The sequence below is a fragment of the Muscardinus avellanarius genome (assembly GCF_963383645.1).
Source record: "Muscardinus avellanarius genome assembly, chromosome: 15".
Classification (NCBI taxonomy): Eukaryota; Metazoa; Chordata; class Mammalia; order Rodentia; family Gliridae; genus Muscardinus; species Muscardinus avellanarius.
Genome location: NC_137801.1, coordinates 63,886,881 through 64,175,238, shown reverse-complemented (window position 1 = coordinate 64,175,238; position 288,358 = coordinate 63,886,881). Strand labels below are relative to the sequence as shown.

Genomic DNA, 288,358 nt, shown 5'->3' with positions numbered 1-288,358 from the left:
CCAGTCCTATTTTTTAGTTAGTTAGTTTATTTATTTATTTATTTATTTATTTATTTATTTATTTATTTATTTATTTTTTCGGTGGTACTGGGGTTCCTGGAAACCCTTCTACCTCTGGGCTACACTCCCAGACCTATTTTTATTTGGAAACAGGGTCTCTTAAACCAGTGAGGCTGGCTTCAGACCTGCGCGATCCTCCTTTCTCCGCCTTCCAAGTGCAGGGATTACAAGCATGCGCCACCACGCCCAGCTTATTAATTAATTAATTAATTAATTTATTTATTGTGGTACAGGGGATTGAACCCAGGGGCCTTCTACCTCCAGGCTACACTCCCAGACCTATTTTTATGTTTTATTTGGAAACAGGGTCTCACTAGATTGCTGAGGGCCTCACTAAGTAGCTGAGGCTGGCTTTGAACCTCTGCAATCCTCGGTCTCAGCTTCCTAAGTACTGGGATTACAAGCTTCCCAAGTACTGGAATTACAGGCATGTGCTACCACGTCTGGCTATTATTATCTTAATTCATGCCATCTCCAGACCCTATATCTAGATAAGGTCACACTCTAAAGTACTTTATTATAGTTAGAACTATAATGTATGAATTTTAAGGGAAACAACTCAACCCATAACAATGGACGTGAAAAGTTTGTTGTGAGAAGTTAACATATGCACAGGGCTTAGACCACTGGTACTTAGGAATGGTCAGTTAAGTATTAGCTGTTACTGCTACTGCCGTGAGTTAGATGGAGAATCTGAAGCCCAGAGTGGTAGAGTTGGCTTTACTAAGGTCACGCAGCCAATGATTACAGATTCAGGATTTCAACCCAGATATGGCTGGTTCCAAAATGTTTGCACTGTATATCTTCATTGCTTAAAGAGGACAGACGAGAGAAGTTCATATTTTAAGATTTCATTTAGAAAGAGACTCCCTGTATCATAATTATGACTGAGAATGCTCTGATAATGATGCTCAGTCCTTTGGTTGTATATTTGTACCATAAACATTATTTCCTTATTTTCAAGAAAAATGGTTCTCAGTGAGTGACATAAAATAGATTAGAGGAAAAAATGAGCTATAAGTGATTGCATCTGTAGAGAAAATCCAAGCCGGGAGTGGCGGTGCACGCTTGTAATCCCAGCGTTTGGGAGGCCGAGCCAGGAGGTTCGGGGTTCGTGGACAGTCTCAGCTACTTAGTGAGGCCCTTTGCAACTCAGTGAGACCCTGTGTCAAAATAAAGAATAAAAAATAGGGCTGGGGGGGTAGACGTTTTCCTTCCTCCCTGCCTTCTCTCTTTTCTTTTTCTTCCTTCCTTCCTCCCTTCCTCTTTATTTTGAAAGAGTATCACAAAATGGCGAAATACTTTGCTAAATTGCTGAGGCTGGCCGCAGACCTGCGATCCTCCTGTCTCAGCCTCCTGAGTACTGGGATTATGGTCCTGCGCCGCCAGACCCCGATGACCCCGTAGGCGGTGGCCAGGTTGGAAGACTGAGAAGAGTCTCCCTGCCTCCAGTCCATCTGCACCTTCCTCCTGGGTGGCCAGTCCTTTTCCTATCAGGACCCACCTCGAACAGGGCCGGTCCTCACCTTGGAGACCCAGCGCCTCCAGCCCCCCTTGGGCTCTCGCCCCCAGGCCCATCCCAGAGCGCGGCTGAGAGCCAGGATGCCGTCAAGTGCCAAGGAATTGTGGTGTCGTTTTTTTCTTTTCTGTTTTCCCAGTGCGGTTCGGCGTGAAGCTGGTCCTCACCGGTGATGCCGAACGAGGCTTCCTTGGGATTTTTGGGGAGGAAATGGGATTTTTGGGTAGGAAATGTCTTCACATTTTCCATTCTTCCCAGAGTCATGGTGCTGGCACAGCGACAGCCACTTCTCTCTGCGGCCAGATGAGAACCAGAGCTGAGGGCAGAGGAGAAAACAGCGCCTATGTGGCTAGCCTCGTTTCTTGGCATTAAAAAAAAAAAAAAGTCCAGTCCAACTTGGGACCGATTTTTCTGAAAAGTGAAGAAAAATGTAAAACAAAACAGACATAATCCTCACAGGCGTGAAGGCTGCTCTTTGTGGAGAGGGCCACTGGCAGGTGGGCAGCAACTGCCACACATCTTTCTACCTGGGTGGCCAGTCTTTCTGCTCCACAGCCCTGGCCCTGGCCACAGCACGAGGGCTGGTCCTTGCCTTATCTTCTCCAAAGACCAACATGGTGGCCTGGGCAGCCAGGGCTGTGGGGGAGTGCTTTAGCTGGGACAGGCCACCTCCCAGGGGCCACACCTCCAGCAGGTGGTGGGGCCTGTGCTGATCCTGCTGGCCTTTCTCATGCAGTTCTGTCTTGGGCTGGAGTGACAGCGCCTCAAATCCACACTTCCCAAGGGCTTTAGCAAACAGGGCCACAAACCTAATCTCTACTTTGAATTAAGTTTGTGTTTAAAGAGTTGCTGTAAGTTTTTAAAATTTATTTTTGCTGTACTGGGGATGGAACCAGGGGGTATTCTACCTCTGAGCTATATCTCCAGCCCTATTTTTTATTCTTTAGTTTGAAATAGGGTCTCACTGAATTGCAAAGGGCCTCACTAAGTAGCTGAGGCTGTCCGCGAACCATGATCCTCCTGTCTCAGCCTCCCAAATCCTGGGATTACAAGTGTGGGCCACCATGCCCGGCTACAAGTTGCTACAACTTTTAAAGAAAGTTATAAGCTCAAAATAATACATATGCAGGAGACCAACCGGCAAATGTGTCGGAGACTCCAACATGAGAAGCTTCTGTCTCATCCCCGCCCACCCCAAGTTCTTGGCAAAGAAACCACTTTTGCTTCTCTCCATTTTTTCACTTTATTTTGTTTTTATTGTAGCTTAATGAATGGATAGTTCCACCAGGTTTGTCGTTAAAACAGCAGTGCCAGGCTTCATTTTGGGATGATGAAAATTGTGTGGTTACACGATGGAATTCTACTCAGCCATAAAGAAGAACAAAATCATATCATTTGCACGAAGATAGAAAGTCCTGGAGAGCATTATGTTAAATGAGATCAGCCAAGCACAGAAGGAGAAGGTACAGATGTTTCCTCTAATATGCCCAAACTAGGGAACGTAGAGGCTACCAGTGGTACTCCAGATAATGGAGGGGAAATACCAGCAAAGTTTGAATGGAAAGATAGGAGAGGAGGAAGACTGAACTTGATTAATGAGGGTCTACATCCGAATATGTGTAAAATTATGAATATGGCATGGTTACCCTGGACAATCATTGGTGGGAGGGGGGAAGGGAAAAAGGGGTGGGGGGAGAGGGTACCAAGGATAATTTAAATATATACCATTTAAGTTTAATAAAAAATAAAAAAAGAAAATTGTGTGGTTAGATTGGAGTGATGGGTATACAACTCTGTGAATGTACCCATGGGACTGGACATTGAGCCCAGGGGCATTCCACCTCTGAGCTACACCCCTAGCCTGAATTTTTATTCTTTTTTTTTCAAAGTACTGGGGATGGAACTTGGGGAGTCTACTTCTGGGCTACACCCTCAGCCCCCCCCCTTTTTATTACTCTTTATTTTGAAACAGGGTCTCACTGAGTTGCAAAGGGCCTCACTGAGTAGCTGAGGCTGACTGCAAACCCCGAGCCTCCTGTCTCAGCCTCCCAAATGTTAGGATTATGAGCGTGTGCCAACACATCTGGCAATTATTTTTTGAAACAGGGTCTCACTAAGTTGCAGAGGGCCTCACTAAGTAACTTAGGCTGGCTGTGAACCTGAGATCCTCCTGTCTCAGCTTCCCAAGTACTGGGATTACAAGCATGTTCCGCCATGCCCGGCTGAACAGGTGCATCTTAACAATGTGTAAGCTGAACCTAAAACAACTGTTATGAGGGGCAATATTTTCAAAAAGCACAGTCCTTCATCTCCCACCACTTTCTCACTTCTTAGAGGCAATTGCTTTCAATTAGAGTAATATTTTCTTCCATATCACTATGAATTTGCTTGCAACACTACTTCCTTGGTGCTGGGATGGAACCCAGGGCCTTGTGCTTGCAAGGCACTTAAGTACTCTACCGGTATTCAGGGAAGATGGCGACTGAGAACAGCAGTGTTTAAGAGTCCGGCTAACAATTGATCTCTGTTGCCACAAAATCAGTGCTTTTCATAGCCAGAAAACACCATCAGCAGAGAAATAAAAACTGTAAATACAAGGGACAGAGAAAAAGAAGACTAGAAGAACAACCAGAGACCAGAAAAGAAATCAGCCCGCATTGCGGCAGCAGAGCCACGCCGGCGCTATCTTGCCTTGCAGCACCATGCTCCAGAGAAGAAAGGAACTCAGAACGGAGCTCAAAACCAGAAAAGAAATATGCCAGCCTCATGGCCAAGGGCACAGCAGCAGCGCCATATTGCCAGCAGCAGCAGTGAGTTCACCATGCCCGTGACAGCTCCAAATCAGCACGCTCAACAACCCACCAGGCTCCAGAGAAGAAAGGTAAACAAGGAGCTGAAGTGAGCAGCTGTGGATCATTTGGGTGTAATTCAGCAGTTTTTCAGTGCAAAGAATGTCTAAAACTCCCAGTGGCCAAGCTCATCATGCCCTCCAGGGACTCAGAATGGAGCTTAAAACCAGAAAAGAAATACCCCAGCCTCATGGCTGAGGGCGTGGCAGCAGCGCCATATTGCCAGAGGCTGTGGCGACTTCACCGCTCTAGATCAGCACACTCAATAATCATAAGTGAAATTGTGGACCCTAAAGGACAAATCCCAGTACTGCACCCCCAGGGACTTTGACAATCTCCCTAGGTCTGAGATTTTGCAGTCCAACCAGTGAAGGAGTAGTGGTGGCAGAGATACCACACCCTAGTCGCAGCTCCCCGTGGGAAAACACACAGCCTAGATCCCTATGGTCTCCTGCAGCCTCAATTAACTCTCTGGGTCTGAGACTTTGCAATATAATCCAGTAAAGGAGTAGTGGTGACTGAGATTACCACAGACCTGAGATCCAGAGCACCGTAAGTGAAGTCGTAGTGATCCAGGGAAGAACCCAGAGAAGGCACAAGCTTCTGAAATCATGGGAAAGAGGAATAACAATGGAGCAATGAACACCCACAACCCCACAACAACAGAACCTAATAACACAAAAATTCACAGATCTCCACAGGATCAAATCAGGAGTATAACTGTAGAAATAATACAGGACCTTTGAAAAGAATTTAGAGAGAGTCTAAAAGAAATAAAGGATGCAATCATTGAAGTAAAGGCCTCAATTCAAAGTATAAACAATCGATTAGACCACATGGAGAATGGAATCTTGCTCCTAGAAGATGATCACTCCAAAAATGAATGCATAGTTTATAATTTAGAAAACCAATACTACAACAGGAATTTGATATTGAAGAAATATGGGCCCATTTTAAGAGAGCTAACCTAAGAATAATTGGAATAGAGGAGGGAAAAGAAGGTGAAACCAAAGGGATCAATAATCTCTTCAAGGAAGTAATAGCAGAAAATTTTCTAGCATAGACCAAGAGGTCGGTACACAGGTCCAGGAAACTTATAGAACTCCCTTCAGATAGGATCAGAGAAGAGGTTCCCCATGCCACATAATTGTCAAAATGACCAATGTGGAAGCCAAGCAGAGAATCTTAAAGGGAACAAAAACAAAATGCCAAGCGACATTCAGAGGCAAATGAATTAGAATCACTCCAGATTTCCAAAACCAAGTCATGAGAGCCAGAAGGGCTTGGAGTAACATATTCCAAACTCTGAAAGAAAACAATTTCCAGCCAAATATTTTCTACCCAGCAAAACTATCTGTTAAATTAGATGAGGAAATAAGAAGCTTCCATGACAAACAGAAACTGAAGGAATTTATGTCTTCAAAACCAGTGCTAGAGAAAATACTCAAAGAGATTAACTGCAAAAAAGAAATAGGTAATACATGCGAGAAACAAAGAAACAAGATTTTCCATCCAGGAGACAACTAAGCAAAGAAGAATAAACAGTATCTCAAACAGAAATAAAATCTTAACATGTTAGAAATTAAAAATTATCTCTCAATAATCACACTGAATGTAAATGGCCTCAACTCCCCATTGAAAAGACATAAAGTGGCAAAATGGATTAAAAAACCAGAATCCACCCATCTGCTGCTTACAAGAAACACACCTAACAAGTAAAGATAGGAACAAACTCAAGATAATGGGCTGGATCAAGGTAATCCATGCTAATGGAACTCGAAGGCAAGCAGGAGTAGCAACTATGATATCAAACAAGTTAAACTTCAAACCCAAACTTATTAGAAGAGACAAAGAAGGTCATATTTTACTGGTAAAAGGAATAATTCAGCAAGAGGAAATAACAATAATCAACATCTATGCCCCAAACATAGGTGCAGCTACTTTCATAAATCAAACTCTTTGTGACATGAAGTCACACATAAATCCCAATACAATAATACTGGGAGACTTCAACATACCTCTCACAACATTAGACTGATCTTCCAGACAGAAGGTCAGTAAAGATGCCTCATAACTAAAGAACACCATTAATCAAATGGACCTGTTGGACACATATAGAATATTTCACCCAACTACAGCAGAGTTTACATTTTTCTCAGTTGCTCACAGAACCTTCCCCCAAATAGATCATATCCTGGGACACAAAATGAGCACTCAAAAATTCAAAAAATATTACATACTTTCCTGTCTCATTTCAGACCATAATGGAATGAAACTAGAAATCAACTATAAGAAGACCCAGAGAAACAACATAAACATGTGGAGACTGAACACCACACTTCTGAATGAAGAATGGGTCATAGAAGATGTAAGAGGTGAAATCAAGAAATTTCTAGAAACAAATGAAAATAAAGAAACAACATATCAAAACCTCTGGGACACTTTGAAGGCAGAATTAAGAGGAAAATTTATAGCACTGAGTGCTCATATAAGAAAAACAGAAAATCTTCAGAAAAAAAACCTTATGACACACCTCAAAGCCCTTGAAAAGCAGGAGCAATCGAACCCCCAAACTGGTAGAAGAATTTTGCCACCTACACCTCCAATAGAGGACTAATATCTAGAATATACAGAGAACTCAAGAAACTCAACATTAAGAAAACAAAGCATCCAATAACAAAATGGGCAAGTGAACTAAATAGACACTTCACAAAAGAAGAAATTCAAATGGCCAATAAATGCATGAAAAAAATGCTCAACATCACTGGCAATCAGAGAGATGCAAATCAAAACTACCCTGAGATTTCACCTAACTCCAACTAGAATGGCAATCATTCAAAACACAAAAACAACAAATGCTGGTGAGGATGTAGAGAAGTGGGAACTTTAAAACATTTTTGGTGGGATTGCAAATTAGTGCAACCACTTTGGAAAACAGTATGGAGAATCCTCAGAAGAATGGGAACAAATCTACCATTTGATCCAGAAATATCACTTCTGGGTATCTACCCAAAAGAAAAGAAACCACACTACCAAACTAATGCATGTGTATCTATGTTCATAGCTGCACAATTCACCATAGCCAAACTATGGAAACAGCCAAGATGTCCATCAACAGATGAATGGATTACAAAACTGTGGGATATGTACACAATGGAATTTTACTCAGCCATTAAAAAAAAACTCATAATTACATAATTTTCAGGGAAATGGATGGAACCGGAGGACATTATGCTAAGTGAGATTAGTCAGTCACAAAAAATAAGAAATCAGGTGCTTTCCCTAATATGTGAAAGCTAAGGAGAAATGGGTCATAGGAGGAACTCTAGATGAAAAAGGAAATCCTATAGGGGAGCAAACAAGGCAACCTAAATGAGGAGATGGGAGAGGAGAAGAAGGAAATCCTCTAAAACACACCATGTACTTAAACATAATAAAGTCAACCCTTAAGCCAAGCAAAGGAAGAAGAGATGGGGAGGGAATGGGGTGGGAATTGGGTAGGGGCTAAATCAGTGATGTGTACATGTATGTACACACAAGTTTTTTACCCCAATATGGTGTATGAATATAATGCACCAATAAAAAATTTAAAAAAATAAATAAAAAACAAAACAAAACAAAAAAAGTACTCTACCACTGAGCTGCCTCCCAGCCCCTCTGTTCCTCATTATTAATTTTATTTTGAGATAGAGGAGGGTTTCACTAAATTGCTGACATTGGTCTCAAACTTACAATATTTCTTCCTCATCCCATGGAGTAGCTGGGATTACATATGTGTGCCACCATGCCCAGCTTCCTGCAACACTATTTCTTGATTATTCCATGTTTTGCATTGCACAGTTTGCTTCCCATTTAAAAATAAAATGAGAGTTTAATTATCTTTTATAACACTGGCCCTGGATCCCACCATGTCAAACACACTCCCTATATTCTTGTAGTTGGACCAGCATCCTGTGTTTATATTACAGTGAAAATAAAAACCCTGGGAGCAGCTCCAAGTTGTGTGTGTGGAGGAGGCATCCAAGGGTCTAACTACTTAACTGTCTTTCTTTTGCCCTTTCTCATGCCCATAGCCCAGGTCCCTGCCACGGCCCATTCCCACATCCCTTCAGATAGCCAAGGTGTAAATCTTGATTCATTTAAGGCTTTCTCCATTGTACATGAAGAACCCAGTTTTTTTTTTTTTACCTTATTTATTCCTAGTTCATCGGCTGTTTAATTTCTTTCTTTTCTTTTTTTCTGGGTACTGGGAATTGAACTCAGGGGCATTCTACCTCTGAGATACACACCCAACCTTATTTTACTTTGTATTTTGAAAACAGGTTCTTCCTAAGTTGCTGAGACTGGCCTTGAAACTATGATCCTCCTGTCTCAGCCTCCCAAGTACTAGGATGGCAGGCAGGTGCCGCCATGACCACCTCTTACCCTTTCTTTTTTACTCTCTTATCTTGCTGTATTATAATTCAAGCATATTCATTACAAAAGTAGTTAAAGATTTTCTTTTTTAACACTCAGAAATGCCTTTGTTTTAACTTTACACTTGATTAATAGTTTGGCAAGGTATAGGATTCTATGTTGAAACTAATTTTTTCCCCAGGACTTTGAAGGCTTTGCTCTGTTCCATTGTTTTCTAGAAGCCAGCATTTCTGTTGAGAGATCTGAAACTAGTCTGGTTGTTCTTTCCCTAAGAACAACTTCTTCTCCCTTTCTAGGAATTTTCAGCATTTTCTCTTTATACATGAGGGTTTTGAAATTTTATAGTCTATCTATTTATCTGTTATCTCTGTTACCAATTTATCTGTTTTTTTTTTTGTGTGTGTAATGGACTTGTTGATCCTTTCTTTGGGTATGACTTTGAGTGGATTTTCTTTTCTTTCTTTTTTTTTTTTTAAGTATATGTGCTGCCCAAGTGAGCACTTGAGTGTTAATTTTTTAGAAAACAAATTTCTTCCCTGTGTTTTCTATATTTTCTTCCCTCCCACATCCCAAGACTTCTACTAGTCAGATGATGAACTTTCTTGATTGATCTTTTATAGTAGTCTTTATTTCTTTTCTTTTTAAAATATTTCACTTTCTTTTATTTTCCCGACTAATTTAATGAAATTTCAAGTTTATTTCCCAATCATTCTGATACTTTTTTTTTTTTGGTGGTACTGGGGTTCCTGGAAGCCCTTCTACCTCTGGGCTACACTCCCAGACCTATTTTTATATTTTTATTTGGAAACAGGGCCAGCAAGGCTGGGTTCAAACCTGAGCGATCCTCCTGTCTCTGCCTCCCAAGTGCGGGGATTACAAGCGTGTGCCACCATGCCTGGCCATTCTGATACTTTTAAAAATTTGTTCTTGGACTGTTCCTTTTTTTTTTTTTTTTGGTACTGAGGATTGATCCCAGTGCCATTCTACCTCTGAGCTACCCCCAGGCTTTTACTTTTTTTTAAATTTTGTTTTATTGTTGTTGTTGTTGTTGTTGTTGTTGTTGTTGTTGTTGTTGTTATTAGTATTAGTATTAGTATTAGTATGTACTGGGGGTGGAACCTAGGGGATTTCTAGCTCTGGGCTACACTCCCAGACCTATTTTTTAATATTTTATTTGGAAGCAGGGTCTCACTAAGTTACTGAGAGCCTTACTAAGTAGCTGAGGCTGGCTTCAAACCTGTGTGATTCTCCTGTCTCAGCCTCCCAAGCATGGGGATTATAAGTGTGTGCCACCACGCCTAGCTTGGACCATTCCTTTTATTCATAAATGTTTTACTATTTTGTGTGAACTGTGTCAAATCTCTCTGAGGATACTTGTTGAGGTTCCTCTGTCTCTGAACTATCTATTTCTTCTTACTGCTTGTATAGGTCTTTTTCTTTCACAATATAGGCTTCCCTCAAACTAAATCTAGTGAAGATTTAGTTGTTCATTATATTTGAGAATAAGACAAGCCAGGTGTGGTGGTGCACGCTTGTAATCCCTGCATTAGAGAGGCTGAGTCCGGAGGCTCGAGGTTTGTGGAGAGCCTCATCTACTTAGTGAGCCCCTCTGCAACTTAATGAGACCTGGTTTCAAAATAAAGAATAAAAAATAGGGCAGGGGGTGTAACTTGGAGGTCAAATGACCCTGGGTTCCATCCCCAGACCCTCAAAAAAAAAAAGTAAGAATAAGACAAGCCAGGCGTGGCAGCGCATGCTTGTAATTCTAACATTTGGGAGGCTGAGACTTGAGGATCCGGGTACGTGGCCAGCCTCAGTTTCTTTGTGAGGTCCTCTGCAACTCAGTGAGACCCTGTTTCACAATAAAGAATTAAAATTAGGGCTGGGAATGTAGCTCAGAGGTAGAATGCCCCTGGGTTCCATCCCCAGTACTACAAAAAAAAAAAAAAAAGACAAAAAAAATTGATTGTGAGGTCTGTGTGTGAGGCAGAGCTCCTCAGTGGGTAGGTCTTGTTTTAGAGTGGACAGGCGGTTAAACTTCACCAAGGAGACTCCAAGTGTTTTGGGCTGCTCTAGTTATTCTCTTCTTAAAAGAGAAGAGCCCCATGCTTTGTTTGGAGTGGGGCGGGTTATTAGAGAACTCCAGACTGTTAGGATCTCTGCACAGCAAGAGGTGAGCTGGGGACAGTGGCTCTGCATACAAACTCTCCAGCAACCTCCCTGTCAGCCCTCCATCTTCCTCCCACTCTAACAAGGGCACTGCTGCATTGGGAGCCTCTGTGGGGTTGCTGGGGCCACCTCTCCCTCTTTGCTGCAGCCTCTTCATGAGTCCTGTGGTTATACCATCCTCTATCCCGTCTCATCCCTTGCCAGTTCCTCTGTATTGTTTTCTCTGTTTCAGAAATTTATTGAAATCTATTGTTCATTGATGGAGACTTCATTTTCTTTGTTGTGATGGACTTTAAATATTTTCTGTGGTTAATTTTAGTAGGGTCTTTCAAGGCAGCAAGCTATCTTGAATTAGAAACTCTTTGTTAATTTCAGCAGGTGTAGTGGAAAGGGACTGGGTTCATTGACAATTGAATATATTTTTATGCCCCATCATTCCTTCCAGCTGTAGCATTTCCATGGGCTGGCTCCAGAGTTCCTTCTTTGTGTTTAGGGATCAGAGGAACAAGAATTTTGTTAAGGAGTTTGGGTTTATTCCTGCAATTAGTCTTTAAGCTAGGCAAGTGACACCATCAGTATTGGTTTAGAGACAGGATTCTAGAGTCATGATTTGGAAGGATGTTAGACCAGAGTCAAAGAGCCTAGGGATCACTTTAGAAAATGATTGTACCATATATTAGGCAGTAGATGGTGTCCTGAATTTAGATGTGGAAATGGGACTGCAATGGGAGAGGCCATTGTGAGTGTTATTTCAAAGATAGAATCAACAGGATGTGGTCACTGACTATGCTATTGGTTAAATAAGTGTCCCCCAAAGTCCCATGTGTTAAAGACTTAGTCTTAGGGTAGTAATATTGGGGGATGGTGGAGCCTTTAGGAAGTAGAACCTTATGAGTGGTCCTTCAAAGGGAATTATGGGGCCTGGTCCTTCCTCTTCTTCTTTTTTCTTTGTCTTCTGTCTCTTTTTTGTTTTCTGGTCTTGAGTGGTTTGGTTTCGCCATGTACTTCTGTCATGATGTTGCTACTGAAGGGTCGGCGCAGGAAAGACCCAAGGCCAGCGATCGGAGATAAGCAAGCAAGCAAGCCAGCAAAAGCTTTATTAAGACAGCCCAGCTCCCTTTTATATCAGGCAGCTGGGAGGAGGGGGCTTCCGGTCACAGCGGAAGATCACACAAAGTATGGGGCGTTTACTGATTGGATGGTTCATACCCCAGTGAGTGTGTTATCAGGGGACTGGTTGTTGGGCATCCCGTGGCCCCTCTTGGCTGGCTATGAGGTAGTCAGCACAATCCGGAAGAGAAGCCGGAGAGGCACCATCTTTGTCATGACTGGGCTGCTTATCCTAACATTTCTCCCTTTTTGGTTTTTAGGGGCAGGGGGTGTCGGATCATTCTGACTACTTCCTGCTGAGAAGGGGCGGCGATGGGAAAGGGGCCTGGAGGAGTAGGGAAAGCAGCCCCCAAGTCCATGCCATAAAAAGTAAATTTTGTCGGGGCAAAAGTTAATTAATGTTCCCTGAAGATGCAGATCCCACAAAGACATGAGCCAGTCGTCAGGATGGTGGATAGAAGGTATCATCCAGCTATCTTCCAGGAGGGCTTGTATTGTAAGTCTCCATTGTGAAGGGATCCATCTCTGTATGCTGTCAGTTTTCCCTGGGAATCGGTATCTTTTGAGTTTCGAAGCTGGTAGTTTCTAAGGAGAAGCTGGTTAAAAGTCTGATTAGATATTTTATTTACCTGGTTTTGTATGAGCTTAGTTATGCAGAGTAAGAACATGCAGGCAACAAATATAATAAAAAGTAGACCCAGGATGGGCCATATCCATGTAAGTATCGGGGACTGAAACCATGTGGAAAGGGATGTTTTTGAGATCCTTTAAATCTTATTGTTAGCTCATTAAGCCTGAGTATATTTTGTTCTACTATGCCTGATTCATTAACATAATAGCAACACTCTTCCCGTAAGAAAACACAGGTTCCACCCTTTTCAGCTGTCAAAAGATCAAGGGCCCTATGGTTTTGAAACATTACTTGGGCCAGGGATGTAACCTGTTTCCATAATGCTGAGAGTGATTCGGCAGTTGATGTGAGGGCACTTTCAAGTTTGCTGCCTAAATCATCAGTGGCCCATAAGGCATAGCCCAGGGTCCCTTCTGAAAGTTTGTTTCTGATGAGGGAGGAGGTTAAGGATACTTCAACCAGGATAGGGAGAAAAGCAGCCCCTTTTGTAAGCTTGGGTGGGGTAATCAGATATTGTAGTTGGGCATAGGTGTAGAGTCAGTTGGGGGGGCACCATGACCAAGAAACAGGGAGTGGTGGAGTTGGGATATATGATGTTGCTGAGAGTCCCGTTGCACTAGAAGAAATGGCCTGGTTGGGTATAACTAGGACTGGCAAGAGTGATATTGTACTGACAAGTGGGATCTCAGGAGGAAGGTAATGTCACAAAACTGCAAACTCTATTTGGCTGGGTGATATTGTCTTCTTTGGGTTCCCATAAGGGAATATTTTGGAGAATATGAAATGAATTAGTTTGAGAGGCGAAGGCACACTGAGAGGCATTTATAGGTACTGCAGCTCACAAGGGCCAGGCAAGTGATGCTCAAAGGAAACAGTTTGAGGGGCTCAAGGTGGGAGAGATGAGATTTAGAACTGATAGAGTTTTGGTAATTAACTGAAACCACGTATATGCAGAGGAAGACGGAGCAGAGTTTGAGACTTTTCGGAGAGAGTTAAGTATCACTTGAGCTGAATGTTGGATATCTGTGGAAACTTGTGAAATTTGGGTGCCAGTGGAGATATATTCACAGAAGAAATAAAGTGAACTGCAAAGGATAGAGGCGTATCCATTACAGTACACCGTGGCTGTGACTCCAGAAGCCCATCTTGGATCCCATGGGTCAGGAATAGTATAGAGGTAGGTTTTAGTTTTGGAATTGAATTTAAAATTTCCTGATCTTAGTTGTCCTAGATAGGCATCGTGGATTTTGCATGACCAGTATGGGCATCCACCATATACATTATCCCAATTTGGGTTGCAGCAAAAACTTTCAGTTTGGTTAAAAAGAAAACAAAGATAAGGGCAGATAGCTTGATGAAACAGCTTAATAGTAGGAGGGAAGGCTAATTTTATACTATGAGAACATCCCATCTGGGGGCAATCAGCCATTGCGGCTAGTTTGGTGACCATTGTATTGTTTTCAGTGTAGGTTTGCTGAACCTAGCATCTCCAGACAAAAGGGGAGGAAAAGATTATGGAAAAGCATATGAAACAAGTGAATACAAAAATATAGTTATTCATTTTTCAGGTATGGGAGAATCCAAGCAAAGTTGAGATATTTGGAGTTTTGGAGGATTATGGGGAGAGATAGTGGACATATAAGTTGGTCTATTATCTCGAGCCGTCCGGGTTTCTGTGAAGCTGCTGAATCAGGTGGTCAGATATGTTCTGGAGCCAGTTTGAGCCTAGAAATATGAATCCAAGGAGTATATTGGTTATCATTTAATTTAAGTTTTGCAGCCGTAGGAGTACATAGGATAACCTGAGCTGGGCCATCCCATTTTGGTTGTAAGGTAGGTTTGTCTCCCGGGGGGTTGAAAGAGACCTGTTGTCCTATAGTTAAGGAGGAGATGGTGGGTGCCTGCTTGGGGTCAGGGAGTAGCCAGTCTTGATATTTCCAGAGTTCTGATCTGAGATGGGATAAGAGTGGAAAAGCTATTTGTGGAGGAAAGACACTGGAATGAGGAGAAATTCCTGGGGGGATAAGGGGCGGCCAAACATAATCTCAAAGGGAGATAAAAGGGAGGGTTTTTTCTGGTAAGGCTCGAATGCGCGTAAAAGAGCCAGGGGAAGTAATTTTGTCCAGTCTAAATGTGTTTCCAGAGACAGCTTTGTGAGAATTTCTTTAAGGGTGCGATTAGAACGTTCTACTTTTGCTGATGCTTGAGGACGGTGTGGACAATGAAAATGCCAAAGCAGAGATAAAGCTCGGGCTACAGATTGCGTTATCTGGGAAGTGAACTCAGGGCCATTATCAGATTGTAAAGAGGAAGACATGCCAAAGTGGGGGATAATTTGATAAATTAGGAGATCAGATACTGTAGAAGCCCTTTTATTGGAGGTTGGGAAGGCCTTCGATCCATCCTGAGAAAGTGTCAGCGAAGACAAGAAGGTATTTGAATCTCTTAACCCTGGGCATATTGGTATAATCTACTTGCCAATCAGCAGCTGGAGTATGTCCCCTTGCCTGGTGGGCCGGAAAGGCCTGAGGTCTAAGGGGAGTGGTTGGGTTTATTCTTTGGCAAATGATACAATTAGATATAATCTGATGAAGGAATTTTTTGTCCTTGGGTGTGAGAACAAAGAACAATTGTAGGAATAACTCAAGGCTTTGTGGGTTTGAATGAAATAAGGAATGTAGATATTGTAAGAGATCAGAATGGGATGGGTTGGAATCAGAGGGGGAGTCTGGATTATTAGGGACTGGTGAAGGTATGTCCTCAGCATTGTGTAATAACAGCACGAAGGGAAGGGGTTGATAAGTTTTTTTCGGCAGCCTCCTGTGCCGCCTGGTCAACCCTAGAATTTCCCTGGGTTATTGGGGATGAGTCAGTCTGATGAGACTTGCAGTGAACAATACCTAACTGCTGTGGGAGGATAGAAGCTTGGAGGAGTTTGGCTATCAGTTTAGAATTAATAATGGCTGATCCCTTAGAATTGAGAAGACCACGTTCCTTCCAAATTGCAGCATGTAAAACTAAGATGTGGTAAACATATTTGGAGTCTGGGTACAGGGTGAGAGTTTTCTGTGCTACTAATGTACAGGCTCTGATAGCTGTCATTAGCTCAGCCTGTTGGTTGGTGGTATTAACAGGAAGAGGATGGGCTTCAATTGTCTCGGTGGATGAGACTATGGCTTAACCCACCCACCGTATCCCATCCAAAAGGAATGAGCTCCCATTGATGAACCAAGTAAAATCAGGATCTGTTAATAATGAGGTTGAGGAACAAGGGAGAAAGGCTTCCAGAATATCACAACAATTATGTATAGGAGAAGGATGGTTAGTTGTGGCTTCTGGTAGCCAGGAGGCAGGATTTAGAGGTGGGCAGGTCTCAAAAGAAAGGGATGGATTTTGAAGGAAAGAAACTAAGAGAGGTAAGATTCTAGAGGGAGGTAAAATCTGTAGGCCTTTATAGGCGAGCAAGTCTCAAAGATGATGTGGAGATAAAATGGTCAAGGGTGCTCCGAAAGTAAGTTTGTGAGCTTCCTTTTGTAGAAGGTAGCCTGCTGTCAGGGCACAAAGACAAGGTGCCCAATCCTTAAATGTGGAATCTAGTTGTTTGGACAGGTATGCGACTGGGGCGAAAGTGGGCCCATACTGTTGGCCAAGAACTCCAAGGCCCTGTTTTCCCCTTTCATGTATGTATAGAATAAAGGGTTTCTTTAGGTCTGGCAGGTGTAAAGCTGGGGCTAAGAGTAACGCCTTTTGTAGGAGATGAAAAGCATGTGAAGGGGAGGAGGCCAGGAGTTCATGAAGGGGGCCCCTGGGCAGCTCATATAAGGGTTTGGCAAGAAGGGAGTAGTTGGGAATCCAGGCCTGAAAATAACCAGCAAGACCCAGGAAGGAAAGGATTTCATTTTTTGTGTTGGGGACTGGGAGAGTCTGGATAAGCTTCTTGTGGTCTTGTTTTAATACTGATTTATATGTAGATAACCATAGAAAACAGAAACATAGGAAATTATTTTAATTTCACTGTAAACCTTTTGAATAATTTTTAAATATAACCATCTTTATCACATGCAATATTCCTTACATAAACTTAATTCTACACAATCATTTTTAACATGCTCAGACCTTCTGAGACTTGCTTTTCCTGTCCCATTTGGGACAATCTTAGGATTAACCTTTTTCCTTTCCTTTTGTCCTTCCTTACCAAAATTTCCCTTCTTTATATCTTTGTCTCATCCCTACATACTGGTTCCTTTCTGCCATAATTCTCTTCTTGAATTTACATTTTGAAATGATTCTGCATACTTTTTAACAGAATAGGTCTCCATTGAAGTGAATTCTATGAGAGACAAAGCAAACAGAGAACTAAGCCCTGTATCAAAAAATCAGTATTTTGTCTGACACCTAAAGAGCTATCCAGGCTTTCTCCTTCTGGTTAGAGGGCTAATCAGAGGGGCCTTGCCAAGCCTAGGACATCTTCAGTCTTCAGTCTTCTAGGGCAGCCATGTTCGGAGCAGATTACCTCACTTCCCTTCAGAGGTGAGGGCAACATGCTTTCCAGTATTTTTCTCTTTACAGAGATGGCACAGCCCAGATGCAGATGGACTCCTTCCAGGCACCTTTGTACCGGCAAGTAGCAAGCCATTAGCCCCTTTCTCTCTGTATGAGAAGCCTTTGGTGTCTCTGAGGGGGCAAAGACTTATTACCCAATGCAGGGCTATTAAATGGGCTTGTCCCTGTGTTTGCATTTGTCTCCTCTGATGGTTAATAATCAGCCAATAGATTAAACCATCATTTAAACAAAATAAATTTTCAGAATGATATTACAATTTGAACATCTATTACCAGGAAGCCAATGGTAGTTGTCTTAGCCTGAAGAAAACTAAGTGTATTAATCTTTAGTGACAATTTTGAAATTTTTAATAAACTTAAACCTTTAAAAATTTAAGCCACATGAACTAATATGTAATAAGAGTAAACTTCTGATAGCCAAGAGCTTCAGCCAGTGTTGACCTTGGTCAGCTAAAAGTTGGCTGTTATCCCAGCTGAATTTCAAACGTTAAAAGACAAACAGTGGCACTTCTAAAGTTTATGCCAAGGGAGGCTGTTGGCTTGAGTGATATAACGGAATTTTCTGATATAGATGTCAGGGTTGGATGTGTAGGAGCCTAGCTTGGTGTGAATCTGGGACAAATCTGTCATGGAGAAGAGGATGTAAACTCTGATTATGCCCTTGGTCCCAGCCTCCTCAGGAGAGGAGCCACGACCGAAGACACGGGGATGGCTGAGGGAGAGTGAGATTGAGCACGAGATCTTATTAATGGGGGAGAGCAGAACACAGAGAAGGAGATAAGAGCGCTGGAGGAATTTGTGGCGGGGGGGGGAGTTTGTGGGAGAGCAGGCAGCTGAGAAAGTGATAAGCATGCTGGAGAAGAGTTTTGGGAAGGCAGGCGGCTGAGAAAAAGACACTTGTAGTGAAAGTGCATGCCTATAATATCCGACTCAGGGAGAATATCAGAAGAAGGTTTTTTAGAGGGAATTGCAGCAGATTTGCAGGCTAACAGAACTTGCTGGGAGGTGCAGGAAGAACACAGATCAGTGTAAGAGTGTAGATTTCCTTCCACCCTTTTGCACGCTCACAGTAATTAAACAAATCACGGAGAAGTAGAGGGTCAAGGGATCTCTCAGGGGGGTCAATGGTTGTTATTGTCCAGACAGTAATAAGGCAAATTTAGGTTTAATGTCTGGAATAAGGGAGAGACAGTTTAAATGATTAAGTAGACACCTTAAAGGGGCAGTATCCAGGATGGAAGAAGAGGCTCCCATGGTAAAAGGTTATGAAAGAAGGAGGGAGAGGTTAAAAGAGAGAGAGAGAATGGAGAGTTCCAGTGTTTGAGGAGGTGTGGATGAGAGAAAACAGTAAGTCCCAGACTGGTAAAGGAATAAAGGACCAAAATGGGCGCCCCCAGATGGCCGATTATTCCCGGTACCCAGTAGGGTCATATAGGCTGAAGACGTCCTCAGGTCATCACCTGAGAACAGTCTGCCTGGGCCAGAGCCGGAGGTCACAGGACACCTAGCACCAGGATTTTCAGACAGACAGTAGTCAGATTTTATCAGTGGGATGGTAGTCGGACTTTATCAGTTCGACAGAAGGTATCAGAATTTTATCAGAATGGAGAGTGTTAGGAGTAGGAAGGGACAAGAGTGGAAAGAATAGCAGGGCCTGTTCTTCCTTCCTGTTATCCCGTCATTAAAGGAAGCAGTAGACTATCATGGGAGTCCACTGTAGCCTTGAAGGCCATGATGGGGTGCAGTCTCCCCCCAAGCCTGGCATCAGGGTAGAGCTGGACAATCACAGTCAGATACCCTGCTATAGCCAGACTCAGGCAGATAGCCTAAGGGGGACTTACCCAGCTGGAGCAGAATGACAGAGCTGGTCGGGATGGCCGGTGGTGGTGGGTGTGGAGAGCGAGCACCCAAAAAGGAGGACGAGGACAGCCGGCCGGGGGAGAGCCAGAAGGAGGGAGTCCTCTAGATAGAGGGGTCTCCCTCCCGGGTTTCGGCACCAATGAAGGGTCGGTGCAGGAAAGACCCAAGGCCAGCCGTCGGAGATAAGCAAGCAAGCAAACAAGCAAAAGCTTTATTAAGACAGCCCAGCTCCCTTTTATATCAGGCAGTTGGGAGGAGGGAGCTTCCACTCACAGCAGAAGATTGCACAAAGTACGGGGTGTTTACTGATTGGATGGTTCATACCCCAGTGAGTGTGTTATCAGGGGACTGGTTGTTGGGCATCCCGTGGCCCCCCTTGGCTGGCTATGAGGTAGTCAGCACAATCCGGAAGAGAAGCCGGAGAGGTGCCATCTTTGGCATGACGGGGCTGCTTATCCTAACAGCTACCTTGCTTCAGGCCCAACGTAATAGGTCCAACCAGTGGTGGCCAGGAACCTCCAAAACAGCAAACCAAAAGAACCCTTTGTTTTTATAAGTTACCTATCTCAAGTATTGTGTTATAGCTATGGAAACCTGACTCACAGACTAGATATAAAATTTAAGACAAGATAAGTCAGGATTGGGTGGTGAAGCCATTGGTGGCTGGTTACTGTACTTGAGAGGACACGATAAACATGCTTGAGCGAGTAGGGAGAAAGAGAAAGAGGCTGTGTGGCATGGTGGAATTAAGGTGGGAGTAAATATGGTAGAGCTGAGGTGACCGTACTATATCCAAGGAGTCGTGTCCAGAGCCAGCTGGGAAGCTGTGTCTGGAATGCTGGATAGACATCTGTGTTGAATGTATAGATTTGGGAGCGACTGGCTCTTAAGGAGAATTGAAATTGTGGGAGGGAAGATAATACACAGTATGAAAAGAGAGACAAGCTCAGAGCCCTAGGAAGCATGAGAATTCATGTGAGCTGTCCCTGAAGAGTTGGTTGGTGGCATCCTTGGGGTGGAGTGGAGGGACATGGGTGGTGAGAGGGGATAGAAGTGTAATGTTGAAATTGAGTTGAGGGTTGCGAAGGAGGCAAACACCAGCCAAGTTATTAAAGGCCTCTTTAATCAACCGGCACCTTCGGGCGCAGTCTGCCGACTGTGGGGGAAGGGACCAATGACCGAGCAGCAGAGCCACACGGTCAGCACAGTCATGGTCAGTCGGCAGAGTCACGTCATCAGAGAGGAAGTACAGATATTTATAGTGGGGGTCTTGGAGTGGAGCTAGCAGCGTGGGAATGCCGATTCTTTTGCAACATCTGTAGTCTCGCAGCACCTGGCGTCTGTCTCACTATGTCTTGACTCTTGCGACACCTGGTGTCTCACAACATCTCTGCTTCTGTCTTCCAGAGTTCCTCCTCCTCTCCCTGCTGCAGGGTCCCGTGGGGGAAGGGAGGGACCCAACCTATCAAGAAGGACTCTAGTTTTGTCTGTGAGCACTGAAGTATCAGGAACAAGGTATGTGATGCTGAGCATGTAAGAAAGGTTGCTCAGAGGATGTCCAGGCCCCAGTGGGCAGGAGGTGGGTCCAGTGGTCAAAGAGGAGTCTTCCCAGAAGCCAGAACTCTAGGAGGATCCGAGAGCAGAGGTGTCGGGGGTGGGTATCATCCTTGAGGAGAACTGGGGTAGAAAGGACACTTGGCCTGTTAGAAGGTGGCCAAGGGCAAGGTGAAAGGACTTCCAAAATGTCCTGACTCCTCTCTTGTTTCCAGTCCCTAATCTGCTCCAGTGGGCTGCCTGCCCTTGCAGGTGCGGGGCGGCCTAGATTGGCCTGCGGGGTCGAATCTGGGTTCCTGAAGTGCTGATGGGCAAGAACTGGGGCTGATGTTTACATCTACACATTTCACTTCCCCTGACCTGCAGACAGATGTGGAAACAGCAGGCCTGGCCAGCCAAAATAAGCAGAGGCTTACCGTCCAAAACCTCCTCCTGTTTTAAGTGGAATGTCAGGACTCAGCATCACTCTTCCAATCTGTTCTAGTCCAAAGGAAAAGAGGTCATCACTGGCCTGTTATTTAGAGCGAAGTGTGACGACTGGGCGCCACCTGCCCAACTGGCCAGGCTGGATCGCTACATGCCTGGTGCCCCATCACAGGTGAGACCTCTGTGCAGTGGCCGGTTCTGTGAGGTGACTTGTTGACTCCCAAGTGTCTTCTGTGTGTCACACCTCGCCTGAACTTCTAACGACCTGTCCAGCAGGTATTCGCCTTGTTTGCAACTAGACAGAAAAAGGAAACTCAAGATCACATAAGTACTAACCAGGAGAAGTAGAATTTGTTGTGTTAAACTTTCCTTTCGTTATGAGATATTTTAAATAAACAGAAACATTTGCAGACTAATGTAACTGAAACCCTTATACCAACTAATAGCGTACAACACTAACATGAAGCCATTCCTGCCTTAGATTTTTTTAAGAAAATGAAATATTTGCATACAGAGTTGAAGCTCTTTTCTTCCCCTCTCTTCAAAGGTCACAACTAGGTTGGGTGGTTTTTTTGCAGTGCCAGGGAAGAAGCCCAGGGCTTTGTACATGCTTTTTCACTGAGTTATACTCCCAGCCCTGGAGGCACCACTATTTGAAGGTGGTGTTTATTATTACTATATAGATGTTTATAGTGTTTATATTTTATTAAGACATACTGCCATAGCTGGGTGTGGTGGCTCATGCTTGTAACCTCACACACCAAGGCTGAGACAGGAGGCTGAGACAGGAGGATCGTGGTTCACGGACAGCCTCAGCTACTTAGTGAGGCTCTTTGTAACTCAGTGAGACCCTGTTTCAAAATAAGGAATTAAACAAAAAAAAAATAGGGAGCTGGGCGTGGTGGTGCACGCTTATAATCCCAATATTCGGGAGGCTGAGACTGGAGGATCGTGGTTCACAGACAGCCTTAGCTACTTAGTGAGGCCCTCTGCAACTCAGTGAGACCCTGTTTCAAAATAAGGAATTAAAAAAAAAAAATGCCGGGCATGGTGTAATCCCTGCGCTTGGGAGGGGAGACAGGAGGATCGTGCAAGTTCGAAGCCAGCCGTGCTGGCTTAAGAGACCCTGTTTCCAAATAAAAATATAAAATAGGTCTGGGAGTGTATCCCCAAGGTAGAAGGGCTTCCAGGAACCCCGGTACCACCAAAACAAACAAACAAACAAACAAACATAGGGAGCCGGGCATGGTGGCACACGCTTATAATCCCAGTTTCAAAATAAAGAATAAAAAATAGGGCAGGGGCTGTAGCTTAGAGGTCGAATGCCCCTGGGTTCCATGCCTGGTACAAAAAAGAAAAAAAAAGTATACTGCCATGTTTCTAAAATCTATGGTTTTATGTACATGCTTTTAAATATTGCATAAATGGTATTATGCTCAGCATTTTCTCCCTAGATTCCATTCGGGTGTATTTACGACATCCATTGGTGATCGTAGACAATGTAAACTTCAGCTTGCATTGAACAATCAGTGTTTTTTTTTTTTCTTTAGTGCTGAGGATGGAACCCAGGGGCATTCTACCTCCAAGCTACACCCCCAGCTCTATTTTTTATTCTTTAATTTGAAACCGGGTCTCACTGAGTTGCAAAGGGCCTCATTAAGATGAGGCTGTCTGTAAACCGCGATTGTCAGGTCTCAGCCTCCCAAATGCTGGGATTACGAATGTGTGCCAACACGCTCGGCTGAGCAATCTGGTTTTTTTTGGTGGTTCTGGGGATTGAACCCAAGGAATTCTACCTCTGAGCCACACCTCCAGCTCTTTTTATTTGGAAACAGGGTCTTGTAAGCCAGTGTGGCTGGCTTTGAACCTGCGTGATCCTCCTGTCTCCGCCTCCCAAGTGTGGGGATTACAAGCGTGCGCCACCACGCCCAGCTCTTTTTATTTTGAAACAGGTTCTCATTAAGTTGTTCAGGATGGTCTTGAACCTGCCACCCCTGCCTTAGTCTCCCAAGTCCTGGCATGTGCCACTATCCCTGCCAACCTTTGTCGTCCTTAACATGAAGTGACCATAGGTCTTGGAAGCTCAGTGTCTCCCTGTTCTCTACCAGTCCTGATGATGGGAAATTCTAAGTCCTTAGTTGCTCATGTGGATGTTTAGGTCAATTTCCTCACTCTCTTGGACACTATTACTGGCATTATTATTGGAAGTTTGTCTTGGTCAAGAGTTATTATTCTTGCCAAACCATTCTGTGTAATGACTGGGACATGAACAATATTTTCCACTGTGTGGAGGTGGGGTGGAGAGTGATGGAAAATGTTGATCAACCATCAAGTCAACATGACTGTAGAGGGCACAGGAAGACCAGGATTGTTTCCTCAGTGTTTGCAGCACTCCCAAGGTTCCTCCTTCTGCCAGTTCTTCTTTCCCGGTACTGAACCCAACAGGAAGTGGAATGTGTGGGTTTTATGGAAGACTATTTCCCATGTTTTGCTTGACATTTTCCGTGAGTCAAAGACTATGAGTAAAATACTTACAGCTATCTTTACTGGTAATAAGGTCTTTGACTTCAAGAACAAGGATACCCAGTATTTTCTGCAGAATTCCAGAATGTCCAGAATTTTCTGCAAAGGTAAAATTGTTTCTGATGCCCCACAGTACAGTCCCCAGTAGTCACTGAGCACTTGACACGTGGCTGGTGTGACTGAGGGACTGATTTTAAGTTTAATATAGTTTAGATTAGAATGGTCACATGTGGCCTGGCATGGTGGAGCATTGCCCACAATCCCAGTACTTGGGAGGCCGAGACGGGAGGATTGCAAGTTCAAAGCCAGCCCTAGCAACTTAGAGAGGCTCTCAACAATGGAGTGAGACCTTGTTTCCAAATAAAAAACTAAAAGAGGGCTGGGGGTGTAGCTTGGAGAGAGAATGCCTTTGGTGTCAATCCCCAGCATCCCCCCCCCCAAAAAAAAGCAGGAAGAGTAGCCACATGTGACCAGTGACTACTACATCAGATAGCACAGACACGGGGAATGTGGACCAGTATGTGTGAGTTTCAACAAATCTTAAGAAGTCAAATGAGTTTGCATTAAATTGCAACTGAGTTGTCTGCACTCTCTTTTCCAAATGCAAAGTTTTGACACAGTCAGCTGGGCACTGGGGCTGCTTTGCCCGCGCAGGACGCTATGGTGCACGGTGTTGTTGCTCCAAGAGCTTCTGCTCAGCTGTCGTTTGGAGTGGGCACGTCCCTGTGATCTTAGGGGTCACTGATGAGCACCAGGTACTGGTGGCGCATCTGCTTGGATGTCACCGTGGCTCATTGTCCTTCGCCTCAGGAAACTCTGGGTCCACAGCCTCATTCTCCCACGAGAGAACGTGGTTCTGATTCCTTTATATCCAGGCTGTCGGGGCCTCCCTTACTCCAGCACAGGACCGCTCTGGAAAATACGCAGGAGTGGAGATCAGGACTGGCTTGATGCCAGTCCCAGTTCTGGGCTCCATACAATCCAACTTTCATTTCCTCAAAACTTTGTATTTTGGAATAATTTTGCACTTACAGAAATGTTTCAAAAAATACAACAATACAAAGAATCCTGGACTATATTCTTCTCTCAGAGTCCAACATATGAATGTGGTTCACAGTCTACTATAGTTGTTTATGTGCCCCTTACCTCTCTCTCTCTCTATCCCTATGCCTCTCTGCACCTATAGCTGCATCTATCTCTGCATCTCTCTACATCTACACTGCTACAAATCTATGTCGACATCTTTCTCTCCAGATGTGTATATTCTCTAATGTAACTACAGTACTATGGTAAACAGTGTATTTACTTATAATAATTATAGTCCAGTGATAAAATTCAAAAATCAACACGAACACATTATTATTATTATTATTATTATTATTACTATTATTATTATATTTGTGGTACTGGGGATGGAACCCAGGGGCATTCTACCTCTGAGCTATACCCCCAGCTCTATTTTTATTATTTATTTTGAAACCAGGTCTCACTGAGTTGCAGAGGACCTCACTAAGTAGTTGAGGCTGACCGTGAACTATGATTTCCCTGTCTCAGCCTCCCAAATGCTGGGATTACAAGCATGTGCCACTATGCCTGGCTGTGAATACAATATTATTAATTTATAGACTCCATTCACATTTTTCCAGTTCCCCATAAGAATATTCTTTGTAACAGCAATAGCATAAATTTCCTTCCCTCCTTACCCTTCTTACTTCTCCTTCTCCTTCTCCTTCTCCTCCTTCTCCTTCTCCTTCTTCTTCTTATTATTATCATCATCATTATCATTATTATTAATTTTTATAGTGGTACTGGGGATGGAACCCTTCTATCTCCGGGCTACACTCCCAGACCTATTTTTTAAAATATTTTATTTGGAAACAAGGTCTCTTAAGCCAGCGAGGCTGGCTTCGAACCTGAGCAATTCTCCTGTCTCAGCCTCCCAAGTGCGGGGATTACAAGTGTACGCCACCACGCCTGGCTCTTCCTTATTTTTTTTTTAATTAAATCAGGACATTTAGCATCTTTACTGCAAGCTTTAAACCATAAGGCTACTCTTCTCAACAAGTTATCTTTAAGAAAATGGTGGTGTTCATAAATAAAAAATTACTTCCAGTAGATTGCAATTTACATAATCAAGATGCTAAAATAAAATTATGCTGGGTATAGCGGTACACACCTATTATCCCAGTACCTAGGAGGATGAGACAAGAGAATCACAGGTTTGGGGCTAGCCTTAGCAACTTACCAAGATCCTCAACAACTTAGTGAGATCTCGTTTCAAAATGAAAAATAAAAATGGCAGGTGGAATATAGCTCAGAGGAAGAATGCATCTGTTAAACTGAACCCTGGGGTTCAATCCTGAGTTAAAAAAATTTTTTTTTATAAAGCTAGGTTAAGAAGGTAGAATGCCTTGATAATTAGCAGTTATTTCAAAGGCTACAATAAAAAATACAAAAAATAGAAGTACAAATCGATCAATGTTATTTTGTTTTGAGAAAGCCAAAAAGAATTCTTTCCCAAGAAATAGCAATAATGATAAAAATGATTAATATGTTGTATTTCTTTTAAGCCAAAGCTCAGTTTTTCCTCAGAGAGCATAATTCTGGCTTTTATAGTCTATACTTCCTTTGTCCAGAAAGAACTCCCTTTAAAATGATTATTCAGAGCCAGTTGTGTTGGCGCACACTTGTAATCCCAGCACTTGGGAGGCTGAGACAGGAGGATCGCACAGGTTGAAGCCAGCCTCAGCTACTGAGTGAGGCTCTCAGCAACTTAGTGAGACCCTTTTTCCAAATAAAGTATAAAATAGGTTTGGGAGTGTAGACCAGAGGTAGAAAGCCCCTGGATTCCACCCCCAGTACCACACACACACACACACACACACACACACACTATTCAAATAAGGGTCATAATGTAGTCACTTTTGTTCAAAGGATATTTTTGTTTCAGTGTATGAGCTGCAAAATGGCAAACGACTAAGTCAGTTATAAAGATTTTGTAGCATAATAAATGCTCCTTTATAATATCTCTCATTAGATACCAACAAACATCTACACCCAAGCCAGAAAATCACTACAGTGTTCAGTTCAGAACGAACATGGTTCATCCACATAGCCAAGCTTTGGGTCATTAAAAAATACTGCCAGGACACCAAGAAATGAAATTTCAGTGGGTCCTTCCAGAGCTGCAGAATTTTCCAAATGATTTTCTTCTGGTTGCAAAACTCAGTCATTCATCCAATCCTTTTAGTCGCTTAGGTTTTGCAATGTTTTCTTGGGCTCAATCATCTTAGCCGATTTCGAGGACAGTACAGCGTTAACTAGGGAGCAAAATGGCGCACAACACACTTGGCTCAGGCCTTCAGGGCAAATCTCTTTGGAGCAGTCTTAGGAAAACTGGCCCTCATGTAGTGAGCTCTAACTCTGTCCTTAGGTGATTATAAATTTAGATGACTAGGTTACTTGTCTTCTTTAATTCTAGGAATCACTTCTAGGAGAATGCTTCTGTTATCAATGGGCACCTGACCCAAGGGCATAACGCTCACCTTGCCTCTGGCTCTGGGCCAGTGCAAGCCTCTCCTCTGCTGCGGGGCCTCGTGAGGTCTGCAGAACGAATGGTCCCCAGGAATTCTCGGTCTATTCTATAACTGGTGCCCCCAGTACAGCGGTTGCCTTCTCTGGGCAAAACCATAGCAGCAGCTGCCACCAACCTCCCCGCCCACTCACCTGCAACCTCTCTTCCCACAACTAAACTTTCTGATCCTAAATCCAGTCCAGGCTGCGTTTTTTCTTGTCTCTTAGTTTCCTTTAAGCTAGAAGAGTTTTACAGTCTTTCTTCATCTTTCCCCGGCCTGCTGTCTTATAGAATTTCCCTCAATTCACGATTGTTGGAGGTTTTCTCCTGACTGGACTTCGCTTGTATGTTTTTGGTGAGAATACTACAGAAGCAATATTCTGTGTCCTTGTCATCACACCATATCCAGAGCACTTGACCTCCATTGTTCATTTGCATTTATTTTTTTGGTATTAGTCCATTTTATGTTTCAATAATGAAATACCTGAGACTGGGTACTTTATAGAGAAAAGAAGTTTATTTACTTTGCAGAGGTTCTAGGGTTCACGAACCCAGTGTGAACATTGGTTTGGCTTAGGCCTCAAGGTGTGTGTAAGGGTGTGTGCAAGAGGGAGAGATCACGTGGAGAGACAGAGGCCAGGCTCATTCTTTTATGACAACATGCTCCCGCAGAGCTAGTTGGTGTCTCATAAGAACTAAATTCCTTCCAAGGTCAGTTTCCTTAATGACCCAATGGCCTCCCACTAGGCCCCGCCTCTTAAAGGTTCCACACCACCTCCCAACATCATCACACAGAGGACTAGGCTTCCAACATCTGAACCCCTGAGGGCACAAACAAACCATGTGCAGGCAGTAGCATTAAGATGGAGTCAGCCACATTTCTCCACCATAATGCTACCACTTTTCTTTTTGTAGTTAATTAGTATTTCTGGTGAGATTTTTTTTTTTTTTTGGTGGTGGTACTGGGGTTCCTGGAAACCCTTTTCTGGGCTACATTCCCAGACCTATTTTATATTTTTTTTATTTGGAAACAGGGTCTCTTAAGCCAGCAAGACTGGCTTCGAACCTGCGTGATCCTCCTGTCTCCGCCTCCCAAGTGCGGGGATTACAAGCGTGCGCCACCACGCCCAGCTGGTGAGATGTTTTGAAACTATGTAAATATTAGTGTGTGTGTGTGTGTGTGTGTGTGTGAGAGAGAGAGAGAGAGAGAGAGAGAGAGAGAGAGAGAGAGAGAGAGAGAGAGAGATTGGGGATTGAGCCCAGGAGTGTTCTACCTCTGAGCTACTTTCCAACCCTATTTTGTTGATTTATTTTTAGCTGCTGGCCTCAAATCTGCAATCTTCCTGTCTCAGTTTCCCAGGTACTGGGATTACAAGCATATGCCACTGTGCCCAGCTTGGAAGGCTGTGTGTTTTTATTACACTGCCTAATCCCCTCATATTTTTGCCCAGTAGTTTCAATGCATATTTATCATTCTTGCTTGAAGAAGTCATTACTATGTTGTGGTTGCTAAATGATGATTCCAAGTATATCATCCCTTCTACATTTATTTGTGGACATTTTCCCATGAGGAAGACTTTCTTATCTATCTATCATGAATCAATCTATTTCAAAATGGACTCTTGGGTTCTTACATCTTTTCATGGGTTATAGTCACTATCACTATTTACTACGTTGCTAAGAATGTCCCGGATACAAGTGACGGGAGCCCCTTTATTCTGGCCCTTTTATCTTCTTGTCACCTCTCCAACATTTTTTTGAGCAACTTCTTATTTTCTGACATGACACAATATTCCAGTCCTGTCTTCTATTTTGTATGTTCCTATCCTGGAATCAGTCATTTATCCAAGGAGTGACTTTCACTGTGATGGTCACAGGTTGATAAAGTGAGCAGGAGACAAAAGCTAGACGCAAAAGACCCCACAGAATCAATCAGATCAGCAAAGTCTCTACCTGTGGAAATTATCAGATAGAAAGCAGAAATCAAATATGTTTAACATGTAATAAGAATGGTGATTGAAAATTTAAGGGACAAACGATTATGAAAGATGAACACATATTTGAAAGCAAATGAATAGAATTTTTGTAAAGACAAACATAAATATTGAAATTAAACTCCAATGATGGCTTAAGGAGAAAATTAAATAGAATGCTAAACCCATCAATTAGAAGGTATATCTGAGCCGGGCATGGTGGTGCACGCTTGTAATCCCAGCATTTGGGAGACTAAGGCCCTCTGCAACTCAGTGAGACCCTGTTTCAAAATAAAGAATAAAAAATAGAACTGGGGGTGGAGTTCAGAGTTCAGAGGTAGAATGCCCCTGGGTTCCATCCCCCAGTACTGAAAAAAAAAAAAAAAGAAGAAGAAGGTAGATCTGACCCAGAATGGTGGGCCAGCCTATAATCCCAGTGTTTAGGAGGATGAGATAGGAGGGTTGCAGGTTGGAAGCCAGCCTCAGTGACATAGGGAGGCTCTCAGCAATTTGGTGAGACCCTGTTTCTTTCTTTCTTTTGTGGTACTGGAAACTCTGTTTCAAAATAAAAAAAAAGAAAAAAAAATGGGGCTGGGGATGTAGCTTGGATGTATAATGCCCTTGGTTTCAATCTCCAATACCAATATATAACTAAATAAATAAATAAATAAAAAGATAGGCTGGGCATGGTGGCGTGTGGTGAGCCGCCATTGAAAGATGGCGCCGGCTTCCTGCCTCTGCACATGGCTGTGCAGGAAGCAACTCCATATTTGGAGGCTAGGGTTGCGTAACACATGACGTGGTGGTGACCTGACGAGCGTGAGCCAGTGAGTGAGTGAGATGTGGCAAGAAGTGATTGGGGGAGTTAATGTTTATAATGCCCTGCGCGAGGCAGATCTTTGCCATTCCGTTATTACGAGTATCCTGAATAAACGGCTTGCAAGAAGAGCTTCGTGTCATGTCTTAATCGCTGGTCGAGGGACGCGACAGTGGCGCACACTTGTAATCCCCGCGCTTGGGCGGCAGAGACAGGAGGATCATGCAGGTTCGAAGCCAGCCTCACTGGTTTAAGAGACCCTGTTTCCAAATAAAATATAAAATAGGTCTGGGAGTGTAGCCCAGAGGTAGAAGGGTTCCATCTCCAGTACCACTATATATATATATATATATATATATATATATATATATATATATATATATTAGGTTGGAAGAAATCATCCAGAATGCAGAAAAGAGAGATGAAGATGTAGAAGTATAAAAGATTAAGAGACACGACGACAGAGTGAGAAGGTATAACATATGTTTGATTAGAGCTGTAGAAGGAAAGGAGAGAGGATTGAGGAGAGGCAGTTAATTAAAAAAATTTTTTTTTTTTTTTTTGCCGTACTGGGGAGGGAACCTAGGGGCATTCTGCCTCAGAGCTATAGCCCTAGCCCTATTTTTTATTCTTTAATTTAAAACAGGGTCTCACTGAGTTGCAAAGGGCCTCACTAAGTAGCTGAGGCTGTTTGCCAACCGCGTTACTCCTGTCTCAGCCTCCCAAATGTTGGGATTACAAGTGTGCACCACCAGTCGGCTAATTTTTATTTTTAATGGAAACATAATCATCCTGCATATTTACAGAGTACAGTGCAACGTTTCAACATGTGTATACAAAGTACAGTGATCAAATCAGGATAATTATTATATCCATCTTCTCAAACATTTGTCATTTCTTTGTGTTGGGAACAAAGTCCTCTCTCTCACCTGTCTTGAATTATATAATATCATCACCAGGTGTGGTGGTGGGTGCTTGTAATACCAGCACTTGGGAGGCTGAGTTAGGAAGATTTATTTTTATTTTTAAAATTTTTGCAGATCTGGCCATGGAACCCAGGGGCATTCAACCTCCGAGCTACACGCCCTCCCCTATTTTTCATTCTTTATTTTGAAACAGGGTCTCACTGAGTTGTGGACGGCCTCACTAAGAAGCTGAGGCTGTCTGTGAACCGCCATCCTCCGTTCTCAGCCTCCCAAATGCTGGGATTACAAGCGTGTGCCACCACCCTGGGCTGAGTCAGGAGGATTTTAAGTTTGTGGTCAGCCTCAGCAACTTAGACACTAAGTGAAAAAAAAATAGGGCAAGGAGTGTAGCTGAGAGATAAAATGCCCTGGGTCCAATCCCCAGTACACACACACACACACACACACACACACACACACACACACACACACACACACATTTTTATTATTATTGTCACCCTACTGTACTGTATAGCACTAGAAGTTATTCACTCCTTGTATCTGATTTTGTACTTGTTAACCAACCACTCTTTACTCCTCCTGACCCTCCCATCCTCTAGTAACCACTATTCTACTCACTACCTCTATGTGTATTAGCCCCATTTTTTTTTTTTCTTGGTGGTCCTGGGGGTAGAACCCAGAGGCTTTCTGCCTCCGGGCTATACTCCCAGACCCATTTTTTATATTTTATTTGGAAACAGGGTCTCACTAAGTTGCTGAGAGCCTCACTAAGTAGCTGAGGCTGGCTTCAAACCTGCGCGATCCTCCTGTCTTAGCCTCCCAAGCGCAGGGATAACAAGCATGCACCACCACGTCTGTCTATTAGCCCCATTTTAAAAGTAAACAAAAGGAGCTAAAATTAACTTTAATATGATATTTACTAAAACCAATATGTCCAAAATATTGCTTCAACATGTAATCAATATTTTAAAATAAATGTAAATGAGATATTTAATTTAAATTTTTTTTTGGTGGTACTGGGGGTGGAACCCAGTGGCTTTCTACCTCCGGGCTACACCCCCAACCTATTTTATATTTATTTGGAAACAGGGTCTCACTAAGTTTCTTAGAGTCATATTAAGTAGCTGAGGCTGGCTTTGAACCTCTGTGATCCTCCTGCCTCAGCCTCCCAAGCGTGGGGATTACAAGCATGCGCCACCACATCCGGGGAGATATTTTAATTTTTTTTATACTAAGTCTTCAAAACCCACTGGCTCTTTTATACTTACAGCACATTTCAGGGCAGTCTGCACACCTCTCATGGACTCCACAACCACATATGGCTGGTGGCTGCCGTATCACGCAACAGTGGTGGACTATATGCCACAGAGTATAATTGCTGGCTCATAAGATATGCACATGCCTAGATGGGTAGAAGTAACTCTTGAGAAGAGAATGACTGAGGTTTTTGTTTTGTTTGTGTTTTTAGAGTTGGTGAAACACACATGCATACTTCAGATTCAGGAAATCCAGTGAGTTTATAGCACTATAAAGAAATTCTGGAGTGTAAAATTGAAGATCATTGAAAACTATGGAAAGGTCTGAATAATAACCAGAGAGTTAAGGCAAATTAATATAAAGTCAACATTTACATTTGGTGTTTCCATAGCAACATGATATTAAGGAGGCAATGAGACAAAACCTTCCACATCAGAGAGGAAATAACTGTCAATCCAGAATTATAGGAAGATTTTTAGAAAAAAATATCTTAATAATTGTGGGATAGGAAATGATTTTTGAAAAACATTCATATGGACTGAGATTAAAATAAGAAAATTTCATCCAGGAATGGTGGCACACACTTGTAATCCCAGTAGATTAAGAGGCTGAGACAGGAGGATCGCGTTTTGAGGACAGCCTCAGCTACTTAGTGAGGCCCTTTGCAACTCAGGGAAACCCTGCTTCAAAATAAAGAATAAGCCAGGCGTGGTGGCGCACACTTGTAATCCCCGCGCTTGGGAGGCGGAGACAGGAGGATCATACAGGTTCGAAGCCAGTCCCGTTGGCTTAAGAGACCCTGTTTCCAAAAATAAAAAAGTATAAAATAGGTCTGGGAGTGTAGCCTGGAGGTAGAAGGGCTTTCAGGAACCCCAGTACCACCAAAAAAAAATATAAATAAATAAAAAAAATAAAAAATCGGACTGGGGGTGTGGCTCAGAGGTAGAATGCCCCTGGATTCCATCCCTAGTACCTCACAATATGTACATATATTTATATATATGTATGCATATATATAAATATATATACGAAAATTTATGTTTATCAGAAGAATCTTTTTTAGAAAATATTCATTTAAAATTAATGAATTAATTAATCTTTTGCAGTGCTAGGGAGTTGAACCCAGAACCTCACACATGCTAAACAAGAATTCTGACACTGAGCTAAATCCCTTGACCCTATTTATTTATTTATTTATTTATTTATTTATTTATTTATTGTGGTACTGGGGATGAAACCCAGGGGCATTCTACCTCCAAGTTACACCCCCCAGCCCTGTTTTTTATTCTTTATTTTGAAACAAGGTCTCACTGAGTTGCAAAGAGCCTCACTAAGTAGCCGAGGCTGTCAGCGAACCATGATCCTCTGGTCTCAACCTCCCAAATGCTGGGATTATATGCGTGCACCACCACACCCGGCCCTTTTAAAATTTTTTAATAGACACAATTATTATGCATAACTCTGGGATACAGTGTGACATTTCAATACATGTATGCCCTGGGTAATAATCAGATCAGGGTAATAGGTGTATCTATCACCTCAGATATTTATCATTTCTTTGTGTTGAGATATTCGAAATCTTCCACGTAGCTATTTTGAAGCTTTCAATTAGTTGTTGTCAACCAGAGTTGTCCAACTGTGCTAAAGAACATTGAAAATTATTCCTCCTATGCATGCAACTGATTTATACCCCAGTCCTATTTTATTTTTTATTTTGAAACAGAGCCTTGCTAAGCTGTTGCCGAGTCTGCCTTCAAATCTGCAATCCTCCTGTCTCAGCCTCTTAAGTACTGGGATTATAGGTGTGTGCCATGATGCCGCCTTAAAAGAATCTTACAGAGACTGAAAGGAGAATTTAGAACAGGAGAAGATATTTGCAGCGCCTATAACTGAAAAATCAGTATCTAGAACGTTTATGCTCTCTTAAGAACTGGTACTAAAAAGATGAGGGACGCAACAGAAAAATGAGTAAAAGATTTGACAGGCACAATTTTCATAAAAGAGGAGCACAAATAATCAACAAACATTCAAAACGATTGTGGATCTCATGAGAAACCAGAGAAGTAACGACTGGCCAATGTGTCCCCACAAGATTGGCAAAAATCAGAGGTCTTTAAAAAAGTCATGTTTTGACAGAGTGTAGGATAACAGGAATTCTTAAGGGCTTCTGGTCAAAGTGTAAATTGGCATATAACGGGAAAATAGTCATTATTGACTGATGTTGAAAATGTGCGTATCATATGACCCAGCGATCCTGCTTTTTGCCGCACATTCAACCACTGTGTAGAGCGGTAGCCACGAGCCACACGCAGTAGTTGTGTCATGGAATGTGTCTAGACCGTGCTGTAATGTGCTGTAAGTATAAAACACCCAGTGGAGTTTGAAGATTTGTCTAAAAAAGAATAACATCTCTCATTTAAATTTCTTTTAAAATATGGATTACATGTTGAAATGATAATATCGGCTATATTGGTTAAAATATAGTATTGAATTAAATTTACCTCTTTGTTTTTACTTTTTGAAATGTGGCTGGTATGCAACTTAAAGTTACATATGTGGCCCTCATACGTGAATCACTTTGGTTTCCTTTCGGGTGGTGCTTCTTTAGAACTGCTTTTCTTGCCTGTTTTACTACTAAAACTGGGTCCAGGACCCCCAAAGACACTGTAGTATATCTTTTGAGCCCCAAGGTACAGAAGAAGCCCCACCTACTTCTGATGCTCAAGGGCAGCTACTTCTGCCAGGACCCCCTTCCTGATTCTCAGTCTTTTAGCTCCTGGCTTCCCTGGTTCTGAGGTCTCCTGACTTAGATGGAGCCATGTTATCAGCATCTGGGGGTCTCCAGCCTACAGGTGACTGTCATGGGATTTCTCAGCCGCCGTCATTGCATGAGCCAAATCCCTAATAAATGCCCTCTCAAGCCAGGCTTGGTGATGCACGCTTGTAATCCCAGCATTTGGGAGGCTGAGACAGGAGGACCACACTTCCTGGACAGCCTCAGCTACTTAGCAAGGCCCTTTGCAAATCAGTGAGACCCTGTTTCAAAATAAAGAATAAAAAGTAGGGTTGGGGGTGTAGTCTGCAGGTAGAATGCCCCGGATTCCATTCCCAGTAACACACACACACACACACACACACACACACACACACACACACAATTCCCTCTCATGTATCTCTAAACACATAGATATGTATGTGTATTGGTTCTGTCTCACTGATCAACCCACCGGAGTGGAACATGGGATTATTTGGGCAGTGAAGTCATTCTGTATGCTGTTGTATGATACATGGTGTATACATGTATATGTGCCAAAGCATGTATATGTCCATATATGTGTATGACCACAAAAGCTAAACTCTAATGTAAACTATGGACTTTAGTAAATAATGTGTCAATTTTTTTGGTTATATTGGGGATTGAATTCAGAAGCTATACTGCCAGCCCTTAAACAAACAAACAAACAAACAAACAAAACAAATAGGATCTTGCTGTGTTGCTGAAGAGTCTTACTAAGTTGCTGAGGCTGGTCTTGAACCTGCAACCACCCTCCTGCCTCAGCCTTTCCGGTACTGGCGTACAGGTGTGTGCCACCACGCCCAGTTGGTGCGTCAGTATTGATTCATTAAGCGTGACAACTGTACAGCAATAAATAAAGTTATTAGTAATAGGGAAGGCCATATGAGAGGAAGAGGAGATAGAAACTATCTGAATTATCTCTTGATTTTTCTACAAACCAAAAACTGTTATAAAAATAAATCCTGTTTTAAAAAACCAACTGTAAGCTGGGCATAGTGGCTCACGCTTGTAATCCCAGTACTAGGGAGGCTGAGACAGGAGGATCACGGTTCGCAGCTAACCAGCTACTTAGTGAGTCCCTTCACAACTCAGTGAGACCCTGTTTTAAAATAAAGAATAAAAAATAAGGCTGCGGGTGTGTGTGTGTGTGTGGCTCAGAGGTAGAATGCCTCTGGTTTCCATCCCCAGTACCGCAAAAAAAAAAAAAAAAAAAAAAAGACTGTAATCTACCAGGCGCAGCAATGTTAGCAGTGGTTGTGAGTGGAGTTAAGGAGAGCAGGCCTTCTGATTATAGACTGAACAACGCCCTTTCAGGCAGTTGTTAACTATCAGAACACAAATCTACAAATAAACAGCTGCTTGGTCTTTGGCTGTTAATAGGTATCACATCTTGCCTCTTTCTTCTGGATTCTTGCTGTGCCCACAGGGAGCCACCACACAAGCACAGAGTCACAGAGTGGCGGGGGAGCTGGTCCATTGACAGAACATTTGATAAACAAATGGAGAAAATTAGGGTTGAGTCTTGCAGTGATTGCCAGAGCTGGCGTTTTCTCTTCTGGCACCTACCCTGAGCTCCTGGTATCTACTTTTATTTTTCCTCCCAAGCCCAAAGCAAAAGGACTTGACCCCAACTGACAGAGAAGAATGTGTATGCATTGAAAATCAATCCAGCGAGTTGACAAAGCTAATGAATTTTCAGAAGAATCCATTCGATACCACCCAGCGCGGCTCCACACTTTGAATGTTTGCTCAAAGTCAATGGGGAAAATGAGATCGTGTTTATTACCTCTGGTTCTTGAAAGAAAACATTGTCCCAGATAGGGGTTCCATGTCTTTGGTTGGTTTGCTTGAACATTTGGAAACACTGAGATGCTTTATTCACTCAACTAACACTGATTGACCGTACAGGTGTGGTGTTCATGAAATTGTCCTTGGGGAGCAGCCACTGATCTATAATCCACTGCAGAACCAGGCTGCGGGCAGAGGGAGGAGCCTCTCTCTCTCTCTCTTTCTTTGTATTCCTGCAGCTACCATAAGGAAGGCAACTCATCCAGTCCGTCCACTTCTGTCTCTGCCCCTTTTCTTACTTTTTCTTGGGGAATGAAATCTGCCTGGTTGGCAAGATTATAAGAACAGTGTCATTAATGGGCACAGTGACTGTTAATTAGAAGCAGGGAAATTTCTCTTGCTCTCTCTCTCTCTCTCTCTCTCTGCTGGGGATTGAACTCAGGGGCATTCTACTTCTGAACTACATCCCCAACCCTATTTTTTATCCTTTCTTTTGAAACAGGGTCTCATTAAGTTGCAGAGGGCCTCACTATGTAGCCGAGGCTGGCCGCAAACCTGATGCTCCTGTCTCAGCCTCCCAAATGCTGGGATGACAAGCATGTGCCAGTAGGCCTGGCTTGCATTCTCTTTCTTAAGAACCACCTGAGATTTACTTTTCTATGTATTAGAAATAGGAGTTTCACTTTATTTTTCCAAATTAGATAGCCGTTTACTAAAAAATTAGTCCCTAGAATTGCAACCATTAGCATAACTTAATTTCCATATATTTAGAGGTCTGTTTCCAAAAATTGCGCTATTATATTACCATATACTGGCTCTGCTCTTCCACTTTATTTTCAAATTAAGATTTAGAATCAGAATAAATAAATGTATGATAGTTTCACCTAAAAAAATATTCTCTGGTAAGAAAGAAAGCAAAAAGAAATATTGAAATGTTATCTTTAAGTCATCAAAAGCTTGGTATCAGACAAATGAAACTGTTCTGTGAGATTATCATTGTTAATTTTGGATAAATTGCTATAATACTAGATGTCAACCACTAAGCCAAGCATGGGAAGGAGGGATGGGGAGGGAACGGGGTGGGGATCGGGTAGGGACTAACTGGGGGATGTGTGCATGTATGTCTACAAAAGTTTTTTTTTTTTATCCCATTATGATGTATGAATACAGTGCACCAATTAAAAAAAAGTAAAAAAAAAAGATTTAGAATCAGTGTTTGAAATTATCTACAAATACTGTTAGGTGTTTTTAGTTGATATTGGTTTGAATTTTTAGGTTATTTAAGAAAGAACTGATATCTTTTCAATATTAAGTCTTCCCTTTTAGGAATGTAGTATGGATTTCCATTTATTAAGGATATTTTTATAAAAGTTTTCCTAAGTCAGGCACAGTGTCATAGACCTGTAGTATCAGTACTTGGGAGGTGAGACAGGAGGATTGCAGGCTCGAGGCCAGCCTCAGCCACTTGGTGAGACCCTCAACAACTTAGCAAGACCCTGTTTCAAAATAAAAAATAAAATAAGGTGGGGGGAGGTAGCTCAGAGGTAGAATATTTCTGGCTTCAGTCCCTAGTACTACACACACACACACACACACACACACACACACACACACACACACTTTCCTATAGGTTTTTCACATTTTGTTAGGTCAAGTTCTAGTATATATATGTATGTATGTATTTATTCACACAACATTCTAATGTTTTAATCAGCATTTTTATAGGCTCTTCCAGTATTTTCTTTCAGGAGATCCTTAGAAGATAATTATCTTTATTTAATCTCGAACCACCAACAAAAAAGCGGATCCTATCTAGCAGTATGTTCTGACATAATCAACTTAAAATTTTTTATAATTTTATAAATTATAATATATAAATGTATATTCATCTTGTTATAAATGGCCTTGATTTTTTAAATAATTTTATGAATTATAATTTACATATGAATTTTGTTATGAATGCACAACTTCCATTTTTCTAACTGGTTATTGCTAGTGTTGACCATATGCTTAGCTAATCTACTTATCTTTTTTATTAATTGTAATATTTTTAAAGTTGATTCTCATAGAGTCTTTAGATAATCAATTACATTGTTTCTAAATAATTCCATTTGGTCTTGCTGATTGCTGTAATTATTTTTTTTTTCTGCCAAATAAAGACAGCTTTATTTATCTTCTAGAGATGGCCCTTTCATCTGAGAAGGTTATAAAAAAGAAAAAAAATCTATGATATATTTTTTTGCCTGAAAAATTCTACCACATAGGACTAAAGGTGGTCATAGTGATGGTTGGAATCCTTTTCTTGATTTGATTTTCAGCCTTAAGTAGAATATTTGCTGAAAGTTTCTGGTAGATATATTTTATGAGATTAAGAAAGTTTCTTTTTCTTGCCAGGCGTGGTGGCGCACGCTTGTAATCCCCACGCTTGGGAGGCGAAGACAGGAGGATCGCGCTGGTTCGGAGCCAGCCTCTCTGGCTTAAGAGACCCCCATTTCAAAAAAAAAAAAAATATATATATATATATATATTTATATATATATCTTCAAAGAATAGATATTTATTTAACTGTGTGTGTGTGTGTGTGTGTGTGTGTGTATGTGTGTGTGTGTAACTGTGGCATTCTATTTCTGAGCTACATACTCAGCTCTATTTTTTTTTTTTATTCTTTAGTTTGAAACAGAGTCTCACTAAGTAGCTAAGGCTGGCCTTGAACCTGTGATCCTCCTTTCTCAGCCTCCCAAGTGTAGGGGTGCTGGAAAGCAGGCTGGAAGAAGCGCTTTCCCCTCAGTATGAGAGGTTAACTAGAGAAGTCTTCTTCCATATTAGGATTAGAAATAAGGTATTAAAATATAGAGTTAAGATATAGAAGTAAGGTAGGATTGGAAATAGAATGAAGATCCATAAGCCCAGCTGCCCGGGTTGCAGGATTCAAGGACGAGGGTAGGGGACCCACAAGGTCAAAGCCTCTAATCTCCAGCTTGCCTGCCAAGGTCTTTGTAAATGGGACCCCATCCCCATATCTCCGAGCTAGATCAGCAAACAAGGCCAGGCTAATCTGCTCTCCAGGCAGATTATTCAGTGCAGAGATAAGCCTGGCCCAGCCAAGGTGGGTGGGAAAGGCAGAGCAGGCTCTAACATGTGTGGATGCATGCTTTAAAATTATTGGTTGTACTTGTTTGTCCTTGTATCTGATTGGTTGTATTCTAAGGTTGGCGGGCTCGAACTTTTGGCGGGCTCTGATGTGTGTAACCACTCCCTCGTGTGTAACCACTCCCTCCTAGGGTTATAAAATTCAGAGTGTGGAGTGGGGAGGGGTCGAACCTTGGCCATAGTGTCTTGGCCTTGACCCCTGGCTAGCCAGGACAGCTGCAGCACAATAAACCTCGCTTGCATTTCACATCTCTTGTGAGTCTTTCGATATTTGGGTTGGGGGGCAATTCTTGAACCCTTCACCAAGTACTGGGATTACAAGTATGCACCACCATGCCCAGCTTAAAATATATATATATATTAGATCTGGGAGTGTAGCCCGGAGGGAGAAGGGCTTCCAGGAACCCCAGTACCACCAAAAAAAAAAAAAAAAAGAAAGTTTCTTTTTCTCTTTATTTTTAACTGCTAAGGGAGTTACAACTTTATTTATTTATTTATTTATTTATTTATTTATTTATTTATTTACTTTTGGTGGTACTGGGTTCCTGGAAGCCCTTCTACCTCCGGGCTACACTCTCAGACCTATTTTATATTTTTATTTGGAAACAGGGTCTCTTAAGCCAGCGTGGCTGGCTTTGAACCTGTGCGATCCTCCTGTCTTTGCCTCCCAAGCTCAGGGATTACAAGCGTGCGCCATCACGCCCAGTGGGAGTTACAACTTTAAAGTTGGTTATACCAGGATGCAGATGCTAGATAGGATTCCCTTTTGTCTTTTTACTAATAGTTCAAGATGAAATAATGATTATTATCTCTTAAGAATCTTCAAAGAGTAGATATTTATTTTTTTAACTGTGTGTGTGTGTGTGTGTGTGTGTGTGTGTGTGTCTGTGTGTGTGTAACTGGGGCATTCTATTTCTGAGCTACATCCTCAGCTCAGAATTTTTTTAATTCTTTAGTTTGAAACAGAGTCTCACTAAGTTGTAGAGGGCCTCACTAAGTAGCTAAGGCTGGCCTTGAACCTGTGATCCTCCTTTCTCAGCCTCCCAAGTACTGGGATTACAAGTGTGCACCACCACGCCCAGCTTAAAAGTAAACAGTAGATATATGAAAGAGCCAAAAAAAAATGCTGATCACAAAGTTAGAGTGCTGCATAAATAATCCAGGTGTGGTGGTACACACCTGTAATCCCAATAACGGGAGGCGGAGTCAGGAGGATTACAGGTTCAAGGCCAGCCTCAGCAATATAGCAAGATTCTTAGCAACCTAGAGAGACCTTGTTTCAAAACCAAAATAAGGCCAAAGTGGTGGTGCATGTTTGTAATCCCAGTACTTGGGAGGCTGTGACAGGAGCATTATAGCTTTTTAGCTGGCCTCTGCAACTCAGTGAGACCCTGTTTCAAAATAAAGAATAAAAAAATAGGGCTGGGGGTGTAGCTTGGAGGTAGAATGCCCCTGGGTTCCATCCCCAGTACTGCATAGAAAACACACACACACACACACACACACACACACACACACACACACACACACACACAGTGCCGTATAAGTCAACAGAAACAGCAGTAACAGGGGAAGTGACTGGAACCCGTTGATATTCGGTGTGTGTTTCAGGAGCTTTGATGGGCTGGTGAAAACTTCTGAGAAGGGCAGGGGTGGGACCAGGCAGCCTCTCATAGCCCCACAGCTTGATTCCCTATGGTGATGGCATTACCAGGTGGAACACGGACACAAGGGTGGACAAGAAGTGCTCACTATGCCCAGTTCTGCCCAGTGTGGAGAAGGGAGCTAGAATTTGGCATTAGAAATAATTATTTGTAGCAAATACAAGCACCCTTGAAGTAGGAAAGAAAATGTCTCTTCCTGGAGAGATCTTGGGACCTACATCACTCCCCCTGAAGGCCGGGTTTATTCACATGGTATAATGTTTGGTTTTGAGTATAATGTTTGGGTTTATTCACTTGGTAGAATGTTTCCACCATCTTTGTCACCATTTTGAACTAGAGAAAGTGAACAGGGTACAGCCAGGCAGGAGAAGCCCATTCCTGTTATTAGGATAATGTCCCATAATATACTGCAAACAGGATAATGGGAATATTTCTCCATTATCCTATTTACGAACTACTCTTTGCATTTGCACAAAACATTAATTTCCACAAGAGGTTGGTTGGAAATTCAGATTAATTTCAGACTTGTCCTTTGTAGCATTTATAGGTGTTCTATAAATAATGTTAAGAGCAGCAGGGCATGGTGGTGCATGCTTGTAATCCCAGTTCTTGGGATGCTGAGACAGGAGGATCACAGGTTCGCAGTCAGTCTCAGCTTGTTAGTGAGGCCCTCTGCAACTTAGTGAGACCCTGTTTTAAAATAAAGGATAAAAAATACAGATGGGGCCAGGCCGCCAGGCCCGGACCCTGGGTGGGTGGGCGGGTGCTGGCGGGGCACCATTAGGCAACCCCCCTCCCCACCCGGAAGGACCCTGAGGTCTGGTCCATAAGGCCCGGACCCTGGGCAGGGCACCCTTAGGCGACCCACCCACCCGGAAGGAACCTGAGGTCCTGCCGCCAAGCCCTGACCCTGGGCAGGTGGGGCACCCCTAGGCGACCCCCTCCCCACCCTGAAGGATCCTGAGGTCCGGCCGCCAGGCCCCAACCCTGGGCCGGTGGGCAGGTGCTTGTGGGGCACCCTAAGGCGACCCCCCTCCCCACCCGGAAGGACCCTGAGCCCCACCCGGAAGGACCCTGAGGTCTGCCCAGCAAGGCCCTGACTCTGGACAGACGGGTGGGTGGGCGCGGGATGAGGCACCCTTAGGCGACCCCCACCCCACACACTGGGAAAGAAAAAAATTTTTTTTCATTATTACCGAGTGCCTGATCCCACATTCTCCTCAAAGCACACATACTCTCTTCTCTTATTTAAAAAAAAAAAAAGGGAAAAGAAAAAAGAAAAATATTCAAGAGGGGTTAAGATGGCCACGGCAGCAACTAAATTATTGGAGATGCAGACAAAACATATACATCTGAACTGGAACTTTTGGAAAAATTCCCTGCGAAGGAGGACTGCGGCTTCTCTACATCTTTAAGAATCCTGGACATCACCTGTAAGGAGAGAGTCTAGCGGAAACCTAGGAGGAAGGTGGTGGCGGCAGCAGTGGCTGAGATGGTGGTGGAGACTTGTCTTTGGGAGAGGCAGACATCTGATCCAACCCATCCTGATCCTCTGAAGAAATTACCCCAAAGGTCGAATGCTACTGTCACACATGCTTAGGAACACTGGACATTATGCAGTATGGGAAAAGAGCTTGGGAAAGATTTGAAATGGTGGAGACAGTCGCATTGGCAGCGGCAAGTACTCAAGGGAGGCAGAGATCTGATGTAATACACCTGTAACTTTTGAAGAAATTACTTCAGAGGCAGAATACTACCACCATGCACCTCGGGAATGTGGGACAACCTGCTGAGTGAAGAGGGGGCTTGGATTGGAGCTTCCTGTGAGGCAAGGCAGGTGATGGGGCCTCCGAGGCCAGGAGCAGAGCCTGCTGAGGGGTTAGGTCGGTGCTGGGGCCAACAAGCCTGGGATTGGAGCATGCTGTGAGGCAAGGCCGGTGCTGGGGCCTCCGAGGCCAGGATCGGAACCTGCTGAGGGTTTAGGCCAGTGCTGGGGCCAGTGAGGCTGGGTTTAGAGCCTGCCATGAGACAAGGCTGGTGCTGGGGCCTCGGACGTCGGGATTAGAGCCAGCTGATGCGTTAGGCCAGTGCCAGAGCCAGCGAGGCTGGGATCGGAGCCTGCCGCAAGGCAAGGCTGGTGCTGAGGCCTCTGAGGCCAGGATTGGAGCCTGCCAAGGGGTTAGGCCAGTGCCAGGGTCATCAAGGCTGGTGCTGGGGCCTCCGAGGCCTGGATAGGAGCATGCTGAGGGGTTAGATTGGTGCCGTGGCCAGCGAGGCCGGGATTGGAGCCTGCTTTGAGGTATGGCCGGTGCTGGGGCCTCCGAGGCCGGGATTGTAGCCTGCTGAGGGGTGAGGTCAGTGCTGGGGTCAATGAGGCCGGGATTGGAGCCTGCCATGAGGCAAGACTGGTGCTGGGTTCTCTGAGACTGGGATCGGACTCTGCTGAGGGGTAAGGCTGGTGTCAGGGCCAGCGAGGCCGGGATCAGAAACTGCCCTGAGGCAAGGATGGACCTGGGACTTGCGAGACCAGGATAGAAGCCTGCCAAGTGGTTAGGCCGGTGCCAGGGTCAGTGAGGCCAGGATTGGAGCCTGTTGTGAGGCTAGGCTGGTGCTGGGGCCTCTGAGGCTGGGAGCGGAGCCAGCCTAGGGGTTAGTTCGGTGTGAGGGCCAGCAAGGCCAGGATGGGTGCCTCCCATGAGGCAAGGCCGGTGCTGGAGCCAGCGAGGTCAGGATAAGAGTCCTCTAGGTGGCCAGGCCACTACTGGGGCGGTCAAGAGTGGGGTCGGAACTTGCAATGCGGCATGCACAGAGAAATATCACAGAAAATAAAAACTAGATGCTTCCCCTAATTAGCAAAAACTTGGAGGAAAGGGGTAACAGGAGGAGGTCGAGTAGTAGAAAAGGCCCTATTGAGAAGCAATTAAGGTGACCAATCAGAAGGGAGGGGATGGGGGGGGGATGGAATCTCTTTAAAACTCATCAGGTGTGTAAACAAATATATCAAATATAATCACCAATTAAGCATGGGATCGAGGGAAGGGGAGGGAATGGGATGGAGATTGGATGAGGGCTTATTGGATGATATATGCTTGTATATCCTCTCAAGTCTTGTATTCCAAAGTGATGTATGATTACAATAAATAAATAAATAACCTTAATAAAAAATACAGATGGGGGTGTAGCTCAGGGAGAGAATACCCCTGGGTTCCATTCCTGTTAAAATACACACATACACACACACACACACACACACACACACACACACACACACACACAGACACAGCAAAACTAAACACAAAGGTCTGAATGCTGAGTCCATAAAAGTTGAGGTGGCATTCACAGGGAAGAAAATGTCAAAGTGGTTATACTAAAAAAACAAACAAACAAACAAAAAACAAACAAAAAAACACCCTGAAGGTAGGGTCTGAATGGGTTTGTATGGCTACTCTTGGGGTGCAGGTTTTTGGAAGAGGCTGGTCATGGATGGTTGACAGGCCTCTCACCTTATAACTTTTCCATCAGAAGAAAGCAAAATGGTTTCTGTACTCTTAGCGCTCACCAATAACATTTCATGCACTTTTTAAATCTTTTGCAAGAATGTAAACCACTTTATTACACAAGGGAAAATGTCTTTTACGAGTTCCATCCATCTTAATGTTTATAAGAAACTCCTAACTAGAGATGACTGATGAAGTAACTGAATGTGCACAATTAATTGAACAACTTTTAACTTTTGTTGGGAGCTCTCTAGTGAACCACAAAATTTTGTTAACTCCTGCTATTATTTTATAAGTACACCGTGAAATGCTTAAAGAGTAAAAGAGAGCCAGGCGTGGTAGTGCACGCCTGTAATCCCTGTACTTGGGAGGTGGAAACAGGAGAATGGCAAGTTTGAGGCCAGCTTCAGCAAGTTAGTGAGACCCTGTTTCCACATACATGCCCCTGCGTTCAATTCTCAGTAACACACATGCACGCACGTAAAGGGGATGCGCAGTTTTGCTCCCCTCCCCCAAATAACCAAGACAGCAAGCAGTGTAGTGGAGGGTATAAAATAATAAGAGAAATATAGTTTAAATGTACAAAATGACAGTCACTTTATTATGATCTGGATGTTACGCACCGAACAGTCTGCACTTTAGTTTTATAACACACAAAGAACCAGTAAGAGAGTTGCTTTTAGGAATTTATTGGTTTTTTTTTTTTAAAGCAACTTCCAGGTTTGTCATTGTACAGGTTCAGCCCAGTCTCCTACAGCATGGTACAGTGATAACTGATTTTTTCATAACAATGACACTGAAGATCCATAACTGAATTATCACAGAAAAAGAAAGAGAAAAGAGTTTAATGTTAAGTGTATTTAAAAACTCATATTCTTATTCTTTTAAATGGGTTATCCAAGTATGATAATATAGCAGAGCTCAGATAACTAGAAAAGGCGCTTGACTAGAACACTCCATTCCACCTGGTGTGCATTAACAGGCTTTGTGCTGCATACATTTTTATATGGTTTGCAAATGAATTCAACCCATTTTACACAGCATTAATTTTTTTTATTGAATTGGCATGGGCTGATATGGATGGTTATATTCTCATCATTGTTATTACTTTTCTTTTTCTTTGATGACCCTTTCCCCATCTGCTATACTGCTTATGATTTAGTGTATATATGCTAATTCAAGATTATCTCTGCCCATTTCAATGACATCTGTGGTGTCGTTGCCTATGGCCAGATATCTAAGACTATTAATTAGTTTATGCACCAGCTCTGTTCCCAGTCTTGGCAAAAGAAAGACCTTGTGTCTCACTGAAGTGTGTACCAGGTGCCAGGCAAGAAACTGTTGGTGAGCTGGTCCAGGTCAGCAGAGGGGACAACGTTACTTAGCAAGGTTGTTATTAATGCCATGCAAACCAGGGTTTCGTCACTTCAGTAACTATTTGTACATTTATAAAAGCAATACAGTCATGGGGGAAAAAACAACAAGCACAGCTTGGTAGAAAAATCTGCCATGAAATATCATTGGCTTTATAATAATTTACTACAACTGTTCTTTTTATTCACACTGGATAGGAAATGCTTCCATCTAACACATGGAATACGAATATATACAACAAAATTTGGCATTTATAAAAAAAAGAGACTTCAAAAGGACAATAACACGGGGGTTGAAAAAAGTAATTTTGTGCAGTTTCCTGATCTCAATCACATGCCTCCTGTCTTTTACAGGAAATGACATGGAACGGATAGATTTTTGTAAACCAGTTAAAGAATGTTCCTGCCTGCAATAGCCCACTGTGAAAGTATGTCCTGATCATACAGTGTATAGAAATTTCTCTTTCCTAACTGTAGTTCTGAATGGCCAGGGATGACATGATGGATCCGTTTTAAGGACAAACCCTGCTAATCCTTTTCAAAATCATCATATCTTTGCAGTTCCCTCTTTTGTCAAAGCACTTAGCCACAGCGACCTCTTGGAAACTGCACAGGGCATCTGGTGGAACGTCTCCTTCTCACCTGAGGCCGCCATCTTCCTGCCTAGCAATGGCAGCGTCTTGGCATGAACGTTCTGCAGGCCGTGAGAGTCACACGGCAGTGGTTTGGGTGGACCGTCTTGTACTGCCAGCAGTCAAAACGGTTGCCATAGGCTCAAGGTCTCTATGCGGTGAGCCCGGGGTGCCCATTCTCCTAAGGAATGGTTTTTCTGGGGCTCGGGAATGTCACTGCAGGTGGCTGAAACATCCTAGCCCTTGCTTCATGAGGGACTATACTAAAGAAGAAGCCCTGTGTTCTAAAAACAGATGATGCGGTAGGGTTGGGTTAGGGGAAGGGAGGCTGCTCTCCTAAGTCCTGAACACCATCTCTGATTTGAGCTCTGTGGGAAGGCTGGGAGATCCTCTGGAAGTGGCGGCCACAGGAGAAGGGGAGGGCCTGAGGTTCGCTTGGAGAAGTGTCTCTTTGGTGTTGGCCCTGCAGATTCAGCCCCCGTGGTCTTCGAGTAAGTCATTTTCCTCAGTCTGTTTTCCCTCGACTATATCTTTTATGGTGCGCTTCCCCATAGCTCCACCCAGACCTTGTTTGTTTTTCTTTTGTAAGGCTAGGGATGGCAAATAGGGTCCATCTCTGTCAATTCTGACTGATGAGTGAGTGGCATGTCTTTAGAGTTGTGATTTGACAAGAACTGTGAAGAAATCATTGTGTTGAATGAGGAAATCGTGCTGTGATTGATTAGCAATGTCTGCCACAGACATAAAAATTGGTGCGTGCCACCGCTCTGTTCTAGGCAAGGTGAGAAAATGAGGGTTCTTGGGGGATCTTTGGAAACCACAGTCCAAAGCACTAAAATTTATTTTGTATTCTGATTTGTTGCAGAAAAGATTTGAGAACCTGAGGGGTGTGGAACGGGAATTTTAGGACCCATCGAAAGCTAGAGGGAGAGATGGTTTTGAGCAGGCTGGTACAGGAGGTCTTTTAAATGACCTAATTTATCGTTGGTTGATAAAGCCCCAATTTTAGCCAGTGATTACAGGGCCTACTGACTAGACAGATAGATCTCAGGCATGTTAGGAATTTCATGCAGACCCTCTCTACATTGTACACCTGGTATATTTCTCCTTAATTAACACCTGATACTCTTCGTGAGTATATTCATGAGAAAAGCCAAGGAGAGATGTATTTGCATCTGTAACGTGTCTTTTTTGAGGTTAATCAAAGGGCTTGGGGATAGTTTCCTTATTATGTCAGGATCATTGTCTCTCAGCTCTACCTAGAAATCTATTTATCAAGAAAGAAAGAAGGAAAAAAAATCAGTGATACTGTGTGGTAGGTCCTAATGAAGCTATTTTGGGAAGGTCAACTCATATTTGTCTCTGGAAAACAGGGTCAATCACTTCTTCCTATCTCTAGTGAGTTAAACTGAAGCCAAACCTTGACTTCTAACACGAATCATTAACAGGTTGCTGTTGGACAACGCCACTGTCTGCTGATTTAGGGGGTGGTGTCTGGCCAAGGCCCCCACCTCTATCTCCTCTTCACCTCCGGGTGTTAGAAACTGTCTGATGCGTCCATTGATCTCTCCCCATCAGTGCACAGGACTGGTTTCACTTACACATCAACATGGCGACATACCTTTCCCATCAGTCAACACCTGCTCCCTTCCTCTCATGGAAACTGGGAGAATTTGAAAGGAACATAAGGAATACATTTTGACACACCTGCAAATCCCAGGAGAACATCCTTTCAGAATACCTGTCTGACGTTAGCTTCTCGCCACCCGGGGCACTCCAAGCTTTCCCAAAGTTGTAGGCAATGGTGTCCACCTTCCTGAGTGGTGCACGGAGGCGAGGATTCCTTGGGTCCTAGGCCAAGGGCCCGGGGTCAAGTCATGGAGGTGGAGTGGAGGAGGGAGGGTGGCGTGCAGAAACCAGCAATGTCACTTTACCCGACTCTGCGTTTCACTCTCAGAAAAATGGTTTTTCTTACTGGTCTCTGTGAGACCTAATCCTGTTGCGAGCATCTCGGCAGTTTCACTGTCTCTGGAACCTTCTAGAGGTGATGGGCGGCCGGCTATAAATGTGGCTGTGGTGGCCTCATCTTTGTTTTCAGGCAATTCAAAATTTCGGCTTCTTTCCGCTGATCACAATTGTCCGTGTATCAGCATGCCAACCAATTTTTAAAAGCTGTGAGCGTTGTGGGCTTAATCGCCACTCATCTCTAGCTGGAAAGAACCTGTTCTAACGGCACAGAGGAGCCTCCTCCCCGAAGTTTCTTAGATAGCCCAGAGCATGAACTCTGGGTTCTAGACGGAAGGCCTTGGGGGGGGCCGGGAGGGGGGTGGCGCCCTGTTGGGAGGGGGCGCCTGGGGGGGAGGGGGGAGAGTGGAAGGGGGGGATGGGATGGGAGGGGTGGGGGCACTGAGGGGTGGGGGAGGGCAGTGGGGTGCGGGCGGTGGGGGCGTGTAGATGGGGGCCGGGGGTGGGGAGGTGGGGTGGTAGGCGTTGTTGAGGGGGTACTTGGCTGGCTGATTGTTCTTGACTCGGGTGAAGTTGATACAGCGCCCCTAAAAGAGAATCAGAGAAGAAAACGTGATTTGGTAAAATTCATTCTTTTCCCTGGAGTCTCTGGTCTCTCATGGTGGGGGAGGAAGGAGAAGGGGCTCAGGGTCAAGCTGCGTGCAGAGGTCATCACATTTCATCTCAGCAATCTCGCCAGGTGTTAGGGCCAAGTGTCCCATTTCACAGACGAGGAACTCAAGGCTCGGGATAGTTAGGTCCCTTTTTCGAGGTTTGCACAACCCATAATAGACTCCAGAACCTCCATTCTTCCTGCTATACCACGTTGGCCTTTGAGGAGGGGTCCTCAAATTTTATTTTATTTATTTGTTGTGGCACTGGGGACGGAGCCCTTGGACATTCTTCCTCCGAGCTACACCTCCAGCCCTATTTTATTTTATTTTGAAACAGGGTCTCACCAAGTTGTAGATGGCTTCACGAAGTTGCTGAGGCTGGCTGTGAACCTGTGATTCTGTCCCAGCCTCCCAAGTACTAGGATTACAAGTGTGCGCCAACATGGCTGGCTGTCCCCAAATTTTAGAAACAAAAGTACCTTATTTTAACTCAATTTCATTACACTCTTGGAGGCAGGAAAAGGGCAACACCTCTAAGTCCTCCTGTATCAATCACAGTTCTAGGGTGCAGGGTTCGTGTGTGATCTGAGCTGTCACGGGTTGGGGTGCTCTTCACGGGCCCTAATGCATTTTTCTCCTCAGTGTCCCTTTTGCACCCCCCTCACCTGCTGGTGCAGGGCAGCGAATTAAGGAGGTGGTTCTCCCTACTGATGTGAAAAAGATACAGATCCATACAGCCCCCCTCCAAGCCCTGCCCTCCCCAGAGTTCAGTCGCAGTTCTTCCTGCACTTGGTCTGGGGTGGCGACCGTGAGGCTCCTAAGAAACTCAACCCGGGGACGTTTGATTGCTAAGCCTTTTCTTCTACTTTTTAGGGACAAATGGACAGTGCTGAGAGGCCCCAGTAACCCCATAAGGGAGCCTCTTCAAAGTCCCCGGTCTGAAGCCAGCCATACATAGCCCTGTCTCCCTGTGATGTTTCTGACCAGGCTCCCAGAGCCTTCACCCCAACACCCATGCTGCATGGGAGGGGTCTCCCACTCTCCACACTTTCCCTCTGGTGTGCTAACTCTCTTCTCTTTTCCCATCAGACCCCTCAACCCCACAGGGGCAGGGTATGGCCACCCCATGGGTCCTGGACATTTCCTAGGCCCGAGGGGCATCTTATTTTGTCTCTATTGCCTGTCCCAGATGCCTGCAGAGTCCTTCCCCACAGAAGCCACCTAGGTCCCACCTCTCTGAGGCTGCCCTTCCATTTCTTCTGCTCCTTTTAACCCCATTAGCAGGATGGAGGTCGTCAGGGACCTGGGGCTGGGGGTGGGACTGCCCCAGCCTGGCCCTCAGGACTGGATGCTCATCCTGTGATGTCCAGAGGGGCCAGAGGTTTCCTCGTAGGCCTCTTGTGGAAGAGCCCCAAGGGGACTGTACAGGGCAAGGCTTTGGGACTTAAGGAACAATTAACTTTAGGACTAGGGAGAAGGTGGCTGTTATTGGAGACTTGGCTCAGGAGGAGTCACAGCAGGGACACATGACTTGAGGGAGGGGATGGGGTGCCTGGCACCTCCTCACTCATCCTGAAGGTCACCCGCAAAGCCCTGGTCCTGCACAGCTTTCCCCCGATGGCTCTGGCCTCCTCTCAACCCTTGTGTCCTTGGGTTCTTCTCTGATGATCATCTACATCACGGGGGCATCTATGCTCCCAGCCCAGAGCCTTCTGGGCTGTGCTGAGTGGTAGGGAGGCTCTGGGTCAAAATGGAGTTATTCAAAGCCACTTTGTAGAAGTCGCGGCTTGGACAATGTTAACAGTTAATTGAAAATCCCTTTGCAAGACACCACCTTAGCCAGAGAGAACTTTGGAGAGCAAGGGTTAGGCTCCACCAGACTGCAACTGGGATGGGACTCACAAGGCCGTGTGTGGATGCCAGTACCCCGGTTGCTCTGAGTTTGCATTTCATGAGATTAGACCAGGACCTAACCTTGCTGGGCTCCAGTTGGAGATCTGCTAACTGCAGAAATAAGCTGCTGTCGTCTCACGGCCTTGCCTGCCCAGGATCCCAGTTCAGGTCCAAGCTTCCAGGTTTTACAATGACTTTATTTCTTTATTCATTTACTTATTTATTTTGCAGTACTAGGAATGGAACCCAGGGGCATTCTACCTCCGAACTATACCCCCAGCCCAATTTTTAATTCTTTATTTTGAAACAGGGTCTCCCTGAGTTGCAGAGGGCCTCACTAAATAACTGAGGCTCTCCTAGAACCTTGATCCTCCTGTCTCAGCCTCCCAAATGCTGGGGTTACAAGCATGCGCCACCACGCCCAGCTTTACATCGACTTTATAACCCAGGAGTTACAAATTCTCGACTGTCAAAACGGCCTTCTTTTATAGCTTTACAAATCTAAACCGTGGTTACAGTTTATTTTTGGTACTGGCTGAAGCTTTTTCCTTCACGACGTTATGGGCTGATGGTTACCATCTGCGAGAAATTCCTGTAATGACAACTCAAGAGTCGAGATTTACTGTACTACGTCTTCTGCCCTCTGTCCCTAGACATCTAACTCACACCAAGAGGCTCAAGAGATTAATTTCCCTTACAGATGGAAGGAAATTCTGCACCTGGGGAAACAAGGGCTGGTGCCTGGGGTCAGGTCTCTGTCACCACTGGGCTGGGGCAGGTGAGGAGGTTAATTGGTCCAGAAGTCCATTTTCTTCTTCCATGCAATTATGCCTCTACTATTTGTGTGTGTGTGTGTGTGTGTGTGTGTGTGTGTGTGTGTGTGTGTGTTACTGGGGATTGAACCTAGGGGCTTTCTATCTCTGAGATCCATCCTCAGCCCTATTTTATTTTTTATTTTGAAACAGGGTCTCATTAAGTCACAAAGGTCCTCCTGTCTCAGCCTCCCAAGTACTGGCATGTGCCACCACACCCGGCTGACTCTATTATTTTTATTTATTTAATTTAGTTTTTTTGCTGGTTTGGGAATGGAACCCAGAGGCATTTGATCTCTGAGATACACCCCCTGCCCTATTTTTTATTCTTTATTTTGAAACAGGGTCTCACTGAGTTACGGAGGACCTCACTAAGTAGCTGAGGCTGTCCGCAAATCGCAATCCTCCAGTCTCAGCCTCCCGAATGCCAGGATTACAAGCATACACCACCACGCCTGGCTGACTCTATTATTTTTAATAAAGGCTACTTTGTCTATATCTAGGATCAGGAGTTTCTGGGCTTCTTCTATCAATACTCTGGTTCAGAACCCATATTAGGATCCCCAAATCTTTTCAAAGAAGAGCTGAAAGGGTCCACAGAGTAAACAATGGTCTCTCCTACCTGTCAGCTGAAGGTGGAATGAAGGAGGGTCTTGGGGGCTGCAGGATAGGAGAGGCAAAATGTCTCCCTTTTCACTGTCAGCAAAATCCCAGAAGCGTACCCACAGATCTCCTCTACAGCACTGGGCTGAGTGTAGATCCCAGAGCTCCCATGAATAGCCAGAGGGGAGGGAGGGAGGGAGGGGCAGAGCTCACAGCCTTGCCAGGCTCCCTTGATGGGACACCCACAGTGTGAAATGTGGAGGGGCCCCTACCACCTGCCACCTGCGGGCATTCTAAGGCATCTCTTAATCTGGAACAGTGCTTGTGTGTTTGGTGAATATAGTCAGGTCTCATGCTGTCTCTGTAGGCAGAGAAACAGATGCTCAGACACAATAATGACCTTGTCTGTGACAGACAGCCAGCTATCGGGAGTATCAGGTGTTCTGACTCCTAGCTTAGCACTTTCTGAGTGAACTGCAGACTGCAGCGACTATATTCCACACCTGGTTTCTATAAATACAACTAGTAAAGAGGAAAAAAAAAATTCCAACATGGGACGTGGCTGAAACAGCCCACAGAACCTGCTTCTTGTGCCCCTCTTCTCTCTCTGGTTGCTAGTGGCTCCTGTCACTTCTTATAGGACCTTCCACAGTGCTTTGCAGTGCTGGGTTGAATGATGATGCGTTTACGGGTATTCATCTTTCTGAAAAAAGGTGTAGACTCAGCATAAACACACTTCTGGGGCAATTTACAGTAAGACACACGGTCTTCATAAGAGGGGTGTGGCTACGACTTAAGTTCTTAAGACCTGGTGCCAGAGGCGCCAACACAAACACTGTAACACTTAGACCATATAATTGGCCTAAAGATCAGTTTACACGCCATCATTTTGCTTGCGAGAGGATAATAGAAAGGCCAGATGTTCCCAGTGTCGTCTGTGCCAGCAAATCTGCACCAGTGTTTGGTTAAAAGGTTGCTAGGATGTCGGAGCTCTCGCTCCATAACACTGATCTTTATAACACTGATCTTTGTAGCCCAGATTCGTTCTCTACAGTATTGTGTTTGGGTGGTTTGCTGTCGATCCAAGATTTGGCTCTGACCTCAGCTCACCTTGCCCTTCTCATTTACAAAGCACGAACGCCAAACATTTTCACACATGAGCAACAAAATACTCTGGTAAAACTCTGAGAAGAAAAAGAAAGAAAGAAATGGAAAAGGAAATGAAACAATATTTCTTAATAAGTTGGGAGGATTATTAGAAATGTCCAGACACATCATCTCTTTTATTTATTATCAAAACTCTATCGACTAAGTATCAGAAAGGAAACAGGGCCCCTTTTTTCCAGAAAGGAAACAGACCTTTTTAAACAACTTTCCTTACATAGAAACAGGACTTAGACCCATTTAAATAACTTGCCCTAGGTGACACAGCCAGTTAGAAGTAGAATGGAGTTAGAAGTAGAATGGAGATCCAGCTCTGCGGGTCTCAGGAACTAACATGTCCTTTTCTTACTGTAATATCCTGGACGTTAATGACAAATGCAAATAATTTCTTGAAGGATTTGTAGGGTAGTATCACACAGTGTAGCTTTGGTCATGGTCTATCAGCTCTTCACTCAGCTGTCCAGAGATTTTCCCAGCACCTAAGTCTGTCTGATTAACTCACTCTCTGGCTAAAAATTCATCTATGGCTTCCTATCATCTTTAAAGTAAAGTGTAAAAATTTCCAAAGGCATACTTGACCTTTTGTGATCCGGTCTTTGCTTACACCTTTCCATTAATTTCTTGCCCCTTTCCTATAGGATTTCCAGTGTGGCCCATTCTCAACCCTCCAGGCACGCTTGCGCAATGAATGAACGTAACGTGGCGCTGTGACTTTTTTTTCTGAATGCCTCACAGTACCAACAGTGCTCCCAGCCGATTGGTGAGCATCTCTGAGGCAGCATCAGGGTCTCTCCTCCTGAATCTAGCGCTGCTATAAAGACCTCTAGGTTTAAATTTACACCGGCACTTGACAATGACACTCTCCGATGTAGGTCTCTGAGGTTGAGTAGGATTTTTTAAAAAGCTCAGATTTTCCTGCAAGTTTAGGTTCTTGGAAGTTCAAGGAGTCTGTTAACATGTCTGAGTTTAAGGATCTGTAAGTGACCTCCTCCTGGCCTCTTTGGACATCTCTAGGCTCTTGGGGAGGGGTGTCAAGGATCCTTGGTGCTCCTCTTGGTCTCCATATATCCAGCGTTAACATGTTACCTTTCAAAGTACTTTTGGGGATACTTTTTATTGATATGTCAAAGGAAATTGTCCCCAGTACTTGGAAGGCTGAGATAGGAGGATTGCAGGTTTGTAGCCATCCTCAGCAACTTAGTGAGGCCCTCTGGAACTTAGTGAATCCCTGTTTTAAAAAAAATAGGGCTAGGGGTATAGCTCAGAGGTAGAATGCCTCTGGGTTCAATCCCCAGTACTCCTTCCCCCAACACACACACACACAAAGGAAATTGTCCCTTCATAAAGCCCTGTGCCTAAATTAGAGGCGACCCTCTCTGAAAATATTATGGAATACTTGGGATGAAAGATCTTGTCGAGCAGGTTCTAGCTTTTCCCAGGTTTGGGCTGCAGGCCCCGATGGTCCAGGGAGTAGAGACAGGAGGCTGGGGGTGGGGGGGATGAGATTGTGGCTGCCAGAGGGTCAGGTCCAGAGGCACACTTCTGCCTGTCCTTCTGCCAGTTCAAGTGCTCACTGTGAAGCCTGGGACAAGTGACTTTCTCTCTGCAGGCCTTACCTTCATCTGCAAAACAAAGTTGTTTTACTAGCTTTCAGCCCTAATATGTTATGATCCCACCAGAAGCCAGTGGCTTTAGAATCCTGTACTTGGATCCACTCATCTGAGTTGTTTGGGGGCAGCCGGTTTGCACATCTTTTTATGTTCCTTAGTTTGGCTGACTGCGTATGGCATATTTTCTAGCTGTTGATTAGGCTTCTGAAGTATTCATAGGTTGAAGATTCAGAATTGGAGGCCTCATCTGGACTCTTGGGTTACCATGGTGAGGATTCCAGCCTGCCTGTGAGTTCTGAATGTGGGTTTGTGGGGTGACGAGGAAGATGCAAGAAGAGCTGCGGGCTGATTGTGTGCAGAGGACTTGCCAGTGGTGAGCTCATGTGTGCTGAGTGTCATGAAACATCTGTTTGGATATCAGGCACGCTCAGTGGAGAGAGGCCGGCCTTCAGAGATGGTTAAAAATATGCCACGGCTCCCACAGATTAAACCAAATAGTTTCCTATGAACAGAGGTCATTTAAGGAAATTGGATTTCACAGGAAGAATACTAAAATAATCAGATGGAAATAAGTATAACATATATGCCAAGTTTCCTCTGACGAATACCTTTTCTTCTCTGGCCTACTTTTCCCATTGATTGTCTCCTTTGGAGGGCTGTAGGTATCTCTCAAGTTACAAATGGATTAGGTTTCCAAAGTTTGTTTAAATGTCTATTGTTTGGAATTAGGAGCATAGTTCCTAATTTAAATCACCCTTGCAAATGGCAGGGGGGCGATTCTCAGGCTAGACCACAAAAGCTGGTTGTCTTATTGAAGGCAACTGATGTAGTCTGCTAAAGATGGTTTTCTAGTGAGGAATCAGACACAGGAACAATGGAGGGCAGGAGGGCTGGCTCGGGTGACTTGGTAGTGCCTTCTTGCCCCCATATGATGCTCTGCATTTGTCAATTCATTGTGTATGCATTCTGCTGACAAAGGGTTTCTGAGTGCCAACTATGTCCTGGACACCTTACAAGTTACTACAGACATGACGAGAGAGTGTTGCAGCCCTTGCCGACATGAAAGATAGAGTCTAGAGGTGGAAACAGCCAGCAGTAAAATGATCCCACCAGCAGATGAACCCTAGCAACCCTCTCTGTGATCTGCGACCCTGATCTTGGCCGTTGTTGATTGGACCAGAGCTGGACACCTGAACTAGGCCACAAAGAGCCTCTCTCCTGGGAATGCAGAATGACCACTGAGCCACAGGCAGGCAGAGTTAGAATAGAGGGAGCATAAGTGGGCACTGCCCAGGGTGGGGGCAGGACACATCTTCTGCCTTACTTAGGGGAGAAGCAGAGCAAGTTCTGATTTTACCTCTGAAAGATCTTTTATATTGCTTCTCGGCCTTCTGGCTAAGATCAAGTGTAAAAGATCTTTTATACCCACCTCTGCCCTTTACATTCACTGTTGCTCATCTTCTATAATGGGGCCACCATGAAAGCTGGTCTTCCTGCCTCAGCTTTTCATGTTTACATTAATATTTCAGTATAAGATGTGTGCGCATGTACACACACACACACACACACACACACACACACACACACACACACAGTCAAAATTACTGTCCAGCCCATCAATGCCTCCCATCGTCCCTAGGATAACCTGGCACTGCCTCACAGGAGCCGGCCCCACACCCTTGCATTTCTCTCCACTATCCCAGGTCCTGTTCTTGCTTTGAACCCTGCACTTCCACACTGGCCCATCATTTGGAAGGAAGCCACCACCCTCTGGCTTTTCTGGTGACAGCATTCATGTCAGAGGCCCAATTCTGTGATGGCGACAAAATGTCACAGCCACCAGCCTTGCTTCCTCCTCCCACCTCGAGGATGGAGCCACGCATGCCGCGCGGCGGTGCCAGGGTCCTGCTCCACCTCAGTCCTGTCCATAGATCTCCGGTCATAGCGGCCTTTTAGGTGCCGTCCACGGAACATGGTCCAAGGGCAGTGCTTTTGGTTATTTGATTCATTCTGCTGACACACACGCTGGCACGCTCTCTATAATAATGTCTTTGCATGCCAAAGCTAAGGGTAAGATGAAAGCGAGAAGGAAATATTTGGAAACACGAAGAAACTGGAAAAACGAAGGAGAGGGGAGAAATAAAAGTGGCATGACTTTAGTGGGCCACGTATAAACAGAAGATTTGTCAAGAATTACTACCGAGACACGACTTGTTTAACAATAAAGTCCCCCCTTTCATCTGATTACAAAATTCTATATTTTTTAAAAAATTGGAACATACACAAAGGAAGGAGGAAGAGGAAGGGAAAATTATTTTTAAGAAACAGCACTCAGAATTAGCATTTTGTGGTTTGGGAGTATGACTCAGTGGTAGAGAGCTTGCCGAGCATGCGCGAGGCCCTGGGGTTGATCCCTACCATCTCTACCACCAACACACACACACACGCATGCGCGCGCGCGCACACACACACACACACACACACACACACACACGCGCGCATGCGCGCACGCGCACACACACACACACACACACACACACGCGCATGCGCGCACGCGCGCGCACACACACACACACACACACACGTCTGCGTAAAAACAAAAAGGATCACCATTTTATGCTCATCTTTTTCAGAATATACATTCACATACAAACACAGGAACATATATTTATCAAAATGGGATCCTCCTGGATAGAGCTTTAAAAATAATATGAGTATTTTTCCCCTGCCATTTTCAATGCTGCATAATCTTCTATCACATGAAAGCATCAAATGCACTTATTAAACTCTTAATTGTTAGGTGTTAAAAATCTAATCTGTCTCGATTATAAACAAAGCTATGATAGCTGTGTGTTTGGGGACAGCTTGTTTAAGGTTGAATTGCCAGGTCAAGTCTTGTCTACAGACTAAACATTCTAATAGCTTTTGATTATACTGTCAAATTTCATTTTAGAAAAAGTGATATTAATTTGTAGTCCCAATGTGGTTTTATGGAGAGTTTCTATTTCCCTACAGTTTCCATTAGAGCTTTAAAAGAAAGTTTGCCAATCTAAGCGTCGGAAGGAATTGTATCATTATTTCCATGTTTGCAGCTTTATTACTTGTGAGATGAAATGGTTTCATGCGCATGCCCATTAGTCCTTTGTACTTTGCCTTTTTTAAATAATTTTTTTTCTTTGGTGGTACTAGGGATGGAAGCCAGGGGCCTTCCACCACCGGGCTACACTCCCAGATCTATTTTTTATTTTATTTGGAAACAGGGTCTCACTAAGTTGCTGAGAGCCTCACTCAGTAGCTGAGGCTGGCTTCAAACCTGTGTGATCCTCCTGTCTCAGCCTCCCAAGCGCTGGGATTACAAGCATGCGCCACCACGCCCGGCTGTACTTCACCTTTAGTGACTTGCCTGTTCATACGTCTTGCTCATTTTTCTACTGAGGTTTTGGTCTTTCCCTATAAAATTTAAAAGCTCTTTATAGAATAATAATGAAACCCTGGTTATGTAAGCTATTTTTAATTTGGCTTGTGATATGCCTTTTAATTTCCTTCATAGAATTTTTTGATAAATAGAAATTAAGTATTTTTATGTGGGTGGCCATTTATATCAATCCACAGAGTCTATTTTTAATTATTTTCTACTTATTTTATACTTTCACAGTTAATGTTTATAGAATGTGGACTCCAGGGCCAAACTACCAGGATCCAAAATCCATGTTATCTTGGAAAATTAATTAACCTCTCTGATTTATTTTCCATAAATTTACTCTAAAATGGGAATAAAATTGGTTCTTTCAACTGAGCTTGGTGGCTCATGCCTGTAATCCTGTATTTGGGAGGCTGAGACAGGAAGATCTCATGTTCAAGAACAGCCCAGCCTCAGCAACTTCGCAAAACCCTCTTTCAAAATAAGAGGTAGAATGCCCTCGGGTTCAATTTTTGGTTCTCTCACAGAAGATTATTGTGACGGTTAATTGAAATTATGAATATTTTTACAGTACTTGACATATAAAAGTAATCAGTGGGAGGCTGAGACAGGAGGATCGAAGGTTCGAAGACAGCCTTGACAACTTAGTGAGGCTCTATGAAACTTAGTGAGACTGTTTCCAAATAAGAAATAACATTGGGCTGGGGGTTTAGCTTGGAGGTAGAATGCCTCTGGGTTCAGTCCTCAGTCACACACACACACACACACACACACACACACACACACAGTAATCAGTAAATGTTAACTATTATCTTCTGGAATGCATTTTGGTATAAGGTGAGAAATGAAAATTCGAATTTATTTACTCTTTTTCTAAATGACTAGCTAGTTGTGCCAATTCTTCCTAGCATCTTCCAACCGACTTACTGCCACCCTGTAATATGGTAACTTCTCATTAATCTCGCCCTTGTTTTGGGGATGGCTGTTTATGTTTCCAATGTGCCCGTCTATATCTATAGCAGCAGAGTTCTACTTATTAAATTCTTTCATTTCCATTATTTTTTCTTTCCATTATTTTAATATTGGTGTTATAAGAATACCTTTATTCTTCCTATTCAAGATTATCTGCACTAGTCTTAACCATTCATTTTTTCAGTATAATTATTAATAATGATAATGTAATTTATAGATTAAATTGGGGAAGGCAGACTTATATTGTTAAGTTTTCTCATCTGTAAATAGGACATGCAAGAAAAGATTTGTGGTTGTCTCCCTCTCTCCCGACTTTCTTTTTTGACTGGTGATTAAACTTAAGGTCTTATGCATGTGAGGTAAGGGTTCCCCCTCCCAGCTACACCTTCAGCCGTGTGTGTGTGTGTGTGTGTGTGTGTGTGTGTGTGTGTGTGTGTACGTGTACATGGCACTGGGGAATAAACCCAATGGCGCACTTCTACCACTGAGCTACACCCCAGTCCTTTTATTATATTTTTGAGATAGAGTCTCACTAAGTTGGCAAGGCTGACCTCAAACTTGTGATTATCCTGCCTCAGCCTCCTGAGTAGCTGGGATTATAGGTGTTTGCCACTGTACCTAGTTTCTTGTGGTTTTAAAAATAGGGTCCAGTTGGGTGCAGTGGCGCAGGCTTGTAATCCCAGTACTTGGGAGGCTGAGACAGGAGGATTACAAGTTTGAGACCAGCCTGGCTAACTTAGCAGGACCCTGTTTTTTTTTAAAAAAAAAAAGAAAGAAAGAAAAAAAAAAGAGAAAAGAAAAGCTGGGGCTATAATTCAGTGTTAGAAAACCCCTTGGCTCAATCCCCAGTCCCCACCCCCTCCACATATACACAAAGTCCAGCCTGATTTTTATTAAAAACTAATCTGAGTATCTAGCTATCTAAGCACACCACAAAAATGCACAGGCACATCTGCAGTTCTAACTCTGTTGCTGTATTAGCAAGAAGAACAACAACAAAATGCAGCAGGCTCCTTTTCTAGGAGACTGTGCTAGTAACAGATCTTAAATGCACACATAGTGGTATTGGGGATTAACTCCCAGGCATCCTACCTCCAAGCTACATCCTCAGACCATTTTATTTTATTTTTATGAATTTTGAAACGGGTTCTCATTAGGTTGCCGAGAGTCCCTTTAAATTGCTGAGGCTGGTTTTGAACCTGCAATCCTCCTATCTCAGCCTCCCAGGTACTAGGACACCATCACGCCTGGCTTAGATGGTAAGGTAATTAAGAGCAAAACGTTTGCTATTCTTACTACTACCCCTCTCGTGGCAAGCCTGTCCTTCAGGTTGTTCCACCTCACCTTGGGGTCATCCTTGTTTCCTCTTTCTCTCCACTCAACCTTGAATTCACCTGCAAATCCTGCAAAACTACCTTCAAAACATACCTACTACCCAGCCCTTCTCTTGCTATTCCTTCTGCTACCACTCTGATCAAACATGCTGTCATTCCCCCCCCCCCTTGAATTATCGCAGTAAACTTCCTAATGACTCTTTCTGCTTATGCCTTTGTCTCTGTACATTCTCTTGTTTTCACAATAACCTGAGTATTTCTCTAAAAATATGAGTGAGGTATCCCACTCATTGCTCCAAACTCTCAGGTGGTCCAACCTTACTAACATAACAAACAGTCCTCCCAAGCCCCAAAGTCTTCCTGGCAAAGATCTGGCCCCATCACCCCTCTCCACCTTTTCACCTACTACCGTGCACTTCTCAGCTCTGTACACCAAGCTCCCCCATCGCCCACCTGGCCCAGTTCTCAAGCCTTTGGCCTCAAGCGGCTGGTTATGCTCTTAGATTGTATATGTCACCAGCGTTCCTGATTCTCCAGCACATGGATCGCAGGTCTCCGGTCTTCTCAGCTTCTACTGAAGCCAGTTCCCACAATAATTCCCTTACGTGCCTCTCTGGCTAAGCTATTTTGATTCTGAAGAACCATGATTAACAATTTGGTTTTTCTGGAGAACACTGACTAATAAGTTAGATATGCATATTCTTATGTTCATTATGAGACTAGTCCCTAATGTATTTATGTGTGGATACAAATGTACTAATGCGACCTTCAAAATGTCATCTGGTCTCCTGACCAGGGGCAGCCAAATCCTGACATCTGAGTAAATTGTTCTCGGAGGAAAAACTAACCAATTATTCATGTAGGTTGAATGAACATATTTCATTAATTTAAGATATGAAGTAAAAAAAAAGTCTGGAGGAATCAACTCACCTCTCAAAGATCTTCATTTATATGTAGAGGGAACATACACATAAGGAACAGTCTTGTGCCAGTATTGAAAAACTGCTCAGGTATTAACTCCCAACAAAAATGTAAAAGGCAGACAGAGTCTGGATGCTGAGCAGGTGCTCAGGCAGGGAGAGGTGGCAGCTCGGCCTGTTACATCCCAGAACTCCCCCCCTCCCAGCCCTTTGCCCTGATGATTTACCCATAGTAAGAATGTAAAGGCAATTGAAGCCTTTTCCTTAGAAATACACAGAGACAATGAAAAGCTTTAAGACCACAGCATCAGTGCCTGGTGATAAGCAAAGGCCTTATGCCTTGCTCTTAGAGATTACACAGCTAGACTGGCTGTAATTTGGCTTCATTTTCCTCCTATTCTTTGAGACCCAGCCTTGGTATGTGAAATGTAAACTCCATGTGTTACTTGAAAGCACCCATCATTGATGGGCAACCAATGCAGCCCAATGTACTAGAGGTAGAAACAAGGTAGATCATTGACTGCTGCACTTAGTAAGTGCACTGCCTGGAGACAAGGAAGCACTACTTGCTAAGAAATAAGGTACTAGCCCGTTGCCTTTATAACACTGATATGAACATACCAATAAGAAAACTATACTTAAGGTCCAGGGTCGGAGAGGAGGGCAGAGTTCCATTTTCAGGCTCTCCATTATGACTTTCAGGCATGCTGCTCTTCTTCTCTTCCCTTTCTATTTCTCACTGACTTTGTAAGAAAGATTCATTGAAGCTGCAACCGAGCTATTAGTTTTAAGTTTCCGATTCAATTTATCTATTTGAATTGAGGAAAAGAGAGCTCAGTGCTGTTCCAACCATAACAATGTGGCATATGTTAAAGAAAAATTATTTTAATACTTGTTAAAATTATAAAATTTTATTCAGGATTACTGCAATAAGTGTCAAGAATATTGCAATGGGAGGAAGAGATAACCCAAAAATACAAAAAATAGAGCAGAGTGAAGAAACTGGTGGATAAAAAATCAGTAAAGAGATATCCAGGGGAGGAGGATTCTTTCCTTAGCAGAACTTTTGTTAAAATGGGACTGGGTGAGCCTCAGACAAGGCCCAAGGATCAGATCTTGCCTAGATGAAGGCTCGGAGGAGCCAGAATAAAGCCCAGTAAAGGAATCTTGTGACATAGAAAATCACCCCAAGAACTCTCTCTGAAGTCTATTTGTCTTCAAATATCAGAAAATAAAAACCATTGAATTTAACAATAGGCATCCATGAACCTTGCTCTAGGATTGTGCTAAAAATGGAAGAACCAAATTAAAAGATGGTATAATCTTGACTTGGGAACGTCCACTCTCACGGAGAGACCAAGGTGTAAGTAAATAATTACAACACAGCCCAATATAGGCTTTAATGGTGGGTGAAGAACATTCTATAAAACACGAGACGGGGAGGGAATTAAAGCCGAGCAGAAGAGAAGAGGATGGGGACCAAAGAAGTCTTCACAGAGAAGGATTCTTTGGTTTGGGTCTAGATGGAAGAAAAGAGGTTTTCCAGTTTAAGAAAAAATAGATTGGAGAAGGTCTTTCAAGGCAAAGATGACAACACTTCCACAGGTACGAAATATAAAGCAGCAAATTTGATAACTCATTGAGAAAGGTGGATGGGAATGGATAAGGCTGGCCACCTGGAGCCAGACTGTGAAGGACACTGCACTCTAGGAGCACGTTGACCCTAGAAGCAGAGAAGGGAAAGTTAGATTTATAGTTCTGAAGACTTTTATGGCACAAGTGGAAGAGGAGGGGTCAAAGAAGGAACAGTTCACAGGCAAAAAGACATTAGTCACCTGGCAGCTTCTATAGTCTAGGAGAGAGAAAAAGAGGGATTCAAGGAAGGCTAATGGAGTTGGAATGACAACTATATATCTATATCTGTATATGTTTATTTTTTGCGGGTCTGAGAATGGAACTCAGGGGCATTTGACCTCCGAGCTACACCCCCTGCCCTGTTTTTAATTCTTTATATTGAAGCAGGGTCTCACTGAGTTGCGGAGGGCCTCACTGAGGCTGTCTGCAAACCGCGATCCTCCAGTCTCAGCCTCCCAAATGCTGGAATTACAAGCGTGCGCCACCACGTCCCGCGACAACTATAGATTTAGAAGTGACAGATTCCCTCAGCAATCCTTTGTTAATTATCAGGAAGCAGTAGGATTTAATAATGGCTCCAGATGTGTTTGTGATGATTGTGATTATATGCATGTAAAGTCTTTAGAGAAAATAAAAGTAGTGATTTGTTTCAAATATGTTGAGTTTAAGGTGCTTGAGGGGCATTGAAGTCTAGAAGTCCAGTTATGCAGATCTGCTTGTGGGTTTGTGGCATGAAGACAGCTGAAAATTAGGACAGGGGTTTGAAATTACTGTAGTACAAAAGTACTGGAGAAGAAAAGGCTACACAGGAAGAAGACCACGCAAAAAGACAGTCAGGAATGGTTTTGAAAAAAGCAATGGATGGGTTTTTCCAAACCCCACGCATTTTTATAAACACTTAAAAATCTTGTTTTATGTTATACAACTCCAACTGTTCTAAGAAGGGTATATTAAATTAATAAGAAAAACCTTGTTTAGAGAAAACATAAGTTTTGATAAGTAAATTAAGGGTACACAAACTTGCAGATTACATTGCAAATTAGAGAAAAGAATTGAAATGTTTTTATTTCATTTTGTTTTTAGATAAAAACAGAAGAAAGAAGAGAAAGAGAAAAAAGAGGGATAGATGCTTAGGGAGAGGAGAGAAACCCTGGTGAAAATTTCAGAAAAAAAAAAAGATATTTGAAGTTAAACGTTGTGATTTAAATTCTTTACCTCAAATGAAAATGTCAGTAAGTTCACAATTCATTATTTTTTTCTGTAGATTTATTGGCTTGGTAAGCCTGATTTAAAATTTTTATTTCTAGACTTATTTTTACTGTTGCCATGGTAACTTTTCTTTACCTTAGTATTCTAGTCTTAGTATATTTGTTTTTGTATCTGAATACTTTGTTTTTTTCTATTTCATATAATTTAGTCTTTTAATTTCTCTTATTTATCTCATTACTTTTTCTTCTCTTATTTCATAGGTTAGAAAGTCTGAAATTTTGCTATTAACAGAACCAATTTCAGATGGCCTAACCTTATTCTAGTTTTTAATGGGAATACCTTCAGTAATTCATAGAAAGTTAGATATTCTTACTTGTGTTAAGAAAATCTTTCAACTCCTACTTTGAAAAAGTTTAAAAAATTTAAATCTCAACTTTTTGATATGAAATGAGATGATCATGCTTTTATTCATGTTAAGAAAATAATTTTTTATTCAGAAAGTTGGCAGTTTAAAAATATTTATCAGATATCTTTCTGATATCAATCAAGATAATGTTCTTCTCTATTTTACCTACTACTGTGATCAAATTTATAAATGATTCTAATAAGAATTATCTGTGCAATTTTGAAGTACACTGAACAGTTCTGAAATTAATTGTTAATCTTTCATATAGGATTTTTGTACCCAGTTTCATAGGTAAGACTAGCAATTTGCCTTTTGTGGTGTGCTGTGTAAACTTCACAAAACAAATTTGGATGATTTTCATTTTTTAATATGTTCTATGTTTCTAAAATACCATAATAATGACTTCTTCATCATAAGCCTGAGAGAATTTTCTCAAAATGTCTGGACATGCTGTTTTTCAGGACTGCAATTTTTGATGTCTTCTAAATTTGTCAAAGGTACCAACCTATTCAAGTTTTGTACCTTTTCTTGAATCCATTCCCATCATGTATTCTTTCTTATAAAGCATTTGTGTAGATTTGCATTTTGTACACAGAAAATTCTTATAGGTAAACAAGTATTATTTGTGGTAATGCTCCTTTTGTCACTGCTAATATTATACATATTTATGTGTTTTATTTTTTGATTTGGTTTTCAAAGATTCATCAATGATATTGGTATTTCCAAAGATGTCTATAAAAATTATTTTTCAGTTCTATTGATTTTTCTTTGTTCTCGTTAATTTGTTCCTATTCATAAATTTCTTGCTTCTGCCTTTTATCAGTTTGTCTCATATGTCCTTTTAAGTTTTTTTTTTTTGGTGTGTGTGTGGGTCTGGGGATGGAAGCCAGGGGCATTCGACCTCTGAATTATACCCCCTGCCCTGTTTTTTATTCTTTATTTTGAAACAGGGTCTCACTAAGTTATGGAGGGCCTTATTAAGTAAATGAGGCTGTCTGCGAACCGTGATCCTCCGGTCTCAGCCTCCCAAATGCTGGAAAAAAAAGCATGTGCCACCATGCCCAGCTTCCTTTTAAGTTTTAACTGACATCTCACTTGTTTTCATTTTTTTTTCTTGTTTAATAATGGAAGAACCAAGGGTATAATTTTTTCAAGCCTCAAAAGTTTTTATTGGTGTTCCAATTATCTATAATATTTTTTAGAATTAGTAAATTGCAGTTATATTTCCTTTTAGACCCAAAAGAAATTTGTGGGAGTGTTTTAAAGCTTCTAAATGTTTTTTTTTTTTGAAGAAGAGTTTAATTTTTTATTTCTAACTTATAGTATTTTGTTTTGTTTTTCTGGTGGAATGATGGAGAAATGTGACCTATAAAATTATACTTTCTCTTTTCCAGTTTTTTTGTGTGTCCCAAGTTATAGTCAGTCTTACAAATTAAGAAAAAATAATGTGATTTCCCTATTTGAAGGGTACCACTAGCAAATTATCCCCTAACCATTTTTTATTTGATCAAAGCTTCTGTATTATTTATTTATTTAATTTTCATCAGTTTGATCTATTGAAGTCCAAAGGTGGTGTGGGTTTATTAATTTTTTTTCGCCAAATATTTTGCATAATTATATTTGCTCAGATTTTACTTTGCTGTTTCAACCACTGGGCCACCCAAGAGCAGCAGGGAGGGGCCCTCTCGGAGCCAACCCAGCAGAGAGTGTTCCTTCTGGACCAAAGCATTTTTGCTTCCTGTCTGTGGTGGTAGTTCACCTGTGAAGATGGCTGCCTTTGATGCCTTTCATCTTATATGTGGTGCCACTTTGCCCTGGTGAAGAGGAGGCTAGGCCTCTGCGTCCTTAAATCTGAGTTGCCTCATTATCGTTTTGAATAATGGAATAAGATGGGAGTGAACCTGACTCTCAGAGGCCCGGCGGTATCTGCTTCCTGGATTTAGTGGGTGGAGCCTCCATGTAAGAAGTCCAGGCTATTCTTCTGTAGAGCGAGGCCATTTGGAGGGTCACTGAAGGTCAGGCAAGTGAGTGAAGAGCTCCCCTGGATGTCTGGCCCAGTCGACCTTCTCACGATGTCAGCCCTGGCCACCAGCTGACTGCAGCTTGATGGGAGACCCCAAAGGGGAACTCTCCAGTGGAACCTGGTCACCCCAGACTTACGTCACTACATTTGGAGTGACTTTGTTATGAAACGATACTGAAACAAGGGGTAACTAGTCTCTTTGCCTAGTAGGTTCACTTATGGTTTGTGGAAGCTGAGTATAGGAGTTGTTGTGGGTTCCCTTATTTTTTGGAACATGAGCCTAGTACCTTTCCCAAAGGTGCTACTAAGGGTCCAGATCTGTGCTTTCCTCACTGCCTAACTAGCCACAACTTTACACCACTAGAATCCCAGGGCACACAGAGGAAAGATAAGATCGCTGGGTGAAGAAAGATACAACCCCAAAGGCAATCATCATACACTTCCTTTCTGTCCTCTTAGTATTACCCTGCAGAATTCATATTGAAATGCAAGCCATTATGGTGATAGGAATCCTCAAATGAGAAGACAGAGACAGATGTCGCAGTACTGAAAGGTTTTTGCCTATTTGCACAGTTGTGCAAGGTTACTCTTGTAAGCGGTGCCTGTGACATTCTACCACCAACGTCTGTGCTGCCGGCAGGAAGCTCCAGATTGCAGTCTCCCTGACTCTGGAGTAAGACAAAACACGTGTGTTCAAATTGCCAATATGATCTGGAAGTCCTTAAAAGATGTTTTAATGAAACTTTGACAGAGAGGAAGTGTAGTAAGACAGTCTTATACCCCAAGTAGGGGTGCATGAGCTCTGTCCTAAGGTGATTGAAAGGCTGGTCATGCCTGACCTATTTTTAAAGGTGCACTTAGTCACTTTTCATATAAACACGGATTCATACGTCCAGGAAGACTCATTCTGGTGGAAGGTCAAGAAGCCACAGGTTAGCCAACAAAGACAGAAACATCCTGGGTGGCCTAAGGAATTGTCAAATGAAACCTGCCGGTTGGTCTAATGCTTAAATCCCCTCTTTAAATCTCAGCATTATACAAAACCCATTTATATTTGTTTAGTGCTCACAAATTTAAAAGCAAAACAAAAAAAAGGAAGAAGAAGAAGAAGGAGGAGGAGGAGGAGGAGGTGGAGGAGAAAAAATAGGACTGGAGAGCAGATCCAGGAAAAATGATCATGTGGCCAAAGTGTTGCCACTGAACAGGAACTGGATCTAAATTTCAGACTTCTCAAGGTATCAAGACAAGGACTTATGCTGACATAATTCAAGCAGTGCATTTTAGAGGAGAAATAGGCTGATAGCATTTGTTGGTTCAAGAGGAAGAAAATTATGCTGAATACAGTGGCCCAGTGTGCAGACCGTAAACAGGGTCACACTAAGTTGCAGAGGGCCTCCCTACACTGCTGAGGCTGGCTTAGAATCTGCGATCCTCCTGTCTCAGTTTCTTAATTCCAAAAAACCCGCCACTGGCACCAGCCATCTTCTCATTGGTGACATAAAGTCCGACATACACGTTGTGTGTCCTGCCAGGCAGCGTAGCAATTACTTCTCCAAAGAGCCTGGTTTTAATCGACATTTTGGATGGGTCTCAGCAAAACTCTTGCTTTAATGCACTTTTCTAAGATTTAAAAACAAAACCAAACCCTGTGGCATGGGCATGCTGAGTGAGTGAAAGTCTGACCCAGGATGAACTAATCTGATTCAGTCTTCCTTTTCTCCCTTTCTGTCTTTCCCTGCTAACGGTCTGGAAGATATATTTTCTGTCCTCATCCCTGTCTCCAGTTAAGTGACTCTAACTACTCAGAACTATCATTAGTGTAGTCTTTCTATTTATTATTTTATTTACGTTGAGGTATTTGCCTTTAAAAATTGGTGCCAGAAGATAAACTAACTAAGATCACTTGGCCAAGAGTATTATTTAGCTTGGATGTGAAAATGTAAAATTATCAAATGACTTATTCATCTGGTGCAGAGCTCAAACCTCATCCTACTTCATAGAGACAAGCTTGGATGAGGCTGGTTCCCTTCATTTGCAGTGTGAGGAATGCCGCCTTTAAGATGAGTTCTTTTCCTCTACCTGCAGCTCTCAAAGTGCCTTCCCCCGTGAAGAGAGTACTAATGTAAAAACAAACAGCAATTTTGCTTTTGTGAGTTCTGTCTTGCTGCTAGTGGGTGTCTTTGTTACAAACTCAATGTTTGTCTCCCCCTTAATTCATATGATGAAGTCCAAACCTGTACTGGATGGTATTTGGAGATGAGACCTTGGAGAGGCTATCAGGGTCAAATGAGGTCACGAGGGTGGGCCCTCAGGATGAGATTAGTGCCCTTTTAAGAAGAGACAGTGGCTGGAGGTTGTGGTGTACTCCTGTAATCCCAGGATGTAGAAGGTGGGGACAGGAGGCTTGCATGTTTAAGGATAGCCTCAGTAACTCAGCGAAACCCTCAGAACCTTAGGGAGACAAAATAAAAAGTAAAACAGGGCTGGGAAAGTAGCTGGAGGTAAAATGTCCCTGGGTTCAATTGTCAGGAGAGAGAGAGAGAGAGAGAGAGAGAGAGAGAGAGAGAGAGAGAGAGAGAGAGAGAGAGAAGGGAAGAGAGAGATGAAAAAGAAGAAGAGGGAGAAAGACTAGGAGGAAGGGGGGAGGAAGAAGAGAAGGAAGAGGCAGAGATAGAAGAGGAAGAGGAGGAAAATGAGGAATGAGGAGGAAGAAGAGGAGGAAAAAGAGAAGGAGAAGGAAGAGGAGGAGAAAGAAGAGAAGGAGATGAAGAAGGAAGAAGAAAAGAAGGAAGAAGAGGAAGAAGAGGTGGAGGAAGAAGGAGAAGAGGAGGAGAAAGAGGAAGAAGAGACACCCGAGAGCTTGCTCTCCTTCTTCATGTGCGTGCGGTGAGGAGAGGCTGTGGGGCGACACTGCACTAGGACCTGATCAGGTAGCACCTTGCCTTTCGTCTTCTGGCCTCCAGAACTTAGAAAACAGATGTCTGCTGCTTGGGCCACCCAGCCCATGGTGCTTTGTCATGGCAGCCCAGGCCGACGAAGGCACCTTCATGAGTGTGTATGTGCTGGGTTCTTAATACCCCCACGCACCATCTTCCCATGACCTTTTCACACTGTTCAAGCACCCGGCTCACATGTACTAATTTGAGGGCCCAATTGCTTGTCATAAGGTTGAAAGTTTCATACTAATCACATCTTCTGCTCACTGAGTCTTTACCTTGGGCCTGGCTTGGTACAGCCTGCATGGTATACATCAAAACATTTTGTCCATCTAACAGCACTGTTGATTAATATTATTATCCTGATTCAAAAATATAAAATTGGGCCCAGAAAAGGTAATTGTCCAATCTCTTTGTGAGTGACAGAGTGGAGATTTAAATCCAGGTCTGTTAAACTCCTATGATCTGTCTTTTAAATAACGTGCACTTTTAGACTCGAATGAATCTAGGGCAGAATGAATCAAGACACAGAGTTACTTAGAGCTGGCCACCAGTAATATGATGCATTTGAGAATTTGCTTTAGGTCCCAACACTTCTCTGTTCCCACTGTTCTCGGCCAGCATTTCATCCCTCTGTTTCTTGTTTCCTCAGAATTTCAGTGCCCTCTGGCTACCCCTCCTGGAGAAGGACCGAGTATTTCTCTCTCTCCCTCCAATCAAAACTCACTTGTCCTTGTGCCTCTCCCTTGCATCTTTCTCTCTTTCTTTCTTTCTTTCTTTCTTCCTTCCTTCCTTCCTTCCTTCCTTCCTTCCTTTCTTTCTTTCTTTCTTTCTTTCTTTCTTTCTTTCTTTCTTTCTTTCTTTCTTCTTTCTTCTGTGGTGGTACTGGGGATGGAACCCTTCTCTGGGTTACAGCCCCAGACCTATTTTTCGTATTTGGAAATAGGGTCTCTTAAGCCAGTGAGGCTGCTTTGAACCTGCATGATCCTCCTGTCTCCACCTCCCAAGCACAGGGATTACAAGTGTGCGCCACCACGCCCGGCTTTCTCTGCACTTTTTAAGGGACAGTCCTCTAATCTGATCCATGAGCCAGTCCACTGTGGTGGTTTATTTCTTAATAAGCTTGATCTCTCCACTGACACTAAAGTATACTGGGATAGAGGTGGTGATTATCTCCTGTATCCACTTTTGATTTCTTCAGTAGTAGAACTTGAGTTTTCCTGGGCAGAGGACCAGCTAGTAATGACTACATTTCCCAGCCTTCCTTGAACAAGATGATTCAAGAGGCATTAAATGATGCTAAAAGGCCTGACCTGGTTGGTGAATGAGTTGTGGGTGGGTGTGGCCCTCTGTACAACAAGATGTGGCCGTAACCCATAGTCTGACCAATTGGATGGGAACAGAAGCTTTAAAGGAAAGAGGCATATCTTCCCCCTTTCCATTGCCTGACTCTGCAGATGAGGACAGCACTCTAATAGTGGAGAACCAAGACAGAAGTAACATGAGCCCCTGATAGTGTGGAGGAAGCTGACCTAGGGCACTTACTCCTAGAGGATTACTTGTAGGAGGGAAAAAAAAGTTCAAAGTTCAACCTTATTTCAGCTTATATTATTTTGGGCTTTTGTAAATTAGCTGATCCTCTAACCAGAATCCTATAACTCAAGAAAGGGACTCCTTGAAGATGGTGTGTTATTCATAAGAAGTGGTCCCAATGCTGGACATTTGGGGTGCAGCAGCAGGCTCTAGTGGTGACATTCTGGGAGCTGGGAGCAGGCTGGGCCTTGGGTGCCTCTTAGTTTTAACCATTTAGTAGACAGTTCACTTAGACTTCAAGTAGGTAATCCTTGCCTCGTTGGCCCGGGGACTCCCTTGATTGTCTCCCAGGTTCATCTGCTTCTCAGGTAAGGACTGCTATTATCTTGCCAGAATCTCTCTCACACTGAAATCAAAGGAAGACAGTAGTCGTAGCCCTGAAACATCATGGCTGGTGTTTGCAACCAGTCAGGGAAATGGAAAATTTACAGCACTCAAAATCTGGGATTCATTTAGGAGTAAAAAGCATTAATTTAAGTTATCCAACCTCAAAATTGTTTTCAGGCCTCCACGGGGCCCCAGTGCTCTTCCTAATTATGAAACCATGTAGAGTTGGACCTGAAACGAAACTATGACCCAGTGTAAAAATGCTTCATTTCCATGGTGCAGGAAGCACCTCACTAATTCAATATTTGTGATACTTCTCTCTGACCTGAGCTTATGTTATGTATTATTTGGGAAAGAAATGGTTTATTATACGTATACTTAATATTATGGAGCAAATATTTAAGAGGAAAATAATGTACTTTAAATCCTTTTAAAAGGCAGGGTCTAAAAATAATAAAACCTTTTAATTTTATTTATAGCTCTATTTCAGTTTTTATTTCAAAACAGGGTCTCATCAAGTTGTGGAGGGCCCTGCTAGGTTGCCGAGGCTGGTGGGGAACCTTTTGTCTCAGCCTCCTCAGTTCTGGGATTGTAAATAAATGTGTACCACCATGCCTGGCTAAGCCTTTATAAAATTGGGAAGAAAGGATGTTGTTAATTAGCAATTTATTTTATTTGTCCATTAAAAGTGAACTCTGAAGAGAGCTTTGTTTGGAGAGATCCTGAGTGGTATCACTCACTTCATTTCTGGTTAAACGGCTCTTCCTGGCTGTACAAGTCCTTAGCAGGATGGCAGAAGTCACTCCAGGAGGCTGCCTGCGCTTCAGCCTCCTCTCGGTGGTTGTGTTGCTGCTCCTGCCTGTCAGCATCTTTTATTTCTTGGCCACTGTTTTGGCTCCCAGGCTCTTCAATTCCTACAAACTGATGAGACCTTTGGGACTACCCTAACCTTTAATTTTTTTTTTTTTTTTTAGGAAAAAATTGAGACAGGGTCTTACTAAGTTGCCCAGTCTGGTCTTGAACCTGGGTTCCTCCTGCCTTGGCCTCCCAAGTAGCTGGGATTACAGCAGTGTAACGCTGAGCCTGACCTTTATTTCCTCCCTGGCTTTATGGCCTGCTCCGTGTCCTTCTTCAATTGACTTTCACAGGCCCCAATCCCAGGAGCCAGGGATGCAGTTGGGGGCTTGTTGATAGAAGGTAGAGAACCCTTAGAACAATTCAGCTAGAGAACCCAGTCACCCTGGGAATCTAGGCGTTGCAGAGAGAAGCCAGGTGACCTCATGCTGAGTCAGAACAGCCTCTGTTCAGCCTTCAAAGAGCCCACGATGAGTGGGGGTGCTGGTGGTTTGGCCCTCTCCCCTTTCTGATGCCACAGCCACCGACCCCCTCTGCTCACCAAGGAAGAGGATTCATGGGGCTGAGAGATGTGGTTGGGCGGAGGTAGAGGAACGCGTTGGCTGTGCGGCTGTGAGGGAAGACACCGCAGTTCTGAAAGGCTCAGTCTGACTTTCTGGGAGCTTTGGCTGTGAAGTGGTAAAATTCTGAATAAACCAAAAGCCCAACAGCAATAGCAGTATGCTTTGTCTTCTTTCTGGCTATCACCGTTTCCATCTGGTCCTTTCATGTTTTCCAGTCTTCTTTCCTTATAGCCAGGGGCTTCGTCACATAATTTGATCTAAAAGAAGCTTCTAGAATAGCATGAGATGTGGTGAAGTGTTCGATAAAGAGGCTGCCTGAAGGAGCTGGGGATCCAAGCCGCAATCCAGGTGTGCGCCGTCGCTCTCCGTGGGCCCGTGCTCTTGTTCACCCCGTCTCCTTCTTTGTTCCTGCCCTGCGCCTGAGTCTAAAGTCTCATAAGGAGGACTCTGCAGGACCTGCCAGCATGCTTGAAAATCTTTCACATTCCTGTAAAGAGAGTGCCTGAAGGCTGAGAGAGGAGGATCGCAGGCTGGGGCCAAAGCGGATTATAGAGCAGATGTGTCAGAGTCCCACTGCTCCGGAGCAGTCCTTCCTCCTGAGCGAGGAGAATCCGTTAGGCTTCTCAGCTTGCTGTGCCAGGGCTAGGATCCTGGCCCTGTTCCAGTGTAGGAGATTTAGGAAACCTAGATAACGATGCCTCCTCCTCCGGCAGGTCTTCCCTCTTCACCCCTTGCTAACCATCCAGGTCTTCAAGGTCCTTTTCACTCCTTTCTGGCTGGCTAGCACTCCGCTCAATACCAGAGCAGCCTCTGAAATAGTCTCTGGGGGAAATGCCTTGTTTGTTTATAACTAGAGATTTATTACTATTGTTATACAGAAAGAGTAACTACAACTTTGTAGGAGAGACAGATTGGGACAGTGATGTTTCTGTCACTTTGGAATTAGCATCTGGGATGAGCTCACCATCCACCTCGCCACTGAAGGAATACTCAACACAGGCTTTTTAAGTTCTCAATGTTTTTCACTTTTAAAGATTCAAATCTTGGGCCGGTCTGCCAGAAAGCATTACCTCATCATACTCTGTCACTGGGTAAAGTGAAAAAAAATATGAGCCAAATGAAGATTGAGTTTCATACCAAAGCTCTGAGTCCCGGAGCCTTGGGGGAATCACTGGACAAGAAGAAAGTCAGAAAATCAGAGAATGGTCTTAACAATGGCGAACTTGCAAATGAGTCTCTCTGGAGATCTGGGCTGCAGAGGTGAAGGTGGTACTGGACATAACAGAAGCAGAAATGGCCACTGCAGAGAACTTCTGCATCTTGTGTGAGCAGCCACCACACCTCCCCATTTGGGCTGGGATGTAACACGCTGGAACATTTTTCCACCCGCAAGGGAGTCTAGCTCAGACATCAGAGATTCGGTTTAAAAGTCATCCCTCAAAGAAAGCACATCTCTGCTTTCTCTTTCTTTCTTTCTTTCTTTCTTTCTTTCTTTCTTTCTTTCTTTCTTTCTTTCTTTCTATTACTGCTTCTTTCATTAAATAAAGGCAACTATGGAGCTGGGTGTGGTAGCGCACGCTTGTAATGCCAGTACTTGGGAGGCTGAGACAGGAGAATCACAGGTTCACCTCCAGCCGCAGCAACTTAGTGAGATCCGTCTCAAAATAAAAAATAAAACAGGGCTGGGGTAGCCTAGAGGTAGAATGCCCCTTGGTTCTATCACCAGTACCATAAACAAAACAAAATAAAACAAAACAGCCAGGCGTGGTGGCGCACGCTTGTAATCCCTGTGCTTGGGAAGTAGAGACAGGAGGATCATGCAGGTTTGAAGCCAGCCTCGCTGGCTTAAGAGACCCTGTTTCCAAACAAAAATATAAAAGAATAGGTCTGGGAGTATAGCCCAGAGGTAGAAGGGTTTCCAGGAACCCAGTACTACCAAAAAACAAAACAAAACACAATTAGAGGCATTTAAACTTTTATTAAAAAAAAAAAGAGAAAAGAAAACCCTAGGTTACTACCCCAACATGGCCATGCTTAATATTTTGAAAGCATCTATCTATTTCTACATTTCATCATTTCCATGTTTCAGTGGATCTCCTATTTTCAGGTGGTGCAATGGGGACCAGAGTCCCCCCTCCTCAGGTAACATTGATCCCATGGGCATAACTAAGACTCCACCGAATTCCTTTTATTTTACTCATATTTATCATATCCACTCCTTTTACTCTCACATATATTAAAAGCTGAGTTATGAGAGAGAGATCAAATGGGGCTTTATCCAGAAAACTGAAAAGATATTATCTTTCACATTGGTAAGTGAGCTAAGAAAACCCCAAACTCAGATATCACCTTATGTGAGATTTTACTATATTTAGGTACATAAAATTGTACAGATTCGTTTTGAAAGGCATCTTTAAGTGGTTCTCAAGGAAAGGTGACTATTTTGGAGAATGGTATCCACTGGGTTCTGGTCCTCTGTAATTAAAGGGTCTCTTTATAGCTCCCGATCAACAGGCAGCTGTTAAATGTGTACTGTCATTTAAGAGCCCCACTGTGTTGCAAAACACACACACACACACACACACACACACACAAATAGAAAAAAGTCTTCCTAGTTGTTCGCACTCTCAGTGGATAAATTAATATTGCATATGTCTTTTCTGTGGCATTCCATTCATCTCTTCTTATCTTTAAATGATGTTTTATTTCATAGTCTGTCATTTTATTAAGAAAGCTCTAAGACTGTGCCCAGTATATATCAAATACAATCACCCTTTATATTTGAGGCCATGATGATCTTTTAAAGAGACTCAAAACAAGTATGATACAGGGAAAGCATCATCGGCGCATAGGGACCTATCGGGGTCAATGGCTTCACCCTTTCACAGTTAGCTAGCACTAGCCCCCATGATCCTTGCTCAGAAAGAGGAAAATGGACTGTCTTTCCAATCCTCCAGGCATGGTAATGTGCAAGAGGCATCCATTCTAAAAAGCACATTTAACTTAAGACATATAATACTTATTTTGAAAAATTATTTTAAAGAGATAAACAATACTACATATGTCCTGGCTTTAAAAACATTTATAACTCAGCCGGGTGTGGTGGCGCACGCTTGTAATCCCAGCATTCGGGAGGCTGAGACCTGGAGGATCGCGGTTCGCGGACAGCCTCAGCTACTTAGTGAGGCCCTCTGCAACTCAGTGAGACCTGGTTTCAAAATAAAGAATAAAAAATAGGGCAGGGGGTGTAGCTCGGAGGTCAAATGCCCCTGGGTTCCATCCCTAGATCCGCAAAACAACAACAACAACAACAACAAAAAACCCCCCAAAAACCCACATTTATAACTTATAATTATTATATGGTACAAAGAGCCTTTCAGGTTCTTTATGCAAGCTGTAATCTCACTAGTGTCACAGGCCCAGAGATTTCAGAGCAGTGATTTGCTGCCCCATTCACAACACATGGGAAAATTCAGTAATTGTCTGCTCACTGGCCTACAATTTAAGCATTTCTCATCACCCTGGGTACTAGCGGTAACACTTGGTGGATGAGAAAACCTCCTTTCATAGAATGATACCACAACTGCAACTTTAATTTCCCAGGAAATTAGCCCCATCTTCTGGATGCTTGTCTTCCATAGCTCTGTGTGAAGGGAGGCCCCCAAACCATCCCCTCTTACAAGGATGGAAAAACAGTCCCAAAGAGAAGAGTTAGGGCACAGTTCTAACACTCCCTTGTTTCTGGGATCTCTATAAAAGTATTTGTTAATATTTTGGCCTTTTCAGCAGGTGGAAACATCAGTAACATAAATGTTATCAAGCTGGGCTCGGTGGGGAACACCTTTAATTCCAGAACTTGGGAGGCTGAGATAGGATTGAAGGTTAGAGGTCAGCCACAGCAGCTTAGTGATCCTGTTTTAAAATAAAAAATAAAAAAGGGCTGGGGGTATATATAGTTTAGAGGTAGAATATCCTGGATTCCATCCCCAATATTATAAGTAAGTATGTAAGTAAGTACAATGTTAACCAAAATAAACTTCAACGTAGTTGGCTTACTATTTCATTTAACCATGACTCTAATTTTGTAGATTTAATTAAATGCAAATAGATACTGTCTACAGCTTGAGACAGTGTCTCTCCAGTAAAAATTTCCTTACAGCATATGACTTGGTTTTCAACAGCTAAGAGCCTATTTGAAAAATGCACAGCAAAATCTACACAGGCAAGCTGGAGATGCTTATGGAAAGGCTTAGCATCCTAGGCAAGGGGACTCTCTGGAGGGCTCAGAGTCTGTGGCCAAGTGCAGGGCTGCCAGCAGCTCCTGCCACAGATGGACGACAGGGTCCATGGGCACTTTGCACCACACACACTGATGACTCCTGGCTGGATGGTGCCTGACGCACAGAGTGTGGGGTTAGAGTGTTTAAAAAGAACAGTGCAAGCTGGGTCAAGGGCCTTCATTAAACAAGAAGGTGCTTAGGATCAAAAGCCCGCTGGCACTTAGGTAAAGAGAATCAACCGAAGATGTACATTTGGGCAGCTTGGGGTCCCCAGCCCAGCCACAGCCTGGGTGAAGAGGATCTGGGAGCTGCACACCATCAGCCAGAGGCAGTGGTGTGACATGACTCCCAAGGAAAGCAACTGGTTCTCAGACCAACCTAGGCAGTCAGCGCCATCTCTCAGGTGACCCTAAAGCTACCGGGGAAGTGCGGGCACGGTAGCCAGGAGGAAAACTGGGAATTCTCTCTGGAAAGTGACCTGAGCATAAGCCTTATCTGGGCTACCTGCTAACAGCAGCTGCCAAAGTCCCACCCTGCACCTCCTGAGCGGAGATTACCAGGAGAACCTGCCATTGTAACACACAAGGAAAGTGGTTCTTAGGATCAGGAAGCTTGCAGGGCTGGGATTTTAGCTCAGTGGTAGAGTGCTGAGCTAGCTGGCAGGGAGTTCAGGGTTCAATCCCTGGCACCCTTGACCCCCGACACCATCAGACAGTTTGTGATACATGAAGATAGTGCCTGGCTCAGGATGAAGGATGCAGTTATCAGCAATACGAAGAATGGTGGCTGAATAAAAAAAAACATTAAATCTCTTCTGAGTCAGTTGGATAAGAGCGACAGAGAACCTAACTCTTCATCAGTGGTGTGAGTGCATGTTTTCCCGTTTGGTGGATACAGGTTATTAACTAGGCTAACTATGTTAAGTTAAAGGGTGAACCTTCCTCCTCTTGGGGAATTTCCGGCAGGTAGGTCAGGGAGATACATAGGCCCAGATCACAGCACAGGCCTATATTTTGTTTTGCTCAAGCATGCTCTGAGTGAACCCTAATTAATATTGGGACCACCAGAACCTTAATAAGGAGGTGGGGACTCCTTTCCAATCAAAGACCAGCTTGAGAGAAGATGTCCATCCCTGGTGGAGGAGGAAGTGGTGATGCTGGATCTTACTGTGTTTTTTTCTTTTAAGCATTAGGTCCATGAACTATCTACATGTAAAATCTCTATATCATGGCCACTAGCAAAACTAAGAATGATTTTCTGATGTCAAAACACGGCAGCTATTAAGGTTCCCGGCTTGTTTTGACTGGATCTGGGCCTTTCAGACTAAAGTCGTTCCAGGCTTTGGCACCATTTATATTCCTTCTGCCTTGAGGGCTCCCACTCAGTGAAATGGTGAGTGTAGGTGGGGCGGGGATATTTAATCAGCCTTTGGTTTTCTGTAAGCCTTTTATTAATACTGTAAGCTACAGCGGCCAGATTCTTTGGGCTGGGTTTTACCTTCTGGTCCCGGGTTCTGGGCTGTCGTGGTCTTGTTCCCAGTGTGACTTCTGACGCTTGCTGAAAGCTGGTCAGTGTTAAGTCTAGGAGTACTTACTACCCCTCCTGGACCAGGCCGGCTCACCCAGATGGGGGCAGGCCCTTTATGAAAAAGTAGCCTGGCCTCACCCTGGCGGGGGGTCTTCTCGGCAGGTTTCTGCTTTTAACCAACCCACATCACTATCTATACCCTATGAGGAAAGAACATTTCTCCTGAATTTTCTAAGCAGTTCGAATACATGGCTATTGCATATTGGATTTATTATTATTATTATTATTATTATTATTATTATTTTGGTGGTGCTGGGGATGGAAACCAAGAACATTCTACCTTTGACCTACAAGCCCAACCCTATTTTATGCTTTTATTTTGAAATGGGTTCTCACTAAGTTGTGGAAGGCCTTGCTAAGTTCCTGAGGCTGTCCTCAAACCTGTGATCCTCCTGTCTTCAGCCTCCCAAGTACTGGGATTATGAGTGAGTGCCATGCTTGGATCCTTAGGTTGGATTGAATACATTTAGACTAATGAACACAATGGGAACTCCTAATTGACTTATTTTGGGTAGGGAAATATAAATTGATACCTCACCCTCTTTTTTTTTCTTTTCTTTTTTTTTTTTTTGAAAAAAAGAAAAAGAATCCTCACCTGCCTTTTAGTACAAGCTTTTTTTTTTTTTTTTTGCGGGTCTGGGGATGGAGCCCAGGGGCATTTGACCTCCGAGCTACACCCCTGCCCAATTTTTTATTCTTTATTTTGAAACAGGGTCTCACTGAGTTGCGGAGGCCCTCACTAAGTAGCTGAGGTTGTCTGTGAACAGGGATCCTATGGTCAGCCTCCCAAATGCTGGGATTACAAGCATGCGCCACCACGCCCGGCTGTGTTTTTTTTTTTTTTTTTTTTTTTTTAATAATGGCTCCAGAGAGTGGCCCAGAACATGTAAAACCCACTGCAGCTGAATCTTGTCAGTTTAATTTGAATCAATCAAGGCATGGTTGACATTTCTGCAGTCATCACAAGAGGGCTGGGAGCATGAACTCCAATAACCTTTCCTCCTGGGTCACTCTCTTAAGATTTTCCCCCCTCTACTAGAATCCAAGCTCTATAGGAAGGGGGTCTGTTCTGTATACCTCCTGTACCTGAAAAATAATTGGGTAGGTATGAATATTCCCCTCACGCACAGGCTCTCCACCCAAGTCTGCGCTCTGCCCATCCCCAGCCCGTGGATCGATGAGGTCATAGTCTTGCAATAACAACCGTGCTGAGATGCACCAGCCACAGGGCTCAGCATTTCATGCACAAAATCGTATTAAATCTTCCCAACTCTCCCGTGAGCTCATTTTACAGGCACACAGGGGATAATTAGCCAAAACCGCACAGTGAGAATTAGGGCTGGGTTGCAAACCTAGCTCTGTTTCAAGGTATTGTTTCTGTTCTTACATGCTCAGCCAAGCAACTCTGAGCCCCGAAAGAGTATTGCTGATAAGAAATAATTGAACTCTCCACGCTTCACATGGGCTCTCAGAGGGTGAGTGGCCTGTACCTTCCAATAAAACCTCAAGGAACTAGGGACGAAAGAGCCATTTCTGTGACCTAGACACCGGCCAGCAGCAGGGGTAGGAGGCCCTGAGGCTCCGAGCATTTTTGGTGGGAACTGCTGACTGCAGAGAGGCGCGTCAGTCCTTGGCAGGAAGCTAGAACAGATTATTAAACAGATGGCTTTTAAGTTCCAAAGACAGGAAGCAGTGGTCATCCCTGTGAGCAAAGGTTCGCAGTGAGTGAGTTGCGCCAAACCTCATTTTTCCTGCAAGTCTTATTAGATCCAGAGAGGAGGGCTGACAGATGTAGTTTATCCATGTTCAGCAAATCATCTCACACAGTGTCTCAAAGCGCACCGAGGGGAAAGATGGAAAGATGTGGGTTGGACGTTAGATTGCAAAGTAGATAGCTCGGGAGAGGGCGGAACGGACAGCACCGTGTGAGTGCGGTCAACGGCCATGGCTACTTGTTCTGGGTGTCAAAGACAAAGTCCAGGACATGGCAAGCACCGAGTGAATTCCTGTTGGTAGCCTTAACTCATGGGGCAAGTCTCTTGTGCCCCAGGACAGTGCTCTTACTTTGATTTGGCAAATGTTTACAGAAGAGATGGAGAGTTTGGTAAGCGGAGGGAACAAAGTTGGCTCCTTGAGGGAGGGAGGAAGAAAATGTCTAGTGTCTATTTCTGACCTCTGGGGTTTAGCCTCCAAGTCATGGCATTGGTTGAGGATGACCATGGCCTTTCAATGTGTTTGCACATAGTTTCATGAACACTTTAGCATCTGAGGGTGTATGTGTGTGAGTATATGTGTGCATGTATGTGTGCGTGTATGTGAGTCTATGTGTGCATGTGTATATTTACGTGTATATGTATATGTGTATGTGTGTGTACATATGTGTGGGTATAGGTCCATTGCCTCTTAGGACCTTATTATCTCCTCTTATCTGTTTTTTCTACTGGGCTTCTGGTAAAATTTCATTTAAGTAAGGACTTCTCTTTTTGGCTCAAAACAGTTTGAAAAAAACCACAGAATCTGATAATATTTAAGATTCCGTCCAGCTCTAAAAATTAACTAATTCTTAAAAATTGTGTGGGAGGATGGAGTGCTAAAGGGAAGCTTTGAAAAATATTGGCTGAGTCTCCCACTTCCCTTTCACCTCCTGGTACACTCGGTCTCCTTGGTCAACCTCTCCACGCGCCCCAGCAACTTGAATGTCAGAGCTTCCTCCTAGATCACTTGGGCCCCCTGATGCTAGTCTTCTAGTATCTTCCTTGTATCCAATTGTCTTAAGTGCAAATGACTGGTGGCTTCCGTTTACCCAGTGGAGAGACGTGCATTATCAAGAAAGTCTCAAACAGGCCGAGAGCATCTGTGACTGGCAGAGTTGTAAGCGGTACGGCCATGTGAAAAATTTGAAGAAGGATAGGAGAGATGCTTTGGGCCAGCAGAGTCTCCATGAATCGTGCCTAGAGAGATGTGGTCTTTTGCCCAGGCCCATTAATTCATTAAGAGCTATTTTTAGCTAGGTATCATGACACATGCCTATAACCCCAGTACTTGGGAGGCTGAGACAGGACAATTGCATGTTCAAGGACAGCCTCGGCAAACTAGCGGGGCTGTTTCCAAACAAAACAACAACAACAAAAGGGTTGTGGGTATAGCTGGAGTAGAATGCCCCTGAGTTCAATTCCCAGTCTTTATGTCTCTCACACTCTCTGTCTCTCTGTCTCTATTTTAAATTTACTTACTATGGGCCAACCCTCAACCAGATCCAGGGAGCAAATGAATAAAAGTAATCTCATTTCCTATTCCTAAAGCAGATTGGGGGCCAGGGGTCTACTTAATAGATTATAGAGTGCCTATCATAGGTTAGGATATAGTAGTGAATAAACCAGGTGAAGTCCATGCTCCTGTGATACTTATATTTGAATATATAGATAGTTAAAATAGATTAGTGTTTAATAATGCTAAAATGGAGTTTTTAAAATTTTTTTTTTGCCGGGCGTGGTGGCGCACGCTTGTAATCCCCGCGCTTGGGAGGCAGAGACAGGAGGATAGCGCAGGTTCGAAGCCAGCCGCGCGCTGGCTTAGGAGACCCTGTTTGCAAATAAAAAGGTAAAAATAGGTCTGGGAGTGTAGCCCGGAGGTAGAAGGGCTTCCAGGAACCTCAGTACCAAAAAAAAAAAAAAATTCTTTTTTTTTTTTTTGGTACTGGGGGTTGAACCCAGGGTCATTCTACCTCTGAGCTACACCCCCAGCATTTTCTATTGATTATTTTTGAAACAAGGTCTCACTAAGTTGCTGAGGATTTCACTAGGTTGCTGAGTCTGGCCTCCAACCTGTGATCCTCCTGTCTCAGCCTCCCAAGTACTGGGATTATAGGTGAATGCCACTATTCCTGGCTAAAAGGAAGGTTTTTGAGTGGGCTCCAAGATGAAAGGGATTTTGATGAGCTACCTAACCAACTGGTGCAAATTTGCAAAGAAACATCTATAAACTGGCTCCATGATGTTTGGCCTCCTTGGCCAGATGGAGATTGTCAACAGGGTCAGGGTGGGCAAAGTTTCTGTACAGGGATCTCTGGGAGAAGAGGGAGGCTTCCATCGACCTCAATTACGAAGGCTGTCCTAATTGAATCGTCCTAATTGAGGCTAGTTGAAGGCTGTTCAATTAGCCGCAATTAGGAAGGCTGTCCCTATGGAATTTTGAAAAGAAGGCCCCTGAAGATGGAGAGCATACAGCTGTCATGACTGAGAGGGCCTGTGGGTCCAGGACTGAGGTGGCCACAATGGGGGTTGGCAACAGAAGAGTGACTCCCGAAGACCTGGTGTGAGCCGGGTGGAGGGTTCAGAGGCAGTCATCTTGGATCTGTTCAAAAGGCCATGCATTGGCACAGAAAGACTTCACCATCCAGGAGCTGGGGTGACTGCTAGACCAGGGGCTGCAGAGGCAGGCACATGCCAACACTGGCAATACGGAAACATCTGCTCATGCCAGGGAGAAAAGAAACTTCGAAGAACAGCCCAGGAGAAGAAAGAGTCATCGTTGAGCAGGGCCAGGCCCACAAAGCACAGTCGCCTGATGAGGGCCGTTCATGGACGAGCCTCTGCCTGCCTGGCCCTGCCTGGGACAGAAAAGAACTCGGCTTGGGGCAGTGGTGGGGACCGGGGAGAAGAGCAAAGTGGAGAGGCAGAGGAGACCCCACCCGCCCTCCCCTTCGCAGTGTGGAGATTTAACGCTGAATCAAGTGAAAGGTTTTGATTAATCTCCCGACTAGGATTTGCCAATGACTGAATTCCGAGTGCGTTTGTTATGGTGGGCCCACCGACAAGTTCTAGAGCCTGCTATGATCGTAACTGGCGGCGGGAGAAAAATTTCTCTCAACGAAGGGAGTTCACAAGGAGCCAAGGAATGTACAAATCAGAGCTAGATTTGACCATCTTCTTGCTCCATAAATGGCTACCGGCACTCAGAAGAGAGCACAGGATGGGGGAGCTGGGGACAAGAAGCCGCAGGGCAGGGGGCTTGGTCTCCCTGAACCTGGGGACCCCAGCGCCACTTCCTCGTCCTCCTCCCACAGGTGCGAGGCGCGCTCTCCTGGGGTGGGGTCCTACCCACACTCGGCGCTGGGACTCAGCGCGGAGCTGGAGTTGCTGCTGCTCTGTGGGCCAGCGGCGCTGGGCTGGCCTTTTCCCACACCCCTCACTGGCCCGTTACGCTCGTTCAGTGCTGGCACCTGTGACCCGGTCATCTGCTTGCAGCTTATAAAAATTAGAGGGGAATGTTGTTGGGGAACCAGGACACCTGGCGTCCAGGCCCAGGCTCTTTCCACGAACCGCATTTGGGAGACTGACGGAGGTGTTGCCCTGACACCGTGAAATGGAATTTATGCACAAGCATGAAAGAAATCCATCTGGGCATTTAACAGAGTGTGAGAGACGGGAGTCTGAGAACCCGCCCGGCTGGGCTTCCATAGAATGAGCTTTTCCAGGGTGGAGCGCTGGCGAGGCCCTGGGCCTTTGCTGAAGGCAACTAAGTCAACAGAAACGGACTGGCATCTCCCAAGGAAGGGGCTCTTCTGGGAGATATCTGTTAAATCTTCTTGACAATGTGCGCCATTTTTGTTTGGCGTTTGTTAAATACACAGGAAGAGAAGAAAGTCTAGTACCGTTGAAGAAACAAGTTTGTTGAAAAGGAGTGGCCATTTTTGTGTGAGTTAGAAGCATGAAGCAGACATGGGAACGTTTCTTGTGTCTCCATATCTGGCAGCTGGCCATTTGGCCAAAATTAGGTTATAGACTGCCCAGCTGTAAGTAGCAGAGCTCCTGCAGGTCTACGTAGTGAGTGTGCTGGGCTCACACTGCCTGTGGCTCTCAGCCTCTTACATCAGTGACTTTAGAATGATTTAATTTGAGCCAGGCATGGTGGCGCACACTTGTAATCCTTGTGCTTAGGAGGCTGAGACAGGAGGATCGCATAGGTTCGAAGTCAGCCTCAGCTACTTAGTGAGGCTCTCAGCAACTTAGTGAGACCCTGTTTCCAAATAAAGTATAAAATAGGTCTGGGGGTATAGCCCAGAGGTAAAAAGCTTCTAGATTCCACCCCCAATACCACACAAAAAAAGAATGATTTAATTTGTACTTTGTGGGCTATTAATTTTAACCTCTAGTACTACTGTATAGTATATTCCATTGTTTATAGAAAAACAATAAGGAAAATAAATTATATGCTACTTCATTAATGTGTATACATATGTGTTATGAAAGCCCAGGTTAGGTTAAGGATCAGTCTATACCTCCTCTTTCTGCACCTACCATTTGGAGCTGATGCCCTGCAAATGGGCACTGCCTTTCAGCAAAGTATGTCCCTCTTGGGGCCAGGCCAGCCTCCTGAGCCTTGCCTTGGCTGGTCCTGTAAGAGGAACCTCATGGATCTTCCCACAAAGTGGTCACAGCTGCTTTCCCTGGATTTGCCTCCCACCTACATTTAGCAAAAGGATCCCATCGAAGATCTGGTGATAGTCTCTCTGCTTGTCACCTCCCTGGTTTCCTCCCCCCCCCTCCTTCTTCCCCTCCTCCTCCTCCTTCTTCCCCTCTTCCTCTCCTCTTGGTCCTTCTCCTCCTCCTTCTTTCCATTTTCTTCCTCCCCTGCCTTTCTTGGTGCTCTTCCTCCTCCACTTTCCTCCTGTTTCTCCTCCTCCTTGATAGAGAATTTACTGGATACCTGCCATGTGATACAGAGGGATAGAAACCAGATACCAAATGCTAAGTAACATCACCTTGGTTCCGAGGTAGGAGGCATCTTTGAGTCCTGGAAAGAACTTGCAAAGCCTTCTAGAGGAGACAGGACTTGGGTTGAGTTACACTAAGAGGAGGGGAAGGGGCACAGGAATTTGGGCTGGGCGATGATCTGAGCAGGGGTCCAGAGGTGAAAACACATCAGCCTGTGGGCTGAAACAAGGCCTCACAGGCAGCCGGGCTTGTGCAGGACTCCCGAGGGCCAGGCACGGGCTGACTGATTGGAGGGCAGTGAGGTAAATGCTGCTTAGCCCAGCATTTCCCAAAGTGCATCCTGTGGGACATTAGTTCTGAAAACAGATCAGTAATTTACAAATTTGGGATATGATAAATGATATTTTCCCCTTTTAAGAGTCCCAATGCACACTAGCTTTTTAAAGCATCTTTGAAGTCCTAACGAGAAAAAGAAAACCCATTTTACATTATTAAGTGGAGTATTTCCCAAACTCATTTGACACCTATGAACAGCTGTAGATTAAATTTTCTGCAAGACACATCTTGTGTGGGCAGGCAGTGGGCGCAAAGAACTCCTTCAAATCAGAGAGGGGTGGGTGTGGAGTGTACACAGATGTGTCTAACACCTGCTGCCACGGCTAATTCCCCCCTCTGCGTTCCTGGGAAGAAACCGGCTGTGTTGGTAAGTGAATGAGGGCGAGTTCTCATTCCTCAGCACTGAGAACATTTATTGCCCTTGGGGTACTAATGAAGCTCAGTGCATGTGCCAAGAAAATGTTTTCACTGGCTGGGGAAGGAGCTGCATATACATATGCATGCACGTGTACACGTTTGCTGACTGGTAACCCGTTTTGATCTCGTACCCTCCGAGCTTTCTTGGCTTAGCCATAGTCTGAGAGCAATCTCTAAGGAAAAGCTTCAGTCACATCTCTCTGTAGTCTTTTCAGGCCAGTTCTGGCCTCCAGCTTGCCCTTCCACCTATGACCTCTCTCTTCATCTTACTGTCAGCAGCAGCAAACAACTAATCACCATGACAACACACCTTCTGGCTCTCTCTCTCTCTTTGAGGCAGGGTCTCACTAACTTGGTGATCTTTCTGCCCCAGTTTTCCCCAGAGCTGGGATTATAGGCATGAGCCACCGTGCATGACTCGCCATCTGGTTCTTTTTTTAAAAAATAATTTTATTTTTATTGATATAATTATAAACGATAGTGGGATTCGTTGTTACATGTTTTCACAAGCATATAACATCCCACCTGGTTCTCAGGCACAGTTTCCCTGTCTCATCCCCTACTCGGGAGAGCCTGCCCTGTGCTGTGTCTCAGATGTGCTTGGTCCATTTGAGGATGATCAGCACTGTATTCTTTTCCGTTTTTGGTTTTCAAATGGTATTTGGGAAGTGAATGTACAAACAGCTAGTTTCCTACCAGTCAACAGGAGGCCAGAAGGATAGAATCCCTTTTACTTCTATTCCCACTGAAACAATCTGGAATACACCAAGGCCTCCTTATTTATCAGGGATGTGTCTCAAAGGTCAAGAGGAATAAGAGGCTAACAGCTAGGCAGGACAAGGCGTTAACAAAGCAAAACAAAGGGGTGATAAACGGCGACAATCTGCCCAAGTTCCATTCTGCTTCCTGGGCATTATTATGGAAGGGATTAGATTTCCCAGGGGAAGACTGTGGGAGGTGAAGGCGGCCAGAGGACAGTCAGGTATATCGCCATCAGCCAATCTCCTTGGCTTTCTCTCCACAGTACTGTCAAGAGTCTGTCTACTTCTCCCTGCACAACCTCACCACTGCTGCTCGCCCTGGACCAGCGCACCAAGCTCCCCACTGATGTCCCGGCTTCTACTCTATAATCGGGACTCACTGTCAAGGGCAGTCTTGTAGACGTGAACTGGATCATGTCTATCCTTTACTAGTCCCTCTTCTCTAGAAGTTTTCATGTTACACCCAGAATAAAAGCCAAATGCCTTTCCCTAGTTTAGATACCCTGGCTGCCAGGCCTGCCTTCCTTTCTGCACCCACCACCCTCTCGTCTCTTCCACACCGGGCCTGTGCTGGCCTCTGCTTTCCGCCAGATGCCCAGCTCTTCTCAGGCCTTTAGGCTTTGCCCAGTTCTCACTCATTTTTGATGTGGGCAGCCATCTGGATCTCACCTTCAGTGTCACCTTTTTTTTGTGGTACTAGGGATTGCACCCCGAGGCATTTTACCTCTGAGCTACTCTGCCAACCTCTTTTAATTTTATTTATTTTTTTGAAACAACCTCGCTAAGTTTCTGAGGCTGGCTTTGAATTTGTGATCCTCTTGTCTCAGCCTCCTATGTACTGGGATCACAGGCGTGTACCACCAGAGCTGGCTCCACTGTCACCTCTTTAGAGAGGGCTCTTCTGAGTGCAGGCTAGATCACAAACTGTGTCCCATCCATCCATCCATCCATCCATCCATCCATCCATCCATCCATCCAATTATCCATCCATCCATCCATCCATCCATCCATCCATCCAATCATCCATCCATCCATCCATCCAATCATCCATCCATCCATCCATCCATCCATCTATCCATCCATCCAATCATCCATCCAATCATCCATCCATCCATCCATCCATCCATCCATCCATCCAACCATCCAATCATCCATCCATCCAATCATCCATCCATCCAATCATCCATCCAATCATCCATCCATCCATCCATCCATCCATCCATCCATCCAATCATCCATCCATCCATCCATCCAATCATCCATCCAATCATCCATCCATCCATCCATCCATCCATCCATCCATCCATCCAATCATCCATCCATCCATCCATCCATCCATCCATCCATCCAATCATCCATCCATCCATCCATCCATCCATCCATCCATCCATCACTTCTGGAAGTGATCAGAAGATTGCTCCTTTAAATTCAAATACTGTTCCTCTCACTCTAGCATTTCTGGGCAAGATTTATGAGAAACCGTGTTCATTCCTGGAGAAATAGTTTTTGCATGGGTTTACACAGCTAAAGAATTTCAATAATTAGATTGTTGCCATTAAAATAAAATCAAACTTGGAAAAGGGGTCAGAATGAAACATATTATCAGTGGAATGGGCTTGAGAAAGCAAAAGAATTATCATGGAGCAAACCTATCCCAAAATTATGTGCTGTCCTTTGACTCAGAAATCCTTAATCATCCTTGTTTTGGACTTTTTTTTAAATATGGATTGGGTGAGTCTCATAAATGACAAGGTGGCTATCAAAAGCCTGGCCATGGATGATACTCTGAGGGTCAGAATATTTAGTGGAGCACCGGAGTCTACAGAAATCTGAACGCACAGTTACCTTGCTGGGTAAAATCAGAATTTTCACGGGGGTAGCTTAACTCTTTTGGAAGCCTCCGTGTTGCTTATGAGTGGCCTGATATGGAATATGGCTTGATGCTAATTATGTGTAAGGTGCACTTTTTGCCAGGAGATCCTGTTTTAATTGATTATGAAGATTACATGCAACTTCTGGCCCCACAGCAGAGGATCTCGTGCAGAAAAACCAAGGAGAGCCAATGGGGTGTAGGGGAGACAATGGCCGTGGGGAGTTCTCATGTGTTTTTCCCTGGTTTAGGGGTGAGTGTGCTTACTGTTTGCAAGCAGAGAAGGTGGCCTTGGTTCTGCAGATGACTTGGCTGCCTCTGGGGACTGCATGGTGTCCCCTACAGTATGATGTAGCAGGGACGCAACGGCCTCATCGGCTATGGGCACTCTTTCTACTCACCCTCCTTTCCATTTCTCTCTACTACCTGCCCTAAGAACCCCAGCCTGGCTCGGCCAGAACTACTTTCCCTGGTAGAAAGAGAAAGGAGGGCACACTTCTGTCTTGTATAGCAACAGCAATGACTCCACTGTGGATTTTCCATTGGGCCCACTTTTATTAGTTATACCACTAAGGGGAATGGTTGTCTGTTATTAAGCTCAATTTTCCAGACTCTGACATTTAGGGCTTCCCATTACAATTCACCTTCGGTTACCAGGAGAGTATATGGAAAAGCTTACACAAGATTAACTCCCAAGTCAAGTTTGTGTACAGGCTGTGCCCAGAGTCCTCGAGGCATGCCAGTCACCGAGGTCACTGCCTGGTGTCAGCTACCATTCAAGAGGCAGCCCAGTCTAAATGTTGAGTAGACCTCAGAAATGGACAGGGGTGCAGAAGGCCAGAGGAATGGAATGAGCATCCCCAAGGTTAACTGTCATACCTGTGGACTCTGAACATGACCTTACTCTACATGGTATTAGCCAAGAAGAAAGAAAATATTTGAAAACCACTAAATATTACAGATTTGTTTTTGTGATATGTACTTCAAGTGAGACTTAATAAGCCTCAGAGAATCATGTTTTTTGTGTGTGGTATTGGGGATGGACTCCAGGGACATTTACTTCTGAGCTACACTCCCAGCCCTATTTTTTATTCTTTATTTTTGAAACAGTGTCTCACTGAGTTGCAAAGGGCCTCACTAAGTAGCTGAGGCTGTCCACAAACTGAGATCTTCCTGTCTCTGCCTCCCAAATGCTGGGATTACAAGTGTGTGCCATCATTCCTGGCAAGACAATCACTTTTTTTTGGTGGTACTGGGGTTCCTGGAAACCCTTCTACCTCCAGGCTATACTCCCAGACCCATTTCATTTGTGTGTGTGTGTGTGTGTGTGTGTGTGTGTGTGTATATATATATATATATATATTTTTTTTTTTTTTTAATTTGGAAACAGGGTCTCTTAAGCCAGCGAAACTGGCTTCTAACCTGCGTGATCCTCCTGTCTCTGCCCCCCAAGCACAGGGATTACAAGCATGCGCCACCAAGCCCGGCGAGAATCACTTTTAAATTGACTTTTTTCAAACAAAAATTTTAAAAAGGCCAAAATTATTAACAAATGGCAATGACAAAAAAAGTGTATAGTAATTCCAATGACCCTTTACTGTTTTTTTGCTTTGTTTTGTTTTGTTTGGTGGTATTGGGGGTGGAATCCGGAGGCTTTCTACCTTTGGGCTGTATCCTAGACCTATTTTATATTTTATTTGGAAACAGGGTCTCACTAAGTTGCTGAGAGCCTCACTAAGAAGCTGAGGCTGGCTTCGAACCTGTGCGATCCTCCTGTCTCTGCCTCCCAAGCGCGGGTTTTACAAGCGTGCGCCACCAGGCCCGGCTCCTTTACTGTTTTAATAGCCCATCATCAGTCTCATGTTATTTAGAGGTGTCCCTAGAAAACCTCGTGAACTGTCCTTACCAGTTCACAAAGGATTTACAGGACAGAGGACTTATAGGATGTTTCTTTGCTCACGACTCTACTGCAGCTGCCTAAGAAGGGACCATCATACAAGTTTACAAACAGCAGTGACCAGGGGGTTGTAGAAAATGCGGTAACCCCCAAGACAGGGAAGCAAAAAGAGCACATCCTCAGCGTTGTGAGGGAAAGCAGAAAGCATGCGAGCTGTGGTCCCTTCCCACAAATTGCTTTCAGTTTTTTCATGGAGTGAAAAGTCTGATGGTCAGATGGTGCTAAACTCAGCAGCTCTACCTGTGCTGAGATTCATCTTTCTTATAAGCAAGAAGAGGATTAAGTAATGTGTTGATGGAGAACAGATGAGATAATGTACCAGGGGAGGGCTCAGGGGTCTCTACCAACTTTCCACACCTCAACTTTCACACATCTAAAACGAAGGGACTGGAATTATGAGGAATTTCCAGCCAGTCCACGCTTGGGACTGAGGGTCAGGTTGAGGTGAGGTGGTCATGGACATGCCTCGAGCAGATGGTTGTGTGTGGATGGTCTGCAGTGGGCTAGCTCTTCCCTCCGCTGTGAATTCCCTAAGCTCATCTCCCAGTCCAGGTCTCACCTTCTCAACCCGAAACTTTGATGCTAAAACAGAACTTCTTGCCAGCTTGGGTTATGAACATTCTCAAATGAGACCTGTCACAGAGTTACAGAATGTCCCTAGAGATGACCTTTTTCAGTGCCATCAGCTGAAGGAATAGGCTCACAGGAGCCAAGTGACTAGACATAAACATCATATTTGGACAAAATAGCAAACTTCCTAAAAGATTATGCACTTGGGGGAGATCTTCACAGCCAAGCCCTACTTCCCTTAATCTAATGCTGTTTGGAAGAGAAGAAATGAGGTCAGAGAATTTGCACAGGGGCGCTTCATAACCCGCCCTGTCTTGTTCAGCCTCCAGCACTTCTCTCCCCCGTTTGCTATTTGCAACCTGATACTGAGACTTGACCTTCTGTTGTTGCAGCTGCTTGGGAGATGAGGCATGTTGAAGCTGAAAGTCCTAAGCAGAAATATAAAATGATGATGGTGAGGAGGAGGACAAGGAGAAGTGTGTGAGAGTGTGAGTGTGTATGCTTGTGGAAAAAGAAGAGCTTGATTATGGGCCTTAGAAGAGGGTGATGGAGGAGGGAGGTGAGAACTCTCAACCACACCTAATTACCTTCACACTTAGAGACATTTTCTATTGTTGGTTGTAGTTGGTACGAGAAAACCAAATTTCAGGATGGTGTATTTTGCAGCATCCACTTTGGGCTTGGCTTCTCTTAAAAAGTGAACTTTGCAGGTTTTGGGTACAGTTTGGGTTCTGCTGTGGATAGAGGATGTTTTGAACGTGTTCCTTTTAAATTCAGGAAAGTCAGCCAAGAATTCTAAGTACTCATCTTCCCCTTCCAACGAGACGGCGAAGGGCAGATTTCCAAGGGCGAGAACCTAATGAATTCTACTGAGAATTCAAACACGCAGAGCAGGTGCTGTGCCAAAATAAATCACACCCTCTAGGAATATTTCCTATGATTTGCTTTTCTCTTTCTTTTTTCTTAAGTGACCTACTTCTTACAAAAGTTTCTAAAAGGTCAAGAGTCAGCACCCAACAGTGCTGGGCTTTTTCTCCAGTTCTGCTGGGGCCTTACAGCCCGTGTCAAACATGGACAGAAATTTTGAAGATTTGCTTATTCAAAGGCAAGATAAAGCCGGGCATGGTGGTGCACACCTGTAATCCCCGTGCTTGGTGGGCAGAGACAGGAGGATCGTGCAGGTTCGAAGCCAGCCGCGCTGGGTTAAGAGACCCTGTTTCCAAATTTAAAAAATATAAAATAGGTCTGGGAATGTAGCCCGGAGGTAGAAGGCCCCAGGGTTCCATCCCCAGTAACACACACACACACACACACACAAAAAAAAAAAAAAAAAAAAAAAAAACCCCAAAGCAAAGGCAATATAAATGTACTGTCTATTATGCAAGAAAAACTTGACCTTCATGTAACAACTTCAATTTATAGATAACTTGATTCTTTATCTTACTGCTGATTTGAGCCTAAGCAAATAATTCTAAAAGTTTCTTTTTTTTTTTTTTTTTGGTGGTACTGGGGTTTCTGGAAACCCTTCTACCTCTGGGCTACATTCCCAGACCTAATATATATATATATATATATATATATATATATATATATACATATATATATATATATATATATATATATATATATATAATTTTGGAAACAGGGTCTCTTAAGCCAGCGAGTCTGGCTTCGAACCTGCACGATCCTCCTGTCTCCTCCTCCCAAGCGCGGGGATTACAAGCGTGCACCACCGTGCCAGGTGTGAAAGCTTTTTACACATGTTACGATAGATGTAACTGAATTCTCTGAAATCATTTGCAGTTTTCAAGAAGGAAGGGAAGAAAATAAAGTCTCATCTATTTCAATGACTTAACACTGATCCTTTTATGGAATCCAGACAACACTGTGTTTGCATCAGGAAGCAGAGACACTCGCTATGACGGGTGCAGCCGGGTTCCCTAGCTACACCCTCTCTCCTCTGGAGCTCCACTCCAGTGGTCCAGCTCCTCCAGCCTCATCAGGAAGCCCTCAGCTTCCTGTCCTCAACCAGGCCTGGGCTCTGCCACCTACGTCACCAAGAAATGCACTTGTAGGTCCGCAGGTTCTTTACTCTGTCTCCTAAGGGCTCCTGGACGCTCTCCATGAACTTTTCTGCTCACCCCCTTTCTTTGCTAGGTCTGCCACAAGCACTCAGTCACGCTCAGGGGGCCGCATCTTAAACAGAAGCAGCATCCTTTCCAACTCCAGACCTTCTCCACTCCTTCCATCCCCCGCTCAGCACCTGCCTGTACTATTCCACAGAGCCTGGAGTACCAGGCGATCATGGCCTCCTCACTGCTTACCTCCTCAGCAGACTGCTCTCAGCTTCTATCCTAATTTCCAGCCACTTGACACTGGCCGTGGTGGAATGGTGCAGGCAGGAGCGAAGCTCAGCGGAGGATGCTCCCCTGGTCGGTGCTGTAGCATCTTCCTGTAAGTCCTTCTTACTCTGCCCCTTCTTCTCTGCCAGGTCCTTCTTACTCTCCACGCTCCCCCTCTCCTTTTTTCACTCCACTTAGAGGATGTGACCTTGGAGGTTTGGGGCTTAACTTATTTCTCCTTTCTTTCCCCACTCTGCCTGGTTTCCCAACAGCGTGCTCAGCTCATGGAAGAGGCTCAGCAAGTATCTGCTTTGCAGGAATCTGCTTTGTGAAAGCCCTGAATTCATGCCTCAGAGGATCCACCTCTTACTAGCTGTGTGTCCTTGGAAAGGTTAATCACCTTTCCTGAGCTTTAGTTTGTGCTCTGTTGTATGGACATCATAGGGACCCCCAATGTTTTCATGAGTGAGACTGTGCTTCTGTACCTGTCTGCAGTTTATACAATGCTCCACCCTCTTTTCTCCATAACATACACGAACTCCAGGAAGCCAGAACAAAGACTTAATCCTATCCCAATGGGTGTCCCTACCAGAAATGGATTCTTTGTGGGAGTGCTATAGATGTTTGATTGAGGAAAGGTAGCCCTGGGAAGCCTTAAAAATTTGCAGAGAAGGAGGGAAAAATGAAAATAAAACAGAATAGGGGGAGAAGTGGGAATGCAATGAAGGAGGAAGAAGAGAGGAGAGAGAGAGAGAAACAGAGTTCGGACACTTCCCCTGAGGTCTGCTTACACCACAGGAGGGAGGCTCCTCTACTTTGGAAGGACCAGGCTGAGGATGCTCCCTCGAGAGACAACCTGCCCACATCAGTCTAGGCTCTGCAGCAGCAGGGAGACGCGGTGCCCATGTGACCGGCTCCTTTATTGGGAACAGCTGTGCACAAGGCGGCCCTGGGGCTGGAGCTCCGGGAGAGATTTCACAATTTCTGGGGCTGTGCTTCAGCTGAGCTTCAAGCATTGTTTATGTGATTCTACGTGTGTGTTTCCTCGGGTCTCTTCTGACTGCGAGGAGACCCAGCCTTGCAAAACAAGCTCGGAGTGTGCCTTGGTACTCGTGCGCAGATAGCAATGGAATGTACCAGCCTTTTCATGCCAGATCTGAGAGCAACTAAGGAGCTGAAAACCAAAAAAGACACCCAGCTGGAGGGGCTTTCTAGGAGCATGAGAAGGGGGAGTTGGAGTTCATGTTGACACAAAGACTAGGGAGGGCTCAGGCTGGTCGGTAGGTTGAATTCTAGCCAGAAAAGACACGAGAAAGAGTTCTGTTTTCCCGTTTCCATCCTCTTTACCCAATCAGTAACAATCATAGCAGCCAGAATGAAGGCTAACCATCTTCCTGGGGGAAGGGACTGCCGAAGCACGTGAAGATTAAGATCAGCCACTTCCCCTGGGCCCATGAGACTCTCAGGCTCCTGAAGGAAGGTGGAGAGATGCCGCTGAGTTGTTTCAGGAGGGAAAGAGGGGACGGCGCCCGTGTGAATCACCTTTGACATCAGCTTATGGTTTAACTTGTTTTATCCCTATGTGGTAACATTAGTTACCAGGGCATCAGTCAGGCGCAGCCTCTGCTCTTGTTAAAACTCATGTTTTTCAGTTCCTTAAGATGAAATCTGCTTCCCTAGAGAGTCTACCTGCAGCGCTGGTCCAGCCCAATGCGAGGACCCATGGTCACTCCAAATCACCTCCACGCTCCAAAGCATGCGAGATACCATTCCAGCTAGGTATAAAATTATTCTGTTATAGTTTCTGTTACTATAACCAGGACTTCTAGTTTTGTTGTTGTTGTTGTTGTTTTGGTACTGTGGATTGTACTCAGGGGCATTCTAGTTTCATGCAACAACCCAAGTCCTTCCTTCTTTTCTTCTTTCCACCCAGGGGTAGGCATTCTACCTCTGTGCTACACTCCCAGCCCATTTTATTTATTTATTTATTTATTTATTTATTTATCTATTTATTATTTTGAAACAGAGTCTCACAAAGTTGTGGAGGACCTTGCTAAATTGCTCAGGCTGGCGACCAACCTGTAATCTTCCTGTCTCAGCCTCTGAAGTACTAGGATTACAAGCAGGTATCCCATGGCCTGGCTTATTTTATTTATTTTTAAAATAGGGCCTTGTTAAGGTGCTAAGCGTCTTGCTTTACTAAGTTGCTAAGACTGGCCACAAACCTGCAATGCTTCTGTCTCAGCCTCCCATTTACTGTGATTACAGGTATGTGTCACCAAGCCCAGTGACTTTAATATGACACGTGGTAGCTCTCAAAAGAAGCCTTCCTTAAATTTACTCTAAAATACCCATAAAGACACAGAAAAGTGACAACTTGCATTTTCTCACACACACACACACACACACAAAATACTAAGGAGAAGTGCAGAAGAAAATTTTTATGAAAATGTATGTTCTCTGAGAGTATGTAAGTCTGTTTTAAGTTTGACAGCAAAGGCAGAAATGATAAAGATTATATATATATATATATATATATATATATATATACTAATAGACTTATATTGGTGCATTGTTAGCTAAGATTTATCTATTTGGTAAAGTTATTAGATGACTTAAGAATGTAAATCTTCTTAAATTATGAGATATCATGTTAATTATTATCTAATAATTTTATTATCTATAGCTTCAATGTATTGTTAAAAATTAAAAGGTAAATGATAGAATAGAAAAAAATTTGCTCCCCCATATAATATGCTAGACTTTGTTTCATGAGTAAGCACTGTATACTTAATGCATAGCCCAGGGTCTGACACAAAGTAGACCTTCAAAACATTTGCTTAATGTGTCAATGAAGATGAATTAGGAAGATAACCAACTCTACAATATCTAATAGAAAATAAACCCTACAATATCTAATGCAGGCTGGGTATAGTGGCACATGCCTGTAATCCCAGTACTTAGGAGGCTGAGACAGGAGGATCACAGGTTCAAAGATGGCCTCGGCAAAGAGTGAGACTCTCGTTAACCCAGCAGGACCCTGTTTCCATATAAGAAATAAAATTGGGCTGGGGGTGTAGGTCAAAGGTAGAATGCCTCTGAGTTAATCCCCAGTACCACAAAAAACAAAATACAAACAAACAAATAAAAAAAACCCCAAAACATATCTAGTAGAAAAACTAGAAGAGCATGTACAGGCTACTGATGAAAGAAAACAAGCATTTTAAATATTGTTCCACTTTACCAGCAATAAAAAGTAAAATTAAATGAGCATATCAAATATCTGGATTTAATAATGCTGGTGAGCATGGGAAAATGAGCTCCTTACAGATGCTGATAGGAAAGTCAATTTGTACAGTCTTTCAGGAGGGCAATTTGGCAATATGGATGAATGCTTTAGAATTCCGTGTGCCATCTGATGCTGCAGAGAGCTGGAATCTCCTCCTAAGGAAACAGCCATAAATGGGTAGGATGGTTTGGCACCAAGAATAATAATTGTAACTTTGTTTATAATCATAGGCACTTGGAAATAAATATCCCAAAGGGCAGACACACAATGAAAGATGACATAACCTTAAAAGGGGTATTAGGCAACCATATATGGTGGGCCCAGGTGTGCAGAAAGCTGTGGGGACCATCCCGGAAAGTGTCTGTGGGACACCTTTTAGCTTGGTCTCTGTCCAATGTGTTCTGCTTTGGCAAGGCATCTTTTAATGCAGGCATCTAGCCAGCAACTTTTTGTGTTTTAGAGGGATGCCATAGAGATGATGAACAATATTACTAAGCTAATAGAAGTTTATTAAGTAGGAAGGATGAGAAGCCATTCCAAAGCAGAGAAACCAGAATATGCACAGGTACATACACAGAAGGTTCTGGCATTTTTACAACTGGGCGAGCAATTAATCCCACGTGTTCAGAGCCTATTTGGAGCTAATGAGAGAATCTGGGGAGAGCAACAGACTAAGACAAATGGTAGGGCTATTATTTATTTATTTACTTACTTATCTGTGGTCCTGGGGATTGAACCCAGGGCATTTTACCTCTGAGCTACATCCCAAGCCCTATTTTATTTTTTATTTTGAAACAGGCTTTCACTAAGTTGTGGAGGGCCTTGCTAAGTTGCTGAGGTTGGCCTTGAACCTGTGATTCTCCTGCCTCAGCCTCCTACATACTGGGATTACAGGCATGCACCACCATGCCCGGCTTGGGCGGGCCTTTTTAAGTCAAGCTAAGGATTTGGGGCTTTTCTCAACTCTTTGCAAGCCTGAAGCTGAGAAGGGCATGTTGAGATCCAAGCTTTACAGAGAACGCTCACTATAACGGTTGGGGCTGTAACTTGGCAGAGTACTTCCCCAGCGTGCACAAGGGCCCGGGTTCAGTCCCCAAAAATGAAAAAACAAAACAAACAAAAAGGGCAGGCATGACAGCGGCTCTTTACTGACAGCAGGGATGGTTCACGCAAAACATGCCATAAACTTAGTGAATGTCTAAAATTTGGGGGGGAGATGTTACTGGCTTGTCACTTAATTCTGGCACTTTCTCTTTTATGTTGGCCCAGAGATTCCTGGTGGTTTCCAAGGAAGAATGGCACCATGAGCTCACCCTAGGCCAAGAGAGGAAGACGGGGGATATAGATGGGAAGCAGTCCCATCTCCTGACTCCATCCTGTTCATTCTTTCTCTGTCATGGGGCTTGCTCTGCTCTGAGGAGTGGGCGCCGGCCCTGGGAAGGGCTGTGGCTCTGGGCCCTGGGCCCTTCCCAAAGCCCCTGCTCTATGGTGGGGGTGGAAGTACTTCAGAGGCTCCGTTGGTGGGCTGTGCCTGCATCCACAGTTCTGGGATGTGCTAGCTGGGAGGAGGATGGAGCAGACAGGAAGCGAGGAGGAAGAGCTGCCAGGTTTCTGTGAGGTCAACATGTGTTTGAAGCAATTTGGTATGGAACTGAGAATGTAATTAGGTGATTTTTGTTTTTGTTTTGTTTTAAAGAAAAACTTCAGAACCTGTGACTCTTGTTCACAAGCACGTGGCTGGATGTAGTCATTTTGAGTTTATGGAAAATGTGGTCAGCCTCATAAATCAGTGCTGAGGACTTTTTAACAGTCATCACTGTGCAAGACATGCAGGTCTTCATGAGTCTCCTGAGGTTATACAAAACAAAACAGAGAAGGGATGCAGACCGACCTATAACGTGGTCCTCCTGGCCCCTGGGGTGCTTTTCCATACAGCCATAGGCAGCTTTGAATTCCTGCTCCTACGTGATCTGTGACTGTTCTTGTGTAACTCCATGTGTGTACCAAGAAGTCAGTGGCCATCACCGTGACTACAGGAACACAATTCACTGCATCTACTTCTCCTATACATCTTGTATTTTTAGCATAATTTCTACAAAGAGTCCATTGAAAAGTAAACTGGTCCAGCACCGTTTTCAACAGTGCTGATGATGTGTTCAAGTGTGTTCTAGGTAGGTCTCACTTCCTGTACTTATTTTGTGTGACTGGGAAGGACAGTTCAAGGAAGGTGGCACAGTTTTTCTCAAAAACATATGGAACATCTTTAAATGTTAACAGGAACTTTCACTCAGAATTAGTAAAGAAGAGATCCAATTTAGGTGTGGCTCGGTGGAAGAAATTCCATTAGATTTTAGCCCATTGTTCTTGTATTTATACAATTAGTCTGTGCCCTGAACACTACTGGTTCCTATGCCTTATACATTTCTTTCCCTTCCTCTTTCTGACACTCTTTCTGCTTCTTAGGTTGACCTAATTTATGAATCTGTTTCTGCCAAAATGATCAGTGGAGAATGGAATGTTAACATATTTAAGTGGAGTTGTTTTTTTCAGATGCTCAAAAAGAAAAAAAATTATGAATTGTATACCAGCAATGTGCTTTGTCACCAAAATAGTACTGTGAAGCCCTACTCTAGGTATATTATTATTATTATTATTATTATTATTATTACTTTTCTTAGTCTGTAAGATGGATCTCAAGAATGCTAAAAATATTTCATTTCCACAGAAACCAGATATATAATATAAAAGGCCAACACCTCTGTGAGTATTAGCTTTATGGCCTATGCTCATTTCTATTAACTGTAAAATTTTCACATTTGCTAAGGAAATTGGTTTTTGTTGAACTTAAAAGAATTTATACTAAAAAACGAAGTAACTCAATCAAGAACTGGGCGGCTAAATTGAATAGATGCTTCACAAAAGAAAAGATGCAAATGGCCAATAGATATGTGGAAAAGCGTTCCACATCATTAGCAATCACGGAGATGCAAATCAAAACTACACTGAGATTCCATCTAACTCCAATCAGAATGGTGATCGTTAAGAAGTTAAAGAACAATAAATGTTGGTGAGGATGTGGGGAAACAAGAACTCTTCTACGCTGTTGGAGGGATGGCAAACTAGTTTAGCTGCTTTAGAGATCAGTGTGGAGAGTCCTCAGAAAACTGGGAATGGATCCACCATATGATCTGACTATACCACTGCTGGGTATCTTTCCAAAGAGGCCCAAATTAGAGAACTACAGTAATATATGCATACCCATGTTTATAGCAGCACAATCCACAGTAGCCAAATTATGGAACCAACCTAGGTGTCCGTCAACAGATGAATGGATTACAAAATTATGGGATACCCACACAATGGAATTCTACTCAGCAAGAAAGAAGACCAGAATTATATCATTTGAAAGAAAATGAAAGGACCTGGAGAACATTGTGTTAAGTGAGCTTAACCAGTCACAGAACATGAAGGGACATATAAAACATATGCACAAACTAGGGAGTTATTCATTTACCAGAAAGACCTTAGATAATGGAAGAGAAACCTCAGTGGAGCCAGGGAGGTGGTCTAAGGAAAGGGGAGGGCGAGACTGAGGTTTATTAACGGAAATACTACCATCGACTAGGTGTACATATGTGAAAATACCAACGTTAATCTCAGTACTCTGTATTGGGAAGGGGGGAAATGGGGAAGTGGGGGGTGAGTCCACCAAGTGCTGTGGGCATTATGTCACCGCCAACATGATTTACATTATGATGTGGGACCATAATGCACCAATAAAAGCACATTAAAAAATAAATGTAGCCGGGCGTGGTGGCGCACGCTTGTAATCCCCGCGCTTGGGAGGCGGAAACAGGAGGATTGAAGTCAGGCGCAGGTTTGAAGTCAGTCGCACTGGCTTAGGAGACCCTGTTTCCAAATAAAAAAATAAAAAAAAATAGGTCTGGGAGTGTAGCCTGGAGAAGGGTTTCCAGGAAGCCCAGTACCACCAAAAAAAAAAAAAAAAAAAAAAAGTAAAAAAACAAAACAAAACAAAAAAGGAGGGTGTAACTCAGATTTAGAATAGAATGTCCCTGGGTGTGATCCTCAATACCACACACACCAAAAAAAAAAAAAAAAAAAAAAAAGAAAGAAAAAAAGATAAAAGCATGAATCTAGTACTAAGTAGTTTTAATATAGAACAAAAAAGACAAGCAGCCCAGTTTAACTGTGTATTTTAAAATGTTATATACTTGTATCAAAAATTATATTTCCTTGTTGAAGAAGATCATATTCCCAATTTATAATTAGTAATTCCAGGAAAGAGTCAGGGGAAACCTCTTATCTTCCGTTAGTGGTCACGGCCTCACAGGTATTGTAAAGTTTGAATAGACAAGGGATGTGGGTCTATCTATATCTGAGTTCTGTTATGATGAATAAGATCAAAATAAAGTAAAAAAAGAAACTGATTCTTGTTGACTTTTGCAGACAAAAACACAAATTCTATATGACACAAGGACCCAGTCAATACAATATTTATATGATCCGATTTCACAACAGACTTTCCTGCTCTCCCTGCCACAATTTGGAGCAGGAACAGCTAGTTGGTCAGTGGCCTGCACAAGCCATGAAAAGTCCCTCAGCCACACACTACTCACTGTCACCGGGGGCAGAGGGAGCATGGGCGCAGGGACCTGTCTACTGGCTCCCGCTCCAGTATTTGCCAGTGGTGCCGTGTTGAAGGGAGAGAGGCAAAGATGTGGCATATTCATTAGACACTGATTACAACACGGCTTAAAGTCTTGCATCAAACATCACAGACAGTAGAAAAGCACACAGTAATTAATTACAATAGTATTTGTCATTGAGAGTTATAGCTATTATATGTTTAGCACTGAACCAAATACTTAAAAAAACAGTATTATTTCCCACCAGCCACACTACAAAGCAGTTATTGTCATCTACCTTATACAAACAAAATAGAGAGGGAGGTCAGGTGGCTTGCCTACAGTTTTTTCTAGCCAGGAGGGAAATCAAATTCAGATTTGATAAATATTGTATTTGATAAATATTGTATTGACTGGGTCCTTGTGTCATATAGAATTTGTGTTTTTGTCTGCAAAAGTCAACAAGAATCAGTTTCTTTTTTTACTTTATTTTGATAAATCAAAATCAAATTCCAGGTCAGCCTGACTTGAAGAGAGTTCTAAATTAAACACCTTTATCTTGCCTTTGGATGAATGGGCCCCATTCCCAAGAAATGGATGGAAGATACAAGTTGCTGGCAGCTCAGGAGAAATTCGGTCCTAAGCCTTGCTCTGTGACGATTGTGGGGGAAAGACTAGCTCTCCAGGAAGAAATGGCAATGGAGTGATATCGATAGAGCCGCGGTCGATTCGTCATTGTTATTTACTTTCGGAATCAGAGCAAGTTACGCAACTTATTTTGTCCATTTCCTCCTTTACAAAATGAAGGCAGGGACTGAAAGGTTTCGAAGGTCTCTGTGGCTCCACCTTTTTCTAACTCTCCCCTCCTACTTGGAGACACTCCAAGGCTGGTCCAGACAGCGTCTGGATGAGTCCTCACCCAGGGTGGAAAATCACCCCATCGTCTGTTTGGCTGATTCCAACACCTGCTGGAAGGTGGCAGAAGGTCTCTTTGGCTTTTGTTCCCCCCACCCCACCCTTTGGTGCTGGTACTGTGCTCCATACCACTGAGAGGTGGCTGAGGACGAGCAGCCCCTCTCGGTCATTCCCTGTAGCTCCAGATGGAAAACTCCAGTTCTAGGAAGTTAAACCCAGCACACTTCTGTCAAAATCCTTTTCAGAGAAGCAAATCAAAATGTAAGATCTTGTAATAACCAGAATTTTGAAAATGAGTGTCTGATTTGTCACAACAGGAAGTCATAGCCAGATGTGTATACCCAGAGTGATTCCAGCTCTACCAAGACGGAGGGAAAGAGAAAAAAAAAAAAAAAGTGCACGTGGGCCTGTATGTGTGACCATTAAGAAGTCCTACCGTATCTCCTGGCTGCGGCCGCATCACTGACACACGATCATATCCTTTCCTTAGTAGGACCCACAAGGCATCGAGTTTTCCCTGAAATAAAACAAATGCATTGAGATTACATCTGAAACTAGAACAGTGGGCAGCTACAGTAGACACTGGAACTTCCCATGCTTTTTTAATGATGTCAATAGCACAGCTCCAGAAATAGGCCAACATGCTTGTCAAGGAAACGGATGCTCTCTACAGCCTCCAAGAGGAACACAGCCCTGCTAAGACCTCGACTTGTTTAAGACTTCTGACATCCAACGTTGTAAGATAATAAATTTGTGTTATATTTATCATCTGGTTATGTTTGTGGTAACTTGTAGCAATGATGAAAATCAATATATCCTTTATTATTACCTTACTTATTCTGGTTTTATTCACTGCTGTATCCTTGAAATTCTATTTTTGGTTTTGAAATAACAATTTGTTAAGTTGTTAAGTAGCTGAGGGTTTTGCTAAGTTGCTGAGGCTGGCCTTGAATCTACTGTCTTGGCCTCCCAAGTGCTGGGATTATACGTGCATGCCACCACACCCTGCAGGACTAGAGATTATTATTATTAGTAGTAATAGTAGTAGTAATAGTACTGGGGATTGAACCCAGGGGAATTCTACCTCCAAGATACACCCCCAGCCCTACCTTATTTTATTTTATTTTTTAATTTGGAAACAGTCTCACTAAGTTGCTGAGAGCCTACGTTACTGAGGCTAGCTTCAAACCTGTGATTTTCCTGTCTCTGCCTTACAAGTACTGGGATTACAGGTGTGTACCACCACACCCGGCAGTGAGGCTAAGTGTTATTTTGTGAAGATTTTGTTTTTGTTATGTATGTGTATGGGTGTGTGTGCACATGTGTGTATGCATGCACAAGCACACGAGTGTGCATATCCTGGGTCAAAATATAAAATGTTTTTCCTACGAGAGTGTTAGGTATGTTTGCCTCTGGATGATAGTGCTGGGAAGGCTGGGGATGTCTAGAGAGTTTAAGTTCTGGAACTCAAAGCATTTATTAGCACAGCATTAACTTAATGAATCATCTCAAAAGCTTCATGTTCTGAAATTATCCTCCTGTGGGTTATATACACATCTAAAAACTATATAGTCTTGAAACCCAATCAACTGTTTTTCCAGCTCCTGTGAGTTCATCTTTATCTCACCAAGGATAGTGTTTCTCATCTCCTTTGACAGTGAATTTACAAATCCTTAGAAAATCTTTTGCAATGGCTTTAAAGTGCTGGCTAGAACTGCTCTGTGTTCAGCATAGTTTTCTGCATTAAATCATTTCAATCACTAGCTAAATGCTTTCCTTTAAGCTTCTTTGGGATAAGCATTCATAGTTCAGGATATAACTTGGTGGGTTTCCTGGATGAATGCCTTCTTTTTCTTTTCCTTCTTGTGAAGGGCAGGGAGGAACTCCTAGTATTTGGCGTCATACATCAGCCCACCCACAGCGTCCAGTGTGCTAATCACTCAGCTCTCAACAAGTAAGAAGCAGTGAGATGGGGCTGAAAGAAGAAAACCAGGTCACTGATGATGTGTATTAATGAACTCAGCAGAAACGTAAAGATGCACACACAGCAAAGAAGCAGAAACCAACTAGATGTATAGACCCAGGAGAAATGGGAGCAAATTGTGCTCCTCTGTGGCAGGGGGTCACAGAGCAGAGATTAAGCACAAAGGACTGAAGTCACATGCCCAGGTTTGTCAGTGGGTCTTTCCCTCATGAGCCCTGTAGCTTGAATGAGCTGTTTCATCTCCCTAAACCTTACTTTTCTCATCTTTAAAATGGAGATGATAATACTGTCTACTCTACAGATCTCTAAGGTTTAAAATTAAACATCAAAGTTACATACTTGTGTCAGAGAAGGTATTCATTATGTATTATCTATGATCAGAATAAAGTCAATAAGGTGATAATTTGGGAGTTTCTATAGAAAGATGGAAAAGAATGTGATTCAGAGTGTAGTGTTCCAATCGAGTTGGCTTTGCAGGCATGTACCTCCCCCTCCTCTAGTCTACAATCTTCCAGCTCCTCTCCACCAGGCTGTGGTTTTACTCCTCTTTCTCATGATATCACTGGGCTCCTGCCCCGATTGTTCTACCCAAACTGCTCTGGCTAAGACCTCGATGGCATCCTGATTGTCAAAGGCCTTGATGTTCCTTGACTTGATTCTTCTAGAGATCTGCTGTGCTGGGTTCTCCCTTGGGCTCGGGCCGTCAGCCATGGCCTGTCTCTCTTTCCTCTCTGGTCAGTTCCTTCTGCTTCCTTTGCTCTCTTCACCTAGACTTGACATGGTGGGGTTCCCTTTGGCCCCCTCTGTCCTCATTCTTTGGGTTGAACATTATCATCTGGCCCCATGACTCATAAATTCTATCTTTAGCTTTGTCTTCTCGGTGGCCTACCAAACTTTAGTTTGGTAGGCAGTACATCACAGGTATCAAAACCCAAACATCACAAATTGGACGAATTCTTCTCCCCAAATCCATTCCTCCTTTTGTACACCCTGCCTTGGTTCATGAAGGGGCAAGCTGGACATGAGGATCATGCTGACCTCTCCCTGTGCCTACCCGTGTCTAATATGGACCATATCTTGGGTGGTCTCTTTGTAGCATCTCTCTAATCACCTTTTCTGTCTAGTCCTGACCCCCCATCTCCAGGGCTCTTGCCTATGCCCAGGTATTCACCACCTGTCACTCGTTCTGTGAAGAATCCTGATTGATCTTTTGCCTCCAAAATCCTTGTCCTCTCTTGTCTATTGGTTAATATCAGATTCCACTGCTAGCTCAAGTCGATGCATTGTGGTTTAAAATAAGCCATGACAAGTTTAACCAGCAGTGTGAAATTGGGCAAATTACTCAACTTCCATATGCGTTGGTTTTTCCATTTGTAGAATGGAAGAGTAATTGTTTCTACTTTGAAGGTGGTTGTGAGAAACAACTTCCAAGCACTTGGAACTGGGTCTGACCTGCGGTGTGTACATTACAGGTGAGCCATTATCATCGATTCTTCTGGTCAGGTGAGGACTAGCTAGTGCCATTGCTTTCTTGGTGTTCAGAATATCCCACAAGTGAACCCAAGGTCTATGGCATTGACAACAAGGTGGGTAATCTACACAGCCTATGGTCAAAGAGGAGAATTTAAAACATAACTCCAAGCTGGCATAGTGGTGCTTGTAATTCCAGTATTTGGGACAGGAGGATCACAGGTTCATGGTCAGGCCTCAGCAACTCAGTAAAACCCTGTTTCAAAACTAACAGAAAGAAAGAAAGAAAGAAAGAAAGAAAGAAAGAAAGAAAGAAAGAAAGAAAGAAAGAAAGAGAAAACAGGGCTGGGGATATAGCTCAGAGGGAGAATGCCCCTGGGTTCAATGCCCAGTACCATAAAAACAAGCAACTCTAAGGTCAAAAAGAAGTAGCCAGGCGTGGTGGCACACGCTTGTAATCCCAGCATTCTGGAGGCTGAAACCAGAGGATCGCGGTTCGAGGACAACCTCAGCTACTTAGTGAGGCCCTTTACAACTTCAGTGAGACCCTGTTTCAAAATAAAGAATAAAAAACAGGGCTGGAGGTGTAACTTGGAGGTATAATGGCCCTGGGTTCCATCCCCAGTACAGAAAAAAAAAAAAAAAAGGCCCGACAAAGGCTCTTGGAGCCTTGATTTTTTGAGTGAAGAAAGAAATCTGTCATATTATTTATTTATTTATTTATTTATTTATGTTTATTTATTTATTTATGTTTGTTTATTTATTTATTCATTTATTTATTTATTTTGCAGTACCAGGGATTGAACCCAGGGGTATCCTACCTCTAAGATATACACCCAGTCCTATTTTTATTCTTTATTCTTTTTTTTTTTTTTTTTTTTTTGGTGGGTCCGGGAATGGAACCCAGAGGCATTTGGCCTCCGAGCTACACTCCCTGCCCAATTTTTTATTCTATTTATTTATTTATTTATTTATTTGTTTATTTATCGGGTCTGGGGATGGAACCCAAGGGCATTTGACCTCCGAGCTACACTCCCTGCCCTATTTTGTATTCTTTATTTTGAAAACGGGTCTCACTGAGTTGCAGAGGGCCTCACTAAGTAGCTGAGGCTGTCCACGAACTGCGATCCTCCGGTCTCAGCCTCCCAAATTCTGGGATTACATGTGTGCGCCACCATGCCCGGCTATTTTTATTCTTTATTTTGAAATAGGGTCTCACTGAGGTGTAACTTGTACCTCACTAGGTGGCTGAGGCTGGCCACAAACCTGCGATATTCCTGTCTTGGCCTCCCCAGTACTGGGATTAAGCCAGGCGTGGTGGCTCACGCTTGTAATCCCAGCATTTGGGAGGCTGAGACTGGAGGATTGCAGTTCGTGGATAGCCTCAGCTATTTAGTGAGCCCTCGGCAACTTAGTGAGACCCTGTTTCAAAATAAAGAATAAAAAAAAAAAATAGGGCAGGGGGTGTACCTCGGAGTTCGAATGTTCCTGGGTTCCATCCCCATACCCGGAAAAAAAAAAAGAAAGTACTGGGATTACAAGCATGCACCACCATTCCCAGCTAAACTCTTGTCATTTAAAGACAGTAGCTAATTCATAATATTCCATTGAGGTCAGAGGTGCCTCAGCGGATTCTTCCTATGGGTCTCCAGCTGCCCCTTTAGCCTGGGAGATGCCTTCCGGGTGAATGGCGCTTCACCGGTGTGGAGTGTCCAGCCTGCACTAGCCTCTCCACAGGGTGTGTTTAAGACACTGGTCCTAGCTGGGTATGGTGGCACACGCCTGTAATCCCAGTACTTGGGAGGCTGAGACAGGCAAATTGCAGGTTTGAGGCTAGCCTTAACAACTTAGTGAGGTTCTATTTCAAAATAAAAAATAAAAAAGGCTGTGGGCATAGCTCAGAGGTAGAATACCCCCGGGTTTAATCCTCAGTACACCCCCCCCCAAAAAAAAAGACCCTGGTTCTTATTCCCTCAGACAAAATGTCTCACTGCTTCTGAAAAGTGAAAACAAAGATTTCTCCACAAACCTCAGAACCCTTTGCCAGAGTGTATTAGCTGATATTTAAAAATAGCTTTCCTTTCATAGGAAGCTGATGCAGTTTGACTATAAAATGAGAAATTTACCAGTTCCAGGCTCTCAAACTGTATCTTACTTAGCCTTAGTACACACACACACACACACACACACACACACACACACACACAGAAGTTCTGTGTAAACGCTAGCTTCTGCTTCTTCCTTTCCAATAGGTCTGGGCTGAGAATGTTTGTGTGACCACCATTCAAAGCCCTCGGGTACTTGGGTGTCTGTGGCTGGGTTTCCTCTTTTTATTTATTTATTTTTTGCTAGGCAACAGCTATGTCTTCTCTTCTGGTTTGTCCGCCTTTGCTAGCTGGAAGCTAGTCAAAGACAGAGAAGAATTCGGAGTTCAATTTGCAGGGCCTCTCTCAACTGATACCTAAATTTTTATACTTAGATAGTGTGACTCGTACTTCCCTTCAAATGAAATTAATAAATGCATTGAATAAGTTTAAGTTAATGGATAAAGCTGGAAGCTTTCCCTACTCATATACACACAGGATAATCATTTGGGCTTTTTTTTTTTCTTTTGATCTTTCTTGAAAAAAAAAATTCAGAACCATTCTGAAAAGTAGCCAGAAACAGAAGAAATCTATGTAACCTCAACAGCATACCTAACAGGCTCCGTCTGTCTTGCTTGGCTACATACAGCTTCAACTAGAATAGTGTCATGACTGAATACTGCTTGGCTACAAGGTCAAGGTGTTTCAGGCCAAGGACAACAGGTGGGCCTAGCAGGAAATAGGCAGAAGATCCCTCCCGCAGCCCTGCTGTCTGACTCTCTTGCAGGGAACAGCTGGCCTGCCTGGGGAGCATGGGTCTGGCTTTTGTCCTTCGGTGATCATATCTGTCACTTCTAGTCCCATAGTGGGGCTACTGGAGCAGGAGAAAAATGGTTTTCTCTGAAGGCTGCAAGCCTTCCAACAAACCTGCAGTCATTCTGGTTTTAATCTAGCCGGTGGCCATATATAGGGGCATGACTTAACTTGTCTGAAACGGCCAGTCCCAATTTAATGAGAAGCAGGGGGTGTTGTAAATCCAGGGGGTAAAAACTGAGCAAAGGAAAATGCAGGCTCAATATTAGGGACAATTTCCTGATCATGGGCCTGGAATTTGGACGGGTAAAGTGTGGTTGGTGTGGTCAGTGCCTTAGAGTGGGGAACAGCGGGTTGAGAAGAGCCGGGGTGGGGGGCACTACGTTCCCACCGGGCTGGGTTATTGGGGGCGCGCACCTGTTTCTCAGCTCTATTTCAGGGACTGCAGGAAGGAAACAGTGCAGGGCAAGCCACTTACATATGCATAGGGTTCTGGCCACTTTCCCTGGAAGCTGGGCGTCTCCCCAGGTCCTCCTGCCGCTGTGTGCTAGGTGAAGGTGCTCTCCCTGTTATGGTGGGCCTGGAAGGTGGGCACAGCATGGGCGGGTCGTTCTCCAGGAGCTACCTTTGCCCATCCATTAAGTCTGCATCTCTCTGTGTCTTGGAAGCTGGCTTCTACCCCATGGAGGCTTCCCTCTGGCCAATAGGTGGCACCAGAAGGAGTCAGAGCAAGATGTGGACCGGTTGGGGGACTTGTTCCTTTGCTCCCTCCCTGGCCCTAGCAGCGGCCGCCTTCCTACAAAGTAGGGGTCTGAGAACATTGTCTGGAAAGGGCTGTAGTAAAGATGATGGGCTTTGCAGGTCAAGAGGCAAAATTGAAGATATTACCTAAGTGCTTATATAGCCATTTAAAACACAATCATTAGAACATGTAAAGATCCATCCTTTTAGGTTGCTGATGCCCGCCCCCTGGCACTCTTCTCTAGGGCTGTGGCTCTCACTGGGCTCCAGGGCCACCATTTCCCCCTTGCCCTGCAGGCCTGGGGTGTAGCAGTTCTCCCAGTGCTAGTCCCTACCTCTGTGGGGCCCCTTAACTCTGTCCACTCTCTATTAGCCTGATCCTTTGGTGTATGTCTTCTGTTTCAACATGGGTCTGTTTATGGATGAACACCATGACAGGGCTCAAAAGGGGGCAGCAGAGCTTATGATGATCACATGCGGCTGTTTGTTCCAAGTCTTAGTAAATGTTTGTGGCACTGCAGCTGGAACAGGGCTCATCACAGAGCATGCGCCTTGGTAAATTGTATGAGGCTAAAGTCCAGAGTACACATTACTTTTGAATCCTTTCCTGTGCTTCTATTCTTCTCGTTCCTGTCCTTCCTCGTGCACTCAGTGTAAACACAGATGCCCGCTTTTTTGCTTTTCCTCAAGGACGGCAAGAAGGCTGTCACCTTCCAGACAGAGGGTACCCATGTGAGTTTGTAGCTGGACCGGCAGGGAGCTGTGGGAGCGGCTTCATAGTTACACCCCACGCCTCGGCTCTTGCACAAGGGATGGCGGGTTCCCTCTCTGTGCCAGGTACAGTGCTGTTTATTGGTGCTTCAAAGCATAATTAATTGGTGCCCACAGGGGGTGGAATTTGATGGAGAGAATGTTCATAAACATGCGTAATCACACCAACGGCTATTCACACATCTCCTTCCTGGCAGAAAGAGTGAGTAAGTGCTGGCTCTACTGTGCAGGAGCAACATTCATGCGTTTTGCTCTTCACAAGGGAGTTCTACTGAGGTGCTCAGCACGTCCACTGGCATCATGGACTTTTCCCATTTGTAGACTCCAAGACACTCAGATTCCCAACCACTTAACATTAATCCAGCAGTTGCAGTGGTGATAACAGTGATCCCAGTGTGAGATCTACCGAGGGTCTCCTTGCTGAGACTTCGACTAATCACCGAGGTCTGGTCAAGGCCTCTTTGCCTATTTTAAATAACCCAGGCACCATAGTTCCTGTCTTTTGAGAAACTGTTATAGAATGCTGGCTGAAATCTTGGTAGCAACTTCTTCACTGGGATTACTGAAACCCAGGTGGCTGGGCCCCACCTCTGGAGTTTCTGATTTCGAGGATCTTCTGGAAGTCCCCAAATATACATTTTCATCAAGCTCCTGGGTGATGCTAACGCCACTGGTCCAGGGACCACACTTTGAGAACCAGTGATTGAATACAATGACTGAGGAGGAAGCTCAAGAGCCAAGACTGTGGAGGAAGTGGTCACGGGCAACACAGAAGCCTCCCTCAGGGAGTTTAGATGTGAAATCGAACAAGAAAGGCAGTGGGGGGGGCATAAAAGGAATCTCACTTGAGACCACATGGGCCAGTTGTGAGGGCCAGCGTGCCATCAGAGGGCTTTTGTGAGACACTGAGCCACGAGGCCTGGGAATATGTATTTTGAGAGCATTTTCAGGTGATTCTAACACTCAACCAGGGTTGAGAACCTCTGCATATTCAGCACCCAGCACATAGTAGGTGCATGACAAAGCTTATTGAATTAATTCCAAGCAGGCATTGGGGGATGTTCTGAGATTTCCCCATGTATTTGTCCGTATCCTTATTTCTTTCATAATATCCAGTCCTAAACCACTAGTTAATAAAGGAATGATATGCTTTCAAGAAGAAATTGAATTTATTTGTGGTACTAGGGATTGAAGAATTCTTCAAACAGAATTCATGTTTTCTCAGCATCCAAGATTAGAGAAATGAAAATAGAAACCACAACCAAAGATACTGTGTTTTAGTCACGAGGTACAGATTCCTGACCACGCCATAACAGAAAATCCCCTCTCTCCATCTCTGAGAATCGACTTGGCTCCTTCCTGTCTGCACGCCACTGCACGTTCCTCATCAGGAAAGAATCAGGAGCAAACAGCTGTTCCTCAAACGAGCTGCGCTTCATCCACATCTTCCCGGAGTCAAATCCCTTGCTCCGGGGGCGGGGTGGGGGTGGCTTATCTTTAAAGAAGAACCTCGCTGCTGCTTTAAACATGGCAGACCCAAATGGAAATGCATTGCAATTCATATGAGCCTCAGCTAACTTGGCTGAGAAAAGACTACCAATGAAGTCTCATGCCACTGTTTGAAGCAATATTTCTTTTGATTTTGTGAGAGAAGGGCTGATCTAAAATGAGCAAATAACTAGCAAGTGGTAAATATTTTTGTTGCCACTGGGGCTGGGAAGGCTCTGAGCGTGTGTGTGTGTGTGTGTGTGTGTGTGTGTGTGTATGGGGTGGTGCTGGGGCTGGGCACTCATACCCTCTTTGCCTTTTACCCGAGGCTCTGGGATGGGCCCTGTCTGTTTGCAGCATGGAAGCCAAGGCTATAGCCCTGAGTTGGGGCCCTGGGTTCTAGATTTTAGCAGAGCAAGGACTTTTCTATCTCAGTTTTCTCCTGTATGAAATCAGGGAGACTAGATTCCTTTCAAGTAAAATTTTCTAGGGCTCTCTGACAATTGGCACAGAACGCATGCTTAAGGGCAAGGCTGAAGAGAGAGAAGGGTACTGTTCTAACCACATGGATCCAAAGCCATTTGTACCCCAGGCGAATAGAAAAGAGGCCTCTGGAAGCTTTAGCTGCTTCCTGAAGCCCAAACTTCCCCAATACCACAGGGGGTTTTGAGATCTGAAGCTGCTGGGGTTGAGAGGAAGGTGGCAGGGAGAGAAATGGCAGAAAACAATGGAGATTTGCTCATAGGCAGGACGTGGGTCCTGCAGGCCATACCTTGATGGGAGAGTACCACTTCCGGGGGGAAGAGGGCCGGCGCATATTGTTGTTGAGATTTCGAGGTTCAGGGAATTCGTACTCCTGCTCTGGCATCTTGACTCTCGCATTCTTTGCTTTTTCCAACTTAGCACCTTCTTCTGTGGAGCCCTTTTCTCCCCAGCGAACCTAAGATAAATAAAATGTCATAAAGCAAAGTGACAAAATAAAATAGGTTGCCCCTGGAGAATAAGGATGACGAGCACCTGTGTGATGTGCAGTGCAGCTGACACCCAAAAAAGGGAAAGGAAGCATGTGGAGGGGGAGACAGAGAGCCAGCCATGTGCGTGGACATTTAGGGGAGGAAATGTCCAGGCTGTGGGATGGACTGTGTCAATGCCTTGCGGGTCTATGTGAGAACTTTGGACTGTATAACAGTGAGAAAAGAAGCCATTAAGCTGGGCATGGTGGTGCGTGCCTGTAATCCCAGTACTTGGAGGCTGAGACAGGAAGATTGAAGGTTTGAGGACAGCGTTGGCAATGTAGTGAGATTCTCAGCAATCTAGTGAGACCCCATTTCAAAACAACAACAACAACAACAACAACAACAACAATAACAACAACAACAAAGAAAAGGTGTTAGGATGTAGTTTGGAGAGAGAATGCCTCTGGGTACAATTTCCAGTTCCCCCCCCCAAAAAAAAAACAATGGGGGGTTTGAGCAGATGAGTGACCTGCTCTGACTCACAGTGGGCAAAATATGGGGGTACATGGTTAAAAGGCTGCACCTTTCAGCTCTCCATCTTTCTGCCTCATGTCCACATCTCCGTTGGAGTTGAGCATGAGTGTGACCGTCTGCTCAGGGTCTCCAACACTGAGCAGCTAGCATGAGGATAAACATACGCCAAGCTATCCCCTCACCTCCATCCTCTTAATGCCTCCAACGCCTCGCCCACCATAGTAAGAGGCGTCCACCGTAGGCCACTTTTTCTTAGGCAGACCATCATCATCTTCTTCCTGCAGAGAGGACATGACACATGAAGGAGAGAGCACCGCCGTTGTGCGTATGTGCCCACTATAACAAAGTGGATGGGATCAGATTCAGACTGCCTGGGTGAAATCCCAGGGCTACTGCTTACTGGGACCTTGGGCAAGTCTTGAAACCTCTTCAAACATATTTTCCTTATTTGTACAGTGGGAACAAAAGCAGTACTGCCTGGTAAGACTGTAGCATCATCCTGGGAACTGCCCTCCTCTCCATCTCCCCCCTTCCCCACACACCATATACACACCAAAGTTCCTGGTGGGAAGCACAATCCCCAATGCAACAGTGTGGGAGGTGGGACCAACAAGAGGTGATGAGGTTGGATTAATGTTGTTATCTCCAGAGCCGTTCTTTATCATAAAGAATGGCTTTGTTATGAAATTGAGTTGAGCCCCTTTTGGTCTATGACTGCCTTTCAAAGTAAATGCTCTCCTGCACTTCCACCTTCTGCCATAGGATGGCGCTGCAAGAAGGCCCTTGCCAGATGTGGGTCTCTTGGCCTTGGAGTTCTCAGAACTATGAATTTCTTTTCTTAATAAACCACTCAGTCAGAGATATTCGGCTCCAGCTACAGAAAACAGACTAAGACACAGGGGTTCTCAGATCTAATTCCATCTGTGCAAATGATTTGTGAATTTATATCTTCAGTCCTGACTCTTTCGAACTCCAACTTGTGATTTGATATTCGCATCTTCTCCTGAGAGCTAGAAAACACCATAAGGACATCACAGCAAAGAGAAGTTCTGATCTCCCTACTAAACCCACTCTTCTGCAATCTTCCCGCCACCTACTTTTTTTTTTTTTTTTTTTTTTTTGGCACTAGGAATTGAACCCAGGGGCATGCTACCTATAAGCTACACCCCCAGCCCAATTTTATTTTTTATTTTAAAAGAGAGTATTGCTAGGTTACTGATGTCCCATTAAGTTGCTGATGCTAAACCTGTGATCTTCCTGTCTCAGTCTCCCGAATACTGGAATTACAGGTGTGCACCACCACGCCCAGCCTGGGCATCACTCCTGAATCCTTCCTTTCCCCGGTCACCACTCCTATACCTAATCCCAATTTCAAGTTCTGTTGACCCTACTTCTAAATGATCCCACCTCCTCCTCCACCTGGAACTGCACCACCCTGGACCCAAGCCCCGATGAGCTTTCTCCTAGGTATGGGACATGCTGTGAGAAAGTGTGTATTACATGTGGCTAGCCCAGGAAAAATCTGAAATTCAAAATCTGAAGTCCAGTTTCTACTTGACGTCTGTCACCTTCGCACCATTATACATCTGAAAAATTATAAGGGGAGACCTTCCATTATCTCTGCTTTTAGAATAGCATTACGTAGTCTGAGGAGGTGTCCATGAATGATGTTGTACTTAGAACTCAATTAAATAAGGTGATATAAGAAGGCAGTTAACTCAGTGTCTGCGGCTTAGTTTAGTGACAGGAAATTAGTCTTTATATTTTTTAAGATGAAGGGAGGAAACAAGAGGGGCTTGTAGCTTAGAGGCAAAGGGAATGATAATTAACAAAACTGCTCTTCATCTTGGCGTTGTAATGATTCCTGTCTTGGAGAGAAAAATTTCACCATTTATAGCCATGGATGGACTATAAGGAAGTGGCATAATTTTTCTCCTGGGTAGAGAAAGGAAGCTGGAAAAGAGTTCTATAAAGCAGAGGAATGAGCTTTCGGGGCCCACACTGCTCAGAAAGCTTAAAGCCCACTTGTATAGACCACCGTGTGGCTTAGGGCTTTCCACACAGGAGTCAAGGTACAAGCAAGGGAAAGCAGTCAATAGAAGGGAAGTCAAGGCTAGAGATGACAAACAGAGTAAGAACTCATTAGAACATTAAGACTCCTGGTGTTAATGTATCTGAAAGGACAGAGTGATCACAGCAGACTAGGAAATTTATAACACGCCTGTAGCTGACACTTGGGTCTCTCTTTACAAAAGATCTGTTTGTCTTCACCAGGGCACAGTGACCCTTGGAGGCAGAGTAGATTCTGTAACCCCTGTATTCTAAGTACACACGAGGTGCTCCGTAAACAGGCGCCATGTTCATGATAATCACATCACTGAACTCACACGGCCTTTACCACTTATGTGCCAATCCCTGTTCACATGCTTAGATGGATTAACCATTCACTGTCACAACCAGCCAGGGAGGAGGAAGGCAGTGTTATTCCCGTTTTAGAGACTGGGAGCGGTGACTCAGTTCACCCTGCTGGTATGTGGCAGGGCCGGACTTGAACTCAGGCAGCCTCGTGGCAGATTCTGGGTTTTGTCCTTTGTGCTCTGCTTTTCTAGTTAAACGATGGCATCAGATAAATGCTAATTTTCTACTTCTCAGGCCTTATGTCTGCTAAGTGTAATGTTTTTTGTACTGAGGACTGAGCCTGGGGACCTTCTACCTCTGAGCTACACTTTCAGCCCTATTTTATTTTATTTGGTGGTACTGGGGTTCCTGGAAGCCCTTCTACCTCCGGGCTACACTTCCAGACCTATTTTATATTCTTTTATTTGGAAGCAGGGTCTCTTAAGCCACCGAGGCTGGCTCGGAACCAGTGCGTTCCTCCTGTCTCTGCCTCCCAAGCGCGGGGATTACAAGCGTGCGCCACCATGCCCGGCTATTTTATTTTAGTTCTTTTGAAACAGGCTCTCACTAAGTTGTAAGGGTCTCACTAAGTTGCTGAGGCTGGCTTCAAGCCTGCAGTCCTCCTGTCTCAGCCTCCCAAGCACTGGGATTACAGGCACGTACCACCATGCCTGGCCTAATTGCTGACATTTATGACCACAAAACAGGACAGAGTAAAACCCAACACCCAAACAATATACTAGTTTGGAGTATTTTATTGTATGATATAACTTCAGAAGTTTTCTTTTACCTTATGATGTCAAAGCAGGAAGCTTATGTGTCTTTTTCAAAAAGATATATTTTTGTGGCATCAGGGATTGAGCCCAGGGCATTCTACCTCTGAGCTACACCCCCAGCCTTTTAAATTTTTTATTTTGAAACAGAGTCTCTCTTCCTGTCTCCATCTTCCACCTACTAGGATAGCAGGTGTGTGTCACCCCACCTGGCTACTGATGTGTCTTACGTATATGGTTACACATGACCACTAGAGGTGTATGTACAGTTCACTGCTAAGTATCAGTGCACATAGATAAACAACAATATGGCTCCACAAAGCCTGGGCATCCTGATTTGGGGCAGTTTTCCAAAAGAGATAAAGGAAATTCTATCTCCTGAAACTGAACACAAGAATGTAAGAAACTGCAAGAATAAAGCTGCTTTCTTCAGTAGGAGACTGAACTGGTCTCCCGGGTCCCCTAAGTTTTTAAATTATAGAAATTAAAACATTAGAGACCATTTAATGGGTCCTTTTCATTGTGCAGAAGTGGACATCAGATCTAGAGCATGTGAAATTCTTGTCTGGTTTCCTGATGCCCCGTCTGGTGTTAGCCCTCTCTCTGCCTCATACTTTATCCAGGGATTAAACCCAGGGCAATCTAGCTCTGAGCCACACCACCAGCCTTTTTGATTTTTTTTTTATTTTGAAACAGAGTTCTCTAAGTTACCCCACAGGCTGGCCTCCAACCTGTGATAACCCTCTTTCTGCCCCATACTTTATCTGAACTTCAAGAACGATTTCCAATTGCATTGCTCTCATTTGCAAACTTCTTGAATGTTTGGGTATAAGAAGATGCATAAAGTCATTTCCCCAACCCCCTCCCAGGCTTCCTGGCACACCACAGCAGTCCCTGCCCTGGTCTCTCCACTCCCCAGTGAGTGAGGCCCTAGGGAAGGAGGGCTGGGTGTATCACAGAAGGAAATGCCTAGAGGTAAAAACATCTGCTTCACAAGGCTCCAGACCCACCAAGCCCATCCTTCAGTCTCTTGACCTGCAGCTTGCCTGCCAAAATTAAACAACTAAAGTCAACACGAGGGTGCAGGGGCTGACCAACCGGGGAGTCAGAGTTTCCTCTGCAGCAAGCATGGCTCTGTTTACATATTTTGGAGACCAGAGGGTTTTGCAATCCTCAGGAAGAGAGGATCTTTGATGTATCTTTTCATTTGGCTCAAAACTGATGGAGTAAAACCACAGACCCTAGCAAGTCCACTATGACAATCAGCAATATTTGGGAGTGAATTTCTATATCTAACTAAAGTAAAGGCTCTTGGGAAGTTCCCCCGCCCCCATATTTCCCTTCAAGGATGTAACAGGGAGAGGGTGTGGGAACCATCTGTATAGAAACCCTCAGATGTCTCTCTCTCTCTCTCTCTCTCTCTCTCTCTCTCTCTCTCTCTCTATATATATATATATATATATATATATATATATGAAACAATCTTTGATGTCTTCTATGGGTATTGGCTAAGACAAATAACTTCCCATGAACAAGTAGTGGAAATCAGGGTTTGGGGAGAGGACAAGCAGAAAGGAGTGATCTTCTGCCAGGGTGCACCCTAGGGGATGGCGGGGAGGACCCGTCCACAGTGGGAATGACAGGGATGGAAACAAGAGGCTGTCAGGCTGTCTGATCCACGGTCAGAAGTTATTGGCTGCCCTGTGGTGTCACCCAGACTCATACTTAAGTCAAAGTCCCTGTGAAGATAGCCTTTGCCAGCGGTGCCCTGGGGAGCGCAAGAGTTGGGCTTGCCAGGTGTTATCTACACAAGTCAGCGGTGCCTGGAGGAACCGCAGAGGTCAGGGAGGGATGCTGGTTTCCCATCAGGAAAATTATGTCTACATTTTAAAGGATGTGGTGGTCTCAACCAGTTGGCTGATATTGGGGTAACACAAGTGGCAGCATGTTCCTTAGATGATGTGGCCCATTCTGCCCTGCTTGTCCTCAGGCACATGTGGGTGTGCCTTTAGGTCAGCCCTGCTCAGGAAAAATGGGCTGCAGAATACCATCTGGTGTACACAGCGGGTTAGCCAATAATTGGACGAGTCCTGTGCTGTTCTCAGACATTGAACTTTTCCATCTTTCCCAACTGTGCTAGGAGTTTTTAGGGTTCCAGATGCCTGGTAAGCCCTTCCCCCACTTCTTCTACTCATCCTTTAAGATGTCATCCAAACAGAACTCATTTTGTGAAGGATTTGATTTCTCAGAGATTTCAGTTTCCCCTGAGCTCTCACAACTCCTTGTATTGAGCCCTCCTTACTCAACAAAAGCAATCGAGGAGACCAGTAGGTAGAAGCCTCAGATGCTGGGGCTTCCTCACAGTATCACTCTGTGGATACTGTGCATGGTCAACTCCACAGACTCAATGGGAGTAACGCCCCCTGGAGTTGTGCATCTGGTGGTCCTCAGCTCATTCTTTACCACCTTGCTTCTCTGCTTTCCACTTGCTAGAAAAGCCAGATGACCACTTTGAACAAGGGGACTCTCAGCCTCGAATTCACTGCGGGTCCCAATAGAAAAGCATAATAGAAACAGAAGCTAGCCTAAGTAATTAGGCTTTCTTCACTTTTCTTTCTTTTTCCCCCTTCTTTGCTGGTACTGGGGATTAAACACAGGAGTGCTCTACTACTAAGCTATATCTCCAGAGTTATTTGTTATTTATTTATTTATTTATTTATTTATTTATTTGGTACTGGGGATGGAACCCAGGGACATTCTACCTCTGGGCTATACTCCCAGACCTATTTTTAAAAATATTTTATTTGGAAACAGGGTCTCTTAAGCCAACTGAGGCTGGCTTTGAACCTGCACAATCCTCCTGTCTCAGCCTCCCAAGCATAGGGATTACAAGCGTGTGCCACCACGCCCGGCTATTTATTTTTATTTTGAAACAGAATCTTGCTAGGTTACTGAGAGTCCCACTAAGATGCTGAAGCTGGCCTCAAACCTGTAATCTTCCCATCTCAGCTTCCCAAGTATTGGGATTATAGAGGAACTAATTTCAAAATCAGCTTTAAAAAATAATTTAAAATTTTACAGAATTGTAATACACCTTACACCCACATGATAAACCCTAAATGACTCCAAACAAGGGCCATTATTTGTCCATTCCTTCATTCACTCACTCAGGCAACTACAGTTGAGTCCCCACTGCTTGCCAGAACAGTGTTCTATCTTTAGAAAAATAAAGAGAACGCCACTGTCAACAACATGGTCTGCGTTTTTGAAGGAGTAAGTTTTGGGAGGGTGATGACCTGAAGCAAGGAAATAAGACCATGGAAGCTGCCAAGTCCGGGAGGCTCTGGGCGGCAGAACTAAACCTCGCTCGATGGAAGGAATCTCAATGTTGTATGGCACTAGACGCACATAAGCCCTGCTTACACCATGGTGGGAACTGAACCCAGGATCTGGAGATGAGAAGATGGTCCAGATTCAGATCACGACAATCAGAGCACTGTATAAAGTACGCTGCATGGGCTAAGTTGTGGGACTTGTTTCTTTGGGAGTTCTTCCTTTCTTTTTTTTTCCTGCCATAACACATTAGGAAGGAGATTAGGGCTGTCTCACTCAAAGGCCAAGGAGCTCTTGGGGCCAACACACGTGCTAAAGGTGCTCAGCACAGCCTGCGGCCTGCTCTGGCCAGCCCAGAGCGCCGTTAAACCTCAGCCTTCAGATCATGTGTCTCAAGGCTCTCATTCTGTTTCAGAGAGCCAGTTCTCCTTCTTCAGTTGAAAGCATAATTTCTCTAAAATTATCAGATGGAACCCCCACGATGTCTCTTCTGCCATTGCTTTTAGTTGTTCTTTCTTTTTAGCTCCAAAATTGTGTCATTAGGTGGACTACTACATCCTCCAAATATCCGTTGAGCTTGTGCTGTGTATGGAGCCCTGCGCTATATGCTGGATCTGGGGTAGATCAGACCCCACAGCCTTGTACCTGAATTCCTCAGTGTACCATGGCCACGGTGGCTGCTACGTTGCTTTCTATAGACAAATGCATAGCACCAAAGCAGAAGAGCAGCAAGTTTTACTTGAACTTAACAGAGGGAGGGGTCATTTTCACCTGGGCTGACAGAGCAGTCCTGTCAAGGGAGTTTCTTGTTCTGTTTTTCTACAAGACACAAAGCCAAGATGGAATTCTGGAGCTAGCCATGGTGCCTTCTCTGGAAGAATTGAAGAAAGGCTTTCGTGGATGTAAAGAGGGTTTATTTTCTCCCTCTTTGCACAGTGATGCAATTTCCTTCCTTGATTTCTGGGCAGAGGGTTAGCATTCCAACAAGATGTGCTTTGATTGATGGCAGCTATTAAACCTCGTGGCTTACAGGAATATGGTTCAGGACAAAAGAGACATATGGAATTTTAAATTTAATCATCTTCCTTTATTTATGTAGGAAGCTTGAAAAATGCACTGGGAGAGGAGAAGGGGTGTGTGTGTGTGTGTGGGGGGGTGATGCTTGGTTTGTACACAGTGACAGAAGTTAGGGACTGAAGTGTGAACTTGAAATCTTGTCAATATATTTTTTGGTCCCACTGAGTTCTTGGGTCTGTATTCTGGCTTCTAAATTGGTGGGTGTTGATTCTAGGGAGTCCAGCTATCCCAGATTAGAAAGCACTGTTATGCAGTCCTGCCCAACGTTGCTTTTCCTCATGATTAGCTTCTAACATCTCCACTGTATTCTATCCCAGGCCACACCTGCATCAGACCTGCTTACTGCACAATTTAGTGGTAGAGTAGATTTGGGTTTTTTTTTCCTTGAGATGAAGAGGATTTAAGAGCAAGCCCAGGATATTAGCATATCCTCCTCCAGCATATTTTCATTATCGTCTGGCAAATCTTTAGGTAATACTGTTTTAAATTAAAGAAAAATGGAACACTTCAACCTCAGGCTGTTTCTAGAACCAATGATTGTTTGGAGAACGCGGCAAATTTTCCCTGATCCATGCACATAAAGCAAAAAGCTGCTGCAAGAAAAGAACGCTAAGATGGTTTAGAGGAAAATTCGACCCTCATAGTTGCAAATAATTGCAGAGATAAAAATATTTACATTTGCATCTCCAATTTTATTTTTGTGGGAAGGAGCCATTTGGCCGTTGGCAGACAGTTTGCTCAGTTTCTCTTGGTCCCTGGCTAGGAAGGAGCCAGAGGCTTCCCTTCCTGCTGCTTCACACTCTGTGGGGCCCGGCCAGCTCTAAGCCCCACTCTGCCACCCTACCCACCCAGCTGTGCCCTGCTCTGGCACTTACCTCGCTCTCTTCAACAGGGGGTGGAGGGACCTCCTTGATAATCTGAAGGGAAAAAAAAAAAGAACAGATCAGTGAAAATTTCTAGCCACCCACTTTCTAGAAGGCTTGCCTTTTTGAGTTGCATTGGTATCATGGCCATAATCACTTCGTGAATGGTCCCAAGCAAAGCTGATTTAGTGCCATGAACTGTCTGGACAGAGTAGCAGTAGCTCAGTTAGTCAGAGCAGGACTGTGGGCTAAGGGTTCCATTCTTAATGCTATAGTTCCATACAGAGAAAAATGTCTCATGGATGACGTTCCATGTCTTCTCCAGGTGGCTACATTGTCAGTGCATTGCCATTTATTCATCCAGCCTTCCATCTATCAAATCATCCACCCTGCTTTCCAACTGTCTGCATATTTCACGAACAATGGATGTTTGTCAGAAGTTAAGATGGTGCTGCAGAGATGAGGCAAACACAGAGCACGCGCAGGTAGCCAGTGGTCCTGAACCTGTCACCTGCCATTGGCCCCAGTGGGCACCCGCGGGGAGAGGACGTGACACAGGTCAGGTAGAACAGCTCCTGACAGGAGGCAGCAAAGGAGGAATGTCCAGGGATTTCTTTCAGGGCACTGATATTCAGGGGCACAAAGATTTGGATAACAATTTTATAAGACTGTGCTCTGCAACTGTCCATCCTCAAGGCTGAAGGGAGACACAGTGATATTTTGGGCAGAGAGGTACTAGGGAGCTCTGTGAGAGGATGGAGGCCCCAGGGGAGAAGGGCATTGGGAGGGTGCCTGTCGTATGCCTGTCTCTGATTTGTACACCCCACTCCTAAAGGAACGTACTTGAAGTTGATTGGATTTAGGGTCTTTTATATGGCAGTTTGATACATTCTATCTCTTGGGGACTCCCCACCCTCACCCAAAGCTAGTTATCAGAATTTTGGGTGCCCGATCTGCAGTGTTTTACTTTAGAGGGATTCTGGAAGGTGCAAAGCTCATCACAAGTCTCTGGGTGTCTCAGCATCAGGGCTGTGCCCTTTGTAGATGGTGTTCAGGCACTGCCCACAGGACCTATCCTTTACTCTTCTAGCCCGGGAGCTCGCACTGGCCATAGACAAGGCTCCCTGGCCAGTATCGAGTGGCTCCTCACCTCACCCTGCTAAGCACATGTTCCCTCTGACTGGATAATCTACGCTCCCATTCACTAGGCCGTCACCCACCCACCCTGCCGTTTTTATCTGTCAGGTCATCTCTGTATGATAGAGGATGGGCTACAAACCCAGCCAGGGTCATCTGAAAGTATGGTATTTAATTAATGGAAGAGGCAGAGAGAAATGTCTCTGGGGGTTCAGAGCCATCATCTCATCTGCCTCCACTTCCTGGCTACTGTGGGAAGCCGTGATTTCTTTCACCCACTCAACCCTGGCTCAGAATTCCTCCAGGAGCTCTCTGGGGAGGCCTGTTACTGCCTAGGACTGATCTCTAGGGAGGCATGTTACTGCACAGGGCAATGAGTTATTTTAAAACAGGAAATGCCTGGAAACTGAAGGGCAGGGTGAGGAGCTGGGGACAGAGATCTGGAATGGAGGGAGGGGAGAGAGAGGGCGAGCAGGATGTTTGGGAACACAGGCAGTGCTGTGGGCAGCGGGCATGCCAAGCTCCCTGGCTGCGAAAAGGTCGGGCAGAGCAGCTGGGCTTTGATCTCCACTGGGCTGTTAGCTGCTTCCTCTCTGCACAGAGGCAGAGTGCTTGTCCAGTGTCCACCCGGCCCTGACTGTCCGAAGCTCCACTGTCCACATCTGCAAAGTGGAGCAAGAACATTAACTTGCAGGAACTGAGTTGTGATGAGCAACTGTGTGCGTTATGCTCTTGGTACAGAGCAGTGATCCAGAGATGGGGTATAGTCTTAGACCTCTCCTTCCCCGTTCTTGTTTGCTTCCTGACCTTATTACATCTTTAATAAGCCCTTGCATGTGCTGGAGGACTATGTATGATGGTTTTTGGATGGAGAGGCCAAGAGTCCAGAGCTTCATGAAATGAGTGAGACAGGAGGCTGACATCCAGACAGTTGCCAGGAGGTTCAGGGGAGGTCAGCAACCGCATAGGTGTCAGCACAAGATAGTGGCCAGGAAGAGTGGCCTCAAGCGGCCCATTCCCCAGACCCACACATCTGTGGGGTTGCTGCTTGATGTAATTTATTAAGTATTTATTGAATATCTACATCCTACAATGGGTCAGACTTGGAGAGAGGACCCAAAAGACAATGCCAAAATACATGACTTATTAAATATCAGTCAAAAGGGAGCTAATTTGTGATTTAGATTCCCTGCTGACATAATATAAGCAGAGCACTTCAACTTCAGCAAAAGTGCTCTCCTCTCAGGAATTGGGTACCTCCAATCTGGCCTCATGGGCCAGTATCTGGGGATATTCCACAGGAATGAGGAAGAGGTCTTCCAGCTGCTTCCAATCCACAGACCATCAGCCAGCCCCCAGGGACAGGGAGCAGCTGGCCCATAGGATGGCAAAAGAGCTTTTAAAAGTATGATCCAGACAGGCCCAACTCGACTTGATTTATTGCCAAGCAGCGAAGCTGGATGAGGTGTCTTTGAGTGGGCCGAATTCTCGTGCCAAGACCAGCAATGCAACAACCAAAGAAGTGCTCCGAGCACAGGACATGTGGGCCTTCTTGGTGCCCTCCACCAAGAGCCAGAGCCCAACCAAGAGCTGCTTGGGTAACAGCCTGCATCCATTTCAAGCCCGAAGCCTGGCTCAACAGAGTGGTCTTAAAAACATGCATCTCAAAGTTCTGAGCTCACGCTTCAATACTTAAAACCTGACAGTGGCTTCCTGTGGCTCAGAGGATGAAGCACCACCTGGCCCTGGCTCTCTTCTTTCCTCTGAAACTCTCTTCCACATGCCCTGTAGCCTCCCATCCTGCCTAAGGGCTGGCTTCCTCCTCCAGGCCCAGCCACACCCCTCGTGCTGTTCCTAGTTAATACCTGCTCCTTAGACAGGCTGCCAGGAGGCACACCTCCTCTGGAACCTCACAGAACTCCCCAGGTCCCCCTTTTGGGCTTGCAGAGCGTCTGTTTTCCATAGTGCCTTTGATCGTAATTGAAAGGTAAATTGCAAAATTCTTTGCTTCCAAACAGCATGACCAGAAAGTCTTTATTTCCAACCAGAATGCGAGCTAGCACCTGCTGCCAAGCTTGGGCTTGATTTGACCCACTTTCCTTCTTTGCAGGTTGGGGGAGGTTTCTCTTATTTATGGGTGGGCTTTTTGGCTCTTTCCTCATTGGGAGGGACAAAGAGAAGTCGAATAAAGTTGAGGAGATCCTTGTAAAACACCTAAAAGGAAACCCTCTCGGCAAACATATTTATGAGTGTAACGTGGTAGAATTGAATGGCAGTCCTACCACTCAGATTGCTGTTTGGGGTGGGCAGGAAGTGACCCTGTGCCTCCGTGGTATATCTGCCCTAAAGCCCTCTTTTACACTAATAGTTGGCTTCGAGAAGAAGAAACCTGAGATGGAGGAAACTTCTGAGTTATTTGGGTGCATCTCTGCTACCTGAGAATTTCTTGAAACTGCTATCAGTTGGGAGATGCATCTTGTCTCTTTCATCAGTGACTTTAATTCTGATTTTATTCACTTCTGTTCGGGAAGACATGGGGTGGCAGATCTGACAAAGACTGTCATATGAATAAAATAAAAAGTCAGAAAAGGCCAGGAAAAATATTGTACAATTGGAACATTACTTCTTACTGATTTAAAACAAGTTCAAGTTTTTTTTTTTTTTTTTTTTTTTTGGTGCTAGGGATTGAACCCAGGGGCATTCTACTACCTCCAAGCTATATCCTCAACTCTATTTTCTATTTTTTATTTTGCTATAGGATCTCACTATGTTGCTTAGGGCCCTGCTAAGTTTCTGAGACTGTCCTCAAACCTGTGATCCTCCTGTCTTTGCCTCCTAAGTATTGGGATTACAGGCATGCAGCACCGTACCTGGCTCAAATTCAAGTTTTTATGAGTGCCCCTGAATATGTCTTTTGGAAATGGTAGTGATGGAAAGTGTGGAGTTAGCATGACATGAACAGAGCATAAGCCAAGGGCTGTCTGATGCCCACAAACTTTAGACATTGTGGTTTGTGAATCCAGTTCAGCTGCTGAGTCTCTACGAAGCTCTCCCTTAAAATTTATTCTACCAACTGTAAAGGTGAAATAGGCACCTGCAGAGTTTATTTCACTTATTATGCTTTTCCTCCAGAATTTCTGAAATGTTGCTCCTAATGTGAAGTTTTGGTCGCTGTTAACCCCATTGCTACTATGGCCCTGTGCAAAAAGAATGTGGACTGTCCACATTTTAACCTGAGCATGCTTCCTTTCATAGCTGACAGCCACACTGGTCACTGGACAATTTATTTAAAGTTGAGGTCAGGCCAACACACTGCATGGGGAGCAGGAGGACGGAGGCCTGGATGTTCCTCCAGAGCGCCCCGTTTTGTCTCCATCACCTCGTTAGGAAATCCTCCGTTATAACTTCACAGTTCATCTCTTTCCTGTCTTTTCCCTCCAGGGAGACAGATACTCCTCCCATGGCATGAGACGTGGAACTAAAGAAGGGAATTGTGTTTTGGCTCTTTTCTTCTTGAACTGTATCTAGTGTCTCAGTACCCTTTCTGCAAGAAGCTGTTTTGGGGTGTCTCCTGCAACCTCCTCTACACCAAAGGCCTGGTCTTTGGTTGCAAAGGAAAACTTCTTGACATGCAGGTAGCCCTCTGTCTAGACCAAGGTCAAGAGAACAACTTAAGATCATTATTAACAACATTAGCCCCTTGTCCTCTAATTTAAAGGTAAACTCTTTGAGGATGGTAAGCTCTTGAGGATCAAAATTACCTGGTGGGCTTCAGGAGCAGGTCTGGGGCCAGGCATTTGAATTTCTAACAGGGCCCCAAATGACACTGACCTTGCTGGCCCGCATTTTGAGAAGCACGGCAACTCATTTCTCTAACATCTCTAGACATGAGTTAGGTATGGGGGGAGGTATGGTTTGTTTGCTTATGGCTAAGTAGAAACATCAGCTTTCAAAATATTTCCTTCTAACACTGCTGGTGTCCTGGTGAGGGTGCCCCAAGCCTCCACCGCCCCGTGGTGAGGCAGACACAGTACTGTAACAGAGAAGACTTCAGCTCCATTTGCCGGCTCTTCTGGGCTTCTTCAAGCGAGCATCTGTGTTCATCCATATGCAGACCTGGCATGGCCTGGATCCCTGGACCCAACCCTGGGGCAATCCCAGCCAGATAGCTCCTTGGAAATTAGGGGCACAGATCTTCTCTCTCACTGTCTGCACCCTTGTCAATTAGCTCACTAAGCTGTGTTTGCATCTCTTTCTGGACCCTGAGCCCCCGGAAGCCATGGGCATACTTGGTTAGCTTTATCTTTGATATATAGCTCAGTATTTGTTACCCAGTCACTATTTCTGGGATGAACGAGGGTGCATTCCTGCAAAGGGAAAGAACACATTTCTGATTACCCTAAACTTCCTTGCTTCTCAAGTGAGCACGTGGTACAAGATTCACTTCTTGCTTGCCAATCCTCCATCTAAATGTTTCTTTAGTAACTAAGATGCTAATAGTTCTAACTGCTAAGAGCACGCTGTGACACTTAGATGCATCATGGGAATTTCACCAGTGTCCTGGATTGGACTTTCCCTTAATCACTCTGCCTTACGGGACACCATCCCATCCCCTACAGATTGGATAATTACTTCACTAAACACCTATTCTATCTCCTAAGCTCTGGCCTCCAAGTAAACTCACTACTGTGGGCCAATATTCTGCTTCCATCTTTATGTTCCAAGCAAATTTCCAAGAAGGCTTCCTGAAAATTTGAAAAATACATGCATAGTCTCTGTTGTTACCACATTGAGCATATAGCATGAGATCTGTCATATGTGCTGAGCAATATGTCACTTGTCATATGTAAGCTGAGCAATCAAATTCCCAAACTTTGACATTGTTAGCTTCATGCATGGGAAGAGAGGAAGGGTAAGGAGGGTGTATGGAAAAAGATTACCCGGCAACGCGGGCTTGTATGTTTGCATCATTTTGAAACTCATGATACATAATTACATTGCACCAACAAACGTCTCAAAAATAAAAGTGATATGTTTAATGTTAAGAAAAAGAAATTATGTTAGCTTGAAATAGGATTTATCTTAGGTTTTTTTATTGTGGTGGTACTAGTAAAATTCAAATAACGTTCATCATTATACAACAAAAAATCTGGGGTGATTATTTTTGTGTCACTGAACAGCATCAGGTGAACATGAAGATGCTTCCCAGTTGCCATGGCGACCACAAAACCCACACATTTCTCACCTGTTTCTCACTTCTGTTTACCCTTGCGCAATGCAAGCATTGATCATGGTCCTGTGCGTGCATTCTGTACTTCATGGAAGCATTGTATATGGCTTTCTGAATAGGTGCGTGTGTCCTGGTTTTATGAACCAGGGACTGAATGGAGGAGGAGAGCTTTCAGCTTGTGCAAGAGAAGCTTGGAGACAGGTGAGAGGGGTCAGGGTCCTGTGAGGGCCACAGGCAGAAAGAATAGGGCTTCATAGGAGATCCTGCTGAAAACCAAAGGAAAGATGGCAACTCTCAGAGATTAGTCTGCTTTATAGGAAAAGAGCCCAGGGGCATTCTATCTCCGATATACTCGGCCCTATTTTTTATTCTTTGTTTTGAAACAGGGTCTAAGTTGCAGAGGGCCTCGCTAAGTAGCTGAGGCTGTCTGCAAACCTGTGATTTTCATGTCTCAGCCTCCCAAATGCTGGGATTACAAGCATATGCCACCATGCTTGGCTGTTCAATCTTAATTTGGAACCATATAAATAGCTCTTAAAAATATAAAAGGAGGAACCTGGCAAATCAACAAAAGCCTATTTTCTATTTTAAGCCCAGCAGAAGGAATAACAAGACAATGAGTCACAGCTATCCACCTCTGGTGTGTGTCACTTTGGTCCCAACAATGTCCTTTCTTCTTTCTGCAACTCCAAGCAGCAGTGCAACCTCAACTTCGTATCCATGAGGGCATTTTACATGTTTGTATTTTTCATTTTTGTTTTTGGAACTGGGGATTAAACCCAGGGGCATATACCTCCCAGCTACGCTTTTAGACCTTTTTTATTTTAAAACAGGATCTTGCTAAGTTGCTGAGGGTGTCACTAAGTTGCTGAGGCTGGCTTTGAACTTGTATATTCATATTTTAAAAGTTAAGGCAAACAGTTACATTTACTGTAGCACTTCTTAAGAATTTAAGGTATTTAAAGTAGTGGAATTTTCTATTGACTTTGTTATTCTTTTTAGTGTATTATTCTTCATAAGATTATCTAGTTTTGAAGTTCTGCTCTGAATCATTAGTGCTGTTGTACTCACGGGCCAAAATTCCAAAATTCAGTGATATTTTAGGAACACACTTCACGTTATAGGAAAAATGGTGACACTTAGAGAATTTTTAGTGCATCTGCTATTTAATGATTGTTAACTTTGGAGAGAGTGAAGGAAATACTGTGGACAGGGCCTGACTTCTTCATCTGATTTCTGGTCTTTGTGTTTCCATGTGTATAGTACAACCCCGACGAGTTGGAGCAATAGTATTCCTCGGGGTTTGGGTACTTTGGGACTGTGAGCTCATGTGTAGTTCACATTCACCTCTGGAATTGAGGTCTGGGCTGAGGGACCAATCTACCAGAGGATTTGAGTTTCCTCTTAAGGATCCTAAGTTCTTTCAGAGTGTGACCACTTTTTTGTTTTCAATGTGCAGAACCAAGAATTCTTAGGGACACACACAGCAAACCTGTCATTTCATGGAAGAATCTAACTTTAGGCAAAGGATTCAACTCCAGCTCCCAAGTTTTTCTTCTTCTCAGTACTGGGGTTGTACCTAGGGGCATTCCCCCTCTGAGCTACACTCCTACCCCTATATTATTTTATTTTTATTTTGAAACAGGGTGTTGCTAAGTTGCTGAAGACCTCACTAAATTGCTGAGGATGGCCTTGAATCTGTGATCCTCCTGTTTTAGCTTCCCAAGTACTGGGATTACAAGCCAGTACCATTGTACCTGGTACTCTCAAGCTTTTAAGAGCTCAGAAAAGGCTATTAAGGCAAACCTCTATGATACTTTTACTTTTTTATTTTATTGTGGTACTAGGGATTGAATCCAGGGGCATTCTGCCCCTGAGCTACACTCTAAGACCTATTTTATTTTGAAACAAGTTCTCACTAAGTTGTAGAGGGCCTTGCAAAGTTTTGGAGGCTGGCTGTGAACCTGTGGTCCTCCTATCTCAGCCTCCCAAGTACTAGGATTACAAGTGTGCACCACCACACCCAGTTGCCTACAGGTTACTGAGATCAGAAAATCTCCCCCTGAATAGCCTCTGCCAGCTGATCCTCATATCCTCACCCCCAGATCTTTGCTTTGACCCTGGAAATGTCCCCTACTTTCTTGTGAGCCTGGATCTGCATTTAAAACAACTCTTATTATTTTTATATAGGGTTTTATTTTTTATTTTTTGCTGTCCTTGTTTTGCTTTGAGGTCAAGAGTAGTTGATTTTTCTTAAATGTTTATTTCCTGCATGCTCTGAGGGGTTAGCTCAAATAAATGATGTATTTAGATGGCCCAAATGTTTTGGAGTCTTTTATTTAAAATGTCACTTATCCTGGGACTTCTGGGTTGCTTACAGCCAATGCAGAGGCCAGCTCCCTGGCCACGCAGGTCCTAGGGGAGGAGAAGTCACCAGAGTAGAGTTGTGTATAGAAGAAATGCCAATCCAGATCTGAAGAGACATCTGTTCTATCACAGATAGAATGGGTGCTTGCTTTTGACATTCCAGCCTTCCGTTCTGATCCCTAAGCCTTGGAATAAGTAGTCTTCCACTAAAAGTCAAGAAACCAAGGGAAAATGGGCAACGTAATGTAGAAAACACTCAGGAAGGGAGAGATGCTAGCTGGTGGCAGATCAAGCAATCTTTCCACTCTACAGAGCAATGAAGTTTAATGGAAACCTCATAGCTGATGGAGAGTGGGTTAGAGCTGGCTGGGTATTGTTAAGTACTGCGGTACTGAACACTGCAGAAGTTTAGTGAAGGCTGGTGCCAAGGGTGTTGATCTGGAATGAAGCACAGCTTATTTCTTTCTCTTTTTTTCTCCATTTGGAACTCAAGTTTTAAATAATTTTGGCTTATTTTCCTGACACTAGGACTATTTATTTTCCTTTAGTACTGGGTATTAAACACAGGGAAGCATTCAACCTCTGAGCTACACCCGAGCCCTTTTTTATTTTGAAACAGAGGCTCACTAAGTTTCTGAGGGTCTTACTAATTTGTTGAGGCTGGCCTTAAGCCTGCATCCTTCCTGTCTCAGCCTCCCAAATACTGGAATTACAGGTTAGGGTTAGGGGAAGCTGAGTCTATTTAAAAGAACATGTTCAGCAATCTCTTAAGTGAGAACCATGGCAGGAATTTTGACATGAGTTGATAAGGCCCGGGCGACTTACAGGGTAATTTAGAAAAATGGTTGTGCATACTTTCCTTTAGATGAAATGTCAGTGTCATGGTGAAACTGTACTAAGTGAAGTAGGAGAATAAATCCATGAATTCGGCGTGCCTGATGCTGGGAGGAGGAGCAAGCTGGGCTATGGGCAAGCTGATCCCAGGCACTAGCAGTGCCACCAAGGCGTGAGCAGGGCAACAGGGAGCGAGGATGTGTGGACGATGTGCATGGTACTTTCAAGCTCATTAGCACTGATGCAGCCTCTGAGGAAGGTAGGAAAGAGGATGGATCTCAGAATCTAGGAGCTTCAGCTGCCTCAGCATTCTCTAGGATTGTGTTTCCCAAATCCATCTGGTAGAATACCAGTGCCCTTCCAGATGTGAGTATGCCAATTGGTGTTTGGGAGGATGGGGTAGGGAGGAGGCAAGGAAGAGTTCCAGGATCAGAATAAGTTTGGAGATCCACAATGCAAGTAGGGGCTAGTAGAGGCTCTGAGGAGTCTTCCAACAAAGACAGTAATTCAACTTAGTGTAGTAGTGTCTTTCAAAACTTACTGTCTAAATACCTCTTGTTCTAGAGTGTGGCTATTCACATTTTGTAGGGTATTGCTGTCTTGAGGACATAGTTTGGGAATGCTGCCCCTGTTAGTTGCATCATATAATCCTCAGGTGGTTTCGATGTGTAGCCAGACTTGAGAACCACAGGCCAGGGAATCTCCAATAGATTCATGTAGAGAAGGTGAGAATCTAGGGAAGCAACCTTGGAGGCGCTGTGGTTCCACTTTCACATGAGGAGACTAAAGATAAAGGATGTGCTCATTCCTTCAAGTGACAGAGGATGTGGTATTGGAACCTCATCATCTCTGACAACAGCTTGCCTCTTTCCAGTTCTCCTGCAGGTGTGGGTACCAAGTCGGTGAGTTATAGGGCAAGCATGCAGCCCGGCTCATCAGGGATGAAGGAGGCAGCGGGGGAAGGTGGAGACAAGAAAGTACTGGGTGTGGTATGGAGCTCTGGAGGGGAGGGATGGACCGGTCATGGCAGACCTGGGTGTGCTAGTGAAAATACTTTTGTGAGCTGTAGAGTGGAAAGTGCCCAGATGGGATGGGTGGAGGCTGGAAAGGGATCAAGGAAGTACAATCAGGCTAGGCCCAAGATGCCTGGATAAAGAGCTGCTTGTGTGAGTCATGTTTTAATTAAACAAGCTGTCAGTAAATCCCTCTGGTGATGTTAGGATTGGTTGTCTGGCTCTACAAATTAAATGCATGTTTCAAGGTGTGCAGAGCATTATTTGAGGACTTTATTTCAGTTTAAGGCATATCAAATTCTCCATTAATTTTGTGTCTGCAATTTGTCACTGGAGATGTCCAGGAGGCTTATTTGTTGACCTATCTTTGAAATCCAATGAAGTGAATTAAAAAACGATCCTTTACATAATTCATTAAAAGTTGTTCATATGATACCTACAAGGCCATTGAAAATGAAATTTAACAGAATTTTGTTTATATAGGAAAAATTCTGAGTGTATGCACATGTTCCTCTCCCAATGAGCTGAAAAAAAATATTTGCTCTTATTTGAGCAGAAATATGATGATTTGAGTTGACCTAAATAGCACAGTGGTTTAATTAGTTGGATCGCAGAAGAACTGCAACTTTATTGTAGGATTATTTTTTAAAAGTAAAATTGAACCTCTTGTCATTTTTAAATGTGCAGTTTTCTAGCAGTATGTCTTTTTCACATAGCTGTGCAAATGACTTCTAGAATTTTGATCTTGCAAGATCTTCTCACTCAGATTCCCGATACACCATTAACCTCCCAATAAAATGGATGCATTTCAAGAAACCAATTTGCCTTTTGTCAGGTAACATTCGATACATAAAAAATGCCTCTAACATATAGGTAGTGTAGGGAATATGTTAATACAAACAGTCAAGAAACCACCACCCAATATAGTTCTATTGGATTTGGGGTTCATTCTGTATCTAACCTTTCCCCCAAGATTACTCAGCTTTTTCGTGTAGTCTGGAAAGCATATAAATTGCATAGGAGGCACCGTACTCATTTTGGAATTGTTTTCTGCAATTAATTTTTCTTTTCCCTGGAGGAGCTTATAGCATAGTGACAGAAACATATATTATATATGACATGTATAATATAATTTTATATTCACACACACATATATATGAATGAATATGTATCTTCATATATATACATATATATATATATATATATATATATATATATATATGAATGAATTAATGCTCTGATAGAATGAACAAATGCTCTGAGATGGGTGTGAAAACAGTGCTGCCGAAACCAAGTGAGGCAGCAGCCGACTGCTGGTAGGGAGAAGGTGTGCAGGAAGCTCCTGAGATGGAGTGAGTGATCACTGAGCTGGCCTGTGAGGAAGAAAGTATTGTTGGTAGAGCAGAGGAAGAAGATGGAAATATTTCAGCAAAAGAAAACAAGAGACCATAGGAGAGAAATGCATGGTATATTCAGATTTCCCCCACGAACAGTGGGCGTCTGAAACATTCATGTGCCCAGGGACGGTGGGGTGAGGCTGTGAGAGGAGGGAGGCTGGAGGTGGACACACACACACACACACACGAGGACCTTAGAACATTAGAAGAACAAATGTTATAAGTGGCTTCTGTGTGTGGAGAGAAAAGTCAATCAGTAACATGAGGGCACTACACTCTTTTAGAAAGTGCCAGCAGCCCTTCCGGTCATGCCACGAGGGTGTCGGACTGAAAGGGCTTCTCAGGGTACAGCCTCTAGCAGAGTAGGCTGTCTACTTAGTGTGAAGGCCAGTGGTAGGATGGCGTATTCTCCAGGAGAATGGTCACAGTTGGGAGGGATTCCTGTCTGTGAAGTGACTTAGGGGTTTGCTAATCAGTGCCCAAGACCATACAGACGTGCGCTGGCCTCAGTCAGCAGGCTGGGGCAATGCTTTCCTGAGGCCATCAGCACCTGGGGAGCAGGAGAGGAGAATCCACGGTGCTTGGTCTGGGGTGGGCGGGCAAGTGGGTGGGAGGTAGGGATTGAGGGTATTCATGAGAGTGTCACCAGGGGTCAACAGATGAAGGGATGGGGCACATTCATTCTGTCCTCTAGAATGTTTCTTTTCTTTTCTTTTTGTGGCATTGAGGATTTAAACCAAGGGCATTTTACATCTGAGCTTTGCCCCCTTTTAATTTATACAACCCTTTTATTTTTTGTTTGGGGGCCCTCATTGGACTCCTTTTAGATAGGACTCAGTAGGGTTGCTGAGAGTTGCTGGGGCTGGTCTTGAACCTGTGATCTTCCTGTCTCAGCCTCTCAAGCACTGGAATTACAGGTATGCATTACCACATCCAGCTGTCCTCCGGATTTCTGATGAAGAGCAGCCAGTGCCCACTGCTAACCAGAGCCTGACAGTGTCTTGCTTCCTGCTGAAACAGAGCTGGGATGCGAAGGCCTTTGCTGGTGTGCCGAAAGCCACCACCCTGGCTTCAGGCTCACACAGGGCACTGGCTCCTAGCTGGGGTGACGGTGGCTCTCGGGCTGCTGGAACAGTGTAGTGCCCTCATGTTACTGATTGACTTTTCTCTCCACACACTGAAGCCACTTACAACATTTGTTCTTCTAATGTATTTCAACTTCCTCCCTCCTTGATTCTCTTTTCATTTGGGTTTCCTGACTTTCCTCTTTGAAAAGTTCAGTTTAGAGATTTCAGTATTATTGGTGCAAACTTGGGAGCGGGCGCAGTGGGATGGCGTGACCAGAAGGGCTCTGGCAATACCCGTTTTGGAACGGAGGCAAGGATCTATTTGTTCCTGGTAGAACACTGTCCTTTCAATTTTTTTCTTTCCAGATTTTTTCTTTTCTTTTCTCTCCTCTCCTCTTTTCTTTCTTTCTATTTTAATTTCTTTCTCTATTATTTTATATTGTGGATGGAACCCAGGAACATTCTACCTTTGAGCTACAACCTTTCTATTTTGAAACAGGGTCTTGCTAAGTTGCTGAGGCTGTCCTCAAACCTGTGTTCCTCTTGTCTCCGCCTCCCAAGTATTGGGGTTATAAATGTGTGCTACCATACTTAGTTTGAATTTTTTTTTAAACTCAAGTCACCCCAGAGTGCCTAGCCCGATTCCCCTCTCTTTCAGTGTGAGTGGTACTTGTGCCAGTGACACAAACACCTAAATGCAGGACTAAATGTAGGACTCTCAGAAGCCAAAAGTACACTGGGGCACCAACAGGTGAGCTGGGAAGCACTGAAGGTGTTCCATCCAGGGTTGGGTCATTTCTTTCTTCATCAGTCGTTACTCATAGACGACATTCTGCTACGCAGACAGTGTGTTAAGTTAGGCTCCATTCTGCTGGGAGTTAAGAGCCCAGATGAGAAAGGGGCCCTTGAGGGTGGCAAGATGCTAGGAAGTCATTCTAGACAGGACCAGTGGGAAGCAGAGGATCTGCAGGCAGAGGGCGGGGCTGAGGAGGCCGCCCCGCCCCGCCTGCTCACACTGCTCATTACACATACCAGTGCTCTTCATGATTAGGTAGGTACCTGTCCGATTAAAGAATAACCAAAAGAGTAAATGGGAGTGTCTCTCTGCCGCCTAGCTACCTGCAGGACTTTGAGCTCCTCCCCGATAGCCAGCCATGGAAGGGTTACTGTGAGGCTCAGCTGCAGGTTGGAGCAGAGACCAGCCTCAGGCACCCTACCTATCTCAGGTTCCACCCTGCTTTCTGTCTTTTCCTCCAATGTCAAGATGCACTGTGGTACCAGGTCATGGGGCATTTCCCAAGCTTGGCAGGGGGCAGGGAGCATGATGGAGTTTTGGGGACCAGCGTTTACAAAGACGACAGTCTTCTGTTAGTCCAAGGCTCTGATGAGGGTGCTGTCACTCTGGTTAGAGAAACTTTCTGGAATCCTCTGGCCAGGGATGTGTAGGGAGCCTGTGCTTCCTCTTTCCTGCACGCTCTGGTTTAGAAGCCACATGCTCATGTCCTGTCCACCCCCCCCCCCAACACCATCACCCATCCAGGCAGCAAGGAATCAACAAATAGCTTGGGGCACATCAGGCATCGGAGCCCCAGCCAGCTTTCAGAAGTAGGGGTGGGGGAAGTTTTCATAGACATCATAAACAGGACAATGAATCTCCAGGATCTTCCCTCATAAAGAAATCCTTTGGGACTTACAAAATCCAACCACATTAGGACATTTTGGCTGCCTTCCAAAGCAACAGGGGCTTAACCAGATAAATTCATTGAAAAATATTTTGAATATTGCAAAACAATCTGGTCTTGGGTAACACTGCTTCCAATAACAAAAGGTTTATTTTGAGAAACATTTCCTACCAATGTAAATGGAATGCCATATGGTCTATAGCACTAGATTGCTATTTCAGTAAAATACATTTCAATGATAAGAATACACAGCATTTTCTATGTGGTAGGTACTTCCTAAGCACTATGCATTTACCACCTATGAGTTCCTTATTGTCCTTATAAAAGGAGGAAACTGAGACAGAGAAGGGTTAAGTAACTTACCCAAGAAAACATAGCTGGTGGCCGGTGGAGAACTTTTTGGTTGTTTTATTGTTCCTAGCAGCCCCACCCCAAGGCAACTGTTTATAATAATCAAAGGGCCCAGGTACACAATACACAATACATGCACTGGTGTTCACTGATGGCTGTCACCATCCCTGCCCACCCCCTTCTTCTTTAAGAGCCCACTCTGACTTTTTTTCTCTCTCCAGAATTCTGGACTTGAACATGTGCTTGTTTTTGAATCATCATAGAAAGCATTCTGGCTGACTCATGGGGGATTTTTTTTTTAATCCTCAAAATAAAGTGGTTATGCACCCTTAAGTATTTAAAACTACATTTAACTCTTGGAGCTGCTGGGCTGAGACTCTGTTTAGCATCTTGGTCAAATCAGCGCAGTCGGGATGGTACTAATTGACTGAAGACTTGTGTCTGTCCCAGGTCTGTCTCTGCACAACGTGTGTTCTGTCTGCCTCATCACCCCTCTCCAGAAGTTCCTGCCACATGGTCCCCATCCTGGCCGGGTTTCTCATCCCCTTCATTTGCCACCTCTTTAAAATGTCATCCGAAGCCATCTTCCCCTCCTCTTCAAGCCACATGTCTGTGGTCTCAGTTCCACATGCAGATATGAGCCCCTTGCCTGGGTGCTAAGTGGGTTCCAGAGATAAAATGAAGAAGAGCCCCTCTCCTGGAGAGGCTCACTGCCTATTTTCCCCTGCCAGCCCCTCCCTGGAGCAAGTAATACAGAGAACAGGGCATGCCTCGGCGGCCACACGGGGCTCCTTCCAGCTCCCTTCAGCTTTACAGACACACTCTGAGTCACCCAACGGTAGAGAGAATGTTTTATTCTTTACTTGCACATTTCTCTATTTGGGCTTTATCAGGTCGAGACGCCAGAGAACAGAAGCCAAAAACCAGGCATATATCCTTTGGGCCTGGCATTTTATCATAGAGCAGGTTATTCTAGTTCCGAGCTACCTGAGGACACACTGGCTGAAGATAAGTAGAGATGACCAGCTGGGGCAGTGTGTGTGGAGGGGGAAGTGGAGGGGGGCAGGTCCTCTCTCTCTCTCTCTCTCTCTCTCTCTCTCTCTCTCTCTCTCGTACTGGGGATTAAATCCAGGGGCATTTTACCCCTGACACAAACTCTCCCTAAATTACTGAGGCTGGTCTTGAACCTATTATCCCTTTGTCCCTGTCTCCCGAGTACTGGTATTATAGGCATGCACCACCACACCTGGCTTAGGAAGGCAGGTTCTTATAGAATTTTTAACTAAAGTGCTTAGACCAGTGGTACTTAGAAGGTGTGTACTATAAATGCTAGGTAAATTAATGAAGCAAAGGTGGGTGTTCTCTATTGTAAAAAATAAAGAGGTCCCAATGCACTCTCTCAGATGGACAGAATAGTTGCTAAGACCGGAGTGGTCTTAGAAGAGTATAGGTTGAGGCAACTTGACAAGTGTATATTTGTGCTTGTGTATGTGTGTGTGTGTGTGCACACAAGCATGTGCACATGTGTGTACCACACATATACATGCACATACTGTACATTTATAACACGTCAGCTATCACTCACCATTTGTGATATCCTATGGATGCTGTGGCTCCTTCCTAAGCACTGGACCTAGATCAGCTGCTTTACCAACACATGTGCCTGCAGAAAACCTCATGCCCTGACCCATACTGACTGCTCAAGACTTGGTGGCTCCAATGACCAATGCTAGCTTATGTCAGTTTTGTATAAAATTGTATAAAACATGTAAAATTTGCCACCTACTGCTATAGCTCAGTTCTTAGCCTCTTCTCTCTACTTGTGTTTTTCGGAACTTCATGTCCCCTTTGCGTTGCATGGTCAAGGTGGGGGCACTTACCACGGTGCAGCAGAGAGGCCAGAACCACCACAGCAGCGCCAGGGCCAGCAGCAGGAACAGGATGAGCAGGGCGATCGCCAGGATGGAGCCGTCCGACTGCAGGGCAGAGAGAAAGGCGGTCAGCAGGACACGGGCCATGGCCACTCCCTCCCCTAGCACCCGCCACCAGCGGCAGACTTGAGGCCCAGAGAGGAGCAAGGTTGTCAAGCACAGGGCTGGAACTCTGCCACCGTGTTGGGCTCATGGCTTTATTGTGCCAATTTTTAAGAAGAATGGATAAGCTAGGCATGGTAGTGCACACTTGTAACCCCAGTACTTGGGAGGTTGAGACAGAAGGATCACAGGTTCAAAACCAGTCTTGGAAATCTAGAGAGACTCTGTTTCCAAATAACATATATATATAGGACTGGAGGTATATCTTGAAGGTAGAATGCTCTAGGGTTCAATCTCCAGTAGCACGTGTGTGTGTGTGTGTGTGTGTGTGTGTGTGTGTGTGTGTGCAGGACAGAAGAAACGAGAGAAAGAGAAAGAAAGAAAGAAAGAAAGAAAGAGAAAGAAAGAAGCGAGAGAGAGAGAGAGGGAGGGAGGAAGGGAAGAAGGGAGGGAGGGAAGGAGGGAAGGAGGGAGGAAGAAGGAGACAGGGAGAGAGAAAAAGAGAGAGAAAAGAAGACGAAGAAGAAGGGGGAGGAGGAGGAGGAAGGGGAGGAAGAGGAGGAGGAGAAATTGAGAAGAGAAGAGAGAAGAGAGAGGAATGAAAGATGGGTTTTTGACCTTTTCAGGGAGACCTGGTCTTGTCTCTGAGGACCAGCCTGTAGGACACAGAGCACGCCCTAAGATGCCCTGCCCTTATGCCCCTGCAGCCTCATCCCCTGGCTGGTGACAGCCTCTGCTTACTGGGTCTGATCCAGGACAGCCAACTCTGGGTTCAGCCTACTCTCCTGACCCTGTTCACACACGTGCTTGTAGCTGACCCCTGAGACTGGACAGAAAGCCTAGAGCCCGCTGGCGGGCAGCTGCAGCTGAACCCAAGAGGTGAGGGTGGAGTGGCTGAGTCAGAGAAAGTAGCTGTTGGGGAGGGGGAGGGGAGACATGCCAGGCCAATTTTGCCCACTTCCCAACGTGCCTTGGCTGGTCCTGAAAACAGACACAGTTGCCGCAGCCTGAGATAGTTGTTAACTTTTTGCAAACTGAAGTCTCACTCAGGATCAGCATTCTGAGAGTGCTGATTTAAGGAGGCCACTGGGGATCATGGGTGTGAGTCTCCCGCACCCTTGACGTCTACCAGTGACTGCAGGCACCATGAGCACAGCTTCCTGGGGGGTCTGGGGACCCGGTTCTACGGGCACCAAGGCCTCCTCCTGAGTAAGACAGTTCCACTTTTTTAGCTCAAGAAAATAATTAAGGATGTTTGCACACATAATGATATTAATAAAACAGGAAGCAACACAAATACTTAAGTAGGGAAAGATAAAATAATGCATAAGAGTTACCACAAAAAACATTCCTGATATAAAGGAGTGAATTTCTATATACATGTGTCAAGAATGAGGGCACAGCAGGGTATGGTGGCACATACCTGTAATCTCAGGACTTGGGCTGCTGAGACAGGAGGATCACAGGTTTGAGGCCAGTCTCAGTAACTTAGGGAGACTCTGTTTCAAAATAAAAAATAAAAAAGGCCTGGGGGTGTAGCTCAGAGGTAGAGCTCCCCTGGGTTCAATCCCCAGTTTAAAAAATAAAAAGAATGAGAGAACAAATAGATGGTCTCTCTGATGTTTACTAAAATATTTTACTGATAGTTTATTGATATTTACTAAAATAGTAATTGTAGTTTCACTAGTAGTGGGTTGATGATAATTTACTTCTTTTTTAAATCTGTATTTTCTTTCTTCTCTATTTATTCATTTTTTGCATTTCATAGTGAAAAAATAAACTGCTGAAGTTGTTCTTTAAAAATCCTCATATGAAACTGGATACGGTAGTGCATGCCTAAAAATAATCCCAGTATTGGGAGGTTGAGGTAAAAGGATTGCTGGTTCAAGGCCAGCCTCAGCAACTTAGTGAAATCTTGTTTCAAAATAAAAAATAAAAAGGGCTGAGTGTGTAGCTTCATGGGGGAGCACTCTTGGGTTCAGTCCCTAGTTCACACATACACACAAATCCACATGTGGGGCTCCCCACTTTGGTGTGAGGGCTCACAGAGCCAGGGATTCTTATCCAGGTCAGTGGACCTATGGGGTCCGCAGATGGGCTTAAGAGGATGTAAACTTTGGCACTCCTGAAATGACTCCCATGATCCTCAGTGTCTCCAGGGGAGATGGTTCACAACACTCTCAGATTCCCTAAGCTGCCCCCACCCCAACACACAGGGTGGCCTGTCCAGGTCCCGCAGCAGCCTGATTGATGGCAGAGTTGGAGTGTGACTCATTCCCACTCTGAATGCTCAGCAGGGGCCACTGGAAGCAGTTTAAAGGCAGCTCCTCCTCCCTGAAACTCCCTGGAATGCCTTTGACCGAAAGGCCAGGGAATTTATTTATTTTTAATTTTTATTTTTTGGTGGTACTGGGGTTCCTGGAAACCCTTCTACCTCTGGGCTACACTCCCAGACCTATTTTTATATTTTTATTTGGAAACAGGGTCTCTTAAGCCAGAGAGGCTGGCTTCAAACCTGAGTGATCCTCCTGTCTCTGCCTCCCAAGCACGGGGATTACAAGTGTGTGCCACCACCATGCCCGGCAAGGCCAGAGAATTTAAACACCCCCAGTCACAAGCAAGAAGCCAAGGTATGGAAGGCCGGATTGCCTGGAGGCAGCCTGCACCTCACTAACTCAGGTGCAAGGCTGGGCCGCCCATCGCAGAGGGTGGTGAGAGCACACAGGAGCCCGACGGCGGGCACAGCGGTTAGAGGCGATGCTTGGACCCACAGCGTGATTTTGGAGCTCTCAGTGGTGACGGTAAGAAAGCACATGCGTTTTCCAAACTCACTATTAGTAAAGAAGGACCTTCTGGATCTCAATCTCTAGTGTCTATCATAAAATGCAGATAATAAACCACATCTTGGATGAGAGGATAAAACCAGCAGGAAGCCGGAAGGGAAAACAGCCGGGTAATCCCATGGAGCTGTCTTATCAAACACTAAGCTCTAACGTCATCTCCCTCTACTTCCCCACAAGAACAAGGTGAGCATCTCAGACCATTGGTCCATCTGCCCCCGGAATACAAACGTCAACACGCCCATAAGTGGGATGTGGAAGGGCTGGGGTGAGTTCCGGATCTTCCCGAGTCTGTTTCCCTGCCTGCAAAGGGGGTGGCTTTGGTCACTGTGAGGCTCATAACATAGCATCCTTCTAGTACACACTACATTTATCCACATGATACACAATTTCCTCTCTCCCGGATCTTATTTTTAACTCCAGAAAGACAAACTGAAGCAGAAGGGCTGCTTAATCGTGCAGAGGTGTTTTTATGTCCTCGTAGAGGAAGATGTCCTGAGAAATGTCGAGGGTGTAGGAACTGCCCACTGGGAGGGAGGAGGATTCCACGCTGGGAAAAGATTTCCTGGATTTTGATGAAGTGATGGCTGGCTTTTCTCTAGCCACGTTTGGTCTGCCCCTTAGGAGCCACAGTTCTGCCTGGCCTTGGTAGGAGGAGGAGGAAGCAGCGTGGGCTCAGGAAGGGGCGGGTGCAGGGAAGGAGGCCCTGGGGTGTGAAACACCTGGGGACAGAAATTTCTCTTGCTCTAGAGACAGCCCGGGATAAAGACCTCCCCATACCGCCTGGTTTCTGAGATCTTTCAGAAACCATTATATTCCAAGTTCAGAAATGTCACCATCAAACAGAGAGCATGAACTTTATTTTCAGTAATGTTAGACCTGAAGTTAATCTTTTATAAGAAAACATGTGCATACAACCTTAGAGGACCATTAATTTATTCATTCGGCATGGAGCAGACCCCAGGGATTCAGGATTGATTAGACAGATCCAAAGTGCTCAGGATCTGCTGAGGGGGATGTTTAAACCATTCACTATAACACAGGGGCAGGGGAATCTATGTGATTCAGCAGCTGTATACCCAGCTCCTTTTATGTGCTGGACAGTGAATAAAATAGATGCTCTCTGTTCTTCAAGAGCTTGTATTCTGGTGAGATGATAGTGATAATAATTGTTCTTAGTATAATTAGTATTTATTAGCTGGGCGTGGTGGTGCATGCTTGTAATCCCCGCGCTTGGGAGGTGGAGACAGGAGGATTGTGCAGGTTCGAAGCCAGCTGGGCTGGCATAAGAGACCCTGTTTCCAATTTTAAAAAAGTATAAAAAATAGGTCTGGGAGTGTAGCCCGAAGGTAGAAGGTTTCCAGAAACCCCAGTACCACCAAAAAAAAAAAAAAAAAAAAAAAAAAAAGAAATAGGTCTGGGAATGTAGCCTGGAGGTAGAAGGTTTTCCAGGAACCCCAGTAACACACACACACACACACACACACACACACACACACACACACACACACACACATTAATATTTATTGAGCACTTGCTATGTGCAGGGACTCTTCTTTCTGTGTACTAACATGCTTTCCATATGCCGGCTCATTTAATTTTCATTAACCTGATGAATCTAATGATTTTATTCTTCCTATCTTATAGATAAAAATATCTATCTGTGTATCTTTGTTAAAAAAGACTCCTAGGAGGAAGTATTACTACCTTTTGCAGGTAGGGAAACCAGACTCAGTGAAGACAACATAACTTACCCAAGTCATCCCACATACCACTTATGGACATGTGCCCCCAATTTTTTTTTCTGGTACTCAGGATGGAACCCAGGGGCATTCTACCTTCGAGCTACACCCCCAGCCCTATTTTTTTGTTCTTTATTTTGAAACAGGGTCTCACTGAGTTGCAAAGGGCCTAAGTAGCTGAGGCTGTCCGCGAACTGCGATTCTCTGGTCTCAGCCTCCCAAATGCTGGGATTACAAGCGTGTGCCACCACGTCTGGCTCAGATCAGTTGTTCTAAACCAGTCCTTTTGCACCATTACCAAGTCCCAAGTTGAAGACCCTCTAACTTCCAACCCCTTCCGCACATGCTGAGGTGCGGGCTTTGCTGGTGGCCAGAAAGCATGTGAAATTTCCAGAGCCCGCACAGTGATGCCTGGCGCTCACAGCACCTGGCTCTGCACTCTAGTATCTTCCTCCAGGACAGACTGTCTTGGTGACCTGGGCTTTGACCTCTGACCTTCCCTCTTGCATCTCTGGCTCATCATTGGCACATCCCGCGCTAGCCACCACCTGTCCCTGAAAGCTTTTAGGGTCATGGGCTCAACCATGACCAATGTGTGGGCTTCGCCTCTGCTTTCCACCTTTACCAGGGCAAAGGATATTAAGGAAAGGGATGTTCCTGGGCCCACACAGACACCCCCAGCCTGGCTGAGCGGGGACAGTTGGGTTAGCAGTTCCTCTTATGGAATCGTGCCTGCCCAAACCCGTCTCAATGGCTCCCTGCAAGGGGCATGGTGGCTTCTGAAGACTGGTGCTCCTGGACTTACAAGTTTAGCAGGAGTCAGCCTCCCAGCCTGGCAGCAACCCCATACCCCAGGCTCTGTCTGAGAGGCCTCGTGAGGTAGGAGGGGCCCACAAGAGGGGACCTGCAGGTCCTGATTTCATGATACAACCCTCAGCATCTGACACCTGCCCTTGATGGGCAGCCCCTGTGCGTGCAGTTCACCACAAACCACTGACAGAGGACCCAACGGAGAAAAGAATAGCAGATCCACAGCCTGAGCCCCAGTCCTGTGATCGGTATTTCCCCAACATCCGAAATATCGATGCAAGTTAAATTGTTACCCGGTTTATAAAACAGAAATGATGCTTAAAAAAATCAACTTAGCCCTTTATTTCTTAAAAAAAAAAAAAAGATTTACAGGAGGTGGGGTGGGGGCTCTCAGGGCAGGGAGAAGAGCTGAAGGAAGCCCAGAGAATCCGCTCTCTCTATTGAGTACTTTTAAGTCTTCTTAAAAGGCAGAAGGCGGAAGTATAAGATGCTTATACACAGACTTGCTGTTAAGGATGCAGACAGGGAATATTAACCGGGAGGGCAGAATGTGCTCAGCCCTGCTCCTTTCTCAGGGCCTTTGCTATTAGGGATGACATTCCCTGAAGGCTGCCTGGCTTGAATGACCAGGTCCTGGCAGTCTGGCTTGCTTCTGTGCCCAGCTCATGAAATAAGGACATCTCATTAAAGACAAGGAGGGCATTGTTCTCAAAGGTATAGATTTGGAAGCTTGAATAATGAAAACTTCTCTTACTTCGTGGGTGGAATCTAGGGATTCTGGATTTCTGACGCGTGGCACGGGTTGGGGTGAGGAAACGTGTCCGGGCTTATTTGCAACATGATAGCAGAGAGCCAGGCTCTGGACGATAGAAACTCAGACACTGCTGTTCTGTTCTGTTTTGTTTTGGGGGTTGCCATAGTAAAGGGAGGAGGATAAAATGGAGAGGAATTAGGAGAGACTGGGACATAAAGAAACTTTGTAAAAGTCTCAAAGTTGGGCTCGTACTGGGATGCTGCCTACTGCCCACAGCATGGGGTGTAGACAATAAAATGTCTTCCCACTGGGCTTGGAAAACCGTCAGTCAAGGAAGGAACGTTTCTTCCCTACTCTGGGATGTTTCTTTTCGTGTTAGGGCTCTAAGTGTGCCTGACTCCAGGCCTGTCTTCCTCTCTACAGAGCAAACTGAGCATGCTTGTATTTGGGTTTTTTTTCCTTCTTCTTCTCTCTCTCTCTGGAACTACTATCCACAGGATGGACTGTCCTCAGCTACCCTGTGCAAGCAGGTTTGTGAGGCCTGAAGTTTACAAAATTTTGAGGGCCCTCTTTAAGAAAGAAACCACTAAATGCAAAAATTATAAGAGCTCCTCCCAGGGCCTTAGAAAGATCAAGAAGGGGCCAATTCAGGCCAGAGTTCCTAAAGTTAATCAGCTCCCTGGAACTTGGCCCCTGGCTGCACGTTTTCCCTGGCTGGGCCCCAGGCCTGTGATGAGCTGGTAAATCTCTTTAATTCTGGGCTGCAGTTTCTAGCCCATTCGCTGCCCCGGTCCTCAGTTTATAATCATAAAGGCAACACTGAGGTTTTCATATATCAGGTTTTGGCTCCGTGTTTCAGTTTATTCAATCGAGGCAGGAAAGAGCCCTCAAGATGTAGTATTTTAACCAACACTGGGATGAGTAATGGTACTCATATCGATTACGTTTTGACAGCAGCAGTGTGCTCAATCTGTTAGCAAAGGGGCTACCAGAGCCCCCGCTGGGGTGGTGGGTTTGCCATAGTTCTGTGGTCTAGGCGAGGTGGGGCCAATCCTCAGCAAGTCCCACTGAATTACTGAGGCTACTTGGATAGTTTCATCCAGTTGGACTGTCTTATAAACATTTAACATGAGAGAATGAACTAGTAAGGTTCATTCTGCCACATTGAAGGGATAGTAGCTGGTCTGCGCCAAAAATATGACAGCAAAATAGCTGATGATCCATCCACAAGTGCTTCTCGAAAGCTGACAGGGCTGCAGCCTTGGATTCTCCCTTCCACGGGGCATCCGGGGACATGGCTCACGACGGAAGGCGCCCACGTCCCTCTGCCCCCTCTTCCTTCTGCCCGCCACCCTCTCTCCCTTTCTCTGCTATGAAGTAGGTTGTCCTTGTAGCACTGTTAGGAGCCCTTGAGAGAAACAGACCTTCATCTGGGGCAGCTCTCATCTGTCTACTTGTTATTTCATGGTACCCTGTTCATCCTGGACACCAGAGTCAATCAGTCCTGGTGAGAGGGACATGCAGATCAGAGACCACGAACCTGCCAGCTTCACCCTGCTCCAACTCAGACCCTGAGAGCAGAGTTAAAGGTGCTTGGGGTTGAGCAGAGGGAGGCAATAGACCATCGTACCTACTCCGTCACATTCCAGCGCGCAAAGTGGAATTTGGAACGATCTGATGCAGCTGCTCTGAGCTCTGTTTCCTGCCCAGACAAAACTGGCAGAGTCTGGGCAGGTTTATTTTGAAGGATGAAACTTAAGTCATCTTATGGCTGCTGGGAAGTTCTAGATGGGCAAGCCTGGAGACCAAACTTCTCTCTTTCTCAGAGCTTATATATTCTGACTGTTATTTCTGGAAGCTGCTGTAGTGATTATCTAACTTACTCACCCACGCCACCCTGAGTTTTATTGAAAATATATTCTCCTGGTACATGTGATTGGACTCTGCTGGCCTCCCCCTTATCTCTGATTATTCCTTTTCACCATGCACAGGGCTTCTCCACGTACTTGACTTGACTCCTTACATGTTGGCATGCCCTATGGAACTGTCATATATATATATATATATATATATATATATATATATATATATGTATGTTAATTTAACCATTTTAATATCTTCATTCAGTGGCTTTAAGTTCATTTAAAATGTTGTGTGACATGGGTTCATTCTTGGTCCATGTCATTTTCCTTCCTGTCACTCTTCATAGGCTGTCTCATTGCCTCTCCTAGTTTTAACTCTTCTCTAGATAGTGATGACTTAAATCTTTATCCTCAGCCTAGATCTTTCCCCATTCTGGGGTCCACTGGCATCTCAAACTCAGTATTTCCAGCTGAGCCCAAGTGTTCCCCTCTACACCTGCTTGTTTGCATCCTTTTTAAATGTTTTTTTTTTTTATTTTTTGGTGGTACTGGGGTTCCTGGAAGCCCTTCTACCTCCGGGCTACACTCCCAGACCTATTTTTACTTGGAAACAGGGTCTCTTAAGCCAGCGCGCGTGTGGCTGGCTTCGAACCTGCGCAATCCTCCTGTCTCTGCCTCCCAAGCGCAGGGATTACAAGCGTGCGCCACCACGCCCAGCAGCATCCTTTTATTTAATGGTATTGATTGTAAACCCCAGCCGAAAACTTGAAAGTTCATCTGACATTTCTTTTTCTTCCTCTCTTCCTTACCCGATGCCATAACCTCCACCAGTATGCCCTGCTCCTTGTAAAGGAAAGGAATGATTCTTTCTCTGTCTTCATCTCCAGAACGATGGCCCAGGCTTAGATCTCAGTATTCCTTTCCTGCACAGTTGCATGATCTCTTTGCTGGTGCCTCTATCAAGTCTTACTTCCAGGAAGTCCCTCCTCTCCACTGCAGTTAGAGCCATTCATCTGAAATGTCATCTTGATAGCTTTGATCACCCATGAACTCTAATGGCTAACTCTTCATTGCCTATAGACATTCTTTTTTTTTTTTTTTTTTTTTTTTTTTTGTGGTACTGGGGTTCCTGGAAGCCCTTCTACCTCCGGGCTACACTCCCAGACCTATTTTTTACATTTTCATTTTTGGAAACAGGGTCTCCTAAGCCAGCACGTGCGGCTGGCTTCGAACCTGCGCGATCCTCCTGTCTCTGCCTCCCAAGCGCGGGGATTACAAGCGTGCGCCACCACGCCCGGCTATAGACATTCTTAACATTTGAGAATTTGCTGAAAATAATGCATCTTTTTTTAAAAATCTGATTTTATTTTCTGAATCAAAAGCATATTTATGTTAAATTTTGAATGTTTAGCTTTCCACTGATCTTCCAAAACACTTTTTCCAGATATTAACAGTGCTCAGAACCATGCAAAAGTTTACATCCAATACCATGTTTTCTAAGGAACCCTTCAAGGTATTGGCAATTCTAATTTAAAAAAAGAATTTTAACCATCATTGAAAATTTAAGTGACAATGGGTTTCACAAGAGCTAAAACTCAGATCTCTTTTAAAATATATTCTTTTTAATTTCTGAGGGATTCATACCTGACAACTCCAGTTAAACAATACCTCCCAACTCCCAGATAATTAAATTCACCTTAGAACAGGAAAATTATAAAATGGAATTTCTAAGTTATTATATATATATAAATACACACCATTTTAACTATCATGTTTGCTAGAAGAATTATGAAATAAAAACAAATTCCACATGGAAGGGACAAACGATGAATGCTCTTCCACGGTTTTACTCAGGAGTCCATCCGTTCTTTGCTTTCTACCCTCATATTCTGAAATCATGACCAAGGCCAAGAGTCGACCTATTTATCTGAGCTTAGCAGTCAGCAGGCGCTGGTCCTACACACAGAACAGGTCTAACAAAAGCCCAGGACTCAAAAGGCCAGGTGTTTACAGAACCATGATTTTCGGAACACCTTGGAATTCTAAAGTGACCCAAGAGCCACATCCCCAAATCAAGTAGCCATTATTTGTGGGCTATTCCTGTGTACTGAAGCATGTCCAGCATGCACACAAACTTCTATTTGTTCAAATTGAGGTAAAAAAAAAAAAACCCTTTATATTAATAGAAGTTTCGTAATTTAAACTAACCTTCTTTTGCTGTTTATTTCACAAACTAATTTTTAAGTTTTCTCACAAAGATATTCTGAAGATACTTTTTTCTGATTTCACTCATCTGAAACCTTAAGCCACTTTTCTTTCAAATCCATTGTTAGTAAAGAATGTTTTAAAATAAAGGAAAACATTTCACCCAGAATCTGAATTTTGTATTTAGTGCTATACAATTTCTCACCCCCTCCACCCCAGGAATAAGTAAAAGCTCTGTTATCGGTTTTCTTATGCTAATAAAGGCGGACCACCTACAGTGCTAAAGACTAAGACTAGACATATTAAGAGCAGTAAAGTGAAAATAGGAAGCCCACAGGAGTGGGCTATTTAGAAGAAGAAAAGCAGCAACAGGACCCTTAGCCCTCTGGTTGTTTGTAGGGAAGTGGTTGATTAAACAGCCAGATGTACCCACATTAACAAAAATTGAACAAAGCTTCCCCAAGATACCAGCATAAAACAACCTTTTCACTCAAAGGGCAGAATGCCTCTTCCACGTCCTGAAGTTGAATGAGTTCAAAGGTTGGCAATAAAGAAAACAAAACAAAACAAAACATTAGGGGTGTGTTGGGAAGGAGCCTTGCGCTCTATCGAACGGTCACACCAAGTTTTTCCAGCACTCGGACACCCTTTTCTTGGTACTCTTGTCTCGTCATCCAAAAGTAGTCTTTGTTTTTCATGATGTCTGCCAGAACCGCGCCACCCAGGAACACCATGTGCTTCCTGCGGGGCGGGTCTTCAATTCAGATCGTAAATTTATTTATTTTATTTTTTATTTTTTTATTTTTTAGTGGTACTGGGGTTCCTGGAAGCCCTTCTACCACCGGGCTACACTCCCAGACCTATTTTTTGATATTTTTTAAATTTGGAAACAGGGTCTCGTAAGCCAGTACGGCTGGCTTTGAACCTGCGCGATCCTCCTGTCTCTGCCTCCCAAGCGCGGGGATTACAGTGTGCGCCACCACGCCCGGCCGGATCTTAAATTTAGGAAGCTTTTCCACATCTCCCTTTAAAACTCACTCTAAGCTGCTTGAGTTCTCTTTCCAACTGAGATCGCAGGCCAGGATACATGGTAGACCCTCCAGAAAGCACAATGTGCTTATAGAATTCAGACCTGTTATCAATGTCGGCCGCCTGGATTGTGTTAAAAAGCAATTCAGCAACACCAGCTCCCTCGACATTGATCAAGTGAGGCTGAAACAGAGCTTCGGGTGCTTCGAATCTCTCTCTCCCAACTTTAATAATGTGTCCATCTGGGAGTGTGTAAGATTCGACTAATACTGTGGTTTCTAAGGCCGGTTTCTGTTCTTGCTCAATATTGTATCCCACATAACACAATTTTTCTTTAATCATGCGAACAGTTTCAAAATCAGCAGAATGGTTGAAGGCATATCTTCGCAACAGAAGCAGCTTGATATCTGGTAATATCCCGCCCAGCAATATCCAGTCTCCTGGTAAGATGAGGGAGAGAAAAGCCCTCATAAACTGGGCAAATGTGAGTTACACTATCCCGAACCCACGACGACACCCATCAACAAACCTTGAGCATACAAAGTCAGAACTGCCTGGATGGCTACATACACACCGGAAAACTGGTAAGTTTAAAACATTACCTCTACAATCTTCTCTCTGTTTTTGGTTGGGTTCATAGGCGGTTCTGTTAGTAAGAGTTTACAATTTCTGGTATCTATGTTCAGCTTCTCTGGTCCAAATATATAGTCCCACAAGTGTTTCATGTCATCCCAATTTCGTACAATACCATTTTCCATAGGGTAGTTAACTTCTAACATTGAGCGTAATTCACTCGCCTCATCACCGACCATGAGATCTTTGATTTCAATGATTCTCCACTTTGGGGGTTGATCTAATAATAGGTCTTCCAACTAAAGCTGGAAAGATGTGTTCTGGGGAGTTAGAGCCTGCATATCCACACTTCACAAACCCAGTGCCATTGTCGCACACCACCAATTTCTTGCCCTGGCTGTCCATCGTCCGCCCCAGAGAAAGCCCTGCCGTCGCCGAACCTAAAGCCGCCGCCGCCCGGCTTGAGCCTCTTCCTCCTCCGCCCTCTGTGTGGCCCCTCCTTCGGTCCAACTTTCTTCCCCGAACCTAATACATCTTTTTCTTCACAAAAGTATACAATCACATTTATACAGAAGGTCACACTATTTAAAATTACAATTCCAGAAGTTCTAACAAATTCCTAGAATCCATTGAAGGTCCTAAATAGGTAGGAGGCTTGAGGCCCTTAGCACTCACAAGGCCTCTCTATTTCTCTAACCCCCTTTCTCATCATCTTCTTCTTTACACGGTGCTTTGACATGACTAAATGGCATCTGGTTTCCTGTGTACACTTCATACCCTCCTCCTCCTCTTCCTCCTTCTTCTCCTCCTCTTCCTCTTCTTCCTCCTCCTCCTCCTTCCCCTTCTTCCTCCTCTCCTTCCTTCTCCTCTTCCTTCTCCTTCCCCTTTTCCTCCTCCTCCTCCTCTTCTTCCTCCTCCTTCTCCTTCCTCCTCCTCCCCCTCTCCCTCCTCCTCTTCTCCTCCTCCTCCTCCTTCCTGAAACACCCTTTCTAACTGTTGTTGCTTGGATAATTGCCATTAGCTTTCAAGTCTTGGCTCAGGCGCCAACTGATTTCTTCATACCTAGCATTTATCGAACGCCTACTATGTGTTGTGCTCTCTCTCTAAACACTGGAGAGCAATGGCATTGGCACACACACAGTTTATACAACCAGAGACCTCGCAGCTGAGTGGGGAACACACACCACTTGTAAATGTCACGGTGGAACTCTGAGTCTGTCTATGCCCTCATTTTATCCTGATTATATTTCTACCTTGCCATCTGCTGTATTTTATAAAAATTCAACCATTGGGTACTTGTCTCTTCCATTAACTAAGCCCCTGGAGGACATATGTGTCTGTTCTATTCATCCTTGTTCTATTTTGACATAGTAAAGTGATTCAAACACAGAATGACTTAATAAGTAACCATTCAAATATTAGATTGAGGGAAATCAGAACTTAGCAGGCTAACACCTACTATACCTAGCAGGAGGCAAAAAAGGCACTGGAGCCAGTGTCTCCAGAGGCGGTCGCCGCTCCACAGCCCCATCACTAGAAATAGCTGTGCTAACTTCAGTGCGCAAAGTTTTGGGCTTCAGAACCAGAAAAACGTGATCTGAATCGTTTTTTTTTTTTTTTTTTTTTTGCATTGGGGTTTATTTTCTGGAAGCCCTCCTACCTCTGGGCTACACTCCCAGACCTATATATATATATATATATATATATATATATATATATATATATATATATATTTTATTTGGAAACAGGGTCTCTTAAACCAGTGCGGCTGGCTTCGAACCTGTGCGATCCTCCTGTCTCCGCCTCGCAAGCGCTGGGATTACAAGCATGCGCCACCACGCACGGCCTGGATCTGAATCTTAATACTTCCACTTATAGACATGTGGGTTTTGGATAAGTTGCCTAGCCTCTCTTCACCATCCTTTTCTCTATATATGTAAAATTGAAAAATAATCCCTACTTCCTAGGATTTAGTCTGTGATTATCACACAAGGTACATAAACATCCCTCTCTGCATGTGGCCATCATTCTATATATGGGACTCTCTTTCCCATTCTCCTTGCTTCTATACCCCAGCCAAGCTCTGGTAAAGTGCCCAGGCTTGGCCCAGTTAAATTAATTTGACTCCTGCAAGCATTCCCATGCTAACCGTGACTGGAGCGGTGGTATTACTGGGGGCTATTATATTTGAGAACCCCTGGTCCCTGAGATCAACCATCCTGTGTCAAGGAAGTTTCCAGTGGATTTTGCACTGTTCATCAAAGTTGATCAAGCATTAATGAAAGTAATGTAATTCGACATTATGGCAGGCAAAGAAGTGGTAATAAAACTGATAGACATTGAAGATATTCCTCCACCCAGCAAGTGGACAGTATAGAAAAACAATTAGGTATGAATTTCCTCATCCTTTGTGGAACTCTTTCTAAAAGGCATGACTATAAAGTAATGAGGCTGTTCGTGTAGTGAACATAACAGATAAATCAGAGTCCCTCCAAACTAGTGAGGTTGGAGGTTGGAGACTCCCTCTAGTGAGGCAGCCACTGCTCAAAGCAATTTAAACACACCTCTCCAACCCCACTCCCCTTTGGAAGTGTTTCTAAAGCCAATTTACAGGCCACAAAAAAGAAAATATTTGTAACATTGTACTCATGATTTTCACCAAGAAGGCTCTCAGCTGTATAGCCTATCTTGGTTTCTGCATCTTATGGGGATCTTTAAATCTAACGATGATGAAGTACTCCTGTCACTACTGAGGATATTCAAATACTATGCCTTGAAATACTAGCAACTCCAAAGCAGGCGTGCAGAAAATAGGGATAGAGACAACAGTGTTATTGGAGAAAACATATGGATCTCTAAGGTAAAGATTTGGAAGGAGGAGGAATCATGTGGATGTGTAAATTCTAGTTTGCTATAAATTTTATTACTTATAATTAAATTTAATCTTATTACTCACTATAATCTTATTACCCTCTAGGAGTAGTACCAGAAGGACTTAGCAAGCCATCTTTAGTATGAAGTTAAGGGGAAGACAGATGCCAACAGATTAAAGCTTTGAGGTCCTTGTCATGGAAGAATGCTGTGTGTGTGTGTGTGTGTGTGTGTGGTACCGGGGATTGAACCCAGGGACATTCTACCTCTAAGATACACCCCCAGCCCTATTTTATTTATTTATTTATTTTTGGTGGTACTGGGGTTCCTGGAAGCCCTTCTACCTCTGGGATACACTCCCACGGGCTATACTCCCAGACCTATTTTTTAACATTTTTATGTGGAAACAGAGTCTCTTAAGCCAGCGAGGCTGGCTCCAAACCAGCGTGAATCTGCCTCCCAAGCGCGGGGATTACAAGCGTGCGCCACCACGCCCGGCTGCCCCCAGCCCTATTTTATTTTAAAACACAATCTCACTAAGTTGCAGAGGGCCTCACTACGTTACTGAGGCTGGCCGCGAACCTGTGATCCTCCTGTCTCCGCCTCCCAAGTACTGGGATTCCAAGCATGTGCCACCATGCCTGGCAGACGAGTGCTCTTACATCCAGGGTTTCCAGCATCATCTTGGCACCCTTTTTATCCTGACCTAGTTATGACACTCCATGTCACTTACAATGTTGAGGGTAAGAAAGAGAAAATCTTGGATTCATTTAGCACTCTTCTTTCTTTCTATAAAATGCATAGAGTTGGCTAATCAAAACCAGATTTGGAGAATAATGCAGTTAAGATGTTGCCTTCATTCTTATGAGTGGGTTATTGAAGCGAAATTACAGAGGGGGTTATTTAGTAATGTTCAAATATTATGACACTGGGAGAGAGAAGGCCAAGTTATTGTTTTCATGTTTTCCCATTCATTATGGTAATTTGTCTACTTTTAATGTAGCTGTTTACTTAATGTATAAGCTCAAATGATCTTACTGTTCATCGTTAAGATGTTGGCATCGCTGTTACCTATATTGGTAAGTAAACTCCATCTATTATATACTATTGGCAGTGGCTGCAGATTGTGAACTCTAAAGGATGGTTTTTGGTGGTGTCTCATCAAGACAGATGCTCACCAGGGGTGGCTGTGATCACTTCCTTAAAGTAATTGTCTTGAGAATGCATAATACACTATTAGGAAACCAACAAATAATTTTCTATTATATTTCTACCACATGCTCAGCAGTAGGAGACCCAGAAAGATGAACAAAGTCAGCTTTCAGTCCCGAAAGTGGTAAGTAATCACGGGAAGTCAGGATGGGTGGACTGGGCTTGCTCAGAGAGCAGCACAGGTGAGATGTGGTTCAGCTCGAAAAAATGTGACAGTCCACAGGGCCCCAGCTTGGAGCAGAGGGAGGTTCAGTGATGCACTGGGGCAGGTCCAGGCAGCACTTGGCAGTTCTTACTGCCATGGTGAAATTGAGTGGGCGGAAAGAGAAGAGGGCTTCCAGAAAGAAAAGGAAGTGTGCACGAAGGCACAGAGGTAGGAACAGACACAGTTTTCTACAGAGCAAGGAAGTAGGAAATGCAGACTCGTCTCCACACATTTTTACCTACTGGGACTAGTGCATTCACACATTTTAAGGCCAGTAGGTAGTGGTCCATTGCAACTATCACGAGCAGTGCTTTGTAGCTCATTCTTTTGGTAGAGTTTGTACATTTTCTATACAATCTCCAGAACCTTGCACTTCACAGATCTCTTTTCTAAGTTCATGATTTTGGGCGATGCAGGTAAAATAAACTTGCCATCACTGTACTTTTTATACTTCCTCAGCCTGTACAGAAAGCAGTTTTCCTGATGCTGGGTTGTGTGGAAAAGAATATGAGGAATATTTTGGTTGTCACTTATTCAAGTGCTATAAATTTTTTTTTTAAAAAAGAAACAAAACATTAAACCCACTGCGTTGGGCACTGAATTAACACACATCTGTTCTAGCAGCCATGGTGACAGCAAAGGAATGCTAGTTATGTATTGCTTGTGGCACTGACTCTTATTTTGGAAAGAAATAAATTAAATTGCTAACTTCTGAATTTCCTTGGTGCCCTAATGGATAGATGAGAAGATGGATATTTTGCAAAGGGAAAGGTGTTTATATCCCTTCATGGGACTTTATCACTCTACAGGGACCAGAGTTCTGATTTTTGGGAGCAGAATTGTATTTATACAAATAAATTGCTTCAGTCCCAAATAAAATCCTGATGAGAAGATTCACGGTTAGGACCCTGGGGGCAGTTTGTGAGTTAGTGCAATGTGACCATAAGTTGCCAACTGGGACAATATGGTCTGGGTCGGGCTGGGTCTCCTCCCATTCTGGGATAGTCTAGCCTACTAATTTTTCCAATTTTGAACTGTTTAAATGCTGTCAATTATTTCAGTGTTGGTAGAAAGGAGATCGTCTCAGGTTTTCTCTGTTTGGGGTTCTGTTTTCCAAACTGTTAATCTCTACTCTCCCTTCACTTTCTTCCCTCCTCCACCCCCATCCTCCTGCCCACTTTTGGATGCTCTTGAAGTTGAGCACTTTTTGCCATCCAGCCTCTCTCTCAACTGCATAAATACTCAACCATCTGTGATGCCCCCACAAACCAGGAGTGGACATGGATGGGCACACTGGTTTTTTGGTAGAGCCTGTGCCCCAGGGAATATAGGCTTCCTTTAAGTTTTTGTTCGGAGACCTACGAATTCTTATTTTACATACAATTTATGTGAGTTTAGTTATCTGCTATTAGGACAACTAGAAGCTTTAATTGGCCAATCAGAAAGGGGGTATTTAGAATGGAAAAGCACATATATAATAACAAGCAGTGAGAGACCAGAAAGAGTAGAACAATACACTTAAAATAACAACATGATCAGAGACTGTTCTAGGGACAGTCTCACCAATCAAGAGTTTCATAGTAGTCTGGCAAATTTTTTTGGTGATAAGAATGAGGGGAAGAGAAACGTAAATTGTACCATATCTCATGACATCCCTTGTGTAAAGACTTCCCTAAGAACAGACTTGGGAGTAGGGGAGGGTGAACTCAGTTGGCATGCGTTTTGTTGGCTCCCTTGGCTAAGCATCTCACTCTAGGACTGCCCCTAACTTGAGACAACAGTGAGTCCTGTTCATCTTTCCATCCAGCCTGACCAGAGATAACAGAGTTCCTTGGATATATGTCTATTTCTCTTTCCCCATTTCCTCTACACTCAACTATTAGTTTTCTTCCTTATCTCTCAATGTTCTTTCTTATTACATTCTTACTTTATATTAATGTCCTGTTTTTCTTTTTGAGATGTTTACTCCTGCTCTTCTCTGATCTCTTGAGTTCCATGCTTAGATAATAACTTACAACTTTTCTTCTTTTCTAATATAAATACTTAAGGCTACAAAATTCCCTCTAATAACTGCTTTAGCTGCATTCCAAGTTCTAGTACGTGGCATTGTGGTAATTGGTCAATTAAATATTAATTGACACATTAAATATTTTTACACGTTAAGTATTAAGTATTTTCTCATTTATATTATGATTTTATTTTGGTTCTCAAATTATTTGGATATGTATTTGAAATTTTGAAACATATGAGAGTTTAAAAATGAATTGGTAACTTGGCTGGCTATTTTTTTTTTCCATTCCAGATACAGTCTATGTGATATTGTTTTTATTTTTTGGTGGTACTGGGAATTGAACTCAGGAGCATTCTACCTCTGAGCTATACTCCCAGCCCTATTTTATTTTGAAACAGGGACTCACTCACTAAGTTGTGGAGAGACTCACTGAGTTGCTGAGGCTGGCCACAAACTGGGATCCTCCTGTTTCAGCCTCCCAAGTACTGTATTACAAGCTTGAGCCACCATGCTTAGCATAATACTAGTTCTTCCAAATTTATTGAGACTTGGCTTCGGCCTAATATATGGCTATGTTTTATAAGGCTGTAAAAGTATGCTTGGGAAAGGACTGGTATTCTCTGTTGGGTGCAGATTTCCTATATATAGTAAGCCATTGCCCCAAAGAGACAGCCTAGAGCTCTCACTTTCTGTGACAGGTAGAAATGGGTGGTGAAGAATAAATGGCTCAACAGTTTTATTCAGCACATGTTTTACTATCTTACTTTTAATATAGTGTAGATTGATGGAAACCATTTCACTGAATTTAGGATTCATCCATTGTAGGATGCCTTGTTATTTTGCGAGCCCTTAGGGAACAATATTGCCCATTCAATCATGACACATTGTTGATTAACAGAAACTTCTCCATTTCAGAGATATTAAAATGTGTGTGTGGGGAGAAGTTTGTCTTATAACTGATGTCACACGATTTTTTGTTATTAATGCATTATAACTTAGATGAGCATCATGGCGCATGCTTGTAATCCTAGTACTTGGAAGGCTGAGACAGGAGGATAGAAGTTGCCAGCCTCAAAAACTTAGTGTGGCCCTGTTTCAAAATTAAAAAAAAAATAGGGCTGGGGGTGTGGTTCAGAGGTAGAGCACCTATGGGTCCCATCCCTAGGACCACACACACAAAGAAAAATGAACCCTATTTAGAATGTTATGCTACACCCTGTTTTGTGTCTACTAGTTATGTTTAATTGCATTAGTCAAGTCATTTATATTTTACTAATTCTTCTAAATACACTTTTTGTAATTGTAATTATATATCATAATGAAATTCAGAGTGACGAAAACATACATGCACACAGCACTTGGTGTGTTTCCTCTGAACCCCACCCAGCTCCCTCCCCTCTCCATGTGTATTACTGAGACTGGTAGTGATGGTTTCATATATGAAAATAGCATTATTTCAACTGTCTCCATCAAGTCTCCTCTTGTCCCTTTCCCTTCTTCTGGCTGGTTGAGTTACTAATTACCAAGAGAACTGTACGTATACCTCCTCCCCTGATGGTAGATTTATTAAATGTTCTTTGAAATTCTCTCAATTTTTGCTTTATGATGCTGAGGGGATATTATTCAGTGCAAATTGGAATTATGATATGTACTAGGTTAACTGCTCCTGTCAACATTACGCAATGGTCTTCTTTATAGCAATAATATTTTTGCCACAAAGTTTACATTATCCAATATTAACATAGCTATATGAATTTTCTTTTGATATTTCACTGGTATAAATTTCTCCAATTTTTATTTTTAACTTCTCTAAGTCTGTATTTTATTCAATATATATTTTGTTGTAAATGGTTTATAGTGGGATATTATAAAGCACAATCTGCCAATATGATTTTTTAAAATACTATTGAATTTGTTTCATTATATTTATTTTGCTCATGGATTATTTGGACTTAACTTTTATTTCTTCCATCATACTATGTGCTTATTGCAGTTTTCTAAAGCACAGTTTCAGAGAAACATTTATTTTTCTCATTTACTCTCAAAACAAGGAAATTTCAAACTTAGGGCAAACATTCTTTAAAATACTTAGAGATAAAAATATTGAAAAGTCAATTGCTCAAATATCCAAGAAAAACAAATCAGCACAAATCCTCCAAGACATATTTTATAAGATATTTTTATGCATCCAGGGTTATCAAAATAGAGAGGATGGTAAACGTCTTTTATTTCAGTTCACAAACAGTATTTGAGATCTGAATCCTGAGTTCTGATATTCCTGTGGTCTTTTGGCCTTTCTAACCACAGTACATAAAACCACAGGCTATCTTGTTAAAATAACAATAATAGAAAATACCAGGACATGTTTAAAATAACAAACTTTGAATTTTGTATGATTCTACTGAGAATGGTTAATAAACAGAGGAAAATGATTTGTGACTGCTGTACCAACTGCTTGCAAATGAAAGGACATCTTTTGAGGTTATTTTAAAATAGATTATACCCAGGAAGAGTTTTATGCATTCTCTGGTCTGAAATGCAATCTCACTTGTATTAGGTGGAGGTTGGCTAATGCAAATTGCACTCAGAGAAATTGCCTCCAATATCACCAGCAAAGGTAATTTTTTTTTACATTTTTAATTTCAAGATGTAAAAGCCACATTAATTTATTATACTCTGGAAGACTGATAATATTTACCCTACTCCTTTACTGACATACTCTTAGGTCTGCAATCAAGACTCTGAGCTTTGGAAGCAGTTTGTAAGTTTTTCTACCTATTGTCTATCTGATGCATGGAATCCATTTACATAATTTTGCCAAGTTGTCCTGTTGCCTGTGCTTAAATACAACCGAAATAGGCAGCTCACTCCTGCCTGAAGCAGCCAAATAGAAAGACCTGCCACAATAATCCCAGCTAGTAATCCTAGCTACTTCAGGGGCTGAGGCAGAAGGATCACAAGTTTGAGGCCGGCCTGGGCAATTTAGTGAGACTCTGTCTTAAAATCAAATAGAAAGAGCCAGGCGTGCTAGTGCACACTTGTAATCCCAGAGCTTGGGAGGCTGAGACAGGAAGATTGCAGATTTGCAGCCAGCCTCAGCAACTTGTGAGGACCTCAGCAACTTTGTGAGACCTTGTTTCAATAAAAAAAAAAAAAGAATAAAATTGGGCTGGGGGTGTAGCTTAGAGGTAAAATGCCCCTGGGTTTAATTCCCAGTAACACATACATGCGCGCCCATGCGCGCGCGCGCACACACACACACACACACACACACACACACACACATACACACAGTAAAAGAAAAAGGCTGGGGACATAGTTTTATGATAGAGCACTTGCCTAGATGTGATTCTGAGTTTCACCCCCCCAGTACCTAAACACAAACAAACAAACAAACAAACAAACAAAAAACCAACCCCCCCACAAAAACAACAACTAAAAAGATTGTTTTTATTATTTATTTATTTTTTTTAGTGATACTGGGTTTCCTGGAAACCCATCTACCTCCGGGCTATACTCCCAGACCTATTTTTTATATATATTTTTTATTTGGAAACAGGGTCTCTTAAGCCAGCACGGCTGGCTTCAAACCTGTGCGATCCTTCTGTCTCTGTCTCCCAAGCGTGGGGATTACAAGCATGCACCACCACGCCCGGCAACAAAAATAATAAAAAAAAAAAACAACAAAAAAAAACAAAGTGAAAGCCGGGCGTGGTGGCACACGCTTTTAATCCCAGTATTCGGGAGGCGAAGAATGGAGGATCGCAGTTCGCGGACAGCCTCAGCTACTTAGTGAGGACCTTTGCAACTAAGTAAGACCCTATTTCAAAAAATGACTAAAAATTAGGGCTGGGGGTATAGCTTGGAGGTACAATGCCCCAGGGTTCCATTCCCAGTACCGCAAAAACAAACAAACAAACAAACAAACAAATGAAACAGTCAAAAACTGCCTCTCAGCCTATTCCACTTTGGGGATCTGTACAACAAATAATCTACAGAATTGGGACCCTACAGGTATAGAGGAACCTATTTTAGAACAGTCTTTCAAATGTTATCTCCATGCTAAATATATCTCCAGCCTAAGGAGTTCCAATTTTATATTCTACATAATATGCCACGCTTGGGACTATTTCTCATATATCCAGTTTCTCTAGGCTGTCTCTAGAGAACACAATACTCAGATGGAGATTTTTATTTGCACCAAGGAAAGAGTTCCTATCACCTCCTTAGTTTTATATACTAGACCTCCATAACTTCACAAAAGTTGGAATATCTTTGGAAACCCTATTACTGTGCCAGTCTTATAAAGATTACAACATCAGTGCAAAAAATGCACACTGGGCATCTGCTGTGGACCAGGACTTGTGCCAACCATTCTAGGTTCATTATCCCAGGCTCAAGTCACAGACCAGAAGTAGCAGGATCAGGGACTTAGCCACACTAATCGACTCCAAATCCAAACTTGTTTCCATTTTTCTTCTCCAACTAAGTCTTTCCCCTGTATTTTGCTAAGCCACATATTTCAGAGGACCTATTACTTATAATTACAGCAATAAAAAAGTATATACCTGGCCATCACTTTCAAGGGCTGTTATGAAGCTCGAATGATTCATCTGTAGCCCAGGGCTGTGGATTGGTCACTCTAGGTGCTAAATTCCTTCAGCTCCCAAAAATGGAAAAGAAAACTAGAGCCTATTCCCTTCCCAAATGACCAAATTTATGAATCGGTGGCATCCAAATTAGTGCTATCACGCTATAGTTAATACACTTGGAGCATAAAATAATGCTCAGACTTTGTTTGGATGGCTTCCCTTGGCTCAAATGCCACTCAAACCCTCTTCCAGCCAGCTCCCATCCCATCTCCCCTCCAACCCAGACTTCCCTGGTTCTCCCAGGTTTTGTAAAGCCTGGGAAGGAGAGGGGGAGACATGGGAGGGTTGGGCAGAAAGCAAATACTGTTGCTGGGTGGAGATGCCCATAGAGGAAAAGTCCTGCCCTGGTGGTTTGGGAAGGCATTTCCTCCTTCAAGGGTTGCTTCCTAGTATTGAGAAGCGGCTTGGGAAGGGTCTTATTGGAGAAACGACATTCATAGGGTAGAATTTTTGAGCTGAGAATATCACGAGCTGCCTATGTTCAATCTCTGAACTCCTGAAACGAGTTTCCCATTCCCCTTTGCAGAAACAGGAGAACAGCTTTCTTAGAAAACATGAAAGTGACCCACAGGACACCTCAGAGCGAGCCTTGCGTGTCAGTCTGCTCATTCAAAGGCCTCTGTGGAGGTTCAAGAGTCTTTTTGGAATAGATGAGGAATTTCACTGTGCCTATGTGATATTTGCCTTTTGTGCCCCCAACTGTATAAATTCACCTCTCAAGTGTATGTCCTGACTCGGCAGCTATGCGGTCAGCTTCTGGAGGGTAAGTTCTGGCTGCCCTCTAAGTCCCTAACACTTTGCCCACAGAGCCGGTTTAATACCCGCTGGTCCTGATTATTGTTGTATCTTTGGCCTCATTGGCCCCCCCACAACCTCCTCCCTGAACTTCTTTCCTTCACCGGGAGGCCTGCATGCTTGTAGCTACTGGTATGAATCATCTCTCCAAAAGACAGATACCTATTTTGATGGATGGACTGTTTTCTTGACCTTGGAAAAGAAACAGAGGGGAAAAAATCCACCTCTGATTTCTACTTTCTCTGAAGAGTGCACACTAACTTTTTTTTTATTATGTTGGAAGGCGACATTACCACTCAGCACAGCCTACTGGATTTGCTCCCCACCAGGCTGGTGAAATTCAAGAGATTTTGGCCAGGGCAGCCACGCCAGCTGTCTGTTTACCTAGAGAGCTTTCTGACTACAAAACCAGGCCGGGTTTGTGTGTTCCCAAGTTACTTTAAAGCAATTGGAAATTGAATTGAGCCGATGTAGAAAATGGACCTGGGAAGTTGCCCTGCACAGGACTGTGCAGAGAGTGCTGGGCGGGGGTCCCTGCTGACCCTCGGCAGCCTCCACTGGGAGCCGCACATCAGCCCTCGCCAAGGTGCACCCTCACCTGGGCTGCTGATGTCCACGCTAGTTGTGCTGCTGGAGACTCAGTTTTTGATTCAGGGTGAGCTTAGGCCGTGTCCCTGGAGTCACAGCTTTCTGTAGTGACCTCCCTCCTATCAGTCTCTGCAGTCCTGCTTGGCTTCCAGCCTCGGGCCGCAGACCCTCACAGACTGAGGGCTGGCCCTGAATCTTGATCCAGTTGAATGGGCTATTTCTACTCCAGGGCTGCATCTGTGGCAGGGGCCTAAGTGGAGCTGGTGCTTTTCTGAAGAGGTGTGTGACTGTCGTCCTGCCTGGTTATAGTTTCCCATAAGGCACATATGCCAATTTTTAAATTGTGTTCAGTCTTATTTATTTATTTATTTATTTATTTATTTATTTATTTAATTTTTGGGCGGTTACTGGAGATTGAAACCAGGGGCATTCTACTTCTGAACTACATCCACAGACCTATATTTTTCTTTTTTGAAACAGAGTTTTACTAGTTAGCTGAGTGCCTTGGTAAGTTGCTGAGGCTGTCCCTGAACCTACGATCAGTCAATCTCAGGTCCATGATTGACCTGTCTCTGCCTCCCAAATACTAGGATTATAGGTGTGGGTCCCCAGGCACGGCTGTTCTGTCTCTCTGGCTATGAAAATTGGATTGCGAGCTATCCTCTTTGCAGGCCTGGCCTCTAACCAGCTCAGATCCTCCTGCTCTAACCTGACCTCAGGCTAGATTCCTCCCAGCTTCTTTCTTCTCCTTCCAGAGGGTGCCATCATAGGCTTGGTATAAACCAATGTGTGAATGATGGATTCCATTCATTCACCCGCTCAATCATCAGCTACTTTCTGAATGACTTCTGTGTGCAGACATTGTGTGGGGTGTTAGTTTGTAATAGTGGACAAAACATTGTGCATTTTTCCTGAAGAAGCATCTGAGCCATACTGTGCCTGAGACATCTGCTCTTTCCAATGGCTGCTTTTCCTACCTCCCTCTTTCCCTCCTCCCGTTCTTTCTTCCTTCTTTTTTCTTTCATACTGGGGATTAAACTCCTTGCATTCTACCTCTGAGCTACACTCCTAGCCCTTAAAAAAAAAAAAAAAAGGGTCTCGCTGTGTTGCTGCAGCTAGCCTGTAGTGGTTTCTAAAGTTATAACGTTAACTGGGCTCTTGGGTGGCTGAAGGCCCATCTTTTTGAGAAGCAGGAGGACCCATGAAGTGTTAGGAACAATACTGCTGCACCTGGACTTTTTTTTTAATTCCTGAAACAAGTGAGCACCTGCACTCCCAAATGTGAGCGGAGGACATGAAGGGACTTGGAACATGAAAAGGAGGCTTCAGAAAGAAAGTTTTGCAGTCTTTGGCAGTGCAAAAATGAGAAGGTTCTTTAGTCATATTGGATTAAAATGATTCTTCCAGGCAAATTTCTAGCTTTATATCAGAACAAGGGTCCCCAAAGAAGGAACATACAGAATGGATTCTGAACTTAAAATTTTGGAATTCTTGCATGAATGGGATTAGGAGTAAATCAAAAGAGTAATTTTTCTTAAAGGAATTTTAATTTTAATGTTTTGTAACCTTGTAGGACAAATTAGAGTTTGGTACATGCGACGATAATACTGTGTATTTAGGATTTACTTGGCAAGTTTATTAAAATGCAGAATCCCGGGCTCCCCCTCCCCACCTCCAAGAAACTCTGATTCTTTAGAGTTTTTCAACCATTGCACTACTGACATTTTAAACCAGATAATTCTTTGCAGTGGGGTGAATATTTCAGGTCTTTCTAGGTCTCTTTCTCTCTCTCTCTCTCTCTCTCTCTCTCTCTCTCTCTCTCTCTCTCTCACACACACACACACACACACACACACACACACACACACTCAAAACAAATATTTATAGAAAATGCCATAATTTGGGGATGTATAGTCTGAATTCATGAAAACCTTTGGGAAACAAGTTGGTGGCAGGTGCATTTCTCTAGATACCAAGCCATATTCTAAAATCATGGAGAGGCATAGCAGTCTGTGGAGCCTTTAGAGTCTTTTTTTTTGGTCCTGGGGACTGAATCCAGGGGCATTCTACCTCTGAGCTACACCCCCAGCCTTATTTTATTTTTTATTTTGAAACAGGGTCTCGCTAAATTGCAGAGGGCCTCACAAGTTGCTGAGGCTGGCCGGGAACCTGTGATCCTCCTGTCTCAGCCTCCCAAATACTGGGATTACAAGCATGTGTCACCACACCTGGCTTGTAGAGTCTTTTCTGAGGCTGCAGATCTCAACTACATAAAAGAGTAAAATGCCTCCAAATATGTGTGATGGACTATTTTAGAGCTAATAGGATTTTTTTTTTTTTTGGTGGTACTGGGGGTAGATCCCAGGGGCTTTCTACCCCTGGGGTATACTCCCAGATCTATTTTTATATTTTATTTGGAAACAGAGTCTCACTAAGTTGCTGAGAGCCTCATTACATAGCTGAGGCTGGCTTCGAACCTGCGCAATCCTCCTGTCTCAGCCTCCCAAGCACTGGGATTACAAGCCAGTACCACCATACCCAGCTGGAGATAGTAGGATTTTAATGCTCTGCTGTATCCACTTTATAATAAATAATTGCTTTAATTCACACTTCCAGGTTGTCTAGCTATTCTCCTTATGTTACTATTTATTAGACTCATTTACTGCGAAAATGTTTTTTAAAAGTAGCAAAGAACTCAATTCCATCATTTTCAGGGAAATGGATGGAACTGGAGGACATTATGCTAAATGAGATTAGTCAGTCACAAAAAATAAAAAATCAGATGCTTACCCTAATATGTGAGAGTTAGGGAGAAATGGGTCATAGGAGGAACTCTAGATGAAAAAGGAAATCCTATAGAGGAGCAAACAAGACAACCTAAAGGAGGAGAAAGGAGGGGGGAAGAGGAAAATCTCTAAAACACACAATGTACTTAAACATATCGAAGTCAACCAATAAGCCGAGCAAGGGAGGGAAGGACGGGGAGGGGATGGGGTGGGAATTGGGTAAGGGTTAAATCAGTGATGTGTACATATCTGTACACACAAGTTTTTTACCCCAATGTGATGTATGAATATAATGCACCAATAAAAATTAAAAAAAAAAAGCTGGGTGTGGTGGCACACGCTTGTAATCCCTGCGCTTGGGAGGCTGAGACAGGAGGATCGCACGGGTTCAAAGCCAGCCTCAGCTACTTAGTGAGGCTTTCAGCAACTTAGTGAAACCCTATTTAAAAAAAAATTATATATATATATATATATATATGGTCTGGGAGTATAGCCCGGAGGTCGAAAGCCTCTGGGTTCCACCCCCAGTACCCCCCAAAAAAAAAAAAGCCGGGCGTGGTGGCACACGCTTGTAATCCCCACGCTTGGGAGGCAGAGACAGGAGAATCGCGTAGGTTCGAAGCCAGCCGCACGTGCTGGCTTAGGAGACCCTGTTTCCAAATAAAAAATGTAAAAATAGGTCTGGGAGTGTAGCCCAGAGGTAGAAGGGCTTCCAGAAACCCCAGTACCACCACCACCAAAAAAAAAAAAAAAAAAGGTAGCAAAGAGAGACTGCAACCCAACCTTGTTTGACTTATTACGGAATCTGATTCATTGGTGTTTACTCTCTAGTTATTTTGCAAGCAACATCTTCAAAGTGTTTTCCAGCCTCTTTTTTTTTTTTTTTTGGTGGTACTGGGGTTCCTGGAAGCCCTTCTACCTCCAGCCTACACTCCCAGACCTATTTTTTATATTTTTATTTGGAAACAGGGTCTCCTAAGCCAGCACGCGCGGCTGGCTTCGAACCTGCGCCATCCTCCTGTCTCCGCCTCCCAAGAGCAGGGATTACAAGCGTGCGCCACCACGCCCGGCCCCAGCCTCTTCTTAAAATCCAGCTTACTCAAAAGGAAGCATGCCTCTTAATCAGTGACAAATAGCCTGTTTATAAGCCACAGGACATGTATTACAAATCTCTTAATTGGACAGGGAAACTTTTAGTTGTAAAGGAAAGAGAATGAGATCAATAAACTAATAAATGTCATTCTTTGACAGCTTGTTGTGGATTTTAAGTACTATAATATACGCTATATATATTATATATTTCCTCCTTCAAGTGTTCTCTCTCTATATATCCACATGTATACGCAATTATATGTATATAATGAATCTCTATTATAATCATGCAAGACAGGCTTTGAGACAGGCTAGATTAACTTGCTCGAGATCACCATAGAAAGTGGAGAGGCTAGGATGTGAAATCAGAACTTATCCTGTGTTCATAATTCCTCTATTATGTTCTAACATATTACAGTGGTTCTTGTTTTGTTGAGTTTCTCAAGTTTGTTGAGTTTCTATCTTCATTCAAAAAGAATTTCTCTGAACACTGACCTCACAGGAATCTTCTCAACTTTATTAACCCTTGTTGCTATTTGTAGTCAGGCTGTGTTTTATTTAAGTTAGGGGGGGGGACGGTTCCCTGTTTATTTGGTTGGTTTTAGAGCACGTATCTCACTTTAGGTCTCCTTCCTTGTTCCTTGTTTGGAAGGACAAGATTTTCCAATCTGGTCTCTAACAGAAATCAACTCCTGATCACAGTTACCATCCCGAAGCAGCAGCTGGGCCTCGTGGTCACACACGAAGTGACCGACATCAAGGGCGTGGGCTGTACCTCCTATGAGAGGAGTAGTTGCCAACTTGAGATATGGCCCCCAGTCAGCAGGCACAAGCAATTGGTACACAAGGAGAGGAAAAGGAAAAGTGGAGTCACAGTTCTGGGAGGGACCACAAACTGTGCTGAGACATACCTAGTGCTTTCTCAGGTTCATTTTCTTTAAGGAGTCGCCTCTTCCAACGTCTCCACCTACAATTACCATTTTTCAAATCACCCCTCAGGAATGGCCTCCTGCCTGAAGAGGAATGGCCTGTTTTACCTGACTCACACAGTCCTGTTCTTTATTATATACTCTATTTAATAGATTTGTTTGACTCATCTCTTCAACGGCTTTATAAAATGGTAAGTGAGGCACTGGGGTGATAGTAGGAGTTTAGAACATACTTGTTGAATAATTCCCTGAATTTTTGGTCCTTTGGGTGGGAAATTACAGAACTGTAAAATATTTATTGAAAAGAAGACAACCTTCATGAAAACTCAAGGCACTAAAATTTGTTTGCTTTGTTATTAAAAGGGACAGACTTTCCCATATTTCCCTTTAAGCCATACCATATTTAGTGATTTTTGCAATCTGTGGTGAGAGGTTAGGGAGGAAAAAAGAGGTAGGTTAAGACTACAGCGATGGAGAGTATGGAATGGGCTGGTGAGGAAGGACTCTAGGTATCTGACCATTTTCTATAGTCATGGAGCACAACACAGTTTACCATTTGTATAGGAATCTTTTAGCTCTTGGATGGAAAACTCTCTTTCCTGTAAAACCTCATGGAATTTCTGCTTCTGGCAGGAGCAAGAGTTATTCATTGTGGATCTTGAAAACTTGTGACAGAGTTGTCCAAATGGGCACCAAATAAAGCGAGAAAAGTCTCAACTACATATTTTAAAATGATTTTTGGTTCCAGGTGATGGACCTGGCAGGCTGCAACTGGTGCTGACAAGACTAACCCTTTACTCAGACCCAGGGGATCATCTCTGATCTAAAAACCGTGTCCTCTAAACAAACATAAGTCCAAGACCTTATTGCATCTCCTGGGCTGCACCTTCCACCCGCATCTCTTTTTTGCCCCGTGATGGATTCAGTCTTAAATTTCAGCTTCTGTGTAAGGCCCGGCTGGGGACTGGAGTTTGGTGTTTGAGTACAAATCTCTTTCTCTGGGTGATTTTGGACCTTGTCTCCTCCCTTACAATCACTTGAGCTTGGCTGAGTGGCAAACATGCAATCCCCAGGATGCCTTTTGTCTCAGAAGAGCCCTTTGTTATGACAGGACTCCAGGACTCTGAATGAAGAAGCCAACTCTCTCAGAAGAATCTCTAGTTAGTTCCAAATTCTCAGTTCCAAATTCTCTCTCTCTTTCCTTTCTTTCTTCTGTGGTACTATGATGGAACCCCGGGGCATTCTACCCCGGAGCTACATCCCCAGCCCTACCTATTTTCCTTTCTTTCTTTCTTTCTTTCTTTCTTTCTTTCTTTCTTTCTTTCTTTCTTTCTTTCTTTCTTTCTTTCTTTCTTTCTTTCTCTCTCTCTTCCTTCCTTCCTTCTTTCATTCTTTATTTTTTTGTGGTACTGGGGATGGAACCCAGGGGCACTGAACTCTGAGCGGCACTCCCAGCCCCACTTTTTTAGTCTTTTTTATTTTTGAAACAGGGTCTCACTGAGTTGCAAAGGGCCTTGCTAAGTAGCTAAGAGGCTGTCCACGAATCGCGATCCTCCCATTTCCGCCTCCCAAATGCTGGGATTACAGTTGTGCGCCACCACGCCCAGCCCATTCTTTATTTCTTTATTATTATTTTTTATTTTGAAACAAGGTCTCACTAAGTCACGGAAGGCCTCACTAAGTAGCCGAGGCTGTCTGAGAACCGTGATTTTCCTGTCTCAGCCTCTCAAGTACTGGGATTACAAGTGTGCGCCACCACCCCCAGCTAGTTCCAAATTTCTGATTAAACCTCCGCTAAAAAAAGTCATCTTTTTATCTTATTTGTCTATTTATTATTATCTTTTGCAGCACTAGGGAATCAAACCCAGGGGCACACTTTTTATTTTTATTTTGAGACAGGGTCTTGCTACGTTTCCCTGGCTGGCTTCCAATTTGTGACCCTTCTGCCTCAGCCTCCTGATTTGCTGGGCTTACAGGTGTGCACCATTGCACCTGGCAAAACATATCCTACATTTATTGAGCACTTACTACCTGGCCAGTACTGCAGGATAGTAAGCTATCCTTATCTTTATTTTATCCATCAGGAAACTGAAGCACACAGGGGCTAAATAACTCGGTCAAGGCCATACAACTGGTAAACCTCAAGATTGCATTTCCCGATTTTCTCTGTCTTCTCCTCTGGTGTTCCTCCCATCTGTCAGCTGCTGACAACACCATCCTTTCAGTGACTGAGGCCCACCCCTGGGGCCATCCTTGGTTGCTTCAAGCCTCACACGCCATGCCTCGGGACATCCATTAGCTCGGCTTTCAAAATATATCAGATTCTGACCACTTCTCTCCAGCCACATTTCCTCCCTCCACTGGTTTGCCTGAGATATTTCCAGAACCTTCCTAACTATTCCCATTGCTTCCTTGTCTCCCCACATGCTCTTCCAGCAGCCAGCGTGACCTTTCTAGTGGAGGTCAAGCCTTGTGGGTCCCCTATTCCAAGGTCCAATCCTTCCAAGAACCTAGAGTCTCCACCCCAATTCCCTCACTGCTGCTGCCCCGCTCACTCACGCTCAGAGACTGGCTGCCGACTTCTTGTTCTTCCTTCAACACGAGGGATCTATGTCCTCAGGGTCTTAGCAACAGGGCTCTTGGCTTGCAACATCCCACCCTTTCCACCCTCCCATAGCCTCGTGGTTAACCCCCTCACTGCCCACATGCCCACTTCTCATCCCTAGGAACCCAACCAACCCTCAGGGGTGAGAAGGGCCCCCTCTGAGCGATGTCCAAGTCTCAGACATCTGGGTAGTCCCAAATCCTCTTACTCTGCTCTGTTTTCTTCTAGAATGTGTTACCTTTGAACATAGTATGAAATCTATTTATTAGGTTTATTGTTCACTGTCTACCTCCCCCCACAATAGGATTTCTGTCTATTATGTTCTCCAATGAGTCCTAAGCACCTAGGAAGTGACCCATATTGTAATCAGTGAGTGTTTGCTGAGTAAGTGAATGAGTGGGCTTGGAGCTCAGATCTTTGAATTTAAGATGGTTAGAATTTAATTGTAGAGAAATACAGAAAAGGCAATAATATTGACTCTATTAGAAGGTGGTCTTAATCAAGGGTCAGTTGAACAGGAACTTAGTAACATGCAGTCAGATGAGGACAATGCAAGGCGTAAGTGGAGGGAGTGGGGGAGATGCAGTGGGACCTTATTGGGAATTTTTAAAGGTTTGCAATATATTGATTGGTAAGGGCACCTTTTCTTCTTCATTTAGAGGCCCATATTTAAATTTGTCACCCTGTATTTGTCACACCGCAAGCTTAGTCCTACAACATTTCCTCTTCCTGCTTCCCCTGCCCTGTGGTCTCAAGGGCAGTAACAATTTCTCTGTGGTATGGTCAGGCATAATGAGAAATACAGCTCCACACTGTTGGATCACTCAAAAATAGGGAGGAATCTGGAATGGACTTATTAGATTTGGGGTATTTTAATCATTTCCTGCAGGGTGGCAGGTTTCAAAAGAGTCCATTTCCAAAAGAACCAGACACTTGAAGAAATTTCACTGCTTCTGCATACAATTTTCAAATTTGGTGGTGTCCTGTCCAAGCATATAGTGATGAGGGTTGACCAGATGTCTGAGATGGGGACATTTCTCAGTGGTGACACTTCTCTGTGACAACCCGAGTCTCTTGCTTTGATCAATTAAACTTTTCTGTCATCTGTAGCCATTATGCTGGCTTACTCAGCTTCCAAGAAAGTTGGTTTGGCACTAACACAGGTTGCAAGTTGACAGTAGGGGGGTTAGGAAGGAGCAAGTTCTCCATTATGAGGCCTGGCTTCCTGTTCACTTAAGAGATAACCGCATGTCTCTTATCTCTTGTTTTTCTGTGAGGATATTAAGGATGCAACCTTAAATACTAATACTGACCACCAGGTCAAACACTTTAGTTGCTAATGGAGAATGTGCATTCAGTTAAAGAAACTGAGTATTCAGATAAAAGTTGGTTTGGAAATGCTTAAGATGTGTGTGTGTGTGTGTGTGTGTGTGTGTGTGTGTGTGTGTGTGTGTTGGTCCTGGAGATTGAATTCATGGTGCATTCTACCTCTGAGCTACACCCTAGACCTATTTTATTGTTTATTTTGAAACACGGTCTCACTTTGCCGAGGCTAGCTGTGAACCTGTGATCCTCCTGTCTCAGCCCCCCCAAGTACTGGGATTACAAGTGTGTGCCACCACTCCTGGCTGGAGCTGAGTTCTTCATGTGAGCTAAGTGGCAGCTGCTCCTGATGGGCTAAGCTCTGAGACACTGAGTGCAGGCAAGAGCAACTACGGAGGCCCAAGAGTTCCCAGCCAAGGCTGCACACCACAACCTCCTAAGGCCTCGAAACTGCCAAAGCCAGGGTTCCTGCCAGAGACTTTGGTTCAATCAGTCTGGCGTGAAGTGAGAGCACTGATCTTTTTGAAAAGTCTTTCAACAAATGCTGGTGAGGATATGGGGAAATAGGAACTCTTACACACTGTTGGTGGAATTGTGGCTTAGTACAATCATTATGGAGATTCGTTTGGAGGGTCCTCAAAAAACCAGAAATGGAAGAACCATAAGACTCAGCTCTACTATTCCTTGGTATCTTTCCAAAAGAATTCAAGTCAGAATATTCTAGAGATACATGCCTATCCATGTTTATATCATCATGATTCACAACAGCCAAATCATGGAACCAACCCAAGTGTCCGTCAACAGATAAATGGATAAGGAAAAGGTGGTGTGTACACACAACAGAATCCCCTTCAGCCATAAAGAAGAACAAAATTATGTCATTTGCAAGAAAATGGGACGAGAGAACTTTATGCTAAGTGATACCTGCCAGTCTCAGAACGTTAAGGGTTGTATGTTTTCTTCCCTTTGTGGAAGCTAGAGAGAAAATAGAAAACATAGGGGACTTGAAATAGTGCAGGGAGAGACTGAAGACTAGTGGAAGGAGATTGGGGGAGAGAATCAGGAAGGGAAGAAGGAAGAATTGAAGACAGAAACAGTTAAAATAATACTATGGCAGAGTGTGAAGGCATCACAACCAATTTCACTAATGGGGGAGGGGGTGGGAGATGGAGGAAGTACTCCAAGACCTGAGCGCATGCTGTTTTGATCACACCGAACCTCACTATCATGTATAATTGCAAGGCACAAGTCAAATAAAATAAAAAAAGGAAAGCTTTCCAGGTGACTTTATGTGCAGCCAGAAATGAAAGCTACCTCTCATGAAGGATCGGGAGAAGCAATTTCTGAGTTGCTGGCAGAGAGGAAGCAGCCCCCACTCCTGCCTCACCAGCTCTGACGCAGGGTGCCTGCCCCCTCTCCTGCTTCATCAATGTTCCATTTTCCCCTGGATTATTTTCACCATCATATAAACAATTGTCAATTTCTCCTGTCCTAAATAAAAGGTTCTCTATAAACCCTGCATCTTCTTTTAGCCAATGCTCATTTTCCTATTTCCCTTTAGAGAAAATCTTTCCAAGACATGTTTTCTGAATATAGCATCCAATATCTCTCTCTCTCTCCTTCTCTCTCTCTCTCTCTCTCTCTCTCTCTCTCTCTCTCTCTCTCTCTCTCTCTCCTCTCCTCTCCTCTCCTCTCCTCTCCTCTCCTCTCCTCTCTCTCGCTTTGGAAGTTGAACCCAGGAGCATTCTACGTTCTACCTCCAAGCTATACCTCCAGGTCATTTTTTTTTTTTTTTTTGGTGGGTCTGGGGATGGAACCCAGGGACATTCTACCTCTGAGCCACACCCCCTGCCCTATTTTTATCCTTTATTTTGAAACAGGGTCTCACTGAGTTGCGAAGGGCCTCACTAAGTAGCTGAGGCCGTCCACGAACCGTGATCCTCCTGTCTCAGCTTCCCAAATGCTGGGATTACAAGCATGCGCCACCACGCCCAGCTCCTATTTTTTTATCCTTTATTTTGAAACCGGGTCTCAGTGAGTTGCGGAGGGCCTCGCTAAGTAGCTGAGGCCGTCCACGAACCGCGATCCTCCTGTCTCAGCCTCCCGAATGCTGGGATTACAAGTGTGTGCCACCACGCCCGGCTCATTTTATTTTTATTGTGAAACAGGGTCTAAGTTGCTGAGGCTGGCTGCAAACCTGCGCTGTCCTGAGTACTGAGATTAAAAACGTGTGTCACTATGCCCAGCTTAGCCATTCTCTCTTAGGGAAGTCCACTCTCTCAGCTCAGGCACCCACCCTCACTACAGCTCAGACACAGCTCACGTTACCACCTGGACAGGCCATTGCGTCCAGGGCTCCCCTTCCACACCAGGAATGGGGAACCTGGCAGACCTGCTACAGGCATTCCTGAAATACTCCAGAGCACAGGTCACCCCTGAATTGGCCGAAGAGAACAAAGAACCAGAGATCTTCCCAGGGAGGCATTTGGAGAAGATTGGGGACATTTAAGAAATGTTTTTGGCGATGGTAATGGATGGCAGCGAGGTGTTTAGTAGAGGGACTTACGCAGTGTGTGGTGGTGATAATGACAGAACTGGAGATGAAGGAGAGGCCATCGTTCATGCTGACCTGGAGCGCGGCGTTCCTGCAACGACAGGGCGGCAGAGACGCTCAGCATGCTGTGCAAAGAAATATGGGCGAGGAGCCAGGCGCCTGGGTCTCCTCTGCTCTGACTGCCCCCGGGACTGCGGTCTCTTCCCCGGGGGCCGCCTTTTCTCCTTGTGGAAAGTAGAGGATGGTCTTTCTAATCCATCCACTTCCAACTCTAGAGAGAGGTCCAGACATGCTTGGCTGCTGTTTTAAGGCACCTCCGTGTCTGGCAGCAACTGCATTGTTGGGCCAGGCAGGCCTGCTTTTATTTAATTTACTTGTCACGCTGTAGCAGGACAAAGTATTGCTCAGAAGTGGTTCAAGTCCAAAGGGGTAAACCGGCTTGAAGTTTGCGGTCATCATCTGGACTCTCAGCCACCTGATGGGGGTGGCTTTGTCGCTTACTATCCAGCAAACTCACAGAGAGAAAGCAGGAGATAAACTCATTTGCCTTTTCCCTTCTATGAGGCATGAGCTTACATTCCATTGTATTTTTCAGCAAGGATATGGGGCGATTATGGAACCTGTGGTCACACAGGCTGATGTCAGAAAATCAGAGTCAGGGGTCTTATGATAGGAACACATGATTGAAAGAACTGGATGAATGACTCTTACTTTTTTCCTTAAGGCCAACAGCCTATCTCCAGGTTCCCACAGACGGGATTTTTTTTTTTTTTTTTTTTTTTGGTGGTACTGGGGTTCCTGGAAGCCCTTCTCTCTCCGGGCTACACTCCCAGACCTATTTTATATTTTTATTTGGAAACAGGGTCTCTTAAGCCAGTGCGGCTGGCTTCAAACCAGCGCAATCCTCCGGTCTCCGCCTTCCAAGCACAGGGATTACAAACGTGCGCCACCGCACCCAGCTATAGACGGGATTTTGGAAGGCTGTTTCCTGCGCTGTGTCTCTGTTTCCCTGTGTAATTCTTCTCTTGTTCAGGGTGCTAATTCTTTTTCTTCTGTTGAGCATTTTGATCATCTCTCAAGAGCACTTATTATAATAGCACCACCATGAGATCCACCCCCCATAAATTAGTTCAGGAAACTCTGGGAGAATACCATGCTCTGCAGAGGAGTGAGGGAGCGGCCCTGAGGGCCCATGGAAGGTCCAAGTCTGGGGTCTTAGTTTGTTATGAACCAGCCAAGGCCTCACTTCACCTTTCTGAGGCTTCTGAGTTTCCTCTTTCTCAGGAGGAAATAACAGTTTCCTAGCAGGTATCTGTCATGAGTACAGGGTGGGGTAATACATGGGAGAACTTTCTAGAAATGTAGTTGTGATTATGTCACACAGACCTGGGTTTGGGCCCAGGAGCCTCTACTGACTGCTGTGTGACCTTGAGCAAGCGACTTCAGTTCCCTGAGCCGCAGCCTTCATATTGTGTAATAGAAAACTCTGGTTCACGGAGAACTGGGGAGGATGAAGACAGATTCCATAAAACACCTGTCCCAGTGCCCGGCTCACTATGGGCACCAGCACCATCATTGCTGGAGGAATCTGGAGAAAGACCCCATTATGCTAATGGAGAAAGCAACAGTTTTCTTTTCCCTTTGTCTTATCCGCCTCTCCTCTCCTCCCCACTGGCTGAAAGACTGTTGCGGGTGAAAACTTACATGCCAACTTCCTTTAAGATAGGCGCTGGACAGAGCAAGTAGGTATCTTCCACGGCGAAAGGCTTCTCATCTGTAAGAGGGAGTACTGGGTTAAAAGGGGTGAGGCAAAGTTATGATTTAAAATTCAGTGACTTCTAGAGACCGTCAACCAAGCCCAGGGAGATACAAGAGAAAGAAAGAACCTTCTGAGATAAAACCTCCTCTCGTGCTGTAAAACCCATTGGGCGTGAGGTCAAGGGCCATGCGCTGCCCTTGTCTCCTGACCCACTGTGTCCAATCAGTCAACCAGAGCAACAAGACTCTGAACTTGTATGATGTAGTCCGAGTTTACTTTTCCCTTAGGGATAACGGAGGGGAAACAAAACGGAGGGGAAACAAAACACAGGACTGGTCCTAAGGAGCTTCATGTCTAAGTTGAGTTTGAGATAGAAGTTGTGTTCATGGAGAAAGTATGTTGATGAGTAATAGAAGTGGTTAAACCAAGACCTCACTGGGCTTCTGAAGATAGGAGCTTCGTGGAGATATGGGAGAGAGATGCTCCTGGAGGTGAGACCAGGAGGACCAAAGATGGGGCAAACCAGTGGTACGGGGGTAAGCAGGGCTTGCAAAGACAGCACAGAAAGAAGCTGTGTCACAGCCCTCTGAGTTAGCCTGAGGGATTTGGACACAGTTTTATAAACTACAGAAAAGGCCTTTGGAGGGTGTTTGAGCAAAACTGATTTAGCAGATGTAATTGTGAAAGATGGATTGCAGTGTATGTGTGTGGGGGGTGAAGAGAGGAGGAATTCTTGCTCTTATCCTAAGGGATGACCAGGAAAAGGCTTAAGTGGCTTTAATTTCAAGCTCCTTAAGAACTTTATTGTGAAGCCGGGTGTGGTGGCGCACACTTGTAATCCCAGCTTTCGGGAGGCTGAGACCAGAGGATCATGGTTCGCGGACAGCCTCAGCTACTTAGTGAGGCCCTCTGCAACTCAGTGAGACCTGGTTTCTAAATAAAGAATAAAAATAGGGCAGGGGGTGTAGCCCAGAGGTTGAATGCCCCTGGGTTCCATCTCCAGACCCACACACACAAAAAACAAATAAATAAAAAGAACTTCATTGTGTCCTGAGGCACAGAGGCAGGGCTGAGGAGTGAGTATACTCACAGGGGATAATTGCTATTCCTTCAGGTCTTAATATTTATTTGGTGTACCTGTTGTACAGAAGGCTGGTCCATGAAACAAGGATGCGTAAGATTTGTCCATTTAATTAAGCAGTGACTACACAGACCACGGATTGACTACACATACCCATGAATAGAAGATACAAGGGATGTATATATATTTTTTATTCATTTTTTTATTTTTTTATTGGTGCACTGTATTCATACATCATGGTGGGATACAAACTTTTGTAGACATACATGCACACATCACCCAGTCAGCCCCCACCCGATCCCCACCCCATTCCCTTCCCATCCCTCCTTCCCATGCTTGGCTTAGTGGTAGACATCTAGTATTATAGCAATTTATCCAAAATTAAAAATGATAATCTCACATAACAGTTTCATTTGTCTGATATCAAGCTTTTGATGACTTAAAGATAACATTTCAATATTTCTTTTTGCTTTTTTTCTTACCAGAGAATATTTTTTTTCTATTTTTTAGGTGAAACTATCATATATTTATATATTTATTTTTCAGGAAAAAAAATCTATCCTAATATGGAATATGGACTCTAGATACCCAAAACGATCTTGAAAAAGAACAAAGCTAGAAGATATATATTTTCTGATTTCAAACCATATAAAGCTACCATAATTGAAACAGTGTAGTACTGTTCTAAAGGCAGATATATAAACCATTGGAGTTAAATAAAAGCCTAGAGCTAAATTCTTCCCTATATTGTCAAGTTATTTTTGACAAGGATTTCATGAACATTTGGTGGTGGAAATAATAATCTTTTAACTAAATATTGTTGAAAAATAATACTTACATGGAAAAGAATAAAATTGGACCCTTACCTAATCCCATATACAAATATTAACTCAAAATAGATAAAAGACCTAAATATAAATCTTAAGACTATAAACTTTTAGAAGAAAATCTGGGTCATAAAACCTCACAACACTGAAATTGGCAGTGATTTCTTGGATATGATTTCAATGGCACAGGCAACAGAAGAGTATACAAACTCCCTAAAAATAAAAAAAATTGTATATCCAAAGACAATGTAAACAGAGTTAAAAGTTACTAATAGAATTGGATAAAATATTTCCAAATGCTATATCTGAAGGTATATTATTATTCCAACTAGAAATCCTAAAAATTAACAACAATAAAGGCAAACAATACTATTTAGAGATAGGTAAAAGACTAACATAAATAATGAATCTCCACAGATAACCAATCTTAGTTGTCTGTTGGATGGAAAATCTTGTTTCTCTGGTTCTGGTGTGTGTTACCTATTTCTTCTTTGTAGTTAATCTCTTTGAGTATTTTCTCTAGTGCTGGTTTTGAAGACATAAATTCCTTCCGTGTCTGTTTGTCATGGAAGCTTCTTATTTTTCCATCTAATTTGATAGAAAGTTTTGCTGGGTAGGAAATTTTTGGCTGGAAGTTATTTTCTTTCAGAGTTTGGAATATGTTACTCCAAGCCCTTCTGGCTCTCATGACTTGGTTTGGGAAGTCTGGAGTGATTCTAAGTGGTTTGCCTCTGAATGTCACTTGGTCCTTTGTTTTTGTTGCCTTTAAGATTCTCTGCTTGGCTTCCACATTGGTCATTTTGATAATTATGTGGCGTGGGGATCCTCTTCTCCGATCCTGTCTAAAAGGAGTTCTATAAGTTTCCTGGACCTGTGTATCCACCTCTTGCTCTGTGTTTGGAAAATTTTCTGCTATTACTTCCTTGAAGAGATTGTTGATCCCTTTGGTTTCAGTTTCTTTTCCCTCCTCAATTCCAATTATTCTCAGGTTAGCTCTCTTAAAATGGGCCCATATTTCTTCAATGTCAGATTCCTGCTGTTGGATATTTTTTTCTAGATTAGAAACTATGCGTTCATTTTTGGAATGATAATCTTCTAAGAGCGAGATTATATTCTCCATGTGGTCTAATCGGTTGTTCATGCTTTGAATTGAGGCCTTTACTTCATTAATTGCATCCTTTATCTCTTTTTGGCTCTCTCTGAATTCTTTTCGAAGCACCTCTATTATTTCTACAGTTATTTTCCTGATTTGATCTTCTAGAAATCTCTGATTTTCTGTTTTATCGGGTTCTGATGTTGTGGGGTTGTGGGCATGCATTGCTCCAGTGTTATTCCTCTTTCCCATGATTTCGGAAGTTTGTGCCTTCTCTGGGTTCTTCCCTTGGGTCACTATGACTTCGCTTAAGGTGCTCTGGATCTCGAGTCTGTGGTATCTCAGACCCCACTACTCCTTTACTGGGTTGTATCACAGAGTCTCTGACCCAGGGAGTCGATAGAGGCTGCTTTAGACTATGGGGGGTGCCAGGTTGCACGTTCTCCTATGGTGTGATATCTCTGCCACCGCCACTCCCCCACTGGGCCAAGTCCCAGGGAGTACAGTACTGGGATTTCTCCTCTGTGGCCCGCAATTTGACTCACTGTTCTTGAGTACACAGATGTAGCTGTATTGGACTCGGTGAATTCACTGCTGCTGCCGCTGGTGGCAATATGGCACCGCTGCCACGCCCTCGGCTGTGAGGCTGGTGTATTTCTTCTTGGTTTTGAGTTCTACTCTGAATCCCTGCAGCATGTGCTGAGCTCAGCCACTGGGAGCTTTAGATGTTCCCTGCGCCGAAAGATCCCGCCTGGCTGTTCCGCAGTGGCTCACCTCGGCTTGCTGTGGCTGTCTGGTGAATTCGCTGCTGCCGCCGGCAGTATGGCGCTGCTGCCGCGTCCTCGGATGTGAGGCCGGTGTATCTCCTCTGTGGCTCTGAGCTCTGTTCTCAGTCTGCTTTCTCTCTGGAGCCTGGTGATTTTTTTGTTTCTCTGGTGATGGTGTTTTCTGGCTATGAAAGGCGCTGATTTTGTGGTAATGGAGATTGGTTGTTAGCGGGGCTCTTAAGCCCCGCTTTTCTCGGTCACCATCTTCCCGGAAGTCCAGGATGTATATATTTTGGAAGGACAGTATTCTGCTATTAGCCCTTGCTGTGAAACCAGTGTCTCTTATGACATGTATAAGCAATGACTACAGAAAACAGGTGATATCAAACACTCGTGCCAGTGGAGATTAGGAAGCCTTGGCTCCTCCAGGCCTGGATTTATGGGGCAGAGGAAGAAGATCCACCATAGGAAAATCTTCCTCTGGTGAAAAGTTAAGGGGGTTATTCTAAGTTATTCATTCATTCATTCATTCATTCATTCATTCATTCATTCACTCAACAAATACCATATGGCTGCGAGGTGCTAGAGATACAGGTTTTGAGAACAGAAACAGAGTCCCAGCTTTCATAAATTTTATAGGAGCTGTAGGATAGTTACTGAATACATTTAGTTTTATTTAAAAATATATTCTTTTCTGGGCCTACTGGTGCACACTTGTAATACCAGTATCTGGGAGGCTGAGACAGGAGGATCACAGGTTCACGGCCAGTCTCAACAACTGGAGTGAGATTCTGTTTCAAAATAAAGAATAAAAAAAAATAGGGCTGGGGGCTTGGTGGTAGAAGGCCTCTGGGTTCAACCCCTAGTACCACAAAATAAAAATAAAAGTACATTCTTTAAGAATCCACTATGTGCCCAACCTCGTGCTAGGACTTGCCACGAACAAGAGATGAGGTACCTTGCCCGAGGAGTTGACATGCTGGTGACCATACTAATAAGTATTAAGTTATAACTGTGATGGGCACACAGGAGGAGGAGATCCTCTAGTTGGTGAGAAGGTAGCCCTTCCCAGTGGGCAGGAAGTGCCTCTGGAGGAAAGGCTATTTCAACTGAAACCTGAAGGTTAGTGAGGAGGTAGCACTGCAGAGATCTTGGGGTGGAAAGGAGGCCTGATCTCTTGAGATAAAAGAAGCCAATGAGACTTCTGAATTTGACAGAGACAGACAGTGGCTCAAAATGAGACTAGAGAAGGTATCAGGGACAGATGACCCAGACTGTGTAGACATGGTGGGGTTTTCTGTTTTTTTTTTTCCTAAATGTAATAAGGTATCATCAGAGGTTCTTCCTTATCTTTAGAATCAGCTATTCTAAATTGTGGTGAACCGTGGGGCATTTCACCTCCAAGCCACACCCCGCAGCCCTTTTTATTTTGAAATAGGGTCTTGCTAGGTTGCTGAAGCTGGCCTTGAATCTGCAATCCTCTTGTCTTAGCTTCCCAGGTACTGGTATTCTAAGTGTGTGTCCCCATGCCCAGCTTATGGCTCTATTTTAAAGGTGAGAAACACATACATACAGGTTCCGATTAAGAAACTTGCCCCAGCATTACACAGGGATGCTAGGATCTGCACCCAGGCAGCCATTCGGCTGCAGTCTACCTGTTTATCCCATCCTTGGTAAAAGCCCTTCCCTCCTCATGGTAATCTTGTGAGCTAAGGCAGAACAGGCATCCTTAGGCTCATTTTCAGATGGAAAATAGAAGCTCTGTGAGACATCTGGTCGCACAGCAAGGTAGAGGCTGGACTAGAACTGAGTTCATCTGCAGTCCTCTTTCCTTGCTAAGAGACTCTCCATTCCAGGAAAGGCTTGTCTTAGGGAATTAACCAAACTCAGGACAGGCATGGCTGACTGAAACCTGTATTTATTTCCTCATGGCTGTGGCTTATCCTGTTACACATGCACCAGCAATACCTGAGATTGCAGCTCTTGCCCGCAGAGCCAGCCCGCAGAGCCACGGCGCAGCCACAGAGTGGCCACAGGAGACCTCATGACTCAGGGCTGCATTCTGTGGGCAGAGCTGGGGCACACTGGGGAGGGCGTCTGAGGTGGCACACGAAGGGCCCCAGCCCGTGTGGCTGCAGGGGCGGCAAGCCCATCTCCCTGAGCTGGCACCTGAGCCCACTTGCGGGCTTCCTCTGAATAGCTCCTGTCTCCTTCCCTCCATCCCTATAGGAAAGGAATAGGAGGAGGGACACGACGTAGGCAAGTAGACATTTCTCACTTTCTCCCTCTTTCTACCCTTTCCTGCTTGAGACCAGATCTCAATCTCTCTCTATCTCTATCTTTATCTCTATCCCTCCCTCTCTCCCTCCCTCCCTCTCTCTCTCTCTCTCTGGTGGTACTGGGGTTCCTGAAAACCCTTCTACCTCTGGGCTACACTGCCAGACCTATTTTTTAAAAAATATTTTTATTTGGAAAAAGGGTCTCTTAAGCTAGTGAGGCTGGCTTCGAAAACGCGTGATCCTCATGTCTCTGCCTCCCAAGTGCGAGGTTTACAAGCCTGTGCCACCACGCCTGGAAGAGACCAGATATTTCTTGGGTAAGGCAAGGGAACACTTTGCTGGGAGGACTGAGAGCTTTCGCGAGGCGTGAGGACAGCCACTGTCGGGCTGTCTGTGGGTCTGCTCTGTGGAGCTGGCATTTTCTGCTCTGAGAGGGATTGTTTGGTTTGGAGCCTGTTTTCACTTTACCACAAAAATGAGTGGCTTTTTTTTCTCTCTCTTTTTTCTCCCCCCTCTCGCTCCCTAAACAAAAGAGGGCCATTTGGTTTCCATAACTCGAATCATCTGACTCCTTCCGGAATGTCCACTTGGGAAGCAGGGCACGAAGCCTCCCTCGGCTGCTCCTTGGCTGGGCCGTGCGTGGCTTGGGGACCACACTGCCCTCACTGCGACCTCTGCCAAAGCCAGTGTGTTGTGATGTTTGAGGGGCCAGACCAGCAGACTGAGGACAATCAAGACCCCAGCCTAGCTGCCCACTGGGCAGCCATTTCACTGTTCATTAGCACTAATGGGGGAAATGGAGACCAGGAGCTTGGAACAGTCCGCTTGGCTTTCGTTTGCAGTTTGCAGTTTGATACATGAAGTTCAATAGAATTTTTAGATGATTTTGAAAGATAAATGTTTGTGTCCATTCGCAAAGATGTTTCAGGATTCTGTGCATAGGCATGACATAGGTTAAGCTAAGGCTTTCTGTGCCCTCTGCACCCAGCTTCTGGGGTGCCTAGCTCCCAAGTCTGAGGTATTTGGCAGTTTGATGTAATCATACTTATTGATCCCTAAAATTTGATTAAAATCAAGCTTCTGTTTGATGATCAGACTCCTGTAGACAAATGCTGATTTTGCTTGATACCATATAGCTATGATCTCACCTGATGCCTCCACAAACCATGGAGAGAGACATTGCTATTTACAGCTTGGGAGACTGAGGCTCAGAGATATAGTTGAGTTAGTGCTATACCACTAGTAAATGTCAGAGCTGGAATGGGAACCTAGGTTTTGTTGAAAATCTTGCCCAAGGTCAACCCAGCTAGTCTTACGGTGTAGCCAAAAGTACTGCAGAAACTGAGGCTCTTCAGTTGACCACTCAGGAGGTGAATGGTGAGTACCGTCAGTGGGCAAGGCTGGATATCTCCAGGAGGCATGCCTTCCAGGAACATCATTAAGGTGGAAGAGATCTATGATAAGGTTCAGAAATTTTGTCCGAGGCCCCGTTTTAACAGGACCCGGAAGTATATGCTCTGGTAGTGTATGCTCAAATGTATAAATTCCCAGGTTTTGACCTTGGGACTGGTGAAGAAGAATGTTCCCAGAATTCTTCCCTGTAGTTTAGTGACTATCTAATGGATTTGGGATAAAACCAGGATTAAAATTCACTAGCCAATTCAAACACCAATCAGGGTAAATTCTTTTATAGGACTGATTAAATAATTCAGATACTTTCCAAGTCTTAGCAATCTTTTCTTGATATAAATATTTATTTCTGGCACAAAGGACAAGAAAAATAATCCTTAGTCTTATCTGGGTGGGGGAGGGAGTTTGTTGAAACCCTCCAAAAGCTGATGTAAGCCCCAAAGTAGGGTTTACATTCCTGCTGTGACATTTACATTAGGTAGTGGGAAAAATAGTAGAGATTCAGGGCTGAATGAGCTCACCCTGCTGTTTCTTCCAATGTCCCCTGGGACCGGGGAGCATTTTCATGGCATCCTAGAGCCAAGTATAACTGTTCAGCACCAAATTATCAGCTGGTTTTGGAATGTGGATCCAAATTGAGGGCGAACAGACAAGTTAGAGTTAGATTGGATGTCCCCACCTTCTCACTGCCTTCAAAAGTAACAAGCTTTGCAAAAAGATAGATTCTTAAAATATTGTCCAAAAATCTGAAGTAAAATTATATTCAGTAGGACTTCAAGTTGGTGAAATGCAAAGCATCTGGGTTGAGCTTTCTGGAACTCCAGTCAGAAAGGAGGTGATGGACTGTCCCACTGGGGCTGTGCCAGTGATAATTCACAAATGTGGGAGTCTTATTGAAAGCTCCATGGGACCCATTGCTGAGAGTAGAAAGAATCTAACACTTATTGGGAAATGCCATGTGGCAGGCTCTGGGCTAGAAGGTTTTTTTAAATAGGTATTTTTTTGCCAAGGGTTTTTTTTTTTTTTTTCTTGACAGAAGATATCAAACTCTACACCAGGGACAAAGTAGAGATTTTGAAAGTAGGGATAATGGTTTCTACCTGGGATAGTTGAATAGTGGCCATGAAGTCAAGAGGAATAAGAAATGAAAGAGAAAAAAAAATAAACAAGAATGAATGGGAAAGAAGAGAGGGTAGTTAAGCGCAGATAGGTTGGGCCAAGTTGGGAAAAAATCTCTAGAACATAGTCTGACCACTGTAGTGTCCTCGTGTGCTCAGCTGAAGCCAGAGTGATTCCTTAAAGTGGCAGAGCCGGGTTGGCCACCATCGTTTCCTTAGGCCCCTCTCCTGGCCGGGAGTTGTAGTGTTTCCTTGGAAGGTACCATGAGATGAGAAGATGAGCTTGGCCAACAGATTCCAGGCATGTCCTTGGTTTCCATATAACTATTTCAGCAGTTCCTGTTTGATGTTGGTAGCTAGGCTATGTCTTTGCCTTCCATCCTGTTGTGTGGGGGCAGGCTAGAGTAAGATGGGGACCAGGGAGCACAGGAAGAGGTGGTGCTATGGAGAAGCATCCTGGCTCTGCCACGCACTGGTGATGTAATGGTGGTCAAAGCTGTCACCCTATTCATAACTCAGAGTTCTCACCTAGAAGATGGGGATGATGCTCATCTCATTGATTGTTGCAAAGTTTAGAAAGATGACTTTAGAGCCGGGCGTGGTGGCACACGCTTGTAATCCCAGCATTTGGGAAGCTGAGACAGGAGGATCCAGGTTCAGAGCCAGCCTCAGCTACTTAGTGAGGCCCTTTGCAACTCAGTGAGAACTTGTTTCAAAATAAAGAATAAAAAATAGGGCCGGGGGTATAGCTCAGAGGTAGAATGCCCCTGGGTTCCACTCCCAGCACCTAGAAAGAAAGAAAGAAAGAAAGAAAGAAAGAAAGAAAGAAGACATTAGAAAACGCTTAGCATTTGATATGCACTCAATATGTGTTAGCTGGTATTACTGAGATGGGGTTCTGCAAAGGTCATCATCTGTGAAACACAAGATAGGAATAGGTTTCCAAAGTGAGTAGGTCTTATAACTTGTCCGTCAGGTTACATCAGGACTATACAGTATAGGTGTGATGAGAAGTCATCTATTCCAGTAGGATCTGTGGACATGTATTTGGTGCAGTGGGTTTCAAGTGGGGCTAATTTGCCCCTCAGGGGACAATTAGCAATGTTGGAGACAGCTTTTGGTTGTCACAACTGGGTGAGGAATAGTATTGGCATATACAATGCACAGTACATACTGTCCCCGTTCAACAAAGAATTATCCGGTGTAAAAAGTCAATACTGCTGGAGTTAAAACACCTTGTAGAGTGTCTACCATAGCTTTATATCCCTGATAGCTCATTGGGTACCTACAGGTGTAACTGGGTAGTACATAGCTTTTCAGGTATTTGTGTGATGTCTAGAAAATTCTAGAGGTACTAGAAGATGACAAGCACAGAAAGAGAGGGGCACCAGACAGGGAGGAATTGGAAGACAAGTCCAGGCTGAACCAAGGAAGAGAGTTTTCTGATCAGTTTACCCATGCAGACTTCTCTGGGTGCAGGTTTTCTTAGTGATGGATAGCATAGCATCTGAGCCACCCTGCTTGATAAAATGAATGGACCACTCCAAAAGTGGGCCTTCTCTAGCTGCTGAGGTTCCAAGAGGATGTGCATGGGAAGGCTGTACAGTCAGAACACCTTCTATATGGACACCGGTACAGGATGCAGAGCAGAGGGCAGTCCCAGAAGCAAAAGAAGTAGATTCTCTTGGTTCCTGTGTTGCGGAGGATCAGAATTACATCATAGCCCCAGAGGAGAGAAAGTGAAAGGTGAAGAACCGTGAGTCCACTCTCAGGGGCTTGCAGGCACCGATGCAGCAGCCCCTCTTGTCTCTGGATTGTCTCGTTGGTAAGTTTATGACACCATAGCTCTGGGCACAGCAGGGTTCAGAATTGGTGGTCAGCATAGCTAATTTGTCTTTTCGAGATGCAAATTATTAACTGCACTTATTTCTTGTTATTTTAACAAAACTAATAAGTGTGTGCCACCGCGCCTGGCTCAGAATTTTGAAATATATATATTTTTTATGTTATTGGGATCCTAGTACATATAATTTTGTGGTATTTGGTATTTACGAAGTTAATAGAGCAGTTTGGGGTACTGCAAGAAAACTAAATGAAGATAATAGGGCTCAGGGCTCTTGCAAAGCCTTTTCTCTTCTCCATGAATCCACACCAAGAAAAATACTTGACTCTTGACATTTGTAAAACTTATAAATTATCTTCTAAGCAAAGTATCAGCCTTTAAAATTTTGTAATCTTGAGGTCAGGAAAATTGCTGCACTGAAGACAGCTATAATTTACTAAGAATAAATATGTTTTTAAAGCTTTGTTTTTACTTGCTAAAGGACAATTCAGGATTCATGTGCAAGGTATGCGTCTTCTGATACACAGACTCTTGCAGCTGTGCATAATTAGGTTTGAAAGCATTTACCTTTGGAGTTGGCATTGAGGGGCAAGACTATTAAAATGCCTGAACTTTTCCATACATTCATGAGCACGGATTATGGCAAATGCTGCCTGTTCTTGGAGGATAAAACTTACACAGATATTCAGAGGAGAGGTGGGAAGAAGAGCCAAGGCATGCCTTTGAGTGACAGTGAATGGCCCCTAAGCTGCAGCCATATATGCAAGTTAGGGACAGAGCTGAGTTGCACAGAGGAGAGGTCCACTGGTAGGTTGCACTCTTTCTTCCTTTCCCTTAGCAGGATCCAGCTTCTCCAAATGAATGTTGAGCAAATGTTTAAAGAACATCAATTGGAAGAGACACAGATTATTAGCTTTCCCGGGTTTCCTGGGAGTCTGGCCCCTCCCTAGGTTAACCACCTTCTCGTCTATCATCTAGTGGAAATGACAGAGGAACAGTATTACAGGGGGAAGGATATCATCCACCTGCTGGTCATACACGAAAGCCCAGCCTTTTGGTAAAGAAACAGAGGGGGACGCCAATGCCCTCCACCCAGGACAGCAGGGATAGGGTGAAGGCAGGTTTCAGGAGGCGTTTATAAGCAAGCTTTATCCCAACCATGCCTCGACAAAGGGCATTGTGTGCCTGAGTCTACACGGAGCTTTCTGCTTTCACCTGGAGGCTGTGCACACTTGGTAGAGCAGGGCCCACATAAAAGTTTACTATCCCGGGCCCTGCTGCAGCTAACTCTGGACTCTGCTGACTTGCCCCTGGAATAAGCTGATTTTTCCCCCAAAGAAAATCTTTGCCATCTCATTGCTTGTGGTGGCAAAACCCCTTTTAACCTCACACCAGTCCAGATGTCAACAATACATTTCAGCTGGTCTATATTTTGTTTGGGCCTAAATGATGGGAAGATACACTAACATACTCTCTCTAGCAGATGTGACATTAGTTGCCTGGCCACGGGGAGTCAGGGACCTCAGGAATCTTGGGAGCTGGTGTTTCAGAGGCAATACAGAGAAGTGGTCCAAAGTCTTTGGAGTCAGATTGCCGAGGTGCAAACTGTTCTACCCCTGGTCATCTGAGTGGCCTTAGGCACTTCATTTATGAGTTTGTTTCCTCATCAGCAAAAATGGACGCGATAATAACTCTTCCCTCATTGGTCTGCTGTGATGAAGACCTGAGATGACACGGAGAGATGCTGGGATAGCACTAGGCATAGGGTAGGTGTTGGGCAAGCAGTAGCCGCTGTCACTTGCATGGATGAAGCTTCCTGATGATTCGGATGTGCATCCCAGTTAACAATTAGGGCACACTTTGTTCAGAGTTACACAATGTGACATTTCATGGTCTTCACATGACCTCAAATCCCCAGGGATACATCTAAACTGTTTTAAGGACCTTTGACCACTATATACAATACTCTCACCCAAGACAAAGGAAACACTAGTTTGTTTTGGAAGTTTACAGATTCTCCTTCCTTTTGTTCCCCCCTGCTATCTGCTACCAAAATGTAGTATACTAATGAGCTCCTAAGGGTGCCCTCGGCAGCCCTGCAGTCCATATATTTTCTAAGATAAAGTTTCTGGATAATTGGACATATTTTTAAAAAAACAAACACACGGTTATTTCCACATTCTAATGAGTGTTGTCTCTCCCTTGCGAAGAGCCCCTCTTTAGAACTCTTAGAACTGCCTTTCTGACTAATGTTCATTTTATGAAAGTGTCTTCAAAGGGTGCAAAGTTTTATCCTTTGGGAATGACCAAAAAGTAAACCACAATGAGGCCTGGTGAATAAGATTGGAAATCAAGCTGGCAGGTAAAATGTTTCATAAAAAATAAAACACGCTTATTGAGCCATGAAACAGATTTCTCGCCTAGCCTACAATTGGAATCTTGTGAGTTTGTCAATCGTCTCTTTTGTTTATTGTTGTACCTAACACGCCCTGTGCAATACCAGGAAACTCAAGATGTGTCTCACTGTTGCATTAGTAAAATGTCCATTTCTTATTTACTGTGCATAAAATGGATCATCTCTCAGCTCACACCCTAGGGTTTCCATTTCCGCATTCTAACCTCTGTGCAAATGGATTTCCAGTAGAAAGTGGATCTTTTCTTGGCACAGTACACTGAATACTGGAGTAGGAAAAAGTGCGGCCAGAATAAATAGAGTTTGTATGAAGATTTCCAAGATATTTTCTTGGCTAGCAGTGATTTTGGCCCGGGGATTGGACAACCAACCAAATGTTATGTTTAAGATGTGCACGAGGGCTAAATAATTAACAAGATTTTTTTTGGGGGGGGTACTGGGAATTGAACCCAGGATATTTTATCTCTGAGTGAAACCTCCAGCCCTTTAAAAATTTTTTTTTTTTTTTGAAACAGGACGCTGGCCTTGAACCTGCAATCCTCCTGTTGTCACCCTCCAAATTACTGGGATTACAGGCATGTGCCACCACACCCAGCTATAACCAAGAACTTTAAAATTAAATTTTAAACAAATTTAGTGAGTTCTTTTCTTATTACATAAGGGACAGATTACCATGAAAAACTTAGAAAATAAAGATAAAAATTAGTGAATCTCATTTTGAGGTGATTGCTGTTAACATTTTGATGTGTGGGTTTCAAGTCTCCTTTCATTTAAATGTTTGTGAAAAACATAACAACAGTGTCCATGTATCATTTTGTAACTTATGTTTAACACATGATGCCATATCATTAACATTTTCCCACACTGGTAATTATTCTCCTATGACATTATTTAATCATTTGTTAGATGATCTGTTGTTAACATTTATATTATTGTTTAGATACTTTCTGCTCCCTTTTCTCTTTTGCTATTATGAACAAGATTGTGATGAACATCTATGTCTTCATAGTCATTTCCTTCTGATGAAGATGAAATGGAAATTCTGGGTCAAAAATGTATAAAAACAGTTCATCTATTTTAAGAATAGCATTCCAAAAGTTTTTTATTTTTTTGGTGGTACTGAGGTTCCTGGAAGCCCTTCTACCTCTGGGCTACACTCCCAGACCAATTTTTACATTTTTATTTGGAAACAGGGTCTCCTAAGCCAGCGCGTGCTGCTGGCTTCGAACCTGCGTGATCCTCCTGTCTCTGCCTCCCAAGCACGGGGATTACAAGTGTGCGCCACCACGCCCAGCTGCATTCCAAAAGTTTTAATGTGTCTCACTAACAAGGAAAAAAACCCACTTGTCTCTACATTTTTACCAATACTAGGCATTGTATTTTTGTTAATCCTCGCCAGTTTGGTAGGATAAAAGGGGCAATTGATTATTCAAATTGCATTTCCTTTGTTATTCTGAGCATTTCCCATATGCCTATTGATCACTATCTTTATTATTATCCATATTTTCCATATTATGTATCCATATTTTCTGGCTTCTGTTTCAAAGTGACTTTAGGAGCTGTCTTTATATTAAGTTTATTAACTCTTTGTTACATATACATATGTGTATATATTATATATTATAATTTTTACATTCTTTTGTTTTCCTTTTGTTTTGTGTTAGAGTGGGTAACAGAAGAATTAAAAAATATGTGCTCCAACTATCAAATTGTTCCTTTATACTCAAAAGGTCTTTGCCCACTGGCTAGTGATGCAAATATTTATTTTTGTTTTCTTCTAAAAATTTTATAGTTTCATGTTCACATTAAAATTTGTAGTTCATCTGGAATTTGTTAACATAAGGTGCGAGATAAAAATCAAACTTAATTTTTTTTCCAAGTGCTTAGCCGCCAGTTGTCTCAACACTGGTTTTTTTTTTTTTTTTAAATAATCTACTCTTTCCATACTCATTTGAAAGGTCCCTTTATGTTATTCTAAATTCACAGTAAGTACTTGGCTCTGTTTATGGACTTTGTTCCAAAGCTCAGTTTGCCATTAAGGTACCAGCCATACATTGTTTCAATTATTGAAGCGTTTTTATACATCCTAAAATCTGTTAGGGCAAGTTTCCACATTTTTCTTGGCTTTTCTTGTATGTTTATTCTTCCATATACACCTTGGAATGATTTTTTTTTTTAATTTAAAAAGCTCCAGTGGAATTTTCACTGGGACTGGATTAACAGTAAATCTTAAGTTGAAGACAATCGGTATCTTTACAATACCCAGTTACTGCTCCACTTAGAAATGATAATGGTGACACTAAACTCATACCAGCAGCCAACCTTGACTGGCTTAGACGCACCGGCCCCTGTTCTAAGGTCCTTGCATCACAGACCTCATAACAAAGTGTGACACAGATGCTATTGTTGCCATATTGATTTGGTAGGTGGAGAAACTAAGACATGGAGGTGTTAAATAACTCACCATAGTCACACAGCTAGAGATGACAGGGCCAGGGTTCTTTCCCCTGGTGGCTGGGCTCCGGAGTCTGTACTTGCTCTGAGGCTGTACCACTCTTCTATTTATTCTTGCTTTCATTATATCCCTCCCAAAATGTTGTAATTTCTTCTTATATGTCCTAATGGGTTTGGTTAAATTAGTTCTTGCTAGATTTTATTTGTTGTTATATTTTTTTCTGGGATATTTTCTAACTGATCATTGTTGAATTCTGATAAACCTATTGATTGTTATAAGAGAGGTGTTTATTTTGAGCTCATTCAGTGTAATGATATTTTTATTATTTTAGTAGTTTTGCTGACTCTAGTTTTCTAAGAAAATGCAATTATTTTAAAGCAAAGCGTTGACATTTTTCATCAGTTCTCTTGTGTAATAATAATACTTATGGTTTTGTTCAAAATGGTAGTCACTGGTGATGTACACTTAAGTTAACTGATATCAAATTAAAAATTCAATTCTTCTAGCAGTGTGTCCAGTGATCCACAGACACCTGTGACTTGCAGCAAACATATGGCAATCATTTCATGATGTTGCCGATCATCTCTGAAGTTCTATTGATCAGTGCCACTAAAACTTTCAGATCAATACTGCGTAATAGTGGTAAAATGAGTTGTTCTGTTATTTTCTTCCTAGTTTTAATGTGACTGCCTTTAAGCAGTGACTTATTACTAGAATGATGATGTTTGTGTCCAAATATCTAGATATATTTTATGTTGCCTTATCCTATTCCCAGTTTTATATAAGTATTTTTTAATTTGGAATGACTGATGAATGTTAACACCTTCTTGGCATCAGTAAGTCTGTTATGAAAGAGGCTACACTACTGGGTTCTTCCCCAGTGCTTTGCAAAAGCCTGAGATATCACCTCTTTTTTCAAAATCCTTAGCTGTCATGGTTCTTCTTAAGTGTATTGCTGGATGCTGTTTGCCAATATTTTGGTTAGATGTTTGTCATCAATGAGCTTGGTCTCAAATATTCTCTACTTAAAGTGCCCAAGTACTGGGATTACAGGTGTGCACCATCATACACGGCTTCTTCCATCTATCTTTTTATGATTTGTCATCTGCGTTATGAGCCCATCTTTGGATGGGGTTGTTGCTGCAGGATGCCATGGCTCGAGCTGTGTGGAGGGCTCCCACTGGGTGGATGTACAACCTTTGCAGGGCCACAGAGCTCAGGATGGTCACAGTCATATCTGGGGGTTAGTTTATGGACCGGATGCTTCTGTATCACATGGGTGGTATAGCATCGTTACACCCAGGGATTTTGTTCACTTGTTTGCATCCTTCCCATTTAATGTTTTGGTGTAACCCACTGAAAGCTAAATTTTTCAGGAGGCAAAGGCTTGTGCCAATGCCTTGCAGAAGCCCAAGGTCAGGGGTCCTGTATCTGCATCAGCACTGGGAGCTCAGCCTGTTGAGCCCTGGTCTGGAGCCCCAAGGCTCGCTTTCTGCTTAGGTTTTCTCTCCCATTTTTGTGTTCCGAACTTGGGGATTTGCTTTCATTCCTTGGAGCAAGGCCACATATGACAGCTTTTATTTATTTATTTATTTATTTATTTATTTATTTATTTATTTATTGTGGCACTGCAGATCTAACTCAGAGGCATTCTACCTCTGAGCTAAACCCTGAACCTGACTTTATTTCTTATTTGGAAACAGGGTCTTACTAGGCTGCGGAAGGCTTTGCTAAGTTGTCGAGGTTGGCTTTGAACCCGCAATCCTTCTGTCTCAGCCTCCAAGCGTGCGCCACCAAGCCCAGATTGTATGACAACTTTTAAAATCTTATCAAGCCATTCTGGATTTGTTATATTAACTACAAGCACAGAAATTGTTTTAGGTTCCTAAGTGATTGGTTGATTTTATTTTTAAGTGAAAGCAAGGAAAGTGAGAGAAGAATAGATATGAATGGATGGTTAAATTATTATTTTCTCGTTATATTTATTTTCAGAATATGTCTAAATTTCTGCTTTTTAAAATTAATACATTGGCCGGGCGTGGTGGTCCACTCTTGTAATCCCCGTGCTTGGGAGGTGGAGACAGGAGGATCGCGCGGGTTCGAAGCCAGCCTCGCTGGCTTAAGAAACCCTGATTCCAAATAAAAACATAAAAATAGGTCTAAGAGTGTAGCCTGGAGGTAGAAGGGTTTCCAGGAACCCCAGTACCATAAAAAAAAAATACACTGGCATTTTGTATATGTTAGTATGAGAGATTTGTAAGGCTACTCATAATCATTTAAAACGGCATTATAGATGCTATTTTTAATTACTTTATTAATAAGTTCGCTATTTTTAATTACTTTATTAATAAGTTCATTCAAAGACTTAGAAGGTTATATTAATATCTCCTACTAAAAATATAAATTTTCAGTTTGTTCTTTTAATCACTTTTCACATAATGGCTACAATTATTAAAAATTTTAGATAGCATATAATTTGTTACTGTATCACTCCTGGGAGACCCTGAGGTCCAATCATAATTGAAATGGCTAAAGCCCAAACAGCCTTCATTATTGGGCCTCTTGTTCTCTTTTTGTCGCAAAAATATAATGCAACATTTGGGAAAAAATCTTGAGAAAGGAAATTTGTAACATAAAAATAAAAATAGCATTTTATAATAGACATATATAGTTAGGAAGAAAGAATGGGAAAAGTAAAGGAATCTAACTATATTTTATTTTACAGGGAGGAGTCAATAGAGATTGGCACGTTCATCAGGTTGATAGAAAAAGGAGATATAAATATGTTGCATTTTAAAATTTGTTCATAATTTTCTGTTGTTCTGTGGTTGTTGGCTATGCTATTTACTGAATGGAAATGAACACGTGAATTAATAAGTGAAAGCCAATAACTCTTTTCCTCAAACTCTGAATATTGTTAGAATATTTTAGTAACTGTATGTTTGAGTTTAGTAATGTTGCTTGCAGAACAAAGTATGATCCATTCACTGCCTTCAGTCTTCTCCAAATTAGCACAGTGCTAGGTGCATAAAATTACATTTGCAGTTTAAATCCCTACCCCAATGGCCTTTAATTCCATTTTAATATGATTGAGGTGAGAGCTATGCATGTACTGGTGAGTAGATTTTAGGAGAGGAAGGAGAAAGAGAATGAGGTGGTTTCCCAATAAATAATCTTTTATGAAAAAGTTGGAAAATAAGCCTTCAAAATGACAGTCTACAAAATATAGTACATTTGCTTCTCATCTTTTCCCAACAGAGCACCGAGGAACTCTTCAAGCAATGGCCAAAGTCCCCACCCTACTTCCACTGATCTTCACAGAGGTTGAGCTTGAAAGCTCATTTCTTTGTGACATGAACTCAACCCTCAGGACTTGGAATTCTGGTTCAGGAGAGGAAAAGGCAGACTTAAATGACATCGCAATTGAAAGAGGTGAAGGGGAGAACTCTGCAGGGAGCATATGGTCAACTTTCACACTATGACTACTCTGGGATCTTTCAGAATGTTTTCAAACAGCACACACTTTTTGGGTATGCGAGAGCATTTCCAAATTTTAAGAAAACTAACTGAATATTTCCAATGTTTGATATTATTTCAAGGCCAGGAATTCCAGATGTTTGTGAGGAAGACACTGAAAATCTCTGTTTAAATATTCAAGTGGGGTTTAAGATGTCAGGGAGTGGGAAAAAGATACAGCTCTCAATTCTTCTTTAAAAGCAGATGAGACCTCCCTCCTAGGGCTATAAGGAGGACGAGGCTAGTGTGGGTGGTGGTTTGCCAGTAAATGAGTGTCCTCCCACTCTCCTGATTCTTTCTACCTCTCAGAGATGTTACGATCAAAACATGAAGCGTGGAGAGCTCAGAGAATTGCAGATGATACAGCTCATCATGGCTGTTGTTTATCAAGGTGGACCAAGAGTCGACAATTATCTGTGTGATAGATGCCAGGAGCAAATAATAAGCAGGGCTCCTGGCATCTGTATCTCCCATAATCAATTCTCCACATCTCTCCTGGACAGCCACATGCATCACACAAGGCTTTAAATTAGGAACTTGCCTGCTGTGAATGTCTCCTGGACGGTCCAATGTTACAACTCATTTTTCTCATGAAACGCACTTGGTTTTGCTTCATATTTCTGTATTTCATGCAAGGTATTCACCACGATGAGAGTTTCTTGGCTACTCTAAGTGAGAATCATCCAGATGGAAAGAAATTCCAGAATCTATGCATGCAAGCCTAATGGCTTGGCTTTGGGTGTATTCAGAATTAATAAATTTAGACCATTTATTCTTCACGCCTACCCTTGAGAATCGCCAATACTTTGCTAAGAAACCTCAAGCTCTACAAGCTGTGACTCACCAGTGCCCACGGAGCCAAGTGGGAGTCATCAACTTGGTCGATGGTCGTGGAAGAGGAAGCAAGGACCTTCCTGGCTATTGAGGGCTAGCTCAGGGCTGCCATGGTGGCAGTGAACTCCGCTGGGGACCTGGAGGATGGTGGGTTCGCTACCAACATTGCCCTGATACCCAAGCTGGGCATGCCTGGGGCTGCACCCATCCAGAAGGGCACCTCTTCTAGTTGGACCCAAGGTTTGTGCCTTTCCTGGGCTCACTTCTAGCAGGAAAGAGTCTGCTCTGCAGGGTCTGTGGGTGCAACCTTGCTGGAAGATGGGCTGGGAATGCCCTCCCTGAGCAAACTAAAGAAACCTACCCATTTTGTAAAGACTTACTGAGTGTGACCGAGTCATTGATCTTGAAGCTGCAGAGGACCCTGTCCACGTTGCGGGCGTGCCGGAAGCCGTTTCCTCTCACAACCACTTGGAATGACTCTGCAAGGAAGGGACATGTTGTTACTTGACCACCCACCTTAAGCTTCTGGTCTTCCTTGACTTAGAGCTTTTGCTAACTATTTAAGCAGGCTTAAGATACTAAAAAATTAGGTCAGATTAGAAACCCAAAACAACTCCCCTTCCCACTTACTTAAGCACTCATTGCCACCAAGGGCTCATGACCAAGGGCTTTGTTTTTTGGACTTTGAATTCCCACCTCTTCTCCCTTGCTCACCTGGGTCCTCCTGCCTGGAATGCTTTCTTCTCTCTGCATTCAAATCTTACCCATTTTTTCTAGCCCAGGCAATTTTAAAAACAGCAAAGGGGGCCACAGGGAGGAAGATTCTTTACTTCGTCTCCCATCAACTTCAACTCTTTTTGGGTCTGTTTTACATTTTGGGATCCCCTGAAAATATTTCTCTGGAGCCTGGGGGGTGCCTAACATTCTTTTGCAAGCCACTTGTGGGATTCACAGCCTGCGCTGAATGATGCGGCATATAATTATGCAATGTCTGGTGTTGTTCTTTCGTCTCTTTTTTCTCCCCCCAACTGGAAAAACATTGCTTTGGGTTGGTGGCTGTCTGATACTGCTGTGGCAATCCTATAGCTGCTTGGCACATGGTAGTAGTGGGTAGGTTTATGTAAGAATAATTGTACTCAGCAACCAATTCAAGTCTCGTTTGCCCAGGTCAGGCATGACCTGCTTCAACTGACACTGGCCCTTTAGGGCAGTACTCATTCCTCCCTAAATAGAAGAGATAATCTTTTTCTTGGGCCCGTATGTTAATTTCACACTGGTGTAATGTGCTTTCAGTGATTACATACGAATAAAATCCTTAGAGGGCTAAAAAAACAAAACCCTATTCTTTTCATTGGTTCTGTCAAAGAAAAATTCAATTAATTAATTAGCTATTACATAGGAATATTTGCTGAAGTATGATGATATCAAATAGTCAATGCTCTCTCTCTCTCTCTCTCTCTCTCTCTCTCTCTCTCTCTCTCTCACCCTCTCTCTCTCTCTAATCGGCCTGTGTATATAGAAATTGGGGATTGGAATATTTCCATATGGCATATAAAGACAGAACTAGACTAAAAGTCAGAAGAAAAACGTGCAATATTTGTGAAAGTATATCTTAAACTGAAAATTGCTATCCAAATGAAGAATCTGTTGGAAGATGAATGGAATTAGAGCACCAGCATATGGGGCTCTTTCAAAGTTAAATAAATTTCATGAGTCTGTGTCACTTTCATTCCCAAGAAGCTAATTTGCTAAGATAATAATAACTGATGTTAATTGAATCCTCGTTGTGTATCAGGCCCAGTGGCAAACACGGTATGTGTCTGACGTCACTTCAACCTCCCCACAGCACAGGCAGGGTCAGAGGAGAGGCTGATCTTCGTGAGGTTAAATCATCTGTGCAGGATCATGCAGAGAGTGACTGTCAGAATCAGAATCGAATCCATGGCTGCCAGGAACCAAATGCCATGTCCTTAGAACTCAGGCTAACTCCTCCTAACCAGCATGCTAAAATGGGCACTCACTGTCTTGTGACAGATGAGTAACTCTCAAGTTGGGGTTATTGTTTAAAGCTTATTTTATTGTATTTTATTTTAATTTCAGGCAGGTTTGCGCATCTTGCAGAAAGTAGAGCTGGCTTGGATATGAAGCAAGAAACTGAAACCTAAGTAAAAGAACCCAGAGGCACTCCATGTACCACACGGAGTACAAATGAGAACGGAATGCGTTTAGAAGTATAAGGGACCTCTTAATAATAATAAGGGAATTGAGATTTTGACATTTTGATGACTTGTTTAGAGTTATATAATTAGTAAGCAGTAACACTGGGGCTTATTATACCCAAGAGTTCAGTGCCTTAGCTCAGAACTATATTAATTAAGAACATAGGCATATGCTTTTTCAGGACCATGGGTCTTATGAATATAAGAATTTATATATGCATATTGATGCATAGATAGAATTGTTAAGTTTAGAAAGATTTAATGCTTTTCTTCAGATGCCTGCCAGGCATGTGTCTGATTACTCAGTTGTTTCAACAAGCATTTTATTAAGTGTCAAGCACTGTGGAAGTCTCTTGCTGCATCTTACTTGCTCAATTAAGCCTACAGAAACTAGCTCAGTTTCCGGTTCAAACGCCAGCATAGACATCTGCTGTTTGATGGTTTTTTGCTAATCCCAAGTGTTTTCTTCCCTCACTGCTGTGTCTACTTTTCGTGTTTCCTCAAAAATCAGCACAGGCAGAGAAGATTCTGGAAACGCAGGCTGCATGCCAACCTCTCTTCCCCAACACCATGTTCCAGCATTACCAGCTCAGCTGCTGAGTCCTCTATAAAAGAGGCTGCACACATGTCTACTTGGCTCAACCTCAGGGAGTTTGGGAAAAAAGACAGCAGGGATCCATGATGTGATCCTGGTGGAAACCAAACAATGTTACCCCCGAGGCCTGGGGAGAAGATGGAAGGGAGGATACCGAGGGAGCACTGGGGGCAGAGGCAAGTTCCCACCCAGCCTGGTACAGTGTCCATGTCAATGCACACATTTGGTTTCCAGAAACAAAGCATCTGATCCAGCAGCCCAACAGGAATGTTAGCTTTTTGCATAACGAAGTTATGTAACAAAACACTGTAGAATGAATCAGCCAGCAAGTGAGAACCAAGACACATGAGAACCAGGATACATCATGTTAACTCCATTATTCTCAGAGCCCTGGATCTCCCCTTTCACTACATGTACAGCTCAGTGTTGTTAGGCCATTTTCATGTTGGGTTACAGCTCCTTAAAGAAGTGTCTAGGGGTTGTAGGGTGTTAGGGAGGAATTTTTTTTTTCTTTTTCCCTGAAAATGGTCTTTGATTTCAGCTTTTATGAATCATATACTTTAAGGTATTTTTTTGGTGGTTCTGGGGTTCCTGGAAGCCCTTCTACCTCTGGGCTACACTCCCAGACCTATTTTTTATATTTTTGAAACAGGGTCTCTTAAACCAGCATGGCTGGCTTCGAACCTGCACGATCCTCCTGTCTCTGCCTCCCAAGCAAGGGGATTACAAGCGTGTACCACCACGCCCAGCTACTTTAAGGTATTTTTAAGGTATAAATTCATATGACTTTTGTTTCATGTTCCTATCAATTATAATTAAAGCTTTCTAAAGGCCAAATCTAGCATTTCTATTTCTTTTTAATGCTTGACTGTGCCTAACCCAGTGCTGAGTGGGTCTCAGTTTAGGCTTACTGAGTGGATAAACAACACATTTTGGCACAAAAAGAGAATGAAGGGGAAGGACAGGGCAGTCATTTACTCTGGTGCCAGCCAGATTTAATTCTGTTTATTTTCTCAGGTCAGTGAATAAAAAGATGTTCAACAGCATTAGTTCCTAAAGAAATGCAAATAAAAAACACAATGGGTACCACTCTATAGCCACTATGATGGTTCTGTTAAAAGTGATGGTCAATAAAAAGTACCGGTGAGAAAATTAGAAGTCAAGTATATTGTTGGTGGGGATGTAAAATGATACTTCTTTGTAAAATAGTTTGGCAGTTTCTCAAAATGTTAAACATAGTTTACCATACAAGCCACAAATTCCATTCTAAGATATGTGCCCAAGAGAAATGAAAATATATGTGCACACAAAAATGTCTACATGACTATTTATGGTAGCATTTTTATATTATATTATATGGTAGATATTATATTATTATAATATCCCCCAAATGGAAACAACTGAGAAGTCCATTAATTAATGAACATGTCATTTATATACAATGGAATATTATCTGGCCATAAAAAGAAATCAAGTTCTGATGCGTCCTATGGCATGGGTGAACCTTAAAAATTCCACACTGAAAGAAAGAAGCTAGACACAAAAGCCACATGTTGCATGATTTCATTTGTATGAAATATTCAGATTAGCAAGTCCACAGAGATAGGAACTAGATTAGTGATTGCCAGAGATGAAGGGAGGGAGTGAAGAGTGACTGCTTAATCCACACAGGGTTTCTTTTTGGGTGATGAAAGCATTCTGGAATTAGTGGTTATGTTGTACAACTTTGTGATATACTGAAACCCACTGAATTGTGTAGTTTGTTTGTTTATTTGTTTGTTTGTTTATTGCAGTACTGGGGGTGGAACCCAGGGGCATTCAACCTCTGAGCCACACCCCTAGCCCTATTTTTTTATTCTTTATTTTGAAACAGGGTCTCACTGAGTTGCAGAGGGCCTCACTAAGTAGATGAGGCTGTCTTTGAACTGCGATCCTCCTATCTCAGCATCCCAAATGCTGGGATTACAAGCATGCTCCACCACGCCCAGCTTTTAAAGCTGTGTACTTTAAAAGGGTGAATTTTATGGTATGTGAATTATAGCTCAATTTTTTAAAAGAAAAAAGTTGGTAAGTGGTTTGATAAGTTTATTCCACCTGTTTCTTCTTCTTTTTTTTTTATTCCTTTGCATTTCTTAAAATGTGTACCGCATGGTTTCGAGATGACCTCAGTAAAGATTGCCTATCATTCACTGCATTGGGAAACAAGACGCCTGTATATTCTTTGCTTGCTCTGGTCACTCAAGACTCATGTGCCTAATTACTGTTAGTGCTACTGTATCTTGTGAGTCAGTTTGAATTTGTTCTTCTAGTAGATGCTTGATGTGGCGAGTAACATCTAATGTACAATAAAGAGACTGGTGTTTATTGGGTGCTTTCTTTCCAATGGTTAATGAAACTGTAAGATTACGCTGCTTTTAATGTTTCTTTCTGCTCTTCTCCACCCATACCACTTCCATTTTCATGCAACTGTTGATCTGGTCTCTGTAATTGAACATTACTTTGCATTTTCTAGAATTTTATATGAGTGGAATAATATAATGAGTAATTTTTGTCTGGCTTTTTTTTTACTCAGTATAAGTATTTTAAGACTTATTCATGATTATTTTGAGGTTTACACACAGTTTATGCCAAGTATCCTTCCATTTTATAGATGGTTCACAATTTGTGTATCCATTCACCTGTTTCCTAGCATTTGGCTTATTTGCAGTTCTTGGCTATTAAGATAGAGCTTTTATGAACATTTGTGTATAAGCCTTTGGCTATAGATTTCCTTTTCTCTTGGGCAAATAACTACCTAGGTGTGGAACGGCTGGGTCTTATATTAACCTGCCAAAATATTTTCCAAAGTGGACGTGCCATTTTCATTCCCACCAACACCAACAGTGTATGAAAGTGCTTCTGCCAAAGAGAAATATCTTTAAATGAAAGGCAAGACCCAGCAGAGCCTGAAACTGTCCATTCAGGAGAGGTCCCTAGTGGCCAGGCATGAGCACTTTGACAAATGGTAAGTAAAAGAAATGGCATCACTATTTGATGTTGCCTGGATGTGTCTATTTTAAGCGTCTAATTTTTAAACGGTAAATACAAAGCCTAAAACAATTATCCCTTTGTGCCAGTTCACTCAGCTTTATCAGAAACAGTCGGGAACACAGTAGGGGTGATACAACTGCCTCTGTGATGACAATGTGAGGAGCTAATTAAAACTTCTGTTCCTAGAAGTTCTTGTAAGAACTTCAAATGTAGGACAGTTGGCAGGTTGCACACTTGATTCCAATTAGTTCCCTCCTGGAGGACTTGCTTACGTAGCAATATTGTGTACTGTGCAAGTGGGAGGCCAACTCATGGGACTAGAGTAAAACTATGTTTGGGCACCAGGATGCCTCCTTGAAAGGAGCTAAAGTAGGTGGGATCATCTAAATAACTGACCTTGCCTCACGGCAGGCTCCGATCACAGCCTCACTGGCCAGTGCTGGAGCTAGCGAGGCCGGGATCAGAGTCTGCTGGGTGGCCAGGCCAGTGCCAAGGCCGTCAAGAGTGGGATCGGAACTTGCAATACGGCATACACAGAGAAATATCACAGAAAATAAAAAACAGATGCTTTCCGTGATATGCAAAAACTAGGAAGAAATAGGTAATAGGAGGAGATCTAGTTGAAGAAAGGGCCCTATGGAGGAGCAATTAAGGTGACCAATCAGAGGGGATGGGATGGGGGAGGATGGAATCTCTTTAAAACTCATGATGTATGTAAACAAATGTATCAAAGTTAATCACCAATCAAGCATGGAATCGAGGAAGGGGGAGGGAATGGGATGGGGATTGGATAAAGGCTAATTGGATGATGTGTGCTTGTATATCCTCTCAAGTCTTTGCTCCATTGTGATGTATGACTGCAATGCACATATATATATGTATATGAATTAAACTACATTTAATTAACAGAATGTAATTTTCCTAATTACACAGTGGTAATCTGCAAGTATATTTAATAGAAAATTATCACAAGAGTCTATATTGGAAAAGAAGCAGAATTATTAAACACAGATAATGTTAAAGTTGCTATCAAGGCTCCCACACACAACAGGTGGCTTCTTACATGCTTTTGAACTGGGACTTCGAATTGGTGACATAAGCTGAATGCTAAATAGTAATCATACACTTGGCCTGGCTGATAGCAGGGAGTACTGGGGAATATGATGAACTCAAAAGAGAATACCCTTCTTTTGAAGAGAAATACTTCAGTCCTTAATCATCGTATCTTGCAATAAATACAGTCTCTATGTTATACAATCTTTGTTTTTCAAGATAAAATGAAAATATGAGTTCTTTAGGTAAAATTGGATTTTAAAGATGTTAGCAATAAATTTAATTTAGAAAAATGCAGTGTGGATCAAAAATAATGCATGAAGCTGGGCCTGGTGACCCACATTTGTAATCCCAGTGCTTGGGAGGCTGAGAAAGGAGGATCACACAGGTTCGAAGCCAGCCTCAGCTACTTAGTGAGGCTCTCAGAAACTTAGTGAGACCTTGTTTCCAAATAAAGTACAAAATAATAGGTCTGGGAGTATAGCCTGGAGGTAGAAAAACCCCTGGGTTCCACCCCCGAGTACCACACACACAAAAAAATGTGTGAGCATATGAGAGAGGGTCTGGAGGGTGTCAGTGTACATCTCTAAGAGAGGAGACTTTCTGGGAAGGCTCCTTCTCCCCAGAGAGATAACTGATGACATTGACTAGAATTTTTTTTTTTGGACCAGAGCAGATTCAATATTATTCACACCATCTTTCTCCAGTAAAACTTCCTGTTAAAAAATGAAAAATAGTTCCAGGAGTACTTATTTCTTGAGTCATTAAAAAATAGTCAGCCATAAATACCTTAACCAAAACAGAAGGAAGTCTTTAGAAACTTCAAGTTGTAAGAGAGCCCCAAAGGAGGTTTTCTCCAGAGAGCATCTGCTTCTAGATGACCAGTCTGCCACTGCTCACAGAATTCTAGTGAGGGACCTCGGGCCATCCAGACCATGATCAGAGAGCATTAGCTGTGTAAGTTGCCTGTGTTAAGACCAAATATGCCTCCCTGACATCCTTCCAACATCGTTCCATGGTGGTTTCCTGAAGCCTATACATAATAAGCCTCATGCTTACTTCTGTATGGGAAGCCTCCAAACATCTGAAAGCGCCCTTTGGATATCTCAACTCTTTCTCCAATCTCCAGTTATTCCAATCTTTCCCAGTTCCACCAGCAGCTCATGACTGCTCCCAGTGGTCACAAGCAGACCTCTGCTCTACTGTTAAATGCACGACTTTGTAATTTATTTGAACATGTGACTATCCCCCAGAGCAGATTGTGAATTTTATAGCAGGAGTGTGGGGTGGTTGGGAGCAAGCCCTCTGGATTTTTGTGCTCCTAGGTTTTTCTGTTGCCGGGTACACAGAAGATACTCACTAAGAATTGATGGAAAGAAAGAAGGAGGAAAGAAAAGGAAAGGTGAAAGAAGAAAATAAGAGAAAAAAAAAACAAGGAAGAAAATGGAAGGAAGGAGGGAAGGGAAGGAAGAAAGAAAGAGCCCGAGAATGAATTATTAAATATGGTTTCCAGATCCATCACCTGTTCTCCCATGGACCTGTCTTTGTCACTGTGATTCCTAAAATGTAGTACTTGAAACCATGGTCTAAACACCAGAGTAGAACTATTCCCGCTCTTGACTTGAGCCTAGATGGCTACCGATGCACCCCAAGATTTCATCAGCTTTTTTAGGCAAAGGCATTCTTGTTGGCTACCAGAGGGCTATGACTGTCTTTGTTTTTTCTTTTCCCTTGCATAACTATTACTAAGACAGATTGTCCTCAAATAGCTTGTATGAGAAACCAGCTATTTCAGCCCAAGTTCAACACTTCTCTATCTGTTCCATTAAATCTCACCCTATTTGCAGTCCATCGTATAGAGCCCTGTGTTGTACTGGTTTTGTTCTCCCCTCAGTGCATAATCTTGCCGCCTCTCTCAGCTCAGCTTGCTCTCAGAACCACTGCATGCATGGAGCTGGGGTGAGAGCCAGGTGAGGTCATTGTCTTGGGGGGAATGCAATCGTCAGCAGAGAATCATTTGAGTCTGGGTGGAACTCCCTAGCTGGGGTTTCTTTGGGGGCCAAGGGAGGGAAGTAATTCAGAAAATGAGGGGAGGGGGCTCAAAGGCAAGGTTTTTGATGAAAGAAAATTCTTTCCTCTTCATAGATCTGTCTAGGGCTTGGTCTGACCAATATACTTTAGAAATGGGCATAGATGTTTCCTTTCTTACTTTCTCCCTCAACACATGTTGAGCTAATTATTCTTCAGATACTCTGAACTCTATCAATGTCCACCCCAATTTCCTTTCAGTGGAGAAGCATGCACACATGTCTTTCTCATCCAGATATGACATTATTCGCATCATGATTTAACACTAACCTTTAATCCTCATTAACATGGTGTTGAAGACAATAATGCCATCTTGTTTTTACAACAGTTTATGCTTTTCAAAGCCCTGTCACTTAAATCTCTAGTAAGCCCTAGATACTCCAAGGAGCCTAATGAAAATCACAGAGGGGTCCTGCCTAGCTCCAGCCTACAGACACCCAGAGCCACAGACAAAGAAACTGGCCCCAGAGCTTCACGAAAGCCATGCTTACTACAGACCACGGCCAACAACAAGAAATCTATGGGAATACTTCTGATGTAAGGCTATCTTTTGGAAGTTTCATTTTCTTCTTAGTAATATAATTCTGTAATCAGAATGTTTTAATCCTTCTGATTTTGATTCAAGGGAAGTAAGAGGCCGCCTTTTTCAAAACCTAGGGACTAGCTTCCATCATTGTGTCTTGTATTATATTTTCTTTATAAGAAAAAGATAAAGAAATAGTCTTGGATAGTTTCCTCTGAGACAAAAAGACTTAACTATAAATATGTTCTATTACACATATGCCAGTAATTTAAAATTTCCAAAGAAAGATCCTTTACGTTGAATTTATCAGAGATTTGCCCATTTTATTGGTTCTACCAAAGAAACATCCCTTGGAATAATTCATGGATGGAATTCAGTTAATTTGTTTAAATGTATTGATGTACTTTTGTCTTTTTTCTAATTTTTTCCTTAGCTTTTTAAAAATAAACACCTCAACTCATTTACTTTTCACTTAATAAGAAATATATTAAAAAATCTATGAATTTCAGAGGATCAGATATTCTGGGGCCTGGTATTTCTATGCTAGATTTATTAAATTTATATATGTGGCGTTTTTATTATCCTGAAGACCTTACTGGTATATGAGGGAGATTTTTGTTTACATACATATAGTATGATACAGGAGGACTTTTTCTACTGTTTAAGTGCATAAGAGGTATTTTTTTTTCTTGGTACTGGAGATTAAACCTCTGAGCTATACTTCCAGCTCTACTTTATTTGTATTTTGAAACAGGGTCTCACAAGTTGTGGAGAGCCTCACTAAGTAGCAGAGGCTGGCCACAAACCCGTTATTCTCTTTTCTCAGCCTCCCAGGTACTGGGATTGCAAGCATGTGCCTGCTGTGTTTAAACATTTTATTTTGGTTTGGGTCTATCTTTGGCTATCAGTTTATAATTGTGGTTCATTTTACTTAGAGTTCAAGTGCTAACTTCTTATTAGGTGGAATGAGGTAATGAAGATGGGATAGACAAAAGTTAGTGGCATTCTATTTTAAAGGAATGAATGACTCAAAACAATCAGCCACATTTTATTTACCACCTATTATGCCTTGGGTCTGGAATGCCCACAAAGGGCTTATGTGTTCAAAGCATGTTACCAATGCAGAAAGGCTCAGAGGTGGGGCATATATGAAAGAGATGGTGAGCTGAGCTCAGCTTTCCTTTGTTGTGCTGTGCTGCCATGATGTCTGCCTTGGAGCCACTCAACTGTGGACTATACCTCTGAAACCATGAGCCAAATAAAATTTTCCTCCTGTACGCCGTTTGTGTCATTTATTTTGGTCACAGCAATGAAAAAACAGACTAAATACCACCCAGTAAGTGCTAGAGGTACTCTGCTAGGCAGTGGAAATAATATTCAGTTTGTGTCAGGAAACCTATAGGAAGGAAGCAGATCATGCTAGTGAATTAGAAATTGTGTTCATTGAGTTTAGACTTTCTGATGCCTTATAAAGTTGCAACAGAACCAGCAGAGTTGCTAAACTGAAAGTCTGGGCTGCCTTCATGAATGAGAAAACTGCGCAATTAAAGGACTTTCTTGTTTTCTACTTGCTTTAAAATTGGGAAGCTATAAAAATGTATTATACTGACAGAAAGAATCTATTAAAATATAAGTAGCCCAACCATTTACTCTATGGGAAACCCAGAGGGGACTTACCTTGAAGGTAATGAAGTCTAATCGAAGCTGACAGGACCCTGACAGGGCTCTGACACTGCACATGTGGTCATGTGTTTTTGCGAAATTTGTAAAGTTTTCAATTTTTTTTCTTGAAAAGATTCTTTTGGATTTATCCCTGTGACAACTTCTCTCCTGCCATGTGTCTTTCCAGGTAGCAATTTATTTATTTATTTATTTAAATTTTTGTGGTACTGGGGATGGAACCCAGGGGCATTCTACCTCCAAGTGACACCCCAGTCCTATTTTCTTTTATTCTTTATTTTGAAACAGGGTCTCACCAGGCATTGTGATTGTGGTGCATGCTTGTAACTCCAGTAGGAGGAGGGAGGCTTACATAGGAGGACTGCAGGTTTGTGGCCAGCCTCAGCTACTCAGTGAGCTCTCTACAACTTAGTAAGACCCTGCTTCAAAAATAAATAATAAAAATAGGGCTGGGAGTGGAGTTGGGAAATATAATGCCCCCGTGTTCAATTCCTAGTACCACACACACACACACACACACAAAAGTCTGAGATCTTCAGTGCTTTCAGTCTTATCAGGATTGCAGGACATATTCTTTGTGGACGATTAATGGCTGGCATTTGGTATTTGGGGAGGCTTGACAATGATGCCAATAAAATTTTCAACAATGAAAGAGGTGAGTTTCAAGGGGGAGAGAGGTTATCCTTCTCCTATCCCTAGCACCCAGTCCCTGGTGTGCAGTAGGTACTTAACAATGCTTTAAAAATGAATGGAAGAATGATGGGAAAACCTGTCTGGAATTATATGAGAAGAGCCAGCATGGGCGGAATTTTATGCAGCCCACGATACTCAAGAGCAAGAGTGAGATGCTAATCTTCATCGTTCAGAAAAAATACTGTGACTCAACAGAAGGGTGCTGCTCTAAGTAGAGACTTCCGATATTAACGACAAAATTATCATGATACTCTACTAGAACAATTGAAGTTGAACACTATCATTTTGTGAGGACAGATAGACTGAAAACATTTTAATTATGCAGAAAGGCAAGCACCAACTAACTAGTTAAATATATCAGTACTTCTGAAGGATGATCTATAATACTGTAATCACTGGGTATCTGTAGGGTTACTGTGAGGATTAAGGGAGATCCCACCTCTCTCCAGAGGCGGGATAGTAGCCAGTCTTTAGCACTAGTGTGGGAATCTAGTATTTCTACAATTCCCTTGTAATTAGGTCCCATGAGAGGAAAGAATTTGGATAGACTTTTCCAAACTTTCCAAAAAACTGACACGTTGCTACTTTCTCTTTTTTCTTTCCCTAGAAACAAGTTGCGTTGGCAATTTCTACTCCTTTTTTTTCACCCACTTTCTTCCTGCCTTGTTTCCCCAACCCCTCCCCAACCAATGAAGTAAACATGTGATTTGAATTCAGACTACCATTGGTTGTATGAAATCAATTAGCACTTAATTTCAATTTACCTCCTGCACATATGGTAGATGGTTCAGCTGCCAGGATTTCGATGCAAGACTTCTTCAAAATCTAGGAAGAGGAGAATTAAAATAGTTAATGCAGCTTAATTTGTTAAAAGAGAGAATTAAGGTAGCACTTTCAGCTACCGAGATAAGGAAGTTCAGGTACATTAGGTTGTAGTAGGGGATTGGAGAAAAGGTAATATCTCTGCTGTTATCAGCAGTGCCAAACACTGATGACCCATTCAGCGTATATTGATTTAGCTTATGATATGTCAGTCCTAGTTTTGGAAAGGTTTAATAGAGAACTGTAAAAATATGGCTTGCACTTGGCATGATAGAAATGACAATGTCCTGTCTTATGTGGCAGGAGCAAGGGTGTGGGCCAGACAGGAGCCATGGAGTTCATGGGGACATATTTGGGGGGCAAATACATGGGGTTAGTGCAAAAGATGGGAGCTGAGAGTGGGAAACGCAGGGAAGTGGGTTAGGGTTCAGGTGGGGGACGGCATGCGCAAAAGCGAGAAGGCAGAAATAAATAGATCCCTTTAGCTGGCATGAAAAGACCTTGGAAAGAAGAAATAGCAGAGCAGTAATAGATAAGGCTGGAGAGGTACAGCGAAGACGACAAATGCTTCCCGGTACTGCAGAGTCAGATTATTCAGCGTCCCCTTTTTGTACCAAAAGTCTGGAAAGGCGATGTGGGAGAGGACTTTGCAAGCTGCTTGCAGGGCCCCTGAGCCTTACTTAAATGGAAATGTACTCTCCTCTGTGATGAGCCTAGAGGGGCTGAGCGGAGAGTCTGAGCGAGCCCGCTGACCACACAGGAAGTTAATAAAGAAGACTTCTCCCAGAGCAGGGTGTCTGACTGGTAGAACTTAACTCTCTCCACCGGCTGTGAATCCTGCCTCCTGTCGGACAGCGATTCTAAAGTTTGAGCCAAGTATTTTAAATAAGTAGGGGATATTGGGTCAGTTTGCTAACCAATGGTGGTATCTCTTCTTGATGGTCACCTTGATATTTGAGATGGTTCAGGGGACTGAAGAAATCAATTTTTCTACTCATGAAAAGGCATTTGTTAAAGCGACTAGTGATGTCATTAAAAAGCCTATAAAAGGCAAAAGCCTGTTTTAGCCCTGGGAAACACCCGATTATTTGCATTGAGCTATTTATTTATTTATTTGTTGTGGTACTGTGGATTGAGCGGAGGGGCATTCTACCTCTGAGCTCTACTGTGGCCCTACTTTATTGTTATATTTTCAAACAGAATCTCACTAAGTTGCTGAGACTGGCGGCAAACCTACAATCCTATCTCAGCCTCCCAAGTACCGAGACAGGTGTGTGCCACCACGCCTGGCTCGACTTATTTGTTTTAGATGTGTTTCTTGTTTCAGCTTAAGCGATATATACACCGTAAGATACAACCAAACAAAGAATGCAGTAAATTAAAATAAGAGGATGGATTCAAGGAAAAACAAAAGATGATGCAACTAGTGAGAAAAGCACATAAAAAATATGCTATGAGGAGCTTATTTTCTTGCTAGGATGGACTAGGTTCCAAGCTTTCTAGTAGCAAGTGAAAAAGACAGACAGCATTTATGAGCATCTCAATCTGTGGAATAAAAACAAACCATTGTCTCAGAAGAGATAACATTTACCCATTCCAGAGAGAGAGCTGGGCGTCCTCATAGTGCAGCATTGTGAAGGGAAATAAAGAAACGAGCTTGAGAAAAACCTTTATCTCATGTGCAGATGACAAAATATTAAGAGTCCTTCCATCAAGTTCCCTCGTGACCATGTCTTTCAGGTAACTGTGTATACCCACAAGTCCCGAGAAACACCATTACTTTCTTTGGCCATTCTAAAATTCCGGCTTTCTGGCTACCTTTCCTTGGCTCTGCACAGCCTCATGGCGTGTTTGTACTTTGCCTCTCCTATTTGTTTTGAACTTCCTCCCAGTTCTGCAGTCGACCCTTCAGCTTTTGTCTTAATTCCTCAGCCTCCGGCTCCCCGGCCCCTAACACAGGTGCAGCCTCAGTTCTCGCAGGAAGCCAATGTTTAGGACTCCCTTGTTGGAGTCAGTGGTCCCACACACGTGGCATCAGTGACTCTAAGGCTACACGAAGACACCCGATTTCCTCTACTGGCTGTTCCCTCCGTCCTTTGCCTATGGTCCACCCAGTCTTTTTGGACTTGAGCCTTTAGCAGTGTTCTAGGACTGGGGCTTGCCAGGGTCTTGGTGTGCCATGACGTGTATCCCAGATGTCAGGTGCCTACTTGAATGTGAATACTTCTCCTACTCCCAGTTTTCTGCCAGTGGGCTCTTCTCGCCTCGTGGCCCACGTCAGCAGTGGTTGTCATGACCGAGGGAGCCAGCTTGGGATGTCCTCAGGCCTGAATGTCCAAACAGGCCACAGTTGAAATAACAGAATTAACTCAGAGGCAGAAACCTTAGTAAATAGTGACATTAGCTCAATATAAAGCTTTTTTTTTTCAGTGTTTTAAATGAAATTCCTCAGGCACTGAATATCTCCTAATAAATCATTTTATCGTCCACAACTAGAGATTTCAAAACAGCTCAAGAATAAAAACAGAGCCATTGGGTTTACCGGGTCCCCATTTCCAAAACACACGCATATTTTCATCCGGGTAAGTTCCTGAGCTTGAATTGATGTTTTTCAACCATCTCTAACATGTCACCAGGAATTAGTAAAAGAAATACCCATGAATCCTTGACCACTGATACACACTAACAGGGTTTGTCATAATAAACGCATGCTGCATTATTCTCTCAAAGTGTCTGCAATTAGCTGATAAATCTAAGGAGTGTATGAAGGGCCAAAAAAAGTCAGCCAAGCACTGTGATTCGATCAAGCAAAAACACAGCTTTCCCAATCTTAATTTAAAACATGTGGATGGGATGTCTTGCGGCCAAAAGAGTAAAATTTATCAGCGAGGGGGATGGGCAGGGTTTGTCTGGGATGGTGGCTCCTCTTAGTTTGGAACGTCTGGTTTCAAAAGGTAGGGAGTCGTAATAGTATTGGGCCTGGGGGTTCCCTGGGTCATGAGCATCCCAGACGGTAGGGTAATCAGTCTGTCTGAACTGGAGCATATGGCAGATGAGCATAGGGACTGCAGACTGTACAGGAGTGTGGAGGTGGAGAATCCCTCCCCTGCCTGGGCAGCAGTAGGAATTGCTAAAGGAAAATCACTGGATGGGGAGAAAGAGACTCACACAGGGCTGCGGTGATGTCAGAGGTGAGGTGAGGGTATAGTTGGCCCATGGGGAAGACAAGGCCAAGAATGCCACCTGCTTTAGGCCTGATCTCTTGTGAGGAGTTGGAGCTTGCTTCTGGCCCTGTACCTATCTGACCTATACTTCTTGATGATTCTTTGAAATTTACTGAATGCTAATTTTGGAAAGCAACTCAACACACTGAGTAATAGCTTGGACTCTGGAACCAAATTGCTGGGGTCAGCTCATGAGCAGGGTGAGTTTTAAGCAAGTCCCAGGACCTCTCCTGAGTCTCTTTCCCTCATCTGTAAAAGTGGGTTGATGATAGACCACCTGAAGCACTAGCATCGGGTTGTTGTGTTGGGAAAATTAAGTGAGATCACGCAGGACGCGCCAGTGCCCGGAACCTGTTACATCCTCAGCGAGTGGTAGCTGTGATTATCAATAACTTGGGCTCTAGGGACAGATAAAGATAGATCTGGGTGCTGAGTAGATTTATGTTAAAATCCAAGCCCTACCACATCTTGTCTATGTGGATTTGGACAGATCATTAAACCTTGGGAACTCAGTTTCCTCTTTTGTATAATGGGATAAGAAGAACGCTGACTTCAGAGGGTTGTTCAATGAAGTAAGAGACATGAATGCAGAGATGTTTCATTTGTAAAACTCAGTTGGACTTAGGTGATGAAACTCATATGGGATTAGATGGGAGGGAGCATGAGATCAAGGAAAGCCAGAAGGATTTTGTCTAGGAGGCAGAACTCGACAGATGTGATTGATCATTAGATAACCTCTGGGTCACCAGCCAGCACTTGCACTTGATGAAAACAAAGCACCATGAAATGTGCTCGGGACGACCTTGGCAGTAAAACACTTAGGAGGACATCTGACGTATCAGGGGAAACGGTAGCTGTGCGCTGTTGCTGCTGCCACGACCCCTGGGCGCCTGGGCCCCTGGGCGAGGCTGCAGCTCACACACGCTTCTGCCCCATCATTCGCTCCGGCCGCATGCTTAATCATGCTGCAGAAGCAAACGGGACCAAGGTAAATAGAATTTCCTGCCAAATTCTGGATGGATTTCAAAAGGAAAATAGATGAGAAAGCATGTTTGAAACCCATAAAGAACGAGATAAAATGCAGTGTGTTGTCACTGGTTGGGTTGCTTTTGTGAGCTTCCTTACATTATTAGGGGAGCAAGAGAGGCAGCAGATGTTGAAAAGGACTTTGCCAAGTTACAAGAGCTGTTTAATATATTGAAAGCGAAATCCATTGTGCACCAGTCCAGGTTGCATATAAGAGTTTGTTTCTTTTGGATTCGAAAAAATCTAATGTCCTTTGTCATAAAATTCTCAGTTTATGCAGAGACTTCTCAAGGGCCGTTAAAGAGCTGCAAATACTTGCACAGAGTTACTAGAAACCTCCCCTGCCCCTTTAAATTGCGTGTTCTATTTTTCTTATATAAACCAATCTTTGCTATTTCCTGTTGAAGGATTCCTGCGTGTTAATAATTGATTGTCCTCTTTTATCTGTTCACAGGATTGGGGCTTTTGCTTCACACGTTTTCAGAAAATCCTTCAGAGAAAATTCCTTAGGGTCATACTTGTTCTAAAAGGGATCATTCTGGCTTTATGATGTCTGGGGCTTGAAGTAGGCTGACCCGAGGGGGGTTAACTATCCATGTTAAAATTTTTAAAGATGTTTTTATTTTGAGACAGGATCTTGCCAGGTTGCTTAGGCTGGCCTCAAACCTGTGTTTCTCCTGTCTCGGCCTCCCAAGCACGGGGATTACAGGTGTGCGTGCCCTGCAGGTTAACGATCTATTGACCCAACTGGGATTCATGCATGTTTTTATTTATTTTATCTTTTGTAGTGCTAAGGATTGAACCCAGTGGCAAGGATAGAACCCAGCTTCTACCTCCAAGTTACACCCACAGTCCTATTTTATTTTTTATTTAGAAACAGGGTCTTGCTAAGTTACTGACAGCCTCACCAAGTTGCTGAGGCTGGCTTTGAACTTGTGATCCTCCCATCACAGCCTCCTAAGTACTGGCATTACAAATGTATGCTACCACACCTAGCTTCGTCGGTGTTTTTATGTATTTGAATAGGTTGCACAAAATAAAGACTCTTACATGCAAGAAACATATTTTTAAAGACTACTATATTTTAAACACACGCCTAAGTTTTTGCTTAGCGAGTGTACTTAGGCACGCTTAAACCAATGCTATTCTTCTCTGTTAGTTTCACACTCAATCAGTATCTGGTCTGGAGGCACTGAGGACAACAGCCTTCTAAAACTGAGGAAATTCATCCCCCGCCCCCCTCAAAACCACTTTCCTCTCATGTTTTCAGAAGGAAAGCTCAGATGGCTGCAAACTCCTAAATACAATTTATTTAGTAAGATGAGCTTGTTGACCTCCTGTATATTGGTGTAGTGAATGGCCTTCTTTGGGAGCTGATTTTATTCTAAAATTCTGATTCTGTTGTTGCTTTTACAATAGGTCTTCCCAGATTCCTAGACAGAGGAGGAGCCGTAGAGGAGAGGGAGTGAGCTAAGGACCGACTAACAGCTAACGGAATCCCCCTCCTGCCAGTATCTGTAGCCTCTTCAAGCTATGAGAATTCGTATTACTTTGGGGTTTTTAATAAGCAGAATAAAAACAATAGCTTAGGAGAAATTCCTGGCTTGAATGTCTGTAAAGCCTGAATCTAATTAATGACTGCTGAGGCAAACGATTTTTTTTTCCTAAAAAAGATTTTCTGCTCTGCTACAGCAACCACAATCGATTCTATTTATGTTTTATACCCAGCCTTGCCAATGTGAATGGAGCCCAGAATGGCATCTTTTAGAGATGCGATCTTAGAAAAGAGGGTGGGGAAAGACGGAAGGGATCTGGTAGAAACAGCCAAAAAAACTGCCTGTCTTTTGTGCAGTGTAGGTCTTCCATGGGTCACAAATACTGAAGAGTCCTCTGTGCTGCTGCATAATTAATAAATATACAAAATGTGGTGCTGGAAGTACTTCACATGGAGCAGTGGTCTCTGTCACTGCACAAATGAGTGTCTGCCCTGGGGAAGGGCCTACAGCATGGAAGAGAGCCTAGTGCCAAGCAAGAGGTTCCAGCAATGGATGCCACCGGAGTTCAAGACAGGGGGAGCTCGTGGTACAGCAGAGACCAGAGCAGGCTTCCCGAGAAAGACCTGGCGGTGTGCTGAGATTGAGACAGGATCTGGCTGGGGCAAAGGAGGAGAAGGGGGTTTCCACCCATGTCAAGCCTGATTTAAGAGAAGGATCACTGCTGTGGAACTATGCCTCCCATCTGCTAATCCTACAAAGAGAAGTAGTTCAGTAAAGCCCATTTTGGGGTTTCAGGAATGTGATGTAAATTTTAATGGGTGAGAAACCCTCAGTGGTTATAGATAGGGTCTTGGAAGAGTGGGTCAGAGGCAATCCTGGAAGACAGACTTTGATTGCCTTTTTGTTTTCTTTTGTGGTACTGGGGGTAAAACCTAGGGACATTATACCTCTAAGCTATACTCACAGTACTTTTAATTTTTTTGGTTTTGAAATAGAGTTTCACTAGGGTGCTGAGACTCTTCCTACGTTGCCGAGGCTGTCCTTAAATCTGCAATTCTCCTGTCTCAGCCTCCCAAGTACTGAGATTATAGTTGTGTGCCACCACACATGCTAGACTTCGGATTTTGTTACAGTTTTGCTATATAGCATGGACCAGATTTGGGGGATACAAATCTTCTATCTTCCCATAAATAAAAAGGGAGCAATCAGCATAGGATCCAGTTTTCATAAATAAAAATAAATTTATATATACTATGGAATAGATTTTCCAGTTTCACTGACTTTACAGATTTTTTGACAAAAAGGATGTTTATGCCTAAGCTTGCAGGAAATTCTTACAAACACGGTTCACTCAGTCCTTGTTTATTGTTGATTGAACATGCAGAAAGCTCTATGTACTGACTCACCCTTAAATTAACAGGAGGCCAAACTAGGATTAAACATTATAGGGAAATACTCCTAGGTGGAAAGGACTTGGTGCCAGAAACTGGGTTCTCCTTAGCTGTATACAAAATGGGTATGGCTGAGAAAGAGGCATCTTGGTAACTGGGTCAAGTGTCGGGATTCAAAGCTGCCAGCCCATTTCAGTGTTATCTGAGCTCAGCTTCCACGCAGGTTTCTGTTTCACTACCCACAGCTCTTAAGAAAAGGCAAACAAAGACTCTGGGGCCTCACTGGACCTTGGCTTCATACTTTCTCTTGAGGGCTGGTGCTAAATTCACCAGTTGTGGTCAGTGGAAATTCCCCCGAGGAAGCCACAGTAACAGAAGGCAAAGGGGATAGTTTCTTCCTTTACAGTTTTACCAGCTTGAAGGGCTATAATCTTCCAACCATCCAAATTTTTCTTTAAAATTTTATCACTGTATTCTGCAAAAGCAAGCTGGAATGCTGCCACGGTTCCCTGAGGAGGAGTCCCGTGCAAGTGTGGAAAGGAAAGTGCTCCTTTCAGGGTGAATGCGCCTCTGCATTCTCTGTAGATTCTTCAAGCTATGAGACTTTGGGCTTTTTAATAAACAGAATAGAAACAATAGCTTAGGGGAAATGCTGGGCCTGAATGCCTGCAGAGTCTGAGTCTAATTGTCAAATCGTCACCTTCTCATGATAATGGAACTTCATCCAGGGAAGAGTAGTGGAGGTTTTTGGAGGTGATCTCCACTATCAATAAAAGGCAAAGAGCTCCCCAGCCCACCCATGGTGTACTCTGATCAGGCCGCATGGATTCTGGTCTTTATTGCCTAGTAACAGTGTCAAGCCATTTCCTTTTCAAGGCTGTTATAGTTAGATACAGAATGTCCCCTGAGGAGCTCATGTACTAACACTCAGGTTGATAAAATGAAGTGATGAGGGTAATATCATCAGTGGATACATTTCATTGTAATGGATTTTCGATGTGGAAACCTAGTGGGATGGGGTGTGTCTAAAGAGGGTATGTCCCTGCCGTGTGGCCATAGGAACGGTGCTGGTGTCTTTTATTTTTAAAGATACCAAGCAGATAGATTTATTTATTTATTTTTATTTATTTGGTGATACTGATGGTAGAACCCAGGGCCTTTTCTACCTCCAGTCTCACTAAGTTGCTGGAGCCTCACTCAGTAGCTGAGGCTGGCTTCGAACCCGTGCGATCCTCCTGTCTCAGCCTCCCAAGCATGGGGATTACCAGCGTGCGCCACCACGCCTGGCTGCTGGTGTCTTTGAATCCTCTGGCTTGCTCGCTTGCTTCTAGACTCCGTGATGTGGGAGCAGAGCCTTGCTCTCTTGTCTCCCCACTTTTTCTTACCATACCGAGATCTGCAGACCCTGGTCTCACATGGACTGAACCCAGACTCTCCCCAAACTAAATTTTCCTTTCTTTTCTTTTTTCTTTTCTTTTCTTTTCTCTTCTTTCTTTTCTTTTCTTTTTTTCTTGTGGTACTGGGGATGGAACCCAGGGGCATTTGCCTCCAAGCTCTACCCCCAGCCCTATTTTTTATTCTTTATTTTGAAACAGGGTCTCACTAAGTTGCGGAGGACCACACAAAGTTGTTGAGGTTGGCTTTGAATCTGCGATCCTCCAGTCTTAGCCTCCCAAGTACTGGGATTTCAAGCGTGTGCTACCACACCTGGCTCTACATCTTTCTTCTTCTAAGTTGTGTGGTCAGTTGTTTTGGATTTTATCCATGAGACTGTTGACTGAGACACTGGTTTTCAATGTCTTCTGTCTTCTTTGAGTGGTGCTGTTTCTTGGCCTCCCTACATTATAGCACTTGGTGGCTATTCCCATCACTAGAGACAGACCTGGTCTAGTCTGGATCACTACTCACTGTAGCCTTGGGCAAGTTCGTAAATCTTTCTGGCCTTACAGTATGCCTTAATAGAAAGGGCAATAATGCTGACATCAAAAGGTGCTTGGGAGGATCTGATGATTATTTTGTAAAACAATTTGTTTGCACAGTGCCTGGCACTTGCTAAGAGCTCACTCAGGGGTGGGTTTTATTATTTTTACCCTGCTAAAAAAACAGAGGCAGGAGACAACATGGGCTCTGGAGTCTAGAAACTGGTTCCCATCCTGCTTCCCCCATGCAGAGCTGGGTGCTCTTGGCCAGCTTATCTGGCTTTAGTTTCTTCACCTGTGAAATGGGGTAAGAATATTTACTTCAGGGCAATTTGAGGTTTTTAAATGGAATGATACCAAGTGGGATAAAAGGGCAGTCTTTAGTCTCAAGATAAGTTTTCACCAACTGCTGATTCTTTCTGACTTTTTTCTGTCCCCCAAAGAGGAGAGATGAAAATAAGTTGAAAGCACGTTGAAAACCACTCATTCTAGAAATCTGACACACAAGCAATTCTGCCTTAGGAGAGAAAAATAGCAGGAAAACAACAACAACCCAAACAGACATCAGACCGAGGCAGCAGGGAATCAGGGGTCTTGAGGTCATTAGCGGGATGGTCATCCCTGGGTAACCAGCTCCTAGTACTCCCGTGGTGACTTTCTATTTCCTGGGACCTTCACAACCAAGTGTCACAGACAGGGCAGGAAACCCTGAGGAGAATCTGGGTTCAGATTCTCCACTCGGCCATCCTGCGCGGGCAGACATGCGGTTTAGCCAACCATCCCATTCTGGGTTTCCTTCCCTGTAACACAGGGATACGAGCTCCTTCTTCAGAGACTGGCTGGGAAGGGCCCCGCAGAAGAGCTGCTTGGGGAAGATGTTCAGGGAGGCCGTGGCTTTTCTGCTTCACACAGACAGACTGATTCTAAGAGCTTGCTTGCCGGTCACCCGAGGGACCACGGATAAGATGCCACAGCGTCTGAGTCTCCCAAGCCTGGGCGGCAAGCGAGATGGCTCCGTCGTCAGACTGGGCATCCGGCTCTCGTTTCCCACTGTTCTTAGAGTCGATTCCATGACCTTGACTTCTGCCTGCTTCTCCACTCCACTTCTCTCCCTCTTCTGTCAGTCTCCACCTTCAGCACTGTCTCTCACTCTCTTTTGCCATCTCAGGGTTGCACTCTTCTAGAACATTCTCTTCATGGTTGTACTCTTCTAGAACATTCTCTCCATGGTCTTCTGACGGGCGATGCCATTGTGTCCGTCAGGCTATCTCTTCACACAGCCTGGGTTCTCTGTCAACCACTGACTTCTACTCTCAGGAGTGCTGTTTTCTTTTATGCTATTTTCACAATTTTAATTATATAAGATTGTGTGTGTGTGTGTGTGTGTGTGTGTGTGTGTGTGTGTATCTATATTTAGTTAGTAAGTTCATAAGCTTTGTTTGTTAGTTTTGTACCAGGGATTGAACCCACACCCCCAGTCCTTTTTATTTTTTATTTTGAAATAGGGTCTTACCAAGTTTCTGGGAATCAAAGTTGCTAAAGGTAGCCTTAATCCTGTGATCCTCCTGTTTCAGCCTTCCTAAGTACCGAGATTATACTCATGTGCAACACCACACCAGGCTTTTTATTTTTTTTTTGTGTGTGTATGGTACTGGGATTGAAGCCAGGGGTGCTCTACCACCAAGGCACATTTTAATTTAATTTAATTTTATTATTATTATTTTTGCAGTACTAGGGATGGCACCCAGGGGCATTCTACCTCTGAGCTATACTCCCAGCCCTATTTTTAATTCTTTATTTGAAAACAGTGTGTCACTGAGTTGCAAAGGACCTCACTAAGTAACTGAGGCTGGCTGCAAATTGCAATCCTCCAGTCTCAGCCTCCCAAATGCTAGGACTACAAGCATGCGCTACCATGCTGGGCTTTTTATTTTATTTTGAGACAGGGTCTCACTAAGTTGTACCTTGGCCTCCCAAGTCCCTTGGATTACAGGCATGCCCCTTAGTGCCTAGTTGTTTAGTTGTTTTTAATGAGTCTCCCACTGGATTATAAATTCCACTGAGTCAGGAGCTCTACCTGATTTACTTGTACTAAATGGTCAAAACTTGCCATCTAAAAGATTTTCAATGAGCATTTGATACATGAAAAAGTATTATCCCCTCCATCTTCATTTGAGATTTGAAAATAAAATCTTTATGGGCAGAAAACTTGGTGAACAAATTATTAAATGCTACTCTGCAATCTTATTTTAGATAATTAAGCCCAGTCCTATTTTATTATGAAAAAATAACCAGCCACAAAACAATGTCCATGGGAACAAGCTGGAATAGATGCTTTAAATGAGAGAAAAAAATAAGGGCTTTTTTCTTCAGTATCCAGGAAGGGAAATAAACCTACTTCTTAAAAATAGTCAGCTTTGAGGCCATAATTATTTCTGTCTGATTTGAGAAAGATGAGCTCTGCTGTGCTAGTCCTTGTTTCTCTGTCCAAGCAAACCGATTAACTACCATAAATATGGGTTTTAGGTACAGGGAGGATCAAAACCACTAGTATAACTCCCAGATAAAAGCTCCTAAGAATGTTATCATTCAGCTAAAAGTTTGGAGACTAAAGTCCCAAATTATTTTTCTTCCCTTTCTGGAACACTGTTTCACTAAACTTTTTTTTTTTTTTTTTTTTTTTTTTTTTTGTGGTACTGGGGTTCCTGGAAGCCCTTCTACCTCCAGGCTACACTCCCAGACATATTCTTGTATTTTTATTTAGAAACAGGGTCTCTTAAGCCAGCACGGCTGTGGCTTTGAACCTGCGCGATCCTCCTGTCTCCGCCTCCCAAGCGCGGGGATTACAAGCGTGTGCCACCACGCCTGGCTGCACTAAACTTTTGAACACATTCTTGGAGTTATTTCCATTTGGTAATGGGGGTAGTTTTATAAACATCCGGGCTCACCTTGAATGTGAGTGAGTTGTTAAGGCTAAAATATTCAAGAGCAACAATGATTCATACAGATAAAAAGATTCTACTTATTTATGTAGGAACCGACTCCTGAGTGGTGCTAGGCACATGGCTGATAAGCATCAGATAAAAGAAACAGACGAGAAGATGTGTTGCTGTTTAGAATCCGGCCACCAGAGGCAGGGCTATGGTCACCCCCACCTGATTAGGCTATGGCCCCTGGTGTCTCCAATCTCCCTCCTGTGTATACAGACATCGTCAATAATTCTCTTCGTAGAGAGATCACTTGTTGTATATTAAAGATATTTCAGTTATTTTATGAAGAATGAGAAGAGAGGAAGTAAAAGGCTATAAATATAAAAACATGATACAGAGATAGAAAAGCTAATCAACTTGATTTGATTGGTACACACTGTATGCATGTATTGAAATGTCACACTGTAGCCCATAAGCATGTGCAATTATTCCTGGCTAACTAAGAAGAAAAATCAAATAAAATAATGTTTCGGTGATACCCCCACTGCCTATGGTTTAGAGTCAAAATCTTCTTAAAGCTTTTGAGAATGTGCTCCAATAAATGCCCAGGTTTATTTTCTATTACTGCTGAAACTCTCCCTCCAGGCAGGTATTATCATATTGTCCCCTGAATACATCTTGCTCTTTCCCAGCCTCTGGGAAGGCAGCTAAGATCATGCCATCTCTCCTCTGCCACCATCAACCAACCTCCCAGGGTCTCTTGGAAACCCACTATGCTCCACCCACAATAACCCACCTCTGAGCCTCTAGTGGTTCTTGGTCAGCTTCAAATCTTGCCACTAATCATATTTTGCATTGTTGGGTTGTTGGTTTTTATGGTGCTGTAGTTCTTGTTGCTTATGTAATCAACTGTGCCACAGTGACCCCAGAAATTTGAGTATAGGGACTCATAATTGGACTTGGTGCTTCTCTATCTTTTCAACAATTTCCACCTTCTGGCTAAGGGAGTTTGAGTTGGTTTTTGTTCCTTGTCAATAAGCACATCGTGAATAAGATAGCTGTCACTTGTATACATTAAAATAGAAATTCTCAACCTGAAGCGGGATTGTTTTTCACAATTCTGAAAACTTATGGTCACATACAACATTCTAAAAGTATAACTGGTACACTAATTTTTTTTGGTGTGTGTGTGTGTGTGTGTGTGTGTGTGTGTGTGTGTGTGTATGGTACTGGGGATTGAACCCAGGGGCTTTATACCTCCAAGCTACATTCCCCACCCAATTTTTTATTCTTTATTTTGAAACAGAGTCTCACTAAGTTGTGGAGGATCTCACTAAGTAGCTGAGGCTGGCTATAAACCTGCGATCCTCCTGTCTCAGCCTCCCACGTATTGGGATTATAGGTGTGTGCCACCATGCCTAGCCACTTTTTTTTAAATGGAGATTTAAAATATATAAGTTCCTTGGATCCCCCTCCAACTGACTGCAATAGAATCTCCTGAGAATTGGTATTATAAGCATAATTCCCAAGTGAGTTTTAACATTCAAGAAGACTTAGAGGATCAGAGAAAGCTAAAATTGATGAGAAGTGGGAGAGGAAATAATCCATGTGCCTTGAGTACTTATATGAACCTGGAGAAATATTAGGTTATGCTCACCAAGAACCCTGTAATCCTCAAACAATCCTATAAGTCTTCTCATCACTTTTTTTTTTTTTTTTTTTTTTTGGTGGTACTGGGGATGGAACCCTTCTACATCCAGGCTACACTCCCAGACTTATTTTATATTGTATTTGGAAACAGGGTCTCTTAAGCCAGCGCTGCTGGCTTTGAACCTGCGTGATCCTCCTGTCTCCACCTCCCAAGCATGGGCATTACAAGTGTGCACCACTGCGCCCGGCATCATCACCCCTTTTTTAAAATAAGGGAATAAGTGTTCAGTGATGTACAAGTGGCAAGTGCTCGGGTCAGCATTTAAATGCTGCGCTAACCAGCTTCTACATTCTTTTTTCTTGGTCTGCTCTTCACTCTGCTTAAACTTCTGGAAAACTTCTGGAAACCCCTGGAGGAAGAGGCTACATGACAGCAGAGCCATGCTGGAGGCGCCCTAGGTGGGTCTGGGGGAGCTACCAGATTCCAAGTCTCTGTCTAGTAAGCCTCAGATCCAGATCCCCATCAAGACATCTGAAGAGGACAGGGATCCTCTAAGCTCTGAATTGGCATCTTAGCTCCAAAGTCTGGAGCCCAGTGAGCTTTCCCTGATGCCCGACGGGTCATAACACCTAAAGGTGGATGTTCTAGCACCTCTGGGCATCTTACTGGTACAGCATACACACTGGTCTGCTAGCAGAGGCTTTAAAGACCAGCATAATCCTGTATTCCAGCCAGACCAAGGGCCTGGTCTGCACAGGGAAGGTGAAGAAGATATCCCTGAAACCAGCACCCAGCACCTTCCAGGAAACCAGCTACACACAATCGTGTGTGTGTGTGTGTGTGTGTGTGTGTGTGTGTGAAGAAGGCTGGTGACTATGCAAACCTGGAGGATACTGAAGCCCCATATACAGTGGTTTTCAACTTTGGCTGGCCATTAGAATCACCTGGAGAGACTTAAAAAAAAAAAAAAAAAACTCCTGAAGTCCAGCCTGTATCTCCTTCAGACCAGGAACACAGGCATCTGTGATTTTCAAAGCTGTCCAGATGATTTCAGTAGAAACCTGCTCTAACCCGCTCATGGCCCAGTGACACAGCTTCGGCCTGCCAATGCTTTGAAAGTAGCTTGCGTTCAGTCATGGCTGGGAAAGCTGAGGTCAGTCAAGTGTAAACCATCAGCCAGAGTGTGTCCAGTGCAAGAACCCAGAGGCTGCCTGAAGTCTGGCTCACTGCCTGGGCAGGGCCCCTTTCAATTTTTAATTCTCCATTGGAGGATAGAATTGGCACCAGAGAATGAGGAAAGAAACCCACACGAAAGGCCGAAGGGAGACGTGGAATGTGGCAGACATGATGAGGAATGAAAGAATAGTCTCACCAATAGAAGTGTGCCGGCCTCGGAGAGAGCGGACAGGGAGATTTATGGCAGGCTGGGGACAGAAAGGGGCTGCGCGTCCCGCTCAGAGGAAGCACTCTGCTTACCGAGTGAATGATGCCTTGCAGGGCCTGAAAGCCATCGTTGACGGGAAACACATGGTCCTTGCTGTCCGCAATCCGGGCCAGCTGAGAAACACAGAGATACATGTGGAGACAGGTCAGCCGTGGACAGGGACAACTGGGGAAAGGCACTGGGTCTGGGGGCCCATCTACTTCTAGAACCCGGGGGAACACGAGGCCCTCACTGGGCTCAGGGGCCTCTTCAGCCATAACGAGCTTAGCAGTGGCCCCTCTGGATGGCGCAGGCTCAGCGTTCCCATTTGTTTTAATACTTTTCTCCTCTGGAGCAGGGCTAAGATTGCCCAGCTCAGTGATCATTTGGCCTGGGATGATGTCTTTATGGATTTGGGGACATGCCACAGGCTCATTTTTCTCCCATTCAATCCAAATTCCTGTTGGCAACTTTATTCAAATCAAACAGACTCAAGTTTCCTTTTCAGAGCAACTTTAAAAATAACTTTACGTTTTAGTGTGGGTGAGGCTGATGAATGTGGACCCCCAACTTTTACTGCTTAGGAAAAAATGGGCTCCTGGAATTGCTACGGCTGTTTTATGGAGAAGACCGAGGGTAAGGGGAGAAGCTGACCTGTGAGTCTGCCATGCCCAAACCTCTGTGGGTTTTGTGACTGTCACCATTTAAGTGCTAGAGTGCATGGCTTAGAAAACACTTCTTATTGGTTTTACTGATTGCAAAAGTAACACTAATTCATTATGAAAACTTAAGGCAATCCAACAGAGTTAAGACAAAAAAGGAAATAAAGGCTACTTACAATTCTTCTACATCTATCTATATTTTCCTATTGTAATCCATCTATCCTTATTAACATTTTTTGGGGTGCTGAGGATTGAACCCAGAGGTATTCTATTTATTTATATATTTTTTGTGGTACTGAGGATTGAATCCAGGGATATTCTATCTCTGAGCTACATCTCTAGCCCCATTTTTTAATCCTTTACTTTGAAACAGGGTCTGACAAAGTTGCAGAGTGCTTCACTAAGTAGCTGAGGCTGGCTGCAAACATTCAATCCTCTTGTCTCAGCTTCCCAAGTACTGGGATTACAAGTGTGTACCACCATACTGAGGCATTCTGCCTCTGAGATACATTGCCGGCCCTTTAAAAAAGCTTTTTAAAACAGGGTCTCACCAAGCTGCTGAGGGCCACACTAAGTTGCTGAGGCTGGTCCTGAACCTGCAATCCTTCTGCCTCAGCCTCTCAAGTACTAGGATTACAGCTGTGTGCCATTAAAAATTTTTTCAATGCAAGTATGCACAGACCTATTTTATTTTGTTTTGTTTTGTTTTTGGTGTTACTGGGGTTCCTGGAAACCCTTCTACCTCCAGGCTACACTCCCAGACACCTATTTTTTATATTTTTATTTGGAAACAGGGTCTTTTAAGCCAGCGTGGCTTGTTTCGAAGCTGCGCGATTCTCCTGTCTCCGCCTCCCAAGCGCGGGGATTACAAGTGTGCGTCACCACGCCCGGCCTTACACAGACCTATTTTAAAAGGGGAGCATACTACTCTCAATACTTTGCAACTTTGTTCATTCACTTAACAATCTATCACGAGCATTTTCCTACACCATTAGAACAAAAGGAAATTATGAACTACATTGAAGAAGACTTAGGCTGTTAGCAAGTTTTCACAACTTATATGTACATGTGCATCCTTTGGGGCCCACTTGTCCAATGCTTTCCATTTTTTTGTACTGAAAATGCCTCACATTTTTGAAAAGGCAAAATCTGGAATGTTTGTCATTTGGTCACTTGAGTAAGAAACCCTCCCTTGTTAAATTAAGTAAAAAAAAAAAAAAAAGTATTCCGAGTTCATTGATATCTGTTTGGCATCTTGGCAATTTAATGTTTGCCAAGAAAGTCAGCCAAGGAGATGCTGCCGGGATGGTCTGTGTTGAAGCATTTCAGAAAATGACTTCATATCTTGTAAACACCCAATAATTTGTCTCTGCTTAGCTTTTGTGGCAAAATAACTGACCTAGAGAGTATTTGTCCTGCTGATGAGCCCTGTGTACCCAATGCACATGTCCTCCATCCTTCATGATATTTTTAAAAATTTTTATTGATGCATTGTAGTCATACATCTTAATGGAGTACAAAATGGTGGAGGCACGCACACATCACATGCACACATCACCCAATTAGCCCTTACCCAATTTCCGCCCCATTCCCTCCCCATCCCTCCTTCTCATGTTTGGTGCTTGGCTTTGATATGTTTGTTGATGTACATCGTGTGCATTAGAAAATTTCCCTCTTCCACCCTCCCATCCCCTCAGGTCACCTTATTTGCTCATCTCTAGTATCTCCTTCTTTGTCTAGAGTTCCTCCTATGACCCATTTTCTCCCTAGCTTCCGCATATTAGGGAAAGCATCCGATTTCTTATTTTTTGTGACTGACTAATCTCGCTTAGCATAATGTTCTCCAGTTGCATCCATTTTCCTGTAAGTGATATAATTGCATTTTTCTTAACGCTTGAGTACAATTCCATTGTGTACGTATCCCACGGTTTTGTAATCCATTCATCTGTTGATGGACCTCTTGGCTGGTTCCATAGTTTGGCATTCATAATCTTAGTATGTTCCACACCTTAGAAAACTCATGGTCATACCTGTGTTTCATTGAAATCTTTCACACCAACACAGTAGACAATTGCACCAAGATTTCGCGATCTGTTGGCCTGGGTCAGAGACACAAAAGGACTTTAGAAAGAGAAGCAGTATGAACACCTTCCTCTTGGATGCGCCAGACTAACTTCACCATTCAAGTATTTATGGAGCACCTACCACGTGCCGGGTACCACACTGAAGGAAGAAATGCCCATTCCAAGGAGTGCATACACCACTGAGCATCCTACTCTAACGTAATGCACAGTGGCCTGGAGGGAAGTGATTAGTTCAGCAGGAAGTGCTGAGGGAGAGGAGGAAAAGGAAACTGTAGGCGGAGAGAAGTCAGATTAAATATCCTGAGGAAATGGTTCTAGTGATTTTTTATTGACATCCCTTCTTTCTCTCAAATGGTAGCAGAGCATCCCCCAGAACGTGGGTGGCTTTTGGAACCACATCTGCCTGAGTCTGGTGCATATCTTACTCTGTAAAGTGTTTTGAGATTAAATGAGATAAGTTCCCCTGTGTTTTATAATAGAAAATAGAAGTTGGAAATCCTTGTCATATACAATAGGTGCTCACGGAGTAAATGATAAAAAGCACATAGCAAGTGCTCAAAATATGCGTGGTATTTGAATTGTGTTATCCTCCTTGACCCTTGTACTCACACCTATTTCTAATAATGAATCCTAGAAGGAACAGAAAAATGTGTGTGTGTGTGTGTGTGTGTGTGTGTGTGTGTGTGTATGTGTCCTTCATGTTGGAACTATTCCCTGATGCTTTCAGGATGAAACAAACTTTCAGACTTAGTCTAGCACCAATCTTATCTGCAACAACTCTGTGACTTCTCTCCTCTAGTTGGTCTTTTTATAGAATTATTAAGAATGAGAAGGTTCAATGTCTTTATCTCTTGAGTGTTATCTTTCATTTTTGGGAAGCTTTATTCTGTTGGTACTGGTATTCTGAATATTTTCCCCAAGTCTGAATGTGCCATACCTCAAATTCCTTTCTACTAACTCCTAATTTAAGTACTGACACTCATCATTTATTTTATTTTTGATCTTTCCCTTATTAGGGATTTTACTATATCTGACTGTTATTTAGGGCCCAAATAAGCCATTTTGCATTCCGTTCACATAGTCTCAGCTTTAGGATATAGAAATGTATGTTTCCTCAGATGCCCAGGAGTATCTGTCATATGAGCTTGTGTTTCCCTAGGCTGAGTCACTCCTGCCCTATGGGAGAAGGGGACTAAGGGAAACTGAGCTTCATTTCATGGCAAGACCCAGGAGGGGAGCGATCATGTCTCACCCACCAGTGCCCAGTGCTCTGAACAAAGGAATGAGAGCATGAATGAATATATGCTTCCCCTCCTCCTCCTCTTCCTCCTCCTCCTCCTCCTCTTCCTCCTCCTCCTCCTCCTTCTCCTTCTCCTTCTCCCTCTCCCTCTTCCCCTTCCTCTTCCTCCTCCTCCTCTTCTTTTTCTCCTTCTCCTTCTCCTCCTTCTCCTTCTCCTTCTCCTTCTTCTTCTTCTTCTCTTCTTTCCTCTTCTTCCTCCTCCCCCTCCCCCTCCCCCCTCCTTCTCCTCTTCATTTCTGCAGTACTAGGGATAGAACTCAGGGGCATTCTACCTCCAAGTGACACCCCTAGCCCTAATTTTTAGTCTTTTTTTGAATCAGGGTCTCACTGAGTTGCAAAGGACCCCCTAAGTAGCTGAGGCTGTCTGCGAACCGCGATCTTCCTGTCTCAGCCTCCCCAATGCTGGGATTACAAGCGTGCGCCACCACGCCCGGCTATGCTTCTTAAATTAAATAGTGGTAAAGAGCTTGAGGACAGTTTAATGTTGCAACTAAATCCTCCCCACAGCCCAGCATCTCCCTCCCTGACTATATTTTCCCTCCCGTGTTTCTGTCTACATCGGCCTGAATAAACCTGTGTCACTAATGAGACTTCAATAGGCTTCTACGGGTAACTTGTTTTCTTAGCTCAATTATACACACAGCCGAAATCTAAAACACCAACGGAAAGGATTTATTTCCTGTATGTAAACATAACTTTACAAATCTTGGGTAAACTTCTTTTTTAAATCTCATTATACTAGCTGGAAACTTCAAAAAAGTCTTCATACAGAATTCTTTCACCTGCCTTGAGGAGTATTTTGAGAAGATAAATGTAAGGAAAAGAGAAATATAGAAGAGGAGATAATTTATTTTGTCACCAATTATCATTCAACATTTGTTCTAGGAATGAGAATCTTTATGGTTAGTTTATTCTGACAAGATTGGCTCTTACATGTTTTAAGTCTCTCTTTTCTTCTTGTTTTAGTAAAAAAAATATGAGGGGAAAAAAAAGAACCAACATTTTTTGTTTCAAAGCAATACAATATTTCAAAACTGCTAAAGCAATACAATGCCATTAATAAAGTCATACTAGACATTTTTATCCCTCAAAGTACAAAGTCATATGAAAAAATTTTGAAAGGAGAAAAACATCTACCATGTGTAAGACATGAAAATTCATTAAAAATAAAACACTATGATTATTTTTACATCTGAAACACTGTTTCATTCAGGGATTTTTTACAGAGAACATCTATCATTTTGCCTGAGAAAAGAGAGTGCAGTCTATTTTAGAGAGTGGGTGGTTTTGGGGATTGAACGCCGAGGTCTGCACGTGCTAAGCACTGTCTCTACCACTGAACCACCAGCCAGGCTCCAAGTATGTGTTTAGACACAGACAGCTCGTTACTTACCTCCCTCTCTGAATAGAAAAAGAGGTCTTCATGGAGTTCCCCGTCAGTCAAAGCGATGATGACGCTCGCTGTCCTGTATCCTGTCAAGACAACAAAGGCACACTTGTTCATCCTGCCCTACCCAGAAGACTCCTTCTCAGCACTGGAATTTGATTTCTTATAATTTCAACCACCCAAAGTCAATATTTTGTGAATCACTTTTTCCTTTTTTTTTTTTTTGTGGTACTGGGGATGGAACCCAGGGGCATTCTACCTCCAAGCTACACTCCCAGCCCTATTTTTTATTCTTTATTTTGAAACAGGGTCTCATTAGTTGCAAAGGGCCTCACTAAGTAGCTGAGACTGTCCGCGAACTGCAATCCTCCTGCCTCAGCCTCCCAAATGATGGGATTTCAAGTGTGCGCCACCACATCTGGCTCAAAACTGGTATTTTGATCTTCGTGTCACAGTAATAAATAGGCTTGGATCTCAGAGAAGGACAGGTCTTAGATTTGACATAAAAATCCAAGACTTTACTAGCCCATCCAATTTATTTACTAATTCAACATGCAATACTATCCAAGAGAATTATAGACTGTGGTCATAATCGGTTCTTACTTTTATATGACTTTTTTGGCACCAACAAGACAGAAGAATTTGACCAGGTATATGGCATCTTTCTATGCAATGAAGTGTGTCTAAGAATTACAGATAGTATCATACATGCCTTTTGAAACATGAAATTATGGAGACTTTTTTCCCAGACACAAACACAGGTAATCATTAAACATTACATAATAATAACTTTATTATAGTCTTACCTTGACTGTTTTCATAATAAATCTGCTCACTAGCCTGAAAAACACATGAACAAGCTATTAGACACACAACTATCATATGTTATTTTGAATACCATACTGGACAGTAGGCTTGGGTGTTGGATATGCATCTGGGGCCTAGCCTTGATTCTTTATGTAATTTCAATTCTTTATGTAATCCAAGCCTCACTCAACCACTAAAGCTGTGATCTAACACAATACCTTTGGGAATTGAGAGGACTTTGCTTGGTATAATTGATGAGTGACGTCAATCATTGGTTAACAAACTCTTCACCGGTGTCAGCAAGGGAGGAAGGAAAATTATTTCCTTAGTTCTTTTGGATATAGCCTTCAGCGTGCAAGTTTATGGGGAGAAAAATCGTATACTCTGTTACTGGTTGTCACTCATCCCCTTGACACATGGGCACTGACTGTCTCATCGGTCATCCCTGGGTTGATATTTCAGCATCATACTTTATACTTGGAGTTTAAAAGCGTCTTAAAATTACCCTTTCAAATCCTTCATGCATGTACGTATCCCCTCCTGGCAGAACCTTCTGGAGTTCTTCTAGGCCTTGACGGATCTGTTCCCTGAAACCCAAAGTTACTCTGTTAGACTTGAGCGCTTTCCACTTTGCAGTTAATAGTCTTTTATACTGGTCTTCTCATTACTGTGGATACTGCTGTACTGCTCCAACAGTCCCCTAAAAGCCATCAGCGGAAAAGCTTTTTATTACATTATCCACCTAGTGTCAGCCATTGCGTAGGATGAATGAAATTTCAGGGACTGAGGAAAAGGAACCTTCTGTAGGAATCTCCGTTTGCTCGCGCAAGTTTTTATGCTACGTGAGAAATGAGTCTTAAAATGCAACTGCTCCTGGGGACCACAGCAATGTAGGCCAAGGACAAGTGGCTCACGCTAGCCCAAAACAGTGAGTACCAAGAAGCCTGTGGAAGGCCACCGCAGGGACGAGGCTGGGAAGGGCGGCACCAAGCGCAAACTCTGCCACGCGCCTGGTAGTGCCAAAGGAAACGGTGCAGTCGGCTTTGAAAATAAAAGCCCGAGGAGTCTATGCTTTCCAGGACAACTGAGAGTGTTTTCTGTGGGCTGCTGCCTGTGTTTTCTTACTCTGGTTGTTCAAGGTGACAGTGAGGGCAGGAGGAGGAAGTGGGATGTGGCTGGAGAGAGCAGGACGCACACTGGAAACCGTGAATGATTTGGGGGCCAAGTGAAATCCTCGCAGACCATTCTCTCTGGATGGTCAAATGTCCACATTCATATTCTTGGCTTTTAAAGTAGCTCCCTTCTGCGTCAAAAATGGCAAGAAAGTATAATTTCTAAAGAACATAGCCTTCCTCATAGGCTGTAAACTTATGAAAGGGTTTGAACTTGCCTTCCTCTAACTGAGGTCTCTAGCTGCAGAAAGTGGGGATTCAGTATTTAAATTAGAAAGGGAACTCTTCTGAATAGGAAAAGAACCTAAAATTCATTGAGAATCCACTATCTACAAGGCACTTAAGCATTTCCTCGTGAGAACCACTCAATGTCGTCCAAGGTAGGTGAGAAAGCTGGGTTCAGAGGGGGCGTGGGAGAGCAGAGGCTTGAAGCCAGATCCGTCTGACTCAGCGATGGCTTTCCACTGTGCCAAGCAGCCTCCTTGCATGCAAGGGTGTTGGGGAAGCTGGAGGCTCTCAGTAACCAGTAGCAGTGAAGAGCAATGGCCAGTCCCAACATGAGCTGGGTACTGAGGGTGTGCGGGGTCTAAACGTCTGGGATGTAATTCATCCACTTAAGCCTTATGACGGTTCTCTGCGGTAGATACTACTGTGACTTCTATTTCACAAATAAGAAAAACAAGTCATAGAGAGGATCAGGAACTTGCTCAAGGCCTCAGTGCAGAGGCGAAATTTAATCCCATAGATCCTGCTCTCCATCAGTATGAGAAAAATTCAGGTTTTGTCCTTTCTTTCTTTATTTTTATTTTTATTTTCATTTTTGGTGGTACTGGGGATGAAACCCAGGGGCATTCTACCTCCAAGCCACACTCCAGACCTATTTTTTTATTCTTTACTTTGAAACAGAGTCTCACTGAGTTGCAGAGGGCCTCACTGAGTAGCTGAGGCTGTCCGCAAACCGCGATCCTCCTGCCTCAGCCTCCCAAACGTTGGGGTTACAAGCGTGCGCCACCACGCCTGGCTTCGTCCTTTCTTGAATGAATGAATGAATGAATGAATGAATGAATGAAACACTACCAGTTTATCCTGGTAATGTTTGGGAAGAAATTTGAATAAAAAGTGAAAACTCAAGTGATGGTGGCTATGAGTAAGGCTGGACCACCAGACCACTGGAGACTTTAAAAGACAAACTGAGAAAGCTTTAGGCTAGACCTGTACTGGGGCTGCTGATCCTTCTCTGCTGGAATATTTAAGACCATGTCATTCAGCCTTTGGGAAATATACCGACTATTATCTGCCTTATCGGTGCCCAGATGTTGGATCCCATTTCCAGCTGCCTAAGTCAGAAGCCGAAAGCCTTCCTCCATCCACTACTTAGACTCTCCTTGCCCCCCACCCCCACATTCACCATCAGTAAACTGTGTTGGTTCTACTCCAAACATTTTTAGAAATGGGCTATTTCTCTCTCCCATTTCCCAGCAACGTGATGTGGGCCACAGTTCACCTCTTGTTTGGATCACTGAGACAGTCACCTGCCTTCCTTGCTTCTTCTCCCAGTTACTCCCTGTGGCTTAAAATACACACCAAATCATGCCATTCTCTCCCCTGCTCGAAACCTTTCAATAGCAGCCCGTCATATTGGGGCTAACACCCCGGGCTCTCAGCTTGGCCTTGCAGTGCTGCCTGGATGGTCACGCCCGCCTGTTCGATGGTCACGCCCGCCTATCCAGCCTTATCTTGTGCTTCTCTGTCTCCACTACCTTCGCTTCAGCCACACTGGACTTCCTGAACTCCGATTTCTGGCAGACATCAGCAATTACTGCTGCTTGAGTGGCAGTTCACAGGGAGAATTCCTTTTTTGTTTGTTTGTTTGTTTGGCAACGCCAGGGATCGAACCCAGGGTCTCATGCATGCTGGGCAAGTGCTCTACCTCTGAGCTGTATCTCGAGCCTCATGGAGTTAAATTTCTACTCAGATTTCAGTTTCAACTTATATCTCTATTGCTCAAAGTCTCCTTATTTGATTTCCCCAGTTCAAATGATCTCCCTGTGTTGGACTTTTTCATGGTACCCCACAATTTTTGCTTCATAGCGCTTAGAACATTTTATATCTAATGATATGTGATTATGTAGTTATTTATTTATTTTCCTCCAGGTCTAACACCCCCCCCCACCTTGAGATACTAGGAATTGAACCCTGGGATATTCCATCTCTGAGCTATACGCCAAGCCCTTCATTTTAATTTTTTGTTTTGAAACAGGGTCTCACTAGGTTGCTGGGAGCCTCACTACTTGCTGGAGCTGTCCTTGAACTTGCAATCTTCCCCTCTCAGCCTCCAAAGTACTGGGATTATAGGCATGAGGCGCCTCACCCAGTTGTTCTAGACTTTAATCCCCATCAGGGATGGGACTTGTCTGTTTGGATCCCCACTGTATCTTCTGTGTCTACTATAGTGCCCGCAACATAACAGACATTTAACAAATATTTACCGAACTGGTGGCTGGAGAGAATATATGTCGGCACAGTTAATCTTACTGAGAAGAGGTCAATTTGGCCGAGGGATGAGCTTTACTTGGCCATGTGGAAGAAGGCCAAACAGAGGCTGACCTGTAATCTGCCTTTGGGTAAGTCTAGATCAATGTCATGGTTAAAAACCATTGTTTGGCCGGGCTTGGTGGTGCACGCTTGTAATCTGATACTTGGGAGGCTGAGACAGCCTCAATTACTTAGTGAGGCCCTCCAAAACTTAGTAAGACCCTGTTTTAAAATAAAGAAAAAATGTGGCTGGGGGTGCAGCTTGGAGGCAGAATGCCCCTGTGTTCAATCCCCAGCACCACACACACACACACACACACACACACACACACACACACACACACAGAGAGAGCATTGTTTGTATTGTACTTTCTACATTCTCTCCAATATTTCAATATAGCCCATGAAAAAGCAGTTTAATTTTGACTCTGTTGTTTGGTAACCATCCTGTACATGAGAAGGAGACACTGTCCCCTTGCAAGGCCATGGAGGGCATGGGGCACGAGCAGTCACCTGGCCGAGGGAAGCTTTGTCCTGTGGGCTGGTGGTTTCGTGAGTGACCAAGTGACATTAAGGTGAGGCTCGGAGTCCTCAGCACACAGAGGCGGCACCATGGAACCCTTCAAAACAGCTGAAGCTCTATAGGAGGACAAAGCTAGTTTCTGATAACTAGGTAGAAGTGCAGGTCTTGAAAGTAAATGTGATCTTAATCTTTGGTCATGTATTACTGCAGTCTGGGACATTTTGGTAACATTAAAACTGAAATACTATGTTAAGACTGAAGCTTAAAAAAGAGGGCAAATATACTGGGGGTGTGGAAAAGTTTCCTTGGCTTCAGTGTATTTTTGCTCTGCCAAATAAAGTCTGGGAACTAGGGTATTTTTCTCTAAGTCTCAGTCTCTGTCTCTGTCTCTGTCTCTGTCTCTCTCTCTCTCTCTCTCTCTCTCTCTCTCTCTCTCTCTTCACTCTCCCCCCCACTCCGTCTTTCTTCCCCAGAACAAGCAAAGGCTGTTTTGAAAAATATCCTTATTTTAGATGCTTTGTGTGTCTGGAAAGATAAGAGCTCACTAGCTGTAAGCAGTGCTCACAATTTCCCTGAGAGTCCAACTTCTTATAATCTCCTATAACTCCTGGCCCCATCTCCCTCCGCCCTCCATGCCCACCTCCAAGCACCCACAACATGTAGGCAAACAAAACAGTTGGTTTTGTTGGAATCCTGGAATATTTTACTCCTGGGACACTAGAACTATTGCTATGGGTCTATTCTTTAAGCTGTCTTAGAAACAAGAAAATGGAGTGAGAGACCTTTAAAAGGATGATAAGGACCTCTCCAAGAACTCACTTATTACCAAGTGCAATGCTATCTTCCTGGGAAATGAGAGAGGCTGGGAATCCTACCAAAGAAGCTGCTGTTAAAAGGACCTAATTTTCCTTGGTGGTTTCACATGCCTGCCAGTGTTCCCACTTGGAAGCTAAGGGTTTTCAGGTCACATGTCTTGTGTTTCTTGTGCAACTCTCACAACAGTTAATTGTTAAATGAATTATTCCAGTTTAGGTGCATCATCCATTCATCACCACTACTGTTGTTTTTTGAGCACGTTTATCAGTGGCCAGCTGGTTTTTAGGAGTAGTAAATAGAGCGAACTGGTCACTGTCTTTTGGACTTTTCGTTGCCCTGGGAATTTTTCTACAGTTTCAGAAGATTACTTTCTGGGATTCTGGTTGGTTTGTGTCACTTTGATAATATTTGCTGATGAAGGTGGCACAGGATTAACACATATAAGCACATCAAGAAACCCCGTGGCAAGCTTTTAGCCCAACTATCCTTCTACTGCTCCCACTGCAAAATTCCCCTTGTGTCTATGTAGTACTTGCTAAAACGCCCCCAAAACAACACCAGCTCTTCATTGCCAGCTTCCTTTCCTCCTTGTAAGAGTTCTGTTCAGAATTTCATTTTTCTGAAATGTCTTGCAATTGTTGGTTTGGGAGTTTTAACCTATACAGTAAACACACGTCACTATTTATTACCACAAATGCTACTCTTCGGCCCTATGGCTGCAGTTGTTGATTTTTTTAAAAATGTAATGAATAGATCAGAATACACATTAAAGACAATTTGCTATTACTTTTGCAGTTAAAAAGTTCTACCACGAATGGTTATTTTTATTATTTGTTTATAATGTACATAAGTTATAACTCTTTTGGACTCTTACCTAAGGCTGAAATGATCTATGGTACCGAGATATATGCTGAACATGACCTCTCTTTCTATGTATTTTATTTTTACTGAGGAATTATTTATATACAGTATATACTTATACAAATTATGTTCATTTGCTTTGTGGTTACTGAGTTTATTTCTATAATGTTAACAATATTCCTTTCCCTCCTAGTGTCTGTAGGATCTGTAGTAATATCCTTTTTCATTTCTGACATTATTTGTAAGTTGTACTTTCTTCTTTTAAAAATCAGTCTTACCAGGAGTTTATCAATGTATAGTTTAAAAATACTCAATTTTGAGCTCTGTGCTTTTCTCTATTTTTGACTTTATTACTCAGTTATTATTTTTACTTTATCACTCCTACGTTCTTTTGAACTGATTATTTTTGGTATTTCATCTAATGCCAACTATTGATTTTTTAAAAACATAAAGCTAACTGTGTATGGTGGCACATGCTTGTAAGCCCAGTTTTTGGGAGGCTCAGACAGAAGGATCACAGATTCGAGGCCAGCCTCAGCAACTTAGCAAGATCCTGTTTAAAAAACAAAACAAAACATAAAGCTATATGTACTCATTACAATTTCCTCTTCTTCCTCCTCTCTCTTCCTTTTATTCCTCTTTAGAAATTGCTCTGTGGGCTACAATATCCATCCTTATTTTATTACAGGCTACCATAAGTTAGTATTATGTTACTTATCACATAATGTGAAAATACTGTAGTATTATACATCCGTATAATTCCTTTCCACCATCTTTTGTGCTATTATCATAATATAGGTATGTATGTATGTATGTATGTATGTATGTATTATTTTGGGTACTGGGTATTGAACCCAGGGCCATTCTACCTCCAGGATATGCACCCAGCCATTTTATTTTGTTTTGAAACAGGGTCTCACTGAGTTGCTAAACCTGGCCTCAAACTGGCAATCTCCTTCTATCTCAGCCTTCCAGATGCTGGTATTACAAGTGTACACCACCACCTGTGGCTGTATATTTATAATAAACTCCAAATATATGATAGTTCACCTTATCTTCAGTGATATCCTTCAAAACCCTTGGTGGATATCATCTGACGCTTCAGTAGTACTGAAGCCTGCACGTACTGTCGTTTCCCTATCATACAGGTGCAGCCTACCCATAACTTTTATATTTGTCAATCCAGATCGATTCCTGCATCTATGCAATCATCCCTTACTTGTAGTCAGTGGCACAGTGGCACTGTTGCTGCGATCTCCTGCTGAAATCTTCTCAGACGATCAATGTTTTCTGGCACAACATGTTGTTGTCATGACTTGGAACATGTTTTCTGCTCAAATCTTCCATTAAAAAACTTAATGCCTTTTCCATCTTAACCAATCATTTAGCATGCGCTATAGCTGTACCATTTGCAGTTGGCAGTACTTAAACAAACATATCAAAGTCCATCACTAAGCCAAGCACGGGAAGGAGGGAGGGGGAGGGAATGGGGTGAGGATCGGGTAAGGGCTAACACACGTGTGTGCATGTGTGTCTCCACAAGTCTTTTATCCCATTAAGATGCACTACAATGCACCAATAAAAAATTTAAAAAAAAAACTAGCACACATTTCTTTTTCCTTCTTCATGATTTTACAGACAGAGGTTTGCTTTTGCCATAGGTCTTAGCAACCTCACCATAGAACTTCTTTTCATTATTTATGAATTTGAGAACATTCACCTAAGGAAAGCACTTTACAGCTTTCTTTGGCTCAAATATTTGGCATCACTATTCTGTCACGTTGGGTGCATCATTTAAGTAAAATAAGTGTTAACTGAACACCAGCACTGCGATACCACTACAGGTGATCTGATCATTGAAACAGTTACTACGAGCCTAATGGGCAGGTAGCGTACAACGTGTGGACACGCTGGACAAGAGATGAGTCATGTCCTGGGGGGAACGGGGCTGGGCGGAGCACGACTTCAACACACTACTAGAGGGGCACGTGATTGAAACTCGCGAATTACTTCTGGAAATTTCCACTTAATATTTTCATCTTATTTCGGCTTAATATATATATATATATATATATATATATATATATATATTTTTTTTTTTTTTTTTTTTTTTTTTTTTTGGTGGTACTGGAAGCCCTTCTACCTCCGGGCTACACATTTTTGAAACAGGGTCTCTTACGCCAGCGCGGCTGGCCTCGAACCTGCGCGATCCTCCTGTCTCCGCCTCCCAAGCGCGGGGATTACAAGCGTGCGCCACCACGCCCGGCGCATTATTTCGGCTTAATATTACAGCCAACTGAGGCAGCTGAAAACAGGGAAGATGAAAGTGCCGGGAACAAAACCGTGGATAAAGCAGGGTGGGGGATAAGCACTGTACAGCAATCCTGCTCTGATATAGACGGTCACTTGTCCTTTTATGAAACTGAGAAGAGACAAACAATAGCCTATTATCTTTACCTAAATATTGATCATTTCTTGTACCTAAATATTGATCATTTCTTGTTCCTTCTATGTTTTGTTTTGTTTTGTTTTACATAGTTGGCAACTGCATCATTTTCCTTCAGTTTGAAAAATTCCTTTACTGCTTACTGCTTTTTTTTTTTTTTTGGTAGCATACACTTGCTGGTGATGATTCTCTTACTAGAGAATGAAAATGTTTTTACCTTCAAATTTAAAGATAAGTAAGCTGGCCGGGTGTGGTGGCGCACGCTTGTAATCCCCGCGCTTGGGAGGCGGAGACAGGAAGATCAAGTAGGTTTGAAGCCAGCCGTGCTGGCTTAAGAGACCCTTTTCCAAATAAAATATAAAATAGGTCTGGGAGTGTAGTCCAGATGTAAGCTGACAATTCTAAGTTGACTTTTCTTTCATCTTTTAAATATATTAGTCTGTTGTTGTTGTTGTTGTTATTGTTGTTGTTGTTGTTGTTATTGTTGGGTTTTGATACTAAAGACTCAAGCCAGGGGCATTCTACCTCTAAGCAACACCCTCAGTCCTATTTTATTTTGTTATTTTATTTCTTTTGAGACAGGGTCTCCTTAAGCCTTGAACCTGCACTCCTGTCTCAGTCTCCCAAGTACTAGTATTAGAGATGTGCACCATCACGCCCAGCTAAGATATTTTGCTTTTGTCTTCCTGGATTGCATGTAGTTGTTTTCTGATGAAAAGTAATAATTTTTAAATGTTAGTTCTCTGTTTGTAAAAGCCCCCAGCTGCTTTTAAAACTTTTCAGAAAGTTGGCTATAAAGTACTTTGGTAATGTTTTCTATGTATTTTTCCTGCTGAGGGGCCTTTGAGATTCTTGGATCTATGTGTGGAATACCAAATATGATGTTACTCATGTATTAGATCACTTGATATTATCCCACATATCTTATCAGACCTGGTTCATTTTATTCTTCTCTACTGCTTAAAGTTCCTTTTCTCTCTTTTTAGGTTGGATAATTTCTACTTATCTATTTTAAAATTCATTTTTCTGTAATATTGAATCGGCTTTTAAAAAATATATCTTAAGAGATGGGCGTGGTAGCACACGCTTGTAATCCCAGTACTTGGGGAGCTGAGACAGAAAGATCTCAGGCTCCAGGAAACCTCAGTAAGTAGTGAGACTCTCATCAACCTAGCAAGATACTGTTTGAAAATAAAATATCCAATAGGAGCTGGGCATGGTGGTGCACGCTTGTAATCCCAGTGCTTGGGATGCTGAGACAGAAGGATCACACAGGCTTGAAGCCAGCCTCAACTACTTAGTGAGGCTCTCAGCAACTTAGTGAGACCCTGTTTCCAAATAAAATATAAAATAGGTCTGGGAGGACAGCCCAGATGTAGAAAGCCTCTGGGTTCCACCCCCAGTACCACCACCAAAAAAAAAAAAAAAAAAAAATCCAATAGGGTTGGGGTGTAGCTCAGAGGTAGAATGCCCCTGGGTTCAATCCCCAGTAAACACACACACACACACACACACACACACACACACACACACACACACCTTTATTGGTGCAATGTAGTCTCACATCATAATGAAGTTCAGAGTGATAAATGGATTGTTTATTTCAGATGATATATTTTTCAGCTCTACAGTTTTCACTTAGTTCTTTGTGTTTTTATTTTCTGATACCCTATATCTTGCCCTATTGTATTCACGTTTTCCTGCAAATTCACTAATATATTTGTAACAGTTGCTTGAAAGCCCCTGCCTGCTAATTCTAATTACTGAGCCGTCTGTGGTTTGCTTCTATTACTGTGCTTTCCTTTATTATTGGCTACATTTCCTTGTTCCTTCCCACGTCTCTCCCATCCTCTTGGCATTTGTATTTCACACAGAGTACATGAAAAAGCCGTGGGGATTTAGGGATGATATTGATTAGTTTTGTTTATTCACTGCAGAGAGTAAGCCATTTATTCTGTGAGATAGTGGGGCGAGGGCTTACCATTCAGATTCAGCTGAGGCTGGGCTGCAGCTCTCATTAAAGTGCTCCCTGGTATTAGTCCTGGCCTGCCTTTGTGCTCAGTATTTGAGTTGGGATAGGGTTAGATGCAGCTGCAGGTATGTGTGTGGTGCGCACACACACTGGGGTTTGAACCCAGGGACCTTCTACCTATGAGTTTCACCTCCAGCCTTATTTTACTCTTTTATTTTGAAACATGGTCTCAGTTGCCAAGGCTGGCTTTGAACCTGTGATCCTCTTGTCTCAACATCCCAAGTTCTGGGATTTCAGAAAAACACCAGCACACTCGGTTCACTTCAGTGGTTTTTGCCTGACCTTTGCATTTGGCTCTGGTGGGACTCTAGAATTCATGTGACTATGATTCCTCTCTACTTTCTTCAACTCTCCCACTGTTACTTTCTTAGGAAAATGCCTAGGTGTGGGAACGTGGGGGAGCTGTGAGGCTGAGAGATGTCTTCCTTCATTTCAGAGTCTGACCTACCCTCCAGGCACACGGTGTGGTCTCTCTCTGCTCATTTTTCCTACAAAGTCCCTGTCCATAGCAAACCTGCTCTTTCAATTGCCTATACCAGACCAGGCATCCAACCTCAAGATCTGAGGCTTCTGTAGAGCTCTGCCAAGCTATAAAGGGCTGGCTTCCCTCTAATTCATCAGCGCTTCCTGTGTCTCTGCCAGCCCCATGGAAACATATGAATTTTATTTTGTCTGGACTTTTCTGGTTGACCATGAAGATGAAGGTTTTTCACATGCCTTCTATATCCTAACCAGAAGCAGACATATTGCACAGGCTAAGTGTTTGTAACTACACATTTGTTTCAAGTAAGGAAGAAAAATACTAGGGGCAGATTACCAGCATATAAATATACTCTAGTATCTCTTACCATTTTTTTTTTAAAAAGTCCTCTTTGGCCTCACATGTCCCTTTTAGCTTTTGGTCTATTTATTTCTTGCCATCCTTTCTTTGCCAATGGGCCTTTCCTCAAATGTTCAGTGATCTTTGGCTGTCTCTTCAAACTGAATGAGAAAAAACTTGTAGGAAGGTTGGTATGCAGGGCACACCACCAACAGGGCATCCACCAACAGGTGGGTGGCCAACTTTGTTAGCAGCTTTTGTGGTGAGGACCCTCAAGTGTCAGTGTGTGTGCATTTTCTCCCCTCTAAGACATTATTTTTACAGAGAAGTAGTTTCACACCCTTTCCTTAAGTGTCAAGCCTGGAACTGGCAAGAAAAAAGGATGGAAGGCCCCACATTTGTCATGCAGATGTCTCCGGCATCTGCCTGTGCCTGGTATCCTTGACTATGAAACCATGTTGTGCAATTTGCCAGAGGCTCTACTTCTCTCTGGAGGCAGCAAACGAGAAGGGATCACTTGTGCACTGTAGCAGGAGGAGTGGCTTGAAAGTTTGAACAGCTTCTTACATAATCTATTATTTTTAAATTTTTTCAATAATTATATGGATGCATAATAATTATATCTCAGAGTGAGATTTTAAGGTGATATTCATACATGCACACAGTACTTCATGTGTTTCCCTCTGGCTTACTCTCCACCCTGCTTCCTTGCACATGTCAGTGAGATTGGTAGTGATAACTTCATATAAGCGCATAGCATTATTTGATCTATTTCCTTCCTTAAGCTTCCATTTTTTTTTCTACTGGTGATGGAACCCAGAGGCATTCTACATCTCAGTTATATCTCCAGCCCTCTTTAAATTTTTTGACAAAGTCTTGCTAGGTTGCCGAGAGTCTCGCTTAGGTACTGAAATTGATCCTGGACCTCTGATCTTCCTGTCTCAGCCTCACGAATACTGGGATTACAGGTGTGTGTCACTATGCCCAGCTTTTTGTTTGTTTGTTTGTGGTACTGGGGTACCTGGAGCCCCGCTGGAAACTGCAAGGTCAGCTTAGCAGACAGGAGTAGTCCACGACATGGCGTAGTCAAGTGCAGGTAACCTAAGCTCATCAAGAGGGGCCTGGTGAGAGATTTCTAGATGGTGCAGCCTGAGCTAGCACAAAGGACAGGAGGAGTGATGCTTCACTCACAGGGCAATGTGATGCTTGTGTTCACACTCTTTTTTACACACCTCTTTTGTTGTGTGTTTTGTTTTGATTTGTGTGATGGTTTTTGTCATGCGGTTTCCTGTGATCCCACTTGGTTTTGAAACAACCCCTCTAAGACCTTCATTACTGACTCTTTTCTCAGCTGAGCCATGTTTTGTAGGAGAGTGGGGGGGCAGTGGAAAGTGGTCTCTAGTTTCAGGACTGCCCAAAAGCGTTCTCTTGTGAGAACCTTCAGCTCTATGCCACTATTAGTCCTATAGAGCCTGGGTCTTTCCTGTTGCTGGTGGACAATGATCGGGATGACGAACTGGAAGTCAGTACTACTGACTACAGTGAGGGTTGGAGGGGCATAGGAGGGCGCCTCTTGCCAAGTCCTGCACAGTGGAGACTCGTAGAGCCTGTATCACCTTCTGGGATGGAAGCTTGGATGGACAGCCCTGAGGTGGATGACAGATATGAGTCTTCTCATTTGGCCAGACCACATCTCTTTAGTGTAGGCTGGTACAGACTACAGTTCTCTACCAAAAGATAGTACTTTTCTGTTACAGTTTGTAGTAATTCTGGCCGGAGACTGAAGTGAGCAGGAGCATACTAGTTCTTATCAGAAAACCCGATTGACAAGACATATCTGGGTGCAATCTATTTGCAAAAAAGGGTTGGTGGATAATCCCCAAATGTTGAAAGGATGTGGGGCAACAAGAATTCTTACAAATTACTGTGGGAGTGAAAAACAGTGCACCCCCTTTGTAGAACAATTACACAGCAGCTGATGGCGTTATATATTTGCAAACCCTAGCAAATCTCTAGTTGTACAACACAAGGAAATTCTTGCTTCTGCCCGTCCCACTCTCAACAGGAGAGAAGTACAAGATTGTTGATTGCAGCTTTGTTAGTAAGCAAAGAGTAGGAAACAAACTAATTGTCTACATAAGAGAACAGATGAGTACCCTGTGGTGCATCCTTAAAATAGAACACAATATGATGACAGGCCGCGCTGGCGGCGTACACCTGTAATCCTAATACTTGGGAGGCCGAGAAAGGAAGATTGCAGGCTGGTGGACAGTTTCAACAACTTATTGAGACCCTCTTTCAAAACAAAAAATAATATGGGGCTGGGGTGTAGCTCAGAGGTACAATGCCTCTGGGTTCATTCTCTAGTATCATCAAAACAAACAAGCAAACAAATGCAATGGGAAAGTATATAATAATTAAAATGAACCAAGCATAACTACATGTATCTATATGGAAAAAGTCTCATTAACATTATGTCAAATGTGAAAGATGAGTTCAAGAAAAATACATACATTATGAGCACATTTTATAAAGCTTATTATGAAAAATACACTGTTTAGGAATGTCTATGGATTTGAGAATACCATCATACTTTGGTTCTGTCAGCCACTTCTGAAGCTTATTTTGCTGCCTTCAGCCAGATAACAGAAATGTGTCTGGATGCTGCTCTGTCAGACTTGATCTTTTTTTTTAAATTTATTTGTATTCACTGCACAAGGGATAGTGAGTAACATTTCCTGTTTTCCTTTGTTGTGTTAGGGTCTCTGATGGGCACTTTTCCTGCATTAACATGAGAAAACAGATCCAGAGAAATGCAGTAACACGCACTTCAGGATGGTGGAGCCCAGATTAGAACCCAGGCTGAGTCCTGGAGCAAAGTCTTGTATTTTCTCTCTTTGATCGGTGGTGCCTAAACTCAGTACAGAACAGTGTAGTGTGTACGAAGACACAGGACACATGTACTTTTTTTCTATAGCATAAATTGTACTCCACAATTTGAGAAAGAATTCAACATGAATATTATGTAAATGCAAATATTGACATCTTATGAAATAGAATATAAACGCACATGAATTTTTGAGATAAAGAACACTGAGTAAATTTCTTGTTTTCTATGGGCCATGTCACATGATTCCTTGAAGCTTCAGGCATGCACTTTTCCTTTGCTTTAACAGAAGCACTTCAGAACAAGAGTTCGGGAAACACCAGACTGTGCCATGCTCACAGGCCAGTGTGCTCCCAGCCTGCCTCGTTGCTCCACTGGGGGTTCTTACTGCCATTACCCAGCTCAACCAGGGAAGCTCATAGACAAACGTCCTCCAGAGACAAATGCCTGTGTGTTCTTATCTTTAAGAGCCCTTGATGGAGCCATTAGACAAGAAATAACAGTATTTTTTTTTAATCTGGCCTCCTGCTAAGTACTATCTTTTACTTATATCCCAAACATTAAGAACTTTAGACAAGGGTGTGAGCAGAACTGGACTCTCCTTTTCAATAAAGGTCAGGTATACTGTAATGATTCGAGATGGGATCTGTCTAGAATTTTAGCTGTTTATTAAAATACTTAACAACCATCACAGCAGTAAATGCTATTTTTTAGGCACTTAGTACATGCCTGCATTATTAATCCTTCTACCAGTTCTTCTGTGCTGTAGGAACTCTCACTATCCTAGTTTTACAGATTAAGAAATGGAGGCGCAGAGAGTTAAGAACTGTGCCCATGGGCTCGGACTACATGCTGTTATCCTTAAACTAATAAAACAAGATAATAAATGCCCCACTCCTTGCCATTTCTCTTAATTTCTTCCTGAAACCCTCTCCAAACTAAATGAACAGTCCCTCCAAATGGACTGAATCCAACTTCTTTCAAGCACAAAGTAATCCAAAGACCCTCCCTCCCTCTCCCTCTCCCTCTCCCTCTCCCTCTCTCTCTCTCTCATTGTTTTTAAATTTAGAAAAGCCTTTAAAACTACGTCTCTTGGTAATGGCAGCCTATAATCATGCTGCTCCAGGAATCAAGTGATATGTCCAGAGCCTGTCATTTTCCCCTGTGACACTAATGGCAAAACCACACTCCACCAAACCCAAGGACGACCGAGAGGGATGCAGGAGTGCGGTCGCTTGGTTTCTACTCAGCAGTTTGAGCCAAGCATTCTTGGCTTCCGTTCCACCTCCTTAAGCAATAAGCAGGATCCTTAACCTCTTCACCCATCTGTGAAATGCTGATGCCACCTTTTTACCTCGCTGTGAGAGACGTCTCCCAGCCCCATCTTTCAAGACCGCAAGGATGAACTGTGTGGAGGGTGTGGGTTTTCAGGGAACCATTTTCCTGAAGTCAAAAAGTGCTTGGGTGGTGAGTTGTGAATACTTGCATTTGTTTTTCCAAACAAATTTAAAACTGCACACAGTAGTAAAGTTGTTGGAAATCTTGTATTAGAGCGATTAAGCACATGGACCCGGGGCCCCTGCTTCTTGGGTCCAAATCTATGCTTCTATTCTTATACAACAGAGTGGCCTAGAGCCTTCTATGCCCCAGTATCCCCACCTATAATATTACATATAATAAATAAAGCACTTCTTATATCCTTATTATGTGGGTACTATTATCTTTCTTTCTTATAAATGAAGAAAGTATTCCAGGTTATTGGTACAAAATAGGTCCTCAAAAAATATTATACATGGATACAGACATAAGCATGTGTATACATACACCTAGACACGGTGGTGGCTTCCACTTGAATAGACAAGAAACAAAGCTGGCATACTGAGTTGGCTATGTAAAGGAATGGAAACAGCATCACATTTAATTTTTTTTAATTTTGTGAATTAAAAAGAAACCCAGTTCTGCCTTGGAGTACATGAATGAATTTGGGCAAATGATAACTCGATTTCTCTGGAAATCATTTTCCTCTGCAGTAAAATGAGGTCAGTGGGTTGGATAAAATATAATAATTCTTTGACCCATGGTTGTTTTAGTAATACTTTGTTTTTGAATCTTGCATAGTTTGGAAGAAAGGTGGAATTTCCAGACAAAGATAGTGATCTTGGTCTACCCGTTTTAATTCTCGCTTCCCTTTCCAAATTGCCGTAGATAAAGCTCAAGGAGTGTAACAGAGAAAAATGTTTTTCCACTGCTGGAAGATAGGCGAGAGTGTCATACCCAAGCCAGAAACTTAAAATTCCTGCATGAAATGGAGCTGCTGAGATCAGAGAGAGGGAAAGACACACCACCCTGAGATTCCAGGTCATGGCAGAACAGCCTGCTGTGGGTGGGGAAGAGTTCTTAACACGTGGATCCAACGTCTACACCTGACCATCTACACCTGACCATCTTCCTTTAGATTCCATTTCCTCCTTTGCTCGGGAAAGACTTCTGGATCTCTACTTTAAGAAAAAAAAATTACACCGCTTCTAAATCTATCCATTTTCTTTAGCTGGAGATCTTAACCTCTTCAACAAGGAACTTGCATAGTCTAACAGAATTTCTCCCAAGTCCCAAGTCCCAGTACTAAAAAAGAATCTAGTTGGTTCTTTTTTGTTTTTTTCTTTTTGCAGTACTGGGGATGGAATCCAGGGGCATTCTACCTCCGAGATACACACACAGACCTATTTTTTAGTCTTTTAAAATTTTTTGAAGCAGGGTCTCTCTGAGTTTGCAAAGGGCCTCGTTAAGTAGCTGAGGCTGTCTGGGAACCGTGATCCTCCAGTCTCAGCCTCCCAAATGCTTGGATTACAAGTGTGTGCCACCACGCCCAGCTACTTGGTTCCTTTATCATGTCATTAAACTCAGGAAAACTCTCAGCAGCTGGGAAGAAGAGGACTCATTTAAAAAATCTAAGAAAATATTCCTCTTTGAAGTAGACTATTATGAGAGACGGGGATACAGTAAGCATTCTAATTTATATTCATATTATGGTAATGACATTCCATCTCTAAAATAATAAGGTCACACACAGAAACAACACGTAAGCATTTAGAGGGATAGAAAATATCTGCTAGCTAAAAATGCAATTGAAAAGTAAGTTGAGTGCTAAAAGCAGGAAGATTTTGAATTGATAAATTATGGAACCAGATTGAAAGATGTCCCCAAAACTTAAAGAAAAGTGATAGAGACAAAAAATTATAATTAGAATATAAAAGAGATCTTGGATAGATAAAAAATCCATTGAATGCTGGGCATGGTGGCGCACCCACCTTGGGTATCTGTAATCCTAGTACTTGGGAGGCTAAGACAGGAGGATCAAAGGTTCTTGGCCAGTCTCAGAAACTTAGGGGGGCCTTCTGCAACTTAGTGAGACACTCTTTAAAAAAAAAAAATATATATATATATATATATATGGCTGTGGGCATAGCTCAAAGGTAGAACACCACTGGGTTGACTCTTCAATACTACACACACACACACACACACAAACACACACACATGCACACACACACACACACACACACATGCACGCCAATCTATGGTAAAAGAAACTATCGAAGAAAAATGTTTTAAGCTAAATATGTTTAAGTCTTCAGACAGAATGGCTTAAGTATTATACAAAGTTAATGAAAGTTCTCATACCTAGAAATATCCTGTTGACATTTAAAAAATATTTAAGATTAAAGTAAGTTCTACAAGCATCCAAGAGGAGACACTGGCACCTCTCATTTCTCTACTATATGCAGAACTGACAATGCCACCACTTTTATTAAACTTAGGAGAAAAGGTAGTCAAGATATATAAGAATTTTGTATTCAGTTAAAATATTTACCTGATGAACAGAAATAAATTTTTAAATAAGTAAGGATACATAAAGATTAATATTCACGTGTGTGTGTGTGTGTGTGTGTGTGTGTGTGTGTGTGTGTGGTACTGGGGTTCCTGGAAACCCTTCTACCTCCGGGTTACACTCCCAGACATATTTTATATATTTTTTTATTTGGAAACAGGGTCTCTTAAGCCAGCGAGGCTGGCTTTGAACCAGCGCGAACCTCCTGTCTCCGCTTCCCAAGCACGGGGATTACAAGCCTGTTGCTACCACGCCTGGCTAATATTCACATATTTTTAAGGAAAATTTTACCTAAAAAATGACTTAGCGATCTGAGAAATTAAAAAAAAATAAAAACCTTCAACTACTGGAATGAAAGCGTGTATGCATGTATATGTTTGTGCCCATATATATAGTCAATGAAACCAGTAAATCTTACACTGAGTTAAAATAGTTACTTTTATATGTTTATAGAATATAACACAATATTTATTAAAAGAAAGTCAGCAAGAAGAATCAAGAAAATAAAGATTAAATAATAAAAATTATTTAATTTTTTGCCATTAAAAAGGCAAAAAAAGTCATTGGCAACCTTTATTAGAATGAAAAAGAAATTGTACTTTTTGGGTCACTGGAAAATAAGGCAAAATAGCAAGGAAGAGTTTAAAAAAAGGAATAGGTAAAGATGTATCAGAAAAATGCAAACAATTAAAATTTAGTAATATTGATTTAAAACAAGGTAAATAAAACAAAAAAGTTTAAAGGTGAAAAAATATTTCGTATTGCTGAGAAGAGTAGTTCATAATAAAAGTACACATGAGCTAATGATATGGGTCCAATTATAAAGCAGTGTTTGAAATTCAAATAAAATTGTCATAAAAAATTCTAAATGTCTATCTTCACGGATCAAGTAAGCAAATATAAAATACTAAAATTTTAATCAATACATTTCTCATATCAACATTTTACTCATCAAGGTATAAATATTTTCTAATATCTCTGCATGATAGATAAAATTTGATCATGTAGTAATCTACCAATACAAAGTAATAAATTTTAAATTTTAAATGACCTAAGCCACTTTCTCTGAAGAAATGCAATGAATCGAGAAATTGAGAAAAGAGTAAACAAAATCATGTGGAAATTGTGAAATACTTTTTCCTAAATCATTCTAAATCAAAGATAAAATTAAGCTGGGCGTGGTGGCGCACCCCTGTGATCCTAGCTAGTACTTGAGAGGCTGAGACAGACAATTGCATGTTCATGGCCAGCCTCAGCAACTTAGCGAGGCCCTTAGCAACTTAGTGAGACCTTGTTTTTAACTAAAAAGAAAATAGGCATAGAATGTACCTAGTTCAATCCCCAGTACTGCAAAAAGAAAGAAGAGAAAAGAAAGGAAAGGAAAAGAAAAGAAAAGAAAAAGAAAAAAGAAAGATGGTGGGATAAGAAACATTTCTACAAACCAGTAATTTTCCCTAATATTTCTTAAGCTTCTTTGGGGATGAGGGAGTTAAAGGATGTTTTTGATGCAAACTACATTCTCTCTTTACGGATAATCCTCTGACATGCATATTTCTGTAAATCACTTTCTGGAGGTCAGGAGAAGTTCATAGCTGCAAACTTTAAGTTTACTGCTTTAGTTAACATTAACAATTTAGCTAATACAACAGAAAATGATTTCATTCACAATGAAAACAAAACTTTAAAATGCCTGGGAATAAAGTTAAGAAACATCATATTAGATTTACCTTAAGAAAAGAACAAAATCTCACCAAGGGACATAACAGAGAAGTGCTATATCCTTAAATAAGGAAGTAAGTGCCGTATAGTTAAAACGAACTGTCACGGTTACTACGATAATCTGTACTTTTTATACAATTCAAATGAAAACTCAAGGATTTATTTTTCCAGAGTAGACTTTTAGGTTGACCATGTGTAAAAATTGGGGAATAGAAACTCAAGACTGTGTACTTCAATGGGACCTGTTGAATTTTCATACATGATTAACACAACCAAAAGCGCTCACGGGCTAATGTCAACAGAGTTCTGAGTGGGACCTAAGGAAAGAATGCCAGTGGGAAACTGCTCGGGGTGTGGCTTTTAAGGGGGGAAAAAAAAGGATGTTTTGAGATACAAGAAAAATACTTAAAATGCACATGGTTGGAAAAAATCCACTAAAGACTAAGGAGATTTTGTCAAATATTAGGAATGAGGAAGCACTGGTCTTTTAGATGTTAGAACAAATTAAAACAATGTGGTCTGAGCATAGAAATAGACAAATAGGACAGAATAGCAATAGAATAGAAAACCCAGGAATGGATTTAAGCCTATCAAAAAATTCAACTTTCAAGTGGTTGGGAAATTTTATTCCAAAATGGTGTTGGAAAAACTGGCTAATTGGTTGAGGAAGGGGAAATTGGTTGGCCTTATACCTTACTTCATAAATAAGTTTTAGAAAAAGTAATGATTTAAATGAAAAACATAACAATACTATAAGTAAAGGTAGTCATAAAAGACAATGGAAACCTAGTTACAATTATGAACAGGGCTACTAAATTTCTGAATAATATATAAAAGATAGAATTCAGATATACATGAGAAGAATAAATCATAACCAAGTGTAATCAGAAATACAAGAATAATCCAATATCTAAAAATCCTTTTTTTTTTTTGCGGTACTGGAGATGGAACCCAGGGACATTCTACCTCCAAGCTACACCCCCTACCCTATTTTTTATTCTTTATTTTTTGAAACAGGTCTCACTGAGTCACAAAGGGCCTCACTAAGTAGCTGAGGCTGGTCACGAACCTGCAATACTCCTGTTTCAGCCTCCCAAATGCTGGGGTTACAAGCATGTGCTACCATGCCCGGTTTAAAAATCTTTTTAATAAATTTAACCATTCTAGTAGATAAGAGAAAAAAATATGACCATCTTAATGCATTTGATTACACTGAACATCTACTCTTGATTTCCTTGAAATCAATAGACTTCTTTAACACGCTCTCATTTCCAAATGATGAAACATTTTTTAATCATTGTCAAAATAAGACCATCCTTGGCTTTTTAAGAGGATCTTATGTGATATTAACACTAAATTGCTTTTTTCCCATAGTACTTAAATTAACACTATCACTCTAGTATGCTAGTGAAATGACCTACAAAATGTGTTTCGATTTGCCAACTGCTTAAACTGATAAAGCTAGGAAATCTTAGAAGAGCAATGTGTTGTGGTGCAAAGAGCAGGGGTTGGATCAGATTTAGAACCCAGGTTATCAGGACACTAGTTTTCCCATTTCCTAGTTATTTAACCTCAGCAAGTTATCCAGACTCTCTGGGCCTCAGTGTCCTCATCTGTAAAATGGAAATGAGAGCAGTAAAAAGACAGTCGTGACTGTGGCTTATTACAACAACAAATTTTTGTTAAAATAAAAATTCAGTTACATAAAGACTCTAAGAAAAGTAAATGAAGCTGGTGGATTGGAGAGGAGTGTTAAAACCTACACAAGGGAGAGTCCAGGTTCCTCTTTTCTCTCATGGCCTTAACCTGAGTATGGGTCTCAGTCACATGGTAGTGGCTGAGTGACTTAAAAGGCCAAAAAAAAAAAAAAAAAAAAAATCCTTGTATTTCTGAAAACCCCTGGGAAAAGGGACCCTTGTGGTTCAAAGAATGTGGGGAGAATCTCCATCTTTCTTTCATTTTTTTGTTTTTATTCCTGCTTTGCCTCAGGGTAGCCTATGTGGAGAAGTGTATAGCAGCAGTGTAAGTGGCCAAAACTCCAGCAGAAACCCAATCTTTCTGGCCAAAAGATTTGCAAAAGGAGGGGGTCTCAATGGGCCAAACAGTGTAGGGGTCCCAGAGGTGTGAGACAGCTGGAGAGGAGCATCCCTCAAGGCTGTGAGTGAAGCTGTGTTAAGTCCTGGGCTCATCCCTGAGCCGCACATGCGCAGCTTTAAACATTGGACAGATCCCAAAGAGTTTAATAAAGTCTTTGAAAATTGAGCTAACATTCTAACCACCACCCACAGAAGAGAGAGAACTTCTATGAACCTAGGCAGATTGATTGCTTACTAAAGAGAAAAAAAAGAAAGGAAGGAAGAAAGAAAAAAGCAGAAGCAGAACATTTGAACTTGACCCTCATTCTTTTTTTTTTTTTGGTGGTACTGGGGTTCCTGGAAGCCCTTCTCCCTCCGGGCTACACTCCCAGCCTTTTTATTATTATTATTTATTTGGAAACAGGGTCTCTTAAGCCAGGGAGGCTGACTATGAACCTGCGCGATATTCCTGTCTCCGGCTTCCAAGCGTGGGGATTACAAGAGTGCGCCACCACCACGCCCGGCTCTTTTTTTTTTTTTTTTTCGTGGTACTGGGGTTCCTGGAAGTCCTTCTAACTCCGGGCTACACTCCCAGACCTATTTTTACATTTTTATTTGGAAACAGGGTCTCCTAAGCCAGCACGCGCGTGGCTGGTTTCGAACCTGCGCGATCCTTCTGTCTCTGCCTCCCAAGCGCGGGGATTACAAGCGTGCGCCACCACGACCGGCGACCCTCAATCTTAAAAAACAGAAAATTCAAACATTTTATATTGTACTCTAAAATTACTCAATATATAAAGCACCCAGAAAAATTATTGATTCTTACAGGAAAAAGACAATTAGAAACGAGTCCTGAGATGATGGGATTATAAAATAGACATTAAAGCAACTATAAATAATGATACTCTATGAGATTACAGTAAATATCCTTGAATAGAAAAATGGATTTTTTTAAGCAGAGAAATACAAACTTTAAAAAGAACCAAATGGAAATTTAGAACTGAAAAATCAAAATATCTACAGTAAAAAAATTAAATATATAGGTTCAAGAGTTGAAGAAAGAGGAGTCAGTGAACTTGATCACAGATCACTAGATGTTATACAATTTGGAGATCAGAAAGGAAGACTGAAAAAGAAATGAACAGAACTTCAAAGAATAAGATAAAAAAAAGTTCAGCATTTATGGCCCTAGAGTCTCTGAGACAGGAGGAAATGAGTGGTACAGAAAAAAATATTTTAATAGTAATGGCTGCAAACTTCCATAATTTGGTAAGAAATATATAGTTCTAAGAAGCTCAGTAAGTAAAAAATTGGATAAGCTCAAAGAAAACTAGACACATTATGGTCAAACTGCTGAGAAGTAAAAATAAAGAAGAAATCTTAAAAGCAGGTAGAGAAAACAGTACATTATGTATGAAACAGTGATTAAAATGGCCACATGTTATCAAGAGAAAATGGAGTAACAATGGTTAAAGAGGATAAACAAGAAATTATATGTAAGGTGCTTAGATAATAAAGACACTCACAGGTGACATCATTATAATAACTTTAATTCCTTTACTACATCACAACACACTATATTCATTTTCCATTCTATTCAACTCTCCCAGTTTTCTTCTGTACAAACTCAGCCACAAGTCTTGTATGCAAATACGCTTTTGATGTAATTTCTTTTGATTTACCCCAAATCTTTTTGCTGTTGTTGAAATCAGAGTCTCCGCTAATTCATGTCTTTTTTTTTTTTTGGTGGTACTGTGGGTGGAACCCAGGGGCTTTTCTACCTCTGGGCTATACTCCCAGACCTATTTTATATTTTATTTGGAAACAGGGTCTCACTAAGTTGCTGAGAGCCTCACTAAGTAGCTGAGGCTGGCTTTGAACCTGTGCGATCCTCCTGTCTCAGCCTCCCAAATGCTGGGATTCCAAGCGTGCGCCGCCACCACACCTGGCTATTTTTTAAAAATTTTTTAATTTTTAATTTTTTTGTCATGTCTTATTTTTAATAACTCTGTCTCGCCCAGCAGTTACCACGTGAAATTCTCAGTCTTTAACATAGCATTTCTGAATGTCATTTGATATACATTTGGCCCATATTAAATGCTGTTTCCAGCAAAGTAGAAATTCAAACCTCTCTTCTCACTGGCACAGGAAACTAGCAGAAGTGAAGTTAATGCTCAAATATGTAGACTCCAAATAGATTCTGATGATGACTTAATTTCAACAAGCATAGCAGGCCAAAATGGATCAGAAAGTCTAGACTTTATGATAGTGTTTATAAATAGTGATGCTAAATCCCTGACCCCCCTCTGCCCTCTCCAACTTCCCAGAGGCTGTGAGCAAATATCCAGTAACATCCACTTCATGTCTTGGCCAGCTCTTGTATGTGGAGTGAGCACGAAACAACCCTTGGGTGCCCAGGGTTGAAACAAGATGTGAAGAACAGGTGAGATCTGATTTGGTTTCTGATTTGAGAGCTGCACACATCTCCCTGCAAGGAAGGTCAGCACCCATGGGCACCTACCAGCTTTAGAATGACATGTTATCCAAGTGAGAGAGGAGTGACAAACAAAGGAAGGATCGCTGACTGCCTGTGCCATTCACAGCTCACTGTCGCTGCCGTGTCCCTGAACGAGTGGCTCAACCTTGGAGATAAGAATATGCTAGCAGCAGGATCAGCCAGGTTTGCTCTGGGCTTAGTTCCCCATCTCTGAGTAACAGACATCTCTGCACAAAGACCACAGGCATGAAGACTGAGCAGGATCAGGAGCCTTGCAGATGGCTAGAGACACTTCCTCAGAGATTTTCAAACTCCTCGGCCAACCCTAAGCGCAAGCCACACACGCTTCTAGGATTTTATGACTATTTCACAGAAGGCTGCAAGGTAAATGGAAAGAATGTGGAGCCTGGGCTAGCGCGTGTTTTGGTTAGTGTTCTTTGGAAGGTGATATGCCCTCAGTTTCTTGTGTTAACAAAGAATGAGACTTTTTTTTTTTTTTTTTTTTGGTGGTACTGGGGATGAAACCCAGGGGCATTCTACCTCCGAGCTACACCTGCAGCCCTATTTTTTATTCTTTATTTTGAAAAAGGGTCTCACTAAGTTGCGACAGGCCTCACTAAGTAGCTGAGGCTGTCCGTGGACCACGATCCTCCTGTCTCAGCCTCCCAAATGATGGATTACAAGCGTGAGCCACCATGCCTGGCTCCAAGACTCTGAATTTTTAAATGAGGTTTCTGTGCATCTCAAAAACATGCATGTGTAGAGAACTTGAAAGGTTCTCTATGGTACTGAATACTTTTTGTTATAGATTGGAAATAAAGGCATAGGGAGAAACGGGGACCAGATTAGATTTGCTGAATTTTAGTCCATCCTGTTAATTCTATCCTCATTTCTATGAGAAGAGTGTTATAAAGTGATCATGCCCTCTCTGTACTCGCTGCCACAGTTTAGATATGGTTTGAGTGGGTCTTCTAAAGGATCACATGCTAGAAACTTGGTCCCACAAAATCCCACAGCATGGAGATGTCAGGAGGTGATGAAATATTCTTAAATATTTAAGAATATTTCTAGCGGGAGGTAATTAGGTCATTTGTCAGAACAGATTGAAGTGGTTCTTGCAGGACCCAGGTTGCTTCCTATGTGATTAAGTTATTATAAGAAGAGTGAGCCCCTGACTCTCTGACTTTCTGTCTCACCATGTGACCTCTTTCTTCTGAGTGTCTTCCCACCATGCTGCCATCTGTCATGTTAGACATACTCAGAAGGCCCTCACCACAACTGAGAAGATGCTCTTGAGTCTTTATAAATATGAACTAAATAAACCTCTTTCCTTTATAAAGAACCCAGCCTCACATAATTTGTTATAGTAGCAAAAATCAGGTAATACATTTGCACTTCTTCCTTTTCTTTTCCCAACATGTTCACAGGTAAGTCCACAGGTATGAATGTCAATTGTCCCACATGTGTCCCCAGCAGTACTTTCTTATATGGAAATGTCCAGTGTCATTAACATAAGAAAACTCTTCTCTCCCTTCCCCAACCTAGCTATGAATAAATGACATGTCTGTTATTGTTAGTCTTCATTTGCAAGTAGAAATGTGGGTAAAAGCCAGAAATCATTTTTTGAAGCTAGGTCCAACTACTACTTATATGTGAACAACATTTTTCCACAGATGATCCAACTTGTCTTATTTTGTGGTACTATAAGCCCTCCTTGTCAATTCCCCTCCTTGGTGTTGTTACACATGATATTATTTCAAGCTCTTACCTCTCTCATGATACACCTAATGTATCTCTAAAACCTCAATCGAAAAATAAATCTAATGCAAATTCAAGAAAACATAGCATATATTATAGTAAATATAGTATAGCACCCAAAAATATGGTTTGCTAATATTTTGCTTCAAATTAGCAAACTGAGTTGCCAGACATAAGATTTATCTTAATGTTATTTAGTGATTTATAAAATTTCACCAACAGGTAAGTCTATCAAAAGTCACAGCAGAGTAAACTAGCAGAAGGATCCAGGTACAGAGTTCAAGATTTACGTTAAAGGAGAGAGCTATTGGGCTGCAATGACCAACAGGCTAAGGCCTTGGGGCACAAACCTCAGAGCCAGCCAGAAAAGGATGGATTTTATAATGAAAGAGATGACAAGTCCTTACCTGTCCTCTGTTAGTTTCATTAAGGTTGTTCCTCGAGTAGAGAAGACAATAAAAGACATCCTTAGCTGTGGGCTGGAAAGGAAAAGAGACTTTATTGGGGAAGATGGAAAGACCATGGCATATCATTTCCTTTCAAGTTTCCTACTTGTTCCCCTTAAATCCTGGCTGCTAGAGCTGAGGACCCACAACCCTACCCAGCAGTAGACTTGAAGCAGATAATCAAGGAAAAGCCCTGCTGCATATTCCCAGGGGCTGCCCCTGATTGAACACCAGCATTCAGTGAAGGTGAATCACAAGAAAGAAAGGTAAAATTCATCACTGCGCTGGACTCTGAAGTATGCCCTTGGGGGAGGGTCTTGGGGAAATGATCTGCAAGGTGTCTACAAAGTGGAAAATCCTGATAGATAATTTTTTGTGTGTGTGAGAGTGAGGACTGAACCTAGGCATGCTATACCATGGAGACTGAGACAGTAGAATTCGAGGTTCAAGGCCAGCCTGATCAACTTGGTGAGGCTTTCAGCAATTTAGAGAGGGCCTGTTTAAAAAAATAACTAGCCAGGCGTAATGGTGCACACTTGCAATCTCCATGCTTGGGAGGCGGAAAAAAGAGGATCGCGCTGTACCTCCTAGCTGTACCCCTAACACTTTTTATTTTTGTTTTGAAACAGGGTCTCACTAGGTTGCTGAGCGTCTCGCTAAGTTGCTGAGGCTAGTCTTAAACCCGTGAACCTCTTGTTTCAACCTCCCAAGTACTGTGATTACAGGCATGCGCCACCACACCCAGCTCTGATAGACAATAGTTGGCAGTGTCTCCACAGTAGTCTGGTGGATCATATAATTCACCTTGCCTATAGTGTGAAGTATCATTCCTTGTTCCAAGAAAGTGTCTCAGACTGTGGCAGTTTGATTCTACCAGATATTAACATCATCCAACAACCAACAACTTCTCTTTGAACTAAAAGTGGGATTATCATCAACCCAACTTCTCCTTGGCTTCCCAAGGAGATTATCCCAGAAGGAGAAACTGAATTGACTGCCCACTGGATTCTATTCCACTTGGTATTTATATGTCTCGTTTTTAAGGGACAATTTGACACTGTTCTCATATGGCAGGGCTCAGGAGCACTGTCAATGTAAAACCCACACTCTGGGAGACAGAACGACTCTCAGCTGAGGACCAAACATGTTTCTCAGTCTGCAAGATGGACTGCAGTGGACTCAGCGATGCAATGCCATCCCGAGAGTCAGTCTCAGAGTGGCCAAATGGTTCATCCATGATAGCATCAAACTCTGTCTTCACACAACAGTGGCTTCCCACACCTCATCTGGCTCTAAGCCTTATAGTTTCCACATTACAAAAGGCTTCTCAAACCTGGGCCCCCTTTCACTTTGTAGCTTAGGACCCTGGCCTCAGTCATCTGACTTCAGTAATTTTTTCCTAGATGGTACCTTGTCTAGCATCACCCCTTGCCCCAATTAATTCTTTATATTACTCTCTGAATTATTTTACAAAACTATGAATCAGATTGTGTTATCTCTCTGCCATAAAACCTCTAATGGTTCCTGTTGCTTCTAGGATGAAATCTTTATTATTTTCATATGCCTGCCACATCTTTGGAAACCCTGAGCAAGGTGTTTAGTACTTGGTAGGAACAGTACCTGATGAACTGAATATAGGTCTCTTAAAACTGACTTCAGCTCTCTGTCCATAACCCTGGGCTACTAGCTACAATTTCACCAGTGCTGGGGCAGCAAGACACCATGTTCTGAGTGATAATAACAATCATAATGATCATAGTAATACAATGATGGCCAATTTGTGTTTGTGTGTGATGCTGGGTATTTATCCCAGGGGCATTCTATTTCCAAGCTATACACCCAGTCCTATTTTTTATTTTTAATTTTGAAACAGGATCTCACTAAGTTGCTGAAGGGCCTTGGTAGGTTGCTGAGGCTGGTCTTGAACCTGCGATCCTTCTGTCTCAGTCTACCAAGTACTAGGATCATGGCCATGCACCACTTTGCCCGGCATAATGGCCAATCTATGTTCCATACACTGTCATGTATGTTCTCACTAAACTTAGAGCAATTTTATGAGATTGGCACTATTATTATTCATATTTTCCATAAAGGGAAACTGAGGCCCTGAAAGATAAAGTAATTATCTGGGTTATACAATAGGGAGCTGAAATTTATGATTCTAGAACTTGGGCTCTTCGCTACTATACTCTACTTCTTACTATTGAGTTCAGTTCTGGAAAGAACAGATTTGAAATGTAGGAAATGTCGGTTTCTAAGGCACTTCTGGTATATGGGAGACTTCACACTGGGAGTTGTCAGCCTACTGATGTGATATGGCACAGTGGTTAGAGAAAGGTTTGTGGTGAGAGAAATGGGCCAAAAACAGAACCCACACCGACATGAAAAGTGTTGGCTGAGGTTGGTGGGATGAAAGGGGAACCAGAAGCCAGTGTAGGAGAGAGTTAGAAGGAGGAGCCAGTCAGCGTTAGCTAAGCCCCTCTGCTCAGCAGATTAAGAATTGCAAGACTAAGATGCTCACTGGATTTGTCCTTGAGGATATCCCTAGTGACCTTGGTGAGAGCAGGCAGGTGCAGGGTGGGGACAGGGCCACATCACATGGGTCAAGGAACGATTGAGAAGTAAAGATATGACAACGGCAAGACTGAATGAGAAATAGGGTTGTATCTGTAGAAACACATGATCAGAAGGCTTGCTGTCATTGGTTTTTGGGGAGCATGGACAAGGGAGTTAGTTTATATCTGTAGACTTTGGGGGAGGAGCCAGGGGAAAGGCGAAGGAAGATATAAGAGAGAAACAGAGACCTACAGGAGACTAGAGATAGTGGCATAAAATGGGGCTGAAATAGGGTGGACTTAAAAAGGGGATGTCATGACTCTCGGGGACTGGTGAGAAGGACAAATGCACATCTTTTAGTATTAGCTTTGAAAATGAAATTCAAATATTCATTCTGTCTTGCTACTCTCTGGATTTTGTGCGTGTGTGTGTGTGTGTGTGTGTGTGTGTGTGTGTGTGTTGATGGGATTGAAAATAGGGGTTTTCTGCCTCTGAGCTATACCACCAGCCCTTATTTATTTATTTATTTATTTATTTATTTATTTATTTATGGTGGTACTGGGGTTCCTGGAAGCCCTTCTACCTCTGGGCTACACTCCCAGACCTATTTTATACTTTTGTATTTTTGGAAACAGGGTCTCTTAAACCAGCGCGGCTGGCTTCGAACCAGTGCGATCCTCCTGTCTCCGCCTCCCAAGCGCGGGGATTACAAGCGTGCGCCACCATGCCCGGCTTTATTTTTTATTTTGAAACAGGGTCTTGCTAAGTTGCTGAGAGTCAGGCTAAGTTGCTGAGGTTGGTCCTCCGTCTGTGATCTTCCTGTCACAGCCTCCCAAGTCCTGGTCTTACAGGTGTGTGCCACAGCATCCAGCTTTCTTTCTGTAATCTTGATGAAGTAGGGGGTGAGGTGATTTGACGAGAGTTATGGGTGTGAGGTTTGGGCTGGGGTTTGAGGAAAGCAGTAAAGAATTAGAATCATTATTAGGAAGATGAGAGGGAGTTGGAATAAAGATAAATCAAAGGGCCTAAAATGTTAAGAATCCAACTGTAATTAGCAATAATGTATTTTTGCTGACATCAGCCACTGCTCTTGAATGACTCTCCCTCCTGTGGTATCAGCCACATTAGACTATTTATTAAAAGGAATAAATAAACAAGGTATAGTGGCCCGGGCCTACAATCTCAGTACTTGGGAAGCTAAGACAGGAGGATTTCAGGTTTGAGACCAGCCTCAGCAACTTACTAAAGAATCTCAGCAACCTAGCAAGACCTTGTTTCAAAATAAAAAAGGCTGGGGTAGAGCAAAAACAAATAAATGTCATCCATTTACATCAACCAGGAGCAAGTACTATGTGTCTGGCACTGTTGCAGTTACTTGGACTGTAGCAGTTGACAAAATACAGTCCCTGCCTCATGGGGCTTGCATGATGGTAACGTTTTGGCGCCAGACTTCTGGGGTCCATAGCCAAAGAGGCCAGAGGAGACAGTCAGAGGGAAGAGCCTCATGGTCTAGATTATGTCATGCCAATTTCTCTGGTCCTCAGTTTTTTCATTTGTAAAGTAAGGGGACTGGATTAAGCATTCCTCAAGTCCCTCCAGCCCCTCCCCCTTTCCTTGATGCTAAAATAGTGAGGGGGCTGGGAAAGAGAGATGATGAATGCCACTCTAAGCCAGGTGCTGGACTAGTCGGTTTCTTTTTATTTTTTTATAATCCATCCATGGAAACCAGGGTTCAACCAAGGTAAGTAAATAGCTCTGGTTGCACAATGGAGCTTGGATTCAAATCCACGTCTGCCTAACTTCAAAGCCTTTCCCACTGGGCTCCTCTGCTTCTTAAGGAGAACACAAGAACAGAGGATGGAGACAGCTCAGGCTGTCGAGCATCTACTGAAGATGCGGTTATGTCACTCCAAAGGACCAAAGGGTGGGAGTGCAGGAGAGGTCATTTTGGCTCAGTGACAAAAATACTTTCCTGAAAACTGACGCTGTCCAATTATTGAACTGTTTTTTGAGAAAGTTCTCACCAGAACTAGTCAAATGGAAAGTTACTGAATGCTTCTGAGGGTACATTAAGGAAGGTATTCCTCTTGGGTCTAAATATCGACAATTCTCACCAATTTTTTTTTTTTACCACCCATATGCTTGTTTCTCTCTCTTCCCTGTACTTCTTTCTCGATTTGGCATCCATTTCCCTCATCATCTGGGTTTAGATGATTTCTGCCATAGCTTCCAATGTTTGGCCTCGCAGAGAGGCCTCCTCTACCCTCCCTGTATTAGGCAGGTAGATACATATTAATCAATAACTGAATATAGGAGAACCATGTCTGTCGTTACCAGGGCCCAGAGGATAATCTGCGTTCTGAGATAAGGCACCTTACTCAGGAGAACTCTGTGGCTACTCAGAGCAACTGGGAGACTCAGTGGAGACCATGTGGCTTGAAGTGGAGCTGCATTAGGCTTTATACTGATCTGACCAATTTTACCAAAGGTGTTGCTTTTAGCACATCCTTGGAACTGTATGGTTGTGTTACTTCTTCCAGGCTGTACCCAGGAAGGGTAAAATGACCTCCTTTTTTTTATTTGTGAGTATCAATACTTAGTGTAAAGTAGCACCTCCAGGACTCCCATGATATTAAACCAACCCAAACCTTCCCAGGAGAGAGGTATTGAGGGGGCTCAGAGGATGCTACCTTGCTGAGGCAGATGGCTTGAGTGAACGACCATGATTTGCTCAGGATTAAGGAGTGTTCCCAGGATGTGAACTCAAATAGGAAAGGTGTGGACAAACCTAGAAGAGCAGGTCATGCTACACCCGGTATATAATGTATAAAAGTCTTCTAGAATGTGCCAGCTGCCCCCATGTGATGCACTCTGCAGGAAAAGATGGTAACAGTACTTTATAGGATTGTATTATTCAACAAGAGAGAGAAAACATTAAAACTTTTGGTCTTAAATCTGGCCCTTCTGAAAACACTTAGCCAAAGTTACCCTAATACATGGCATAGATCTAAACAGAGTAAGGAGCCCTTGGTATGAGATCTAAGTGTTCACCTTTGACAAAAAGCATCCCCAAACACGGGCTGCTTTTACTCACAGCAGAGAACCACAAGAGAAGCAAATGCATCGTGTGTCTCACCTGATGAATTTATGAGCCAGCTGTTCCACAAAGTAATAGATCTCATTCCAGTGGTGCAGCACACTTCCTGACCTAGGGAAACAAAAGCAGGCGTTGCTTTACTCTGGCCATCATTTATCTTTATCTTGTATTAGTTCCCTCCACATTAGATTATTTTGTTATTCCTCTGAAACTTTTGTAACTTTGAAAATTATTTGAAAGGCTGTTTAGATGTCCTGTTAGACTTCTTCAATTTTGTTAAAAAAAACTCCCCAACTTCATCTCCACTGCCCCATCTATTCCACAGACCCATGCCAAAAAAGAAAACAAAACAGAAACAAAAACAACTTTGAGCCCAATCAGATTCATAGGTTAGTGCCACATATTTATAAAACTGCTATTTTGTGCTATTTAAATTTTTTCTCTAATGCCGGGCGTGGTGGTGCACGCTTGTAATCCCCGTGCTTGGGAGGCCGAGACAGTAGCACCACGCTGGTTCAAAGCCAGCCACGCTGACTTAAGAGACCCTGTTTCCAAATAAAAATATAAAATAGGTCTGGGAGTGTAGCCTGGAGGTAGGAGGGCTTCCAGAAACCCCAATACCACCAAAAAAAATTATTCCTGTAATAAGGGAAGAAAAGCTTTTCAAATTCTTTTAAATAAAATTAGCACAAACACACAAAACAGACCATCAAGAGTCCAATTTCACGCATGTAAAATAAAATAAAATATGAGCAAATTACTCCTGCAGAAATCCAAAACTAATAATTTATTTCAGAATTAATTTCAGAAAGGTACTGACAAACACTTAAAGAAAGCTAATGTAATTAGTCATAATTAGCTAATGTAATTAGTCATAATAAAAGAAGAAAAACGACAGCTTTTCATTATATTAAGAAAGAATTCTCTTACTGAAAAGAGGGAAATTGTTTCTCTTGAACACATGGAATCATAGGATTTAAGATCTGGAAAGGGGATTCTTTTGAAAGAATACTTTTATTGGTGCATGATAGTCTCACATCATAAAGTAGTTCAAAGTGATAGGGGAGACACACACATCACTTGGTGACCTCCCTGCAGCTCCCCCACTGCCTCCTCCTTGTACACGATACTGAGATTGGCACTGGTGAGTCCACATGTGTAGATAACGCAGCGCACCCTCCCACACACCTGCTCCATCTCTCTCCATTGGTGCTTCTCCTCTGTCATCTAGAGTTCCTCTAGTATTCCGATGACTCCCTAGCTTCCAGATGTGAGAGAAAACATATGCCCCTTCGCTTTCTGTGACTGGATAGTCTCACTTAACATAATGTTCTTTCGGTCCATCCATTTTCCTGAAAATGACATAGCTTTGTTCTTCTTTGTTGCAGAGTACAATCCCATTGTGTGTATATTCCACAATTTTGTAATTCATTCGCCTGTTGAGGAACACCTAGGTTGGTTCCATAATTTGGCTACTGTGAATTGTGCTGCTGCTATAAACATAGAAATGCATATATCGCTAGAATATTCTAATTTCAGTCCCTTTGGAAAGCTACCCAGGAGTAGCATAGCTGGGTCCTATTTTATATCATTTTAGATCATATCTGGCATAACCAGCAGCAGGGCAAGATTATATTGGAAATTTCACATTTCCTTTTCTTTGGTAGGTACTGGGGGATGAATCCAGGGGCATTCTACCTCTAAACTACACCCCTGGCCCTATTTAATTTTTTTTTTTTTGAGACAGTGTGTCGCTAAGTTGCTGAGGCTGGCCTCAAACCTGCAATCTCTTTGCCTCAGTCCCCCAATTACAGGGATTATAGGTATGCACCACCATGCCCGCCCGGCATGAGTTTATATTTCTTAAGTGGCAAACATAACTTATTGCCCAGGACTCTTCTAGCTGCTGAGGTGCACATGTGAATAGTGGTGCTCTCCCTCTAAAAACTCATGGTCAAGTGGTGAGTACAGATGAATGAAAATGCCGTATGTTGTGACAAGTACTGCAGCTGAGCTCCATGCTTTCAGAAAAAAGGGGGATGGCTTATTCTTCCTGTGCAGGCTCAAAGAGGGGATGGTCTTTAATCTGAATCTTGAAGGACAGGCAGAGACTTTGAGAGGAAGAGAAAGGGAAAGGAGCATTCTGGGTGAGAAACACAGAAGTATGCCAAGATTGTCTTTGCTTGGGGAGGAGCAGCCTCATGTGGCAGAACCACAGAGCCCAGAGGAGGGGTGAGGGGTGAGAGGTGAGGGGTGAGGGGCTGGGGAGACAAAGACAGAATCAGGGTAAGGAGAGGGCATGGAGCCCTTCCACCTGTGTCCAATGTTCTTACCAGTAGAGAAGTTCTGCAGTGAGGAATTATAACGGGAGGGCTGCCGCAAAGTGAAGTAGGTTCTTACACTAAAACCCGGAGACCATTCTTGCGTCCCTGCTTAAGGAGCAGGTATTTGAAGTAAGTCCCTTTTTAAAATTATTTCCTTATTCTCAGTGTTGGCCCTATTTCACAGGCACATATCAATTTGCATTGCTTTACTTATTAATAGAGTCATTCAAAGAAAAATCATACTTACTTTCATCCTAAGCGTCTTATTTTCACTATTCTTCCATTCAACTGACATGTAAAATTTATATAATTTGGGTATTCACCTGGCCTGTTAATGCCAAGTATTGAGGAAGATGCAAAAACTATTCTTGGGTCCTAGAAAAGCCTAGGTCCATCAAAAACTTTCTCGCACATGAGCAGGTGCTGAATCTTCTCCAAATGGGAGCTAAACCCAAGCTGGAGGCAAGGTGGGGCTAACTTCTCCTGTCTCATCTCTGCTGAGAGCAGCCAGCCTGTCACCATTGGGGTTTGCTGTCTCATGTGCATAAGGGATTATTCTTTAGATAACCATCTAAGCCCCCACACAGACCTCTCTCAGCCACACTCAAGAAGTACCTAGCCTACATTCTTGAACACAACCTTCCAAGACTCTGACACCCAGAATGCTTTTGTCTTCTTTGTGTTACCCTGGATTTCCAGATGCTTCAGCTAACTACTAAAGGGGAAGGGAATGCAGGACTAGCCAGCTTTACTCCTTGGACTTCTACTCTTCATTTCTGAGCCTTCCTTACCCACACATGAAGGCTTTACTCCAATATCAAGCCATTTCTTGGAAGAGGAAAAAGCCCCATGTCTGCTGCTCCTGGTTTCAGCCTGGAGGTGAGCTTGCTGGGTACCGTACACCTCTCTAGTCCACGGCAGGGAGCTGGCCGGCCGGGAGCCATAGATCTCTCCCCTGCCTCACCACTGCCTCTGTCCACAGCTGGACTTCCTACCACTGCCCCATCTGTGGGACCTTCGGAAAGCACCCACGGGAGCTCAGTCAGAGTCCTGTAGAGGCGGACATGCTGGGGCTTTCAGTGTAAGTTTTCTGCTGCAATATTCAAAGTGTCACTTGTCTTTGCCTTGTGAATGATTTTCTGGTTTGGCAACTGACCGAACGGACAGTCCCAGAATAATCAATTCTGTGTAATTCAGACCTCGGACTTCTCACCCCTGAGGACCTAAGAGTGCTCCTGGTCACAGCTAGGAGAAACCGGAGTGGATCCAATTTCAGCTTCTTTCCACTCTATGGTATATAAAACGCCCATCTGTCATGCCAGCCTGTTTTAAGGGCTAATGACTTTAAATCCTAACTATGGAGTCCGGATAGTATTTTCTGACAGTAGAGCTCACCCAGCCACTCTTGTCCAAAGCTGTGAGGTAGAAACAAAAAACACCATTCTAGCCCTTAAAGATGCCCATAGGCTCCATGGGTATCAGGACGGTGTGGAGAGTGTAGGTCCCCTCTCGGGATTTAGTGCCTCTGTTTCACAAGTATAAATCTCAGCGAAATTTGGAATTCATGTGGCCTCCCAGGAATTCTGCCTGGTGACAGCTTTATTGAATTCTCTCCTTGAAGATTCATTCCATTTACCTGGGTCCTCTCAAGGCTCCAGTGGCTTTGCAGAGGAGCCCGCCACACCTTGGGGGAGGAAAAGCCACCAGTTCTCATTGCTATTCCCAAGAAAGGTCTCTGCTGGGCCAGCTCCAGGTTTTTCTTACTTTTGTTTTTCTCTGCTCTCTTGCCAGCGTTTGGAACATGGTAAGAAGTCAGGAAGTGTTTGTGACATTGCACTCACTGTGTGTTCCCAGTGAGGAATTTTGCATGGAACCTGGCATTGTGCTCAGATTTCTGTTCAGTTGCTTCCAAGGATCTACTATGCAAAGAGTAGGAGCAAAATAAGAACCCCCAATTTTATTCTGATTTGTTTTCTGAACAAAAATACATTCTTTTGTGTTTATGAGAGTTTCCAAAGCTCCTTGTGGTTTAGCGCCTTAGAAAACACAGGCTCTTTCCATTAGCCACACATACAGCCAAAGAATGGAGCCAGTCAAATGGGGTTGAAGTGGTCCCCCTTTCTTTTGCATATAGATTCAAATATAAAGGGAAATGCTTGCAGTTGGAACCATCACCAGGAAATCTCTTCATCCAGAAGAGCAGAATGGCTCGGAAGGGTGGAAATTATGCAACCCTCAGGCCTTGTTTGCCCTCAGCCCCACCCAGATGAAGTCACTAATGACCTCAGATACCTACTCAGGTCCCCAGCCAGTCCTGCAAGGGCATAGCTGTGTTCAGCAGCCTCAGGCATCACTTAGCAGACCCACAATTAGTCCAAAGACCCGCGTCCACTTGCTGTTGTGCCATCTCTCCCCAGCTTCTTCCTTGGCCTTCTCCTTCCTCCTGACCTCGAGTTGCACCCCGCCTGGCTGGAGCTGTGTGCGGGCCCACGCCTTCAGCCTTTGTCCTCCTGTTACTGTCTGGGATGGCAGCCAAGCATCCCTTCTGCTCACAAAGCCTGACCTTGAGTCTTGCTGCAACTCTTGACTTCTTCAGATACCAGTCCAGACTCAAATCAACGCACTACCCCAGCCCAGGATACCCAGGTTGTCCTACCCTACTGACTTGCAATGAATGTCCCCTTAGTCAATCTACTGAATGGCTTTGAAAACAATCACCTTTAAACAGCAGAATGTAATCTATTAGCGAGTTGAGAAATCATTTTGGTGGAATATTGCCATTTTTCTAAGAATAAAACATAAAATGGAAATATATTGCATGCAATAACACAAAGCCATGCTACATAAAACTTTCGTCAAGATGTAGTTGTGTTTTTTTCCTGTGGTTCATGATCAAAATGATATTATGACAAAATCTATTCCCTTCATCTCTACTTTGCCTTTTCCAACACACACACACACACACACACACACACACACACACACACACACACACAAATCTCAATGCATTTTCTGGTAGCAACTTTTGGTAGAAATTCAACATAAAAGTGGCGTTGTTAAGACAGAGACAAGTGGTTAGTTGCCCAGAGGCACTTTCTAAAACTAACCTGTGGCTCTGTTTCCCATACTCTCCAGATTTACAGAGATGAGGCCACAAGAGCCACTTTGCATCCCACTGAAGAACATAAAGGGGATGGACCAATACTGTCACGGCCACATGAGAATAGCTATGGATGTTGTCACTTGAGAGGGAGTGGCTCAGAGTGAGAGTGCCCAGGAGTTTGTTTATTTATTTATTTATTTATTTATTTATTTATTTATTTATTGCAGTACTGGCGATGGAACCCAGGGGCATACACCCCCAGCCCTATTTTTTAATTTCTTTATTTTGAAACAGGGTCTCACTAAGTTGCAAAGGGCCTCACTAAGTAGCTGAGGCTGGCTTCAAAACTGGATCCTAGTGTCTCAGCCTCCCAAATGCTGGGATTACAAGTGCGCGCCACCACACCTGGCCCTAGGGGTTGATTTTTAAATGTTGCACTACCAAAGAAAAGTGTGCACTGTTGGAAATGTGGAGAGAGGGGGACAAGCCAAAGGCAGAAAATAAAGATCACCCATCATCCCCCATCCCAGGTAAAATTGCTGCCCACCCCGTAGTGACCGTTTCCAGACCCTTCCCACATGTATATGCTTTGCCTAGAGGTCATTGTCACTGCTGTTTCCCTTAACACTGTTACGATTAATAAACATAGTTTTAATTTCATTAAATAATATCCCCAGCATCATTTGTACCATCTGCATTTTCTCCAGATTAGATCCATTATTATTGGTGAGATTCCTTTTAGCATATTGTCATTGTTTTTTCACTTTTTAAAAGCATTGTGATGAACATTTTTGTAACTATCTTTTTATATGCAATGGGAGCAATATTTTGACATTTTTTGCTGTGTTTCTCTCTCTGGCATTTACCCAGAAAGTGACCTAACAGGCCACAGTCAGCCCAAGTAATCCATCTGTCAGGGGCTACGGTGAAGGGTGGGGGATTCACTTTTTCCAGTAGTAATACAAAGAGGAAAAAGTTAATATTTGAGATTAAAAATGTAATTTTGCAAAATAAATGGTTTGGAAATAAGACTTAGTTAAAAGGGAGGTTTTCTGAATTCTTTTTAGCAGTTAAAGAAACAAACATGAGAGTTTCTGATTGTAGTATAGGGAAGATATAGTCCCCTCTTATGTCAGTAATAATTAACTAAATTAATTTATTAATTCAATAAATTGTGTCTTGTGTCATGTGCCATAAGGTAGGTGATAAGACAGAGAACGTTTTCAGCTCATCCCTCTGCTTCTTGAGAGTCATTGAGAGAAAAGAGAGAGCGGAGCAGATGCTAAGATGTTTGAGTCTCAGGGTGGCACCTGTCCCACATGGAGGTGGCACAAAGAGTCGACAGAGGAAAGACCAATTGATTTAATGATAGTTTCAATTTGGAAGTATTTAATTATAAGCCACAGAATTAAAACATTATTTATGGTCCCTTTGGTTTTCTTTGTATATAGTTAGGACTGGCTACATAATTTGCCAAACCCTGTGCAAAATGAATATTCAGGCCCTCTTGTTTGAAAATTATTAAGAATTTCAGAGTGATTATGGCAGAGCATGAAGTCAAATGGCAGACCCTTCTAAATGAGGGGCCCTGGCTACTGCCCAGTCCCGGGAAGCCAACCCTGGTATCCTTGTTTTTTGCCCTTTTTCTATTGGGTTGGAAATGTGTTCCTAGTCCAGGAGTCAGTCAACCTTTTCTGTAAAGAGCCAGACAGTAAATACTGTAGTCTGGGGGTGATGGTGGGGCACATATGGTCTCCATGGCAACCACTCAACTGTTTTTTGCAGCACAAAGGCAGCCATTGACAGTACCTGAACAAAATGAATGTGGTCGTGCTACAATAAAATTTTATTTACAAAAACAGGTTGCAGGGTGTAGCTTGCCAACTTCTGTCCTAGACAGTCAATTTCTTTCAGTCTATTTTTCTTAGTTCTTATATTCATTGTTGTGTCTTTCTCCTGACAAACTAATATAAAAATCTATACTCCCCCATTGCTAAAGATTTAGTACTTCAAGACTGCTCATTTCCTGTTATTTATTGCTGAGAATGTGGACTGGAAAAAAAATGTGCCTTAGGATATACATGGAGGCATTCTTTGTGATCTAATAAATATTTCATGGGGATTTGAAAGGAAAGTTTATTCTGTGAGAGGCATAGGATTCAAAGTATACTTATTAACTCAGCTTCATTAATTATTATTCATATTTTATCTGTCCCTAGAATATGGAAACATTTAGAGAGATGTCTTTCAGATTCTACTGAGATAATAATATGGTTTTCATCTTCGGCAGTTAAAAGAAATGTGAGTTATCTTAAAGTGTTTTTAAACTTTATTTGGTCTCAGTATGCTGTTTTCTTGCTATATTAGTAGTTTTGTTTTGAACATACTTAATTTAGGATTGACGGATTTTACTCAAAAGTTCCGCATATGAATGTATTATCTTTGGTGGATATTGACATCAGAGAGATGCTACCTTCCTAAAATAAACTGAGAAATGCCCCATTTTTAAATGTTTTCCATAAGAATTTAGTATGGACAATTTCTGTTCCTTGAGAATGTCTTAGAACTTTCCATGGAATCAAAGGACTGCCTCACAAAGACAAATCAGTCTTCTTCAAATACCCAGATGCCATTAGTGAGGGCAAGGCAAAATCTAAAGGCTGATTAGCTTAACTAAAGAATCACAAAACTGGGATTACTACTACTATGGTTCAAGGTATAGGGATTTTTTTTCCCCACCTACTACTCAGTAGATGAACTTGGGAAGTATATAAGGAGTCCGGGAGATAAAAATAAACCATATATTCTTGTATATGTAAATGTAATATGACTAATTTTGCAATCCTATTGAATAAAATTTACATTTTATCTTTTCAAAATTCATTCTCTAAGTTTTTTGTTTTGCTACAAAATCTCATTGATAGCATTATTAAGACTTAACTTTTATATTACTTCTGTTTCTTTTATACCATGTTTTTATACTTTATTTCAAATACGTTTTCTAATTTGATATCAGTATTTTCAAGTATTTTTTTCAGAAAGAGCCTATGGATGGCACACATTTTGAAATTTTGCATGTCTGAGGAATTTTCTGGCTAAGGAATTTAAAAATCAAGATTCACTCAATACTATAATTTTTTAAACTTTTTGAGCAGCTAATGTTGTAGAGTAAAAAAATCTAATGCAAGTCTAAGTCTCTTTTGGGGGGGGAGAAGCCTATATTTTCCTTTTTAGAGAAATGTAGATTTTTCTATTTATTCATATATTTTAAGAATTTGTCTAAGACTACATAAGCCAGAGATCATTTTGAGAAATTAGTTAGGCTGGGTATTTGTTAAATCACTTAGATCTAAAGACTACAATCTTTCTGCAGCTCAGGAAAATTATGTTTTATTATTATATTTTTTGTGTATTGCTTAAAATGCTCTCTTTCTTTAGAATTCTTGCTGTGTATATATTAGACATCCCATGTCTCATCTTTGTATCAGCAATCTCTTTTCTCATCATTTTAATCTCTGCATTCCTTCTGCTTGTTCTGGGAATAAAGTTTCTCATACTGCCTTCAGATTTTTTTTCTTTTGCAATATTCAATGAGGTAGTCATTGCTTCCAGTGAATTTGAATATTTAGAAAGCGTGTACATTTTTTTTCTTCAAAAGTTCTTATTTTCAGAAAAGTTTGTTCCTTTCTCATGACTGCTCTAGGGTACTGATGAACTTAGCAACTCAAGTAGTTAACTCAAATGTTTTGAAATACTGAGACCTACATTGACTTAAAAGGCCTCAACGGTCAATGCCACTTGTTTTATATAAGAATTATTATATTTATCTCGTTATTTAATTTATATTATTTTGCAATGCTGAGGATTGAACCCAGGGCTTTGTGCATGCTAGTTACGCTCTCTACCACTGACTTCCAGCCCATTAACTATTATAAGTGTGTTTTTTTAAAATTTGATTCACCATTCAGATAATTTCCTGATGAAAATAATTTATGTCTACCTAAAATTACTTTTATATTTTCTTTACTTGTAAGTGAAGGTAAAAATGTTAGGCCATATATCGAACAAAATTTATCCATAAAAATAATCTTATCCATTATAAAAGGTGAATCTTTTCAAACAAAATTCCCCTGTTTAATGTTGCAGAGACTTTGTAGGAAACTTTTCTCACAAATAAAATTCTTCTGCTGCCTTTAAATTTAAAGTTTTCACTAGAAAATACCTAAGTATTATCCTCTTTCGACAAATAATTCATTCTTATTGTTACTCGATAAGCCCATTCAACCTGCATTTTCAGGTTTTTCTTATATCAGTAAAGTTCTCTTTGAATATTTCTTCTGGAATGCATTTCTAGTATTCCGCATGCCGATTTTGGTCATTCCCCACTTATCTTCTCTCTCATCACTTTTATCCAACTGCATCTATTTGATCTTCAAATTATCAAGGATCAGATTCAGGTAAAACTTTTTAGGCAGGCATAATACATAGATGACGTAATGTTTCTTGGTGCATCACGAAGGGGATATACGACATCATCCTGTCCTATTGCTAGTGATGATAACATAGAAGACTGCTCGTGACGGCATAGGACACTTTGTAGACAAGAAGAACAGGAGCACTTTGTTCCATATCCACTGATCTATTCACTATGAGGTTACCATTTTAACAATGTAATCAAAATTAAAAAATTATCAAAATTCTTCATACATATCTGTATCATTTATTTCACTTTCTGCGTTATCGATTCTGCTCTTTACTACTTCTCAAGTGGTGTTAAAAATTTCCCATGTTATTTTATACTTCCTTAACTGTTCTGGGTCCCTTGTCTTCACATTTCATATTTTATCTCCTGTTTCACAAGTCTCTTGCTTTATTTAATTTCACCGGTCATATGATTCTATCACTGACCTTTTGTTGGCAATTGAAAAGGTTTTCCATTCATATTTTTTCCTCTACCTTGGGATTTTTATCTAATCACTTATTTTAAGGTGCTAAAATTGTGTAGGCTCTCTTTTCATCCTTGAATGTGTATACCTGAGCTCCAAAACACAACAAACAGAGACATCCGTTGTTTGCCTCATCTCACACTTAACAAACTTGTCCAAGAACTTAATCCAAGGGACGGGAGTTGGTCTTGGTGGTAAAGACAGGCTTTTAGGGAGAGTGGACACTGGAATTGACCTCCATCATTTCCACAAAGGACCTTCATCCTTGCAAGGCGTGTTTGTTTGTTTTGGACATGGTTATACCATTCCAGCTTGCCATATACAATGATGATGATGATGATGATGATGATGATGATGATGATGATGGTTTAGCCTAATCTCTACCCAGCTTCACAATGTACTATACCTGGCTTCATTCCTGGTCCCCATTGCAGCCACCTAATCAAAGACAGAGCTCTCCCATCTCCCTGGAGGCCCAAGATCTACTTAGGGATCCGGCCATGCTGGAGCAGATCACTGTCATGAGGAAGCCTGGTTTTCGCGGCCATCTCTGCCCCTGTTTGAATTCCCTCTTCACTATCCAGTGCAGCTGTTTCTGCACAAGGAAGCACAGTGGCAATGAGCCTAGGGGATGGGCTCATCTCTCTTGTGTCACACTCTTTACTTCAAGCTTAACTTCTAGATCTGAGGTTGTTCTAGACACTCCTTAAATATCTTTCCCTCTGTGGTTTTTAAAACGTGGCAACAGAATTGAAACCTGGTGAACTGCCTTTGAAATCGATCCACCTGCTCTGTTTCTGCTATAATTTCTTAAAAGTGCGCTGCATGTCAGTGTCACCATTCTCTGATGATGTGAAGCAGGCTTCCCCTGGACACCTCTGAAGACCTTTCCTTTAGAGAGGATGTGGCGTAAGCGTTAGGTGATAGTGGGGGAGGAAATAAGGCAGAAGCTAAGTGTCCATGCTTGGATTTTTTCCCTGAAGTTGTAAAGTTTCCTCTCTTTTTTTTTTTTTATTAAGCCCCTCAGCTCATTAAAATTTAGTTTTTGCACTTATGCTTTCAAAGAGCACTTTCAAAAATCACCAATGTCTTTATTTCTGCTAAAGCATTTTCTTCGTTTTCATCTTGCTGGATCTATTTGTAATCTGTCATTTATTGACTCAGCCATCCAATTGGGGCAGGGGAGGGTACTGGGGATCGAACCCAAGGGGTTCTACCTCGGAGCTATACCCATAGCCCTTTTTACTTTTTACTTTGACACAATGCTTCATTACGTTGCTGAAGGTCTTGATAAGATACCAAGTCTAGCCACAAACTTCCAATCTTCCTGTCTCAGCCTCCCAAGTATTTGAATTACAGGCCTATGCTACCACAGCTGGCTCAGCCAGTTGATATTTGAATGCTACTGGTTCTTGGGAATCTACAAAGATTAATATCACAACCCTTCACATGTATTGAGTACTTCCTAAGCTGCAGGCATCATGTCAAGCACTTTATATCCATTGTGATTTTTAATCACACAGTGAGCACCTCCAATGTGGTCAGCCCGGTTCTGAACAGAACTCTATGTAATACACACTACGCTGACTCTTTTTAGAGATGAGGAAACTGAGTCACAGAGACACTAAATAACTTACTTAAGAATACACAACTACTAAGTGGTGAGGTTGGAATTTGAACCCAAGTGGTCCAGTCTCTGAGTTCATACTCAAGGTCCAAACACTGTGCTCATAAAGTCTTCCTTGTTGCGCAACCCTCTGCTTTTAACCACTGTGCAATACTGCCTCCCCATGGAGGTGTCAGGAAATGCACAATTACATTTCTCAGTGACAGGACTAAGAAAGTGAGGCACCCCAGAGAATTTTTACGAATTGTTACAGGAATTTAGGAGTGGGGAATTCTAGAAAAGTCTTAAAATCGGGGCACTAAATGGCTTCAGGAGTGCTGGACTGGTTGCCCATTTTGATGGAATGAAATGTAGAAGGCACTTTGCCTGTTTGTCTTAATCCCCTTTCCTTTTGTTCTTTTGGTATTATCTTTTATAACAGTTAATTAAAAAAAGTGGCCATACAATTTAAAACCCAAACTTAGCCACATTTGAGAGTAAAAGATGAAGTTATTACACTGGGCAAGAAGAACTGATGGAGACTGTCCTGTATAAGTCAGGAAGTTCGATCACCCACTAACAATGATCTTTTCTACCCCACAGTCATTTAATTGTGCTTAGTGCTATCCACTGATGTCTTGTATTTCTTTTTTCTTTATGTCTTTCATTACTGTGACTGTTGTGTGGTATTCTTGGGAGTCTTCCCTTTTTTTTATTTGCTGATAATTTCTGGTCGCCTAGTATTTGCATTTTTCATGTGTGGCAGGGGGATTGTGATCTCAGCATCGTCCTTCTGTCATCAAGACGTTGGGAAAGCCCTGTTTCGGGAGATTCCCACAGGTGCTCATTAGCTGGGGCTGCATTTGCAGAGTATCAGAGGATGAGGAAAGAGGGTGCCTGGATGAGACACCTAGAGGACAAACACTCGGGCTTTTCTGTCCATCTCTCAATAATGGACCACCTCACTGCATATCACAGGATATGAATTGTATTGGGTTGGGAGATTCTGAACAAGGATGGGATTCTGGATAAAGACACAATGTAGAGAAGTGATTGTTCTGAACTCTTATTGGACCACAGGGAGTACACAACTAATGATGGGAGGGGACCAACAACTAGTCATTTTCTCCAAGGACAAGTGGGCATCACCTAGGCAAGAATGGAGTGATACTGATGGGAGTGCTGGTGAAGGGTGTTACAGCTGAAGGCAAGAAAAGGCATGGGTTAGTCTCAGAAATTGCATACAACAGTTTGACTGGAAATCACAAAGGTGCAGGATGTGGTAAGAGATAAAACTTGGGAAATATGTAATGGCCTGAGCAAAAGATGTCTTGAGTACTTTTCTAAGGAATTTACACTTTATCCTGAAAAAGCTTTAGAAGTGTTTAAAGGGTTAGAGGTGGAGCTAAGGGAAGAGAGTGTCAAGATTAGATTTGTGCAGGCCTGAGCTAAAAAGACAACGACAGCCGGGCGTGGTGGCGCACGCTTGTAATCCCTGTGCTTGGGAGGCAGAGACAGGAGGATCGCATAGCTTCAAAGCCAGCCACGCTGGCTTAAGAGACCCTGTTTCCAAATAAAAATATAAAAATAGGTCTGGGAGTGTAGCCCGGAGGTAGAAGGGCTTCCAGGAACCCCAGTTTCACCAAATAAATAAATAAATAAATAAAATAAAAATAAAAGACAATGACAAAGTAGAGAATGGGGTGACCCAAGACGAACAGGGGAGTAGGTAGGGTCAGGCCTTGCAGGGTGAGAAAGAGGATTACTCCCAGATCTTTGGCTTACGTGCTTGGGTTTATGGTGCCATCTTTCACCTAAACCAGAAATAGAGGAGGAGATTCTTTAGGGGACACATCTGGATGAGCACCCCTCCACTGGATGCTGTCCCTCCTTGCCTCAGCACTACAGATTTCACACTGGATCTCTCCACACTGCTCTGACTACTTCTTCTCATCTCTGTAGTAGGCTTTCTTTTTTCACCCAGACAATTTCTGTTGGCATTTCCTCTGGGTTGGACTTGGCCATCTTTCTTTTAAAACTCCATCTCTTGACATTTTTTAATCCTGATATTATCTGGACATTATTTATTATCCGTACCACATTTTCAACCACTGCCCTTAGGCTAACAACATTCAAGTCTTTATTTTCAGTTCCAGGGTATCAATCCAGCTGCCTACTCAGCATCTCCACCCAAACATCCTGCATGTTCAGACTCAGCCTGTTCATGCCAACCTCCTCTTTCCTTCTGAGACCTGCCCCTAACTGTTGCAACGTTTTCCTCTCTCATTCACTCACAATAAATTGCTCAAGTTTTATGGCTTGAGCAATTTCATTTATTATTTTTCCACATTCCAATGACAAGAATAGGTAACATGCATGAATTATTATTTTTTTGTGTGTGGTACTGGGATATAACCCAGAGGCATTCTACTTCCAAGATACACCCTCAGTCCTATTTTTTAGTCTTTTTATTATTGAAACAGGGTCTCACTGAGTTGTGAATGGCCTTGCTAAGTAGCTGAGGCTATCTGTGAACCGTGATCCTCCGGTCTCAGCCTCTTGAATGCTGGGATTAAAAGCATGCGGCCACCATGCCTGGCTACATGTATGCCTTTCTAAAACACAAACAGAAGCTTGCCACTTTTGTCCTTAAAAAGTTTTCATTCTGAAGCAAGGCATGGTGGCACATGCTTGTAAACTCAGTACTTGGGAGACAGAGAGAGGAGAATCACAGGTTTGTGACCAGCCTCAGCTACTTAGTGAAGCCACCTGCAACTTAGTGAGAGCCTGTTTCAAAATAGAGAATAAAAAATGGGGCTATGGGTATAACTCAGGGGTAGAATGTCCCTGAGTTAAATCTCCAATTCTAAAAAAAAAAATCATCTTGGAACCTCTTGCTGATGAGATAAAATTCAGTCTCTTCTGGACTCTTTTCCTGTCACACTCAGATCACAGAGAGTATGTATCAGTCACCTTCCCTGTATGTTGCCTCTTTCTTTATTATCTGACAAAATCACAGTCAACTTCTAAGGTTAGGTTCCAAGTCATCTTCTCTATGAAGCCTCCCAAGTCTCTCTCACATCAATCAAAATTATTTCACCAGCTGTTTCTCTAGTGCTTTGTCTTTTCTGCTAAAATGTGAGCTTCTTGAGAATTGAATATATCTCAGGCATTCTTAATTCCACAAATCTAGCATAGTTTGGTAAATACCAAATTGAAATGAAATTCTTTACTCCAGCCAGGTTGTCCTGCTTGGAATGGAGGAGGTGTCTATTAGAGGACTACATTATTTTTCTAGGAGTAATTACCACCCCCATTTTCATCACACCATTACGACTAATATCATCATTCTACAGTCACCTTCACTATATCCCTATCACCATCCCTACCTCCATCATCACTATCATCACCACTGTCATCATCGTCCCTCCTACCATCATCTTCACTATCACTATAACCATCTCTACCACCATCACCGTTATCCACATCACCATCACCGCCATGCTCTTCACTGTTACCACAACTATCAGCTCTATGATCATCGTCACCATCACCATCATCATCACTGTAACCATCTCTACCACATCATCACTATCACCATTATACAAATCACCATTACCACCACCACTATCATGATTACCACACTTCTATCCCTGTTACCATTACTGTTAACCCCTCACCGTCAACATCATCATTATCATCATCACTATAAGCATCTCCATCACAATCATTACCATCACCATTATCCCCATCACCATAACCACCATTGCCATCACTGTTACTACCAGCAGCAGCAGCAATATCATCATCACTATCGGCATCAACACCATCTATCATCCCAAACAACATCACTACCATCATCATAGCTATCACCATTTATACCACCATCATCGTTGCTGTCACCAATCATCATCATCATCATCATCATCGTCGTCGTCATCACTATCACCATCATCAGTATCACTGTCACCATCACTGACACCACTATCACCATCTATCACTCGTGTCAAATGTCTGATTAAAATTTTTAATCTTATTTAACCTTTATAGCACTTCAGTGAGCATACATTTTGATGCCTAATTTATTAATTAAAAGGACTGAAATTAGAGATGTTGACTAATTTGCCCAAGATCATAATGCCTAGTGAAAGGCTGGGCTGATGTTTGAAGATGGAGATGACTGTTCCCAAAGTTGTTTAAAAATGAGGTTTAGTTCATCTCTGTGAAGTGCTGGAGTACAGTTCATGCCTGGGGTTTTGACAGAACATAAGCTCCTCTTACCACCATCTAAAGTAAGAACTCTTCTTCGAGTCTAGTTCTAAGGTGCCTCCTGACTATATCTTCACCAGAGAGGAGAATGGCCATTGCTATGGACTAGGATTCTTGTGTTTCTCTTTATCCTCACAACTTATTTTCGGATGGAGGTTCATCACAATCACCTGGAAAGTTTTTGCAAAATACACACTGCCCCAACCTTCTGAAGTTTGGATGGGGCCCTTGGTTGAGAACCACTAGTTTAGCATATTCATTGTCAAGGTCTACACCTCCACCAATTCTCTTATCATCGAAGTCTTCCTACTTCTTCCTCTAGATGACTGCTCCTCCTGCTCAGATGTGGTCCTTGGGCACCAGGAATCAACACTGCTGGCATGCCTTGCTCAACCATACAATGCTCAGGCAGGGATTCTCAACCAGGGTGGTACCACTCTAATAAAAAGGACTTAGAAATAAATGTAGAAGCATTTACTTACTGGTAATCCCAATGACCAGGAAGGCTAATGGCATATAGAAGACAAGGATCAGGAATGCTAAATACCCCATAGTCCTTCACAATGAAAACCATCTTACTGAAGATGCCAGCAGAATCCCCATGGAGAAAGAGTCTGATTCAAACTCTGAACCAGCCTCTTAGTATAAAGGCATCCTCTCAGATCAGTTGCTATCCTCTCCACAGCTGCCAAACTCCCTCATAATCCACCAACTATGGAAAACGAGATCCTTTCAAACATATTCATGTACTATTTAGGTGGCAGAGGAGCATGTGTAACCTCTCTTTCAACCTACCATTAATTGATCCTCTATCCCCCACACCTAATGTTTCATCTAGAGTGTGGAGGGAATGGAGGAGGAAGAGCAGCAGGCATCATTGCCTCTTGGACATATTTGAAATCTTATGTCTGACAGTAACTCCAGATTAATGGATACAGCCAAAATGTAGCTCCAAACTGATGTTTTCTTTACCCTATCTCAAAGACTACTCCTTTCTTGCTTACTTAGGCCAAAGCAGTGCATAATTATGTTTGCAGTAGAGGCATTTAGTGCCCACTCATACCTGGCTTTTCCTTTCTTCTGGACACAATTCCACAGTCCCTTTTTATGGAGTGATGTCATGTGACTAGTTTCTGGCCAATTGTCTGAGAGTAGAAAGAATCACATCACTTCCGGCTGGAGCATTTCCCTGCCAGCAAGACATCCTCCAGCATCCTCTTTCCTTGCAGCTGTGAGGGTGAAGCAGGTGCCAAGAAGGAGTCTCTACCAATCTAGCTCCCAAAATAACCACGAATACAGCCTCTGCTGCCATCCCTCCATCAAACAGGTAGCATGTCCAGAGAATCAACCTTTGCTGCTTTGTGTCACTGAGGTTTGGGGGTTGTTTGTTACCACAGCGTAACCTAACCTACCCTGACTGGTTCTACATTATTTTGCCTGTTCAGATTCTTTTCAGTTTTATGCGCAGATCATGAGTCAGAGAGCCTTGGTTTGAGGCTTAGCTTCACCACTGAAAGTGACCTTGGCTAGCCTCTCTAAACCTCAGTTTCCCCAAATGTGAAATGGTGATGCTGACTGTAGAGACCTTATGAGGGCTGCCAAGACCAAATGTGATCATGCAGGCAAATTGCTTACCATAGTGCCTGGCCGGTAGGAAGAAGTCAGTAAGTGTTGCTTTTTATTTCTGTGTATCTACATTGGACTTTGCCAAATTGTGACCCAAATCCTCATCGTAGTCTTTAGCCTTGACCGCCTGCACTTCTTCTAATGTCCTTCTACCTAAAGAGCCAGCAGTCTAGGAATACTTCCTCCTTCTTTTGCTTTCTTTGCACCTCCCAGGACAGGACACTGCTGGCCACAGGCCCTGTGCTAGCTAGCCGTGTCTTTACTGTTATACACACTTATCATCAATACTGAAAATGCATTTATGCCAAATCAATGAAAAGAACCAGCTGAGTCAATCCGAAGAAACCTCATTGCCTTTTCAAATAAACCTGATATGTTTGAAACACATGTCAAGTAATGTCCAAATACCCTCTTTCCTTTTGCTGCAGAGTAATTTATGGGAGAGGCAAGATCCAGTCTCTTGCCCCCCCACCAAAAATAGATACACATTCTAAATTAGCATAAATCAAATCTCATTTGCATTTATGACAGCCAAGTCTCCCTAAAGGATGCCAGAGTTTGTTCCTAGACCACTAGGAGTCCTTTAGCATTTGGAGATAATTATAGGTTATCTTGGGACAGATGGCTTCTTCCAGCACTCCTGGATTCTATTCTCAGCTCGACACTGAGTTTTACCAGGTCTCCAAGCAAGAAAAGTAGAGGTAATTACTTGGCTGACCCAGACAGAAAAACAAAACAAAATACTTTCACCTTATTTATTTTTGGTTTTGACCCATATGTCAAGCCTTCCAACTTGTAGTCAGTCTTGCCTGTCCTGATGGGCCCTCTCCAAACCTGGAACCTAATTGCTGACCACTTAAAACTAACCAGAGGATCCATCTCAAAGCAAAGAAAGAAAGAAGGGAAGGGAAAAGAAAGAGAAAGAGAAAGACAGACAAGGAAAGAAAAAAAAATTCTGCTGAGAATTTTTTCTCTGATGTCTTTTAAAATTATTGTTGTAGCAATTTCAAAGGTACTTTCTAAAGGGTTCTTGGTTTTTTTTTCTGAGCCAATTTTGCATTTTTATTAAGCTAAGCCAGCTTCCAAAGTATATCTGAAGGCAAACTACATCTATGTGTTTTAACACATCTACAAACTTGAATTTCTCTTTCCCATCAAATTCTCTTTCCCATTAAATTCTCTTTTCCTACTAATTTATTGGACCTTTAAGTGCAGAATAATCAGACATCCTGAACACACTTCAGAGTCAGCTTCATCAGTCAACCCCCTGCAATCTTTGCAGCATCTCCGTGGACCACTGGGGGCTGGAGTTCCTGAAACTTTCCATCAAGCACCTCTGATTTAACAGTGGAGCAGTAGCTCCTCAATTAAGCCATCTGCACTGCTTTATGCAGCATGATTTACTGAAATTCTGATGCAGGCATTTCAACTCCTGGAACCCACCCAGTTCCTCTAGTCCTATTACCATGTGCTTCTCATTATGGCCCAACTGCGCAGGGCAGGGATGAGCAGGAAGAACTGGGCTGGGAGTCAGGAGGAGACATCGTCCCAGCTCTGTCATGATCTAAGCCTAGTGCCTGGGCAGGTCAGTTAACCCAGTGGGTTGAACAAAAGTTTCCTCATCCATAAATTAGCGACAGTCCCACTCACCCAACCTACCAAACAAAATCATCTCTAGGACCATTGTGAAAAAACCTAAGCGTTTGTGAGACTCACATCAATTCCATTTCTAAAGAACTTCTTTTGCAGGTTTATAGTTAGGAACCTGATAGATATTTTCCCAGAAACAAAACTATACCTGGGAGTGAGGTTCCCACCTAACTCTCTAAAAAAGCTGTCACGTGGCACGGCCCTTGGGGTGGAACACGCACGCTCCGCACCACCATGGGATGGCCCAGTGGCGGGTGCTGTGGCTGGAAGTCTGGGGGAGTGGCGAGAAGCGGCTCCTTTGGGGGAGAAGAGTAGGAGAAAACTGGTGATGAAAAAAAAGGAAATCACAGAGAGAAGTTGGGGAATCTCACAGGAAGGAGTACATGGTGAGGATGTGGGGGGCCCTTTCACATGGAAGGATTTATTAGGTGCAGGGAAGAAATGACAGGCGTTGGCTTTGGAAAGCCCTATAAATAAAGTTGTTCAGTGCCTCCTCCCACCCTCCGGTTTCCCACCTCCCCCTTCTCTTGTTCTCTTTCCCACATTCTATTTTTGTAGTCTTTAGGGCACATATTATAGCCAGCACTTTCCTGAGACTTGAGATGGAAAATCCACTTTCTGCATTTAAGCGACTAATGCTTCCATATAAAATAACCCCAAATGTGATACATAAACATAAACTATAGCAGCTGAAGGGCCCAGGAAGAGGGGGGAGGGGCATTTGTGCTCTGGGGGTTGGTTAGTTAGACTTACAGAAGACTAGCTGCCTCCTTTACTCTTTACTATTATTCTCTGGACAGTGGCCATCCAGATCTGACATTGCAAATCCCTGATTGAATTCCCAGCAATCTACTTTTCCTGACTATAAGCAGAAAAGCATGTTTAAATGAACATGAAATTCCATCGGTATAAACCTTGCGCAGCCCTGTCGCCAAAGCCGCTAATAGCGCCCTTGTTGTGTGACTGTGGTGTTCTGGGTCATCATTATGCAGTCTCTGCCCCTGGTTGAGAAAACACGATGTTCCATTAAAGGCAGATTCTGGGTTCCCTCCAGGCCAAAGATGCATCCTGCCTGAAGTCGAAATGAGCTGAGATTTAAGGCCACAGAGAACCGGTTGCAGGGGGAAGAACTGTTGTGGGGTGGGGAAAAGGGTAGTGAATTCGTCCCCTGTGATCCACCAGTTCACTAGTTTCAGCCCATAGCCAGTATCTGGACACGATGCTTAGGAGGTTCTTTCTAGGAGTGAAGACCAAGTCTGTAGGGAACACCCCGGGGTCTGTTTGCCAAGGCTGCCTGAGGCCCATCCGCCAGCTCTGGACTCAACATTCACATCAGTTGGCCGGTTGAGGGTGAGCAGCTGGAGGTGAACCCACAATCACACCAAGTTCAACAAGTTTTTAACTCAGCACAAAACATCCCTGTCTTGAGGCAGTAGGACAACCAAAGGAAGTCAGCGGCATCGATGGCGTGTAAAGGTGTAAAGCTATAAAAGTCTCTCCACCATATTTTCCCCCTGGATCATTTTAGGTCCCCCAATGTGCTTCAAAAGATCCAGCAGCACATTCAGGAATTTATTCCAGAAGTAAATATGAAAGAAGCAGCTTCCTAGGAAATTAGTACACTGGATAGAGACCCTAGCCACACTTGATTTTTTAAAAACTCAAAATAACTTACTTATGTTGAGTATAAAATCAATATATATTTATTATAGAGAAATTTGAAAACCAGGAGAGCATAAAAGCAAGTTAAAAATTCTATCTTCTAGAGAGAAATACTATCGCACTGGGTAAATACAAATATATACAAGTCGTGTTTCACTTATTTTTTTACAAAGGTAGAATCATAATGCATTCAAGGTTCAGTAATTGTAGTTTCACCTAAGAGTATATCAAAAGCAGTACATATTCCTCCTAAAATATCTTACCAGCACGCACAATATTCGCTGCGTATTCAATACTCTGCTAATATCATTTCTTGCTTAAATTCCCTGTTGCTAAACATCTAAGCAATTTTATTTTTTATTGTTATAAGCAGCACTATCCATAAACATACCTCTAGGTAATCTGTGACTATTTGGATTTTTGCCTTAAGATATGGAATTGTTGGATAGAAAGTGGGACCCTTCATTTTTTCTTTTTTTTTTTTTTTTCGGTATTGGGGATAGAACCCAGGGGTATTGCACCTCTGAGCTACACCCCCAGCCCTATTTTTTCTTTATTTTTTGAAACAGGGTCTCAATGAGTTGTGAAGGGCCTTGCTAAGTAGCCGAGGCTGTCTGCAAACCGCGATCCTCCAGTCTCCGCCTCCCGAATGCTGGGATTACAAGAGTGCACCACCACGCCCGGCTCCCTTCTTTTTTTCAAAGTATTTGATACATATTCCCAAATATCATCTTGTCTGTACCTCTAAATGTAGTAGCCACATGTGATTATTTACATTTAAGTTAACTTAAATAAAATGCAAATGCTATCCCTCAATTTCACTAGTGACATTTCAAGTGCTCAGTAGTCATATATGGCTAGAAACCTCTGTGCTGGGCGGCATGGATGCAGGCTATATCCATTGTTCTAGAAAGTTCTATTGGACAGCACAAATCTAGAAAGACTGAGCAATTTATATTTCCCCTTCCTCCCACAAGTTGGCCAATACTGAATATTTTAATTATTTACAAGTCTTTACAAATCTAATAAAATTTATATCTTGTTTGTTTTTTAATTTCTCTCATTACCAGAGAAGTTGAACTCTTTTATTAATTTATTGAGTTTCACATATATTTTTCTCTTGCAAATTATGCACTAAGAGGATTTTCTGTTGGCGTGATCTTAACTATATAGTGTGTATAATATTATTTTTATTAATAATATATTATTGTGTGCAATGTATATAGTATGTATTATTACATGCAATGTATAAAATATATAGTAAACAATGTCTATAATATGTATTATAATATGCAATGTATATAATATACAATGTATATAATGTGTATTATATGCAATGTATATAATATGTAATATATAATATGCAATGTATATAATGTGTATTATATGCAATATATCATATACAATGTATATAATATACAATGTATTGTATACAATGTATACAATTTATATAATAATACACATGTGGATATATAGTGTGTGTGTGTGTGTGTGTGTGTGTGTGTGTGTGTGTGGTTGTGCTAGGGATGAAACCCAGGGCCTCAAGCATGCTAGGCAAGTTCTCCACATAACACTAAACTATACCTCCAGTCCCATACCTTTTTACATAAGATCAAGAGCAATTAATGTTGCAAAAGCTTTTGTAACTTATTAATATACTTGATTTATGGCATTTTCACTTATAGAAATGTGTTTTCCTTTATATTTCTGTATTGCTGTTATGCTTTAAAAGCTCTAAACCCAAGAGTATAGTAATATTCACCTAAGTCCTCTTTTAATCCTTTGATCATTTCATTTTAAACATTTAGGTTTTCAATCCTTCTGATATTTATTTTGAGGTGTGGTATAAAACATAAATCTAACCTTTTTTCTTTCCCCATGGTATCAATCACTTGTCTAAAACTCATTTTTTAAACAATGAGTTAATTCCCTGGTGATAGGAGATTCCTCCAAGTGCTTACATGTACTTGGACCTCTAGTCTGTCTACTTTTTCTTTGGCCTTTACCATTCTGTCCTAATTAATTTGTCTTATAATACATTTTAATATTTGGGGGTAAAGTATCTCTTCAATATTCTTTTATAAAATTATTTTAGTTCTTTTCTCTTTTCCCAGCTAACATAAGCCTAGAATCATCTTTGTTAAATTCTGCCATGACCCAAATAAATTCTTTCAGAATGTGAGCTCAAAAGTTTAATTCAATGTATAAATTTTAAAAAAATCCAGTTGTTTCAATTTTCCCAGTATGTACACTGAACTAGTTTTCTGAAGAGCACAAATGCTAAGCATCTCTGGGTGTTTTCAGGCTCTGTCCCAGAGTCTGGGAGCTAGCGCTCCCAGCTGCTAGAAGCAACAAAAGAAATTCCACTTCTTAGCATGGGATTATATTTTCAGTATCCACCTTCTCATAAATCTGCAAAAAAGAGATCTCACTTTTCATCCAAAGAATCTGGAGTGCAAAACAGACTTTACGGAAAAACCAAACTCAGGGGCAACTGCAAAGCACATTTGGTGTCTAGCTGGCCAGCTTATTTTGCAGGACTCTTTTTCCAACTCCCAAATACTTTCCAGTCTGTGAAATTCATCTCCCCACCACTGTAACTGCAAGTGCCTCTCCCGGCCCTGGGGAGCTCACACAGCTTTAGCAGGAAGGAATCTTCTCCTAGGGTTTTGGGGTTTTTTTTTTTTTTTTTTTAATTGTTGAAGCTAGTTTTCAGCGGATAGCACTGAAGCTCCCCTGAGTGACTTTGGCTTGGCGAGCCTGTGGGAACCTGGGAAGTGTTAAACTGTTCAGCTCAAGTGTCCCTTGATAAGTCAGGCAGCCAAACCACTATCCATTTTAGCAAGGAAACCAGGACTCCTGCACCTCCCTGGTAGCCCACGGGTCAAGTGGTCAAGAGCTGAAATCCACCTCCATCGGGGCTTCTCTTGGCAGAAGGAAAGGAGGAATCGAGTTGCTGGGGAGGGCTGGCAATGTCTGCAGACATTTTTGGTTGTCAGTACTAAGGAGGAAGAGGGGAAGGGTGGCTGGCATCTAACGGGTAAGGCCAGGGATGCTACTGAACATCCAACCACATACAAGACAGCCCCACAACAAAGACTGCCCGAGCTCACATCTCAATAGCGCAGCGGGTATTTTCGCCAAGTGCCAAAGCAGCTTTATCAGGAAAAAAGGTAATGGCATTCGACGGGACAGCGTTTCTAAAAAGATACCACCGACTGTGAAATGCCCACGCCTTTTATTTTAAAAGTGCCTGCAAGTTCTGCTGGTGGCAAGCAAGCTTTTCTCAACGAAGTGGAAAGGTACTCCAGAAACGGAGTAAGTCAACAGCATCCTCCAAGTTCCCGGCACGCTCGGCCACAAAGAGCTAGATAGAAAAGAAGTCCTTGCCCCAGAGGCGCGGCGTCGCCTCCCCAGCCGGCCCGGGAGCGCAGGAGAGGGATGGGAGTTGCTCCCCAACAAAGGCGCGGCGCTCTGGGCTCTGCCTCCCGCGGTCCCCCTTGGTCCCTGGAGGTGCGAGCCTGGCCCGGGGGATTGGGCTGACCAGCCCGGCCCGGGGAGAAAGCATCATCACCAGCTCAGCGCAGGGTGCAACGACTCAAGGCACTTACTTGTCCAGAATGAAGTACAGGTCAAATCCCCCGTAGCAGGCTGGACCCCCATCCTCCCTGCGACCCCCTTGCCCGGCGCAGACGAGCACGAGAGTGGCCAAAGAGAGCCACTTGAAGCCAATGACGAGGGCTTTCTGCTCCACGGTGGCCATGACCTGCAGCCCGGGGAGAGAATAGGGTCCTCTCCTTCCCAAGGTCCGCGAACTCGCCACGACCCTCAGGGACGAGCCATCCGAGGGCCCCTCCTCTCGGGCCCTTTATTCCCCCACGTTCCCTTGAAACTCCCCGGAAGCAATTGTCTGGAGGAGTTCAAGGTTTTCCTTCTGGTTTCCGCCTCGATTCTGTTTCTGGGTTTCAGGTTTCAAGAATCCCCAAACTGTACTCCAGTTTTTTAAAGGGGCTGCTGGGGCTCGGGCGGCCGGGCCTCTCCAGGCTGCGCCGAGAGGTTTTGCAATTGAAGCAGTTCCGTCCCAACTGTTCTTTGTCCCAGATT

At 43.1% G+C, this 288,358-nt stretch overlaps 1 protein-coding gene and 1 pseudogene across 3 annotated transcripts; both read right to left on the bottom strand.

Annotated features, from left to right (window-relative positions):
• Positions 1–49,419: 49,419 nt before the first annotated feature.
• On the bottom strand, positions 49,420–288,023 carry ANTXR1 (ANTXR cell adhesion molecule 1; the record flags this gene model as incomplete). Of its 2 annotated transcripts, XM_080711616.1 has the most annotated exons (18): positions 49,420–49,680; positions 104,145–104,225; positions 113,832–113,999; positions 114,732–114,827; positions 123,005–123,046; positions 139,951–140,046; positions 175,554–175,632; positions 177,246–177,315; positions 197,317–197,415; positions 209,582–209,642; positions 224,753–224,833; positions 227,392–227,460; positions 230,139–230,218; positions 230,939–230,972; positions 231,445–231,526; positions 257,377–257,448; positions 263,108–263,179; positions 287,866–288,023. In XM_080711616.1, the coding sequence occupies 18 exons, from the start codon at positions 288,015–288,017 to the stop codon at positions 49,420–49,422; spliced, it is 1,695 nt and encodes a 564-aa protein (XP_080567742.1). The 2 variants fall into 2 exon arrangements, with proteins under 2 accessions (XP_080567742.1, XP_080567743.1); XM_080711617.1 differs by lacking the exons at positions 49,420–49,680; positions 104,145–104,225; positions 113,832–113,999; ... (1 more) ...; positions 123,005–123,046; positions 139,951–140,046 and adding an exon at positions 160,453–160,545 and having other exon boundaries at positions 287,866–288,017.
• LOC308274154 (actin-related protein 2-like) lies at positions 150,922–152,323 on the bottom strand (annotated as a pseudogene). The gene is made up of 2 exons: positions 151,306–152,323; positions 150,922–151,077 (listed from the first exon to the last, which is right to left on the bottom strand). The product of its transcript is annotated as an actin-related protein 2-like (transcript).
• Positions 288,024–288,358: the final 335 nt, after the last annotated feature.